At 50.5% G+C, this 259,387-nt stretch overlaps 83 protein-coding genes across 83 annotated transcripts; 43 read left to right on the forward strand and 40 right to left on the reverse strand.

The window, feature by feature from the left end:
• Positions 1 to 7,357: 7,357 nt before the first annotated feature.
• On the forward strand, positions 7,358 to 8,686 carry PG986_000240 (Cytoplasmic glyoxalase II; the record flags this gene model as incomplete). Its single annotated transcript, XM_066836462.1, has 9 exons — positions 7,358 to 7,382; positions 7,455 to 7,542; positions 7,613 to 7,684; positions 7,754 to 7,787; positions 7,855 to 8,083; positions 8,156 to 8,247; positions 8,313 to 8,447; positions 8,517 to 8,543; positions 8,600 to 8,686. The coding sequence occupies 9 exons, from the start codon at positions 7,358 to 7,360 to the stop codon at positions 8,684 to 8,686; spliced, it is 789 nt and encodes a 262-aa protein (XP_066705355.1).
• A 717-nt stretch (positions 8,687 to 9,403) lies between these two features.
• Positions 9,404 to 10,683, forward strand: PG986_000241 (uncharacterized protein; the record flags this gene model as incomplete). Its single annotated transcript, XM_066836463.1, has 2 exons — positions 9,404 to 9,634; positions 9,784 to 10,683. The coding sequence occupies 2 exons, from the start codon at positions 9,404 to 9,406 to the stop codon at positions 10,681 to 10,683; spliced, it is 1,131 nt and encodes a 376-aa protein (XP_066705356.1).
• Positions 10,684 to 11,875: 1,192 nt separating this feature from the next.
• PG986_000242 (cation diffusion facilitator family transporter) lies at positions 11,876 to 13,534 on the reverse strand (the record flags this gene model as incomplete). Its single annotated transcript, XM_066836464.1, has 1 exon — positions 11,876 to 13,534. The coding sequence occupies one exon, from the start codon at positions 13,532 to 13,534 to the stop codon at positions 11,876 to 11,878; it is 1,659 nt and encodes a 552-aa protein (XP_066705357.1).
• Positions 13,535 to 14,465: 931 nt separating this feature from the next.
• On the forward strand, positions 14,466 to 15,554 carry PG986_000243 (uncharacterized protein; the record flags this gene model as incomplete). Its single annotated transcript, XM_066836465.1, has 1 exon — positions 14,466 to 15,554. The coding sequence occupies one exon, from the start codon at positions 14,466 to 14,468 to the stop codon at positions 15,552 to 15,554; it is 1,089 nt and encodes a 362-aa protein (XP_066705358.1).
• An 880-nt stretch (positions 15,555 to 16,434) lies between these two features.
• Positions 16,435 to 17,437, reverse strand: PG986_000244 (uncharacterized protein; the record flags this gene model as incomplete). The annotated part of the gene is made up of 2 exons (XM_066836466.1): positions 16,435 to 16,862; positions 16,930 to 17,437. Coding segments are annotated over 2 exons (936 nt in total), but the record flags the coding sequence as incomplete, so codon positions are not given.
• Positions 17,438 to 18,047: 610 nt separating this feature from the next.
• On the forward strand, positions 18,048 to 21,020 carry PG986_000245 (uncharacterized protein; the record flags this gene model as incomplete). Its single annotated transcript, XM_066836467.1, has 5 exons — positions 18,048 to 18,061; positions 19,008 to 19,322; positions 19,388 to 19,501; positions 19,731 to 19,898; positions 20,834 to 21,020. The coding sequence occupies 5 exons, from the start codon at positions 18,048 to 18,050 to the stop codon at positions 21,018 to 21,020; spliced, it is 798 nt and encodes a 265-aa protein (XP_066705360.1).
• A 281-nt stretch (positions 21,021 to 21,301) lies between these two features.
• On the forward strand, positions 21,302 to 23,304 carry PG986_000246 (epoxide hydrolase; the record flags this gene model as incomplete). The annotated part of the gene is made up of 3 exons (XM_066836468.1): positions 21,302 to 21,442; positions 21,526 to 21,656; positions 21,717 to 23,304. The coding sequence occupies 3 exons, from the start codon at positions 21,302 to 21,304 to the stop codon at positions 23,302 to 23,304; spliced, it is 1,860 nt and encodes a 619-aa protein (XP_066705361.1).
• A 343-nt stretch (positions 23,305 to 23,647) lies between these two features.
• On the reverse strand, positions 23,648 to 24,667 carry PG986_000247 (HIT domain-containing protein; the record flags this gene model as incomplete). The annotated part of the gene is made up of 2 exons (XM_066836469.1): positions 23,648 to 24,480; positions 24,547 to 24,667. 2 exons carry the CDS (start codon positions 24,665 to 24,667, stop codon positions 23,648 to 23,650), a joined length of 954 nt encoding a protein of 317 aa, XP_066705362.1.
• A 516-nt stretch (positions 24,668 to 25,183) lies between these two features.
• Positions 25,184 to 29,552, forward strand: PG986_000248 (uncharacterized protein; the record flags this gene model as incomplete). The annotated part of the gene is made up of 5 exons (XM_066836470.1): positions 25,184 to 25,252; positions 25,332 to 25,514; positions 25,580 to 29,177; positions 29,244 to 29,331; positions 29,390 to 29,552. 5 exons carry the CDS (start codon positions 25,184 to 25,186, stop codon positions 29,550 to 29,552), a joined length of 4,101 nt encoding a protein of 1,366 aa, XP_066705363.1.
• Positions 29,553 to 30,050: 498 nt separating this feature from the next.
• On the forward strand, positions 30,051 to 30,711 carry PG986_000249 (uncharacterized protein; the record flags this gene model as incomplete). The annotated part of the gene is made up of 4 exons (XM_066836471.1): positions 30,051 to 30,083; positions 30,221 to 30,233; positions 30,334 to 30,464; positions 30,631 to 30,711. 4 exons carry the CDS (start codon positions 30,051 to 30,053, stop codon positions 30,709 to 30,711), a joined length of 258 nt encoding a protein of 85 aa, XP_066705364.1.
• A 621-nt stretch (positions 30,712 to 31,332) lies between these two features.
• On the reverse strand, positions 31,333 to 32,836 carry PG986_000250 (peptidase family M48; the record flags this gene model as incomplete). The annotated part of the gene is made up of 3 exons (XM_066836472.1): positions 31,333 to 31,758; positions 31,817 to 32,746; positions 32,822 to 32,836. 3 exons carry the CDS (start codon positions 32,834 to 32,836, stop codon positions 31,333 to 31,335), a joined length of 1,371 nt encoding a protein of 456 aa, XP_066705365.1.
• A 2,690-nt stretch (positions 32,837 to 35,526) lies between these two features.
• On the forward strand, positions 35,527 to 35,852 carry PG986_000251 (uncharacterized protein; the record flags this gene model as incomplete). Its single annotated transcript, XM_066836473.1, has 2 exons — positions 35,527 to 35,548; positions 35,662 to 35,852. 2 exons carry the CDS (start codon positions 35,527 to 35,529, stop codon positions 35,850 to 35,852), a joined length of 213 nt encoding a protein of 70 aa, XP_066705366.1.
• Positions 35,853 to 39,246: 3,394 nt separating this feature from the next.
• PG986_000252 (uncharacterized protein) lies at positions 39,247 to 40,606 on the forward strand (the record flags this gene model as incomplete). The annotated part of the gene is made up of 5 exons (XM_066836474.1): positions 39,247 to 39,337; positions 39,392 to 39,448; positions 39,504 to 39,890; positions 39,943 to 40,163; positions 40,256 to 40,606. 5 exons carry the CDS (start codon positions 39,247 to 39,249, stop codon positions 40,604 to 40,606), a joined length of 1,107 nt encoding a protein of 368 aa, XP_066705367.1.
• A 3,718-nt stretch (positions 40,607 to 44,324) lies between these two features.
• PG986_000253 (uncharacterized protein) lies at positions 44,325 to 46,482 on the reverse strand (the record flags this gene model as incomplete). Its single annotated transcript, XM_066836475.1, has 4 exons — positions 44,325 to 44,870; positions 44,965 to 45,930; positions 46,010 to 46,359; positions 46,422 to 46,482. The coding sequence occupies 4 exons, from the start codon at positions 46,480 to 46,482 to the stop codon at positions 44,325 to 44,327; spliced, it is 1,923 nt and encodes a 640-aa protein (XP_066705368.1).
• A 777-nt stretch (positions 46,483 to 47,259) lies between these two features.
• PG986_000254 (uncharacterized protein) lies at positions 47,260 to 47,828 on the reverse strand (the record flags this gene model as incomplete). Its single annotated transcript, XM_066836476.1, has 2 exons — positions 47,260 to 47,562; positions 47,820 to 47,828. The coding sequence occupies 2 exons, from the start codon at positions 47,826 to 47,828 to the stop codon at positions 47,260 to 47,262; spliced, it is 312 nt and encodes a 103-aa protein (XP_066705369.1).
• A 268-nt stretch (positions 47,829 to 48,096) lies between these two features.
• On the reverse strand, positions 48,097 to 49,823 carry PG986_000255 (prenyltransferase alpha subunit; the record flags this gene model as incomplete). Its single annotated transcript, XM_066836477.1, has 3 exons — positions 48,097 to 48,989; positions 49,060 to 49,707; positions 49,775 to 49,823. 3 exons carry the CDS (start codon positions 49,821 to 49,823, stop codon positions 48,097 to 48,099), a joined length of 1,590 nt encoding a protein of 529 aa, XP_066705370.1.
• A 541-nt stretch (positions 49,824 to 50,364) lies between these two features.
• Positions 50,365 to 51,846, reverse strand: PG986_000256 (mevalonate kinase; the record flags this gene model as incomplete). The annotated part of the gene is made up of 2 exons (XM_066836478.1): positions 50,365 to 51,648; positions 51,748 to 51,846. The coding sequence occupies 2 exons, from the start codon at positions 51,844 to 51,846 to the stop codon at positions 50,365 to 50,367; spliced, it is 1,383 nt and encodes a 460-aa protein (XP_066705371.1).
• Positions 51,847 to 54,029: 2,183 nt separating this feature from the next.
• PG986_000257 (methionine--tRNA ligase) lies at positions 54,030 to 55,633 on the forward strand (the record flags this gene model as incomplete). The annotated part of the gene is made up of 2 exons (XM_066836479.1): positions 54,030 to 55,283; positions 55,337 to 55,633. The coding sequence occupies 2 exons, from the start codon at positions 54,030 to 54,032 to the stop codon at positions 55,631 to 55,633; spliced, it is 1,551 nt and encodes a 516-aa protein (XP_066705372.1).
• A 294-nt stretch (positions 55,634 to 55,927) lies between these two features.
• On the forward strand, positions 55,928 to 56,909 carry PG986_000258 (uncharacterized protein; the record flags this gene model as incomplete). Its single annotated transcript, XM_066836480.1, has 3 exons — positions 55,928 to 55,949; positions 56,036 to 56,115; positions 56,196 to 56,909. The coding sequence occupies 3 exons, from the start codon at positions 55,928 to 55,930 to the stop codon at positions 56,907 to 56,909; spliced, it is 816 nt and encodes a 271-aa protein (XP_066705373.1).
• Positions 56,910 to 57,053: 144 nt separating this feature from the next.
• PG986_000259 (pyridoxal-phosphate dependent enzyme) lies at positions 57,054 to 58,261 on the reverse strand (the record flags this gene model as incomplete). Its single annotated transcript, XM_066836481.1, has 2 exons — positions 57,054 to 58,065; positions 58,170 to 58,261. The coding sequence occupies 2 exons, from the start codon at positions 58,259 to 58,261 to the stop codon at positions 57,054 to 57,056; spliced, it is 1,104 nt and encodes a 367-aa protein (XP_066705374.1).
• Positions 58,262 to 59,495: 1,234 nt separating this feature from the next.
• On the reverse strand, positions 59,496 to 60,125 carry PG986_000260 (uncharacterized protein; the record flags this gene model as incomplete). The annotated part of the gene is made up of 1 exon (XM_066836482.1): positions 59,496 to 60,125. One exon carries the CDS (start codon positions 60,123 to 60,125, stop codon positions 59,496 to 59,498), a length of 630 nt encoding a protein of 209 aa, XP_066705375.1.
• A 794-nt stretch (positions 60,126 to 60,919) lies between these two features.
• Positions 60,920 to 64,105, reverse strand: PG986_000261 (DNA repair protein RAD16; the record flags this gene model as incomplete). The annotated part of the gene is made up of 4 exons (XM_066836483.1): positions 60,920 to 61,148; positions 61,211 to 62,138; positions 62,190 to 62,400; positions 62,459 to 64,105. 4 exons carry the CDS (start codon positions 64,103 to 64,105, stop codon positions 60,920 to 60,922), a joined length of 3,015 nt encoding a protein of 1,004 aa, XP_066705376.1.
• A 1,442-nt stretch (positions 64,106 to 65,547) lies between these two features.
• PG986_000262 (uncharacterized protein) lies at positions 65,548 to 67,506 on the forward strand (the record flags this gene model as incomplete). The annotated part of the gene is made up of 3 exons (XM_066836484.1): positions 65,548 to 65,558; positions 65,659 to 65,686; positions 65,746 to 67,506. 3 exons carry the CDS (start codon positions 65,548 to 65,550, stop codon positions 67,504 to 67,506), a joined length of 1,800 nt encoding a protein of 599 aa, XP_066705377.1.
• Positions 67,507 to 67,984: 478 nt separating this feature from the next.
• PG986_000263 (uncharacterized protein) lies at positions 67,985 to 68,257 on the forward strand (the record flags this gene model as incomplete). Its single annotated transcript, XM_066836485.1, has 1 exon — positions 67,985 to 68,257. One exon carries the CDS (start codon positions 67,985 to 67,987, stop codon positions 68,255 to 68,257), a length of 273 nt encoding a protein of 90 aa, XP_066705378.1.
• Positions 68,258 to 69,633: 1,376 nt separating this feature from the next.
• On the reverse strand, positions 69,634 to 70,489 carry PG986_000264 (uncharacterized protein; the record flags this gene model as incomplete). Its single annotated transcript, XM_066836486.1, has 2 exons — positions 69,634 to 69,818; positions 69,961 to 70,489. 2 exons carry the CDS (start codon positions 70,487 to 70,489, stop codon positions 69,634 to 69,636), a joined length of 714 nt encoding a protein of 237 aa, XP_066705379.1.
• A 976-nt stretch (positions 70,490 to 71,465) lies between these two features.
• PG986_000265 (purine permease) lies at positions 71,466 to 73,559 on the reverse strand (the record flags this gene model as incomplete). Its single annotated transcript, XM_066836487.1, has 6 exons — positions 71,466 to 71,713; positions 71,844 to 71,965; positions 72,144 to 72,570; positions 72,627 to 72,695; positions 72,746 to 73,259; positions 73,320 to 73,559. The coding sequence occupies 6 exons, from the start codon at positions 73,557 to 73,559 to the stop codon at positions 71,466 to 71,468; spliced, it is 1,620 nt and encodes a 539-aa protein (XP_066705380.1).
• A 1,313-nt stretch (positions 73,560 to 74,872) lies between these two features.
• On the reverse strand, positions 74,873 to 76,341 carry PG986_000266 (uncharacterized protein; the record flags this gene model as incomplete). Its single annotated transcript, XM_066836488.1, has 3 exons — positions 74,873 to 75,712; positions 75,782 to 76,197; positions 76,302 to 76,341. The coding sequence occupies 3 exons, from the start codon at positions 76,339 to 76,341 to the stop codon at positions 74,873 to 74,875; spliced, it is 1,296 nt and encodes a 431-aa protein (XP_066705381.1).
• A 607-nt stretch (positions 76,342 to 76,948) lies between these two features.
• PG986_000267 (leucoanthocyanidin dioxygenase) lies at positions 76,949 to 77,971 on the forward strand (the record flags this gene model as incomplete). The annotated part of the gene is made up of 1 exon (XM_066836489.1): positions 76,949 to 77,971. One exon carries the CDS (start codon positions 76,949 to 76,951, stop codon positions 77,969 to 77,971), a length of 1,023 nt encoding a protein of 340 aa, XP_066705382.1.
• Positions 77,972 to 80,323: 2,352 nt separating this feature from the next.
• On the reverse strand, positions 80,324 to 82,801 carry PG986_000268 (uncharacterized protein; the record flags this gene model as incomplete). Its single annotated transcript, XM_066836490.1, has 1 exon — positions 80,324 to 82,801. The coding sequence occupies one exon, from the start codon at positions 82,799 to 82,801 to the stop codon at positions 80,324 to 80,326; it is 2,478 nt and encodes an 825-aa protein (XP_066705383.1).
• Positions 82,802 to 94,685: 11,884 nt separating this feature from the next.
• On the forward strand, positions 94,686 to 95,847 carry PG986_000269 (uncharacterized protein; the record flags this gene model as incomplete). The annotated part of the gene is made up of 3 exons (XM_066836491.1): positions 94,686 to 94,775; positions 94,833 to 95,472; positions 95,591 to 95,847. The coding sequence occupies 3 exons, from the start codon at positions 94,686 to 94,688 to the stop codon at positions 95,845 to 95,847; spliced, it is 987 nt and encodes a 328-aa protein (XP_066705384.1).
• A 349-nt stretch (positions 95,848 to 96,196) lies between these two features.
• Positions 96,197 to 96,769, reverse strand: PG986_000270 (uncharacterized protein; the record flags this gene model as incomplete). The annotated part of the gene is made up of 1 exon (XM_066836492.1): positions 96,197 to 96,769. The coding sequence occupies one exon, from the start codon at positions 96,767 to 96,769 to the stop codon at positions 96,197 to 96,199; it is 573 nt and encodes a 190-aa protein (XP_066705385.1).
• A 460-nt stretch (positions 96,770 to 97,229) lies between these two features.
• On the reverse strand, positions 97,230 to 97,817 carry PG986_000271 (uncharacterized protein; the record flags this gene model as incomplete). The annotated part of the gene is made up of 1 exon (XM_066836493.1): positions 97,230 to 97,817. One exon carries the CDS (start codon positions 97,815 to 97,817, stop codon positions 97,230 to 97,232), a length of 588 nt encoding a protein of 195 aa, XP_066705386.1.
• Positions 97,818 to 98,376: 559 nt separating this feature from the next.
• Positions 98,377 to 100,892, reverse strand: PG986_000272 (uncharacterized protein; the record flags this gene model as incomplete). Its single annotated transcript, XM_066836494.1, has 5 exons — positions 98,377 to 99,536; positions 99,615 to 100,121; positions 100,191 to 100,299; positions 100,357 to 100,563; positions 100,671 to 100,892. 5 exons carry the CDS (start codon positions 100,890 to 100,892, stop codon positions 98,377 to 98,379), a joined length of 2,205 nt encoding a protein of 734 aa, XP_066705387.1.
• Positions 100,893 to 103,705: 2,813 nt separating this feature from the next.
• PG986_000273 (uncharacterized protein) lies at positions 103,706 to 104,872 on the forward strand (the record flags this gene model as incomplete). The annotated part of the gene is made up of 4 exons (XM_066836495.1): positions 103,706 to 103,800; positions 103,858 to 104,171; positions 104,231 to 104,614; positions 104,682 to 104,872. 4 exons carry the CDS (start codon positions 103,706 to 103,708, stop codon positions 104,870 to 104,872), a joined length of 984 nt encoding a protein of 327 aa, XP_066705388.1.
• A 2,016-nt stretch (positions 104,873 to 106,888) lies between these two features.
• PG986_000274 (uncharacterized protein) lies at positions 106,889 to 108,746 on the reverse strand (the record flags this gene model as incomplete). The annotated part of the gene is made up of 3 exons (XM_066836496.1): positions 106,889 to 107,340; positions 107,399 to 108,569; positions 108,654 to 108,746. The coding sequence occupies 3 exons, from the start codon at positions 108,744 to 108,746 to the stop codon at positions 106,889 to 106,891; spliced, it is 1,716 nt and encodes a 571-aa protein (XP_066705389.1).
• Positions 108,747 to 109,581: 835 nt separating this feature from the next.
• Positions 109,582 to 112,320, forward strand: PG986_000275 (uncharacterized protein; the record flags this gene model as incomplete). The annotated part of the gene is made up of 1 exon (XM_066836497.1): positions 109,582 to 112,320. One exon carries the CDS (start codon positions 109,582 to 109,584, stop codon positions 112,318 to 112,320), a length of 2,739 nt encoding a protein of 912 aa, XP_066705390.1.
• Positions 112,321 to 112,866: 546 nt separating this feature from the next.
• PG986_000276 (uncharacterized protein) lies at positions 112,867 to 113,593 on the forward strand (the record flags this gene model as incomplete). The annotated part of the gene is made up of 3 exons (XM_066836498.1): positions 112,867 to 112,899; positions 113,035 to 113,444; positions 113,542 to 113,593. The coding sequence occupies 3 exons, from the start codon at positions 112,867 to 112,869 to the stop codon at positions 113,591 to 113,593; spliced, it is 495 nt and encodes a 164-aa protein (XP_066705391.1).
• Positions 113,594 to 113,930: 337 nt separating this feature from the next.
• PG986_000277 (uncharacterized protein) lies at positions 113,931 to 115,929 on the reverse strand (the record flags this gene model as incomplete). The annotated part of the gene is made up of 5 exons (XM_066836499.1): positions 113,931 to 114,151; positions 114,244 to 114,710; positions 114,805 to 115,305; positions 115,377 to 115,673; positions 115,712 to 115,929. The coding sequence occupies 5 exons, from the start codon at positions 115,927 to 115,929 to the stop codon at positions 113,931 to 113,933; spliced, it is 1,704 nt and encodes a 567-aa protein (XP_066705392.1).
• Positions 115,930 to 116,593: 664 nt separating this feature from the next.
• On the reverse strand, positions 116,594 to 117,242 carry PG986_000278 (uncharacterized protein; the record flags this gene model as incomplete). The annotated part of the gene is made up of 2 exons (XM_066836500.1): positions 116,594 to 116,750; positions 116,893 to 117,242. 2 exons carry the CDS (start codon positions 117,240 to 117,242, stop codon positions 116,594 to 116,596), a joined length of 507 nt encoding a protein of 168 aa, XP_066705393.1.
• A 1,251-nt stretch (positions 117,243 to 118,493) lies between these two features.
• PG986_000279 (uncharacterized protein) lies at positions 118,494 to 119,852 on the forward strand (the record flags this gene model as incomplete). The annotated part of the gene is made up of 2 exons (XM_066836501.1): positions 118,494 to 119,439; positions 119,539 to 119,852. The coding sequence occupies 2 exons, from the start codon at positions 118,494 to 118,496 to the stop codon at positions 119,850 to 119,852; spliced, it is 1,260 nt and encodes a 419-aa protein (XP_066705394.1).
• A 459-nt stretch (positions 119,853 to 120,311) lies between these two features.
• PG986_000280 (AdoMet-dependent rRNA methyltransferase spb1) lies at positions 120,312 to 123,027 on the reverse strand (the record flags this gene model as incomplete). The annotated part of the gene is made up of 4 exons (XM_066836502.1): positions 120,312 to 120,865; positions 120,918 to 122,727; positions 122,790 to 122,900; positions 122,971 to 123,027. The coding sequence occupies 4 exons, from the start codon at positions 123,025 to 123,027 to the stop codon at positions 120,312 to 120,314; spliced, it is 2,532 nt and encodes an 843-aa protein (XP_066705395.1).
• Positions 123,028 to 123,766: 739 nt separating this feature from the next.
• On the forward strand, positions 123,767 to 126,033 carry PG986_000281 (uncharacterized protein; the record flags this gene model as incomplete). Its single annotated transcript, XM_066836503.1, has 2 exons — positions 123,767 to 124,505; positions 124,571 to 126,033. The coding sequence occupies 2 exons, from the start codon at positions 123,767 to 123,769 to the stop codon at positions 126,031 to 126,033; spliced, it is 2,202 nt and encodes a 733-aa protein (XP_066705396.1).
• A 2,780-nt stretch (positions 126,034 to 128,813) lies between these two features.
• Positions 128,814 to 131,668, forward strand: PG986_000282 (uncharacterized protein; the record flags this gene model as incomplete). The annotated part of the gene is made up of 3 exons (XM_066836504.1): positions 128,814 to 129,182; positions 129,253 to 129,592; positions 129,687 to 131,668. 3 exons carry the CDS (start codon positions 128,814 to 128,816, stop codon positions 131,666 to 131,668), a joined length of 2,691 nt encoding a protein of 896 aa, XP_066705397.1.
• Positions 131,669 to 132,603: 935 nt separating this feature from the next.
• On the reverse strand, positions 132,604 to 133,725 carry PG986_000283 (heme oxygenase-like protein; the record flags this gene model as incomplete). Its single annotated transcript, XM_066836505.1, has 1 exon — positions 132,604 to 133,725. The coding sequence occupies one exon, from the start codon at positions 133,723 to 133,725 to the stop codon at positions 132,604 to 132,606; it is 1,122 nt and encodes a 373-aa protein (XP_066705398.1).
• Positions 133,726 to 136,467: 2,742 nt separating this feature from the next.
• Positions 136,468 to 138,007, reverse strand: PG986_000284 (vacuolar membrane protein; the record flags this gene model as incomplete). Its single annotated transcript, XM_066836506.1, has 3 exons — positions 136,468 to 136,794; positions 136,861 to 137,664; positions 137,753 to 138,007. The coding sequence occupies 3 exons, from the start codon at positions 138,005 to 138,007 to the stop codon at positions 136,468 to 136,470; spliced, it is 1,386 nt and encodes a 461-aa protein (XP_066705399.1).
• A 1,206-nt stretch (positions 138,008 to 139,213) lies between these two features.
• Positions 139,214 to 140,174, reverse strand: PG986_000285 (poly hydrolase; the record flags this gene model as incomplete). Its single annotated transcript, XM_066836507.1, has 2 exons — positions 139,214 to 139,548; positions 139,781 to 140,174. 2 exons carry the CDS (start codon positions 140,172 to 140,174, stop codon positions 139,214 to 139,216), a joined length of 729 nt encoding a protein of 242 aa, XP_066705400.1.
• A 533-nt stretch (positions 140,175 to 140,707) lies between these two features.
• On the reverse strand, positions 140,708 to 141,738 carry PG986_000286 (uncharacterized protein; the record flags this gene model as incomplete). The annotated part of the gene is made up of 7 exons (XM_066836508.1): positions 140,708 to 140,817; positions 140,873 to 140,975; positions 141,031 to 141,075; positions 141,131 to 141,310; positions 141,388 to 141,483; positions 141,591 to 141,644; positions 141,721 to 141,738. The coding sequence occupies 7 exons, from the start codon at positions 141,736 to 141,738 to the stop codon at positions 140,708 to 140,710; spliced, it is 606 nt and encodes a 201-aa protein (XP_066705401.1).
• Positions 141,739 to 143,317: 1,579 nt separating this feature from the next.
• On the forward strand, positions 143,318 to 143,901 carry PG986_000287 (uncharacterized protein; the record flags this gene model as incomplete). Its single annotated transcript, XM_066836509.1, has 2 exons — positions 143,318 to 143,702; positions 143,726 to 143,901. The coding sequence occupies 2 exons, from the start codon at positions 143,318 to 143,320 to the stop codon at positions 143,899 to 143,901; spliced, it is 561 nt and encodes a 186-aa protein (XP_066705402.1).
• Positions 143,902 to 144,693: 792 nt separating this feature from the next.
• PG986_000288 (uncharacterized protein) lies at positions 144,694 to 145,392 on the forward strand (the record flags this gene model as incomplete). The annotated part of the gene is made up of 1 exon (XM_066836510.1): positions 144,694 to 145,392. One exon carries the CDS (start codon positions 144,694 to 144,696, stop codon positions 145,390 to 145,392), a length of 699 nt encoding a protein of 232 aa, XP_066705403.1.
• An 11,250-nt stretch (positions 145,393 to 156,642) lies between these two features.
• On the forward strand, positions 156,643 to 158,199 carry PG986_000289 (uncharacterized protein; the record flags this gene model as incomplete). Its single annotated transcript, XM_066836511.1, has 2 exons — positions 156,643 to 156,786; positions 156,877 to 158,199. 2 exons carry the CDS (start codon positions 156,643 to 156,645, stop codon positions 158,197 to 158,199), a joined length of 1,467 nt encoding a protein of 488 aa, XP_066705404.1.
• Positions 158,200 to 158,604: 405 nt separating this feature from the next.
• Positions 158,605 to 160,339, reverse strand: PG986_000290 (guanosine-diphosphatase; the record flags this gene model as incomplete). The annotated part of the gene is made up of 3 exons (XM_066836512.1): positions 158,605 to 158,662; positions 158,731 to 159,908; positions 159,944 to 160,339. 3 exons carry the CDS (start codon positions 160,337 to 160,339, stop codon positions 158,605 to 158,607), a joined length of 1,632 nt encoding a protein of 543 aa, XP_066705405.1.
• A 1,390-nt stretch (positions 160,340 to 161,729) lies between these two features.
• PG986_000291 (uncharacterized protein) lies at positions 161,730 to 166,257 on the forward strand (the record flags this gene model as incomplete). The annotated part of the gene is made up of 5 exons (XM_066836513.1): positions 161,730 to 162,002; positions 162,059 to 163,528; positions 163,594 to 163,613; positions 164,097 to 164,533; positions 164,615 to 166,257. The coding sequence occupies 5 exons, from the start codon at positions 161,730 to 161,732 to the stop codon at positions 166,255 to 166,257; spliced, it is 3,843 nt and encodes a 1,280-aa protein (XP_066705406.1).
• Positions 166,258 to 166,655: 398 nt separating this feature from the next.
• Positions 166,656 to 168,288, reverse strand: PG986_000292 (phospholipase A2; the record flags this gene model as incomplete). Its single annotated transcript, XM_066836514.1, has 5 exons — positions 166,656 to 166,743; positions 166,813 to 166,872; positions 166,941 to 167,439; positions 167,778 to 167,932; positions 168,023 to 168,288. 5 exons carry the CDS (start codon positions 168,286 to 168,288, stop codon positions 166,656 to 166,658), a joined length of 1,068 nt encoding a protein of 355 aa, XP_066705407.1.
• A 5,529-nt stretch (positions 168,289 to 173,817) lies between these two features.
• Positions 173,818 to 177,349, forward strand: PG986_000293 (uncharacterized protein; the record flags this gene model as incomplete). Its single annotated transcript, XM_066836515.1, has 3 exons — positions 173,818 to 173,849; positions 173,940 to 176,332; positions 176,394 to 177,349. The coding sequence occupies 3 exons, from the start codon at positions 173,818 to 173,820 to the stop codon at positions 177,347 to 177,349; spliced, it is 3,381 nt and encodes a 1,126-aa protein (XP_066705408.1).
• Positions 177,350 to 178,314: 965 nt separating this feature from the next.
• Positions 178,315 to 178,635, reverse strand: PG986_000294 (uncharacterized protein; the record flags this gene model as incomplete). Its single annotated transcript, XM_066836516.1, has 1 exon — positions 178,315 to 178,635. The coding sequence occupies one exon, from the start codon at positions 178,633 to 178,635 to the stop codon at positions 178,315 to 178,317; it is 321 nt and encodes a 106-aa protein (XP_066705409.1).
• A 5,267-nt stretch (positions 178,636 to 183,902) lies between these two features.
• Positions 183,903 to 184,856, forward strand: PG986_000295 (uncharacterized protein; the record flags this gene model as incomplete). Its single annotated transcript, XM_066836517.1, has 1 exon — positions 183,903 to 184,856. One exon carries the CDS (start codon positions 183,903 to 183,905, stop codon positions 184,854 to 184,856), a length of 954 nt encoding a protein of 317 aa, XP_066705410.1.
• Positions 184,857 to 185,990: 1,134 nt separating this feature from the next.
• PG986_000296 (uncharacterized protein) lies at positions 185,991 to 186,569 on the forward strand (the record flags this gene model as incomplete). The annotated part of the gene is made up of 2 exons (XM_066836518.1): positions 185,991 to 186,045; positions 186,091 to 186,569. The coding sequence occupies 2 exons, from the start codon at positions 185,991 to 185,993 to the stop codon at positions 186,567 to 186,569; spliced, it is 534 nt and encodes a 177-aa protein (XP_066705411.1).
• Positions 186,570 to 186,665: 96 nt separating this feature from the next.
• PG986_000297 (uncharacterized protein) lies at positions 186,666 to 187,495 on the forward strand (the record flags this gene model as incomplete). Its single annotated transcript, XM_066836519.1, has 2 exons — positions 186,666 to 186,973; positions 187,348 to 187,495. The coding sequence occupies 2 exons, from the start codon at positions 186,666 to 186,668 to the stop codon at positions 187,493 to 187,495; spliced, it is 456 nt and encodes a 151-aa protein (XP_066705412.1).
• A 1,317-nt stretch (positions 187,496 to 188,812) lies between these two features.
• On the reverse strand, positions 188,813 to 189,579 carry PG986_000298 (uncharacterized protein; the record flags this gene model as incomplete). The annotated part of the gene is made up of 2 exons (XM_066836520.1): positions 188,813 to 189,221; positions 189,350 to 189,579. The coding sequence occupies 2 exons, from the start codon at positions 189,577 to 189,579 to the stop codon at positions 188,813 to 188,815; spliced, it is 639 nt and encodes a 212-aa protein (XP_066705413.1).
• Positions 189,580 to 191,908: 2,329 nt separating this feature from the next.
• On the reverse strand, positions 191,909 to 193,946 carry PG986_000299 (uncharacterized protein; the record flags this gene model as incomplete). The annotated part of the gene is made up of 3 exons (XM_066836521.1): positions 191,909 to 192,734; positions 193,028 to 193,625; positions 193,688 to 193,946. 3 exons carry the CDS (start codon positions 193,944 to 193,946, stop codon positions 191,909 to 191,911), a joined length of 1,683 nt encoding a protein of 560 aa, XP_066705414.1.
• A 7,880-nt stretch (positions 193,947 to 201,826) lies between these two features.
• PG986_000300 (uncharacterized protein) lies at positions 201,827 to 202,579 on the forward strand (the record flags this gene model as incomplete). The annotated part of the gene is made up of 1 exon (XM_066836522.1): positions 201,827 to 202,579. The coding sequence occupies one exon, from the start codon at positions 201,827 to 201,829 to the stop codon at positions 202,577 to 202,579; it is 753 nt and encodes a 250-aa protein (XP_066705415.1).
• A 1,411-nt stretch (positions 202,580 to 203,990) lies between these two features.
• On the forward strand, positions 203,991 to 207,356 carry PG986_000301 (mediator of RNA polymerase II transcription subunit 5; the record flags this gene model as incomplete). The annotated part of the gene is made up of 5 exons (XM_066836523.1): positions 203,991 to 204,980; positions 205,043 to 205,105; positions 205,158 to 205,670; positions 205,739 to 206,623; positions 206,724 to 207,356. The coding sequence occupies 5 exons, from the start codon at positions 203,991 to 203,993 to the stop codon at positions 207,354 to 207,356; spliced, it is 3,084 nt and encodes a 1,027-aa protein (XP_066705416.1).
• Positions 207,357 to 208,134: 778 nt separating this feature from the next.
• On the reverse strand, positions 208,135 to 209,177 carry PG986_000302 (aromatic ring-opening dioxygenase family protein; the record flags this gene model as incomplete). The annotated part of the gene is made up of 2 exons (XM_066836524.1): positions 208,135 to 208,935; positions 209,022 to 209,177. 2 exons carry the CDS (start codon positions 209,175 to 209,177, stop codon positions 208,135 to 208,137), a joined length of 957 nt encoding a protein of 318 aa, XP_066705417.1.
• A 1,176-nt stretch (positions 209,178 to 210,353) lies between these two features.
• On the reverse strand, positions 210,354 to 212,029 carry PG986_000303 (uncharacterized protein; the record flags this gene model as incomplete). Its single annotated transcript, XM_066836525.1, has 4 exons — positions 210,354 to 210,825; positions 210,883 to 210,978; positions 211,045 to 211,556; positions 211,619 to 212,029. 4 exons carry the CDS (start codon positions 212,027 to 212,029, stop codon positions 210,354 to 210,356), a joined length of 1,491 nt encoding a protein of 496 aa, XP_066705418.1.
• A 588-nt stretch (positions 212,030 to 212,617) lies between these two features.
• Positions 212,618 to 213,165, forward strand: PG986_000304 (uncharacterized protein; the record flags this gene model as incomplete). The annotated part of the gene is made up of 2 exons (XM_066836526.1): positions 212,618 to 212,992; positions 213,085 to 213,165. 2 exons carry the CDS (start codon positions 212,618 to 212,620, stop codon positions 213,163 to 213,165), a joined length of 456 nt encoding a protein of 151 aa, XP_066705419.1.
• A 671-nt stretch (positions 213,166 to 213,836) lies between these two features.
• PG986_000305 (X-Pro dipeptidyl-peptidase) lies at positions 213,837 to 215,752 on the forward strand (the record flags this gene model as incomplete). Its single annotated transcript, XM_066836527.1, has 2 exons — positions 213,837 to 215,572; positions 215,662 to 215,752. The coding sequence occupies 2 exons, from the start codon at positions 213,837 to 213,839 to the stop codon at positions 215,750 to 215,752; spliced, it is 1,827 nt and encodes a 608-aa protein (XP_066705420.1).
• A 502-nt stretch (positions 215,753 to 216,254) lies between these two features.
• Positions 216,255 to 217,559, forward strand: PG986_000306 (fumarylacetoacetate hydrolase; the record flags this gene model as incomplete). Its single annotated transcript, XM_066836528.1, has 3 exons — positions 216,255 to 216,419; positions 216,471 to 216,951; positions 217,021 to 217,559. The coding sequence occupies 3 exons, from the start codon at positions 216,255 to 216,257 to the stop codon at positions 217,557 to 217,559; spliced, it is 1,185 nt and encodes a 394-aa protein (XP_066705421.1).
• A 471-nt stretch (positions 217,560 to 218,030) lies between these two features.
• Positions 218,031 to 219,040, forward strand: PG986_000307 (signal sequence receptor alpha chain protein; the record flags this gene model as incomplete). The annotated part of the gene is made up of 4 exons (XM_066836529.1): positions 218,031 to 218,105; positions 218,245 to 218,493; positions 218,573 to 218,694; positions 218,767 to 219,040. The coding sequence occupies 4 exons, from the start codon at positions 218,031 to 218,033 to the stop codon at positions 219,038 to 219,040; spliced, it is 720 nt and encodes a 239-aa protein (XP_066705422.1).
• A 679-nt stretch (positions 219,041 to 219,719) lies between these two features.
• Positions 219,720 to 220,764, reverse strand: PG986_000308 (uncharacterized protein; the record flags this gene model as incomplete). The annotated part of the gene is made up of 2 exons (XM_066836530.1): positions 219,720 to 219,878; positions 219,937 to 220,764. The coding sequence occupies 2 exons, from the start codon at positions 220,762 to 220,764 to the stop codon at positions 219,720 to 219,722; spliced, it is 987 nt and encodes a 328-aa protein (XP_066705423.1).
• Positions 220,765 to 221,727: 963 nt separating this feature from the next.
• PG986_000309 (uncharacterized protein) lies at positions 221,728 to 223,483 on the reverse strand (the record flags this gene model as incomplete). Its single annotated transcript, XM_066836531.1, has 3 exons — positions 221,728 to 221,782; positions 222,003 to 222,303; positions 222,439 to 223,483. The coding sequence occupies 3 exons, from the start codon at positions 223,481 to 223,483 to the stop codon at positions 221,728 to 221,730; spliced, it is 1,401 nt and encodes a 466-aa protein (XP_066705424.1).
• A 986-nt stretch (positions 223,484 to 224,469) lies between these two features.
• Positions 224,470 to 224,658, forward strand: PG986_000310 (uncharacterized protein; the record flags this gene model as incomplete). The annotated part of the gene is made up of 1 exon (XM_066836532.1): positions 224,470 to 224,658. The coding sequence occupies one exon, from the start codon at positions 224,470 to 224,472 to the stop codon at positions 224,656 to 224,658; it is 189 nt and encodes a 62-aa protein (XP_066705425.1).
• A 244-nt stretch (positions 224,659 to 224,902) lies between these two features.
• On the reverse strand, positions 224,903 to 225,542 carry PG986_000311 (uncharacterized protein; the record flags this gene model as incomplete). Its single annotated transcript, XM_066836533.1, has 2 exons — positions 224,903 to 225,102; positions 225,185 to 225,542. 2 exons carry the CDS (start codon positions 225,540 to 225,542, stop codon positions 224,903 to 224,905), a joined length of 558 nt encoding a protein of 185 aa, XP_066705426.1.
• Positions 225,543 to 226,453: 911 nt separating this feature from the next.
• PG986_000312 (uncharacterized protein) lies at positions 226,454 to 227,575 on the forward strand (the record flags this gene model as incomplete). Its single annotated transcript, XM_066836534.1, has 1 exon — positions 226,454 to 227,575. The coding sequence occupies one exon, from the start codon at positions 226,454 to 226,456 to the stop codon at positions 227,573 to 227,575; it is 1,122 nt and encodes a 373-aa protein (XP_066705427.1).
• Positions 227,576 to 227,612: 37 nt separating this feature from the next.
• Positions 227,613 to 228,122, forward strand: PG986_000313 (uncharacterized protein; the record flags this gene model as incomplete). The annotated part of the gene is made up of 1 exon (XM_066836535.1): positions 227,613 to 228,122. The coding sequence occupies one exon, from the start codon at positions 227,613 to 227,615 to the stop codon at positions 228,120 to 228,122; it is 510 nt and encodes a 169-aa protein (XP_066705428.1).
• Positions 228,123 to 228,703: 581 nt separating this feature from the next.
• PG986_000314 (Elongation factor Tu) lies at positions 228,704 to 230,038 on the forward strand (the record flags this gene model as incomplete). Its single annotated transcript, XM_066836536.1, has 1 exon — positions 228,704 to 230,038. One exon carries the CDS (start codon positions 228,704 to 228,706, stop codon positions 230,036 to 230,038), a length of 1,335 nt encoding a protein of 444 aa, XP_066705429.1.
• A 2,102-nt stretch (positions 230,039 to 232,140) lies between these two features.
• On the forward strand, positions 232,141 to 233,171 carry PG986_000315 (zinc finger protein; the record flags this gene model as incomplete). The annotated part of the gene is made up of 3 exons (XM_066836537.1): positions 232,141 to 232,452; positions 232,529 to 232,901; positions 233,011 to 233,171. The coding sequence occupies 3 exons, from the start codon at positions 232,141 to 232,143 to the stop codon at positions 233,169 to 233,171; spliced, it is 846 nt and encodes a 281-aa protein (XP_066705430.1).
• Positions 233,172 to 233,876: 705 nt separating this feature from the next.
• PG986_000316 (40S ribosomal protein uS14) lies at positions 233,877 to 234,426 on the reverse strand. Its single transcript, XM_066836538.1, has 3 exons — positions 234,299 to 234,426; positions 234,072 to 234,171; positions 233,877 to 233,974 (listed from the first exon to the last, which is right to left on the reverse strand). The coding sequence occupies exons 1-3, from the start codon at positions 234,358 to 234,360 to the stop codon at positions 233,966 to 233,968; spliced, it is 171 nt and encodes a 56-aa protein (XP_066705431.1). The 5' UTR covers positions 234,361 to 234,426; the 3' UTR covers positions 233,877 to 233,965.
• Positions 234,427 to 235,045: 619 nt separating this feature from the next.
• Positions 235,046 to 236,223, forward strand: PG986_000317 (Protein disulfide-isomerase erp38; the record flags this gene model as incomplete). The annotated part of the gene is made up of 2 exons (XM_066836539.1): positions 235,046 to 235,556; positions 235,616 to 236,223. The coding sequence occupies 2 exons, from the start codon at positions 235,046 to 235,048 to the stop codon at positions 236,221 to 236,223; spliced, it is 1,119 nt and encodes a 372-aa protein (XP_066705432.1).
• A 254-nt stretch (positions 236,224 to 236,477) lies between these two features.
• PG986_000318 (uncharacterized protein) lies at positions 236,478 to 236,859 on the reverse strand (the record flags this gene model as incomplete). Its single annotated transcript, XM_066836540.1, has 3 exons — positions 236,478 to 236,566; positions 236,636 to 236,726; positions 236,791 to 236,859. 3 exons carry the CDS (start codon positions 236,857 to 236,859, stop codon positions 236,478 to 236,480), a joined length of 249 nt encoding a protein of 82 aa, XP_066705433.1.
• Positions 236,860 to 237,483: 624 nt separating this feature from the next.
• Positions 237,484 to 240,101, forward strand: PG986_000319 (transmembrane GTPase fzo1; the record flags this gene model as incomplete). Its single annotated transcript, XM_066836541.1, has 2 exons — positions 237,484 to 237,630; positions 237,711 to 240,101. 2 exons carry the CDS (start codon positions 237,484 to 237,486, stop codon positions 240,099 to 240,101), a joined length of 2,538 nt encoding a protein of 845 aa, XP_066705434.1.
• A 2,738-nt stretch (positions 240,102 to 242,839) lies between these two features.
• PG986_000320 (6-phosphogluconate dehydrogenase) lies at positions 242,840 to 244,500 on the reverse strand (the record flags this gene model as incomplete). Its single annotated transcript, XM_066836542.1, has 3 exons — positions 242,840 to 244,245; positions 244,325 to 244,412; positions 244,465 to 244,500. 3 exons carry the CDS (start codon positions 244,498 to 244,500, stop codon positions 242,840 to 242,842), a joined length of 1,530 nt encoding a protein of 509 aa, XP_066705435.1.
• A 2,800-nt stretch (positions 244,501 to 247,300) lies between these two features.
• On the forward strand, positions 247,301 to 248,428 carry PG986_000321 (uncharacterized protein; the record flags this gene model as incomplete). Its single annotated transcript, XM_066836543.1, has 1 exon — positions 247,301 to 248,428. One exon carries the CDS (start codon positions 247,301 to 247,303, stop codon positions 248,426 to 248,428), a length of 1,128 nt encoding a protein of 375 aa, XP_066705436.1.
• Positions 248,429 to 257,934: 9,506 nt separating this feature from the next.
• PG986_000322 (uncharacterized protein) lies at positions 257,935 to 259,137 on the reverse strand (the record flags this gene model as incomplete). Its single annotated transcript, XM_066836544.1, has 1 exon — positions 257,935 to 259,137. The coding sequence occupies one exon, from the start codon at positions 259,135 to 259,137 to the stop codon at positions 257,935 to 257,937; it is 1,203 nt and encodes a 400-aa protein (XP_066705437.1).
• Between the last annotated feature and the right edge of the window lie 250 nt (positions 259,138 to 259,387).

Below are 259,387 nucleotides of genomic sequence, written 5' to 3' on the forward strand. Positions count from 1 at the left end.
TATTATTTTATATATTAATTTTATTTATATTAATTACGTAATTAAGCTTTATTAAAGACGATACACGTGATTTAATTAATTATTTAATACAGTGCCTTATATATTATTACTTTACTCTTTATATTATATTAAAGCTAACCTTTTTTTCCCTTTTTTTTAACTTAATATATTTTAATTTTACTTAACTAGGTAATTTTATATATACTATTAATAGCGTTGTATAAGTTTACTTTATTTATCGATTTTTTATTATTAAACTCGAACCGATTTTAAGCGTTATAACTTAATAATATTTATAAACTTTAAGAAACCCTAATAATTAACGTATTAATTAACGCGTATTTTATCGACTTATTAATATCTTTTACACTTATTAAATTAATTAATTAATCCCCTCGTAACTTATTTACTTAGTTAAATAGCTTAAATATAATCGACTTAAATTAATTAACCTTTTAACTATTTATTTCCACTTATTTATATTTACTTTAAACGTTAATTTATAAAAAACATCGATTTCTTAACGTAGTTTACTATTACGCGACGTATATTACTTAGCGATACATTTAAATTTAATTTTAATATAATTAAACTTTAATGCGTAATACCTTTATAATTATAATGCTTAATTAATCTTAAAAAGATCGAATAGTTTTAATAATTTAAGCGACACGAAACGAATTAAATTAAATAAGTTAAAAAATAGTAATAAAAGCTTATAATATACCCGAATTAACTTTACGCTATCGAATTTACGGCTGAACTTTAGAACGCGAAATTTAATTAAAACGATATAAAATAAATCTAATTAAAAAGGAGGTACTTTATAAATATATAATTAATTTAAATATTCGAAGGATACCTCCCGATGTCGCTAGTATAGAAAATATAGTTAATTTTTTTACTACGTCGTATACTTTATAATTATAATACTTAGTTAATTTTAAAAAAATTAATAGTTTTAATAATTTAAATAATATAAAACGAACCGAATTAAATAAGGTAAAAAATAATAATAAAAGCTTAACGTAGTTTACCACTACGCGATGTATATTACTTAGCGACGTACCTTTTTTATTTCTCGACTTTTTTATATAAATTAATTTAATTATAACGTTTAAAATTAATTAAAACTATTCGCTATTTAATTCCTCGCTTAATTTTATATCTTTTTTATATATTCGCGCATTATAATTTATCTCGCCGTAAACATTATAACGCTTTTTACCGATCGCCCTTCGTTTTAATAAACCCCTATTTTTATTTTTATTAAGCGCTAAACGCTTCTTTTTTACCTTTTCGTCCTATAGTTATTAAAATTCCTTAATAATAAGGGCTTTTTTAAACTAAATTTACGATTTTTTAGCTCTCCGGCGCTTAAAAAATACTAAATTAGCCTCTTTTAGTGTATATATCTTATCGCGTATAAAGGTTATTTTATAGGTTATTTTAATTATACCCTTCGTTATTTAATCTACCGTATTTAAAATCGGTATTAGAAAGTTTCCTTAATGGATAGATACCCTCTTTTTAATATAAATAAAGTGCTTAGTTATTTATTAAAGGTTAAACGGCGTTTAAGGGTTATAAGTACTAGCCGTCCCTAGATAGAATAAGTTAAGTATAGGCGTCCGGAGACATATATTTAACTTATTAATTATTTCATTAAGATTATAAGGTATTAAATTAAATACGCTAAATTTAAATTTAATATTAACTTCCGTAAAAATAATAAAATGCATAACTTTAAAAGCGATAAAGAGTTTAAGCTTAGTAATATAATTTATAAAAGCTTTAATAAATAGCTCGATTTTTTTTAAATAAGTACGCTTTAAAGGCGAATAAAATACTATATTAAAAGGTTAGAGTAAATACGATAAATAGGGAGGTATATTAATAGTAATAATATTGTTATCTTAGTAATATACTTTAAATTCGGCCGAAATATAGCTCTTATAACTATCGAGAATTAAAAGGCGGTAGCGATCCTTCGTTTACGATTTAATATATTTATTAAAATACTTAATCTAATCTAAGCTTATCTCGTTATTAATCTAGCCATTAAAAATCGGTTTAATTACCTAATCACTTAATAAATCGGTTTCGCGGAATTAATTCGCGAGGTAATATTAACCTTAAACAATTAAAAATAACGGAATATATTAGCTTTACGAATTAATATATTTAATCGTTATTACCCATTCCTAATTATTAAGCTAAACCGATTTCGCCTTTTTACACCGCTCGGCGCGTATTATAACGAATATTAACCCGATTATGCCTATTATAAAGCCGGTTTTATCGAAATTCTAAATATTTTTATCGACGATTTTATATTTCGCCTTTATATTCGCGACTAGCGTAAATTAAATAGAAATAACTTTAAAATCCTTATAAAAAGCCCTTTAATAATCGTACCGATAATTTATTTTAATCTTTAAATCCGGGTTATAATCGATAAAACGTTTAACTTAATACTTACCGACGCGGTCACCGCCGTATAACGCGGTAAAGAAATTAGCTATATTTTTTATATTAATAAAATCGGGAGGCATCCCTCGGATATTTAGATTAATTATATATTTACAAAGTACCTCCTCTTTAATTAGATTTATTTTACGTCGTTTTAATTAGATTTTATATTTTAAAGTTCAGCCGTAAATTTAATAACGTAAAATTAATTCGGGTATATTATAAACTTTTACTACTACTCTTTAGCTTATTTAATTCGATCCGTTTCATATCGCTTAAATTATTAAAACTATCTAATCTTTTTAGGATTAATTAAGTATTATAATTATAGAGGTATTATACGTTAAAGTTTAATTAACGTGGTTTACCACTACGCGACGTATATCACTTAGCGACGCACTTTAATTTAATTCTAATACAATTAAACTTTAACGCGTAATACTTTTATAACTATAATACCTAATTAATTCCAAGAAGATCGGATAGTTTTAGTAATTTAAACGACACGAAACGGACCGAATTAAATAAGCTAAAGAGTAACAGTAAAAGTTTATAATATACCCGAATTAATTTTATGTTATCGAATTTATAGCTGAACTTTAAAACGCGAAATCCGACCGAAACGACGTAAAATAAATTTAACTAAAAAAAGGTACTTCGTAAATATATAATTAATTTAAATATCCGAAGAATGCCTCTTAATTTCGCTAGTATAAAAATATGGCTAATTTTTTTACCGCGTCGCGCGGCGGCGACCGCGTTAATAAGCACTAAGTTAAACGCTTTATTAACCGTAACCCGGATTTAAAAATTAAAATAAATCGTCGATACGATTATTAAAAAGCTTTTTACGAGGATTTTAAAATTATTTTTATTTAATTTACGCTAATCGCGAATATAAAAGCGAAATACGGGATCGTTAACGAAAATATCTGGAATTTCGACGAGACCGGCTTTATAATAAACATAATCGGGTTAATATTTATTATAATACGCGCCGAGCGGCGTAAAAAAACGAAATCGGTCCAGCCTAGTAATTAAGAATAGGCAACGGCGATTAAATATATTAATTCGTAAGGCTAATATATTCCGCCGTTTTTAATCGTTTAAGGCTAATATTACTTTATAAACTAATCTCGCGAAACCGATTTACTGGGCGATTAAGTAATTAAGCCGACTTTTAATAACTAAACTAATAACGAAACAGGCTTAAACTAAATTAAGCACTTTAATAAATATATCAAATCGTAAACGAAAAGTCGCTACCGCCTCTTAATTCTCGACGGCCACGAAAACTATATTTCGGCCGAATTCGAGGTATACTATTAAAATAACGATATTATTATTATTAATATACCTCCCTATTTATCGCACTTGTTTTAACCTTTCGATATAGCACTTTATTCGCCTTTAAAGCGTACTTATTCGAAAAAAATCGAGCTATTTATTAAGGCTTTTATAAATTATATTATTAAGCTCGAGTTCTTTATCGCTTTTAAAGCCGCGTATTTTACTATTTTTACGGAAGCTAACATTAAATTTAAATTCAGCGTATTTAATTTAATACCTTATAACCTTAACGAAGTAATTAATAAACTAAATATATATTTCTAAACGCCTACACTTAACCTATCCCGTTTAAAGACGGCTAATACCTACGACCCTTAAACGCCGTTTAACCCCTAATAAATAATTAAGCACTCTACTTATATTAAAAAAAGGGTATCTATTTATTAAAAAAGCTCTTCGACGCCGATTTTAAATACGGTAGACTAAATAGCGAAAAATATAATTAAAATAGCTTATAAAATAATCTTTATACGCGATAAAATATATATATTAAAAGAAACTAATTTAATACTTTTTAAGCGCCGGAGAGCTAAAAAGTCGCGAGTCTAGCTTAAAGAAGCCCTTATTATTAAGGAATCTTAGTAGCTACAAAACGAGAAAGCAAAAAAAAGCGTTTAACGCCCAATAAAAATAAAAATAGGGGTTCGTCGAAACGAAGGGCGACTAGTAAAAGGCGCTATAATATTTACGGCGAAACAGGTTACAATGCGCGAACATATAAAAAAAATATAAAATTAAGCGAGGAATCGAATAGCGAATAGTTTTAATTAATTTCAAGCGTTGTGGTTAAATTAATTTATATAAAAAGGTCGAGAAGTGAAAAAGGTGCGTCGCTAAGTAATATGCGTCGCGTAATGGTAAACCACGTTATATTAAAATTAAATTAAGGTGCGTCGCTAAATAATATACGTCGCGTAGTAATAAACTACGTTATAATATACTTAAATTAATTTTACACTATTAAATTTACGGCCGAACTTTAAAACGCGAAATTTAATTAAAACGACGTAAATTAAATTTAATTAAAAAAAGGTACTTCGTAAATATATAATTAATTTAAATATTTAAAGGATATTTCCCGATTTCATTAATATAAAAAATATAGCTAATTTCTTTACCGCGTTACGCGGCGGCGACCGCGTTAATAAATATTATTTAAGCGTTTTATTAATCGTAACCCGAACTTAAGAATTAAAATAAATTATCGGTATAATTATTAAAAAGCTTTTTTACGAAAATATTAAAGTTATTTTCGATTAATTTACATTAATTATATATATAAAAGCGAAATACGGAATCGTTAATAAAAATATTTAAAATTTTAATGAAACCGGTTTTATAATAAATATAATCGGGTTAATATTTATTATAATACGCGTTAAGCGGCGTAAAAAAACGAAACCAGTTTAGTTTAATAATTAAGAATAAATAACGGCGATTAAATATATTATTTTATAAAGTTAATATATTCTACCGTTTTTAATCGTTTAAAATTAATATTACTTTATAAATTAATCTCACGAATACGATTTATTAAATAATTAAATAATTAAATTAACTTTTAATAATTAAACCGATAATAAAATAAGCTTAAACTAAATTTAGTATTTCGATAAATATACGAAAAAAATAAATAAAAAATACGTATCGCTTTTTAATTTTAAACGGTTATAAAAACTATATTTCGACCGAGTTCGAAAAATATTATAAAAATAATAATATTATTACGTTTAATATACTTCCCTACTTTTCTTATTTACTTTAACTTTTAAATATAATATTTTATTCGCCGTTAAAACGTATATATTCGAAAAAAATCGAGCTGTTTATAAGAATTTCGATAAATTATATTATAAAGCTCGAATTCTTTGTCGCTTTTAAAGCTGCGTATTTCGTTATATTTATAGAAAATAATATTAAATCCGGATTTAATACTTTGATTTAATCCTTTATAATTTTAACAAAGTAATTAATAAATTAAATATATATTCTCGAACGCTTACACTTAATTTATCTCGTTTAGGAACGGTTAATACTTATAACCTTTAAACGCTATTTAACCTTTAATAAATAACTAAACACTTTATTTATATTAAAAAAGGGTATTTACCTATTAAAAAAAACTTTTCGACGCCGGGTTTAAATATAATAAACTAAATAGCGAAAAATATACTTAAAATAGCTTATATAATAACTCTTATACGCGATAAAATATATATTTTTAAAAAAGCTAACTTAATACTTTTTAAGCGCCGAAAAGCTAAAAAATCGCGAGTTTAATTTAAAAAAGCCTTTACTATTAAAGAATTTTAATAGCTATAAAATAAAAAAGTAAAAAAAAACGTTTAACGCTTAATAAAGGCGAAAATAAAGGTTTATTAAAAAAGCGCGCAACGAGCGGTAAACGCTATAAAATTTATAGTAAAATAAACTATAATACATAAATATATAAAAAAAATATATAAAATTAAATAAAAAATCGAATAACGAATAGTTTTAATTAATTTTAAACGTTATAATTAAATTAATTTATATAAAAGAGTCGAAAAGTAAAAAAAGTAACCGGCGAAATAATATAATCGACTTAATAGTAAACCACGTTATTATTATTATAATTAATAAAATTTAGATTTATTTTTAATAAAATATATACTAACGTAATCCACGGTCGAATTAAACACACGGTCGAATTGAACACTCGAAATCGTATAAAAAAACCGTCCGTGCGTAACCGTGCATTTTAATGAACCTTTATTTAAATTAAACCAGGTTTTAAAAATTAAACTTTTTATAAAGCATATAATAATATTATATTTTTAAACTTTTTATAATTATTTTATTTAAAAATAAATTTTAAATATTTAAATTTACAGGGGTTATTTTAGCGTATTTTAGTTTATAAGCTTGAATATATTAAAAAAAAGAATAAAAATCGTATATTATTATATATTTTATATCGAATATAAATTTTAAACCCCGGTTTAATTTAAATAAAAATTCATTGAAATGCACGGTTACGCACGGACGGTTTTTTTTATACGATTTCGAGTGTTTAATTCGACCGTGTGTTCAATTCGACCGTAGATTACGTTAAATAATATATAGTTTATATAAAGATATTAAGGCTAATTTTACACTTAAAATAAACCTAATCTTTTTATAAAAATTACTACCCCTTAAGGTTAATATATTTATACAGTAGCTAAAGCCGGCCGAAAATATAATAACATGAAAAACCAGTTCTGCCGATCAGAGCTCTAAGGGCCAATGAAACTCCCGACCGTTAACGAGAGAAACATCCGATTCTTTCGAAGAGAGATATTCACTTCTTTTTTTTACGTTCTTCCGGCTTCCTTTCTCTATGAATCGAATTCTTTCGGCCCGGCCGCTAGCTTCCAGTAAACTCAATACTCTTGCAGCCTCTGTGAGTTTCCTGAAGACTGGTGGTGTGCGATGATGTATTGCCGTCTGAACAATGGGACTAACGCTGGGGCGCAATTGGTCGCCCGCACTATAGCTTGCCTTCTCTCGCGCCATGCATATCCAGTCGATCCCCATGTGTAAGCCTGTTCCGGGCCTTGACGTCTGACTGCCTCGCGGATCGTGGCTCACAAATGATGGATCGAATGTAGGGGTGGGTAGTAGCAATAACTACGCCTACTTGGTAAAGGACGACAAGTCCAAGGATGCCGTCATCATCGACCCGGCGCACCCTGAAGAGTGAGAGCCCAGCTGCAACGCCCTATTGGTGTCGCTTGGCTGGTTTACTGACAGTATTGGTGCCTGGTAGAGTTGTCCCGGTGCTCAAGAAGGCCATCCAGGACGGCGAGATCAACTTGACGGCTATTGTCAACACCCACCAGTAAGTGCTTGCTGTTCTTACCTTGCTTCAAGGTGCTGGCTGGCGGTTGGTTTCTGACATGCTTCGCAGCCATTGGGATCATGCAGGAGGCAACAAACAGATGGTTAGTTCTTGTGCTTGTGCTACCTTGGTTCCTCATCTAGGGAAAGACAGAAGTTATTGACTTATAGCCCGTCTACCCTTCTTGTAGCTTTCTGAACTCGGCAAACTCCCCCATATACGGCGGCAAGGAGTGCGAGGGTGTGACATCCACCCCCGCCAACGGCGACGGCTTCAAGCTCGGTGACATCAAGGTCAAGGGCCTCTACACCCCCTGCCACACCCAGGACTCCATCTGCTGGTACATGGAGGATGGCGACCAGAAGGTCGTCTTCACTGGTGATACCTTGTTCCACGGCGGTAAGTTAAGCTTTCTTTTCGTCAGACGTATGTTTGGTTACTTGCTTGCTTGCTGACTCGCAATCCCAACAGGTTGTGGGAGGTTCTTCGAGGGCACGGCTACCGAGATGCACAAGGCTCTGAACAAGACGCTGGCGGCCCTGCCAGACGACACCAAGGTCTACGTAAGTCATCATGATAAGCTCAGCCGTGGAGACGAGAGAAGGTCGGCATCGCTGACAGCGTATAGCCCGGTCACGAGTACACCAAGGCCAACGTCAAGTTCGGCGTCTCTGTCTTGCAGAATGAAGCAATCAAGGCTCTCGAGTCCTTTGCGGAGAACAACAAGGAGACGCAGGGACAGTTTACCATTGGGGATGAGAAGGTATGTGTTCCTACCCAACTGAGCAAGCAAAATTGCATATGGCATTTACTGACCTGGCTGCCTAACTAGAAACATAATGTTTTCATGCGAGTTGACGTAAGTAGAAGATCCTACCGCAGGCACAAACAGTCCTGCTGACAGACTACCTCTAGGATCCCGAGATCCAGAAGGCCACCGGACAGACAGATCCCGTCGAAGTTATGGCCAAGCTCCGCGAGATGAAAAACAACTTCAAGTGAGTGTACATAGAAGTTGAAGCTCTGGGTGGTTGAATACCCGAGCAGTGGCGGCCGCTGATATCTCAAAAGCCCTCCAAGTGATAGTAAGCTCTAGCTTCCGAAGTTGTAACACACATGTATGGATGTATCGAGCCCGCCAACAATCAATATAAGAAAGAATATAATCAAGGGGTTCCATGTGCAACGTATTATGCATTATCTCGCTGTTGACAGATGATGGGATGAGGAGTGATAGTTCCAGATCGTAAGGGGCCACTCGGCAAAGCATGGGTTGGAGTCCTTCATATGGGTAATGGTAAATGATTACCACTGCTTCGCATTCCCATACAGCACTCGATATTCAATCTTCATCTAGTCATTTTTCACACAGAAGTGAGTAACGCGTAGCGGGTGCGTGGGCGGTCAGTGATTGCAATCATAAAGTAAAGACCAGGTAGGCTTGATGCGCACCCACCGAGTACAACAAGGTGAGCTTCAGGAAGGAACGACTTTGTGCAACAACTCCATTGAATGGTGTGTATAGTAACTACTATCAACACCTCTGATCCGTATTAAATTCGAGGAAGGATCCCCCATTTGCGGTCTGCTCCCACATCTCTACAACCACTTCACACCTTCCATTCGGAGCATTCTTCACCAACACCAGACACCCTACCAGATCGAGATACCACCCAACATACCCAACATCCAAGCAAATCAACACTACCCATCATCAAGATGATGAACGCTTACATTGTTGCCGGCCTGCTGGCATTCCTGCCTTCTCAGGCCTTGGCCCTGCCTGCCACCTTGACAAGCACTGCCTCCAAGTCAACAGCATCGTTCGAGCCTGTCAACTACCATGACGACCTCTGCGCCGAGGTGTCCTACACTGACCAGACCACTGCTGATTCGGCTCTGACCGCGGACTGTCAAGCACTCAAGACTTGGGCCAGCAACACCAAGGGCGTAAGTTACCTTTACTTTATTTTATTCTTTTAGGTCGTTCCCTACACGGTCCTCTGTGGGACAAGTAACTTCCAACTCCTTGGATACCTTTATTTTTTTATGTTCTTTTTTCGTCTTTTGCTAACAGTACGGAACGCCCCTCCTTCTAGTTCTTCATCCTCGACGGCCCTTCCAACGACTTCACCTGGACTCTCCAGACCCAAGGCAGCTGCTCCGTCATGGTCAAGTACGTCACCCCGCCCGACGCCTCCGCCGCGGTCTACATCGGCAACGTGGACCTCTACCAGATCCTGGACCATGCGCTCAACGGCACCGGCGCCACGGTAGGGTACACGGGCACTTGGAACTGCACCGACGAGATCTATCCGGCCACTCCCCAGTGGTGGATCAAGAAGGCCGACGCTTCTTCCGCCTCGGCTTCAGCTTCTGCTTCCTCCCCCAAGCTGGCTCGTCAGTGGCTCCGTTCCCACCCCCATACCGAAGACGGCGACCCTGACGTTTGCGACTCGATTATCGGTGGCGGACCAAGAAAGCACAATGCCGTGACAGGTACTTCTTCTTCCTACCCTGCTCGTGCTTCCGCCATCATCTCCTCCGTTCTCTCCGCCGCCAATAATCTGGTCCGCCCCCCTCCTCAGAAGCGCGACGCGCCCGAGGTCCCCTTCGCCCCCGGCAACCAGTCCTACACCGACTGCGGCACCTCGAGCTTCACGGACCTGACGACCAACGACTCGCCGCACTGGTACGACTGCGCGCCGATGTCCAAGTTCACGAAGAACATCGGCGAGTGGATCCTGTCGGAGGGCTCGGACCCGGGCGAGTGGTGGCGCCTGAGCATGCCCGGCGTCGCCATGGACAAGTGCGAGCTCGTCGTCCGCAACAGGGAGGGGCGCCCGCGCGTGGGAAACCACGACGTCAACACCATCTTGCGCTACATCCAGTGCGAGAAGGACCGCGCCAAGGGCCAGACGGCCGAGTACCGGGGCGGCTTCACCTGCGGTGCAGCGCAGACGAAGGTCGAGTGGTGGATGCGCAAGACGCAGCACTAAGCAGTATTGGATGGGTAGATAGGTGCTTGGCTTCTTCGGCTCACCATACGGGGGAGTAGTTGTCAGCCAGTCCGGGCGGCAACACCACATGCGGTTCTTTTATTCAGGAGTCACGTTACAGGATGAGTAACACATAGACGGCCATGATCTGCTTCGGATCTGGCTTGATAGACGGTTGACCACTTGTCAACGCAGACGCAATGAATTACATGCAAAAACACATCTGACGTACTTTCTGAAAATGGTGAACTTCACGCAAAGAGTGAGTGCAATGAGCATATTTGGTAAAATTGACAAAAAATAGGGTTTGGTCTATAGAGGATGTATCCCACAGGCCCTAAGCACCTGCCCAACTATCGGAGCGAGATGACTAGAGGGACCCGAGGGAGAGCTGGCCACGTTTGGACCAGCCCGAGCGTCTGATTTTGCTTCACTGTCCACACTTGACCGTTGTAGAGTTTGGATATTTTCGAAACGGTAAGCTCTAGCATAATTAGAAGCGGGTGTTTTTGTGTGTGCTGCATCATACAGTCCTTGTGGACGTCGATACGGCACGTAGATATAACAAGGAGAAGAAAAAAACGAGAAGGAAATATATCGGAATGGCCAGCCCGGCTGCCAGTTTCCAGTAAATAAATCTGTTACCTGTGGTGTTGCTCAAGAAACCAGGACTGTTCGACGAGGCGTCGACGGCAGTCAACAGAGCGTTTCCTAGAACTGTCTGCAGCAGAGCCAGCGGACCTATTGCCAAATTGAGGCCAAGGAAGACTCATAAGCGTCTGCTGAAGGAGATTCTTGGGAAAGTGTGTCGAATTGTGTGTTGGGAAGAATGAGAGTTCTGGATGAGACTGGACGTCTGTGAAAATTTGAAGTAGTCGGAAAAAGTGGATTCGACGTACAGTGTTCAACTTGCGCACTCATCGGAACACACTGTACGGTCCTTTTGTACATTTTCACGAGATATCAACTCCCTACAGTCGACAATGGCGATTTGTAGTATTCTTGGACAAGAAACGATATTGGACATGATCGTTTGAGTATTGGTTTTTATCGGGATGCTGCTATGCTGCCTATGATCTCAGCAAGCGCAATGTATGCTCGAGATATCAAGATGGCTTGACTATTTCAACTGTATTCATAACAAATCTATATAGTACATTCGAATATTTGCGTCCATACAGGCATCTTCGTCTTATAACGTTGGCTTGGCCTCCGTGCTCGTCTGCAAGCTGACCTCCCACCGGAGGCTGTTCCCCTTGCCGTACCCTTCGCCCAGTCGGTTCTGCACCAGTGTCGAAATTCGTGTCCGTAACCGACTCAGAGTGCCATCGTCTGCCCCTCTGGCAACACATAGCTTCAGGTTGGCCATGCACAGCCCATAGTGAACCTGCCAGAACTGTGCCTCCTCGACCCGCTCCACGTTGGGTTCCGCCGCGATCTCGCTGACGACATCCGCTACACCGATATCTCTGCTCTTGCCGGAAGAGGAAGAAACCGAGCGGCCGCCATACGACATAAGCAACATCAGCCCCTGAGCCACGGCCAGCCGGACTCCAAGACCAAACATCGCAACAGCCACAAGCCCACAAAGCGCACCGTCCAACAAGATAGACATCGGTATCGACAGCAGCGGCAGCATCAACAGGAGGAACGAGGTCGACAGAGTCAGAAAGTGGAAAGGGTTCGACAAGACGCTGGGCAGACTGGCCAGGTAGCTTACGCGCATTATCCTGCTGATCCTCCCGTGGTTCCTCAACCCGTAGGCGCTCACCAGAGTCGCAAGGATAGCTGCCAGGCTCGTCAAGTCGACACTACCCGGCTCAACGCGGGGTGATTCGCCGGCACCACCATGCGGGTCCGGATGATGCGACTCGTGGTCGCCGAGCCCCTCCAGAACATGCTTTAGGTTGTGGCTGACCAGATCGAAGCCGCCAAAGATGAGGAAGACGCTCATGGCGAAGCCGGCCAGGACCTCGACACGCTCGAGCCCGAACGGGTGCCGGATGCTGCTCCGCTTCCACACCTCGAAGTTGCCCAGCACCTCGACCACCACACAGACGGCCGCGCTGCCGACGTCGAAGAAGACCAAGTGCGACAGGGCCGTCATGGCCAACGAGCCATGCGCCGAGAGGAAGACCCCGATGGCCACAACCAGATGGCAGAGGCACCAGTATACACGGCCCCGCTGATCCTTGGATGTCGACTTCCACGCCTCCTTTAGGGTGGGGATGGGCAGATCGCGCGGGAGGGCCAGCGGTGGGCGAGGTGGAGGCTCCTGGAAGATCTGGTGCTGGGTGGAGATGGAGCTGTGCTTGTACCTGTGCCCACGTCGCTGCCCGACATTGGGCTTCACGGGCGAGGTGGATATGATCTGCGTCTGGAAGTTGAACGGGTTGCTGTTCGCCGCGCCACCAGCGGCGGCGGGCGCAAGGGGGATATCGACGGGCGGCGTGTTCTCCTTCAAGAAGGGCGGGTTGGCCGCCGCCGAGGACGGTCGCGGCGACATGGCGGAGGAGGGCGCAAAGGTCGGCGAGAGCAGCGTGCTGTTTTGGTGGAAAGTTGGGGCGACGGGTGATAAGCGGTTGGGGTCGTAGAAGGAGGGTTCCTCGTCGTAATCGTTTTCGTGATAGTTGCTTGCAGTTCCGTCGTCGTTATTCCTGTTAGGAACGCGTAGTAGCGGGGCGCTGGTATTGCTCTGGTGCTGGTGCTGGTGCTGGTGGTCGCCAAAGTCGTAGTCGTCGTCGGAAGCCGTACCGTGATGTTCGGGCGATGACGGCGGCGACGATGCCCTAATGGTGGGAGGAGGGAGGGTAGGGACTTGGATGGGTTTCGGACGGCTACCGGGAGCCATTGATAAAGGCGTGCGGCAGCGCGCTCATATCATGGATACCTTTAGCAAGGGCAGGACAGGACAGAGGGAACGGGGAGTGTCATGTCACAATTACAGTGGTCACTGATCATTCATTCCCCAGCTGAAGGTGGACAAGGGCCACCGCTGGTCGACTTCGGCTACGTAACGTTCCTGGCGCTTGCCCCGATGGGGGCGGTGGGTGTGCTGGAATCTTGGGTGTGCTAATCTCCAGCCGTAAGCCCAGTCAGTGGCTATGACCAATGGAAATGGTTGTTGTAGGTTAGCTGTCTCACGCTCATTCTTGGGGTATATTTGTAGTTCGTCAAATGGTGTATAGTAAGTATATCAAGATCAATTGAGTATTGGCAGATTCTTGTACAGTTATCGCCGGACGAATTGACGTGTTACCCCCATGGCAATCGCTTGGGGTCATGTGCCTTGAGTGCTGGCTTCAAGCTTCAAAGAAAAAAAACCACTGATTAGGGGGCCTTAACCTTAAAGCCTCCAGGTTGATGCCGCCATTGAGCAGGCGTCAATTAGCGCCCCTTGCAGCTGCTCCAGAGCCTCCCGAGGTCCCCACCAGCCGCTGTCGAAAAACCAATGAACATGACTTGTCTGTTGCAGGCGTCGTGTGGTCATTTCAGCAATCAAGATTCACGTCCGAACCGTAATAACAGCAGACGCATACGGGTGTTATGCAGCACGACATCTCCGGTACAGACAAGCCATCAGCATGTAACCGACTCTCGTTTATCTCCAATCCATGCTGAGGCCCGTTTCTTCTCCCTCCCAAGACGACACCGAGACAAATGCCCAAGTCCCTGTGCATGCGCAAATGACCGCTGTCCCGCCCAAGCTTCTCTCGTCTGATGGGCGCCACGACCCAACCTAAAGTCAAGGTTTCAACAGACGCTTTCGCGAAACCAACAGAATGGAGAACCAACCGCCAAGTACTAGTCCGACTCAGGCCGCCGCCGCTCAGATCATCACCAACCGTAAGAGGAGCGGCTCCTCTGGCGGCGGCATCCTGTCCAAGCTGCCCAACTTCCTGCGCTCCTCCGACAGCAGACCCAGCCTGAAAGAGCCGCGCCACATCGACATCGCCGATGACGCCCTGATACGCCCGCCCCGTGCCCTCGCGCCCATATCCCAGCAGTCGGTCCAGCAGCAGATCAAGACGCGCAGGCGTAAGGGTTCCCTGAGAAAGGTCGCCCTGCTCGGCCGCGGCGCACAGCGCGAACGGAGTCCTCTGAACATCAATACCAACAACAATACCGCCGCCGCCGCCCCCGGAGGACCGCCCGAAGTCATCGTGACTTCTGGTCCTATAGCAGACACCCTAGTGGCATCCCCCGTATCCCCGATGGATTCCGCTCTCGGCCTGGGTATTTCCGACATCACCCCTCGTCCCTCGATGGACGGGTATGCTCATAGGGCCGACGTGGCAGACCGTCCTCCCCCACCCAAACCTGACCCCGTTGCGCAACTACCTAGTCCCACCATCTCGTCGTACACCTCGACTACCGACGAAGAGGACATCCTCTCCCTAAAGACTCGGTCTGCTTCGCCCTTGCGTCCCACACTATCTTCCGTATCCTCCGGCTCCGAGTCATATTTCTCGAAAGCTCTTCGCGCCCCATCCGTGTCTCTCCAGCGCCGCCGGTCAATAAAACATGCCAAGTCGCCATTGTCCCTCCAGGGCTTGACCGCTTCGCCGCTCCCACCGTCCGATTCCGAGTACGACTACAGCGAGACGGAATGGTGGGGCTGGGTGATCCTGATCGTGACCTGGACCGTCTTCGTGATCGGTATGGGAAGCTGCCTCGGGGTCTGGAGCTGGGCATGGGATGTCGGCACGACACCGTATGCGCCGCCCGAGTTCGAAGACGACCCTACACTGCCCATTGTGGGCTACTATCCGGCCTTGATGATCTTGACTTGCATCATGGCTTGGGTCTGGGTCGTGACGGCGTGGGTGGGCATGAAGTACTTTAGACATGCGAAAATTACAGGGGATTGAAGTGCCCGAGGACTATCACAACTCATGCAGGCTCCCAGAAGCGCCCACGGACAATTTTCTCGGCTGCATTCTGGGCTGCCACAGCTGCTATCCGTATCAGTCGCATTCGCTTGCGTCGACTGGCTTGCGAGCGAAGTATGCCTGGCATATACTGCTAGGCGTTGCGCCCTCCCATTCGGGGTCCATCAACTTGGCCATGGCGGAACGTTCATACTCAATAGCTTGATGGCTGTCGCGCAATATCAAAACCACAAGCCTTCGTTGTTGGCTGGATGATATCTCGGTGGACAGATGGTGCAATCACGTCTTATGCATCTGTCTGCAGTCAGCAGCTCTGGACACGATTGCTGATGTTGGCATGTGATTTCACCCCGTAAGCAAGCCAAGCCATTCGAAATAGGGGCTGGACAGATGCTCTGCGAAACTACACATTACTTGGGTTATTTTGCGCCTACCTCGTGTCCCTGCAGGAATTTTCTACTGCTTCATGATAATCTGCTGGGACTTTGCCGAAGCATTAGTCAATGCCCCATCACCCAAGGTTTACGGAGGGGACAGTGAAAGGGGGAGGTGCCACCTATTGGGGCTTTGCGAGCAGTTGCATGCCATCTCTGTTGGAAATGTCACGATGTGAAGGATCGCGGTATGTCCCATGGAGACATTCGCGAAGTCATTTACCTCGAAGCCATTAGGCTGATGAGCACCAAGGAAAGGCAGTTGTACTAGAACTAGAAGAATAAGCAAGAAAGAGGTATCTTCAAATAATAGTAATAGTCAGCAGATGCAAACTGCCTGGCCCGCGCCTCATCCCGCTCTTAAGGCAACGTTGTTTATGTACATATAACGCATCTACAAGGTGAATATGAACGTATGCTCACAGCTGCTTCTTGGACGCTGCCGCCATGAACTTGGCCCGCAACGGGCCCATCCCCCACATCCACGCGATGATCCTGTCGTTGATCCAGTCCCAACCCAAGCGCGACCCGAGCCAGACGATGGTGGCCAAGGTGCCCTTCCAGACCGACGTCGGCGGGCTGGCCTTGAGCGTCTGCGCGACCACGGTGCGCGCGTACGTCTCGACGGAGCACCCCTGCGCCTCGCGGACCCGGCCGCCCTCGAGGTTACCCTCGATGTCGGCCGCGAGGGGCGCGTAGGGGCTGGACCGGGGCAGGCGGGCGGCGGCCGCGTTGTCGACGAAGTTGGTCGCGATGCCGCCCGTCACGATGTGCACGACGTCGATGCCCAGGGGGCGGAACTCGAGGCGCAGGGTGTTGTTGAGGGCGGCTAGGGCGCTTTTGGAGGCGTTGTCTACCATAAAAGTGAGCAACGTTTATATATTTATATATAAGTATATATACATGTTGGGAGAACTTACAGACGCCTTGCCACGGGACGGGCACAATACCCGCAACGCTCCCGATATTCACCACGCGCGGCCGCCGTCCGGCCGTGGCCGAGGCGGCGAGGAGCGGCGCAAAGGCCTGCGTCACAGCGAGCACGCCCCAGACGTTGACGTCGAAGAGCCGCCGGGCCTCGTCCAGGTCGGCGTCCAGGAGCGGGGCCTGGTAGCCACCGCCCGCGTTGTTAACCAGGACATCCAAGTGTCCTCCTGTGGCCGTAGTAGTCGTGCTAAGAAGGTCCGTGACGGCCTGCACCGCTGCCCGGATCGAGGCCTGGTCCGCCACGTCGAGCTGGAGGAGCGTCTCGATGCCCGACTTTTTCAGGCCGGCCATCTTGGCCGGGCTGCGCGCCGTCGCGATCACGCGGCATCCGCGGCGGTGGTACTCCTGCGCCAGGGCGAAGCCGATGCCGCCTTCGGAGCAGCCGGTCAGGAGGACCGTGGTCTTCCGCTGCTGGCCGGGGTTTTCGGGTGGGCCGTCCATGGTGATGGCGTGATGTGGCGTTTTCCTTTCCTCAGTTCGACCCTAGTTGGCGGCCTCCAGCCTCTGCAGCTACCATGGATTCTCTGGTATTGGCTCTGTATCGTGAGTATCTCCACGAGAGCACGCACACACTTGTCGAGTTCATGTGCCGTTCTTGAGAGTTGGCGGAGCCAGCCGCCAGCCCCGGGTCGTCTTTCCCTGCAAGAGGGGCAGAGGGGAAACTAATACGTAAAATTGGGCACTTCGGCATCTCCCCGCATTGCGCCAACCAAACCCCCTGCCTCCTGACTGGGGGGATAGATAGGAGTTGCGAGTTCGATGCATTCGCGGCATTTCGTGGTCGACTCACCATCTGATAAACGTGAGACGACGAAGTGGCTCTTCAAAAGTGGTCAAGAGTCGCATTGTGCTGTGGAGCCCTTGGGAGGTTGGGCGGAGATGATCACACCAGCAAGTAATGCACATTTGAGGCTCAATTTCGGTGAAGACCCTCGGTGAAGAGACGACGGTTACTATCCAGTTTATTAGCTTGATAGACAGGTCGTTTGATACATCAACCGTTTCGTGGTTCGCGGATATGCCGATGTCTACTTCTTACACACTCTCCGTCATGCAACTCACGATGTAAGTCAAGCGGTCAGCCGGATCGACCGAAATAACCATGTAACTTGCGATGTTGTGTCCATATGTCGTTCGCTTGACATGTTAATCGTCATGTAAAATAGGAGGTGCTAAGCCACCAACCACTTGGTTCTCTGAGCATAATCCCTTTGATGTAACACGGATCTAACGCAGTGTGACGTCGCCATGCGAACAGAAGAGCTCTTGAAGACTGATTGACCAATAAGGTCGACGACGCAAGTAATATGTGCGTATATGCCAAGCATGCAGGACCCATTCGAGACTTCACGAACTTCCAGAGAGGACCTGATACAACGTTCAGTGAAGTTGCACATCGACATGTTGTGGTCCGAGACGTAGCGCAAGGCATACGCTTCGCTGGGGTTCTATGAAGCCACCAGATCGCGCCGAAGTACTGCTCAGAACCACTGGCAGTATGCGCAGTAAAGCCACAGGGCCCCAGACCTTTATCCAGGCCTTTGATGACATAATATGGTAGACCAGTAAACCCCCTTGAAGAGCTATCACGAGTATCGCTATTGAGTGGACAGCACCAGTTGATGGCAGCCGCATTTCAGCTCGCGTCCCTGGGAGTCATCATTCTGCAGTGAGGATGAACACGCTCTTCTTAGGGCCCCAGGGGGTTCGGATAGTCTCGGGCCGGCTCATCAAGCGATGCGTGGAGTTTGAAGTGCCCGTCTCGATTCCAGCCACCGACGCCCAGTACTAAGCTTTGTGCATTGACAACGAGGTCGACGTGGCGGAGTGGACAGTAGATCTCGACTCCGGGTCTTTCCCCAGCGCCAGCGCAGCGATGCGTCCCCACGGAGGAGACCAGCGACAAGTCAGGCATTCGCCAGATCGTTCATTATGGGGTGACCATCGACAAGAGGTATATATAGTCTCGTCAGACCCCGAATAAAGCAAACGTGGATGGATGAGAAGACAGTGATGATGATGATGATGCTGCTGCTGATGTCGATATATATTGGGATGACGAGTACAAGCCCGCCGAGCATTCAAACATCGACGCCGCCCTGGGGGCTGGCTGTAGGACCCTCACTAACGACCAGCCGTCTGGAGGTTGGGATAGTCGTCCAAGCCCGAAGCCCTCCGACGCCCTCCAGGTGCCCGTGCAAGCTGAGGTGATCAAAGAGATCACGCGGCTGGCGTCGGCGGGGGATCTGCTGAAGATCGCAAGGGTCACGGGTGGCGACCGTTCGCGCGCGTTATCTCAGTACAGACCCGCCAAGATCGTCCACACGTCGGCCACAGCTACGGCTCCTTCGCGACCCCACCACCACTTACTTCATGACGCGCGCTACCCAGACGTGTAGAGAGCGACGCGCCGGCGCTGCTGACGGGGCTTCTCAACTCACCCAAGGCCGCCCGCGGTGTCGGCTACCTGGTCTCTGGGTCGCTTAACGCTGCCCAGGCCGGCCGGTGACACAGAGCCATTATGGATGGAATCCACCAGCTTGAACTGCTACGCGAGGTTCAGTCAGACCGCCGGTGTCTGCGAGCTGGTCGAGCTGGGGGTTGGTGGTCGCCAGTTATGGTACGTACAGTCCATCGTAGATCGGGAAAAAGAGTGCTGTCATTGAGTCATCGATCGAGGGGTCTTCACATGCCTCAGAACAGACCGAACTATTTTTTTCCTGCCACTCCACAGAATGTTTGTGGGCCAGCGCGATTTGACGTTCTGCGCTGGCGATATGCAACTGGAGCGTATGATCTGGGATCAGATCAAAGCGCCGTATGCGGGTAGCGTCAAGGCCAAAGTGGTCCTGCAGGCAGCGACGAGCCACCTCTTGATCCTATCAACCGTCGCAAGCGCGGGGTATGCAGAGATGTTCGCATATTTTCGAGTCTCATGGCCTCCGATCACGTCAAGATTGGGCACCGACGTGACGGTAGAGCTGACTGAATTTGGCATCTTGGATGGAAACCATACATGAAGCTTACTTGGGCGGAGAGGTTGGATAGGGAACAGGCGCCCGCCAGCTGCATCTGTCATCCCATGTTGCTTCAACTAAAAAACTTTCTAGCAGCCTCCAGCCGCACCTGTTTTCTATAGCGGAGCATGGGAGTTGAGCCGGCAAGCCGATCCGATCTGTCGGTGTCCGTCCGGCAAGGATGGCTTGTAAGAACCAGAAGCTTCTTCATGCGTTTTTGTTCTTTGCTGACACGAAATTTCGCAATCTCTTCTCTATTCTCGTCGGACGTGGGACAGGAAAGGAGTGGTTTGCCCAGTGATCATCTCCGCGAGGACAAGGATCCCTCGCCTGGGTCTTGCTGGGATCACTAGGATCCTGGATAGGCAGATGGGGCCTGTACGCACGCACCGCCACTTTGTACAACTCAGCTATGGAGACGGCGGGACGGCGGGACGAGCCTCGTCGAATGCAGCCGCTGCCCCTCGTCGAGTCAGAAACTGCCTGCGACTCGAGTCGCACCGAATAGTTGGGCTCTCTGGCTCTCTGGCTCTCTGGCCCTCTAGCCGTAGCAGTAACGGCCGCGGGACACACTTGATACCGATATTTGGCCAATACTTGAGTAACCGCCAACCACCAAGCGTGACGCGCTGCTGGGCTGATTTGTCGCGCAACACCTCACCTCGTGGGGCTCCCCGTCGAGCTAGCAATGCGTCCTGCCTAGTGACCACTTTACATGCGCTGGCTTCATGCCCAGACCGAGCATCGTATTCCCCGTTCTCCAGGTTCGCTTTCACCGCTTGTGCGGTCGAGCCGCTCACTGCGCGCACGAATATCGCAGAGCTAGCAGCGAAAAGAGCGTCTGCCTCTTTTCATTTGCTGGCCAGGCTCTGATCTGCGCAGACGAGGACCCCGTCGAGATAAGCAGACACCGCCACTTCTTGCCGCCACATCCTGCCGACCTCCCAGAATCCAGAGAAAGCTCCCTTTCGGGGTCCTTGGGTAGCAAGAGCTGCACAGGGGTCTAACCATTCGACAGGGGTCGCGCTTGATAAAATCCTGTTTCAAGCGTGGATCTAACGCCCTTCAGGCATGGCCGGCTCAGGGAGGTAACATCTAGGCATCCCACCCGCCACACTCTGGTCCCCGGCAAGCCACACTGCATCCTTATTACCCCGATATAATTAAATGGGTTTGCGCGCGACAGAAGGTCGGGGACTGTCTGCGGAACGTCTCGTGTGTGTTGTGTTGACCGATTTTTCGTCGTAGCTGTCTTTGTTTCTGTCTCTTCACATCCATCATCATCACCATGTACGGAACATTCACAGAAACGACGTCCATTGCGCGGATGATGGCGGGCGACGCCCAGCCAGACGACGCTGCTACTACTGCTGGCCAGAACGGTAGTGCTCACCCTCCCGATGAGGAAGTCAAGCCATACCAATTGCATGTAAGTAGAGCGCCAAGCAACCGCCGATCCCTCATGCTTTCGGTGAAGCTCGGTGGCTCACGCCCGCTGACTCTCGACACCAGGTATCGACGAAATACATCGATCTCACTCAGCAGAAGCTCGAAATCACCAGATTGCCTCACGAGCAGTCGAAACCAAACTCGGAGGATTGGTGGGAGCCCAAGCCTTTAGTCGAGCCATTGGTTGATTACTGGTGAGTCCTGACTCTGTCGCACGCGAAAACCACAATCGCAATGGACTAACGGCAGACCAGGCTTGAGCAGTACGAGTGGCGCACAGAAGAGGCAGCTCTCAACAAGCTACCACAATTTCGTTCCGGCTTCACGATACCGAATGCTGAAGCGCCAGTTCGAATTCACTTCATCCACGCTCGTTCTTCCCATACGGAGAACGCCCTTCCTCTTCTTCTGATACCCCCCTTCCCACTTACCAGTTTGTCATTTGCGCACATCCTGAAAGACTTCACGGAGCCTGAAGATGCCTTGACGAACCAGCCTTTCCATTTGGTTATCCCCTCGCTGCCAGGACTTGGTTTCAGCGATGCGCTGCCGAACAACACCGCGGCCATCTCCACGAGCGGAGAGATCCTCAACTCCCTTATGCACAGGCTAGATTACCCGCACTATCTCGTCACCAACGCTGGCTCAGCGTCCGGATCACCCGCACAAATTGACTGGAAGCTGGCAAGCTACCTGGCAACCAATCACTCCGACTCCTGCGTGGGCACGCACTTCATTTCTCCGCCTCTCGCAAAGCCGAGACTGCAGGAGACACCGATCGCATGGGCAAAATGGTCTCTTGCAAAGTTCTTCTCTGCCCCTATCATGGGCTACCACAAGGATGATTTCTCGGCTCTCAAGAGGAATCCGCCCGCGAAGGAATCGAAGATTTCATCCATAGCAGCACAATTTGGGATGAGCCACCAGCTGGGCGTGCTGCAGGAGCCGAACACGCTCGCTTATGCTTTGTGCGACTCGCCGACTGGGCTGTTGGTCTTCGTCCTCAAGTACCTGAAGCTCTTGGCTCCTACCAGAGAATTCACCCCGCAAGAAATTGTCAACTTCACGCAGTTAGCATGGCTGCCAGGTCCGGAGGCGGCGATGAGGTTCTGGGCCCATAGCGCACGCCACACCGAAAGCTCCGGAAACCCCAAGAAGACTGACAAGGTCTCGCGGCCCAGAGCGGCTATTACTGTGTTCCTGGGAGACGAGGCAGAAGCATCTGGCTTTGAGTCCGTGCAAGACGCCGAAGTGCAATTCCTCCTGCCGCAACCCGAGTTCAAGGAGAGCTACGTGTGTCCCGGTTGGGCCAAGACGCAATACAAGGTTGTCCACGCGCACAGAGCATCTGGCAAGCCCGGTCTGCTGGCCTGGGAGCGACCGGAGCTCATCGTGTCGGGCGTGAGGAGTCTGGCCAAGGAAATCCTGAAGCTCGACTCTAGGCTCAAGCCCAACCCCGGCCCGGCTACAGCACCGCTTGAGAGTGTCGTTGCTGGAGATGACGGTGGCGACGTTGTTCAGGCTGATGCCCCTTTGACCTCGAACCCTGTGCTTATGTCGCCCGAGATTGGCCCGCAGCCGCAGACACCAGCTACTGAGGCGCCCCCTCTCCTGACTGCTCTCAGCAGCGACTCTGCGCTGCTGGCACCCATTCCCGAGACCGAGGAGCGCCACCAGCAGGAGCGAGAGCAGGCCCAGCGGGAGACCAGCGAAGATACACGGGTGGCGTCCGACAACGAGACCGCCAAGTACCCCGACGAGCGGAAGCGACTGCTCAAGAACAAGAGCGAGGAGACTTTGGCTGAGCGACCTGGCCAGGGGCGGATGTATCCCGTGCATTGATAAAAGAGAAATGGACAACTACTAAACTACATCAAACGATTTCCGAGGTTATTTGCAATGAATGAGATACCACTTTGTTTTTGAGTATGAGTTACGGGGTTTGGGTTAAAATGGGGGGATACAGTACCGATGGAATTTTTATATATAGCAACTTTCAAGAGCACCTTTCCTTACTAGCATATCATCAGCATTTAGAATGAAGCGTATGAAATTAGTTTAGATGAATGTCACCTGCATATGAACTTCCAGTCTTCCAAGGATATCTAATTCATTGGTATTCGCGGGCAATATTCATGTGCTTAAGTACTTAGTAACGATGTTGTGGTTCTACTACTGCTCCTCCCTATTCTCTCTTCCATTCCTCGAACTCCTGAGCTAGGTGCTCCTTGAGCTGCTGGAACTTGTTCGTAAAGTTCTTGCCGCACCGCCAGCAGACGAGCGCCCGACTCGACCAGTCCGAGTGCTTGCGCGCCCGCGAGTCGGCCTCGTCCATCGGGAAGTCGGCCAGGTCCGCGAAGAACTCCGTGTTGAACGAGTTGTAGTGCTTCTTGTGCCGCATGCACTCCGACGACATGTCGCGCGACAGCACGTGGATGTGCAGGTGGTTCATCGACGGGTTCGAGTGCAGGCCGACTTTGACTTCCTTTTCCCAGTCCCGGCCAGGAGGGAGCTTGCCGTCGCCGCAGCCGTCGTCTTTCCACTCACCTTCCCCGGCGGTGCCGTCGAGGACTCGCTGCCGTAGGGCGCTGCTTTGGCTCTCGCTGCCGAATTTCCGCTCGAGCTCTTTGGCTACGAGGGTTTTGAGCTTGGCGGCTTCGGCCTGGGCTAAGGCGAGGAAGGCGGGATCGTTCCGGGCGGCGTCGAACATTTCGACGTCGGGCGGGATCTTGCGCGGGAGCAGGAGGCAGTGCACCGCTGACTTGGGGTACAGGTCGTGGATGGCCACGAAGTTGTCGTTGAAGTAGATGACCCGGCTCTTGGGGAAGTGCGCGGGGTCCGCGATGTACGCGCCCAGCCCGTCCCGGCCCCCGAAGGACCGCTTCTTCTTAGTGGTAGTCACAGCAGAGGAAGAAGAGGGGGCCGTCTGCCCGGACGAGGATGCACGCCGTTTGTGGCCTTTGGACGATGATTCGCCCATATCCTGCTGCTTTGGCTTTGGAGTCATGAGTTCTGCGACTTGGTTTGTTAGGCTATCTTCATACTATATATACTTGGCGATACTCATGATTTCAAATGACTTACATGCATTTCGTGGAGTTTTGGTGGTGGTGGTCTCAGCAGCACCGGAGGATGGTGCAATGACCGTGCCGGTGATCTCATCGCCGGTGATGCCTTCCTCACCCTCTGAGGCTGTGGTGGACATGCTGATGTATCTTGGCCGGAATGTAGCTTCCTGGTACGTGTTGAAGTTGAGTGATCAAAGATACGGAGAGGGGTTATCAAAGGAAATTGTTACGTACTTGGGTCAAATATCTTAAGAGAGGTCGTTCAATGTTGGCAGTTAGGCCAAAATGTGTATGAGCAAACCTAAGGTAATTCATATTTCATTGTTTGAGGCGTGAGACGACATGACGCAGGCTTTAGAAGCGAAAGACAAATTACTCGTGGCCTCTAACAACTGCACACACTGTATGTTGAGGACGTGTATTCCCCCAAAGGGCCTTGATTCCTGCCTGAAGGTGCCCTGTAGCTTTTCGTGGGTGGCCAGCCAGTAGTGTGAATAAGCTTATTGATACGGTGTCTTAGCGCTGGAAACCCCGGTTTTTACTTGACCTCACTGGAAACCTCTACACAATTGAAGATCGAGAATAACGACGCAACAACAACCGCGCATCGTTCTCTTAACTTTCAATCTACCTTCTCACCACTTGCATTCACAATGGTGAAAAAGGGAAAGGAAAAGGCTACCCCAGCGGGGGGCGACGGCGGCGAGCGCTTCGTCCAAAAAGTCAGCAAAGACCCCGGCTGCCCCCAAGGCCAAACCCCCAAGAGAAGATGATTTTATCGTGTTCACAAACTCGGACAAGGACCCCAAACCCAGACGCCCTAACCCGGCAAAACCGCCCCCTTCTGAAGCGGAACAGGCTGGCCCTCCGAAGCCTACCGTAAAGCAGCTCATCGGCGGTTCCAGCTGGACGGGGAAACTGCCTGTCAATCTCCTCTCGGAGCACTGTCAGAAGCAGAAATGGGATAAGCCGAGTTATGACAATGTGAGAACCTCCGAGCATATGCTGGCTTTCATGTACCTGGTAGTTAATATATTGATGTGTCTCAGATGAACAAAAGCGTGGATGGCTACTCTTGCTTCGTGACTCTACGTGCCAAGCACCCCAAAACTCAAGAGATGCAGGTCCTGCCGCCCTTCAAGCTGCCTCCCACTCACAAGCATCTGGTCACGCGGGAGACGGCGCTGGAGGCTCGCCACGCCGCCGCCACCTATGCCCTGTTTCGGGTGTGCAGCATGAAGAACATCCATACCACACTGCCTCCGGACCACCGGGATTTGTGGAAGGAGTTCGGCGCGCTCAAGAAGGAGGACGTGGCGGAGGGCAAGGGCTGGATGTACGATGCCGACCCCTTCGCCACCCAGAAGCAGCGCGAGGATGACAAGGTCGCCAAGGAGAAGAAGCGCAAGGAGCAGGAGGCGATCAAGGAGAAGGCCAGGAACATGCCTGGTGCGTCTGGGCTGGTCCTCAGAAGCAACGCGGCAGGCAGCTCGGGAGGCGCTGGTTCCAATCCCATGAAAGGCTGGACCACAGTGCCCAAAATTGAGATGGGTAGGAAGACCCGTTCGCGGCTGGAGGATCTACTGCGCCGAGAAATCATATGGAACCCCCACGGCGTCATGATGACTGCGGCGCAGAAGCAAAGTATCATCAAGGAGTTCACGACTTCGGGCTTCAGAGCCAGTCATATCGAGGAGGCAGTGGAAGAGTGCAAGGACCGGGAGGAAACCCTGGAATGGCTACTAATCCACGTACCAGAGGATGACCTACCCAAGTGGGCGCTCCCTGGAAACTACAGCGCTGGCGTGTCAGTAGCCGCAACATCCGACCTGAAGCGGGAAGCAGCGATAAAACGACTTTCCCAGTCTGGATACTCTATCGAGCTCTGCAGAAAAGTCTACAACGACAGCGGCAGTGACGAGGACGCAACCGCAGAGGCTTTGCAGGCCATCCTTCTGGCTAGCGGCGATGGCGCTGCAAACCCCTCTGGGCCCCCAGAAGAGCCACTCATTCTGGGTACACCCGAGGAATCCTGGGAGGAAGAGATGGAGAGTCTCGAATCCGTATTTGGCGAGCAATACAAGCGCATATCTGACAGTGTATGCCAAATCGCCATTGAGGGTGTCGAGAACGGGCCAAACAAAAACATTGCCACGGCCATTCAAGTCCGCAGGTCTTCTCGATATCCCACTGAGGTAATTGTCGCGATGGTGTCGGAGCTGCCGTCCTATATCAAGCTCAGCATCATTAAGAAGACCCTCTGCTATGTCAGAGAGTCTTTGGGTGGCGAGCCTATGAAGATCTACTTCGTGGTGGACTGGGTCCAGCAGAACATCAACGACATCATTCAGCGGCCTGGCAAGCTCAAGGAGATTTCAGGGGTGGCTTCGACCGCATCCGAGGTTCGGACTGTCATTTCGCGTCGCAAGACGGCCAGACACCCGAAGCCCCTGAAGTGGATAACCGATGCCAAGAGCAAAGAGTCGTGGCAGAAGAGGCAGGAGGAGCCAGATGTCAAGAAGATGATAGCACAACGGCAAAAACTGCCGGCTTGGCAGGTAAAGGACACTGTTGTCCAGACGGTGTTGGCCAACCAGGTGACCATCATTGCTGGTGAGACTGGCAGTGGTAAATCAACCCAGTCTGTTCAGTTCGTCTTGGATGACCTTTACAGCAAGGGCTATGGTAATGTGGCAAACATCATATGTACCCAGCCTCGCCGTATCTCTGCGCTGGGTCTTGCAGACCGTGTCAGCGAGGAGCGATGCTACAAGATTGGAGAAGAAGTTGGTTATTCGATCAGAGGAGAACACAAGTCCAGCGCTCAGACCAGGATCACCTTCGTCACCACTGGTGTTCTGCTCAGACGTCTGCAGACTTCCGGTGGACGGACTGAAGATGTCATCGCTTCGCTTGCTGATGTCACTCACGTCGTGATTGATGAGGTTCACGAGCGCAGTCTTGATACCGACTTCCTGCTGTCTATCATCCGGGACGTGCTGAAGCGCCGAAGAGACCTCAAGCTGATCCTCATGAGTGCAACACTGGATGCGGCGACGTTCAGAGATTACTTCACCTGTGAACACCTCTCAGTAGGTTTGGTCGAGATCAGTGGCAGAACGTACCCCGTGGACGACTACTATCTGGACGACATCATACGCATGACGGACTTCAAGCTGGCAAACGACCGGTACTACGACGATACCCCGGTTGATTCGGAGAAGTCTACCGATCCGGTCAACAAGATCATCCAGAAACTGGGCTCCCGTATCAACTACCCCTTGCTGGCGGAGACGACGAAGGCGATTGATGCGTCTTTATACGACAGCAACAAGAAGGGCGGTATATTGATCTTCCTTCCTGGTGTCGCTGAGATCAACAGGACAGTGAACGAGCTCAGAGCCATATCGTCCCTGCACGTGCTGCCGCTACACGCGTCGCTAGACACACGAGAGCAACGGCGAGTCTTCACCAGTCCTCCCCCTGGGAAACGCAAGGTCGTGGTCGCTACCAACGTGGCTGAGACGTCCATCACTATCGACGACATCGTAGCCGTCATTGACACAGGCAAAGTCAAGGAGACTAGCTATGACCCGCAGAACAATATGCGAAAGCTGGAAGAGACCTGGGCCTCACGGGCGGCTTGCAAGCAGCGCCGTGGTCGTGCAGGCCGTGTGCAAGCTGGAATATGCTACAAGATGTACACTGCGAAGCTGGAGCAGCAGATGGCGGAGCGACCTGAACCTGAAATTCGACGAGTAGCTCTCGAGCAGCTGTGTCTGTCTGTGCGAGCCATGGGTACGACTGATGTTGCCGGCTTCTTGGCAAGAACACCCACACCCCCCACGACGTCGGCAGTAGAGGGCGCCATCAAGCTGCTGCAGCGGATGGGTGCCCTTGATGGCGAGGAGCTTACGTCTCTGGGTCAGCAGCTGGCTATGATCCCTGCCGACTTGCGATGCGGCAAGCTGATGGTCTACGGATCTATCTTTGGTTGCCTGGATGAAGCTGTCACCATTGCGGCTATCCTGAGCACCAAGAGTCCCTTCCTTTCCCCACCGGACAAGCGAGACCTGGCGAAGGAGGCGCGCATGCGGTTCGCCAAGGGCGACGGCGATCTGCTGACGGACCTTCGAGGTTTCCAGCAGTGGAGCGCGATGATGGACGAGAGGCTGCCGCAGCGACAGGTGCGGAGCTACTGCGACGAGAACTTCATGTCTTACAACACGCTCTCGGACATTGCCGCAACCAGGACGCAGTTCTACTCGGCGCTGGTCGAGATGGGCATCGCATCCCCCTCGGTCTTTGACAGAAGTGGCGGCAACGGACGCGGTGGCGCGGGCTCAACAGCGGCGGCGGCCTCGGCGTCGTCCATGTCGCTGATCCGGGCCCTGACGGCGTCGGCGTTCGCGCCGCAGATCGCGCGCATCCAGTTCCCGGACAAGAAGTTCGCGGCGTCGATGGCGGGCGCGGTCGAGCTCGACCCAGAGGCCAAGACGATCCGGTACTTCACGCAGGAGAACGGGCGCGTGTTTATCCATCCCAGCAGCACGCTGTTCGACCACCAGGGGTTTGCGGGCAATGCGGCGTTTGTGTCGTACTTTACGATGATTTCGACGAGTAAGATATTTGTGCGCGACTTGACTCGTAAGTGGCCCCTTGTCGTGTAAGAAGCGATTCGAAGTATAAGAAAGCTAATATCTACTACTACAGCGTTCAATGCGTTTACCCTCCTCCTTTTCTCCGGGGCTATTGAGCTCGATACCATGGGCAGGGGATTGGTCGTGGATGGCTGGCTCAGGTATGTTATCACCACAAGTTCTCATGACGATGTTATATACTAACGGCCGTCCTACTAGACTACGCGGATGGGCGAGAATCGGTGTATTGGTCTCAAGACTCCGGGGTATGGTGGATAACATGATCGCGTTGAAGGTCAACAACCCGCAGACGGATGTGCATGAAAACGAGGTCATCAAGATAGTGACCAAACTCATAGAGCTAGATGGATTGGATGCGTAAGCAAGTTGCATATAGACGATCTGTTCTCAGGTAGTTATACATCTAGAGGCACCAAACCTTGTAACAAAACCAAGAGGGAATGAAAGCTATGCCAGCCAGCCTTAGCAACAGGCATGTTGCCGTACATGTGCCCTCTCTCGTGATTACTGTAGTTTTGATCAGAGGTTGGAATAAATCAAGAAGCTCGAAGTCGCATATCATAATCCATCAATAACGTGGTTGGATGTGGTCGGATTGAAAAGGCCAGCATTTCACTTCACCTGAACCGTCCACCGAAGATGGAGGGGCAGCCAGGCAGAGATGATGTATGTGTTGTGTGGCCGGACTGACGGGACTAGAGGCCGCGTCAGTTTCCAGTTGCCACCTCCCCGTTTCGCATCGCAACTTCTTCAACCATTATCAGCATATGCCGATTTATAACCTTGAATACTCACTCGCGATACTCCAACTTGAACGAATACACAATTTTGTCCGCTGTTGCGTGAAGGAAGCGAAAAGATGACGCCAATCGACAATGCGATGCGTTCCAAGGTAAGCAACGCTTGACTCTCGAACTGAACTCTAACCCCCTCCGCCGCGAGGAGAGTTCCAACTCGATCACAAACATCCTCAAGCCCTATTCAATTCCCCAAAGGCTGACTGATCACGACTAAAATCTTCCTCAATAGAACGCCTTCCTAGGTATGGTTTCCATTCAGCTATCCCGGGTCAAAGCCACATGCACGAGCCTGTCAACCGAAGAGCGAACTGACCGACTCGCTCCGCGCTTCGGAACCAACAGCTTTCGGTGCCCTCGTCGCCGCTGCCAGTGCTTATGTCATCTGGGGCACCGATGTGTTTCCAGCCGAGGCCGATCCCACGGGCGATCCTGAGGACTGGACGCGGGAGGAGCTGAGGAGGTGGTTGGCCAACGTGAGTACACAGCCCATCCTACCTCGTGACTGAGCGTGCGCGTTACCGGCGATGCGATTGGATCGCATCACGTCTGTCCTGTTTTCCTCGTCGTCGGAGAACGATGTATATGGACGTATTACTTGATGATGTCTGTGAGCTAATGAGCGCAATCTGACGAAAACAGCGAGATCTCCATCCGCAGTCGAGCGACACGAGGGAGCAGTTGCTGGGCAGAGTCAAGGCCAATATGCGACATATGCCCTAAGCAGCCCAATGGTCGCTCACGGGGATAGTCGGTGACGGGACGACGCGAGAATGACCTGGCCGAATACACTGGGAGCCATGCGCATTTGTCTGCGTACAGGTTATGTATATAGACTTTGTAGATAGCAAGTGACACCCGTCCACCGACACTGCATGGCACGTCTCCATTGGAGGGGGCAAGAACACAGACCAGCACATACACATCACGCAGTTGTTCGCAAAGCTATTGCAAAATGCCCCAGAACGTCGATGACGGGATATCTGGATAGAAAACGACGATTGCCTCATCTAGGCCCTCTTTTATACCCCTTTGGGTGGATACATATCTGGTATGCATTCATGAGATGCTCCTAAATTCCCAAATACGGAGACGATATCATCAAGGCCTACTGCCCTGTCCTCCGCTACTATTGCCGGTTGCTATTCCATGACCGTTCTAAGGTAGGAGGCATTCCGCCATCTATACGAGGCATCTGGGTACGACTCATGTCCCAGCTAACTCAATTCCCCATGACATGATGGGGAAACGCATAATGGTAAATCCTAATAATACACATGTTGGGGCTGGCGCTAGTATGAGGCCATCGCGCCGCTATTCTTCGCAAAACACTGCAGTGTCCAATCAAAGTTCTCTTCCGGAAGCCTTCTCGGCAACGGTCTCCTCCGACTTCTCCTCGGTGATCTTCCCGCTGGGAATCCAATCGAGAGCCTTGAGTCTCTCAGAAAGGATGGGATGCGAGAAGTGGTAGCTAGCGTACATCCAGTCGGCATCCATGGTGCTGAGGTTCTGAATCTGGAGCTTGATCAAAGAGGCGGCCAGCTCCTGCTGGTAACCGAGCTTGCGGGCGAACTCATCCGCCTGGAACTCGAAGCGTCTGCTGATGATGTTCATCAACAGCTTGATGACCGTGTCCATGGGCGCCAAAGCGTCAGAGAAGAGGATGAAACCGATGATGATAGGGTGTTCCTTAACAAAACCAAAGTCACGGTAGAGCGAGACGTTGTTGATGAAGACAGAGAAGAGGGTGAAGATGTAGAACACGTGAATCTAGAAAGTGTTAGTTTATCAGATTTGAAGTTCGGACTTTTAGTAGCCATGTGCGTACCTGAGAGATACCGAACAGACGAGTGGTGTGGCCAAGGCTCCAGTGACCGAGCTCGTGGGCCAGGACGGCGGTGACCTCCTCCGAATTGCTCTTCTCAATGAGGGTATCGTAGATGACAATGTGCTTCTTCCAGGGGAGACCAAAGAAATAGGCGTTGCTGTGGGCACTGCGCTTGCTGCCGTCGATGACGAACAGCTCCTGCAGGGGGAACTTGAGCTTCTTGGCCAGGGATTCGACGTCGGTCTTCAGTTTGCCATCCTCGAGGGGAGAGAGCTTGTTGAACAGAGGCAAAATGGTGATGGGGTACACGGTAATCATGAAGACCTGGAGACCAGCGACGAACAACCACAGGTAGAAGAAGAACTGGTTACCAGTCTTCTGCACGATGCTGAGGAAACCGGCGAGGACAGGCGGGGCGATAATGAAGGCCAGCATGTTCGACTTGAGGATATCCGTAATGAAGAGCTTGGGCGTCTGCTTGTTGAAGCCGAACTTCTCCTCGAGCACAAAGGTGTGGTAGATGGACGTGGGCAGAGACAGGGCTTGCTGGATCAGGATGAAGGACAGGACGAAGACGATAGAGTGCGAGATCTCGCCGGTAAACCGGGCCGGGGCGATGTTCAGGAGGAGCTTGCCAGTCCAAGACCAGAGCTTGGGGAGGACGTCGAAGTGGATGAATGCGATGTTCTGTAGCTGGCCGATGAGTCCACGAACGAAGCCGAACTTGGCCTTGGCCCTGCCGTAATCTTGTGATTTATCGAAGACATCAGTGGACACCTCGGCCTCCAGGACCTTGGGCACCTTGGTCTTCTTCAACACCTGGTACTGTCGCCATGATAGGAATTCTTCGAAGAGGTACTGGCCGACGGAGAAGCCGATGATGAGTTTCTTCCAGGGGAAGAAGGGACGGTCCAGCGTCTGCGAAAGGCGCTGTGTTCAGACAGAGGTTAGTTTTGGTTCTGGAGCTGGAGCGACGCTTTCAATTGATTGACAAGACGGTCTTACCTGGAGCAGATCCATCTCGAGTGTCGCGCTGGGTATCTTGGGTGCCAATGCCAGTCAAGAAATACCAGAGGCGCAAACAGATGGGTAAATAAAGCAAGATGTGTTGACGAAGTATGAAACGTCGAATCCGCGACGGAAAGTAAGCGGGTCTCCTTGGAGTGCAATGGCTCTAATAATAAGCTGCTGCAGCTACAAGAACACGTTGAACTCCAGTGTCATGCTGACTGTGCTGGTCATGGTGGGGTACCTGTGGCTTAGCCTGAGGCGCGAGCTACCCCTGTTCAAAGTTTCCCCACGAAGCTATTTAGGGACCAGAATGGGGGGCACTAAAATCAATGTGAATGGAAGACACAGTCACTACGTCAATCGAGTCAGGGCGACTAATACTGGATCTACTACTGCTGCTGCCATGGTCGAACGGGGGAAATGGTCTCGTGGGGACGGGCATTTCAATGCACACATGTCATTACTGACTTCGAGATGGCAAGTAAGCAATGCAACTAAAGGCATCCATCTCAGCATGATGAAGAGGCGTGTCCGCTTGACGCAACCCAGGATGGGACACAGTGGCATCAATCCATCCACATAGAGTGTAAGTCGTCAATTGAGTGCATGACGTTGGGCAACTCTTGAGTGCTACTGCTCAGTAGTGCTATCACAAACGTGGTTCAGCACTTGCGGCGGCGCGTCGCGTCGCGTGGGCTGGCAGGGATCATCACCCCTTTTTCATAACAACTGCTCTATCGTTCGGGCTTGTACAAGCATCGTTGCGTCTCACGAATGGACTTTGGACGCCCAGGCAACGGGTGGACGTGGTGGTAAAGTCGGATTATGCGTTGTGGCGGTCGTCGCACACACCACGGGACAGTCGCAGGCTGCTGTACCCAACGTTGGTGCTCGATCAACCCGTAGGCTTCTCAAACAAGCGATACACACTCTCCTGAACCTAGCGAGGGCTTGCTATCAACGAATGGGGATGGTGAGGCCGGTTCCGTATATTTTGAATGAACTGATTGCGAATGTAAAGTTCGTGAAGGGAGTTTCCCGCTTGACTATTACTGGCAGTATTACAGAACCCGAGTCGCCGAGAGCAACACACGTACACCACTGCCAGACCCACATGCATTCGACATATCCATGCCGGAGAGCGGTAGAGCCTACCTAACATACCGAAGTACCGAGTGGGAACGAGGCTCGAAGCACTTGGTAGAGTCTGTGATTATCTCGGAAATATTCCTGGGCCTCGATAACAGTCCACAGCATCCAACACACACTTTAACACTGGAGCACTCCGATACGGCAACGAGTAGGACTATTGGTGCTCTCGAGAAACCAGTAGTGTCATGATATGGCCAACATGGGTGAATAGTAAGGCAGACTATCCTGCTCAGAAGTGAAACGGCAGATTGGTGGCGCCCTCTCTCGCTTCGGTCGGCATGCTGGAGACGAGGGTTATGTGAGAGATCTGTATCATCCGGGCTTTGAATGACACCGCTTTCTGCCTCGCTGTGGGCTTCCTGGTAACCAATACATTGTGAAGGACAAGGAAGTACTCGGGCCTTCGCGGTGTAAACAAGACCCCCCCCGGTGAGGGACTTACAGAGTTGGGCGTGAATCGACGTTCGTTCAGAGTGATTCTGAGCCAATGATGGCAGGCGTTCGTCTGGGATCTGGGGATCGGTTCCTGGCCACCACCAATCAATAATGACTCATGATTGCCTGGCAGTGGCCCAAGAAACGAACAACGGCGAGCCAATGGTAGGTTGAACTGAACACATGCCTTGAATGTTCGCTGGTAGAGGTAGTATTCAAGGCACCGTGCGTTCGGAGGCATACCCGTGCCATCGCAGTCTGCTGGTTGGCAGTCGTCCTCGGATCATCACGGCAGGGGGCGTGGTAAGCGTTTGAAACCGAGTATACATCAACATAGCTCGGAGGTAGGATGCAACAGACTTCAGTATGGGGTTCGGTCTACAGTTGGTGTTGACGTGCTTGTAGCGAGGCAATATCCCATGCAACAAGGATCATGGATCATCCTACTGGTCAATGCAACTCTGATTGGATGAACATCAGCATGGTATCAAGAACTGGTAACCGGGCGAAGTTATGCTACCGGAATGTAGAAGTTGCATTCCGGGTAGTTCGCTGACGGCCAAGGGTCATAGAAGGCTAGGAGGCAAGGACTGCGCTGGCCATCTTGATCACGGCCCAAGAAAAAGCTACCGCGCCGACTAGGTATTCCCAGGGAGCCAAGAACAGCTCTGTGGCCATACACCATACTGTCATTTTGTGCACGAAAATCGCAAAGTGGCTGGGCGTATTCACTTGAAGGGATGAGAGGTAAGTAATCGCGATGTTGATTTGAAGTCCATGCTACTTGACCGGGAGGCGAGCACGTTTTTTTTTTCTTTTTTTTCAGCTTCGGCTTGGGGATCTGCGTCCAGGTATGTTAGTGTGCGGCGCGAGCCATGCTGGGATTATACTTAGGGCTTGTAAGTGCCGTGACAAGAACACTGCTTATCAAGGGTTGACCTGGCAGGCATACCGATCCTACCGTGGGAAGAGTATGGTTGAAGTGGCCTGGTATAGGACAATATTAAGAAAGAGATTCGACATCGACCAGGTACACAAGGTACACCGGGTACACAGGGTACGCCAGATACGCGCGATGCACAAAGCACAGGACAGAACATTGAAGTAAACCAATGCATGGTGAAATCGGAGAAGGTAAGTTGCTTCTGGAGTTGCCAGCAGTTAATGACAGGTAAGCGCCATATCCTGGCTGACAATCATTACCTCCCAGTGACCCTTTCTTAGGCCCATGCTTCTGCCCCTTCCAGGCTCGTTCGCGCTAGGAATTGGTCTCTCTGTCCAAGGTCGCAGAGCCTTTATGAGCCTCTTTGCCTTGATCCTGCCTTCGGCCTCCCCCTTTCTTACTCTGCGCATCCTTTCCCTGGCCGGTCGATTGGCCGGCTCTTCGACCCATTCGCGTGTGCTCGTGCTCGTGACCAGAGGTCAACTTCTGGCCTGACTGCCCCTCCGTGCTCTTAGAAGAACATAAGCCCATGGTTGGAGTTGATGGTGTGTATCGAATAACTTTATGGGATCTGATAGGTAGAGTATGTTGCCTTTGAAAAAATGCAAGACAAGAAACTTTTAGATGGTAAGAACTGGTGAAAGTATCCTTTTGGTCAGCAATTGATCCTCAGGGAGCCATTAATGGCTTTTCTGAGCGCTCTGGTAACATAGCAAGATGACCACTTACTGAAGGGCGAAGGCCTGCTTGGGATTCACACAGAAGACGGGTCATAGATGGCGTCTCAGGAGGAAACCCGAAGCATAAGATGCAGTGCGCCATCTGCCCCATTTTATACAAGTCCAGCAACATGTATGTAGACGCTCGAACCGACCTGAGGCCGCATCGTCATGACGGTACTGTCTTCAGATACTAGGTAAGTACCTAGTACAATTCCATAGCCTTGAATGATAATCCCATCATCTGTCGCGGCTTTCGTACCGTTGAATGTGATATGTGATGAAGAAGATAAAAAGATGCACCAGGAGCGACAGCACGCCCGGCTACCGTTGCTGACAGTCCGGGTGACCTCTGCTGATTCCCCGGACGATGCAACACCTATTTCGGTATCGTCTGGTGGTAAAAGGTGCTAACCAGCTGCAAGAGACAGAGACTGACTCAGAGCGACGAATGGCACCATGTCCTGTATAATTCCAAATCAATTTGTGCGGGCCTGAGAAGGAGAAAAGACCAAGGAGTATGGTCTCCTCGTCGTTTGCGGAATATTGCCATTGCGTTAGCACCTCTCGCTCCAGGGGTGTTGCCCCCTGGCACGGGTGAGGTGACATGGGTAAGCCCAAAATGCACGAAAGAGTTTTCTTTCCTGCCCATGATTGAAACCCCGAACACGAAGATTTGCACTGGTCAACGTGACACCAGGATTCTTCGGCTCCCATTTCCAGCCTCGAATTTTTCGAGTGTTGCTTGCATAGCGCGTGGGCTCATACTCGAGGCCCCTTGCAGTGATGCCGGTCAGTACGGCCGACAGCTTCGATGGCAATTCGAGCCGCCCAGCTCTCTTCGCTCTTTCCCTTCCATTTCGGCGTCAAACCGAAATCAAGTAGACCATTGCATTCAATACCTATTCTCATATCTCTTCCATTGTCTAGTCCGAACCGCTGACCATCAGAGTCGGAGCGATTGACAAGTGCTGAACCAATGATGACACAGGCATGCCAATGAGAGGCTGCCAGTTCAATTGGCTTATGCCTGCACTACGCCCCACGTGGCTGTGGGCGACCGAGGGTGGTTGTCCATGCCCCTGTCCGCCAGATGACTTGTCGGTTCCGGGAGCCAACGGATGTCAACGGGCAGGCACGCGTATGTCGTGTGTCGCGGCTGTTCTGACGGTTGACGTCGGAGCCGGCGACAGGAACCTAGTCATAGGCCGCTGACGAGTTGCCGCTGCTCCGGTTCGGGAAACGAAGATCTGGTTGGCGCTGCGGCATATACGGCGACTACCGTGGGGTAGTTCACTCGCTTGGCTGGCACCTCCTACCTCCTCATCCTTCAATGGCACATTCCTATTGTCGTCTAGTCATTCTTTCTTTCATTGGACAGGTGCAGTCCACGGTAGGTATCCGGAGATAGATCATCTCAATGAAGTAGGTCGTCGGATCTCCATGTCACAACGGAGATTTCTGTGGAGTGAGCGTAACGGGCCACAATCTAGGTGACAAGAATGGACAGTTTCTCAGGAACGAGGCCCTTTTCTCTTAGTAAAGAACGGTGTTCGATGGGGTGGTCGTTATTGCATTAAAGGTTGTGGGATGGCGATTGATCCGATCGAAGTTTGAAGTAGCAACGTCGGGTGGCTGTACGATGTTGCAGGAGGGGGGTTTAGTTGAAGGGAGGCCCTAAGCTCGTCAGTTCTAGGTACTGGGTTGCTTCCATATCCAATGAGCCGGGCTAAACAATACCCTGAAATGTTAGCTATATTGCTACTCTCCCCAGCAAAATAGTCGTGCCAACATACGATGTTTGATTGCTCATCATTCCATTCATTCCATTGACGATACATCGGAGTATCTTCCGAAAGTAAGAATCAGCACGAATCCTGTTTGACATAGTAGACTTACCCTTATCATTTTCTTGGAAGCTTGTGGACCTCACTCTGGAATCCGTATTACGTCCAAGTCAACCCTCTCTAGTTGGAGATGGTTCCCCTCGTCTTGGGGGTGCTGTCTCCTAATGTTTTTTCGTGTTTGGTTACCGCTTACTAAGTAAGACAAGAGGGACGCGCTCTTGCTTCACCAACCTGACCGTGGGACAAGGCCGTCGACTGCCTTACCAATCGGGTCTCCTGTAAATGACCCTCACATTGGATTATCTAACCGCATAACAAGTCTACTATAGACCGACAGGCAATAAAACCGAGCCCGACATGACCGATTCTGCAAGGATCGAGCTGGCGACGACCCTCATAACCGCCAACTGCCCGTTCAGGCTGTCAGCCCAGCAGCTGCAGAGCTCTGCAAGACTCTATCATTGGTAGGAACATGAATGAACTTGAATTGGGCACCGCTAAGGGTGAGAACGTAGCGGTAAGGCCTAATCTGGCCCCTGGGCCATACTGTCATGGTACAACAATGATTCGCTGCATCCTCTATATGCATGGCACTGTTGCCTTCCCACCCATAGACCGACCAGTTTGGAGATTAATGAATACTCTCCTGAGCAACCTGCTCCCTTTCCCTCTCTTTCTCACAACTACTCTCTGCGCCTTCGACTGGTATCGCCATTACCTGTACACATATCGACTCTCAACCTGCTATAAGACAACTGCATTTTATTTTATCTTTGGGTCCCCGCTTCAGAAGCTCGAGAGAGAATCGAGACGGGGATGGTGGAAGAAAGTTAGCTCAGCCTCGTCATTGCTACATTAGGCTCACATCTACGGGGTGTAGACCAAGATAGACAAGAAAGGCCTGCGTGCTGTCCCATACACACCATCTCGGATGAAGACAAACCTATTGGTGGTCCGACAATCGGCCCCCATTCATCGGGTGCGGGCCGACCCTGTTGCAATGGGGTTGGCGAATCAGACCTCCATTTTCCTATCAGGATTTCCACTGACCGCCACATGATGATCATCAAGTTGGTTCGCCGGCTGAAAATTGTCTCTTGACAGCCATTCGTCTTACACCCTTTCCCGGCACCGCCCCAGGAGTCTGGAGCGGGCATACGAACACCCCAGACAACGACACCTCGAAGAATACAGCCTGATGAATTTGGCTAGTTAACAGAACCAGAAAGATGTATATATCAATGGAAGGCATCTTAACCCCTATCGAGGCTCTAGGGACATGCTCGGTACACCAGTGTTGATTGACAGCACTTCGAGAACACCATGGCAAGCGAAAACCACCCGATCGGAAGCCTTTCTCCAAGCGCGAGCCGCAGAGACTTCTATAAACCACTATTGACTCCTAATCGGTTTCGTATGTGGACCCCCTGACCAGAGGCTTCCAGAAGCTGACATATCCGCGATGCAGAGCCTCAACCAAGAAACCTCGACAGGTTCCCTGAACTGTATACAGACAAAGATGCCTGTAAGTCTTACCTTATACTTCAGTCCTCAAAGAGCAATATCTGACCCATATAAAGTGACAAGCAGCCGGACAGGCTGGTCATGGATTGCAGCAAGGGCGAGACAGTTTCCCAATGAAGATTTCCATCGAGGGTACTACTACCCAGCCAATCGTTGCCTTCTGTATCACGAACAGCGTATCACCTGTCTCGAGCTCCGACTGTACGAAATAGAGAAAGATGAAGACGAAGAGACTCTGAACCAGTTATCCTTTGACCCTGAAGAGTTCCTGGTGCAGTTCTGTGGGCTACCCGACTCGCCCCTGTTATCCTCTGATAACGGCCAGCCAAGCCGAGTCGATACAAACAGGGCTGGAACGGCTAAGCAGGACGAGGCCACGCGCAATCGTATGAAAGTGAAGGAGAAGCTCATCCTGGCCTTAGACGAGCACTTGAGAAAGTATTGTTAGTAATGGATCTCAAGCCCCCTGTAGTCCTGACCAAAAGACTTATATAGGCCAAGTCGACCTCCTCAACTCCAGCCAGGCTGTCCAAACTAAACCCCGGGTCTCGCGAGAACAACACTACTCATTCTACAAGAGAATGAAAAGCAAGAATATTCTGACCGAATCAGCCTCGCAATACCTTTGCCATCGAGACGATTTCGTCACCCTGAACCCCAACGTAATCCACCAGCGCTTCGAAGGCCTCTTGTACACTTCCCGGCCTTATCTATGGGTAAGACAGATATATATTCACTCCTTACCTTTTTACCCCTTAAGATACCTCAGCCGGAATCATGCTGACACCTCGCGACGGGCGGGTCTCAGGAGATCGCTGGTTTCTTCCGCCGGGGCCTCTGCTCCTTCTGCCGATGCTTTGACCTCCCAGCCCCTTCCCACTCCGACAGGGATGAAGAGTACGCCGAGTACGACTACGATGCCGGCGTCCTGGAATGGCTGAGCAGGTTCCTCCTGGCGCCCACCGTTGCTGCCCTCTTGCTCGTGCCCGTCGCCATCTTGTTCTTCGCCAAGCTCAGCAAGGCCGCGGAGTTCGGCGTCGTCCTGACGTTCGTCGCCCTGTTCGTACTCACCATCTCGTGCTTTGAAAGGAGCACCGTCAAAATCATCCTTGGGGTTTGCGCATTCGAGGCTGTCTTGGCTGCGTTTCTTGCAAAGTAGGATCTGGTCGGTTTGGTGGGTGGTTTGTTGACTGGCATTCGATCTCCGGCGTGTTTTCCTATTCTACCCAGACGTGAAGGTTTTCGGATAGCCCGCCAATTAGAAGACCGTACGTGAGTGAATGAGAAAGGGTTCTGACCGGATCTATGTTATGTGAGTAGATATAGTGAAATCAGTCCGGTAAGCAAGGAGGCATGTCGTTGAATTGTCCCGCACCCGGTACGCAGGGGCGAATCATCTTTCACTCTTTATCAAGCTATTTCCTGAAAAGGAAAACCTGGACCTACGCCTACCTACCCAACAGGAGTTCGTGGCGAGCCTCCCCTGCCGACAGGTTCGCCTGCTGGATCGGGGCTCAAGATGGGGTGGCTTCGTGGCTGGACACGTTTTACTCTCTTTATGTACTGTATAAATCTTGGGCAACGCCTCTCCTCCTGGTCGCCTCGTGCGAAACCAGTGTCTATCTCATCTACATGCACTTACAGGGGGCGAACCCTGCTTTGATTACATACACAGCACAGGGACGCCAGGCTGTCCGTCGCCCACCGTACCGAGCCCACTCACCGCTCCTTCCAGCTCGATAAACTCGTGCTTCCCGGGCAAGCCAAGTCTGCATGCCTATTGAAGGGCTGCAGGGGTCTCTCAGGCAGTATCGAGACTACTGTCTGTATCCAGTCCCATGAACAGGGGCAGGGACCCATGCCGCGATGCCCAGGGTCCGTACGCGGCTCCCGGGTGCATATCGGGTGGCGAGTACGACGAACATGGGGCCTGTTCGCCATGAAACCACTAAATCTGCGGGCACCAGGGTCAGTATGTCCTACCCCATAGAGGCCGGGCGTCGGTGGTTGGAGTTCGCGGACAAGCGAAGGGAGATGATGGGGATTGAGAGCGACCCGCAAGTTCTATTACATTCGGAGCCTAAGCCAAGAGCGCATGGCCTTGTTGGCGGGGAATTGCCATACCTACCATTTCAAAGTATGCAGTAGTGGGTGGTTGATGCGGGAGTTCTGAACTGGGAGGCACAGGCGGTGCCCAAGAGTTGTACCTTCTCCCCCCTTTAGGCCTTGTACGTGCTGGCAATCGCTTGTCCCATTGGCGTTCAAGTGCCCATGCCTCCAAACACCACAGAACAGTGAAAACACAGAAAAGGAATATGCCACCCGTCTCCAAAGTAAAGATGCCACTGCCTGGGGCTTAAGACAGATGGACAGTAACCTGTGCACTTCGGGATCCCGAACCTACACCGTCACGTGTCTCCTGGCGCACTTAGATGGTGAAAGTGGCATACCATGAGCGTCAGAGCTCGAGGGACCAGTCCCGTATGATAGTGAAAATACAAGGACGACGACGTATCACGCTGAGCCAGTTATCTCAGCTTCAGCAGGAACATGTTAATGACTGGAAAATAGTAATAGTACATCCTGAGGAAATGATTCGAAAGATGCTTTGATTCCTTATTTTGCCCGATTGAGAAATACATAATACCACCCTCGTTAACCCTTACCACAATAAGCTTTTGCACCACGCGGTATCGCCTCCCATGCCCATCTATCATGTAATACTTATGAGGAAAACCGACTTGTAGCCCTTCGGTTCCACGGCCGGAAAGCATTCGTGCTTTGATTGCGTCATGGTAGTGCTGGTGGCGCCGCTGGCGGCTGGGCTGGTGGTGCTGGTGGCAGTATGGACGGCTTGGATGCTATGCTAGTCGTTGCTCCGTTATAGAAGGTGCCAGACCGAGCCCCAAGACGGGATTTTGACGACGGCGGATCCCACCCCGACTTGTTCGACCATGGGAACTTCATCGTGAGTTTGGTCAAGGGCGGCATGACCTTGGAGCAGGTGACTAAGCTGGCTTAGGGGAGGCAAAGACGCGTCGGCCTCTAGACTGGTTCAATATTCCCCCACGGCTGTCCGCTGAAACGAAAAGGAGGGATACGAAAGTAAAATCTACTTACAGTAACAGTATGGCAGATAGACCGAGCAGTACTCGAGATGGTTAAGGAGCGAATTCCATAGATGGATAGCGAGCGGAAAACAGGATGGCAAGTGGAGTGTCTTATATTTGAACATTCTGTAATACTCCTTCGAAACCGTCGTTTTGTGCGTTTGAATCTCTAGCCTGTAGAAGGATTGCTCAGTTGTCTCCAGTGTCCAGGGACCACCAATGGTGATCCAACATCTAAGTCACTACCCAAGAATTCATACCCCTCCACCTTGCCGTTTGTTTACCCCTAGGGCTGGTTATACCTGCAAGAGATATGCCAGATGTGAGAAACCAGTGGCTATGGATGGCCGAAACTATGTGCAATCGCGCTGCCATCGAGTGCGAGGAAGCACTAGCCGTCAGGCTGTGCTATGCTCGGTTATAACGCCCAGTGGGACTCGGACACCGGGCGTGGGAAACGACGGATACCTGAGATAGACCATCGCGCGGACGCTTTGTATTCCAAACTCCAAAACCCGCCCCCAGACCGAATTTTCTGGCCGAAGGAGATCTGGGTCGGGACAAAGTGAAGCTACTGACCTTGTTGCAGAATAACCGAGCAAGTAGCAGCAAAAGGGCACCGTTTCTAGGATTGGTTCCCGGTGAGGTCCAGAGCCCTGGCACAGCAACAGCACAAACGTAGATGAGGGCGTGGTCTCTCCAGCGTGACCAGCCAATAGCATCAACAAACCCTCAATCAGCCCGACGCGTCGTGCCGGCTTTGCTGAGATTCGTTCCCTCGACCGTGGCGACCCTCCGGGGTGCCAATGGTACCTGGGGGTGCACAATTACCAACCCTGTACAAACCAATCGATTCGACTGGCGAGCTTTCGGAATTGACAGTACCGGAGAGTCAACGATAGGTACCAGAGTCCCACCCCAACCATGTGAGTAGCCTTCTGGATGAGCCAGGCCGATTGCGTTGCAGGTCAATCCATGCCTTGGTGCCCCCAAGGAAGTCTAGTCAGTAGGCCAAGCCGCCCATTGCGCTGCCACCTCGGCAAAGAAAGCAGGTGGAATAATATCGGATCGGGAATATTTGCCTTGGATTGTTGCAGTAACAACAATACCCGTCCCAAGCTGCAGGGAGGGCATGGGTTGCCTGGTTCCTTTGGCTGAGAGGTACCCGACCACGAAACCAAGCGAGCCGGGCGGTGGGTTGGCGTGGAAACCACGGCCCAAAAACGAGATGGCCCAAATAGCAATACCAACAGGTGGTGTCTGTAGTGAGTTGACCCCCTACCACCTCGGACACTGCGGGCAGGTGAACCCGCCTAACCAGTACCGATCAAACAGCCCCATTGAGCCCAGGCGCCTGAGATTCCAGGTACCCAGGAATCCGGTGACCACAGGCTGGTCAATTGCTCACTGAACGTACTTGAGCCACTGTCCCAACAAGGCGACACCAGACTGAGAATAGCGGCTCTCGCTCCTTGACCTACCTGCGTTCAGAGCGGCCAGCTGTGGGTTATGTCCATCCCGCTGGACAAAGAAAAGGGGGGGGGTTACTCACGCTTTTGACTCAAAATCATCGTCACGTGTCCCGCTCGCTCGACACCTGTATAACCACGCACCCAACGGCGGCTATCACTCGGGCCAATTGGCGTTTGGATGCGCGCGGGCTATTACTACAACAAAGCCGTCCTCGTCAGCAGAAGCAGCATAGATCTAATCTTTCACAATTTCCTACTACGTTAACCCACACTATCCTATTAGCAATTCCCGACTTCAGACTTGGGATGCCCCTGAAAGACCCAGCTCCCGGATGAAGATATCCGCGGCCTTTTCGCCCACCGTGAGAGCTGTGCTCATCGTGTTGACAGCCACGTTCTCCGGAACGATGCTCAAGTCCGCCACCTTCAACCCCCGCACCCCATGCACGCCCAAGTCCGCATCCACGACGCCCATCGCCTCCTGGGGCGCCATCTTGCACGTCCCGAGGCCGTGCCAGCACGTCGACATGTTGTCTCGGAGCCATCTTTCGATGACCGCTTCGTCCGGGGCCTCGTACCGGATTTCCTCCTCCTTCTCGGCCGTTGTTGTAGCATCATTTCCCTCTTCATCGAACGAGGAGGGGAAGGCAGCGGCGGCAGAGCCGGCGCCGAAAGTGGGAACCCGGAGGACGAGCTCCCCCCGCTGGCTCTTCATGCGCCGCGCCACCTCGCGCTGCTTCTTGTAGGCCCACACGTGTGTCTTGAGGTCGAACTCGGCCTCGTCGCTCAGGTAGCCCGTCTTGAAGTCCAGGGCGTCGTCGGGCGAGGTTCCAGTAATGTGCTGTCACGTTGCGTGTGCCGACCCGTGTCAGTCAACCGACAATGTCAAACTTGGGGGGCATTGCTAGGGGGCTTTTTATTTATAGCATACTTACCACGTGGCCCCGGGAATAGGGGTACGACGAGAACACATCAATGGTAAAGTACTGAGAGCCCACCGAAGTTTGTGACCGACCACCTATGACCCTTGTCTCGCCAGAGTCGGCCGATGTCTCGACAGGAGACGTGGCCATGGACACCAGAGATCCCGCGTGGAAGAGCATCGAGACCAGCGGCTTGCTAGGGACGTTTCGGAAATCCCGGTCCCATACGGCCTCGAAGCCCGGTCCCAACGCCTTGACCTCGGAAGGGGTCGGCCGGAGCTTGGATGACGCGTCGATGCCGTTCCAGCCCAGCCGTTGGTCCCCGCTGGCTATCAGGGCCGGGATGTCTTCGCTGCCGTCGTCTACGCCGTCCGCGGTGCTGCCGGGCGGCAGGCTCGCTCTGTACGGGTACAGGCTGATGGTATGATCCTGGAAGTCGTGGCCGACGCCCGGCAAGGCGGCCGAGAGAGGCACACCGGCCCGCTCGAGGACGGCCGGGTCGCCGACGCCGGACCTTTCCAGAATCGGAGGCGAGCCCAAGGTCCCGCAGGAGACGACCACGAGCTTTTTCGCCGCTACGGACCGAGTGGCCTTGGACGTCTCGGCCGATGATTGGATCGCCGGATTGGGACGGAACTCGACCCCGGACGCTCGTCGGTCCCCGTCGAAGAGGACGCGGACGACTTGGGTCTCGACCAGGACATGGAGGTTAGGATGCTTGCCGTCTCGCAACAGCGGGTGCAGATAGGTGTGCGCCGTATCCTGGCGCCGGCCGTCGGGGGAGATGTACTTCTTGATGCGCGAGACCCCGGTGGAGTGGAAATCTTGGAGGTCCGGGGGCTCGTCGTAGCCCAGCTGCTTCATGGCCTGGATGAAGTCGTCCTCGGCCACTTCGGCGCGGTAAGTGCCACTTGAGACTTGGACGGGTCCATCGTAGCCATGGTCGTCGGGGTTGCCAAGGCCGTGATACGTTTCCCACTGCACCGAGGAGATTTGTTTTAATCTCTCTGATCGATCTATCGATACCGTAATGCAGTGTGGACATCCGAGTACATACCTTCTTGATAAACGGCATTATCTCGTCCGAAGTCCAGCCCGGCGTCCTCCACGAGTCAAAGTCGCACTTCTGGGCCCGCATGTACATCATGAGGTTGACGGACGAGCCGCCGCCCAGGGTGTTACCCACCGTCACGATGGACGCGCGGTCCGAGAGCTGGCTCTCGGGCCGGGCTACGTGGTGGTGGACGCGCCGCTGCTGGCCGTCCGGCGCGAAGTTCCCCCGCCACAGGAGCGGGTGGGTGACGGCGGAGACTTGGTAGTTGTCGCGGCCGCTCTCGATGACGAGGACGGAGAGCGATGGGTCGGCGGCGGACAGTCTGGAGGCGACGACGCAGGCGGACGTGCCGCCTGCAATTAGAAAAGCGGTTTGTTTAGTTGGCTAATGTTGGGATGGTGGTTATCGAGCTTACCTCCGGCAATGATCACGTCGACCTCCTTGAGGTTGCTTGGTAGCTCAGTGTAGATGCCCATTATGAACTTCAACTCTCATGGCAAGCTGTGGGTTTCTGAGTAACCCAGCGCCGAGGGGGTGATCGGTTTAAATCGACGCGGGAACCCCATGGGGCAGTGTAGTAGTCATCGCAGTACCAGCCGTAGCAACAGCCGCGGAGGAACTACAAGGCGGGGTGCTTCGCTATATCTTTCCGAGATGGTTCCATGCTACCCCAGCTATGCACGACGGACGCAAGGAGCGGGATGTTTTCGAAACCCGGGTGGGCGGACGAGAACCCCGCTGCCCATCTTGGCCATATATAGCGAGCTTTAATTGAGAGCCCATGTCTTGGCCGAATAAGGGGCGAAACAGAATCACACAATATGTCGGTCGGCCAATCAAGAAGGGTGCGAGATGTTGTGGGACGTAAGTTATATACAGTTTATATGGGCCAGTGAAGTTGGAAAGGAGAGAGAGACCCAGAGACATCTTCCAATGGCCCCTAGCCTTCTTATCACCGTCAAGCATGTAGCAGAGCACACTTGTTTACAAGCACATATTCGGCAAGCCACAAGGTATCGGCTGGGAGACATCGACCCGCCAGAGGCAAGATGTAGAATTAGAAAGAAACAACCCCAAACCACACCTGTCTAGTATATCATATCTTAAATCAGGCGTTAAATCTGTATCATAATACCCTGACTCAATTTCTCCATTTCAATCCTCGCGAGAAAAGGGGCGTAAGGCCATTGTCCAACTCTTCGCCCCTAAGCGTCATCGCCATCCAGACCATCAAGTGAGAATACAGCATGGCGTCAGCCTCGTTGAAGTTGATGAAATTGGCGCTTTGTCTTAATTCGATGTTGGGGACCCAAATTGGTCCAGTTTGCTGTGTTCTGCACACCATCCCGAGCTTCCCGCGTCATCATTGGTGACAGGATACCGCCCCTGAAGTCCCTCTGTTCGACCGCGACCGCGACAGGTTGAAATCCGTCGTCATTGCCTGCGTCTCGACCATCGTCTTCGTCGTCGTCATCACGTGTCTCGAGGCTAGCCATGGTCGGGCGCTGGTAAGGCTCTGCAACTTTGTCGCTGTGCTGGCCTCGTTCCTGGCGAACCTGTCTGGTTCAAGTCACTGATTTAAAAAAGGGCCAAGGGGGACGTCACAGCAAAGGAAATAGAAGACCAATGTATAACATCACTATCTCCTTGCCATGTAATTCTGATAGGGAATGCATACGCTACAAGGAAAGGGGTTGGCGTGAGTCTGAAACGCAAGATACGGATCTCTCTTTACTGTCTAGGACATTCACCCATTCACCAGCAGCAACGACATCAATTTCATCTCTCATATATATATTTTGCCAATGCGTACCCCATACATCTCGAGCTAAAGTAGGTGGTCGCCGACTGTCGGTGATGCTCTATGCATGCACCACCCATTTTCATCTACCAGATCCGTTGCGACTAGGTGCCTCCATATTTATAGCTATATTCTATCGTGCCGCCATGCTGCTAGTAAGTGGCCGGCGTCATCTGCAAAATATATGTCCGAGTGCAAAGTGGGCTAGATCTGCTCCCCATAGCAAAATTCATGGCAATATCAAGAGCTGATCACGACTTCGCTTGTCATGCAACCGAGACTGGAGTCCTTAGCTGCTGGCAGCCTTTAGAGACCTCCGCTTCCACTCCCAGTAGCCAAGGCGTATGCGGTCCCACTTCTCGCCCAATCGCTTCCAGCATAGGTCCGCTTTCTCCTTGTCGCCGGCCTCCTCGTAAATATCCGCGAGCTGCTCCAGCGCGTGAGAGCTGTGGACCTGCTCCGTCTCCTCGTTCCCAATGTTTTGCACGTACATCTCGACGAACGCCTGCACCGAGCCGAGCTCTCGGCCGCCCTTGACCAGCACGCCGCGCAGGTAGTTCCAGGGGCTCTGGTTCTGAGGCGCGAGCTTGATCTTGGCCTGGGCGTACTTGATCTCGCGGTCAACAATGCCGGCGGGGACCTTGGGGTCGGCCTCGGTGGCGTGGGAGTCCGGGGTGGCGTAGCGCGGGTTCGAGAAGACCAGAAAGAAGCGGTGTGACCAGGCCGAGTTGTTGCGCACGTCGTCGTCGATCATGCCCTCGATGCTGTCGAGCTCGCCGTGCTCCTCGTTCTCCCACATGCCGAGCTTGCGCGTCAGGTGCTGGCGGTAGCTCCAGACGTGGTAGTTCTTGGCGTCCTCGGCGAACATCGCCATGATGAAGGCGCGCTCGCTGCGCGCGAAGCGCTTCACCTCATCGGGCGAGCCGGCAATGGTCGGGTAGTAGTGCTCCAGGAGCAGCTGGCGGTGGTGCCAGATCTGGTAGTTCTTCAGGTAGTCCAGGGCGACGCCGTTCAGCCACTCGATCTCGTCCAGCAGCGGGATGTCGAGGTGCTGGATGTTGGCGAAGCGGTAGAGCCAGACGGTGTAGTGCGCCGGGTTCATGGAGATGATGTGTTCCGTCAGCTTGAGGCAGCGCGGGCTGTATTCATTCGCGGCCATGACCGCCCGCAGATAGGACATTGCTACGGAATCCTGTCAACAAGTTGTTTTCTCTACAGTACCGGTAGAAGGGTTTTGACCCGAAGCTCTTACATTCAGCATAGTCCTCTGGGTAGGCAATGGCTGCCAGGGCGCCTTCTGGCTCCATCTGGGGCACGGGTACGACATCGTCCCATTCCGGGTCCGTCGAGTACGGGCCCATCTTCTCGCCGTAAAGGTCTTTCTTGAGGGCCGCCATTTCCCTTCGGCGCTGCTTCTCGGCCTTGATGTCTTCTTCCGTCAACGTATATACTTCGCCCGTGCTGCTGTCCACGAGGCCCTTGCTGGCGTACAGCCGTTTGCTGGCGAAGGATCGCCCGAGAGCCTTGAGGCAGGTGAGCTGTCCCTGCTTCTCGATGCGCTGCTCGTACTGCTGGACCGTGTAGTCGCCAATGTTCCGGCCGAGCTTGTCCTTGCCCCACTGGTCCGGCTTGGGCTTGTCGATCTGGCCGCGTCGCAGCGGGCGGTTCGTCTCGTTGACCTGCTTCCACAGCTCCTTCTGGGCCTTCTTGCTCAGGAAGGCGAGCTCGTCGGGCGCGGTGCAGAACCAGTTGGCGTAGGCGGTCTTCTCGACGGTCGACAGCGCATGGAGGCCGCCGAGCTCTTCGCGTTCCTTGTCGTAGGGCGGCCGGGTCAGGTCGTAGGCGGCTTGGGCGCGCTCAAAAACGGTCTGGGTCTTCGCAACGTCGTTTTCTTGCTTTGCTTCTCGCGCATGTCAGCCAATTCTGCTCCTCCCTTGGACGATGAGCTGCCCCTAAATGAGACTCACCACTTGAGTCCTTGGCTTTGGCGCCGCCTTTGTTGTTTTTAGGTGGCATTTTGGCCAAGAAACGCAGCCTTGGAGATTATGCGAGTTGGAGCCCCTCCAACCGTGAATCCGTCGATTTCTATGGTGGGGTTATGATGTTGAGTGGCATGTGTGGGTGGGATGGTCATTTTTGGAACCACCCAGCGAGCGACATGGATACATACTTTTACATGACCCAGAACGCTTTCAATCACTGGCTCTGACTGCTCATTTACGCATTGATTAGGAATCATGACCGCTGGCTGGCTGAAATGAAGGTCTGAAGTGTCACACTTGAAATATATCCCGAGTCTGCCGAAAACTTCTTGTTGTACCGCACGCGTGGTATTTAAGTACTAATAATGATAGCTCTAGTCAACAATATGTACAGCAGCATGAAGAAATAAACCAGAATACCGATTCCAGATACTTGTAGTAACCAAGACAACACATCGAATCATAAACATCAAAACGATCGGCGCAGGCTCATCATGCCCAGGCTAAGACGGAAGCTGTGCAATCATTCTCTCATGTAATACTCGACCTTCCTGCCTCCCATTCGCGTTCACTCATTAACGGCTCTCGACACGCCAGAACTTCCAGCCTTCCCGCTCGGCACCACCACTATGAACACCCACCAGTTTCTCAACTCCGTCATTACCCTCCGCGCTCAAGAACTTGTCAAGGTTGATTTCCATGCCACCCTCCTCATCTTCGTCAAGGCCGTTCTTCAGAACAGCCGGCCAGAGAACACCGATGCCGTCGCCTCCCAGAGTCGTCGAGAACTTCTCATAGCCTTCCTCTTCGAGCCGTTCATACAGCCGTTGGATCTTCTCTTGCGGGACGCCAGGCCTCATCAACGTTATTGAGCAGCCACCGCCGCCGGCACCCGTCAGCTTCGTCCACCCAATACCCTCATGATCCACCAACTCTCTTATCCTTTCCAGACGAGGATGCGAGACGCCCAGCGAGTTCAAAAGGCCGTGGTTAATCGTCATCAGCTCACCAATGCGTCGGAGGCTCTCTTCGTCTTGGCTGTCGAACTCATCCCCTTCGATCACCTCGTTTGCGCTGTGTGTAACCTTGTCGATCGCATCCAAGATCGACCCCACCAAGTTCGGGTGGGTATCCTTGAGTTTCTGGACCTTGCCCACCTCGACGGCTGTCGATTTGGCCTGCTTGGTGTTCACTAGCAGGAGTGGCAGCTCTGGGAAGTCCCAGAGCGGCTTAACCAACGAGGGCTGCTGATAGTCGGGCCTCTGGAAGACGACACCCTTACCCTGCGTGGAGCATGTGTTGTCGACGCCTGACGGGTTTCCGTGTATGCACATCTCGAAGACGAATGCCCACCGGTTCACGCGTTCCACTTGTAATCGTGCTTCCTCTGGGGGTTGATCGGGGTGTGGCCCGGAGAGAGTGCGCAGCTGCAGTAGCAAAGCCCCCGAGATGCAAACCGCGATAGATGCACTGCTTCCAAGGCCCGCGCCGATTGGAATTGTTGACCGCAGAGTGTACATGCAGCCTGGGAACTTGGGCTGGCCCAGGGACAGGAAGAGGTATAAGAAGGCCAACGCCGCGTTTTGATGCACCTTTCTTTCCGACTCCGACTTCTCCGGCGAGATTTTGGCTAGGTGAGGTCGGAGAGCTGCCAGTAGATCGTCGTCAAGCGCTGTCACCAAGTCGTAGTAGTACTTCTTCTTGGACGGGTGCTGGAATGCATCCCATGGAAGCTCGTCGATATTCCATTCGTGGCTCAGATCGATGTCGGGAAAGCGCAGAATCAGTGTGCGCCTAGATTTGGATAGAGTCGTGACGAGGAGGTATGATCGCAAGGATATCGAGGCAGCCACGGCAGCCTAGGAAGCAGGAGTGTGTTAGCAGGGTCCCAGATCAACAAAATTGGGAGGTTGCGCGATGCAGACGCGCCTGGAGCTTTCAATGCAGCGTAGTCTTACCTTTCCGTGGACCACGGCATGTTCGCCAAAGACAATGACTTTGCCCGGGGCCGACACCATGAAGGCGGGCATCATGGGACTCGATTGTTTGCGGGCCATCTTTATCCTCACGGGGTCGTTGGTAGGGGGTTATACCGACGCCTACACCATTACCGGAGAAGTGCCCATTGAGCCGCAGCTTGTCTATGCTCTCGTGGAGGCCGATCGTGCCGTTGGACATTTCCGAAGTATCGCTCTCGGGCGTGGTTGGGACGCAAGTCATTCGTGTAGCGATAGCCAGAACCGAGGGGCAGGTGGTGTCACAATGCCTTTATGCCGTTCCCTTGGTTGAAGCAAACCTTAGTACGACAAGAGACCTCGGATGACAGACTTGATAGGGTACTGTTCTAGATCTTGTTCTAGCGAAGTCTAAAATAGGAGAAGGGCCTCGTGCAACACCGCTATCCTAGAAGGGGACACAGCAGGTCTACCTTGGCAGCCAAGGTGTAATGTATTAGATAGAAGAGGCAAGTGAATGCAAAGGGCGGTGTTGGATTGGCATCAACAGTAGTCGGGATCCTTTTCTCGCGAGTCAAGGGCCTAGTCGTGCCGTGGTTGAAGAGGTGGTAGGTGATGCGATGCGCCCAACAACAGCCAAGGACTGGAATCTGCCGAAGCTACCGGGAGTATTATTTATTGAGTGGTAGAGACTGACTGGACGGTGAATATAACTCGCTCTAGTGTAGTGAATGACACAAAGTGTAAATAGAAAGGTAGTATAGAAGCGAGAGAAGAAACGTAATCACGACACTTATTAGATGTTTGTTGTTCCCGTCTGTACAACAACGTAAGAAACATAGGTCAGCATGACTGGGTGGGTTGGACAGGAACCCGACTACAAAATGCGGTGCCAAGCCCCCTTTGCGACTGTTGACCACGCTGCCACGCTTCCAACCAGATCGGCCGTTTCTCCAATGGGCAATTCCCGTTAATTGCCAGTCGCCCAGTACAAAGCCGTACAGTGTAGCAGTAATGCCGAACCGTCGTCACGATTGGCCAATTGGAAAACCCGTGGAATGGGGGAACCCCACTTCATTGAATATAACACCACGGGCCCCTGCAGCCCATCGCGACGTAGTTGGCCGCCGCCTCTGGCAGTTTTGGAGGTTTGGGGTTCGGTCAGTCAGTATGTACCTGACAGCCTGAGGTGTGTACGCCCAAATACGCCCGTCTGTTGCCCGTCACGCAACAAATCCTCGAATGACCTCTGGCCAACTGCTGTAAGCTTAGTCGCGAGACCTTGGTGGGCTTTCCCGTCTTGATTGACAGAGCCCTCGACCCAATCAAAAGATGCCATGAGTCATGATTGATCTCACTCACTATACTACCTCTTTCCCAATCGGATCGATCCCAATGCCTTTAGTTTCGATTGACGTATCGTGAGCATTTGCTGATGGTTTTGTTGAATTAGCTTTGGGAGTTGGAGCCGAGGTTACAGCCAGCGTTGAAGCAATATGCGCCCCTGCAGCATATTCATTTAGTAAGACATCGCCATATCTATATCTAACTCACATATATATCAATCTTGTCTTGCATCTCCCAGATTCACTGCCAGGGGAAAGGGGGGTTTGTCTCGGGGGGTGATTGTACGTAGCAGCGAACCCCTCCCCTCTCTGTCTTTTGCTGCGGGTGGGCCGGTCCCCAATTACATAGGTCCCCGAAAAAAACGTTCTGGACGACAGACAGAAGCAGCAAATACAGCGGGCCCCACGGAAGGCTTGTCAGGATCAGAACCCACCAACTGCACAGTGCCTACAGTGCCTACAGTGCTTGGACCGCCTGCTTACCTGAGTTAATGACGCTAGGCGGCGTGTCGGGGAAAGTGCCATCGCCAGCTCCGAGATCGAAACAATTTCAAGCTTCAAGTGGATCATAGTAGAAGTTGGGGAAGCTACCTACATTTACCCAAGCTATCATCGCCACGATGCAGGGCTTTCTGACAGCTTCGGCTTTGAAGCTGTCCAGATCGTCGTTACATACAGCCACTCGGGCGGGCTGGCTGTGTTTCTCTTGCAGACGCAATGGCGCATTACGACCTACCACCTTGCCCAGCTACCGGCGGAGCTTCAGCAGCAGTCCGGCGCGAAGGAGTGATGCTGCGCCAAAGCCGTATTATGTGACAACACCCATTTTCTATGTCAATGCCGGTAAGCTGTGAAAACTGCTTCACACGCTATGGGATGTGGTAAGCTGACGTCGCCAATTATTTGGTATTAGCCCCTCACGTTGGCCACCTCTACTCCATGGTCCTTGCCGATGTCTTCAAGCGCTGGGAGGTGCTCAAGGGGCGGCAAGCCTACCTTTGCACAGGCACCGACGAGCATGGGATGAAAGTGCAGCGCGCTGCCGAGCTCCAGGAAGTGCCGCCCAAGATCTTTTGCGACAGCAATGCCGAAACCTTTATGGACCTGGCCCAGAAAGCCAACATGTCGAACGACTACTTTATTCGCACCACCGACCCAGACCACCGAGAGGCGGTCGAGTTCTTCTGGGGCCGCTTACGTGAGCGCGGTTACATCTACGAATCGAAACACGAGGGCTGGTACTGCGTGAGCGACGAGGCCTTCTATCCCGAGAACATGGTGGAAAAAAGAGTCAACTCTATGACGGGGAAGCCCTTCATTGCCTCCATCGAGACGGGAAATGAAGTTGAATGGACCGAAGAAAGGAACTATCATTTTCGGTTAACCGACCTGAGAGATAGGCTGCTTCAGTTCTACAAGGAGAACCCGCAATGGGTGGTGCCGGCTAGTCGCATGGCTGACGTTGTCAGTTGGGTGCGGAATAACCTCGAGGATCTCTCCGTATCGCGCCCGGTGAGTCGCCTGAACTGGGGCATCCCGGTTCCTGATGACCCAAGCCAGACTATCTACGTCTGGGTTGACGCGCTCATCAACTACCTCACTAAGGCGGGCTACCCTATGTGGACGCCTGGATCCGAGAATGCGCTCGGTTGGCCAGCGGATATCCACATTATTGGTAAGGATATTGTGCGATTCCACTGCGTATACTGGCCGGCGCTGCTGCTTGCTCTTGACCTGCCGCTCCCGAAGCGGGTTCTGAGCCATGGCCACTGGATGATGGATTCTAGAAAGATGTCCAAATCGATCGGCAACGTTGTCAACCCCTTTTTCGCCATTGATCGGTGGGGCGTCGATACCATGCGATACTTCATGATTTATAACGGTGGAATTTCCCAGGATTCTGATTACGATAACTCGTTTATTGTTGAGAGATACAAGCGAGGTCTGCAAGGTGGAGTAGGAGGGCTGCTGAACCGTGTTACTCGCTCCAAGGCTTGGAATGTGCGAAGCATAATTCAAAAAGCCCACGCGGGAGGCTACAAGGCGCTGGCTGGGGAATGCGAGCCCATGCAGACCGAAATAACAGAGCTCCGAGAGGCGACTGACGCTCTGAGCCGAAAGGCGTTGGATTTCTTCGAGGAGCAGCTGAACCCAGGTCGTGCATTAAAGGAGATCATGGAAGTGGTGTTCCAGGTAAGTGTCTAACTGATTCAGCGGGTGGACCATGAGAACTGACATCCCTCAAGGCAAACCGACTCCTGCAACATACTGAACCTTGGAACCTGGTAAAGCGAGGCGAAGTCGAAGCCGCCCACCAGATCATCTACCACGCTGCGGAGGCTCTGCGTGTTGCTGGCATCCTGCTGCAACCTTTCATGCCCGAGAAGTCGGCCGGCCTCCTCGACCGTCTTGGTGTCGACCAGGGACAAAGGTCATTCGACCATGCTCGATTTGACAGCGATTCTGCCTACGGTGTTTCTACCGTGCCCCTTGGGGAAGGCGCCCAGAGTAGTCTGTTCCCTCCAATCCCAGCTGAAGGCTGATCCAATTGATGCACGGATGGGGAATTCTGTACAAAACAAGTTGTACATATGTATAATCATGTAAACTCTCAAAAATCGGATATTGTTGATACCCAGAATAGGGAATGTACAAAGCGTTGTTGGGATAGCAGCTGGAGGGTGGAAATGTCCCAAAAGTGCGCTTTTCTCGTACGACTCCGCCCAATAGAAAATTTACACATTTGACATTTTATTTACATTAACAACGCAAACGGCCGATGAGTAAGGCCCCCATCAAACCTACTTATATCTACTGCGCCAGAATTAGTCAACATCATGAAATACAACGAGAGCATAGGTAATGCCAAATTCCACTAGCTGCCACCTGCTTAACGTCGATAAAAAAGAAAAACAGAGTGCTGATTGTCAGAAACCCCCAAACAGCGGTCTCCACCTCGCGAGTGCTGCTCGTCCCGTACGATGCGCACCACGTCCCGCAGTATCACACATGGATGGAAGATGAGGTACAGTGATTATTCGTTTTTTATTTTTTAATTTTTTTTGGTGTTGAAAACCATACTGACGCGGTGGGCTAAAACAAAAGGCTATCCGCGAAGCCACGGCCTCCGACCGCCTCACGCTCCAGGAGGAGTACGAGAACCAAGTCTCGTGGCGCACGTCGGCCGACAAGCTGACGTTCGTCCTGTGCCGGCCGCTGGAGCCGTCGTCGCCGCGCGTCAAGGCGACGGTCGCGGGCGATGCCGTCTGGGCGGGGCAGGACGATGTGCCGGAGCGGATGCTGGGCGACATCAACATGTTCCTGACGCCGTGGGACGATGACGATGACGGCGCCGAGGCCATTGTGGTGGCGGATGCGGATGCGGCGGGGGTGGAGTTCGTGCGGGCTGAGGTCGATGTCATGATTGCGGGCGCTGCGGACCGCGGCCGGGGACTCGGCAAGGCGGCTGTGGGCGCGCTGCTGGAGTTCGTGTCGCGGAACCGGGAGGGAATCTTGCGGGAGTACGCGACCACGACTCAGCAGCAGCAGCATAGCAGCAACAAACGTCCCGAGATCTGCGAGTTCGTGGTGCGCATCAAGGCGTCCAACGTGGGGAGCATCGCGCTCTTCAAGGGCTTCGGGTTCCGGCAGAGAGGGGAGGTGAACTACTTTGGCGAGATCGAGATGGTGCTGCTGCCGGCGATTGGGAAGCTCGGGGAGGGGACGCCGAGCATTGGGGAGATTGAGGTGGTGGAGGGGTATCGGGAGGCGAAGTATGATCGATCGCGACTCCCCAAAGACGCCAGCAAAGCTTCATAAGATGCACCTAGACCAGCGACTTAGACATGAAAGAGGGTTGGCTATGCTCGTATAGACGTTTATTATATACTTTCTACGTTGGAAACCGACAGACGCCGTGCAATGCTCCGTCTCCAGTCAAACGTCAGACACGCTATATGTTATCTAAACGCCATACTCCTCCTGATACTTCCTCAGCATCTCCAACGTAATATTGCTCCCACCACAAACGATAATAACAACATTCGTCGCGGCCCACTCCGCATCACTCAGCCCCTTCCCCAACGTCCGCCGCAGCTCCCCGTTATAAACAGTCGCGATAGTAGCCCCGCACGCCACCTCGACCAGCAACAGCGCGTCGTTCGCGAGCCGCGCCGAGCCCATGACGGCCTCGGCGTCGGTGACCGTGACGCTCGACAACGGCGTCGCATCCGCCTCAGCCGACTCGGACTGGCGGCGGTACCACTCCCACGACTTGGCCGACACGCGCACGGCGCCCAGGCTGGTCGCGATGCTCGTGATCTGGGGCAGCGCGACGTGCTCGCCCGCCTGCGCGCTCGCGTGCAGGCTATGGGCCCCGACCGTCTCGACCGCCACCACGCGCGGCCGTCGGCCCCGCGCCCACCTCTTCTTCGCCTGCCTCTCGACGCCCTCCATGATGCCGTTCAGCAGGCCGCCGCCGCCGCAGTTGCACACGATAGCGTCAGGCACCCCATCCCCATTCCCATTCCCGCTCCCGTTCCCCTTCAGCAGGGGCGGCAGCTGCGCCGCGAGCTCGTCGACCATGCTCGACGCGCCCTCCCAGACGTCCGGGTGGTCGAACGGCGGCACGTACACGCCCGCCTCATCCTGACTCAGTAGGTTCTTGCGCAGGTGCGCGTCGGCCGCGGCCCAGTGCTCGCCGGTCTGGACGACCTCGGCGCCGAGGCGGCGCAGCTTGTCCACCATGAGGGGCAACGTGGTGACGGGGACGACGATAGTGCAGGGCCGGGCCAGGGCGATGGCGGCCGTGGCGCAGGCGAGGCCCGCGTTGCCGCCCGAGGAGCAGTAGAAGTGCGCGGGTTTGCCCGTGGGGTGCTGGCGTTGGGATAGCATGGCTTTGTACATCATGTTGCCGATGCCGCGGGATTTGAAGGAGGCCGAGGGCTGCAGGTTCTCTAGTTTAAGGAAAATGTTGCTGTTTTCGATGTTAGCATTTCCCTTCTCGAGATCTGTGAATATATGTATGTAGGGAGGATAACGATATCAGGGTTCTGAACAGAAAGGGGGCGGGCGACCTACCAGCCTGCTGCCTGTGACATTGGGAGTGATGGGACGCATGGCGTCTCGATCCAGAGCTTCTGAGGCTCCGGCTCTGACGAGTAGGACCCCATTCTCCTTCAAGCGAAGAATCGACTTCGAGAGATGTGAGTTGAAGTCTAGGTTGTCGTTTGGCCTGGCAGATGCCACCAAGGTCAGTGTGGAAGCGGACAGCAAGCTATGGCATAGATCTGGCCGTTGGAAGATCTGGACCCAGACAATGAGGTGAATGCAATTGGCTTTTGCCAGTAAATATGAGACCTGTATGAGGAAGAGAAGCCGGGCACACGCAATGATCGTCTAGCTCAAGGACCTGCTCTTATATCACTTAACGGGAGCACGGCATTGGATCGCGGCCAGCTAGAGAGAGAAAACAGAGAGTAAAAGTGGACCGCCCAAGCTGGCAGCTAGTCGTGCCCGACTCCGGCTCGGTCTTCATCAATTCAGTTTCATCATTCCTGGACGGTGTGCAGAGGCACGAAGCCGCCTGAATCGCTAGACCGTGGCTGCTTACTAGGCACAGCAACGTTTCTCTGGCGAGGTAACTGGTCCCGAGTCTGTAGAGTGGATTGATTGATGCGTCCACCAGAAAGGAAAAAGGACGGACTTCCGGTTTTCGGGGGCTGGACCTTGACCCGCACGCAGGTCGGACGCAGGGCGTAAGCTGTGGGCATATGTCGTCAAGCCTGGCCGGTCTCAACCGCCGTCAGAAGTCTCCATGTTGTTTCCCCAGGATTTGTCTACACTTAAGCTTAGCACCCGCTGCTTTCCGCAAGAAGCCGTAGAGCAGCGAACCAAGCTCGCTCCTCGTAGGGAGCGTCCCCATCCGGGTTCCTGGGGATCAACCACCGGCATTCTCATTACCCTAGAATTACCCTATACTCGGGTCAGGCTATTGATCTCTAGTCGATCAGGTGAAGCGTTCCTCAAGTTTCTCTTACCCTTGAATTACCCTATGCCGTGCGACATGTGTGTATTGGTCAAGCGGGCATGGCCTCCGTCTGGAGTCCCCAGGCTGCGAGGCTCGTTCTCCTCCACGCTAACGATATGGCAAATCCGCAACTGCATCTCACTGTGAAAGGCATCAAGCTCAATATCCGAGTACTTTGTATATATGGGGGATGGGCTCTGTTGTGCTGGAGGAAAGCTAAGCTACGCCTTCCTTCGGGTTCTAGTCAACGCGCCTGGACACTATGGATATGCCTGAGCCTCGCTCCCTTCTCCTCGCCCGTTCCTCGGGTGGTCAGTTTCCATCCTCCTCCTCAGCGCCTACCGATCTCCCATCTCAAAACTCGCCCCTGCCCTGCCCTAGAAGGAACGGAAGTTCTGCGAGACGACCAGCCACTTCCGCATATTCCGCGACGCGCTGCGGCCCTGCGCCTCCCAATGCGGGACGAGCACAAACGCCTCATTAAAGTCCTTCTCCGCGACATCCTCGCCCTTGCCCAGCTTGACCGCGCCGCTCACCTGCACCGAGAAGCTCAGCCGCTCCGCGACGTCCCGCTCCCGCGTGCTGCTGACCGGCTGCTGCTGCTCGGCCGGCGTGAGCCCGATGACGTAGTTGGGGTTGAGCGGCTGCGCGTCGAACGAGTGGATCTCGTAGTGGACGGGCGCGCCCTGGGCCTCGAGCAGCTGCTCGTACTCGGCCACGTCGCCGCACACGCGCCCGTTGACGCTGATGTCGGGCCGCAGCCCGCCCACCGTCGTCAGCTTCGCCGACGACGAGACGTAGTACTGCGCCGGGCTCTTGCCGCGCTGCAGCGTCTCGTAGAAGCTGTCGACAAAGTTTTGCGCCGCTGCGGTCGCGCATTGCGCCGTTAGCCCCGTTTTGCTCTCCATTTCAAACGTGAATTTGTAGCCTTCATGCTGCTGCTGCTGCTGCTTACCTTCGCTGGCGACCTTGGCCTGAATTGTGGGGTTTCCCTGCTGTTGTGACATGGTGACTGTCTGATGGGAGGTCGAGTCGTAGGTGTGTGAAGTTAATGTATAAATCTGATCCAGAGGTTGACTTGTATGTACAAATCCGGTGTTGTACCCCACTATAATGAGAGAGCCCAATGGGTTGGAACCTTATATAGAACCCTGGAGTTGCGCTTGCTGTAATTGTCCAGGCAACAATACGATCGTGACGGGGTGTTGCTGAAACAATTGGTCTGGCCGGGAGACAAAGGCCTGTCCTGAACAAGTAGCTTTGTACGCAAAGAAGGTTTGCTTGGCTGGGAGATGGTTTCTTTGGGTGCGGACGGTGTTCTTCTTCTGCCAATTGGCTGTTGTTGGAACAGCTGAACCCCATTTTGGTAGGGCGACCGACGACTCCACGAAGAGAAAGAAGGAAATGGAATGTAGATAGTCAAGTAATCTTAATATCGCAATAATCATCATTGATACAAATGCGTCGCATAATTGATGATTGAGGCAATTATTCATGTTCATTAGTTCTAAAGCTACACTGCAAATGTACCGACCACAATCGGGGTATAGGCTCGATCGCTCGATCGCTTTCCGTATCTCATTGCAAGCCAGCCAGGTATCGCTTTCCACGTACTCCTTTCATTCATGCAGTAATAGCAACAACATAATTCATGCGAAGTAGCCCTCGTACACTTCTCAACTGTCTGATGTGACTAGAAAAACAACTCCAGTCTGCAAGATGGCAAGGCTGGAGTGACTCCAAGTTGGAGGCTCGTCAATCTGCAAATAGTACAAATGGAATGGGTATAAGAGCCTGGCATCTAACTTCCTCTGAAGAGGAACTGGAGATCTTCAGGAGTCAAGGACTCCATAGCTGCATCGTCCGAGTTGATTGTCGAGTTGATCATGTTTGTCTTCTTCTCCTGAAGAAGTACCATACGACTCTCGACAGAGTCCTCGATGCAGAGACGTGTAATAATACAAGGGCGAGTCTGGCCAATGCGATGGCATCGATCGGCCGATTGCCATTCGGCAGCAGGGTTCCACCAACTACACGTCAGTTAGCATTTTGTCTCAAGACGTAGTAGGGCAGGTACATAGATAGTACTTACGGATCAACGATAAACACTCGAGAGGCCTCGGTTAGATTAAGGGCCACACCACCTGCTTTCAAAGATACGAGGAAACACTCAACATCCACATTATTCATGAAATGAGTGATGGACGCTTGTCGCTGGGCGGGTGTCATGCTTCCGTCGAGCATAACAGTGGTGATGCCGGCGCGGCGAAGTCGCCACTCGATCAATTGCAACATGGTCGTGAATTGCGAGAAGATGATCGACTTATGAGTCCCGTTATCTTTCCGCATGCGATGGAGCTCGTGTACCAAAAGTTCGATCTTGGACGACGAAGTCCAGTTCTCCATCTTGATGCGATTGATGATCGAAGACTTCTTGACAAGTGCCTCGTCCTGCTCAATCTCTGGCTGCTCCAGATCGATGGAGAGAGGTATGTGGCACTTGGGACAAGCAGGTTGATCCTGATAGTTGACATAGCTTTTGGCACAGGAGCGGCAGAAGTCGTGTTTGCACCGGGACCGAATCGCTTCCTCGGCAGGTTCGTCACAGATGCAGCACTCCAGGACATTCTGTCCGCCCTCACTGGACTTCTTCAAGATCAGATCGGGATGGTCGGCAACTTGACGCATTTGCATGATCAAGCCGAAAATGTTGGCATAGTTGTTCAGGAGAACACCCTGTGCCACATAAGTGTCAAACTTGCGTTGACCGCTGGACATGATGCTGTTGGCGAAATCATTCTCTTCTTCACCGAAGAATTGACGGTCAACATAGATCTCCTTCACAGGAAGTTCCATTGAGTCGGTGTGGTCTTTCTTCAGACGTCGAAGCATGATTCTGTCCGTCATCAGGCGCAGCTTCTGGAAAGCCTCCTTGCCTTCGCCGCGATTACCGTACTTCTGGATGGGATTCAAGAGCTCTTGGTTGAACACAGACACATGCCTCATCGCATTATGATTGCCTGAGGTCTGTTAGTCAGGGCACAAATTGTTGTTGGGCATGTTTGACGTACAGTGCTTGCATTTACCGTCCTCATTCATGGACCATTCCAGTGTCGAGCAATTGCAACCCTTGCAGAGATACGAGGCAAATGGTTTGATGTTGAGGAACCGAATCAGGGAGAAGAACTCTCCAATTCGGTTCTGCAAAGGCGTTCCTGACAGACACCAACGATAATCAACTTTGAGAGCAAAGCAAGCCTTCGCAGTCATGGTGGTTCGTGTCTGCAAGCAGTGTTAGCTGATATCATCTTTGATACATTTCGGGCAATTTTTGACCAACCTTGATGCAGTGGGCCTCGTCCAGAATGACACGGTGAAACTGGATCGCATGAATGGCGCTCTTCTCTTTGTACAGACTATCTTTGCGCTTGAAGCCCTTCTCCTGCTTGCGATATATAGATTCCAAGCTGTTGTAGGACATGAGCAGGACATCGTACTTCTTAAGTTGGGCAGTTGTCATGTTCTTGGCCTTCGCGTTGGTGCCGTGGAACACCAGTGTTTTGAGCTTGCCGTCAGTGTATGAGTCGATCTCGGCTGTCCACTGCATCAGAGCGACCGGCGGGACCAAGACCAGGGTGGGCTTCTTTGCCGGGTAATCTGACATGATGAGTGAGACGGCCTGAATGGTTTTGCCCAGCCCCATTTCGTCGCCGAGGAGGCCCCCTTTCCACTCTAGACCTTCCATGGCCTTCATCCAAGCAAGGCCTTCAAGCTGGAAGGGCTTAAGTTGTCGCGAGATCGAAGTGGGTTGGTCAGCCTTGCCGGCTTTGAGCACAGGCATTTTCTCGAGGTCCTTCCACATCGTCTTCAGTTCCGGGTGATAGATTTCGAGCATTTTGCGGGCCCTTTCTTGTCTGTTGCGGTTAGCAAAAGGTCTGAACTGCCGACGGTGTTCAACGATGCTTTGCGCTGCAGGAGCCCCTTGATCGGCATCATCTGCAGAACTTAGGGCGCTGTCGTCCTCCTCGAAAGCATCAGAGTAATCCTCCTCATCACTAGTCGGGAGAGATACTGGACGTCGATTCCGTCGCGTGACGGTGGCCTTGACCTCGTCTTCACTATCGAGGGGGTCGACCACGGATGGCTCTTGGGTGATCTTCGTCTTCTTCCGCGCAGGTGCCGACTTCCACAATGGCTCCTCGTCATCCTCGTAGTCCACCTCGTCACCGTCCTCTTGGTCATCAGCTGAGTCCGCGACGACTGCAGACTGTCGATTACCGGGCGCTTTTCGTTTCGTACCCACAGGAGCCTTGCCCTTGCCCTTGCCCTTGCCCTTCACATCGGATGCCGGGGCAAGGTTCCTGATGACATCTTCCACGTATTCCTCATCGTCATCGTTCACTACGCCCAGAGTCGAGTTCCTAGCACTTCTTCGGGGGAGCGGTTTCGAGCTTGAAGTCTGTACCGTAATTTCATCGGCAGCTTTCATGTCTTCTTCACGCTGAAGACGTCGCGCCAGGGCCAAATCTGGAGAATTGTCATCGTCGGGAAAGCCATCGTCGTCTTCCGAATCGCCAATAACGTATGAAGTAGGCTTCCGAGCCCGCCGGGCTCTTGTAGAGATTGAACCAAAAGCCTTGGGCTTTTTGACCCCGTCGTCTTCATCTGATAGATCATCCACGCCGGCCGGGAGAGTTGGGAGTTCCACAACGAGGGAGCTACGTGTGGGTTTGGCAGCGGTCTGCTTTGTTGCAACGGACGGCGCTGGAGTCACAGCATTGCTTGTAGCCGGGGTGGAATACTCTCCGGCCTCTGAAATTGACTCTGCAGGACTGAGGGCCGAGGAGACAGATTCGGATTCGACTGCAGGAGCCTTTCCCTTGGGTGGCCTGCCGCGGCCTCGCTTAGGGGGCGTCGGTGCCACCGGGGTGCTATTAAGGCCATCCTGATCACCCAAGGCTAGGGAGCGTCTTGTGCGAGGTGGCATTATCGCAAGTGGTTACGTCAGAGGTATGGCAGAAACCGCAAGAGGTTGCTGAGAAGTGAAGGTGAGCCACAACAGGTTAAAACAAAAAATCAAGAGATTGTATTTTTCATGTAGGGAAGATGGGTGAGGAGTAGGTGAGAAAATGGTGATGGTGGTCTAGTAGGAACGAAGCCTGCGATTGACAAAGAACCCAAAGAGGAAAAAAAAGTACAGGGACCGCCAGAAGGTTGATTGGCCAATATAAACGATTGACCTTTTGTTGACCTGAGTTCCGGGCAGCCAATCAATCTGGTATTAGACAAAATTACCAGGCCGGCCTGACAAATGCGAGATGGGCAGGATGGGGATCAATTGAGTTGAGATGGGAAAAGCCGAAGGTGCCAACTCGATCCGCCTTAGGAGGTGGCGATAATGGATGGAAGAAGCAATGGAGGGGCAATGACCAAGCAGCGGGAGCTCGCGCTGTGTCGCGAGAGCAGGTGACTCTGAGAGCAGTTTTGGCCTGCAATCAATTAAAGAAGTCGCTGGTCCCCTGCAACTCCAGGCAGACACCGGCTCCACTCCTGCACACAGCGAGACGGGCTGGATGGGGTACAAGGATACTGAATCTCTTGAATCGCCTTTAGTTGATCTACTTCTTTGTCCCGGCCAATCAGGGCAGTGACACGCGCTTTGTAGCTGGCATGCAAGGTACCTGTACCTTCCCTCGCCCCGCTTTACTCTAGGCAGCATGTACCCCGCTGAAACCTCCCTGAGCTAGTGCCCGCCGTCGAGCCAGGCTGCCCACTTGAGCTGCTTGAATGATGCACTCACTCAACGCGTCAAGGACTCAAGGGGCCTTTCAGCAGTGGCAATTCCGCGACTAAGATTTTCATTGTTCGGCCGGCGCAGGGATCTATCTCATTAACACCGACAGAACCAAACGGCAAGCCCAGGCTGCCAATTGTTCAAGCTGTTCGGTTTCTGTCACTGGGGAGCTGTTTTTTAAAACCTCCCAGCCCGAATGCTTTGGGTGACCAACCGATAAACTTCCACAATCTGCTCTTGTCTCGTCTTGCCTTGTCTTGGCAGGGCCGTCACTTCAAATCGTTCTTTCTGACATTCTTTCAAGCGAGCCTGTCACAAAGTTGCCCGCCTAATCAGGCACCAAACTTATGCCAGTCATACAGACAACTCTCTCATACACGTCAAATCTTCACCTGCACTTCACCCACACTTCCATTTCTTAAGTGCAGGACGGCGACCTAACTGGGTTCCCAAAAGGCCCATTACACCGTTCTGATTTAGCCACATTCGTTTTCCTTCATACCCATCTCGCCTTTTCTATATTGGAAGAACTCCACGCTGGGCCCTCTCGCCCACCTTCACCATGTAAGTCGATGATGGAAGCCGACAAAACCACCAAACCACAAATCCCACATCACCTCTCATATACTGACATCATGGCAAAGGAGTAACCGTCAACAACGAGCTGGTCGCGCCATAAGAGGCCCGTAAGTAGACATCTCGTTGTTTACCAACGCCGGGGATTGACTGTTGACGCTTTATTGCAGCCACTCTGCATTGACGGACTTTTTGGCTGTGAGTACGATGGGATTCCCAGATCAGTCTTTAGGCTTATACTGACTATATGTTTGCAGTCCCAAAATATCTCGGCAAACAGGATTCGTGAAGATGCTGAGGCTCGCCGCAATGCGGCTAATGCGTCCAATGCCCAAACTGCCAGTACAGACGCAGGTGCCTCTAGCACAGCCGCCAATGGAGATGCTGATGAGCTAGCTGAGGCGGAAGAAGCGGCTCAAGTCGCTACTGCTGCCGACAAGGCAACAGAGAAGAAGCGCAAGGCGCAGGCCGCTGCAATTGAGAAGATCAAGAAAGGCAAAGCATTCAAGAAGCGCAAGCGCCAAGACGAGGACTCCGATTCAGATGGCATAGCCGAAGCCATCCTTGCCGAGAGAGCCGCGCCGCTGCCGGGTCAGATGGAGAACTGCGAGATTTGCGACAAGCGCTTCACTGTCACTCCTTACTCACGTGCCGGACCCAACGGTGGCCTCTTATGTAACAAGTGTGGAAAGGAGCTTGCCCAAGGGAACAAAGACGAGCAGAAGCAAAAGAAGAAAAAGGTCGCAGCTCGCGGTACTGCCAGACGACAGGTGGCAAGTAATCGACTGGATGGTGTCATCGGATGCAAGAGCTTGATGACAATGTGCATCCAAACCCTGGTGAACAACATTGACCTCGCCGACGATCTTGGAGATATGCCAGCCCAGATTGTCGACCGTGTCGCTCGCCAGGTTTCCAAACGCCGAATTCTGACACCAATGAGTCTCAACCTGTTTCTGCAGTCTGGCTACGAGGACGTCACAGTCTATGATGCAGCGAGGCTGGGGTCTGATGACTTGATTCGCATCTTTCAGATGGTCCCGAAGCTGAGGAATCTCAAGCTCAAAAACGCCATTCAATTCAAAGACGAAGTCATGGATTACCTCATCACCCGACAAACGCCTCTTGACAGCTTCTATCTTCACGGTGCCAATCTTGTATCGGAAGAGAGCTGGAAGAAGTTCTTCGTGGCTAAGGGAAAAGATCTGAAATCCCTTCGAGTGTACTTCACGGACAAACACGTTGGTGACGATTTCACTGCATCTCTAAAGGAGAGATGTCCAGCTCTCAAATGCCTCAAGATTGCCCACAATCAACAAGTCACAGATGCAGGGGTTGAGCATATAGCTAAGCTCGACGGTCTAGAGCATCTTGGCCTCCAGCTGATTACGCCTACCTCAACCGAGTCTTATGTTAAAGTGACCAACAGCATAGGCAAATCCCTACGGACACTTTCACTCACGGGCGAAAGTCTTTCGGACATGGATGACCGCGTGCTTGATGCAATTCACGAAAATTGTACATCGCTCCGCAAGCTCCGCATTACTCACAGTGAAGTCATGACGGACGCAGGCTTTGCCAGACTCTTCAAGGATTGGACCAACAAACCGCTCACATTCATCGACTTTGAAAAATGCCGACACATTGACTCTTCCAAACCTCGAGAGAACGCACACCTGAACGGTCTCTGCTCCGATGGCTTCCGTGCTCTGATGAGCCACTCAGGAAAGTCACTACGGCATCTGAACGTCCATGCCTGTCGACATATCAAGCGGGAGGCATTCGAGGATGTGTTTTCACTCGACAAGGAGTATCCTGAACTGGAGAACCTAGAGATCAGTTTCTGTGAGGAGGTGACAGACTTTATTGTGGGATGCATCTTCCGAACCTGCCCGAAGCTGAAGAACCTCAACGTATTTGGTTGCATGAAGTTGAAGGATGTACGAGTACCCAAGGGAAAGATCTTGGTGGGGATGCCCAACGCAATGGGCATGGAAATCGAGGGTACTGAGGACTAATCTCGTCAAACCGGTTGCACTAATATTTGGCACTGCGCGTATAGGGATGTGCCCTCTTCAACTTATGGTATGATGATGTAATATACCGGAGGGGTTTACAAGAGCGGCTTTGCTTTGGCATGCGTCTGTAGTTTGGTTTTAGTGGTTGCCGTAGGCCATCCGTTTTCCGGCGACGAAATTGTTTATAGCTTCATGAACTATAATACACTGAACGAATTCATATCCAGCATGCTTAGTGTTTCTCGTCTGCGCTGGGCGTAAATCGTGTTTCTCATCTGCATCCTGGAACAAAGGAGTTGAGGTGGCTACCTAAGGAGTAGCGCGTCATCCACCTCGCGTCCAGTATAATAAGAAATCACGGTCTACCCTGCTTCTGCGGAATACACGTAGCACCACGTTACTAATCATGGACCAGTAAGTCCATAACGATCTCGATACGCACCAATGATACCTATTTCTGAGTCCGCACACACTCAAGATGAAATCCATACTAGCCCTGATCATCCTCGCATCGATATCTGCCCCGAGTAGCGTGTCCGCACCCATGGACGACGCCAAGGCCTCCGAATCTCTAACCGTCACGCCCTCCGAGTCCACGGGCGTCATGCCCCCGGGCCCACCGACGTCCAACCCCCCATGCCCATCGAGGACGTCCCCGCGTCCGTCCCGGAGTCCGGCCTCTTCGAATGCTGCTTTACAGTTGTCACCGGCGAGAGCTTCGTCTCCTTCTACTGCCAGGTCCGCGGCTTAGAGAGAGGCCTACACGCAGCTCGATGGTTCCGTTGGCGTCTGCGGTTACTGTGGGTCAGCGACATTGCCGAGGTTCGTTGTGGCGGTTGGTATGCTTGGAGCGGTACTAGCTGTGGGAAAAGGCCCCCTTCAAGGACGGGGAAGAAGCTTGGATGCAAGTGCAAGGTTACGCTCGCTTTCATAGACCCGGGTCCTTCAGAGGTGAGAGGGGTGTCTCGCTTGTACCAGCAGCTATCCCCTTGATGGCGATAACGCTGCCCCCACCATATCGTGTCGTCCCGTATGGACTAGAGAATAACCAGTACCGTGGTATAATGTTTATCCAATTGGTAGCATGATATTTATTCCTATTAAATAATACGATTATATCATTAGGCTAATCGATTATTCATTATAATATCAAATTAAACATAATGCTACCTAGGTATTATACCAAGGGCAGCGTTGTCGCCTTTAAGGGATACGATTACGGAGTTAGGGGTGACGGCGATGGTGAGTATGGAACACCGTTCGCTAACATGCCATAAACCTATCAAATGAAAAGGGGAGATGCCGGCGTCTGCTAAATTGTATATGCATTGCACGATAGCCTCTACATAACTACTGCACACATTTCAGTATCAAGCTAGTCAGGTGCCCTTCAGCTGCATGTGAGCATCTATTGTAATAAATAGGGGTAATGGTCTGGTTCACCTCTGGCTAATGACCACATCAATGGACAACTATATTGCGATTGTGGCACTGGCCAAAAATGATTTTTTAGGGACATGAACGTTATTCTCATATATCTTAGAGCTGCAGGTTGTTGCAGCATCATGCCTGGTTATGGCGGTTGGGGATCCCTCCAAGCTTTCGCTGCGTTGCGCCACGTACGATTGCCAGCCTCACGCGAGATACCAATCAGTTTGGAGGCTCAATAATACAGGCAACCCAACTATACGTGCGGCTGCTATGCTATACAGCCTCAAAGCATGTATCGACCCAAATCAATGGGTGAGCATGACACACTTTTTTAAAGCTGCCAAACAAAGGTTCTGGCAATGACGGGCAGAAAATCAACACGATATTCCATTTCATCAGGAAAGTAAAATAACAAGTATTTGGAAGCAGTTGCAAGCGGCTGTGCTTGTAATCCCTTCCCTGTCCCGATAAGCAACAGCACGATAACCCAAACGCTTACTCCGTAACCGGCGCATCCAATATCCATCCGCTCCTCGGCCGTGTTGACCCACGGATGAAATCATCTTATCCCATAGACTTTCGAAAACTTTGTTCCTTTTACGCACCGCCTTGAACGCCACTTATCCTCCGAATGGCACTGGCAAGGAGACCACTCAGGTATGGTGGTTGTGGTCGCGGGGTGATGCTCTAATCGTCCTATTGAGGACGTTGGTCAGAACATGGCAACACGTCGAGGACGTAAGAAAGGGCAGGAGTGGGCTTTACCTCAGGAACATCGACGTCGCCAGCCACGTAACCCGGCGCATCGTCATCCTCTTCTTCATCGTCTAGAGCGATGCCAGCGTTCACATCAGCCTCGGCTCTAAGGTCCACATCACTGTCTGTTTCCATGGGTGATGGTTGGTGAGCGAGCACCATAGGAGGGATTTGGTGAACGCGTCCGCGCACCACAAGAGAAGAAAAAGTAAAGTCTCCTGTGGGCCACGAGAACGAACGCGTTCATCCTTTACGCGTGGGACTTACCAGCAGGGCCATCCTCCTCATCGTCGTCAGCAGTGGGGAGCTGCTCATCGTCCACATCATCGTCCTGCTCCTCCTCGCCGTTGGCCGAGACGTCATCAGCGACATCGCTGCTCTTGCGGCGGCTCGCGCGCGCCGTCCGGGCGTTGTTGGCGGTGGCGGTGGCGGCCTTCTTGGCGGAGGTGGTGGACTTCTTGGGCGTGGTGCCGGCCTTCTTGGGGGTAGCGGCGGCGTCGGCGTCCGACTTGCGAGGGCGGCCGCGGCCCTTGCCCGAGGGCTCCTTGGGAGGCGCGGGCGCCTTCTTCTTGGAGGGATCCATCGGGGGGCGACCGCGAGGGCGGCCGGAGGGGGCAGGCTTGACGACCTTGCTCACGCCGTTCTTTGGGGGCCTGCCGCGGCCGCGCTTGACGGGGGGCTCAGCGCCAGACTCGGCGGCGGTGATGGGCTCGGCCTTCTTGGGGGTGGTGCCGGCGGCGGTTGCGCGAGGTTCGCGTCCCGAAGGACGGCCGCGGGTAGGTCTAGCTGGCGCCATTGTGATGGGAGAAATTCGAAGTGATTGATTCTGACAATGTCATGAAAAAATCGTAGAATTCGGGTCGCAAGTCTTGATAGAGGGTGCGAGGTGATTGATAATGGGGAGAAAATAAATAAAATAAAATGGGAGAAAATTGGGAAAGCTGGGGGGGAGAGGGTGCGGTTTGCCAGCTCTGGTCGCAAATACTGATTGATGAGACGCGCTTCCGCCAGAGCTCGTACATGACATGGGGCGTTCGCGTCGGTACGAGGTACTTGGCCTATTTCACCATAAGGGGGCTAGCGCTACTGCACCCACTGGGCCACTACTTGTACATCAACCGGCATTGGACCTATTGGGCTATTGGGGCCTACTGGGCCTTCTGGGCCTTCTGGGCCAGCAAAGTAGGTATCTAATGTTCAATCTGCCCCTGGTGTCTGGCTCTTTAAGGGAAACAGGGGCAATAGCTCCTACCTGGCACAAACACAGGTTGCTCCAATTACCCTGCTACAGGCAAAAGAAATATGGAAGTTAGTTGCATATTCCGGTTATTGCTTCCAGGATTCTTGATTCCGCGGAATATTGCATCCTTTTTTTTTTTTTTTTTTTTTTGCAACCATTTAACCTGACTGGTATGCCGTGGGTTGCGCGGGCTTGTCTTACCTCGAGGAGGATTTTGTCCGACTACATTAAGCCAGCATAGCAGAAACGGCCGAGAGTTGATTTCACTTACCCGTCGTGTCGCTCTGTCCCCCATTCCCTTCCATCGTCAAGTATGGATGCACTAAGCCTGACGGCAACTGGCATCTATCTTCCAATTATGTACAGGGCCTCGGGATATTAAGATTTTGGGTTCTGCCTAAGCCGCCCGCTTGATCAAAGTGTAACAGTGCTAGCCGGACTTCCGTCCTATTTCGAGAGCGAACAGGAGGAGGGCGCAGCGGCAGGACCAAGTATTCCCAAGCACACGCGCAACTTTCTCCAGGCACGCACATCAGCTCTGCTTCTCCATCACCGCATGACCTGATTGATCCTTGATGAAGTCGTCCATCTCGCTCGCGTCTTGCGGGAGAACCAGATTGAGGAAGACCCCGATGACGGCAGCAATGATGAATGGCGTTTCGACGATCAGGTTGATCCCTTGCTCAAAACCGGCCAGAGCGACATTGTCACCATCGTAGGTCAGCATTTGCGAGAACCAGTCTGGCTGCACAATGTCGAGGAAGCCAATGCCGAGCGCTACTGTCAAGATGAATCGATTGCGTCTTGTGAATCGTACCAAACCCAGCACGCGCAATTCAGCAACATGTGCATTGCCGTGTCAGCGGTGTCAAGTAGGAATCCGACAGTAGCTGACCTCGAGGCGACTTACAGCTATCGTGGAATAGAGGAAAACTTGCATGCCTCCTAGGACCGATGGAGGCATCGAGCCAAACACCGCCCCGAATTTTCCAAAGATTCCCTATGGCACCACCGTCAGCTTGGCTACGGAGACTATGCAGAGTTGGTTTGATTTCACTCACCATGAGGATGAGGAAAGCTGCAGCACACCAGCCAGCCCTCCTCGAGGCACATCCCGTCAGAGATATTACTCCGTTATTCCCTGCTTGGCTTTTGGGCTCTGTTAGAACCTGTGCCGTTCGTATTTCAGAGCTGGTAATGCATATCGTACCTGATCATAGGTGGCCCAGTCCCCAAAGTGCTGATCAAGCTGCCGAGTCCGTCGCATAGGATACCCCCTTGGACTCGGGAGTTGAACTCGGTGCCCTCGATGTCGACATTGCTAATCTCGGCCGTGGCGAGGATATCCGGCATGCATGAAACTGCCTCGCAGACGAACATGATCAACAGAGGCAAGATCAACGCGCCGTCTACTGACAGTTTGAAGGTGTGGACCCAGAGGAATGTCGCGGCCGTTGCCGCCTGAATGTTTGACATGGACCAGTAGCCCGTCAGGCCCGAGACGAGACAGCCAACGAAGAGACCGATGATGACGGATGAGGACTTCATCAGGGGCGAACCGAATTGTTCGACCAAGACAATGGAGACGAAGACGGTGAATCCGAGCCCTATCAGCTTGGGATGGCCCCTTTCGTTTACTAAGCGTAAGTGTTTGGAACCCCCTTGTTGCGTGGTGCAGATGGGCATTACTTACCAATGCAAGGGCTTAGGGGCTGCCGTGTCAGGACACAATGCGTAGAAGCCCTTGCCACCATGACAGTTACTACTCCCACCCCAGTTCTGCATGCCGTTTCCGACGAGGTAAATACCAACCAGCAACAACAAGCTGCCGGTTACTACCTTTGGGAAGAGTCTGTTCAGGGTCTTTGGCGGTACGAAGCTCATCAATATCTGTACCCAGACTGTGCACAGCATGGATCCTAGTATGGCTCCCCAACGCATCCGGACACGGCAAAGGCGTACCATCAGCAGCAGTGGGACAGGTGCCATTCTTATACCTCATGCTGGTGTAGTTGAACGCGATAGGGAGGATATCAAACGTCGGCCCCACCACGGACAAGAGACCGGTGCCGATGAAGAAGGGCGTCTTGGTCAGGTGCACTCTAGTCACCTGCAGTGCCGTCGCGATTCCGGTCGTGATGAAGGCCGCCGACACCAGGTACTGCGTCGTCGCCGAGTCCAAGTAGAAAGCGCCGCCCGCGATGGCCAATGGAGGGGACACGATAGACCCGATCATGCACAGCGCATGTTGGAGCCCCAGGATGATGGTCAGCAAGATGGGCACCTCGTCATTGAGACCATAGAATGGCGTCTTGTGATCCTTATACTTCAGGTTCAGTGGCCATATGTTGGGGGTAACGAGATATAGGTAGCCCTATCATCACACGTCAGGAGGTCTAGATTGTGATTCGCACCCAGAGGCGAGTCGGAAGAGAATATCGTCACCCACATAATCTCCCAACCATCCCTCCTTGCTGGTGAAATACCATTTTAGGTAGGACATCTTGGAACTGTGGCCTTGGTCGATTACGCTGCGGCCGTAGATGGACTCGAGCCCGATTGGTTCTCGAGGTTCCGAGTCCTTGGTCGCTTTGGACTCGTCCAATGATGGGCTCGCGGCAGACATTGTATATGGACTGTGATTAGCTCGCCGCCGCACTCTTCATGTGCCCGAGCGAAGGAAAATGGAATTTCAAAAAGATGATATACCAAAACCTCGGGCCTATGCTCTCTGGGACTCATCGTCCCATGCTACATCACTATCGGGACCCGACAAAGTGGCGCCGATATGTCCACCCCAATTTCCTAAGCTGGGATGTATGCCGGCAGTCGTATCACGAAGCATGGTCGCCTCTGATTGGCTCACTGCAGTATCTCCCTATCAAACCGGAGCTGGCCGGTGTGGGGAAGGACTAACCTACAGGACAAACCGCCTGTAAGGAGACTGCAGGGACTTGCACGCAAAGAGCAATGCTAGGTAGCCAGCATCGGGAGCTACTTGCTATCTTGCTATGCGGAAGTAGGTGTTTACCACTTTCCGGGTTCTGGTTGGGCTGAGACCTGGCCGTGCCATTTAATGTCTGGTTTAGGACTTTTGCAGACGCCTTGAAGATCTTACAGAATCCCAAGCTACGCTTCTTGGGGTACTGTCCACACTCACTAGTTGTATGCTGGACCTTGGGGTTGATACCGGACAGTACATTATCAGCTGGAAATTACCTGGGCTACGAGTGGTCTGTCATACAAGGTGCCGGAATAACTGGAATTGTGATCCTTGGCATGAGTGGCATGCCATTTGTTAGTCACACGGTAGTAAACCCCGGTCTATATCCCCTTGATGGCGACAACGCTGCCCCCCACCATCTCGTGTCGTCCTGTATGGACTAGGCAATAACCAATGCGGTGGTACCATGTTTATACCACTAGGCATAATGCTTATCCCACTAAATGCAATACCTAATTAGATAAACAGACCTATCGATTGTTCGCAGAAAGTACCTATTATACCAAAGGCGGCGTTATCGCCATCAAGGGATATGTGATTGACCTCCATGAACGCTGCAGACCAGACATCAGAACGTGGGGGATACCACACCTTTGAACGTTTCTCCCCACCGACATTAGACCAAAGAATGTCCCCGAAATGTCTCGTTTCCCTTTTCCTCAGCATTGTCTCAGGGGTTTCGCTCTATTGGAAATGGCAGTAGCGACGAGTAAATGTCTAAACTCTTACCAGCGACGATTCACAAAAGCATGTATATGGGCGGGCATATATGGTCAGGAGGCAGCGTACATCCATAATGCCTATTCGTATTCCCATCTCGCCTTCCGACCAGCTCTCACGCCACTCCTCTCCTGGATGCCCGCCACTGCCTGTCTGGCTGACTGGATGATCGTGGTCTCGTCTGCGACGAGCAACCTGCCGCCTTCCACGAGAATTTAACCGTCCACCATGACGTGTGTGACGTCTCTACCAGTGCAGCTACCGACGACCAAGCTGACGGGATCCATGTCACCATGAGCAAACATCCCGGGATTCCAAGGCGCTGCCCAGCTGGCTCGCACGTCCAGAACTACCAAATCGGCCTTCTTCCCGACTTCGAGGCTGCCAATATCCGCCTCCAAGCCCAGTGCCTTCGCGCCGCGTATCGTTGCCATTTCCAGTGCCTCGTGAGCCCCTGTGGAGCCAGCATCCATTAGGCTTCCCTTGTGCAGAATAGACGCGAGGTGCATCTCCCTGAGCATATCGTACGAATTGTTGCACGGCGCCCCGTCCGTGCCCAGCGCCACATTCACACCCACTTCGAGTATCCGGGACACCTTCGCGATCCCCGAAGCAAGCTTGAGGTTGCTCGCTGGGTTATGTGCCACCGTCATCTGCGACTGTTTCAATATGGGCAAGTTGACGTCCAGATCCAGGTGGCACATATGCGCCAGAACCGTCTTCGGGCCCGCGAGCTCGGCTTCCTGGCAGAACTGCATCGGCGACTTGCCGTACACTTCGCGGAAGATGGGCAGGTCGCGCGGCGCCTCGGCACAGTGCATGGTGATGCCGATGTCGTGCTGCTTGCACGCCTTGCCCACTTCCGCGAAGGAGGATAGGGGTGCGCCGCGCGGGGTGCCGCAGGCGGCCCAGACGTGGATACGGTCGTTGCGGGTACCGTGGAACTCGGTGTGCGCTGCGAGCAGGGACGGTATGCTCATGTGGTCCAAGTCCTTGTCCCTCGCGTCCGCGATCTCGAGCGCCGGGTTCGTCTCTACGAACTTGACGAGTTTTCCCTTGATGCTGCCCGTCAGTCAAGTACTATGCTTGGCGATTCTTTTTTTGAATGTCTTAAAAATAGTTACGAGACATGCTCGGATGCCCATCTCGGAGACGGCTCGCGCGACGTCGGCGAAGCCGCTGCCGTGTGTTAGCATGGACTCGAGGAAGCACGTGGTGCCGCTCAGGAGCATCTCGGCTATCGTCAACCTAGCCGCGACATAACCATCCGCCGCGTCTCCTTCGCCACTGTATGCCGCCTCGAGTGGCCATATTCGATCACAGAGCCAGGAATGAAGAGGGAGATCCTCTGCCAGCCCGCGCAGGAGTGACTGCGCTAGGTGCGCATGGCTGTTAATAAGACCGGGTATGACTATACGGCCTGGTAGGGACAATATCCGAGTTCCTTCCGGGATCTGATCCGGAGGCTTGGATGAGACGTGCGTTATGCGGCCCTCTTGGGTTAAGATGAAGCCGTTCAGTATGATGCGCCGGCGTGCGTCTACTGTGATGATTGTGACGTCTCGCAATAGAGCGATTCCGAGAGTCTGACATGGTATGTATGAGTACTTCAATGGCCGTTGTTGATTTGCGTCCTTCACAAACCTGTGTTGAAGTGACCGGGCTGCATAGGGGAGAGATGCATGCTGACAGAGATATACAACCGGAACCATAGTTATCGTGTTATATTTTTTGGGGTATGATCGCGGCCATTTTGTCATGCGAATTACTAAGTCCATACGAACGTGTCAGTCGAGCTGCGTTGCTAGGTGCAGCTCCCTTTACCCCTACCTGCATGCTCAGTGCAGCTTCGGGGCATTTCTGCCGAGCGGCCCCCTCCGTCTGGGGGGAACGGCAACTCCACAGATAGGCCAGACTTTATCCACAACGGCCACCCCCGGATTGATAGCCGCTATCGTCAACTTCGCCTCCTGATACCGTTACTGCCACTCCATGATTCAGCAGGCCAAGATCGCAATCTTCACGATACACTAGGAAAGGACCGAGAATCTGTGCAACGCGAGGTGCTTGTGGAAAGGTGTCTATAGGCTACACAAACCAAACTTGAGGACGACAGGGGTCTGCCATTCCAGCAAGCTTACAGACTTACCAAAAACCATAGGCTGCTCTGCTCACAAAGCCGTGTCTCGACGAACTCTGGGGCTGTTGGGTTTGATTTAAGAGGTGATTATTACTTGAGTGTTCTTGGTTATACTCAATCTCAATCCCATCTGCGAATCACAAATTTCACCATGGACACGACAAAATACTCCCACCGGAGCATCCCGAAGATCTCGCTGAAGAACTTCGACAGCAGAATCGACGAGATAACCAAGGAGCTCGTCGCCGCCGCGGAGACGGACGGCTTCTTCGTCCTCGTCGACCACGGCATCTCGTCCGAGGAGATTGAGGCCCAGTTCGAGAACGCCGCGCGCTTCTTCGCCCTGCCCGACGAGGTCAAAGCCACCGTCCCCTTCTCGCGCCGCAACGTCGGCTGGGAGAAGGCGGCCCAGATCCGACCCAGCACGGGCGTGCCCGACCAGAAGGAGTCGTACCAGATGCAGTACGGCGCCGCCATGGACGGCATGTGGCTGCCCGAGACGGCCCTCAGTGGTTTCCGCGCGCAGAGCCTGCAGTTTATGCGAAAGGCGCAGGCCGTCTCGGAGCGGCTGATGGTCTGCTTCGCGCGCGGGCTCGGGTTCCCCGACCGCTACTTCGCCGACTACCACGACGTCGCCAAGCCCAATATCCAGACCGTGCTCCGACTGCTGCACTACTTCGCCCTCGACCCGGCGCAGCCTGTGCCGCGCGACTACTTCCGCGCGGGCGCCCACGCCGACTGGGACTTCTTGACGCTGCTGTTCCAGCGGCCCGGGCAGAGCGGGCTCGAGATCTGCCCCGGGCGCGAGGCCTTCACGGCGTTCGGGCTGGGCGACGTCTGGACCAAGGTCGAGCCCGCGGCGGGGGAGGTTGTGTGCAACATTGGCGATCTGCTGATGTCGTGGTCCGACGACCGCTTCAAGTCGACGTTCCACCGGGTCAAGACCCCGTCGGACCCAAACGTCCACTATTTCGGCCCGCGCTACTCGATGGCTTACTTCAACCAGCCCAACACGGACTGCCAGATCCAGGGGCCGCTGAAGAAGTACCCCCTGGTGACGGGGTCGCAGTTTACCGAGGCGGCGATGAAGCGGAACTACTCGGCTTTGGAGGCGAAGAAGGCGGAAGTCAAGTTGGAGGGAGTGAGGGAGGGCATGGTCGCTGTAACGTCTTAGGGCTCAGGGGTTGCTGGTGACAGTACGTCTGCCGAACTGTGGTTATTCCGGTAGATGTTTCCCCTGGGAATAGTATAGTATAACGTATATGGAGACGCTCAATCCCGTGGCTATTCCGAGAGAAGCAATTTCCCATCCCCAGAAGCGAACAATATGTTGGCGTTTGGGATGCGAGCCGCCCTCCGAGTCCTCGCTGACGAAAAACTCGCTGGGATCATATTGTGTAGAAGAAGGTTGGCCCGCCTCTGTATTAGTGCTCATGTCCGACACCGCGCTCGTGGCAGCCGGCTTATGTCTTTATTGGATTAATGGTACGCCTTAAGCTATATACTAAGATGCAACCCCTACTGGCTGCCCCCCTCTGATTGACCCCTCCTGATTTCAGATAATTCTAGAGCCCCTAAGCAATAACAACAGTATATAAAGGGGTTAAATCTCACTCGTCTCCTAATTAAAGTAAATTAATCTCTTCCTCTTTTTTTCCTCTTTTCACTATTACTAATATAACTAAAGAAGTATACATTGCGCAGGCGGTTTAGGCCGTACTAGCCGGCGGAAGTATTAACTGTGCGGCTAAAGACTATAACGTTAATAAGGGCACCTTTCGTAATCGACTTAGGAATTAACCTTTAAAAAAAAAGAAATATAAGGCCCTTTAATTTTTTACCCTTACCGAAGAAACTTTTTTAGTTAAATAAGCTTTTTTTTAAGCTAGTTTAAGTTACGTATTAACGCACCGGCTATTTCGTATATATACTTAGCGTATTCTCTTTATAAAAAAGGTCGATCACCTTATCGGTAAACGATAAGTACACTGTTTTTTAAAACGTTATCCGGCCTTTAAAACTATACGTATTAAAGCGATAAATTTTTAGCGCCTCGTATATATATTAAACGGGGCCGTGCGAGGGTTTTTTAATCGGCTTAATATTACTATTATTAATAGTATACCCCCTCGATTTAAATTTAACGCCGATAAAATAAAAACTACGATAATAATAAAAGAAAGTACTATAATAATAGGACCTGCCGCCTATTAAAGTTTAATACGAAATAACTCGGCTAATTACGAATAAATAACTATTTTAAAATACATTAATACTATTAATAATATTTTACCACTTTTAATTATATTTAAAAACTAATTAATTTAATAATAGTAGTTCCTTTAAAAAAGACGAGGTTAATTACGAATATAAGGACTAAGCCTTTAAAGCGTTATTAAAAAAATAGATTTTTAATCTTATAGCTTTAAAATAATTAAAAAAATCTTTATCCTTTTAACGAAGCTTAATAACTTTAATTAATAAAGGCTTTTAATTTTTAATAAATATAAAAATTATATTAACGATAACTTTATATTAATAGCGTTAAAAGTTAAAATATAACTCCTTTATTTATTATTATATAACTTTTATATATTTTAGCCTTTAAATATTAACTGTTTTAAGGTCTTAAAAAAAAGGTTCCGAAGGGAGTTTAACTTAATATATATTATTATTAATAATAGCTATATTAAAAAGGGGGACTTTTTTTAAGCCTAGGCTAAAGTACGTAAAGTAACTTTTACCCTTAAAATCATCGTTAATAAATAAGTAGCAATTAGTATTTACCCTTTTAATATTGAAAAACTAATAAATAATAAACTCCGGCGCTCTAATATAATACGAGCTATCGACGAGGCTATTACCGCTAAGGATACGCGCTAACCGGCCGAACCGAAGGCTAAAAAAATCGAGACGCCGAAAAACAGCCGGCAGGTTAAAGATTTAAGGGCTATAATAATTAATATAAAGATTACTACCGGTAATCTAATTAAAAGGTTATTATAAAAAAAGTTTAGCAAGAGTATTAATAATTTAACGGCTCAGATCGGCCGGTTAAAGTAGGAAAAGGCTGGTTTAGAGGTAAATTTAAAGAAAATAAAGGCTTAAAAAAGAAGGAAGGTCGATAAAGACCTTAATAAGGGCTTTATTTATATAGTAAATATTAGGGAGGTTTAAGAGGACGTTAAAAAAGAAAGCTAAGGAAAAGGCCGAAAAGGGGCGCCGGTAAAGTGGTAGAAATTAATATAAATCGAGCTAGTAGTAAAGGTAACTTTATTATAATGTGTACGAGCCGAAATAAACCTTAAAATACAGTGTGTATTACTTAATTAACTTATTTATTACTGTTATTATTAATTTTTATATTTATTTTAAAGGGGTTAGTAAAGGGGGGGTAGCTAATAAAGGTTATATCTTAATGTTTATATTAATAAGGACTTAGCTTTCGTTTTATTTATTCTTTTAATAGCGATAACGCTGCCTTTAATATAATTAGTATATTACGCACACGATTATATTTATTACCTTATAAATTAAACAATGGCTCCTTATTCACCTCCATATACTGTTTTTGGCACAAACTCGTGTACATCCCGCCAGCCCTGAGCAGTTCTTCGTGGCTCCCCCTTTCCACAATCTGACCATCTTTAATCACCAGGATGCAGTCGGCGTGGCGAATCGTCGAAAGCCTGTGGGCCACCACAAACGTCGTGCGCCCCTGCGTCAGGTTCTTGAGCGCCGACTGCACCAGCGCCTCGGTCTCGGCGTCGATCATGCTCGTCGCCTCGTCCAGCAGCACGATGGGCGCGTCGCGCAGAATCGCCCGCGCAATCGCCAGCCGCTGCAGCTCGCCCCCCGAGAGCTTGACCCCGCGCTCCCCCACCGTCGTCGCGTAGCTCTGGGGCATGCTCACGATCTTGTCGTGCAAGGCCGCGGCGCGGCAGGCGGCTTCGATCTCGGCGTCGGTCGCGTCCAGCCGCGCGTACAGCAGGTTCTCGCGGATGCTGTAGTTGAACAGCACCGGGTCCTGCGGCACGAAGGCAAAGGCGGACCGCAGGCTTTCCAAGGTGACGGTGCTTATGTCCTGGCCGTCTATGTAGATTCGACCGGCATTGACGTCGAAATAGCGGTAGAGGAGCTTGAGCGTGGTGGATTTGCCACCGCCTGTCTCGCCAACAAAGGCAATTGTCTGGCCAGGTTTGGCCGTAAATGACATGCCCTTGATCGTCGGCTTGCGTGGGTCATACGCAAAATCCACGTTGTTAAAGTTCACTTCGCCATGCTTGACAACAAGCTCGGTCGCGTCTTCGGCGTCAACAACGCTGGGCTTGTTCGTCATGAGCTCCAGGAGGCGTTCCGAGTTGATCAACATCTGGGTGATCTTGCGGACCGAGTACGTCACTTCGTACATTGGTATCTCTATCGTCAACCAATAGGCCGCGAACGTGACGAATTTCCTCACAGGTGCGTAGCCCTGAGCCACTCGGTAAGCGGCCAGTGTCGTGGCAGCAAGGTGGCCCGCGTTCATGGCAAATGACTGCGCGCCACCGCCGAAACTCCAGGCGAGGTAATACTTGATTGCGGCTTTGCGGTGGTCCGCAGCAGCCATGGAATACCGCTCAGACTCCAGTTTCGTCCTGTTAAACTGTGAGACTGCAGCCCAACAACTGATGGCCTCGTTCTGAATCCGGCTCTCGTTGACCATGGTGGTGTTGTAGTCCCGCAACAGTCGGGCCGTCCAAACACTGACCTTCGCCCCGATCCATGCGTACGTGAGACACGTACAGAAAACGATCAGGGCCATGTAGATATCGAACAGGAAATAGACGTAGACCAGTGCCACGAGTAGGTCCGTGAAAACTGGGAGGACGTTGAAGCAGAGGAAGTCGAGGAGCTCCTGAAGCTCAGAACCCAGTTCGACAACTCGGATCAGCTCGCCCGAGCTTTTCTGGTTATGATAGTCCATGGAAAGGTTCATGATGTGGCTGAAGGCCGCAGTCATAATGCGTTGTCTGGTGTAGTGCATGATCGGCACCTTGATAATCTCCTGTACCATCGGAAGACCCGCCTGAGAATTCAGGGCAGCGAACAACATCCATAGCCCGATAGACCTCCATGGCATCTGTCCATTGCCCGCCCCGACCGCTAGCTCTTCGCTGAGCGCGCCCAGTTGCATCGGTACTAGAACCTGCAAAGCCCGCTCAGCTGCTATGGTAAGTATTGCCACGACGAGAGACGCCTGAACCAGACGGTTACCACTGGACCATAAGATCGGAACGAAAGTCTTGTAGGTTTTGAGATAGTTGAACCAACTGCCGACTTTCTTCACACGGCGGAGCTGTTGCTTCCGTAGATCGCGTAGGTCCTCTACTTCGTCAGGGCTGGTTTCTTCGTCAAAGCCATATGCGTTTTCATCCGATTCGTCCGAGTCTTCGCCACTCGCAAGCAGGGAGTCAATTGTATCGTCGCTCTCCTCGAGCATAATACGCCGCCGACTATCCGACCACGCGAAGTAGGCCCCGGCTGTTGCCGCACAGAGAAGTAGTCCTATACGCAGGCTTTGTAAGATCAGGTGGATCTTTGCGAACACATCGCTAGCTGCTGCCGAGACCAGACAACATACAAGCAAGGCGATTTCGGACCCTAAGGCTATCGCCCAGCTTCCAGCGTATGTGTGCCAAAACGGTTTCGCATCGTCTGCCAGGTTAAGAGCCAAAGCCCCCAGCACAAGGAGCATGAGGACGAGGTAGGCAACGTAATCCTGTGGTAGGTATGTCGACGGATGGGCCATGGTCTCGTGAGCGGTCGCAATACCCTCGGCAACAAATGTCAGTATCACCCCTGTAGAGATGACAACAACTAAGCGCCACCTGCGCTTAGGTTGCTTATCGGCCCCCTGTTGGAGGAAGCATGATGCAACCGCCCTGGAAATGAGGAAGTAAAAGGCAGTGGCAATGGGCGTCAGGTAATGAAGTGCAGTTTGTGCTCTCCGTGTGTGTATCATCGTGGAGGTTGTAGTCGCTCTGCGACAGTCAATCCAGGGCTGGTTCTCTGTTAAGATAAGGGCGGCCTTTACTAAAGAATCACCACCTACCACCGCTCCTACTGAGACACCGCGCCTCCGAATACTTATATCATTAAAAATCTTCTCTTAAAATTTTGTAATGGCTCCCGTAGCCTCTAATAGACCGAGACACACCCTTTAAGGATTATAAGTAAGTGGATCAAGTGGGATGAGTAGCAATCCACCTTGTTGTCGTCTCCCGGGCCCGCGATATCCGACATGCCGATAGCGTTACCACCGTCTAAGCGCTCCCATTTGCATAAGTACTTGTGTTACGGTCGGCTCCCATCCGCGCTCCACAGCGGCGAACCCGAGCTCCATTCCGATGGCCTCCACCGCAGCATTATTTTTAATGGTATTACTAATCGTAAAGTGTACACCCTATATGTAGTTTTATAGGTTCGCATTACCTTAACGATTTCCGTTATAATAAATACTAATATATTAAAGAATATAGGATATAATAATTAAAGAGCTTTTTAATAATATATACTTTTTTAATTAAGTGAATAATTTAATTATTATAACGTAGTTTACTATTAAATTAATTATATTACTTCGTCGATTATTAATTTAATTAATATTCTTTATTAAATTTTAACACGTTTTATTTTTATAATTATAATATTTAATTCTTTACTAGTAAATAAACTCGAATTAATAATTTAAACGACGCGAAACTTTATAAAACCTATTAATTAAAAGGCTATTATAAAGGTTTTCGGCGTTTTATAATTAATAATTAGTAATCGATTAAATAATCGAATCTCACGACGCGAAATCCGATATTTATAACGAAAATTAACGTTAATTAAAAAAGAGATATTTCGAAATTATATAATTAACCTAAATACGTAATAAATACCTTTTAATATTATTAATATAAAAAATATAGTTAATTTTTTTACCGCGTCGTGTAATAATAAGCGCGTTAATAAGTATTACATTAATTATTTTATTAGTTATAACTTAGACTTTAAAACTCGAATAAACTATTAATACGATTATTAAAAGGCTTTTTATAAAAACTTAAATATTATTTCCGGTTAATCCACGTTAATCGCGAATATTAAAATTAAATACGGTATCGTAAATAAAAATATATGGAATTTCGACGAAACCGGTTTTATAATAAGTATAATCGGGTTAATATTCGTTATAATATATATTAATCGGCGTAAAAAAGCGAAATCGGTTTAATTAAATAATTAAGAATAAGCGACGGTAATTAAATATTGTGAAAGGTGCACGAATTTAAGTGGTAACGATAGGTAAAGGGTGGTGAAAAGATAAAGCTAACGCTTATCCTTTTATATTTCTAGGGGGCCTAGGTTTTTATATATATAAGGCGACAGAGTAGAGCCGGAACCGGTACGTAAGCGCCCCGTTCCTTTTATTTTTATTATAATTATTCCCTCTTTTAAATAAGTATCCTAATTATATAGGTAGCTTTACTTACGCGGTCCGCTTATTCCAACGGAAGCTTAGCTAATAAAGAGTTTTATGGTAGGTTATAAAGTAATAAGTTAAAAATAAAAGGTAGGTAAAAAGTAAGTAAGGGGCGCGGGTACCGAGGCGCTTATATTTAAAGTACCCTTTAAAATATAAATAAACCTATAAAGTTACCGAACTTATATTTAATATCCTCTTTATAACGCCGATTATAACTCTTTTTATAATTATTAATACCACGGTTTTTTTTATATCTTAATACTCTCGCGCTTATTACTTTATCGTAACCCCTTTAATATTTTTTTACCTATTATAATTACCGCTCGTTACCGAATTAATTTATTAAATAACTATAACGGCGTTCTTATTACTATCGCGGCCGACTAAGCTTATTACTTATACGTTTCGTTTTAAACGGTTAACTATAAATCCTTTAAGGGTAAATTACCGGAGTTTAATTACGTTTTTAATAACCCGCGCTCTTTATTATATAATTAAATATACTCGAAGCTCGGTTATATTAATAATAATAAAACTTACGAAGCTATAAATATACGTAATCTTTTCGGTATTAATAATATTTCGTTAACGTTTTATAATAAATTCCCAGCGCTTTTATAAATAATTTTATTATCATCGATATTATCTTCTCGGGCTTAACCGAGTACTTTTAAAAGGTAAATAATATTAATAAATACGTTTTCCCTTTAACCGTCCACTATAAAGCGGGTAATATTCTTTACCGTCTCATTATTACTTTTACCCGTATAATCGAAACTTATAAAGCCGAATTTAATATTAATAGCTTAAAAAAACTATTAAAGTAAATAAAAACTCTCGGCTATTTTCTTTATAATTACCGCGGGTACTTAACGAATCTATTTTAAATAAAAAAGTTTAATTAATTATCGCTAAGAATACCTCGCCCGTAAAGATATTTTATATAAATACTTTTAATTTAACGCTCTTAACGCCGTAAATTTAAGGATCCTCCTCCTATATTACGTAGTCTCGTTAACGTTTCTTTAAACTATTAATAAACTTATAATTATCGAAGCCTTCGTTTAGCCTTACTTACTACCCCGCGACCGTAACTTCACTACTTAATATATAACCCTTAACTTCGCTTAAAAGCATATCGCCGCCCTTTTCACCCGTATTAATAATAACGCTGTTAATAAATAAACCGATTATTTTAAAAATCGTTTAAAACCCGTAGGTTTAATTTTTTAAACGGAAGTTTCGTTTTTATTTCGGCCGCGTTTATATTTATTAAATATATAATTTAATTAGCATAGTACGGAACTTTATAGCCTATTAAAAAAGTATAAATATAATTACCGTTTAAGCGAGTAAATTAAATTTTACCGGGGCTCTTTTTCGGCTATATTTTTATAATTATTAATTAATAACTTATTAAAGTTTTTAAATCGTTTCGGTTTCTTATTATAATTTTTTTCTAGGCCTGCCTTTTTTTTATAGTTAATTAATTAACGTGTACCCTTTTTTATATTACGCGACCTTCGCCGGAGCGTTCTTTAAGTTTTCGGCCGGCTTTTATTAGTTATATTTAAACAGCTAACCTTTCTATTCTACTAAATAATATACTTAATTTTCCTATTTTATTTTATCTCGCACTTCTTTTACCTTTTATTTTTTATTAGCCTTTAGTTCCGGTATCGGGAACGCTTTATCGGCCCTCGCTGTTTATAACTCTAATAATTAAATAGGAAAGATATTATAAAGCCGGATATACTTCTCGGGTAGGGCTAATCGGTAAATAAAGGTTCCGATACACTCTAGAACCCTAAAAGGTCTAACAAATTTAAGGGTTAGTTTCTAGTTTTAAACCTTTAAGTTTTTAATAGATAGGCTTATTATTTAGCCTACACTTAAAATTAATAGTTTATAATAAAAGTTATAATATTTTACTTATCCTTTAATCGCCTTTCACTATCTTTTTTTATTCCCGCCTATAGCTCTTATAATTTTAATAACCGGTTTTTTATCGTAAAGGCCTCTTTCGAGAGGAAGTCGTCCTTAACGAATATTTAAAAATCCGGCTAATAATTATAAATTACCTCGAAAAGAGAGAGGCTTATCGATAAATTAACAATTAAATTAATTACGAAAAAGGCAGTATATAATAGGTTTAATTATAACTTTAGCTATTCCGCTATATAATAGTATAAGTAGGTTTTAATAATTTAGTTTATACGCTTTATTTATTTATTAATTTATAAGTGAAATATCATTAAATGCTTTAATTTTACTCTATTTTTATAGTTTAGTTTAGATTAAAAAGCGTTAATAAAGATAACTCCCCGGTTCGAGAGTAACCTTTTTAAGTTCCCGAATTAATACTCTATTTTCTCGTAGAAGAATTAAGCTAGTTTTATAGTATTAATAAAAATTACTACTAAAAAAATAGTTTAATATATTAATTTATTATTATAAAAATAACGTTAACGGCCTCTTTATAATAAAAAGACTCCGGTAGGCCGATAATAAAGTCTATATTATACTTTTCTTTAAAACGACTTAATTATAATAGTAATATAAGCTTACTATAAAGTCGGTAATATTTCGCTTTTAAGCCGAAGTATACTAAATAGCTTTTTATATATTTCGTTATATCGCTTCGTAGTTTAAACTAATAAAACTTCCTCTTTAAAAACTATATTATCCGGTCGCGCTTAAAATAGTTATTAAACGAATCGTTATAATAAACCTATAATAATTACGCTCGTAATACTATTTACTTTAATATATAAGCTTTTTTTAAAGTATATTAAACTTTTCTTTATAACCGATTAATCGCGGTTCGAATTAACCTCGATTACGGATTACGCTTTACTTTTTTAATGAGCTTCGTTCCGTTTTTAAGCTTATATAATAAAAATTTTTAAATTTATATTAATTTAATTTATTAAAAAGTCTTTTTTTTAAACGGATCCTTTTACTTTTTACCGGGATATCGCCTACGATAAAATTATATACTCCCCCGTATTTCGCGTTTTATATATCGCTTAAACTAATATTTATAGTTTATTTTTTAAAGGTATAATATTTATTATTAATTTCCGCTTTAACGTCGATAATAATATTAAGTTATTTTCTATATCGACGATATAATTAAACTATCTCGACGAGCTATTAACCGGGTTATTTTTTCCCGGCCGGTATATAATTATAAAATTAAAGGGAATTAAATATATATATTATCGTACTTAACGATTATTTAACTTTTTATTTCTTATAAAGCTTTATAAGTTTTTATAATTCGATAATATTTTAATAACGTATTTCGCCCTTTTTAAATAATATTTTTAATACTTGAAATATAAAATAATCGTTAACATTTCTTAATTTAAAATTCTATAATTTAATTTTAACCTCGAAAACTTTTTTTTTAAAAAAAGAGATCGGGTATTAAAATCCTCCGTTACTTTTTTAAAAAAAGTTCCGATTATTACGAACCGAGAAGCGTTTATTTTAAGCTTTATTAGCTTTTCGGGGTTAAAATAGGTTAATAATAGAATTAATTAAAAAGATTACTTTAAGTATTTAAAGGTTTACTTCGCAACGCTATTTAATAGGAATAAACTCTCGTTCCTTTTAAAGTTATACCCTTTTAAAAGCTTTATTAAAAGGGTAGCGATTCTTAAATACCCCTCTATAAATCGCCGGTAAAAATTATAAAAACTTAAAAAAGTTTATAGGTTATAAACGAAGTTTAATATAAATTACTTTTTAAATAATATTTATTTATAACGGATCTATCGATACTCCTTTTATAAAGATTTAATACTTTAAAAATTCGAGCGAGCTTTAAAAAAATTAGTATTTAGCGCGTTTAATATATAAGTCCGCTTATATTAACCTTTCAATAATTTATTATATATACTTCTTATAAGTTTCTTTATCAGTAAAATAAATTAAAATATTATTTAAATATACTATATAATATATATTAATTAATTCCCCGAAGTATTACGAAATATAATACTAAAACGTAATTAAAGCGTTAATAAAGCCTATAATTATCACTAAAAATTTATAATAGCCGTATCAAGTACGGAACGCGGTTTTCTACTTATCCTTTAATTTAATACGAATACGGTAATATATATCTTTTAAGTCGATTTTAAAAAAGATTTTTAATTACGAAATTTTATTTAATATTTCTAAAATAAAGGGTAAAATATAACGATTTTTAATCGTAACTTTATTAAAACCCTTATAGTTTATATATAACCGTAACGTCCTATCTTTTTTAGGGACGAAAAAAATAAGGGCCCCGGTTAAACTTTAAAACTCGCGAATCTTCCCTTTTTTTTTAGCTATTTATATAAAGCCTTTAACTTAAAGTATAATAATAAATAAATAAGCTTATAAAAGGGTTTCGTGCCCGGTTCGAAATCGATAATATAACTTATTAATCGGTTAAACGGGAGGATATCGTATTTCTTTATATTAAAAAAAATAGTAAATCCGTTAAGGTATTATAGGAAGGGCGTATCGAAAGGATTATTAATAACCTTTAACGTTTTTTTTTCTATATATTCTTTTTTAGGGATACTACGGCGTAATACTAGGTTCGGCCTCTATAAGCGCGATAGAATACCTAAAGTGTAAAGAGTTAAATCTACGCTATATTGATAGAGAACTATTAACGGTTTAATTTTATATCGAGTAATATTCGTAATACCTATATAGCCTTATAAAATAAAAAGACGGGAGCGCCGGTATATCGGGGGTCCCGGTTAATCGCGACGTAAAGCCGGTAAATCCTTTAAGTTATCCCTTAAAAATTAATAATATTAAACTCTATTTAATAAACGCTATACGTAGGGATATATAATTTATTAACCGACGTAATCGATATTACGCGAAATAGGGCTCGAGGTAACTTAGCCTTTTCGGTAAAAGTATAATTAATTATATTTATCCTTAAGTAAATATTTAAATCGATAAACGTATAAATCGGGGTAAAGCGCGATAATAAGGTAACGATCGTAATAGGGGTTCGTAAGGTTTTAAATACCTTTATAATTAAACTAATAGTTAAAAAGGGTACTTTTCTATTTAAAACCTATAACTATTTCCCGATATATATTATATTAGAGCTATATTTAAGGCTATATATTTATTAATATAATAGCCTTTTTTCTCGTATCGGTAATAAGTGATTTAATTTAAATTAAAATGATTTACGGTATTATTAAATAAAGGTTATATATTACCCGGGTAAAACAGTAAAGTAATAATATTTTACCGAGCTTTAAAAGGGTTTATTTTATATTATTTAAGGCTCCCCTTTTTAAATTTAATAACGTTTTCCTTATTTCGAGACCGTTTCTTTAAGGTTAACCTAATTCGGCTATAAAATCTTCCGTTTTTTATAAAAACGGGGAGGATTTCTTATCGTTATTTTATAAGTTCGATTATATTATTACGCTAATTCGGAAGGTTATTATAGTAATTTATAATATTTTAACGTAAAAATAAAAAGAGTTTCTTAAAAAAAGTAATATATATATTTTTCATTAAAGCGTTAATAAATTTAGCCTTTTAAAAATAATAAATATTTATAAAATTACTTTAAATTTTAACGTAAGAATTAATAGGCTTCTTTTAATTATAAATTAATTATAGCGTTTTCGTTAACGGGGCTTCGGATTATTAATTTCGTTTAAATTCGAAAAGTTTTTTAATTATTTCGTAATTATTTCGCCTCGTTTTTTATAGAGGATTCCGTTTTAAATCGAAATTATTATTTTACTTTTAACGTTATTTAGCTATAAACGTATAAGATACGCGCGCGCGAACGTCGATATAGTTTTAATACCGCTTTATAAATTATCCCTAATTCCTTAATTTAGCCCTTTTATTATATTCGTATAAAAATTAGGTTTAATTATTTATAATACGATTTAATAGGTTTATTAAAATTTATATTCGAATCGCTAATTAATAAAGCCCCTTTTACGTCGTTATTAAAATAATTTAAGTTTTAATCGCGTTTATTAAGTACCGAAGGGGTATCGCTACCGCTATTCGAAAATAATAAAAGCGAAAAGGGGTTTTTACTATCCCCCGTATAATTAAAAAGTAATCGCTAGTTATTAAATTTCTTAAAGCGTTATTTAAATAAAGTACGGCTCGTTATAAATTACTTTATCTCCCTTTATAAGCGTATTCGAAGGGATTCGAAAGGAAGCTTTTTAATCCCGTAATGCCTAAGGCCTTAACTACGGCGTCGTTTATAGGTTTAAGGGGATTTCTTTTTGTGATAAATTCAAGGCGTCCCCGAGGCCTTTCTTACCCGGGTTTAAATCGAAAAAGGCGCGCTTTATAAGGGCTTTACCTTTTTTTTCAAAATCGATATCGTTACTAAATAAGTTATTATAAAAACGTTAAAATTATATAAAAATACACGAATTTAAATAGTAATAATAAGTAAAGGGTAATAAAAAAATAAAGCTAACGCTTATCCTTTTATATTTCTAAGGGGCCTAAATCTCTATATATATAAGGCGGCGGAGTAGAGCCGGAACCGGTACGTAAGCGCCCCGTTCCTTCTACTCCTATTATAAATATATTAATTCGTAAAGTTAATATATTTCGCCGTTTTTAATCGTTTAAAACTAATATTACCTCGTAAATTAATTTCGCGAATATAATTTACTAAGCGGATAAGTAATTAAATTAATTTTTAACGGTTAAATTAATAACGAAACGGGTTTAAATTAAATTCGATATTTCGATAAGTATATAAAAAAGCGGATAAAGAGTATATATCGCTTTTTAATTTTAAACGATTATAAAAGTTATATTTCGACTAAATTCGAGGAACATTATAAAAATAATAATATTATTATACTTAATATATTTTTTTACTTTTTTTATTTATTTTAACCTTTAAATATAGTACTTTATTCGCCGTTAAAGCGTATATATTCGAAAAAAGTCGAGTTATTTATAAAAGCCTTAATAAATTATATTACGAAACTCGAGTTCTTTATTATTTTTAAAGCCGTGTATTTCGCGATATTTATAAAAAATAATATTAAATCAAGATTTAACGTTTTTAGTTTAGTTTTTTATAATTTTAATGAAATAATTAATATATTAAATATACGTTTCCGGACGCTTATACTTAACTTATTTTATCTGGGGAAGATTAATATCTACGACTTTTAAACGTTGTTTAACCTTTAATAAATAACTAAGTATTTTATTTATATTAAAAAAGGGTATTTATTTATTAAAAAAGCTTTTCGACGCCGATTTTAAATATAGTAAATTAAATAGCGTAAGGTATAATTAAAATAACCTATAAAATAACTTTTATACGCGATAGAATATATATATTAAAGGAGGCTAATTTAGTATTTTTTAAGCGCCGAAAAGTTAAAAAGTCGCGAGTTTAACTTAAAAAAGCTTTTATTATAATTACGTAGCTAAGCCTTATTAAAGCCGATGCACATAAATTAATTAATTGCTCGATGTAATGCTTTATATATTATTACCTTACCCTTCGCACTGTATTAAAGTTAACCTTCCTTCCTTTTTCCTTTTTTTCCTCTCTAGCTTAATATATTCTAATTTCACTTAACTAGTTAATTTCGTATATACTGCCGATAGCGCTATGTAACTATTATTAAAAATTTTTAATAATTATAAAACGAAAAGGTAAAAAGGAAACGTTTAATACTTAATAAAGGCGAAAATAAAGGTTTATTAAAAAAGCGCGCAACGAGCGGTAAACGTTATAAAATCTACGGCGAAATAAGTTATAATACGCGAATATATAAAAAAGATATAAAATTAAGCGAGGAATCGAATAACGAATGGATTTAATTAATTTTAAGCGTTATAATTAAGTTAATTTATATATAAAAGTCGAGAAATAAAAAAAGTAACCGGCGAAGTAATATAACTAACTTAATAATAAACCACGTTAAGTTTAATATATATTATTAATTAAAAAAATATATTTACTTTTAAAAAACTCTTAAAATCTTAAAAATATAAGTTAAATAATAAAAGGTTATAAATTTAATTTATATAACGTGGTTTACCACTACGCGACGTATATTATTTAGCGACGCACCTTAATTTAATTCTAATATAATTAAACTTTAACGCGTAATACCTCTATAACTATAATGCCTAATTAATCCTAAAAAGATCGGATAATTTTAATAATTTAAGCGATACGAAACGAACCGAATTAAATAAACTAAAAAGTAGCAATAAAAGCTTATAATATACCCGAATTAATTTTACGCTATTAAATTTACGGCCGAATTTTAAAACGCGAAATCCGACCGAAACAACGTAAAATAAATTTAATTAAAAAAAGAGGTACTTCGTAAACATATAATTAATTTAAATATCCGAGGGATGCTTCTTAATCTCGCTAGTATAAAAAATATAGCTAATTTCTTTACCGCGTTGCGCGGCGGCGACCGCGTCGGTAAATACTAAATTAAGTGCTTTATTAACCGTAACCTAAACTTAAAAACTAAAATAAATCGTCGGTATAATTATTAAAGGGCTTTTTACGAGGATTTTAAAATTATTTCTACCTAGTTTACGCTAATCGCGAATATAAAGGCGAAATACGGGATCGTCGACGAAAATATTTAGAATTTCGACGAGACCGGCTTTATAATAAGCATAATCGGATTAATACTCGTTATAATACGCGCCGAGCGGCGTAAAAAAACGAAGTCGGTTTAACCTAGTAATTAAGAATAAATAACGGCGATTAAATATATTAATTCGTAAAGCTAGTGTATTCCGCCGTTCTTAATCGTTTAAAACTAATATTACCTCGTAAACTGGTCCCGCGAAACCGATTTACCGGGCGACTAAGTAATTAAGCCGACTTTTAATAGTTAAATTAATAACGAAATAAGCTTAAATTAAATTAAGCACTTTAATAAACATATTAAATCGTAAACGAAGGATCGCTACCGCCTCTTAATTCTCGATAGCTATAAGAACTATATTTCGGCCGAATTCGAAATATACTACTAAGATAATAATATTATTACTATTAGTATGCCTCCTTATTTATCGTATTTACTCTAACCTCTCGATATAGCACTTTATTCGCCTTTAAAGCGTGCTTATTCGAAAAAAATCGAGCTATTTATTAAGGCTTTTATAAACTATATTACTAAACTCGAGTTTTTTATCGCTTTTAAAACCGCGCATTTTACTGTTTTTACGAAAATTAACATTAAATCTAGATTTAGCGTATTTAGTTTAATACCTTATAACCTTAACGAGGTAATTAATAAGCTAAATATACGTTTCTAGACGCTTATATTTAACCTATCCCGTTTAGGGACGGCTAATACCTACGACCCTTAAACGCCGTTTAACCTTTAATAAATAATTAAGTACTTTATTTATATTAAAAAGAGGGTGTTTACCTATTAAGGAAGCTTTTCGACGCCGATTTTAAATACGGTAAATTAAATAGCGAAAAATATAACCAAAATAGCCTATAAAATAACCTTTATACGCGATAAGATATATATATTAAAAGAGGCTAATTTAATACTTTTTAAGCGTTAAAAAACTAAAAAATCGCGAATCCAGTTTAAAAGAGCCCTTATTATTAAAAAATCTTAGCAGTTATAAAACGAAAAGGCAAAAAAAAGCGTTTAGCGCCCAATAAAAGTAAAAATAAGGGTTCGTTAAAATAAAAAGCGACCGGTAAAAAGCGCTATAATATTTACGGCGAGACAGGTCATAATGCGCGAATATATAAAAAAGATATAAAATTAAGCGAGGAATTAAATAACGAGTAGTTTTAATTAATTTTAAGCGTTGTAATTAAATTAATTTATATAAAAAGGTCGAGAAGTGGAAAAGGTGCGTCGCCAAGTAATATACGTCGCGTAGTGGTAAACCACGTTAAAAATAATTATATAAAGCGCTTAATAATATATATAGAATTAATTAATTAAATAAATTTAAAATATATTAAACTAAAAAGGAAAAAAAAAAAAAAGTAAACTTTAATATAATACGAAGGGTAAAATAATAATATATAAAGTATTATATTAATTAGTTAAACTACGTATATTAACTTTAATAAAGCTTAATTATATAATTAAAATTAATTTATAAATAAAAAAGTAAAAACTTTAATTCATTCTTTTTAAAAATAAATATTTAAATTTAAAAAAGTTATATCAATAAAATAAAATATAATAAATAAAAAGCTTTTTAATATTATATTCCCCTTTTTATTTCTTAGTAAGCGCCGAGGTATTATATAAAATCGTCTTTCACTAAAACCATTATACGACATTTAACATTATACTCCGCCGCTGTGTCACTCATCATGGCCAGTATCCCAGTTTTTAACTCAGTCGAGCTTTATCCCGATTTCCGCCCCAACGAGGAGAAGTGTGAGGTTGAATGGAGACGCGGAGTGACGAAGGACCTCAGCCTATTGAGAGACCCAGCCTTCAGTCCCCATGTTCCATAGTCCTGGGGCTTTACCATCTACCGGGCTGTGCCGGGCCAGGAGCACGACGTACGCTTCGCCGAGGGCGTGAGACGGCTTGGCGAGTGGATGCGATGGGTGATCCTTGTCCGTCGCTACACCGAACCAGATATGAATACCTGGCCGCGCTGCCCCGAACTCATGCCGCAGCCGCACGAGCACGACCGCTGGGACGACGTGGCCGCGCGCCTGTGGAACGAGGTTGTGGAACACTATCCCAACGCCGACCAGGTCGACAGCACCGAGCTTGGCGAGGAGGACTTCGCTCCGGTAGGCGAAGCTTTCCTGTCCTGGGTGGACCAGCTGGGCATCGACACCACCCGTCTCAATGCGCGCTACGATTTCTGCCTCATCATCGACGAGACAGTGTTGCAGATGCTGGAAGGCCTGCCGGCCGAGACGCCGCCCCTGGAGGCGCCCAAGCTTGGTCCCAGGCCACCGCCTCCAAGTTTAGGCCCGGAAGAAGACATCAGGCGTGAGAAAGCCGCGCATCGGGCCCGCCTGGCAGCCAAGAGAGCGGAAGCGATTGCACCGCCGGCCCCGCCCCCGTCGAAGTCGGATCAAGATCGAGCCAAAGATCTGTGTCGGGAGACGTGGGTCTGGATACTAGATCGCGAAACGAGTAAATGTAACCTTTTTATCAAATTTCTATGTAGTCGTGAACATGAATATGCGTCCGTCTTACGTTTTCCTGCTCCTACTTCCTCCTCTGGCCGACTGCGGAAACCACATAATCACAGTGGAAAAGTACCAAGAGGGGGAGGATATCGAGTTCCCGCCGTGGGCCAGGATACGCATACGCGACATGTACGCGGCATGGTTTGACCGGGCGAAGGGGGCGGTACCGGATGACTGGGAGCAGCATATTCAAGAAGACCGGCACCCGTGGGACACGATTCGGTGGTGGGTTTGTAGTGGTGCTCGGACTGCCAACGAAGTTCTACGAAGGTATCGTGCGCAAGCGGCTGCGGCCACGACGCCTGAGCACCGATCCTAGTATCCACCAGCCCCCTGGATATGTCCATCCATAAGGTGCTGTCATCCGGGGTCACGGAGCATCGGGCCACTCATGGCTATGTATAGACCATAACAAAGGTTAAAACCTTGTGCCATAAGACATATACAGGTGGCACTCACTGGGAGAGGGATAGTACAGCTGTTATCCCCTTGATGGCGACAGCTCTGCCCTACCATGTTATATCGTCTACTTATTGGGAGATATTTATTAGTACCGTGGCGTAACGGTTATCCGAGTATTAAATATAAGTATAAAACATGAATTAAAACACCCTCCAAGCACAATGTAACACATCGCGCTAGGACAAGTATATGCCCAAGTCTAGTCGCTAGACCATCGGTACGACTGGATCAAGCCCCAAATCACTGCCGGAGGCAATGAGATACAGCATGCATTGTCTTTCCACTGCCCTTCTCTCCGCCCGCACTCTGTCGTCCAGTCGAATCTGCTGCAGCGAAACAGGACGAATGACCGTCGCCGGAAGATTCAGATAGTGGACAGCGTCGGCGTGGGACTTCATGACGAAACGCTTATCGATAGCCTCGTGATACACTGCTAACTGGGCGTCTGGGTCACGATCGTAAGCGACCTCCTTCCACGGGTAAAAGGCGCCGTGCCGCAGTGTGCGTGGCCAGGTCCCCCGCCAGGTGATGGAGGGAGGGGAGGCCTGGTAGCGGAACGAGGCCGCGAGCCCCGCGCGGCCGTTCCAGATGTGCAGGGTCTCCAGCCGGGGCATCTTGCGGGCGGCGGCGGCGGCCCTCTCGAGGATCTTGGCGGTGGGGCGGATGGCGTCGACGCCAGGGACGAAGACCTGCGTCGTTAGGGTAAGCGTCTTTAGGCGAGGCCACGTCCAAGACGAGTTGCGATGGCAGGCTGCAAAGAAGGCACCGGCGTCGACCATGAAGGACGCCGAGAGGTGTTCGAGCTCCAAGCTGGCCTGGGCGACCAGTCGGCCCACGCGGCGCTCGGGATGCGAGAGGTGTCGCACTGGAATGCCTCACTTCGGGGATGGCCTGTGATGAGTGCGTCTGCATACGACTCGTTGAAATTTTCAAACAGAGTGATTCTTCGCACTTGGGGATTGGCAGAAGCAACTGATTTCAAGAGCGATTCGTAATCCTTCTCGGTAGCCCTCTGTTCATATCGATCCTACTCTCGCCAGGGCTCGTAGTGGATCTCCTGGAGTCGAGGGAAACGAGAGAACATCCTGCCTAGCGACCTCGGATTCCACCTGCGCCGGGTCTGCTGGCGCAGGAGAACGCCGGTTACAGCGGGGACGGACGGCAGCTCTCGCCACCACCGAACTTCCTCCGCGCTGCTCTCGAATGTCCGCCTGTCCAAAATCTTACCGAACACCGTGCTTATGATGGACTCTGGGGAGGGGACGAGGTCACGGTGTCGCTGACTTTTTTCTTTGAGCCCTCGTCGTCGCCGAATTCCAGCTTTTCCACCTTCTCTCGATCCATGGTGGTATCCGGCTCGAAGTTCAAGTGTCGAAACCAGTGTTCCGAGTCGCTTGGAGAGTGTACGCTGATGCCGAGAACCAAGTCACCAGCCGGTGCCCACTTACTGAGAACTCCGAAAAAGGTCCCAAGGGCAGTCTTGATGCGAAGATTATCGTCGCGGCTGGGCGAGTCCACCGGCATTTCGTCAAGTTCCTCCTCGGGTGCGCATGCGCAACATTCGTACTCTTCGAGTTCCCAGCAGAACCAAATGTACTTCACGTAGGGCTGCGTTCGAGGCGACACGCAGGAACTGAAGCTGTCGAGGCGTCCGGAATTTACTCTTATTCGGCTAAAGTTGTGCTGCTCGATAAGTCGCTGCCACTCTCGCGAGACGGTAGCATAGACGCCCAAAGGACCCCTGCCGCCGTCCTTCATCAGTCGGTCTAGGACCATCGACCGGACCTGTGGGGGAAAGCGACCCCAAGTTATGCCGAACTGCGACATATTGACAGCTACTGACTGAGTGAGGTATGTCCAAGATAACAAGTTGGGAGAGAAGCGTTCTTGGTAAAAAGTACGTGACCTGGTCCAGCCGGTTTCTCTGCAGCTCTGAATTAGAGTTTTTTTTTTTTTTTTTTTTTTACAGAGAAACCATGCTACCTTCTAATTTGAAATATCGTGGCACGGAAAAGCTTGACAGAACCCAAGGTTAGTTGTACCTTGGTAGAGAGAAATGTAGATATTTTAATTAGTATCACTGTGGCATCTTTGGCCACACCGCCCTTGGGTACGATCACGTAACATCAATTATGTGTCATGAAACCGGATCTTGCCAATAAAGCGAGGGCCAGGTTCTCGATTATATAGAAATCACCAGAAATTTAAGGTGTACCATTGACCCAACAGAGACATAGGTAGGTTATCAGTGCAGAAGGACATATCCCCTCAGCGAACCATCTACATCAGCCTTCTCTGCTCAATAACACAGAAGCTAGGCAAGAAGCGAGGAGAGAATAGAAAGAGACAGGAGCATAAACCGTCGTTACCACAAGGCGCATCCGAATTACTGAGTGTTGTGGTGAGCAGAACACGTTTCATGCCGCGCCGTCGCCGTCAGCTCAGGTAAACCCAGCACCGGTCTCCTAACCTTCTGATACTGCCCGAACTGCGCATTCATCTTGTGCTCCACGAAGCTGCGGCGGAACTGGCTCCAGCTGTGCATCATATGCGCCTCCTCCACCGAAAGACCCTCGAGAAGGCTATCGTCGCTATCCGCGTTTTGGGCATTGCAAAGCTGCCCGTCAGGTCCGACTATGGGTAGGACGCGCATCCAAGGTTTCTCCTGGCATTCACATGTCTCCCACTTCGGGTTGGAATCATCTTTCGAATTATCATCGCCGTCCCCGAAATCGGGCACGCGCGGGACTTTGCCCTCGTTCAGGTAGGCGCGGATGTGCCGGATGGTGCACATAGAGGTGCACGCGAGGGTGCAATGTCCCAAGCCATCCGTCTGCTCGACGACGCTCGCGCCCACGAACTTGCGTGTCATCTTCAGGGCCGCGTAAAGCGGGGTGACGGGGTCGTAGTGGTTCGTCAGAAATAGGAGGGGGAAGCTGGTGTTGATGGGCGCCGGCTTGCGCGCTGGGTGGTCGTCCCAATCCATCGGGGGATCTTTGGCCTCGATGGTCCAGTCATTGCAGCCCATCATCAGGCCCATCCAGACGTCGGCGAAGGACGAGATCGTGGACATGTCCTTGAACATCGACTCGAGCTCTGGCACGGTCTCGTTGAGCTTGTAGCGCTTGTCGCTGCACATTACGGCCTTTTGGGCGTCATCGGGCCAGACGGGTAGGGACAATTCCTCGCACAGGGGGCCTAGTATCAAGGGACTGATCCATCTTTCCAGCCCGTGACCTGTATAGACAGCTTGTAGCATCTGCGCGACCGCAGGGTAGGCTAGGTTAGGCGAGTACAGTGCCTGGAAGAGGACCATTCGGATATCACCAGTATTCAGTATCGCAGGCATGTTACCTCCTACATTGGTCACAATTTTGGGCTCCTGCAGGAGGTCTGCCAACAGGTCATGGTATCGGTTCTCGATGTCCTTCGGGGTGTCTCCTTTTTGGTAAAAAGCACACTTATCCTCGGCCTCGGCACAGAAGCTGAAGAACTTGCCAAAGATGGCATCCGAATCGACGATGGAATCCCTCCAGACAGGCTCCACTAATAAGCGTTTTGGTCAGTCGGGCAAGTCTAGACCTAGGCCAGACGAGAATGAGGGCGAGAGTTTCGGGTGCTTACCATAGTGGTCGGCGTCCACCACACCATCCAGTATAACTCGGCCAACCGAGTCCGGAAACATGGCGGCAAATGTTGCGCCGAGCAGGGTGCCGTAGCTGAAGCCCCAGTAGACCAGCTTCCCCTTGGTACTCTGCAGCGTCTGGTCGCCATTAGAGTTCATCTGATCCGACTCCGGATGGGGCTGGGCAGACTTGGCAGTCTCAGCTGCCGCATCTCTCCATGCATCCCAGGCGTGGACGATGGAGAGCATGTCCCTGGCCACGTTTGGCGTGCTGCTGTACTGGAAGATGCTGTCATCGCCGCTTTCGTCGGACACTTGCTGGCAGAGCTTGGCGAGAGCCCGGGCGCGAACGTCGAGCTTGGACAGAGCTACGTTGCTCGAGTTGACCAGGCCGACATCATGGCCCGACAGCTCCCACGTGAGCCTGTTCATAAGGGCCATGTTTTGCCCCGCAACCCCATTCCAATCGTCTGCAGCGAAGCAGTTGGCCTTTGGGGTAGTTGCGCCTGTCCGGGGTTGCACCAGTTAGCATGAATGTGATCAAACCCCAGGTAGATGTGTGGGAGCCCTCTTACCAATCCCTCGCGGGTCGAAACCGATTATATCACGATCCGTTCCAACGACACTTTGGATTTGTTGGCCGGAGCCGAGGGCAAACATTGCGCCACTGCCACCAGGCCCTCCCTATCGTGTGTTTAAGTTTACGCTCGCCAGCCTTCGGGGAGCATCCAGAAAGCTTACCGGATTTAAAAGCAAAGGCGACTCGCCAAACGACATGGGGTCATCGGTACGGTTATGGCCAGGGACCAGGACTATAGCGATATGGACTTTGGGGTGGTCGGCCGATTCGTTCAACGGGCGATGGTAGTCCATCGGCACCGTTAGACGGGCGCATCGCTGTCCGGCGTAAAAGCATGGATGCCATTCAAGCTTCTCGCTGGGCTTGATCTACATGCAGGTGCACTCCGCACTTAGCATCTATATATGCGATAGGAAATATGCAAATTGAAGGGCAAGAATCTGCGAGGTGTTGCGACAAAGCTTGTTGGGCTTACTTGGCTCCAGACAGTGTCCCTTGTATTCGAACTTGAGGTCTTAGTAGTAGTATGAGCTGGTGCTGCAGCAGAAGGCCACAGTTTGAAGTACCAGATTGCGCACAAAGCAGCAACTAGCAACTTCAGGGTCCAAGATGCAGAGTTTCGCGGCTGTCGTCTAGGCGCCGGTGGACCGACACCAGTGTCGACAGGCGCACACTTCTCCCCAGAGGTGCTTGCCATTGCTTCTAGATGCGGTTCCGTTCAGAGAAAGCGCAAAACACACGAAATGACAACCTGTTGCACACAATTGAATGGGATGTATTTGATCGATGGAAAATAGGTTGGATTGGATGATACTGTAAGGTCGTTCGTCACGTTATGTTTGCGCTGCTGCGCCTTCTGCCTAAAACCCCCTCCTTCCCACTAGTGCTGATCTGGTCTGATATGATGTTGGCAGGTTGGGCCAAAAAGATGACGACGGGCGGCTGCCAATCCAAGACTGTCTCCAATCCCAATTGATCTGACGCATACCTACTTACATAGGATTAATCCTCTTGTCTTCACGCCAATGTCAACGCCAGCCAGCGCCAGCTAGCTACCTCGAGGCATCCGGTGTGTCGCAGGATTAAACTGAAGAGGAAGAGAATAAGAAGCAGGATGTCTCCAGGTCATGTCATGTCTCTGCAACCAATTCTGCCCAATCATAAGAAGTACCTACATGTACATACACGTGGGTAGTCTTCGGCAGTGCCTGACTAACTCATAGCTCCCGGAGACCGCGGGCCTGCGACCATTCCTCGAGTGGGCAAAGCTAAGCAATTCGACGCCATCTTCCCACCTCCCTCGGAGATGGCGCACTAACTCGCTCTAGTCCCGACAGGACGTCACCGTCGCATCGCACCCAAAGCGTTTCCCCATACCAATCTGAAGCGTTGGGTTCGAAACATTTGCCCATCGCAATCACACGCACATCTGGGGAGTTTTTTTCCTCCCCTCTCCCTCACTGCCGGCTGGCCTTTTGCTAACACCATGCTACTCACTATTCAACGCTCCACCATCCACCTTCCTGGCTGTCGCCAAGAGGGAGACGGTCGCAAAACGAAATCACGGGTGCGGAGAGGCAGTACAAGATACGAACAGCCCTGACTATCAGATTTCCTTCGCGGCCTGCTAGCCGGCCGGCTCGTCGCGTTTCCACCTTGGCACACGGTCCTCTTGAAACGCTATGGTCGACTACTGGGCACTGATATCACGAATCAAACCACAGGAGAAAAGAAATCCAACGCGAGGTATGATGTCTGCCTCCCTTCTGCCGGGTCGCATTCTGTGTGGTTCGCGTGTGCTGGGGGAGGACAGTTGGCTTGGCTGCATATCCCTTCTAACCCTGAACCCAACGGCCGCGATTGATAAGCTTCTCAAGCTCATGACACCGAAGTCTAAAGATCTGATGTCCCATCGCCAAGTCGTCAACCCTTTCCCACCCGCGATCTCATTGCTGGGAAAACATAAATAGATGATCTTTTGAAATAAGCGCACGGAAAGAAGCGTTGCGCAAGCGATCGAACCGTGTCTGCTGCGCCCAGCTGAAGGTGATCTCCATTACCACACACCTGCGGAAACAATTCAGTGTCGTCCGAAGACTCTGTTCAGCCATACCAAGGAGATCACGGCTTCTTTGTCGTTCTACGGAAGCCGCACGCGAGCTGGGTGTCCTCTCCTCGCTGTCAGGGTCTTACCTGCCGGCATGGAGTCGTCCACCGGGCTTGGAGACGCACAAGTTGACGCAGAACGACCCTAATAAATGGAACCGACGTCTATTGATGCTGGCCTAGGCGGTTTTACGAGGCGCACTCCGTCCAGTGTTCCTCCCGAGGGACGTTGTTGTGACACTGGCCAATGGCAGAAATTGTTTCGTTAAACAACCCCATCTCCTCTGATACCCAAGCTAGGCCAATAACAGAGATTCTGATAAGTTTCTTCACCTAAAACATCAGCGTCACCCTGCGAGTCTTGGCTCGGCTATAGCACTGCGACCTATAGGCGACGTCCCCAGCAGCTTGGATGGGCACGCAAGTCGTTTTGCGGAGGCCAGATGGGTGGTCAGTAGTGGTGACGGTCTAGATTATGGAGCCCCTGCCGTTGCCCTTGCCTAGAAAGCTTCGCATCTTGGTTGTCGGCTCTGGGCGCGGGGGATGGGGCTAGCCAGATTCAGGCCATGGCTAGGATGCATTCCCACCCCTTGACCAAGTGTTCTCGGCCTTGGCAGGTTACAGTAGTGCGTGACCCACTTGGCCAATGGAACTTGTCTCACACACTTCGCTGCCGTCACTCTGCACTGCGTATACCACCGCTGGTAAGGGTATTCCGACCATCTGCGCTGCGATGGCGCCGCCCGCATTGACGCTTCGACTAGATTTGGACGGCTTGGCATCCTCAGCCAAGAGCCTCATGGTAACCTCAGCTGCACTAGGCCCGCCCTCATCTCGACTATCTTCGCGCAAATCTTGACTCTCTTCGAAGGCCTCGACGTTGACTCACTGTTTCACGGCTAAGCACCGTTTGACTTGCTTGGCCTGACCGATAAACAGGGGGCCGTCTAGGGTTGCTGGCTCCAGCTTCTCCATCCCCCTGGACGTCTAGCCTCCAGCTTCGACAGCACCGACAGCACCTTGGCCAGCCCGCTCGTAGATATTTTTATCTCGCGATAGAAACGCCTTGGCAGTCGGGATCATGTGCCTTCCGTGCTAAACACCGTCTACCTTGTTTGCAAGCTCCTGGCCTCATCAAGGGGGGAGTGGATGGAGATGCTCGCCACCCTCCGTGAGGCGGCTCGTTGGTATATAGGATGGCAGCCCGGCATCTCGACTTTTTACATTTTGTCTCCAACCAGCTGTGCTCAGGTCCAGAATTCAATAACTTACCTTTTCGTTTCTTCTTTCATCCGGTTCTACGCTGGTCGCCGCTGGTCGCTTGTTTATACTATTAGTCAATCTCTTAATCCACCTATCCAAACAAATCCTCAACCCTCTCCACCCCCAAAACCTACTGTCAAGATGGTCAGCTACCGCCTCGTTGCCGCCGCCGGCTTCTTTGCCTCGGCTTACGCCCTCCCCTTGAACATCAACCTTGGTGCCTACTCGCCTGCTTTGTATGTGGCCCTGCTGACCCCCCTTTTCGCCCCCAACTCGAGCTAATTCAACAACAGGGTGGTCGGTGATGGTGAAATAAGCTTCGGTGGTGGTCAAGATGTATCCAAGCTCTTCACGACTCTGGAGGGTGCCGCACAGCAGAACGCTGCTGGTGGCGGCGCCGCTGCCAAGACCGCTGGTGCTGCCCAGCCCGCTTCTCAGGCTGCTTCTCAGGCTGCTTCTTCCAAGGCGTCCTCTACCGAGGGTGAAAGCGCTGCTGCTGCTGCGTCTCCCGCGGCTGCCGCCAAGCCCAGCACGCCTGCTCCCGAGGTTGCTCCTACGACCCAGGACACCAGCATTTCTACGAGCGATGCCACTCTCCAGGACCAAGGTACGTCATGATAACAAACCGAGACTTCTTCTCACCTTGTACTAACCCTATTTCTTCAGCTTCATCCGTCTCGACCCTCCAGGGAATGGGTAAGGAGATCGCCCCTAGGGACTCCTCCCCCGTGAAGCGTGACCTTGCCGGATTCGACCGTGCCCTGAAGTACGCCGAGGCCGCCCTCGTCAAGGGTCCCATCGTCCAGCTCGGTACCGGCAAGGAGGGTGCTGGCGTTGGTATCATCGTCGACAACCGCCCTGCTGGCGGTGCCGCCGCCAAGGCCGAAGGTGTTACTGCCAAGGCCCAGGGCGCTGCTTCTGCTCAGAACGCTGCCGTTGCTGCCGATGCTTCTACCAAGCAGGCTATTGGTAAGCGAGACGAGGAGTCATCCCAGCCTCGCCGCCGCACAAAGGTCACCACCATGTACGTCCGTCGTGGCGTCCCTGCCGGTAAGTTCAAGCTCCAGTCATGAAAGCCTTCAAGCACAGCCTTGCTGACGAGCACCTTTTCTGACAGAGTTACAGACAACTAAGCCCAAGACCCGCGACACCAACTCGGTCCCCGTCTTTGCTGCCCCCGCGGCGAAGAGAGACGAGGACAAGCGCGAGACGACGACATCGACCAGCATTGATTCCATCAACCTGAACGTCGACGATCCTCAGGGCCTCACCATGACCTTCGTCGAGACATCCGAAGACGCCGAGTAAAGAAAGGAACTGGAAGGGAAAATCTCTTGGATAATACATGAATTCTACTACATTCGATTAATCACTTCAACGCCCCCTTCCGGTCCGTCCGCACACACGAGCCGAGCGCTTTCTGTACCACAAATGTCCGATGATACCATTTGAGAGGGGGAAAAAGGGAGCGAATTGGGATTCGAACAAAAAGGGAAACGGCCTCGATCGACGGAAGGGACTATGATATCACATCACACAGACACACATGGCCAAGGAGTTGCATTTTGTCAAGGGCGATGCTTTCTATTACGTATTACGGCATGTCCACCCTACAGGAAGAAGCAGTGGCAATTCCGGGGTGGTAGCGGTTTGTTAATTTGAGGCGTGCAACGTTCATGGCGATGATGGCCTTTTTTTGTTTACTTGATAGAGCGACTATTTTCTTACTACAATGGTACAAACAAGCTTCGGCACCAACACACTTTTTTATATACAATACAAAATTTTCTGGAAAACTTGCTTCATTTGCCTTTCTCTCTATTCGGTGCTCCAGACGTCTGAAAACAACAAATGTTCATCCTACGTCATATACAGGCAAACTTCTTTCTGACAGTAGTGACAGGTACCTTATCTGACTTGGTAATCCTGTACTCGTCGATTTAAGAAACCCACCACACAGAGAAGGAAAAGAAGGGTCAAGCCGTTTGCGCGAAAGATAGCCTCACTTGAGACTTACCTCAGACGAACGCCAAGGCTCGTATAGGCCCGGTAGGTTATGAAACTTCGGGTTGGGTTGCGCGCCGAAAATGCTGAAATGAGGCCCCTTACTCAGCTATTGACCTATGGGGCCAGGCAAGAGAAGAAACATCTGAACATTTTGCGAGCCCCAAGTTGACTGGGCCCTCTTTCTCTGTCTCACGTCCCGCCCCCTCTCCTGTCAGACTCAAGTAACTAAAAATGCCGTGTGATCTGTTTGGTAGACAGAGGAAGCCGAAGAAAACAGAAGCAAAAGGACAATGCCCGCTAAAACAAAAAAAAGTACGAGAGAAAGAGAACGGGGAAGAGAAAAACGCATCAGTCGCAGAATAGGCAGGGGTCAGGTTTGGTTTAATGCGCGCTTGTGATTGATCGACGGAAAGACATCGTGTAGTGTGAAACGTGCCCGACAGGCCAAAGACGATGGGGACGGGTTTCCTCTTCGGGCTATAATTAGCCATGGATGGCTGGCGGCACACATGCACATTTGCACTTGAAGCATTCCGGCCGAGTGACGAAAATTCGGTTCTTTCGGGTCGCTTTTCCTTCTCTTCTGTTTACTCTTTTCTCTTCATGCATTCGCCGGTTTCTTCCAGATGATATGTACCTTGATGACGAGTACGAATGTGCGCTGGATCCTGCTGTGTACACACAGAAGTGCATAATGTTGGCAGTCTCGCTCTACTTGGTAGGTGGCTATTGACATACGGAGAACTTGTCTCTATTACCGAATGGACTTGCACAGCCGTATAAAACAAGTTTCATGCCTGCCGAATCCAGCACTATTACTATATGAAGTCCCTCTGACACGGGAGGTTCGTCGCTTCTTGCTCAGCTAGCAATGCGACTGCCACGGACACCTACTCCTCGTGTCAGGTTGCCACGTGGAATCTCAATCGATGGTTTATATGGTATTGTTTGAGCTTCATTACCCAGTCATGTCAAGATAAGGTTCCCGCCGCGGTTCGCTTATGGTGCATTGGTGCTGCTAGTATCCGTCCGTAGCCAAATATCTCTCGTACGGCCTGACATCAAACACCTTCCCGCACCTTTCCTACTAAAGGCAATCCATGAGCGTCGGACGAGTAAACCCGTGTCAACATTATTCGATCCTGCTCATATGAGTAATTGGTAAAGATATGTAATAAATGGCTTGACATATCAAATGAGCAACATGAGTCTAGACCGTCCCCAAGAGGTATGATTATTCCCGCGCTACATTCTTTGACACTTCCAAGGTACGATCTGGTACCAACAAAACAGTTCCCCAATACGTTCCTGGTCAGATCATTTGTCCCATTTCTGGTAGCCATCGTTTTTCTGCTTTTGACGTGTATTCCAGCCCAGCTTTCCGCTGATGCTGTTCACCCAGTCCTCGCTCCGCCGGCCCTGGGGCATGCATGAGGCGAAGGGGAACCTGCTCGCGCTGATGGTCACATAGTCTCCCGGGAAGAGCTCGAGCCGCTCCCGCCCGTCGAAGCTGGCCCACGAGTTCGTCCGCGCATCGTAGGGGACTCCTATACGCAACACGATCGTGTCGGGCAGGATGACGGGCCGGAACGACAACGTATGCGCACAGATGGACGTCAATAGCATCACAGGGTTCTCCGGGTGGCACAGTGAGCCCCCAGCGGCCAGGTTGTACGCCGTAGACCCAGTTGGCGTCGAAATACATACTCCATCGGCTAAGATGGAGGTGAAATGCTCGTCGTCTGCAAACACTTCGGTATACGACATGGCTATAGTAGGTACGTTAGCCAATTCAGGGTTCGAACAAGCGCAGGTGCGTGGACTTACTCGGGTTAGGACCCCGGTCGACAACAATCTCGTTCAGGATCTCGTACGTGCCATCAGGTCGATGTGTATGGTCATCGTCTTTTTCTTCGCCAATGAGCTCTTCGACAAGATCCCTCTGCTGGTGCATCTCGGAGTCGTCTGTTGAGTCTTGCTCCGTGCCCTCGGGGGTGCGTCGTTTTTGACTTCTCATAATAGTCCCTTCGAATCGCAACCTAAGGCTGACCGTAACGCCTTCTTTCAGTGCCGTCGTGAGGGTGCTCTCATGCTCGGCGAAGTCGAACTTTGTGAGAAACCCTAGACTGCCCAGAGCGAAACTGATAAACGGGGGCACTATCCTTTGGAACAGCCAGCTGGCGTAGAGAACGGTCCCATCGCCTCCTAGCGTGATGCCAAGGTCGAACGTGTGCGGCCTCGTCCGGCACATGTTTTCGTTCCAGAACCGAACCCGCTTCTCTACCGCACTGATCGGCGCCTCTGCGTCCATCTCCCCAGCGCCAATATATTCCTGGCGAAGTTCCTCCAGCATGCCCTTGAGGTCAAATCTCTTGTTTTCCCTCAAGCTGTCCTGCAGCCAGACAGTATACTGGACGCCCCTTTCTTTGCTCAAGAGCCATTTGGCGATCTCCCGCGTCTTAGGCACCAGGTCGGCATCGAAGACCTTTGTCAATATGAAGATGGAGCGTGCTTCGAACTTGAGCCGGACGCTTCCCAGCCGTCTGCTCAGCTCTCGTACACCCCAAGCCATCTCCCCCAATTGCTTCTTCGTCAGCAGGCGGCTGCTATGTGTCTCGTGGTTCTCGGCGGAGAGGTCCAGCTCTTCATGGGGTGTGGTGACAGCCGTCTTCCAGGACTGCTCGTCGGCCTGGCCCGCGTCCGAAGTTTCGGCGCTGTCGGCCTCGATGAAGGCTTGTGTCTTAGCCCTGTGGTGGTGGTGCTTGTGGTGCCGATGTTCCTGCCCCTTTGGTTTGGCCACGCGATCCAACCCGACCTCGCTAGAAAGGTCGTCGGCACTGGAGTCCCTGGTGCGACGTTGGCCCGACCTTTCGTTCTCGATAAATTGGTGGACGAGGCATTGCGTCTTCTTCAGCGGCGGATTCAGGCGCGGTCGCGTGGAATCGCCAGGGACCATGGAGCTTTTCCTACGATACGGACTGGTCTCATCGAAGGACACCTAGAATCAAAAGAGGATTGTGTAAGGCGGCTACTTTCTTGTCGCGTTGCGCAGCCGGGTAAAAGTAGAAGGAAAGACACACACCTCGACCGCTCTCATGTCATCGTCACTGGAATGGGAGAGATTGTCACCTTCATGGGCCTCGGCCGGCACGGCCGGGTGATGCGAATTGGACATTGCTACTGGCGCATCTACTGTAATGATGCAATGTGTTGGCGGAGATGGTAGGCGACTGGTGGCTCAAGTTATCTGCGATTTTCCCTTGTCGCCGATCTCTTTCCCGGTTGGCGCTGAGTAAGGGACTTCTTGTACAAAACGATTCTTCGGAGCAGTCGGTGATTCGCCAATGACTGCTACAATTGCTGCGTCGGAAAGTGCGCCGCTGTTGGGAAACTTGGAAGTCACGAAGTCGAGGATAGACTTTAGCGGGGCATGAAACCAGAAAGTACCCCCTCCATCAGTGGCCCGATTTATCTTCACGTCATCTTGGCACGATCGCGTCTAGGTTAGGCAAGATTCTAGCCTCAGAAGTCACAACAGCCCGAGCGACTAGACAATGGGCCGAGCATTTCTCCTTTTCCTTTTCAATGCTGCCATGTCAGGTTGTGGTATATTTCATATACCAATATTATACCCGAACAACGCATGCATGGCCCTGATGTTGCCCGCTTACTATGCGGGATCGCCCACGACAGCAGGCAGCGAGTCGATCCTCGCTAGGCAGCACAGGCACCCCGCCTGCAAGTCCATGGGTCTCATGCCCATTGGGCCCAATTAGCTTGCTTGAAGAATGACGAGAAAGGAAGTCGGCCAGGCAGTAGCAGCTACTCATGGTAAACAGAATATGACCAATGTGAGTATATAAATTGAGATTGAAGTCACTAGAGCCAGAGATCTCTATACATTTCTCTGCCAGTCATTGTTGCTAGGTATAGTTAAGTCTTACTTCACTGATCTCCGCAGCTACCCTGGCTTCAAGATACATGAGTATACCAGTCCTACATCCCACAAGATGCCCCCACCCGCCTCAGTTCTATCCCGGACTCTGCAGTCCATCTCCATCACCAAGATCCGCGAGATAGAGAAGAAGCGTGCACGATACGAGGAAAGCAAGGAGGAGATCTTGGGCAAGGCCGACCAGTTCCCACATGACCCTCGGAAGCGCATCGCAGCACTATTGCAGGGCTTAAACGACGTCTACCCTGAGAGTCTCCAGGGCAATAAAGGCAACAAAGTCAAGAACATCAAACACTGGCTACAGCAAGCTCGTTACGATGCATCGGTGCCAGCCGAAATGTTCAAAGCATGGGAGGAGCTGCTCAGGTCCAAACTCGAGGTTCAGTCCCGCAAGCTCGGACTGGCCTATCTATACACTCGCTTGGTGACCGAATGGATGAACCCGAGTGTGCCAATGGGCCAGGAACCTCCCCTCGCGGATGATGAGTTGTTCGAGGTCGTCGATCGCCAACAGGAGCGGCTGCAAGAACTGTGTGACAAGTTCGAACGAGTCGTTTTCGAGCCCCTAGAGACCGATGAGGTAGAGATTGATATGTTCATGGCGGATCTGTTCAACGGCGAGGAGGCAACAGACAGCCTACAGGCCCTGCGAAAGCGGATGCAGCAGCGCGGAGACGCCATCATGAACGAGCGCAGCCCCTTTGATTCCGACTGTCTCAAGTGGTGCCTCCGAGGGCTCCTCGCCGAAGACCTTCTCAGCGACGAGAAGCAGGCCACCCTGCGAGACTTTCTTGATAACGAAGCAGCTCTCAAGGAGATCGGCGACGTCCTCAACATGCGCTATGCCGACTTCGACTCATGGGAATGGCAAGCCGGAGAGAATGGCATCCCGGTGCTTCCCCGCCAACAGCTAAACGGCAAATACCGGATCTGGATGGACGAGGACGTTCTACAGGCCATCTTCGTCGAGTTTGTGGGTATTCGCTGCTGCACCATGACGAGAGAGTGTCTCAAAGACTTTGTGGGGGACGCCCCCAACTGGAACTGGACATCGGGACCCGCGCCTAGCAAAACCGAACAACTACGACGAGAATATTACCTGAACGAACAGTTTTCTGCGTACAGAAGCACCGACCGAGTGCGCAAGGATCGCTATATGAGTCATTTTCTACTGTCGCAGCTGCCTCAGACGGTCCATACCCTTGGTTCTGGGTCATACGATAGCGTCCCAGACGACGATGCGACCGCGGGTGTCCCTTTCCACAACATCAAGCAGGAGCTTCTCCGTACACTTGCCACCGAGGCCCTTCTCAGTCAGACGCAGCATGGCGAAGCGGTAGTCTTGCAGTCAGACCTGCAGTGGTACGCTACTGGGCTTTCGCACTCTACCATTTTTGCCGTGATGCGCTTCTTCGGGTTCTCCGAGAAGCTTATCAGCTTCTACAAAAAGGTCTTGGAAGCTCCTCTTAATATCAGTCCCGCCACCGACGGAGCTGAACCCAAGGGTCCCCAAACTCGTCGACGCGGTGTGCCCATGGCCCATGCCACCGAGAAGTTCATCGGCGAACTCGTCCTGTTTGTCATGGATATCGTGGTCAATCAGGAATCAGGTTTGCTCCTGTACCGGCTCCATGACGACCTCTTCCTTGCCGGCACACCTTCTGATTGCGCTAAGGCATGGACGGCGATGCAAGGATTTGCCAAAGTTATGGGACTCGAGTTCAATACACACAAGACGGGATCCGTATATCTGATGAATGAGGAAGCTTCTCGGGACCCTGTGATCGAGTCCATTCTTCCGAAAGGTCCTGTCGAGATCGGTCACCTGCTACTTGACCCCAAAAGTGGCGAATGGGTCGTTGACCAGAAGCAAGTCAACGTCCATATCGCTCAGCTGGGGAAGCAGCTGGCTGCATGTGATAGCATTCTGAGTTGGGTGCAAACATGGAACAGCTGCATCGGGCGTTTCTTCAGCCACACATTTGGCGAGCCTGCCTTTTGCTTTGGAGCCAAGCATATAGACAGCGTCCTTGAAACATATCAGCGAATGCAAGCGTCCCTGTTCAGCCCGTCGAGCGGACACAATAGCAATGGCTCGGAAACAGCCGAACCTGGCAATGTTGTTCAGTACCTGAAAGCCAAGATGGAGGAACGATTCGGGATCACTGACATTCCGAACGCCTTCATATTCCTCCCCTCGCAGCTGGGTGGACTCGGTGTGCGCAACCCCATCGTATCCTTGCAGATGTACCGCGATGACTTGAGCGAGAAGTACGTGTCCCCCCAAGCCGTCATTAAAGAATGGCTCGCCGCCGAGAAGGAACAGTTCGCCGCCGCCCGCAAGGCCTTCAACGAAATCGAGACCGTCGACGACCGCCTGCGGCGGCTCCGCCACCTGCACAGCGACCGGGTCGACTACGCGCAAGCCAAAGACGCGACGCGGGCTGCCCTGAGCGACGAGGACCTCGCGACCTTCTTCTCGTATGAGGAGTTCAGCCGCCGACGCGGCGCGACGAGCCGGTTCATGTCGGACTGCTACCGGCAGCTCACGGCGACGCCCGAGATGGTCGAGCCGGGCCTCGACATGGACGTGTCGCTGGCCCTGAGCGAGCTCGGCTTGCTGCGCGACCGGCCCCAGGCGGCGGCGGCCGAGACCCGCTGGGCGCTCCAGATGTTCTCGGACGAGCTGCGCGGGTCGTACGGCGGGCTTAACTTGGTGGACGAGAAGTACCTCACGCTCGGGATCTTGGGCATGATGCGGAGTAAGGCGGTCAGGTGGAATATGGTACTATGAGCAACGAGGCATTGGCCCTCGCCCCCTTTGCACGCACTCGGGGTCTATTTGGGAGACTACCTATTTATCCTGGGATGGACCCCAAGATTTGCCCATGTCGTGGATATCTTGTGTCACATTGAGTTAGCAGCTAAATGGCCCAGCTTGGCTACGTGCGGGTTTCCGATAGTAAATGACGCTTACAAATAAACACAATTTCAAAGAACATCCGGCCGACAAGTACAAATAGATATAACCAGAGCAAACATATTAGAAAGAGCGCCAGCCCACGCGAGAGGGAGAGGGATCTCGCCAACCCCGAGATCCCGGCGTATCTCCGCAACTATAAAGGCGGGGAAGGCATATGCATGACGTTCAGCTGGATCCAAATGCCGCGCTGGGGAGACGGAAATATTGGGGAACATTGCACTCATCAGGTCACCGACTATAAGATAGGATATCAATCCTACCCTATCTCAACCTGTATGCATATTTGCTTTTGTATATTGAAGACAAAATAGTCGACCACACTACACACCAAATCATCAACCACCTAATTCATTTAAGATGTCGGACACTTCAAAGATCGCTACTCTCGATGTAAGTGCCGCCCGTCCCTGTCCCACCACCCCCCACTGGGATCCAGGATCCAAGAAGCAGGAAAGGGGAACGAACAATGATATCATGAAAAAACAAAAAGACGAATAATGAAACACAAGCTTACCGTTGCAACAGTCGACCATCGTCGACCGCCTCCCCGTCTACTCCAAGACCCTCTTCGAAGCCAAAGCGACGAAGCAGCTCTCCTTCGAGCGCATCGCGCAGGAGCTCGGCCGCGGCGAGGTCGCCGTCGCGGCGCTGTTCTACGGCCAGGCTCAGGCCTCGGCCGAGGACATCACGCGCCTCTCGTCGCTGCTGGGCGTCGAGCGCGCCGAGCTCGAGAAGTCGATGGGCGGTTTCCCGGACCGCGGCCGCGCGGGGCCCATGCCGCCCGTCGAGCCGCTGATTTACCGCCTGTACGAGATCGTGCAGAACTACGGGTACGCGTTCAAGGCCGTCATGAACGAGAAGTTTGGGGACGGCATCATGAGCGCGATTGCGTTTTCGAGCAAGGTCGAGAAGGAGGTTGATCAGGATGGTGTTGCGTAAGTTCAAAGAAACCCCCTCCCCCCTTCAATTACCCCGTCTTTTTTGTAAGTACCTATTTTGGGCCAAAACCGATTGCTGACAACGTATATCTAGTTGGGTGAACATCACTTTGAGGGGCAAGTGGCTGCCCTTCACTCGCTTTTAAGCTGGGCGAGGCATAGCTAAGCCAAATTTATCAACTATTAATAAAACTTTCCAAATCGAACACCACAAGAGCTGCCACCCTGTCGCGATTAACCTTGATGTCTTTTGTGATCTTCTGTTCATGCAAGTACAGGCCTCTGTGTTGCTACATGTACATCCTGGTCGTGTATAACATGACGTCGTAACCTCGTTATTTGTACTGGTATGTAGTCATCGATTTACAATGCCTTAATCTCGTGGTCCTGTAATTAAAAACAGCCAGTCATTCCTTTACCCAGGAGACTAGTAAAGGAAAGCCGGCCCTCCGACGTCGTTTCCAACTGCCTAACCGTGTCTTTTTACCAGAGCCTCTTCCAACGAACCTTCATCTCCCGATCAGGGCGTAAGACGCCGGAACCCATGACCGATTCGTCGGGCTTACCCGGGCGGTCGGACTTGCGTCCGTCCGGGAACGTCCACTCAAGAGACTCGATGTCGAATTTGGAGACCAGCAAAGCCACGGTGATCAGAATTTCCAGCCTGGCAAACTGACGGCCGGGGCACATAGCAGCTCCACCGCCTATAATAGGGATAACTTCGCATTAGCACCGACAAAAAGTCTCGAAGCAGTCCTGTCAATGGGAAAGGGGAGGTGGAAGGGTGCCTGCGTACCGTAAGGAAAGTAAGCCCCTGGTCGAGTAGACCCGTTAAACTTGGGCACGCGCTCCGTCCTCCCGCTCTTCTCGTCAACCACCTTGTTCTCGTACTCGAGGAACCGACCGATCCAGAACTCGGAGGCCGGGTGCCCGTCCCGCGCCCAGAGAGACTCGTCAAAGTGCGCGATCTGCGTCGACGCCTGGATCCACGCGCCCTTCTTCAGGTCGTACCCGTCCATCTGGGTGTCCTCCGAGACCTCGCGCATGATGTTGAAGGTGACGTGGTAGCGCAGCGTCTCGGTGTACAGGGCGTTCAGGAGCGGCAGGGCCCCGAGGGCCTGCGGGTCCAGCGTGCGCGCGCCCGTGGCCGGGTCCACGACGAGGGCGGTGGCGACTTCGGCCCGGATGGCGCGGTAGAGCTCCTTGTCCTCGATCAGGCGCAGGACTGACCACATGGCCGCGGGGACTGTGTTGGAGTTTTGTCTACAGGCATGTGCCCCGGGCAGGGGGCCGAGGTATCAGCATTGGGCGGGACGGTTGGCAGGGGTCAGGGGCTTAGGTGTTCTTCTCGACTTACGCCAATAATAAGGAGGCAAAGAAGCCAGACTGGCTCTTGAATGCGAAGTTCTCTTTCCACCAGTGAGATATCTCGCGCATGACGCGGGATCCGAAATGGGGATCCCAAGCTGCGTCGGCGTCGGGCCCGTCCCAGTCGAAGTTCTCCCACGCGGACTCAACCCACTTGGTCGTCATGGCCTTGAAGTTCTCGAGGGCCCGGTACGGCCGGGGGTTGAGCCACTTGGGCAGCCCGGCGAGGAACTCGACCAGGTACCGCTCGAAGGTCCAGTAGTGCTCGACGAAGCCCGGATTGAGCTCCAAGATCTGCGAGCCCATGAGCGCCGTGATGGCGCCGTGGGTCATGTCCTTCATGAAGACGTCCGTGAGGGAGAGGGTCGTCCACTCGCCGAGCGGGAACTTTTCCAGCCGCTCGGCGAAGACTTCGAAGTACTTGTTGGCGGACGCGCTTGAGTATTCCTTGTTGGAGAGGAAATTCTCGTAGATCTCGTGATTGGCGGCCCTATACCGAAAATCAGCAACTCCTGGATATGGAAGGAATCTGGGGAGGGCTTGAAATTGGCAATTATTCACCAGTATCGCTTATGGAATGGCATATCTTCGTATCCGGGCTTGGGCACTTTGTTACGGCCACTCCTGTCGTCGACCAACTTGGCCAAGTCCTCCGGGGGCATATCCCATACGACCTCAGCCGCCGTACGCACCATGCTGTCATCGTTGATCCCGTGACCAGACCTAAACAAGATCTGGATGTTGTTGGCGCCGGAGACCATGTACACAGTCTTCCAGCCAATGTGGAACTTGATGATACTAGCCTTCCGGAAAGCCTTTCTGTTGTACGGTTCGTTAGCTGCGTTGGACAAGAAGAAGCTGGTCAATGGGGGCGATAGAAGAGGACTATAGCTTACTCGAGCCGCCTGAAGAAGGTGGCCTTGTCCGCCAGGAACTGGTAGCCATTGCTGATGTACGGGATCGTCGCCCTCAGGCTCGGTGGCTCTTTTGGCGAGCGCCACGGCTGCAACGCCAAGAGCGTCAGAAGCGGGATCAAGACAAGGGAGTACCACGGGCTGAGACTCTGCAACAAGCCCTGCGCCTGGGTCGCTGCTGTTTCGTTGTAGGCGCTCATTCTGCCGGTCAACAGCAATTCAATTGACTATGTATTATCGAATGAACACTCCTGAAAACATGTTGCGCAGGTCGAAAGATTGTTTTTCTCCCCCATCCTCATCTCGGGGACTTTTCAGATTTTTGTCGAACGAGGTCCCCCGGCTGTGCCGCTGACGATTACCCCGCCATGTTCGACGTGCATTTTATTGCCTATGCAGGTTGGCCCAAAGAGGGCGTCAGCATGTGACAAATAACGGCAACCTTGCTGTTTTGGGTCGTGGTGCTGATGCAGGACCAGTGGTGGTACGCAATTCGCTATTTCTTTTTGGTCATCCCTTATCGGTCGATAGCGAAGCTCTTTGCCCTTTGACCGAGTACTTGAAGATATTTACCAACATCGATTATATAGTTTAACGTTCCTTTTTATTTCTGTTTCTGACGAGATATATAGGGAAATAATGGCAATCCGAAAGGAGTGGAACGTCTTGACCAAAGACCCTGAATCGGGTGCCCCCCCCCTTTCGATGGATTCATTGCCGTCGTGCTGCTCGTGTAACCACACCTTACGCAAGCTGCATCTCCTTGCCCTTCCTGGCTATTTGCGATGATCTATGCCCATATATGCATAGTCCCCTGGCACCAAGTCAGAATCCCACCTGTGCAGCTCCGGGATCGACCGACTTTCAAAGAACATGTGCTCTGGGCCCACTGCCAAAGCGATAAGTGGCCAGGAGCCTGCCGCAGTGCACGCACGAGTGCTCTGCGTTCTTGAAGTGCTTCATGGAGTACGGCACGAAAACGAAGATGCCGGTCGTGAAGAAGAAGAAGGTGGCTATCCAGCTATAAGCAACGTCGACTCCGGTCAGCTAGGGAACTTCATTCTAGCACTGGGGGAGACAAGATGCGAAACCCAGGGGAAGACGGAGCGAGGGCAGAGAAAAAGGGGTGTTGAAGGGGAAGTCTAAGATAAAGCGTTACTTACTGAGTACCTTTCCCAGACTGGTACTTGACAACCGTGGGCGCAATCTCGCGACATCCAGGGCACTGCACAAGAGCGGACCAGCGCTGGAGCAGTGGAACAGGAACGACGTTGGCCTTTGCTGGCTCGTGATATGAGTGCTGTGCTACCGGCTGCTGGCCGTGGTGGCAGCAGACTGTATGGTGGAAGCAGCCTGTTGCTGCCGGACTGCCGTGGTGGCAAGGGGCTGCCGCGGCGTTGGAGTTGGCACGGCTAGGGGTCATCACCGATGGCGCTTCAACAGGGGCCCGGGCCGGAAACTCAGACTGGTCGTCTCTGGCGTACAGATTCTGGGCTTCTTTGGTTGACATCATATTGAGGGTATTTTCTCTTGCTTCGGTCAGGGGGTGCGCTTTGAGAGTTGAGGAAGGTAGAGAAGACTCATCAAACTATGTACTAACAAACGAGTGGAGGGATGAAAAAGACTACCGACATATCATGCAAAGCAATGCATAATTGACAGCTCCAATGTTCACCATCCTCATTCAGAGAGGCAGAAGTCATCCTTAAATAGGGTTGCCAGTGGTATAAATAGAAGAAGCCGGCCCCATACCGTTGTTGATATTTCTAGTATGGACTCCACCAATGCCAACAGCCTTACGTGATATGTGGGCGTCTCGATGAAACACGAGATTCTAGGTATCTTCCCATGACCGGCAACTATCAACAAGCATACAAAGCCGTTGGGAGCAGTTCCTCTTGCGGGAATCTTGCTAACACAATTGTGGGGGTCCGATAGCCCGTCCCGTGGATACAGCGGCCAGGCAGCAGAATAAACAGTTGCTGCCAAATCCCAGGCCCCCAAAATATACCACGACCTGATTGGACAGCGAGGGCCAACTGTTCTGTTGTCTCATTGCTGGCATGCAGATGGCTACGTCAATCAGGAAGTAGGTAGGTTCTTTTCTTGTTTGCTGTGGCTGGGGAGGAACACGACCTCGTATCCCAAAGATAGATGGACGGGGCCCGCCTATTGCCGTAGTAATACCTACCATGATCGCGCCGATCCGTCAAAGACCCATCATCCCCGGGATTCGATAGAACGGAAGTGGTCATCACGGAATATTGATCGACGTGCCACTGCAGTTATGTGTGCCAGCACTCAGATTGCGAGGCGTGCCATTGTGCTGTTATTTTGCGTGAAGACAGTCGGTCAATTGGATACTGCTGCGAGCCCTCCGCCACGGACTCATGATAGAACCATGCCACGTGAGAAAAAGCCCAATACACCATTCAAAAACGTAACTCAATGTCCAGAATCAAAGTCCGGCTTGGGTTCCTCGAAATAAAAGGTAGGTACATAGTATTGCGTTGTTACGCTCGAGTGCATTGAAGTGTCTACCTCCTAAAGGCATCAATGCAATTCCATGCGCTTACCGCCTACTGACGAGGAAGTACCCAAGTACCGCATAGTGCAAGGAAGTGGGGGCGATAGCGGCAGAAAAAATACCTTATCGCGGGATGCAGTCCAAAATTTTGGGCGAAAGCTAGAACAGCAGCAAAACCAACAGACAGCCAATTCAGACCCTCAACCACCGACTAATTGCCCATCCACAACCGCAACCATGGTTACCAAAAGCCGCCTCAAGATGGCGCTTGCGCACGAGAAGGGTGTAGATTTCAAGAAGTTGCACCAGAAAAAGGTGGCCAAGCAGGCCTCAAAGAAGAAGCAAAGCAAGACTGGTGGGGCCGCAAAGGACGGCGAGGCAGAGGAGTGGGAAGACGAGGAGGAGGAGACCAAGGGCGGCGCCCCAATTGATGACGAAGACGACGAGGATGACTCTGAAGACGATGACGAAGAGGGGCACGACGTGGCCGCATACCTGGACGACAGCGCCAGCTCCGATTCTGAAGTCGAAATGGAAGAGAAGATCGCGCGCGTGCGGCAACCCAAACAGTCCGAGCTTAAACAAAAGGCGAACAACAAGAAGGCCGTCGCCGCTGTAGAGGAGGATGAAGATGATGACGACGAGGAAGACCCCGAGGAGGACATCGCTTTGGAAGACCTCGAGGATCTGTCGGACGCGGAGAAGGAGGACCTGGTACCGCACCAGCGCCTCACCATCAACAACACAACCGCCCTCGAGATGGCGCTGAAGCGCATCTCCTTAGCCACCGACAAGTCCGTGCCCTTCAAGTCGCACATGACCCTGTCGAGCGTGGAGCCTACCGCCGACAACATTCCCGACGTCATGGACGACCTGAAGCGGGAGTTGGCCTTCTACGGCCAGGCCCTCGAGACGGTCAAGCAGGCGCGCTCGCTGCTCAAGGCCGAGAACGTACCATTCTCGCGGCCCAAGGACTACTTCGCCGAGATGGTCAAGGACGACGGCCAGATGGAGAAGGTCAAGGCCCGCCTCATCGAGGAGGCCAGCGCCAAGAAGGCCTCGGCCGAGGCCCGCAAGCTGCGCGACCTCAAGAAGTTCGGCAAGCAGGTCCAGGTCAACAAGCTGCAGGAGCGCCAGAAAGCCAAGAAGGAGACACTTGACAAGATCAAGACCCTGAAGAGGAGTAAGTCAATAACCGCCACCTCCCCCTTTTCTACCCTACTTTTTACGCCGACAGTCTATGCATGTGTATCGTTACATGACTAACACAAAATCTCAATAGAACGCGCTGAGAACTCTGGTGACCTTGGTACGCACGAAGCCGACCTGTTCGACGTCGGCATCGAGGAGGAGCTCGGCAAGCCTGACAAGAAGCGCGGCGCCGACCGCAGCGGCGACCGACCCAACAACAAGCGCATGAAGAAGGACCAAAAGTACGGCTTCGGCGGCAAGAAGCGCCACTCCAAGTCGGGCGACGCCATGAGCTCCGGCGATTTGAGCGGGTTCAGCCAGAAGGCCATGAAGCAGGGCACCAAGGGCAAGCCCCCGAAAACGGCAAGGCTCGGAAAGAGCAGGCGGAATGCCGGTAAACGGTGATCGGGGCTATTGTACTAGGTAGAAGTTGCTGCTGCTGTTTTATTATATCTTGACGCTGGTGTGACTCTTCGGTTTGCTCTGAAGCCTTTGTCGAGCCCCCTAATGTTACCTTGCGTATGGTCCTTCAAGATAGGACTGTAGATGCCACCAAAATACAGTGAAAAGGAGTTTTAATGGGTGCAAAGAAGTTTTCAATCTCTATCTCATAACAAGTACATTGGCATTGATATTCAAACCACTCGTGCTGGATTCTAAGTGGACTCTGTGATGCGCCCTCATTAATAGCCTAATGAGTGTGAGAAACGGGGTTTAAAAAAATTGCAAATTTAAGGTATCCATGGCATCACGATTTCTAGATCAAGGCACAAATGACACATCTCGCCATGTGTTGCGTTTGTACAAGGGAAAGGTATATACAAGAGCTATCTAAGGTATATCGTATTATAGCACGCTCAAGATCTATTTCCGCTTCTTGGCAACTCGCTTCTGCGCCCGCATCTCCTTCTTCATCCTGGGATCGACAATCTTGTAGCGGCCCTTGACGCCCTGGGGACGGCCCTGGATACCGCGGTTGACGCCCTTGGCGACGACGACGCGCGTGTTCTGCTTGGGCTTCTTCTTGGCGGCCTTGCTCATGAGCTTGCTGATACTCTCGGCCTTCTCCTTCTCCGTCATGTTCTCGTCGTTGGCGAGCATGTCCGACTTCTTCTTGAGCTTCTCGAGGCGCTGCGCCGTCTTGTACTTCTTGCGCGCCTTGGCCTCGCGCACCTTCTTGATCGGGCGCGCGTTGTACGCACGCATCTTCTCCTTGAGCGCGTTGGCGGCCGCCTTGGTGATGGGCTTGTGCGGCTTGTCGTGCCGCACCTCGTCGTCCAGGAACCAGTCCGGCAGGCCGTCGCGGTCGCGGAAAGCATGTTTGTTGAAACCGTCGTCGACGACGTCATACGAAGTCTTTTGGCCAGTTGCCAGCTGATGGGCAAGAGTCATGGCCTCGGCTGTGATGATATCGATGTCTGCAGCTTGTTAGCAATATGCCAATTATATTGGGCAGGAACCATGACTTACCAGGTTGTCCATCCGAACGACGCTTGTCTTCATCCTCCCAGTCATCATCCTCTTTGTAGTCAGACTTGACGACCTCGAAACCATCCTTCTCCTTCTCTTGCTCCTTAGCCTTGTCTGCCTTCTTTTTGCTCTTCTTCCTCTCAGCTTGTTTCTTGATGATGGCGTTGAGCTCCGCATCCGAGTCATGCTCCTCCGCTGCCGCATCTACCACCTGAACATCCTCTTCTTCCTCGGCATCCTCGTCGCCGTCAAGGATACCATCAAAGATGTCGCGGTTGAAGAAGCTCTTCGCTCGTTTAGACAAGCCACCTGCTTCCTCGGGTGTGTTATCAAGGTCCGTTAGGAGTTTCTTTGCTGGCAACGAATCCTCGTCGTCTGAGTCGTCGTCACTGCTGCTATCTTGTTCGAGTTTGTCGTCGTCGTCTGATTGCTCCTCATCCGCAGAGACACCTTCCCACTCGCCATCGTCATGCTCCTTCCGCGCCTTCTTGGCCCGGAACTTCGCGTCGGCGGCAGACTTTCGGTCTTGGTACTGCTCGTACATGCCATCAAGTTCTCGTTCCAACCTGTCTTCATCATCCTCGTCCATGGAATCTTCCTCTTCCTCTCCAATTCCGCTGTCAAGGTCTTTCTTCGCCTCAGCCTCGCTCAGGATTGCCATTTTGCCCTTTGCAATCTTGTTGACGGCATTTGTCTTGTCCACGGCCTTGAGGCCGAACAGGGAGTCCCTGCCGATGGGCCCATCTTGCTCCAAGCCGATATCCATAGGTGCCATCATGTTCATCTGCATGCGGTAGATTTCCTTCTGCTTCTTCTCGTTCTCCTTGCGCTTTTCACGCCTCTTCTTGGTATTGTCTCTGTCCTTCATATTCTGCAGTTCCTCCTGCATCTTTAGTTCTTCGTCCATGGATTCAACCGCGGCTACTTCGCCTGCCTCTTCCGAGGCTGACGCGGTGGCTTCCGCTGCTGTCTTCCTGGTAGGGAACCCAAACAACTCGCGGACTTTCAGACGCCACCGGAGCAAGAGCTTGAACTCCTTCCTTCCAAGAACTCTCAGATCACCACAGCAGATTCGAATCTCCTCGGTAGTCTCCGGCATCTTGTCCAGAGCAGCCAATGCTACATCGCCGTTGGGCGGTTGGTCGAACGAGAGCTTGTTGTATCCTCCCAAGACAGCGATCGGGTCCAGGGTCTGAATGAACTCGCTGGCGCGCAGTTCCTTGAACTGAGTGTAATCACCCTCTTCATAACCCTCTCTCTTACGCTTCTTGACCTCGGGGTTGAACACCTTGGCTTCGTTGTTGGGAGCCGCGCTGGCCAATTCGGCGAAGACCGTCTTGGGATCGAGGAATCGGGGATCAATCTTCTTGGGAGCCTTGAAACCACGGCAGACCACGAAGATTTCGGCAGAGACATTTCGAGATGACGGGGGCTTGGTCGCTTCAACCTTGGCGAACAGCTGGTTGAAGACCCAAAGAAGAGAGTTGTAATCCTTTGATCTGAAAACCTTGGTCACAAACGTACCGCCCTCGTTCAGGAATTCCGTCGCCAACTTCATCGACTGGAGCGTGAGCTCGGCCTGGTTGAAGGAATCCTGGACCCAAGCTGTACCGACGTTGGGCGCACCATCGTGAAGCACCACATCCACCTTCAATGTCTTGAGGTATTGACGAATTGTGGCTCGGCATTTGTCGGTCGTAATATCTGACTGGAAAGTGATGACATTGGGGATAGGCTTAATCGGGGACAAATCGCAACCAATAATCATGCTACCCGTCGGCATGGTCTGGGCAGCTACTTGACACCATGACTGGATGGACGGTTAGCAAAAGGCGAAACAGGGTCAGAGAAGAACCTCGCGAGTTGACTTACACCTGGCGCAGCGCACAGATCCAAACAGACCCGACTCTTCTCGAGGAAGCCATATTTCTTGTTGAGCTGAATCAGCTTGAAAGCAGCTCTGGCTCGGAAGCCTTTTTCTTTCTGTACGATGGGCAATTAGCACTACTCCCGCGGGATGCAGCGGATACTGTTGTGCAGGTAAAGTACTAACGGCAAGTTTATACCACTTATCCAGACGACCTTTTCCGGTCTTCTTCTGGAACGGCATTTTGACGACGAGATCTCACCGTTGGGGGTGAGGCGCGCCGAATAAAATGCGTCGTCGAGTATACTCGAGTGAAGGTGGGCTGGATTGTCTTGTCAGAAAGCAGCCTCCAGCGCTGATACTGTCCCGTCCCACCCTAAGGTTCTTCTTCTCCAGCGACCATAATGTTATTTTTTTCGAGGCGATAAGATAAAGAAAGGTCCCAATCTTATCGGCTCCGGTGGGCTGGACGGCGACGGCTGAGTTCTAACTTCTGGCAGGGAAGCCAGGGTGGGCTGGCATTGGCCAATTGGCGGCCCATGGTCCAGAATGATTCAGTGGGTGCCACCTCCAAAGGCAAGGCCCAAGCGCCTGCTCAGCTTAGCACGACCCGCCTTTCTCCGTCTTTTCGTGTAAAGTGCAGGTGCTGCATTATTGCGGGACGTGATCTCAACGCGTCGCGCAGCTTTCGTGGTCTGGTGGTTAGCTGCCGCCCCCATTAAAGACCGTAGCCCGGAAACGCTTTCCACCCCACTGCGTTTCTTGTCATCTCATTTCCTTGTACCGGATCTTCCAAACTGTACAATCTTCCCTCGGTCCATTGTTTTGGTTGATATGCCAACCCTTGTTTTCTAGTCCCTTCCTCTGTCTACGCTTTGCAAGAGAGCGAACGAGCGGCGGCGGCATTTGGTACAAAGTCTGACAGCTCGAGGTCCCGTGGGTTGGAAGTATGACGAGCAAGACTCTCCATTCGGACAACACCATGCTATCAAGCTCTCCTCCCAACGAGAACGCAAGACTGCTTTCGTCGCCTCCCAGACGCAACAATGGCAAGGAGAGGAAGAACCCGTCCATTACTCCTAGAAAGTTTAGGCGCTTCTTTACCCCGAGGTCAACCTTGTCGTCTCATATAGCCCACATCAGCCCGGCTCGGAAGGCGTTGAGGGAGCTGGCTGGCCCTCAGGTCAACAACCGTTATCAAACACCGGCACCTTCGAGTCCTCTGCAACCCCGCGACGAGGGAGAGGAGGATCTGCTTCCAACCGAAAACTTCGCCTCCAACGTTCGAGCATCAAAACGTCGCAAATTCCACCATACCCCTGAGTCGTCGCCTTGCCGGCCCGAGCCTCTCGACCATGGCCCAATCAAACCTTCCCCTGTCGTCAAGCCAGCGCTTCTCAGTCCGATTGGATCCCTGCAGTCGAGTCAGGACATCCGGAACTCCCAGGAAAGCGATGATGATGACGATGAAGACGACTCGGTAGCGAAGCCCGTCAAGCGTCTTGCACCCTTGACTGCTCGTGGGCTGGGTGGTCAAATGCTACAGCGCGAACTCGGTGCCCTTCCTAGGGCTGGATATTCTAGACCATTTATGTCATGCCCTGCTACGGATTGGAGATTGGAGACTAGCGCATTCTACAGCCACCCCGAAGACGTTCACAGCTGCACAAGCCAGGATGGTGTAGGTCGCTGTATCCCCTTCTGTACAACAGCGTGTCACAGTACGTCCACCAAATCCGCAACGCCAATATGTATACACATTCAAGCAGACTAACATGGTTTGTAGCCAATAGCCTAGTGGCAGTAGGTGACGAAGAAGGCCAGATTCGTCTTCTGGACTCGTCCGGAGATCCTTCTTCAGAGGCTTTTAACAAGGTCCACCTTTCATTCCAGGCTCACAGCAACGCTATCATCGACTTGGACTTCTCCGCAGATGATTCTCTTATTGCCACCGCATCAGGTGACCAGACTGGTCGGGTCATCGACATGATGACCCAGTCAACCGTTGCCGTGCTTCTGAATCATACTGCCTCCCTAAAGCAAGTCCGGTTCCAACCGGGTCAATCTAACAATTCAGTCCTAGCGACGTCATCTCGTGATGGCAGTGTACAGATTTGGGATCTTCGGTGCCGAGGGCCAGTCCAAGATATACCCGCATTGGCCAGATATGACAATGGTTTGGCATACCGCCTGCGGCAGCCAAAGAATGGATGTGTAGTGAATAGCTTGTACCATGCTCATGCCCGGACACAACGGCAGGTCCAGCAGGCCGCTAACACCGGACCGGGCGATACGCCCTCCCGGGGAGAACTACCTGGCCGGATAGGTGACGTGTCTGTCACCGCTCTGCAGTTTCTCCCAGAAGGAAGGGAGCACCTACTCCTCACAGCCTGTGAAGCGGATGCATCGATCAAACTTTGGGATATCCGGTCCTCGTCACGGAAAGGTGCGACGGCATTATCAACTACAGCACCACCTACGTCACACTCACGATGGAGACCGTTTGGTGTTTCCTCGCTGTCATTGAACACAGACAGCACGCGGTTATATGCCCTAAGCAAAGACAACACTGTCTACGCCTACTCGACTGCGCACCTCATCTTGGGGCATGCGCCTGAGCTGTCTTCGCAAGTGCCGAGAAGACGTCATGGCGCAGCGCATAATGGGCTTGGCCCTATGTACGGGTTCCGCCATCCTTCGCTCCATGCGACGAGCTTCTACGTCAAAGCCGCCGTGCGTCCTGCCTTGCAGGGCCGTTCGGAGATGCTTGCGGTCGGCAGTAGTGATGCCTGCGCGGTTGTCTTCCCTACGGAGGAGCGGTACTTTGAACACGACCTAGCCGAGCTTACCTCGTCGCTCTCGCTTTCGGACTCAACCATTGCTGGCTCCTCGGATATGCCGAAGTCATTGCCGTCTTCTCAGCCCGACCCACTTCGTCGAGCTTTGTTTCAACGAAGCGGCAGCAGCACCAGCCTGGCGGCAAGGAGTGAAAAGGATGACATACCTATCGTCCGTAATGGTACGCCACTAGTGCGGGGCCATGACCGTGAAGTTGGCGCTCTGTCTTGGACGAACAAGGGCAAGCTTGTCACAGTAGGGGATGACTACCTGGTCCGATGCTGGAACGAAGGGCGGGAACAAGCGCGGGACCTCCGGGTCAATGGTGAGAGTGGCGGGCGGCGATGGGGTTGTGGATGGGCTCAGATCGAGGACTGGTCTGGCGACCAAAGTGATGACGATGAGGAGTGATGGACTGATTAGTGGGTTGACGTTGGGAAGAAACTTCGGGAAACCCCTTTGGAGCCCGTATGCTGATGGCTGTTGGTTGGATTAGTAGATGATACCCCCTTGAGCATCCGTATAAGGACTGCCTCCATTGAACTTTCATGTACAGCTTCTTTGTATCTGTTTAGCGACGGAGTTAGGCTAGATGATTTCGAGACTAGGTTGTATAGATGGGGGTCAAGTATGTTTTGCCTATACGATTCGACCGGTTGTTCAGCTCGGTATATTCCAAACTCTCTACCGGCTCGTTGCCGAAGTCGCCTGGCGCCGAAGTGTCTAACGCCCAGCTGGCGGCCAGACCAGGCGATTGCACGTGCCTTAGACACTCTTATGTGTTGTCGTTCTGCCAACGCGCCGTGGGTGATTTGGGACATTCTAGAATGACGATGCTGCAGCTCGTAAAGGTCTCACGTGGCGGTCGCCGCGCGATGGTCCGACAGACGGTTCCCTTTGCCGGTCTTGGCTGAGGTCAGTAGAAGTTCGCTGAGATCATCACGCGGCTCTCGTGATCAACACCAAGCGAGTATCGGAGGTATATACCTACTAGTAGTATATGCAAGATGCATAATAGCCCAATCGGGGACGATCTATCTAGCCTGCACGAGGATCTGCATTGATGGGACATCTTTTCCCATTTTCTTTATGTAATGTATAGTACGGGTATCTAGTGCATGCGCTGGCCTGCAGACCTGAAGCAGTCAGCGCAATAGACCCGGACGCCTGCACCGAATCGGCGGTCCCTTGCCGACACTATTGGAAATTTAGGGAGGAGTTTATTCTCAGCCCCGGGGGCCTGGCCTGGCCTACCTACGCTGTCTGCGCTGTCTACGATGTAGTCTAGCAGTGTCCGGCTGTCCATCCCGTTTGGCACCAAGACCATTCGACGAAAAATAAGTGCGACGGCTGAAAAGCGCATAGATAGCAGATCAATGCCGAAAAGAAGAAGGTGTGTGTCTTGGGTCAAGCTGGTCGAGCTGGTTGCGCCGCATGGCAGCTTCCGATGTAATTTACGAGACGCGCGAAAATGTTTTCCCAACAAGATGATGACCACTGCAGGCCATAAGCAGGTGGGTTCAGATAATCATTGCATATATGCACTTTCATGTAAATATATATTAATAAGCCACACCGTAACGTAGCATCATGTCGATGATTTACTGTTGCCCATGTTCGGATTGAGTACTTACTACGTTATAGACTTACTGTGTTGGTCATCCTTATACTTGTGTTTACAGACGAACGAGAGTTCTGACAGCATGTTTTTCTCTCTTTTTTTCCCGTCTGCACATGGGGGATAGGGCAGGAAGGATGTTGATGCCAGCAGGCCTGGGGGTCTTTTCGTCTAAGCTGCTTACCCCATCCGAACCGGCTGCCCCCATTAGGCAGCGATCTACAGGGCAGCGTGGGGAAGAATCGAAAGAATCACCCGCTAAAAAGAAGCTTCGCCCCTGGTGGGAACAGATCCTGGCCACTAGTGGCACCAATCGGCGTGCCAAAAATAATATCACGTCCAGTCCTGGCAATGATTGCCAGGCCCGTCCAAAAACAACACAGCTGGAACTGCATTTTACTGTACAAAGTCGTCTCGCCCTTGCATGCACCTTAATCTTAGCCCGCAGAGTGTGGCACATCCCGAGCGAGCGTGATGCCTAGACTTGCAAGTACCAAGCCGAATCGCTTCAATACACTAAGGAAATCGCCGCCCGGCTCCGACCTTTGTCACTTGGATCGTTGCAGTTCGCCAGCGCCGCCGCTTCTTCGCCCATCTCCTAGTCTGAATCTGCACAGCAGATTCGCTCGGAAGGCGCGTGCTGTTGTGTATCTGCCGTCAGCCCGTGTATGTATGCGAGACGGGCAGAAGGCGCAATAGATGCGTCCGCCGTATGCGTCTATGACTATACGGCAATCCCAGTCCGCCTCCTTAGCCTTGGTGTGTCTAGGAATCTGTTGTTTTTTTGAGACCACCCAGCCTGTCTGACAACTCCAAATTTACCCACCCGACTATTCCACGATGGCTCACGACCTGCTTACTCTGGATGGGCACAGGAACGTGCGGTGGGGTCGAAACATAGCCGTTTTGTCTTCTTTCTCTCGTTCTTTCCGTCTTCCTCTGGCCCCCTCGTTCCCGTCAGCCGCATGACTTATCCATCCTTTGTGGTAGGTCCCGATCGTCTGTGGGCGACTCTGGGCCGGTCGAATTTTCTCGCCTCTCTGCTGCATGCGGACAAGTCTTCACGATGTGCTGTTCTAGCCTGGCCCGAAGTGCGGGCATGGCGCAAAGTCGCTTCTGATAGTCTGGGAGCTCAAGTGGGCCGGCCGACTGTTTAGGGACTCGAGAAAGCATCGTCGGGTCTCGATTGCTGTGCACGAGTATACGCTTCCTGTTAGCGCAGGATAGAACGAGTGCCCGCTCTAGGTACTTGGCCTTTTCTTCGCGGGAACCCCCTGGTCGGTACTGCCCCGGCGGAGCTGGGGAGGCTCGGCTCCGTGTAGTAACCTACTCTCGTATGGGTGGTATGGTCTGCATAGCCAAAATGATGATCCACATGCACCTGCCTGGATCCATCCTACCCAGTCCTCTGCAATAAGCAAGATCACCATGGACTTCGTATAAGACGGAGTGTAGACCCGGGCGGTTGGTCGTCGTTCTTCTCGTTGTGCCATGGCTCAAGCGAGTATATAGATAGAATCATCTGTCCTCGTTTCCTTATAAGCGCTCATACACTTTGCCTTACCTCGCCCCCATGGCCTCCTTGGCATCCATGAAGATGCTTGGCGGAGCCTTCCTGGCTGCCAGCGCCATCCTCCAAGGTGTATCGGCAACGCCCACACCGCAGGCCGCCGACGTGGTAACACCCACAGCGATATCAGTGTCCGACACGGTAGAGGGAATCAACATTACTTCTCCCTATACAAACGACGATGTGAACGACCTCAACACAAGGGCCGCCAAATTCTGGCTCAGGGTCATGCCCCTCGGCGCGTCCATCACCCAGGGTATCCAATCCAGTGATGGCAATGGCTACCGGAAGCACATTCGGGATCAGCTTCGTTTTGCTGGATGGAATGTGAACATGGTCGGCTCCAAGCAGGATGGAACTATGAGCGACAGGGTATGTCTCATGGGATCAAGCTGTGTGTTGATATAAGCAGTCATACTAAAGATGAACGCCCCACAAACAGGATAATGAAGGCCATCCAGGTTGGGTCATCTCACAAGTTACCGGTGCTGCCAAGAGCAGTGCCGGCATGCGTCCCAATCTCGTTCTGATCAATGCCGGCACCAACGACTGCCTTCAGAACATCGATACTGGCAACGCCGGCAAGCGAATGCAAGATATGATTAACCTCTTGCTGGAACAAATCCCGGAGACTACAATTCTCTTGTCTACGATTCTGCCGTCGGCCACTCGCCAGTCTTGCGTTGATGATGTCAACAAGCAGCTCAAAGCTCTTAAGAATGAGAGCAAGAGAGTATATATCGCCGAGATGCAGCTAACGATTAACGACATCAGCTCCGATGGTAGGTAACTCCTGAAGCGAAATAGCCAAAACCCCCTACTGGCTACCCCTGACTATATGTGCTACATGAACATTTGCTGAAAGATTCTTTGCAGGAACCCACCCCACCGATGCAGGCTACAAGAAAATGGCCTCGGCTTGGTGGGCAGCTTTCCAGAGGGCCCAAGGCGTTATTAAGGCCCCGAGTAACAACATCGATGACGAGAAGGAGACGAAGGGCACCGCTGGCGGCGCGAAGTCGTGCGCCAAGTCCAACAGTGTCGCGGGCCGCGGCCCCGTGCAGACGCAACTCGAAGGTACGGGAGCCGACGACGGGAACTACCGACACCGCTCCACCCCAGGCATAACTTTTACAGTACCCAGCTCACAATCCATCCAATACCAGTTCGCACAGATTGTCAACCTCGGAAACGCCGATCGCGGCGCGGAGACGGACGAGCTCGTCAAGATTGAGAAGCAACGGGACGGATCCAACAAGTACTCGTACTACCTTAACACCGGGGGCAAGTACGACACGTCGACCAAGGACTTCAGCCTGCCGTTCAAGTGCGCCGGAAACGTCGTGCACCTGTGGGGAGATCTGAACAACGACGGCTTGGACGATCTGTGGTGTATTGGCGCACAGGGGCAGGCGTCGGTGGCTCTCAACCGTGGTGGCAACCCGCCCACTTTCGAGAGTATTGGTGAGGTAATGGCTTCCCCAGGGTCATACGGCCCTGGTGATGTGCTAGTGGCAGATATCGATGGAGATGGACGCGCAGACTACTGCATTCAGGAGAACAATGGTGACATTCGCTGCTGGCGAAATGGTGGGTCGAGTGACAAGCTCTCGTTTTGGCAAGGTTTCGCCCGAGCTGACGGTGGCGGCGACGTCGTTTTCCCCGGTAAGGGCAAGCCCAACAAGAACATGGTCCGCATGGGTGATCTGAGCGGCAACTTCCGATCCGACTGGATGTATATCGGCGACCAGGGCCAGATCGAGAGCTGGATCAACCAGCGTGGCTGGGGCACCGGCATCGTTCCCGACTGGGTCTCCGCTGGACAGACTCACGGAGGTATCGGACGCGGTTCCGAGATCCAGCTGGGCCGCGTCTACGGCTCCGGGCGACTGGACTACATCTGGATGAAGCCCACAGGCGACAAGATTGAAGTGACCGTCTTTCAGAACCTCGGCGAGGGCGGCACGCGCCGCAAGGGCGATGGCACTTTCTACTGCGACATGATGGGCAGCGGGTCCGACGACTACGTCTGGATCTGGTCGCCCGGCGACAAGGCGGAGCTCTACATCAACACGCACAGCCCGCCCAACTGGAAGGAGGACACCAAGACGCTGTTCAACATCGGCCGCAACCGGCGCTCCATCCACCTGGCCGACTGGGACGGCGACGGCAAGTGCGACGTCCTGTCGCAGCGCAAGTCGGACGGCGCGCTCGAGTGGTGGCGCAACGGCTACGACAAGGCCACCGGCCGCTTCGCCTTCGAGTACCAAGGCTTCGTGGCCGGGTCCGACAAGTGCAGCCAGGGCTGGGGCGTCAGCATCTTCGACCGCGGCCTGCGCCTCGCCGACATCGACGGCGACGGGCGCGCCGACTATTTATGCCTCGAGAAGGACGGCCGCACCACGGGCCTCCTCAACACCAAGACGGGCCTCGTCGACGTCGGCCAGATCAAGTTCAGCGAGGGCTGGGACCGCGCCAACATCCGCTTCGCCGACGTTGAGGGCTCCGGCCGCGCCGACATGGTCTGGGTCGACAAGTACACGGGCCAGGGCACCGTCATGAAGAACAAGGGCCGCATCCAGGCCGGCGCCAGCTCCTTCACCTGGGAGAACCGCGGGGTCCTCTACCCCAGCGTCGGCGAGCGCGGCGCCAACATGAACTTTGCCAACCTCGGCGGTAAAGGGCGCGCCGATTTCGTGCAGGTCCTGCCGGTCTCTAATAAGGCGTACACTTGGTTCAACGAGTGTCCGGCGAGTGGCGGCGGCGGCGATGATGGGCCCATTGTCGATCCGAAGCTTCCGGCTTATGCGGGTTCGAAACGGTCTACCAGTAGGGGTATGCGGGGGTCGTCAGAGTAATTGTTTCAGCTCAGCATCATCATCATCATTGTTTTCTTAGCAGCATTGGTTTGGCGTACTTGTTACATCTATGGAGGCAAGCGGTTCAAGCGTTGTATGGCGCTGGCGGTGTTCTGTTTATTGGTTTTATCATTTTGTGGTGTTGAAAAGGGAGTGTGGTTGGTTTTTGCAGCAGCACGAATCAGGCAGGATACCCGGACAATGCTTGTACATACAGCGTAAAAGCATAGACATACACTGTAGACGTATATATTATACTCTGCTATGATAAATAAGCAACTGCAACGTCTTCGGTGATCGTGATTACTGTAGTTTCTTTCAATTTCTTCTTTTTGCTTTTATTCCCCCTTTCTTTCCTCACTCGAGTCATGCAATACGGAATCAGCTCAGAATAGCGCTAATTCCCGAGCGCCACCGCAGAGTCTCAATAATACAAAGAATATCGGTACGGGAACTCGAACCTGGCCTACGGAAGATCATATTCTCGGGGCTTGCGTATATGAAGAGAAACAGCGGTTCAATGTCAAAAGACAGCAAGTCGCGCGCGATATTTCTTTAGTTTCTCCTCGTCTTCCAAGGACACGCAATGCTAGCAGATGACACCAAGTATCCAACATCATGAAGGACATGAGGAAGCCTGGCAGTCTATACCTTTGCAAAGTCATGGATGAAACTGGCACACTTGTTCTCTTCTTCTTCAAGACTTAGTGACACCTTATGGAGACGAACGAGCCATGGACATCATTGTCGTAGTCAATAAATTTATCTAGGTATCTATTGATGCAAGCAGTTATTCAAGGGTAGGGGGTATCGTAGGTTATATAGAAAATGCTAAAACTCCCAAACTCCATCCTTCTTGGCCATGGTTCCTATGACCCCAGCCAACACACTCAAAAGCGTTGTTGGTTCACCAACAGTCAAGACGCCCTTTTATTTCACTCGGAGCGAGTGCTGCCCGCCCAGTGAACATGCTCCCCAAGCGACTGATTCTTCATGCCGCGGGTAGGACTGGGAGTGTTTGACCGCTCATTCTCGCTACTGCCGCTGCCACTGCCCTCCGCAGTCCTGTTCGCATGAAATAGCTTGGCCCACTCCCGCCGCTCCTTGGTAACAACCACACTGTCGCGCGTCCGGAGCCCGAGCAATCTGCTCATGCGGCTCATTATGCCCTCATCGGCGTTGGCATCCTGGGAATTGGGCCCAGTGCCGCAGACACCGTCCAGCTCGCCTACGACCTCGATCATAAACTCGAAGATCTTCTTGGCCTCGTCGACAACGTCGGCCTTCTCGCCGTCGGTTAGAAGGCTTCCCGAAGACTGAGCGAAGCGCTCCTTGAACGATGATTTGATCTCGTCTCCGCCCTGGGCCGTGTCGAAAGTGAAGAAGCGCAGAGGCAGTTCCGGGTTGAGCGACAAGCAGTTGGCGTTCCAGAAGGAGGGATGCACTTGCGCCAGGGAAGCTCGAATAAAGCGCCCCCCGCTGAAAAGCGCCATGTAGAGGACCCAAGCATAAGCCAGAAGAACATGAGGCCTCGTCCGAACAGACTGGCGCAGGCGCATCAAGAATGCGGAAAGAACAGGTGATTCCTCAGCGACGCTCAGCTGCTCCGCGAGAAGCTCGGTGGACCATCCGGTCATGGAGACAATGTCTGCCTTGAGAGCCTCCGTTCGCTCCAAGTCGGGCGTATGAACATGGTGTAAAAGCGAGTGGATACGAGAGCAGAGTGTTGGTATGTGGGGTGCGTCGAGCACGTAGGGGCTGTGATGAACGACAGCTGAGGGCTTACATACTTCGCATGAGTGCTCGGCTGGGATAGTGCCGGTGGAAGATTGCTGAGGCGACTCCAAAAACTCCCGCCATAATGATTCGAAGCCATTGTATATAGGTGTAAGGTGCAATAGTCCGGAAACGTAGTTTGACGGGTCCTGGACGTGAGGGGGAATAGCCAGAGGCAAGCGGTAGATGACAAGCTTGTTCAGCTGCGTATGCACCGGTCTCGTCGCGATATTAATAGCTTCGGAGAGCGGCCGACATGTTTCTTCGATCCTGGATGGCATTGTTGGGGACGCAACCACGGAAGGTTGAAAATGGTACACGAAGCAATGCAGGTCCAAGAGTAACTGTATATAAGAGACAGAGAGAGCTGGATCAGACCATGGTAGGACCCGCCGGGTGAAGCTTGAATATAAATTGTAGAAGGGGGTCTGGAAGCAGGCAGATTCCAAAAGAATGTGTCGTGGTCCCAAGTCACGATGAGGTCGAGGTTTGGGTAGACAGTGTACTTCCGAGTCACACGAAGTCCGACCTGCTCATCTGCCAGGTGAGTGGGTGTACACGTGGGAAGTGACAACAGACGCCTTGTGCTTGGCTCTGCCAGTAAAAGACTGACTGCCCAGAAGCGAGCTGAAGGTGACCGGGAGAATGCAGTGGCAGTCGCCTTGGAACTGAAGGACCGTGGCTGAGGGAAGCTCGGGGGGGGAGAAGTCGCGGTTGCCCTGACTCCCTGACTGCTCGGGTGAGATAGGCCGAGAAGGGTCTATTCGTGGTTCGGTACCGCCAAGTCTGTTGGAAGATGAAACTAGACCAAGAGCAGGAGGTAGTGGGCAACGAGGCAGGTTTTGTGGTAAGGCGATAGGTATGACGGGGAGTAGTCCGGGGAGCCTAAGGATAGTTCGCGTGGTGCAGCGACGGGAATCGTAGCCTTACAGGTGAATCAGCGATCGGGGGGAGATGTTAGTCCAAGAAGAAACGTTCTGCCACGCATCGCGCCTCTTTCTTTTACACATAAGTAGAAGAAAAGAACATTAGCCAGACCGGCGACTCCTCCGATCAATCTCCAGGATGATTGCATGCACGCCACTCCCCCCCGACCGGCAGGCGCAACCGCCCAATGGTGAGAAGGATGCGAAGGGGCGAGTTCTGATTCAGGACCGGTCGGTACGAATAAGCGGACCACTGGGTAACGACCCTGAATCCCTACCCCAGGGCCTTGCCTGACCACACACCAGTTGACTTATTGGCATAGGGAGCGAGGTTAGGTACGAGTACGCACGCAGAAGGGAGCATGAGGAAACCTGCACATGTTACATCATGGCCATGGCTCTGGGTTTCCCAAGTAGGAAGGCCGTCCTGTTTAACGGTCATGCACGAGGCTGCACCTGCTAATCTTGGCAACTTTCTTTCTTGACGGTTGGGATGATGGAATCTTGTGTCCAACCCTATCATCTTGTGACGCCGAGCAGTGCGCCGCCAAGGGCTGACTTGGGCTGATGTAACTAACGGATCTGACCTGTTCATCGGATGGGGGACGAACTGATGGGATTTGCAGCCGGGGAGCTGATGGGCTATCGGAAAGCCCATACTAGCAAATTCGCCATTTTCCTTCGTCAGTGTGGCTCCACTCCAGATGTCATAAGTGGCGGCTACACGCCCCGACTTGCTGATTCTCAATGCTTAATTCAATATTCGCGCTTCGGAACTTGCTAAGAAACGTCACGTAACCCATAAATGATCAGCGTCACTACGTAGGAAACTACGTGTGTTTCTCAATACCGACCGGATTTCAATGATTTCTTCCAAGTTGTGACCAGCATACAACATACCACACACATATCGTGACTGTAACCCGAAACATGTTCAGCCCTCCCTCTCTCCCCTTCCCTCCCTCTGTCTCTCTCTCCCTCTCTCTCTCCATCCCGCCCCCAGCCCGCTGCTGCTGGGGGGTGTTCTCGCCCCTAGCGGTGCCCTTAGCCTCCGACGTTCTAGACCGTCTTGCCTTTAACCCTTTAGCAGCGACATCAGCGACACCGTTACTGCATCCAGGTTAGCCAAGGGGGCTGCCCGTCACAAATCGTTCAATCTGCCTCGGTAACAGCGATCTGCATGCCCGTTTTGCGATGGGTTCCTGACTCCTCAGAGAAGAGCCTCGCCAAACTGCACGGTGATTCGTGCAGGCAGAACCAAATCACCGTGACAGAGAAATAGGAGATGCATTAGGGAGTAAACGTTTTGAAAGTATGAGACGCAATCACCACTTAATAACCAACCAGAAGGAAAGTTGCACGTGCAGTCCTGGTTGCGGGCGATATTCAGGCATCAGAATCGTATCGTGGATATTTCCCGCCCAACCTCGGTAATCAAGAGTCGAAGTCTATATCCTCTTCTATGCTCCGTCCGGGACTCGGTAGTTCAAATGTCCCCCGTCTCACATCTTATACGAAAGAAGCGGGGAGAGCCATCTAGAACCATGCACGGGGAGAGGAGAGCCCCTGTCAGCAGCATCGTGTGTGTTCGGGGTTTTTTGTTATTATACTTTTAAGATCCAATAAATTGGTAATGGATGCATATAGACGCATCTCCCGGGCCATTCTAGCCCATGCGGACACAGTCCCGGCTCCAGTCATCCAATCGAGGTCACGGCCGATACGGAGAGACGATCGTATCCAGTCAATGTCAACTGCTGACCGCTGACGTGCATTAGGTAACCAATATGCCTACTTAGATAGGCGACACGCGACCCCACGATCATCATGAAATGCCGATGTCTTGCCAGGAATGAAAAAGTATTGTTAGGTAATCACATATTTCTCTTCCTGCATAGACTGTTAAACTTGGTTCCATGTATTCTAGCCTGTTCACACATGATATTTACAGATAGACCCCAGATGATCCTTAACGCCGATGTATCCCAATGCGACCCCGAAAAGTCCCTAGATGCCCTTTGTATGGATGGAATCAGATCGGGTTCTACCAGCCCCTTATAAAGAAAAGGAAATGCGCAATCGCCGTCGTCCCGAGCTTTAGACTTCCGCCGCTCGGATGCTGCCGTCTAGCTGCACGGGCTTGTCTTGCTTGTCTTGCTTGTCTTCGTCTATACTCTCGTGGTTGATGAACAGGAACGAGAGCAGCACGATGCCGGCGCCGACCCAATACAGAAAGCTCGAGAACTGCTGGTACTGGATCATCTCTCCGATCAGGGAGAGGGGAATGGTGAGCGACAGGCCCACCGTCACAAGTAGCGGCGACGTGAGCAGCATGGCGTAAGCCCACGACATATCGCTGAGGAAAGAGGATATCGAGTTCAGAATGATAATGATCAAAACCTTGCTGCTGGGTGGCAGTTCAAACTGTGGTGGCAGTGTGTCAGCAATTGTTCATTTCTCCCGCCTAAGCGTGGAAACAGAGGAACTCACCGTCTCAATCCCGGTCACATGCAATACGATAAAAAGTGGCCATAGGAAGACAATATTGAAAAGCCCCACCATGCCAAAGAAAAGCGGCATGCTGACGCGATTCTCGTTGCCCACGCGCAACTTCATGACCGTCACGTACAGGCCATACACCACGGCGCTGAAGAGGGCCATGGCATCGCCAATGGCGATCTGCCGCTGGCTCTTGTGCGGGAAGTTGCCGCGGTCCTCGTCATTATCCTGGCCCGATAGATCGACGGTGGAGATGAGCACGATGCCCGCGAGCGAGGCCAGCACGCCCACCAGCTTGCGCAGCGTGAAGCTCTCGACCTTCATAATGGCGCACAGCACGAGCGTCCAGACACTGCTCGTCGACGTTATAATCGTCACGCTCCCCACGCTCGTGTACTCGAGGCAGGCCGACGCGAAGTAGTTGGAGAAGAACCAGATCATGCAGAACTCCAGGCTCAGCCGCGCCGTCTCCCGGAACGTGAGCTTATCTTCCGGTTGCGCCGGCACGTTGGCGACGTCGTACGCCTCGATATCGGGTTCGTCGTCGTCCGCCAGGAGCCGCTCGCCAGCCGTCCCATCATATCCCTCGTCTGCCTGCGTCTTTCCACGAGGCCCATCGAGTGGCGCGAGTGACCTCTCGTCCCAGCATTGTTGTGCCACGGCCTTCGCATGGCCAAATCCGCCGTTTTGTATAATGTACTTGATCGTTATGGGTATCATAGAAATCGCAAATATCGATGTGTTAATGTAGACGACGAAAAACGGCTTGTCGTACGTATGGTCTGAGAAAATGTACTGCATTCGTTGCGACGCCTTGGTTAGCTTCTAGCCATTGCTGTGCGCGCAAGGCCCGGGAGCGATTGATCAATGGATGGCAACTCACACTAGCGAGAAAATTGGAAGCTGTCCAAAGGAAAACTGTCACCGTCAGGCACGCGAGGCCCAGCGTCCTCCTCGCGAACTTGGCGATCCCTGATTTCGGCTTCGTTCCCAATGGCGCGCCATTGTGCTTCGAGGTTATGGATTCCGGTGGCGTCTCCTCCATGAGCTCGAACGAATTCGAAGATCTTTGGCTTGGCGGGTCGTCCCATGCGAAGGCTGGGTCGTCGTCCGGCGACAACGACTTTACTGGAGACATTGTGTTTGCTGTTGCTTCTGCGACTTTCTGTCGGTGACACTTGTTGTAAATAGTCGCAAGCTCGGAGAATAAAAATAATTGGGCACACTGGGGAAAATAGGGGGAAATGAATCTATGTCACGGCGCTGCTGGAACGATCGCACGGGGTTCGTCTGATGGCCTTGGACGACAGCGGGTGCGGCGGCGGCAGCATCGGCTCAAATGGGTCGAAATATCTCTATCCCTAGCGGAAATAAGCAGAACCAGAGATGGCGCGTGGGCGGACGTAGATGGCGGAAGATGGGATGAACTGGCAAGTGGTTGCAACAATTCGACTCGGGTTGGTGAAGGTGTAAGTAATCAGCAAATGACGCCAGTCGTCTCTGGGATTAGAGTACTTATCACAGAAGGGTACAGATTGTTCGCTGTCCAGTCGATCAATCGGTAGCATCAGCATTCTTCCTGGCACCTGGGGGCCCTGGGAGGCGGCCTTTACAGGGGCCGTTCGGAGAGGTCCACTAAATCCGACACACTTAGACGCGCAACGCCTCATTGCTCGGCAACTATCCCATTCCCTCGGATGAAGACCGGTGTTGATGGCGAGATCTGGTCTTGTCTTGGACAGGGAGATAGTCGCCTTTAGGTGCTGCCGGTTACTCATGTAGCTGGTCACTTGCTTCAGCAGGTGGCTTGCGCGTGCCGATTCTGACAACTCTACACCTTGCGATGTGGTGTAGGAAGGTATTTCCTTCTCCAGCTGTAGCGAAGCTCCAGCAGAGCTTTGCACAAGTGAACGAGCGCATTTCGTGCTCATTGCACCAGCCGAGTCGAGGCTAATACCAGAAAGGGTCACTATCAGTTGGCCACGACGAAGGTTTTGGCGCATCCTGGATACTGGCCGACGGCAAAGCGGCAATACGGCAATGCGGCAAGTGTGACTCGTGGAGTCGTAGAACTGCGCAGTAGCTATGTGGGAATAAGGCTACCCGATGATTTAACTATCTAGCGTTGATTCGTTGTGCTGCTGCTCACATTCGAGCTGGCCCGGTCTCAGCATAGTCCTTCCAATGACAACTTGTCCGAATAGTCGACGAAACAATGGCATATAAGTCGTGTAAGCCCTAAGCTCGGACTGAAGATCAGTGATTGGATACAGGCAGTAGATGTTGGTTACTAGTGTTAAGTCGTTTGTCCCTGCTCCATCAAAGACCTCATGAATCTCAATACTCATCCACGCACCTTTCCCGCCTCATGGGCCGCGCCCGGCACCACATCCAGCCGCGCTTCGATGCCGGCCGCCGCCCACTGCGCCTGGAGGTGCTTCATAGTGTCTTGGCGATCCTGTTGCAAAGGCGGTAGCTCTGTGCCGCCGCCACTTTCGCCCCTAGCAATCCTCGAAGAGCTTACAACGTAATGAGACTGCGTCGTCTCTCGATACGTCGTCGCATCTGCCGGACCCGGTCCCAAAACGACTGGCCCCCGTGCATCTCCCGAGGTCCACACCCTCCTCCCCCACGACGAGTTGCACGGGCACTGGCGCCACCGCGGGTCCACCCCGCGGCCTTGAAAAGCGCCCGTCGTGTTCGCGATGCCGCTGGGCCAGTTACTATATCATCCGTCAGGCTCGTGACCCGAACTCGGTGCGCCGACGCCGACAGCCGGCAGGCGTTCCGGATACAGGCACAGAAGACAGTGGGCGAATTGAGCCCCCGCGCCGGAAAACCCCGTGAGATAGATAGACCCTTTCAGTATTGATAGCATCAGGCCGACGGCGCGCCATCTCGTTCAACATACTTAGTAAAGCCTGGTCATGCCGTAGGCCCGGCGACCAGAGCATCTTGTACGCGCTCAGACCGCAGTCGCCAGCAGCGGATCCGTCGTCCAGACTCGCGGGAAACAGTTGCGTGAGGAGGGCGCAGGGGACCGACTCGGCGAAGTCTGCTAGGTCGGTATACAGCGGGGAGATATCACGCCGGGTGCCGCGGATGTAGACCAGCAGGGATAACAGTTGCTTCTTCTCCCTTTTTGTCACATGGGGAAGGAAACTTAGATGGAGCCTCAGCAACCTTCTCCATTGTACCAGTCGTTGTACTATAGTAGTGATCCGGCGGGGGTATAGAGCGCGTACGATATGCGAGGGTCGGAGGCCAGGGCCTGCCACTTCTGCTGCGGACAGAGGCCTGTCCATCTCGAGGTACTTTGGAGTCTGCTATTCGTAAAAATTACCAACGACACTGATTCCCCCATGTGACAGATAAATATGTGGTAAACCAGTCTCTCAAGGTCATCGTATATTACCTGCCGGGCGTCGAAATTTGATACTCGGCACCTTCGTATTGTTCCCCAGTGTTCATGATAAAGATTCTAGACTTGGGCTTGATCTTCTCACTATGGCACGCAATAGCCTTGTACTTATGATCCGCATGGATTTGGCTGGATGTTGGCAGTACATACAGCGCTGTGTACAGCTACGACGCCTAGCTATAAGGAGCATTTATCTTTGGTCACGATGAGAAATTACTGCACATGAAGCTTGTGACGGATAAGGAAATGCAGTTCAAATGCAGATATATGCTACACCACAGCGGCGGATGAACCATGTCAGGAGTCATCTTGGGCGAAGCTGAGGTGCTATGGACGCCGCTAAAAACCAATTACGCCGTGCACAGCCCAACGAGGTCCCAGAAAGTATTTCAATCCCACCTCGACTATACAACCCCTTTAGCAGGAGCATCCATCCCGGTCATTCTCAATATGAATGTTGATGGGGTCCTGGAAGTCGCCGCTGAACTCCTCGGACTCCTCCTGTGCCAAAGCGTTGCGAGCGATAACTGGAGAATAATCAGCAAAAGGTGTTGGGAGGGACGGAGAAGGACAATAGCTTGCCTTCAAAAGCTTGCTCGACGTTGATAGCCTCTTTCGCGCTGGTCTCGAAGTAGGGAATGTCGCCTTTAGAGGCGCAGAAGGTTGCTGCTCTCTTACTGGAGATCTAATGAAGAGTTAGCCACGACATCGGAGTCAAGAAGTATGATATTGGAACTCACCACCCGCTTGCTCTCCTCGACATCAATCTTGTTGCCTAGCACGACCTGTTGTTCACATTAGCAGATGCCCCCTGCCTCAGAAAGTCGAAAGGAGTCTTACAAAGGGGAAGTTTTCCGGGTCACGAGGCGATGCCTGGATTAAGAATTCGTCCCTCCAGCTGTCTAAGGCCTCGAAACTCTTGGAGTTGTTGACGTCGAAAACGAGCACGCAGCAGTCGGCACCTCTGTAGAACGCAACACCCAAAGACTGGAATCGTTCCTGGCCGGCGGTATCCCAGAGCTGTTTTCCAAGTCAGTACATACGCTCTGTGTTTTGGGCGATGGCGTCTCCCATGGTCTCCGTTTGAGTCGTCTTACCTGCATAGTCACCTGGCGATCATCGACCAGAACCTCGCGAGTCAGGAAATCGGCACCGATGGTAGCCTTGTAGCTGGCGCTGAACTTCTTGTTGACCTAATGACGACAGTACAGTCAGTATGACTGTACAGGTATATCACCTCAATATGCAAGGGTCGGAACAGCGGATCTGGGGGGCGGCGGGTCGGGCAGAGGGGACGGACATATTGGTTCATCAAGCTGGTCTTGCCAACACCGCTATCGCCGAGGATGATAACCTGCATTTGGTCGGTTAGCTGTTGAGGTCCTGCGAAAAGCCACTAAGAACGGAGGTCGACATGCCTTCAGGAGGACCTTCTTCCTAGAAGCCATGGTGAAGATTGAGGTTGGCGGCGGCTAAGTCGCTCGTGCTTATGTTTCGGGCGGCCTAACGACCGGAGCGACGCGCTGCAGTTGACGAGATTCGGGTGTATGGAACGCAAGGAATATGCGCCCGTGGTTTGTCTGTTGAAAACCTCGCGGGGTTCGAAAGAGGTTGGTGGTGACGGGTTTGTTGTTGTTGATGGTTTGTAGGTTGGAGGATAGCAGCTATCAGATAAATTGGAGGTCGGTCGGGAGCTCTAAGCGCAGGCTGATACAACTTATTATGCAATCATCGGTAGCGGTGGCTTATCGCTTTCAGGCCTACTCCATCCTGCTAGCAACTCTATTCAGCAGCGGTCACCGCGTTGGGGTACAGGAGCAAGGAGCAGATGTATGTAATGCAGGCACGCCTATCACAGGACAATGAATGGCCCGAGCGCCCAGCTTCAAAGCGCAACATTATCCAGCTGGACCAGACACAGTGGATGGCTACATACTTATTAGCCACCTGCAGCTCGCTGTTTGTTCTCGAGTCAGAGAACGGGCACTGATGACTGCCACTATATTCCCCCCTCAACATCGTTGTAGCAATGCTATAAGCAGTTGATTACAACAAGACGGCTATACAGGTATCGAGATTGAATCCCATTTGTCTGACTGAGAGCACAATGGCTCGGGGTTTTGCGCACTTAAGTGAGCGTATTCCTGAGAACTCAAGGTAGGTACCGACCGAGGTAACTTGAAAGAGACTCGGCTCGAGACAATATGATGTACTCGTCCATGTGGCCTCTCTTGGGAAAAGCTTGAGAACGCACTGCTTTTTTTTCTCTCTCTAAAGGTTGCCAGGGGATGACACCAGTCCCTCGTCTCTACTGTAGCATGCCGTGTCACCTAATGTTGATCGGTATGCTGGAATCCGCCTGTTCATTAGCAAAGGGTATCCTACTGGCGAGATTACAGGTGACATCTGTTGAGTCCCGCACTGCGCAAGAACATATCCAACCACAACTACAACCACGGACTGCTAGGCCATACCAGCCACAAGACACAGTTCGCTGGAGTATTTCCAGACAAGAATGGCCACGAAATAATAATAATAATACGTAGAAGTCGGGCCAAGTCGACTTATGCATCTACTTTATGCTAGGTGGAAGGGCATCCAGGTACTTCAAGTGCATTCGGTTTCTGGGCCATCTCTCAAGGTCAAAATGTATACTCGTCATCATGGTCCTCAGAAACTTTTACCCATGGCGTTCGATATGCGGAGAGAATGATCCTAGATCTACACTCAACGGACCCCCAAATTCCTGGGCTTGTAGCGATCATGGATGCATCGAGCGAAGTGCAGGCGCGCCTATAGCTCAAGCTCCTTACATGTACCGCTCATGATGTCATACACCATCACCATACACAGCTACTTCCGCAGACATCACTTACACGACATTTCTCTGTCTGTTTCTCCAAAACCAACTTTAATCAGCTCCCCTTCATCTCAATTCTGAAAAAATCGACATACATTGGACGAAGAACCCAATCCGTATTTACACAACCAATCACTTACACACCGCATACACCCACGCACATCACAATGGTCGCAATTCGCATCTCCAATGCCCTCAGGGTAGCTCGCGCAGCAGCACCGAGCCCCGCTGCTACCACGCGGTCGGCGGCATACCGTCGCAGCATCGCGACCACTCCCCGAGTAATGGCCCAAGGCTACGGCGACGACAGCAAGGACCCGCAGGGCCAGCCGGGCGCCACCAAGGCGCAAGAGAACGCAGAGCACCCCGGTCCCTCGCCCCCGGACGTCGGCAAGGGCACCGGCGGCGGACCCACCAAGGCAAACACCAAGAGCCCCGCGGACGCAAGTGCATCGTCGGGTGGCTCGCGGTCCAAGGAGGCCAAGGAGACCGGCTCCAGCCCCACGGGCGGCAGCGTTGGCGGCGGCGGCGAGCAGTCGGCCAAGAAGGGAGGTGAGGCACTCAAGGGCCCCCAGGGAGAGGGCTCCCCCAGCCCAAGATCATGAACCAGAGCATCCCTGGAGCGAAGCCGGGGCTGAGCGAAGAACAAAAACAGGAGGTCGAGCGGCATAACGCGGACTTCGACCAGCGGCACGACCGCGCCGCCACCGCCGCCGACGACAAGGTGGACAAGAAGTTCTGGAACTCGTGAGTTATCCTTCATCCATCTTACCGTGGTGTTGTTTTCGTAGCAAGACACATGGTATTATACCCGGGAGAATAAGCGAACGATCGCGAGAATACCTTTGCTGACATATCGCTATCACCACAGTGGTAAAGAGGGACGAAAAGGTACGGAAAACGATTGGAATGCCTAGAGCCTATGAGCAGTCGAAAACCACAACCAAGTGAGCGTGATACTTCATCCGTTCACGTGTAGTGGTTGTCACAGGCTATCTGTATAGCCGCATCTCGCAGTCTACACAGTTACTTTTGCGTGGGAATAGCGAATCTTACACATGTAAGGGTGTTAAAAAGGAGCCACCATAAGAAAGCCAGAACCTTGTATCAATATCGATTCATTTCGCAAAAAGTTATCGCACTATGAATGGGAAACTGATGGAAATGGTGAGACGTTGCGACCCAATATCTGCTCGTTGTAGGCTTGCCGACTCCTCCAGCCGAGTCTGCCTTATATGAGCAACATAAATTTGCCTCAGTTGATAAAACTATCAGGTGGCATTTTGCCCATCCATACTTGCTCGACTGAATATTAGTCAAGAAGAGATGGTCTCCTCGATCGGTCTTCGGTATCTCATGGTAACAGTCTGTCTTTCTTTCCCCGCCCCTTACCCTTTCAAATTCGTCAGTTACAGTGTCATCGCCCGACTGTCAATTGATGGCCGAGTAAGTTTGGGCCACACTTAGTGTGCTGGGTGTGGTTGGGCTATTGTTCGTGTGTTTCGCCTGCTTTGGTCTTATTCGAGGTGGGCTTTCCAACAAGATGGCTTCTTCGTCCTCGAAATCTGCAAAGTCAAGCAACTTGATCTCTGATACGGCAAGTCAGCCTATTATGAATATCAAGAACTCAAAGAAACCGCCATCCAAGAAGGTGCCATTAGGGGAAGACGACTGGGGCCTCCAGCTCAGACCAATCAGACTGCTGGACGCGCAGACGAACGCTCAGGAATATGCCCGCATGCCGGTCAGACTAGGAGCGAATTGGAAGCGTGTGCGGAACGAAACCAAATTTTTGGACGACAAATCTATGAGTATGAGAGTCATCAATGCGGAGACGTCCAATCCTACAGCTACCGCTATCGTCACTTTCGAGGGACCGCCCCAATGCCCTTATAGAACTGGGCTCTTCCAGCTTCGTATTGTATATGGCCCCGACTATCCTCGGGTGCCGATGGAGATAATTTTTCTAACGAAGATATATCACCCCAATATCGACCATGCTGGAAAGATCTGCCTGGGTATGTTAGGCAAAGCTTGGTCGGCGATGTGGTCAACGAGAGAGGTCGTGCTCTGCATCATGGCTCTGCTCAGCGACCCTTATCCCGAAGATGCATTTGTCCCAGAGGTAGCGTCGCTATACCTACGCGATAGAGACCTATACGAAAAGAATGCTGCAACGTATACTGAGAAGTACGCAACGTTGGGTACTGCTCTGGAGAGGTTGTTGATGGCTAGTGAGTAGGATTCGATGCGGTTGGAACCTTGGATACCGAAGAGAGGTCTCATGTGTTAAAGGATACTTGTTTTACATACAATCTCCATGCGCCTAAGCATCGCCCTAAATTCATTATCATTATCGGTGACTGGACTTCTTCCTGCTCGCTAAGACGTTAAGAATTAGGGATTATATTGCATGTTTACACAAAGGGGTTAGGCTCCACTTTCTTTTCTTATTTTACTTTAAACTAAATCGGAGAGGAGTGAAAGATACGTTCTTATTGTTTTCGGAAACACGCTTAATTTCTAGCATTATCGAAAAAAGTTTAAGTAAATTAATAGCACACTATATAGTAGTATTTTAATATTAAACACGTAGAATTATATATTATTATAGCTTAACGTGGTTTACCACTACGCGACGCATATCACTTAACGACGCACTTTTTTTACTTCTCGACCTTTTTATATAAATTAATTTAATTATAACGCTTAAAATTAATTAAAATTACTCGTTATTCGATTTCTCGCTTAATTTTATATTTTTTTTATATATTCGCGCATTATAACTTATCTCGCTATAAATACTATAGCGCCTTTTACTAGTCGCCCTCCGCTTCGACGAACCCCTATTTTCACTTTTATCGGGCGTTAAACGTTTCTTTTTTACTTTTTCGTTTTATAGCTACTAAGAATTTTTTATAATAAAGACTTTTTAAGTTAAACTCGCGATTTTTTAGTTTTTCGGCGCTTAAAAATACTAAATTAGCCTCCTTTAATATATATATTTTATTGCGTATAAAGGTTATTTTATAAGCTATTTTAATTATATTTTTCGCTATTTAATTTATTATATTTAAAATCGGCGTTGAAAAGCTTTTTTAATAAATAGACACCCTCTTTTTAATATAAGTAAAGTGTTTAATTGTTTATTAGGGGTTAAACGGCGTTTAAAGGTCGTAAATATTAACCGTCCTTAGACGGAATAAATTAAATATAAGCGTCCGTCGATATATATTTAGCTTATTAATTATTTCGGTAAAATTATAAGGTATTAAATTAAATACGTTAAATCTAAATTTAATATTAATTTCCGTAAAAATAGTAAAATACGCGGCTTTAAAAGCGATAAAGAACTCGAGTTTAATAATATAGTTTATAGAAACCTTAATAAATAGCTCGATTTCTTTTAAATAAATACGTTTTAAAAGCGAATAAAATATTATATCGAAAGGTTAAAATAAATACGATAAATAAAGAGGTATATTAATAATAATAATATCGTTATCCTAATAATATACTTTAAATTCAACCGAAATATAGCTCTCGTAACCGTTGAAAATTAAAAAGCGATAACGACCCTTCGTTTACGATCTAATATATTTATTGAAATATTTAATCTAATCTAGGCTTATTTCGTTATAAATCTAGTTATTAAAAATTAATTTAATTACTTAATCGCTTAATAAATCGGTTTCGCGGGATTAATTTATAAGGTAATATTAACTTTAAACGATTAAAAACGGCGGAATATACTAGCCTTACGAATTAATATATATAATCGCTATTACTTATTCTTAATTATTAAATTAAACCGACTTTATTTTTTTACGCCGCTTAACGTATATTATAATAAATATTAACCCGATTATACTTAGTTATTATAAAACTAATTTTATCGAAATTTTAAATATTTTTATTAACGATTTTATGTTTCGCCTTTATATTCGTAATTAACGTAAATTAAATAAAAATAACTTTAAAATCCTTATAAAAAACCCTTTAATAATCGTATTAACGATTTATTTTAATCTTTAAGTCTAGGTTACGATTAATAAAGCGCTTAACTTAATACTTACCGACGCGGTCGCCGCCGCGCGACGCGGTAAAGAAATTAACTATATTTTTTATATTAACGAAATCGGGAGGTATCTTTTAAATATTTAAATTAATTATATATTTACGAAATACCTCTTTTTTTATTAAATTTATTTTATATTATTTCGATCGGATTTCGCGTTTTAAAGTTCGGCTCTAAATTCGATAGCGTAAAATTAACTCGGGTATATTATAAACTTTTATTATTACTTTTTAATTTATTTAATTTAATCCGTTTCGTATCGTTTAAATTATTAAAACTATCCGATTTTTTTAGGATTAATTAAACATTATAATTATAAAAGTATTATACGTTAAAGTTTAATTATATTAAAATTAAATTAAAGTACGTCGCTAAGTAATATATATCGCGTAATAGTAAACCACGTTATTTATTTTATTAATAATATAGTTTACTATTAAATCGGTTATATTATTTCGCCGGTTACTTTTTTTATTTTTTTATTTTTTTATATAAATTAATTTAATTATAACGTTTAAAATTAATTAAACCTATTCGCTATTTAATTTTTCGCTTAATTTTATATTTCTTTTATATATTCGCGTATTATAACTTATTTCGCTATAAATCTTATAACGCTTACCGCTCGTCGCGCGTTTTTTTAATAAACCTTTATTTTCGCTTTTATTAAACGTTAAACGCTTTTTTTTACCTTTTAGTTATATAACTATTAGAATTTTTTAATAATAGTCACGCAATTAGGTCTTTATAAGGCGGGGCTGTAAATAGGTCTTGAAATAAATGGAATTTGCGACGAAGAGGAAAGAAAAGAGAAAATCGAGCTAGGGCCGATGCGGCAGATCGGTTTTAATAATAGGGTGGTGGGGTTAGTGTAGGGTTTTTATATTAATTAGCGCATAAATTAACGCACTATATTATTACCCCCCCTCGTAAAAAAGCGGCGTCTCGACGGCTTTAAAAAGGATTTAAACGAAGGTGTTTTTTAGTTAAAGCAGGGATTTTTTATTATAATTTATTTAGTTTTTTACCTCGTTAATCGGCGGATTTTTTTCGATATTAATAACTCGTTGTTTAAGTAATTTTTATTAAAGCGGTCTTTCTCGGCCGCGAGTTTTTATTACGTTAATCGTATCGAGGGGCCGGCTTTATCGGGGTTTTAGCGATGGAAATCTTTTAATTTATTCGGAGTATTTTTAAAATTAAAGGCCGGGTATTAAGTGTCGTTATTTTCTTAATTAACTTAATCTGTTTTATATTATAATTTACGGTAATAAGTTTAAAATACTTTAATTTTAAGTATTTTATACTCCGGGCTTTTAAATTCGTTAGGGTTTATAATTTTATTAGCCGGGCGCCCTGGAGTTTATTCGAGTAGCGGGTTATCGGGGTTTTTAAAGAGTCGATTAATATAGTAAGTCTTGTTTTTTTATGAGTTAGGAATATTTAATTTATAAGTATAATTATCGCGGGATAGGATACGAAAAGACTATTAAATATAAAAGGAAGCTAACTTATTACCGGGTTAGTTCGTTTTTAAGCCGGCGATCTTTTTTAATATAAACCCGGTCGCCTACGTTAAAGTCCGGTTTTTTTCGGTATTTATTTACTTACTCCCTTATTTTTTATTAAGAGGTTAATATTGCTCGCCGCGCGGTTTTAATATATTCCTTAATAGTTTATACGTTTTATTAGGCTTAGGTTCGATTTAGTTTTTTATTAAGAGGAAGTCTTTTTAAATCTTAAGTTCTTTTTTTTTAATCGAAATAGTTTTAGGGCTTAAAACCCCGTTTTACCTTAAAGGGGGATATTTTTTAAGGGAGTTATACGGGATTATAGTTTAAGCGTAGTTTAAAGCGGGTAACGTATTAATTTAATTATTTTAATAATAAGTTAAGAATAGTCGTAGCCGTTAGTTTATATATTTATTTATAATTTTTATTTAGCCGATTACATTATGGTATACCGTGGAGGCGAACGTTTATTTAATGCTTAATATCTAGCAGATTTTTTTATAAAGGAAGCCGTGAATTAAGTGTTTTTATCGCTAATTACGGTTCGTAGTAGTCCGAATATTTAGAATAGCCCTTAGTAGTAAAGCTAGGCGGCTTTTTTCGCGTTTATATTTTTATTATAAGAGGAGGTTTAATTACGTTTCGTTAAGCGGTTAACGACCGTTATTATTATATTATAGCCCGTTTTTTTATCCGGGGGGTTTATAGCTTTAAAGTTTATTATTACGTTTTATTACGATTAGTTAAGCATTAAGAGTAGTTAGAGCTTTTTTAGTATTTTTATATATAAGATTTTAACTGGCTTATATATATAATTAAAGATAAATACGTTGTAATTATTTATTAGTCCTAGTTATTAATAACCTTAAGAAACTAGCTTTTTAGTCTTAACTATTCCTAGGTGGGTAGCCGTTATTCGGTAATAAATATCCTTAATAATCTTCGTTTAAAAGTTATTTTTTAATGAGACCGCTAGTTTTTTTTATAAAGTAATAGTTTATTAGTTAATATAAAGTCCTCGTAATTTATACGCGTTTTTTTACGTAAAACCTCGAGGTTTTTCGATTATCGATTAACGTTAAATAAGGTATTTAAGAGGGATATTTTTAATAAGTCGAGGGGCGGGATATTATCCCTTAATAGTATAATTTTAATATCGGCGGCCTTAAGGTTAAATCTTAATAGCGGGCTTAAGCGTTTAAAATAGTTTAATATTCTTTGCTTTTTTTTTAGCTTTAAGGGTCTTTAATATTTTTATTTTTCGAAATAACGCGTTCGCGACGGTATTATTTTTTTCGGGCCGGTAAGTAATAATGAAGTTATATTAGGTTAAGATTTCGGTTTAACGAGTTTATTAGGAGTTAAAATATTATTTAGTATCGAAATATTTAAGCGCGCAATGGTTAGTAATAATAATAAACGGTTTAAAGCGTTAAAGCTCGATTAACTCCGCGCGTTAATATTATAAACCTCGAATTATAATAAGTAATTTTTTATTATAAATAGGGTAATTAAGCTTTAGTTTTTAAAGGGATTCCGAGAAGTACCCGACTAGGTATTATTTTTTATCGTTTTACTTTTAGGAAAGGTCGTTAATAATAATATAATCGGATAAATTAATTTCGAGCTTTATTTTTTTTTATAGTCGAAATACGAAAGGACTAGTGCTTATAGCAAGGCGTTTTTTAGTTCGTTAAAAGTAATTTATTATTCGATTCCTTAGATTTATAGTTAGTTTAATTTTATTAATATCGTTAATAGTTTAACGATCCTATTATAATCCTTAACGAACTTACGATAGAAATTATAGAATCCGAAGAACGATTATACCGTTTTTACGTTTATCGATAAAGATTAATTTTTTACCGCGGAGATTTTATTAAGGTTTACGGCGACGCTATCGGTTTTAATAATAAAGCCGAGGTATTTAGTTTTTATTACGTTAAATTCGTATTTTTTAAGGTTAACTTAAAAGCCGGTTTTTAATAGTTTCTAAAGAACCTTTTTTATATACTTTTCATATTAAAGAGGATTTTTAAAATAAATAAAGATATCGTCGATATAAGTATAGTAAAAATTATCGAGGTATTCCTATAATAAGTCGTTAATAAACTTCTAGAAAGTGAATAATTTATTAGTTAACTGAAATAAGAGAACCTTATATTTATACGCTTTATAACGGGTTCGGAAAGTTATTAAGTTTTCGTTTTTCTCTTTTAAACGGACTTTATAAAAAGCTTGCCGGATATTAATTTTAATATAGATTTTTACTTTAATTATTTTATCGAGGGTTTTTTTAATTAATAGTAGCGGATATCGGTCTTTTCGCGTAATAACGTTTAATTTCCAGAAATCTATATAAAAACGAAATTCGTCGTCACTTTTAAGGGTTATAAATACCGGAGTTGCTTAAGGGGCGTTACTCGATATAATAAAGCTTTTTTAGAGGTTCTCCGAGATATATTTTCGGGCTACGGTAAGCTTTTTTTAGGGATATTTTATAGAGTGAGCTATAGCTTAGGTCGTTTAGTTTTATATTATCCGTTAGTTCGATTTTATAATTTATTAATCCGCGGTATTCAGTTAATTTATTAGATTATACTTTATTAAATATATAGTAAAAGTCTTTATATATTTTAAGTATTATTTCTTTTACTTTTCGGCATAGTTTATTTTCGTCCTTAAGTAAAGAGTTATTTTAAAAGGTCTCTTTTTTTTAGATAAACTTATCGATTTAGTGGAGGGTGACTTTATAGATTTAATATGAGTCGTTTTTTTTACACTTCGATAAAAGTTTAAGGCGTTTAAGATTACTATATCGGGCGTTTATTAGCGGTACCAGTTTATAGCGTTACGGGTGAGGCGATAAGGTCCGCGTTTATCCTTTTAATTATAATAGGGCGCACGTTCTAGCGTTCGTTTACGATTATTACCGAGTTATTTTAATTCTTATAGTTTATCGTTAAGATTACGTTATATTTTAGTTATTTTTTTATTTAGCCGGTAAATAGTACGCGAACGGATTTTCGAGATTTAGATTTCTTTTTTTATAGCGGGGGGATTAATAGTATTAGGTAATTACGTATTTTCTTTTTACGTAAGGCTAGCTTTTAATTAAGAGAGTTAGTCGTTTCGTTCCCGTTTATTTTTCTTAATTTAGGCTTTTAAAGCTTTATTTTTAGTATCCGTATTTTTTTAGTAGCTCGGATATTATAATAGTATACCTACCTTGTTTATCGGTATATCCGTGTTTTTAATAGGGTTTTAATTATTAAAATAGTTTAAGTGGCGAGTTCTTAGGCGGATAACAACGTCGTATTTTTTAAACTATTTCCGTCCGATAATAAGGTTATATCTTATATTAATTATTACGAAGGGAACTAGCCCGGTATTTCGGTAGTAAATTCGTAGGTTAACGAATATTACTACGTTAAAGAGTTAAGAAGGTTTACCGTTAAAACTTTTAATTTCGTGGGGTTAAAAAGCGGTTATTCGCTTCGTACTTAATTATTTAATTATTTTACCCGCGAAGTTTACGCTTATAAATAAATAACCGGATATTCTTATATTAATAAGCGTTACGGTAATAAATAATAATAATTTATTATTACTTATAATATATTTAAAGGTTAAAAAAGGTCTTTTAATTAATTTTTATAGAAAGTCGAATAGTATCGTTATTAAATTATTTTTAACGATAGTTAATATTTATCTTAAGAGGGAGTTTTTATTCCCTAGGATTAATTTTTTAATCTTTCCGGCTCGGTAAGGGTTTAATTAAGTTTACGGTTATTAAAGGGGAGGTTAAGCGACGCTTTTCCGTATTTTCGATAGATTTCGTTAATGTTAATAAGCTTACGTCTTTCGGTATTATATTGTTTTAGGGGGTAGTTAGTCTTTCGATAATTAATTTACTAATAGTTAAAGTATCGTTTTTTTTTATTAGCTTTTAAGTTTTTTTAACGGTAGTAAGAGGAGGGTAGGTTTTAATCGAGGAGATACTTGTTTACGAGGTGAGCTTAGTAAAAGTAAAGGTTTTAAAGGTATTAGTTTTATCGTTTTTATTATAGGAATTATTTTTGCTCATTTGCGAGGAGGAGGGCTTATCGGATTGCTTTTTTTTTATTCGCGTTTACGAAGTTTTAGATTATTTATTTATAGTGCTTAGCGTAGGCGTTAAAATTAATGGTTTCGTTAAAATATATCGTAACGGTGGTAGTTATAACGCGGGGTATAAATTTATTATGAAAGTTCTTTTTTAAGAAGTATAGGGGAGTTTTTTTTTCCGGTTAATTTAATAAAATCGGAAAGGAACTTTTAATAACTAACTAAGAAAGTTATCTTTAGTTAATTATACTCTTTTTTTACCTTTTCGCGAAAGGTATAATCGAAATATCGCTTTTAAAAGTGGTTAAAGAGCTCGTTAATAATAGTAACACGATTAAGGTAGTAATCCCGGAGGAAAGGTAGGAGTTTACGAGTAATATTATTTTTTACGTGGTTACGAATAGCGTTAAATATTTAATTATTAAAAGAGAAATAGTCGGTATTTTTAATTCATATATTCTTAATTTAATAGAATTAGATTTCGAAAGGAACTTTATTCTTATTTTTATTATTATAAAAATCGTCGATTTTAACTTTACGATTTTTTTTATAGCGAGTGCTTTTATTATTAATAGTTATAAAGGAAGTATTATTACGTTTATTTATAACTAGTCGAGTAACGGCGGTTTAAGCGTTATATAGTTATTTTAATTAGTTCGTCGACTCGATATTAGTTTTTATAAGGTTAATAATTAAATCGTTTATAGTTACTTTTATTTATTTCCAAGTAATAACGGCTTCGTTATAAGCTTTGGTTAATTTTTTTAAGGTAGTTTTTAGCGAGTCGAGTTTATCGTTTAATTCGTTGATTTTAAGTTATTTTTTTATTAGGTTTTTGTTTTTATAGATATTATAGTAGTCGAAAAGAGGGAGCGAAATTAAATGTTTAATTTAAATAGCGGTTAATTTTAATTAAAAGTTTATCTAGTAGGTTTTAATATAAAGGTCGAATATTTATACCGTACGGGTATAATTTAATAAAAATATAAAGCGTATTTCTTAAAATAATTCGTTCGGGTTATTATATATTTTTTTAAACTCGTTAAAGGTAATAAGTCCGCTTTTAAAAGGTTACTTAGTTTTTTTAATCTTAATTTACGGGGCGAAAAGGAAGGTAGCTTTATTACCGTCGCGGGTATATTAATTAAATAAAACGTTTAACCGAGCTTAAAAATCGTCGCCGTTTAGGTCGTTAATTATAGTGTTATATTATAAAGATTAGGCTTTTTTTATAATCGTTTAAAGTCGGCGAGGGCATAAAAACCTTATTCGTTTCTTACGTTATTAAGGTTATTTTAAGCGGTTTATATTTATTCGACCTCTAAGTTAATTAATAAACTATATCGGTCTAAGGATCGGCGAGAAAAGCGAGTTAACGTTTTATTAAATTCCTTAAGTCCGCTAATAAGCTTTATAAAAGCGTTTTAATTAAAACGTATATACTACTTAGCCTCCGCTTAAAAAGCGCGGTTATTCTCATTACGCGCTATAGCGCGTTTATATTAAAATAGGTCGTTAAATATTAAAAGGTTTAGCGTTAATTAATTAATACTTACTCTTTATTACACGGCGGCGAGAATAATATTAATTAATTCGAATAGTTAAATAAAATATCGTATTACTAAACAATAAAAAGGGCGGTCGTAAATAATTACGTAATTAGATTTTTATAAAGCGGGGCTATAAATAGGTCTTGAAATAAATAGAATTTACGACGAAGAGAAAAGGAAAAAGAAAATCGAGCTAGGGCCGATGCGGTAGATCGGTTTTAATAACAAGGTGATAGGGCTAGTGTGGGGTCTCCACACTAACCAGCGCACAGGCTAACGCACCATGTTATTATAATAAAGGCTTTTTTAAACTAAATTCGCGATTTTTTAACTTTTTAACGCTTAAAAAATATTAAATTAACCTCTTTTAATATATATATTTTATTACGTATAAAAGTTATTTTATAAGCTATTTTAATTATACTTTTCGCTATTTAATTTACCGCATTTAAAATCGACGTTAAAAAGCTTCTTTAATAAGTAAACACTTTTTAATATAAATAAAATACTTAATTATTTATTAAGGGTTAAATAACGTTTAAAAGTTATAAATATTAACCGTCTCTAAACGAAATAAATTAAGTATAAGCGTTCGAAAACGTATATTTAGTTTATTAATTACTTCGTCGAGATTATAAGAAATTAAATTAGAAACGTTAAATCCGAATTTAATATTATTTTCCGTAAATGTAGCGAAATACGCGGCTTTAAAAATAATAAAGAACTCGAGTTTCGTAATATAATTTACCGAGGCCTTTATAAATAATTCGATTTCTTTCGAATATATACGCTTTAACGGCGAATAAAATATTATATTTAAACGTTAAAGTAAATAAGAAAAGTAAAAGAATATATTAAACGTAATAATATTATTATTTTTATAATATTTTTTAAATTCGGTCGAAATATAACTTTTATAATTATTTAAAATTAAGAGGCGATACGTACCCTTTATTCGTTTTTTTATATATTTATTAAAATATTAAATTTAATCTAAGTTTATTTCGTTATTAATTTAACCGTTAAGAATTAATTTAATTATTTAATCGCTTAGTAAATTATATTCGCGAAATTAGTTTACGAGGTAATATTAGTTTTAAACGATTAAAAATAACGGAATATATTAACCTTACGAATTAATATATTTAATTACCGTCGTTTATTCTTAATTATTTAACTAGACCGATTTCGCTTTTTTACGCTAATCGACGCGTATTACGATAAATTTTAACTTAATTATATTTATTATAAAGCCGGTTTCATTAAAATTTTATATATTTTTATTTACGATATTATATTTAGTTTTAATATTCGCGATTAATACGAATTAACCGGAAATAATACTTGAATTTTTATAAAACACCTTTTAATAATTATATTAAAGGTTTATTTAAGTTTTAAAGTTTTAAAGTTTAAGTTATAGTTAATAAAATAGTTAACTTAATATTTATTAACGCGTTCGCCGTTACGCGACGCAGTAAAAGAATTAACTATATTTTTTATATTAATGATATTAAAAGGTATTTTTCGAGTATTTAAATTAATCATATAATTTCGAAGTACTTTTTTTAATTAACCTTAATTTTCGTTATAAATATCGGATTTCACGTCGTAAAATTCGGCCGTTTAATCGGTTATTAATCGTTAATTATAAAACGCTAAAAGCTTTTATAATAACCTTTTAATTAATAGGTTTTATAAGGTTTCGCGTCGTTTAAATTATTAATTTAAGTTTATTAATTAATAAAAAATTAAGCATTATAATTATAAAATAAAACGTATTAAAGTTTAATAAAAAGTATTAATTAAATTAATAACCAACGAAGTAATATAATTACCTTAATAATAAACCTTATTATATTAAATTAATCTTTTAATACCGAGTTAATTATATTATTAATTTTATTTAAAAACTTAAAAAAAGTTGAATTTAATATAGAAATAGTTATTTTAAAAGAAATATAAGTATTATTATATAGTAACTTTAAAATGGTAGTGCTCTTTTTTTTATCACCCACCTGTCAGGGTTAAAGTTTAGCGACGGGGCAGGACCCATAACACTGATCGGGCGGGCTTTAGCGGGACACTCCGTGGTGCGCGTAGGCTTCCAGGGGGCCAAAGTCCCCCCCAACGTCATCTCGAATGGAACCAGCTTCTAACCTAAAACCATCTTCCTTCCCGTCCCGCTGCCTCTCTGCTCCTCCAGCCCACACCAATGGCATTGAGAGGCCTCTGCCAGTATTACAATGGCGGATGAGGAACTGCTGCAGAAGATCCACGGTCTAGGCGACCTGGATCTGGCGGCACTACTCTGTCTCATGAGCCGTGAGCACTGCATCATCAGCACCGAGCCCGAGTCCCTGGATGATCTGGTCGAGGAACTGCAACTGGTATGTCAAGGCCCCCTATATCTTTCTTTTATATGCATTACGACGTATGAGTACATTAGCTGACAGAAGAACTTTATTGCTACCAACTAGGTCGTCGCTCAAACATTCAACCTCAAATCCGCCGTTGTTAACTGCACTGCGCAAACCACCCTCGACGACTTCGCCGCCTCTATCCTCCTCCCCCAATCCCCGACAGCATCGGCCAACTCGCGCTCATCCTCACCTGTTCTCACGCGTGGCAACCACCAGCAGGGAAACAACGACTCCTACTTCCATAACAACAACCGTTCCACGCGCGCAAACCACCACCACAACAATAGCAACGGCGGTGGCGGCGGCCTGCGAGCCCTCACCCCCTTACCGACTGCTTCCTACTCCCACAACCAACCCTACCAATCGGGAGGCTCGCACACCCAACCGCAGATCGCCAACGTGGTGCTGGCGCGGAACCTCAACCGCGCGCCCAAAGCCGTGCAGATCCAAGCCCTCGAGCTCTTACGGACGCGGCGCATCTTCACGCGCACGAGCGTGCAGGCCGCGCCCAAGCAGTTCCTGTTCATCGCCGTCCTGGGTGCCGACAGCGCGGGCCAGGCCCGGGTCACGGAGCACCTCAACGACTTCTTCTACATAGCGCACTGGCACGACCCAGAGGATGGCTTCGCCCGGCTGGACGACCGAGACGAGAACAACCCCAACCCTGATACCGGTAACACCAACAACGGCGATGCCGGTTCGATGAGGGACTACGAGGGCGACATCTACCACAGCAGCAGCGAAAGCCTAAGCGGCGAAAGCGTCGTCCGCCGCCGGAGCCTCCGGGGCAGCATGTCGTCAGCACAATACTTCGCCGCACCCAGCAGCAACCCCTACGAGGCCGCGCCCGCGCCAGCGCCAGCGGCACAACCGTCTTTGGCCCGAGCCGCGACGATCAAATCGGCTAAAAGCCGTGCACAGCCGCACCCGATCCGCACCGACCTACCGCCTTCGTACCCATCCCCCTTCCCCAACTTCACCGAAGGCGACATCGCCGCTCTCGCGACGGCGAGCCGCCAGGTCCACGTCGACATCGAGGTCCTGCGCTACCAGATGAACATCATCTCGCACCTGCGCATGCACCGGGCGGTCGCGGCCGGGTGCGGCAGCGGCAGCGGCATCACGCCCGTCGCGACCAAGTACTTTGACCAGCTGGTCAAGAGCCTCGCGGCGCTGCATGGGCTCAACTACGTCACGCCGGCACTCGTTGTGCTGGCGGCCAAGAAGATCTACCTGCACCGTATTCGTATTGTCCCGCCCGACAAGGAGCGCAGTATGCACTGGGGCAGCGACCTGGCTGCCGTCGAGCAGTTGCTCGAGGGGGTCGGGCCTGAGGACGTCGTGGAAGATGTCATAGGGTTGGTGGCCGCGGCGTTATAGTACGGGTGCAGATACGCAATACCATAGATCACTTGCCTCTACAAAATCAATAATACCCATTTCAAATTCACATTACAATGCCGAGGCAAATTGTATACTTCTTTCATCATGTTGGTAATGGTTGGGTCATGAATAATTTCGCTTTCTGTACATCATCGTTCCTTGGTTATAGACCTCTCTAAACCAGGAACCCACCCGGGGTTGCACCGTACTTTTATACAACAAGAAACCCAAGAACGCCCGGCCACACGACGTCTGAACTCTTCGAACGTGAGTGCTTTATGATTCTTTTTTGTTCGTTACAGTCCGTACCCGGCCCTCCCTGTCATTATCCTTCATTTCTAAGATATATAATATTGCTCGCATGCGGAATATCTACCTTAATATATCGTGCTCAAGACCCTCCTAGTGAATCTCGGACACCTTGCAGTTCCATCCGGAGTTCTTAGCTAGTAGAGGCAGACTGAAAAACGCGATTAGTTAGCAATGATTTGACTTGGTAGATTTTTTAGAGGGAAATTGTTGGCTTACCTAGCACCAAGGCACCAACCCAGCTCGTTGCCCTTGATCTTCTTGGCGATGCGGACCTCACGGTCAATGGGCATGTCGTAACCAGTGTGGAGGAGACCGATCATGAAGTTCAGGTCCAGGCAGTACTCGCCGCGGTCGCGGAGCTCCTCCATGGCACCGGGGATGCTGCCGAAGACCTCCCAGGCCTTCTCGCCGCCGCACACCGTATTGGCGAGGTCGTGGAGCTCGCGCAGGGTGAAAGAGTCGGGCATGCCGAGGGGCTTGAGGCGGTCGTAGAAGAAGGAGAAGACGAAGACATCCTCCTTGGCGAAGGTCTTAGCGAGCGAAGGCTGGTGGACACCGTTGAAGGAGCAGGGTGCAAGCGTGCAAGCGGCTTCCTTCTTCAGGATGCGCTCAGCCATGCTGCGGCATTGGGCCGGGGCCGGGGTCGCGGGGCCGGTCATGTTCACCTCGATCTTGCCCTTGCCCAGAGCACCGTGGTCGTTGCCCAGATCGACCTTGATCGTGTCAGACTGGCCAGCATTGATGCAGGGGTTCACGATGGGCTGGTTGAGCCAGGCGTTGCCGGTCTGGCCCTTGGCAAGGTCCTCGATCAAGTTGAGATGGATGGAGTTGCGAGCAGCCATCAGACCGTAGCCCAAGTGAGAGTGCTGGTACAGCTCAAAGTTACGGCCACCGAAAGCAAGCTTGTACTTGTGGTCACCCTCAGCCATCTTCTCGGGCATACCGCCGTTAGCCGCTCCCGTAAAGGTAGGCTCGAAGACAATCTGCGTAGAACCACCACCGAGATCGAAGATGGCAGCAGTGGGGCTCTGATCGGGGCCACCAATCTTGCCAAGCAGGTAGTTGGTTGTAATCCAAGCGTAGACACCCTCGTCAGAACCGTCCATGATAGCGACACCGTTCTCCTCACGAGAGACCACGGGGAAGGGGTAGTCCTTCTCGAGGTGGTTTCGGACAGACTCGAGGATCTTGTCGCTCGCTTCGGCGCCAATCATGCGCAGTCCAGCGGTCGCCTTGACGGCGACAGGGCTGCACGACTTCAGTTTGTCGGGGACGGTCTGCATGGCAACAGCCATCAAATCATCCAAGGTCTTCGCGGCGGCAATGGGGTCGTCCTTATACTTGCTCAAGCCACCAACGCTTTTCTCGGTCATCTTGAACTCCTCCTTCTCCAGCTCGGGGTAGAGCCGCAGTTGTTGAACTTGTACACGTGGATGCGCGATCCCGTGCTTCCGGCGTCGATCATGAGGACATATTGGATAATCGGCTTGTCCTTAGAGACGGACTTTGTGCATCGATCGGTGCCGTATGACGAGTCAGTAGGAGTCTGGCCCTTGGAGGTCGAAGGGGCGACTTCGCCGGTGTAGATGTCTGCGCCCCTCGGGGAGAAGTAGTAGAAGAGGAAGATGAGGAACACAACAATCGCGGTGGTCTTTAACCACCGCGCCTTTTGTGCTGAATTCATCCCGGCAGGCGGTAGTTTCTCCAGGATGCCGGTTTCACCGCGGTGCGGGTGCTGTCCGTAATTGGTATCGTAGCGGCCGGGTTTCTCGTGAGGGTCGCGAGCAACCTGCTTCGTCGGTAACGAGACTGATGTGCGTCGCATAAGAACAGATAGGCCGAAACTCTCGCCCCTTTGCCGAAAGGGACGTGGGGTTCGAGAGAGAGGGAGGGGGAGAGAACGAGCGTGAGGTTGAAGAGAAGAAAAGAGAACGAATGGCCAGCAGGAACTAACTGCGAGACCGACGCTGATTAAAACCTTAGATTGGGGAAAGTCAGACAAGAACGGGGAGGCGCAGGAGGAAGTAGGACACGCTTCCAATTCTAAATACGGCAAAGAATCGACGTCGGAGACGGTGCTAGTAGGGAGAGGAGACGACAAAAGGCGGGCGGGAGTGCATACAGTATGTTCAATGGCAATGGATGGAGTATGCAATCTCGAAGAATTTCCTCATCTGCCGCTTTCCTCCCAGGCAAATCCAGGGCAAGGCTAATCTGGCATGCTTGGCCATTCGCTGCATCTTCGTCCAGACACCTTCCAAGCAAGCTGAAAAGTGGGAATCTCTGCCCCCTTAGCACTTTGGTCTGGCCCCCGAGCCCCCTGGGACGCGCAACAGACGATCTGCCCCAATTAAAGGGATCCCTGGCCACCTGTTATTACTGCCCAAGCAAAAGGGGACGGACTTTGAGGGCATAGCTGAGTCGCTAAGTCGGCCGCCAAGCCACTGTCGGGTGCAAGTCATACATATTTGGTTTGCTAGCCTAACAAATGCGCCCGGCCTGGTTCACCACTGGATCTCTTGCTGGAAATAGACGGGGAGTGGGAGGCTGCACGCCGCTCCGCAAATAGAATGCCACATGCATACTCCGTACGGAGTAAGAGAAGTGGCTATTCACTCTATGTACATAGCATCCTCCAAAGCGCCCTGTAGCCCGTCCTCGATGTTTTCCTTTAGAATACACAGAAAACGAGACGTGTTTCATTGTTAGAATTATCAAAAGGTACAAAGACAGGCTTGGATGTAAGTACATTTTATTTCGAGGGGCGTAAGGCTGGTATTTTCCTCCTGGAATCCAGAACTCTTGGAAGCATCTTCACCTTGAGACGGCTGGACCCACAGTTAGCCTATCAAAGCTCTTCGGGAAGCTTCCAGCGATTCTAGAAATCGCTGACGTGACGTACAAGAAGCCGTTGCCTTCAATTCATGCCACCGTGGGACTTGGAGTTTCAAGTGTCTTAACCACATACATACAACACCACCTCGTCGAATTCGTCCCATTATGTTCTTTTCGAGATAATCCAAAAGATCCAGTCGCTTCGCTTAATCCTTTCCAGTCTTTAGCGATTTCTCTTTCGTCCCCCCTCCCCCGTATTTACATACTACACTTGGCCAAAATCGGAGGGTGTAAGTGTCGCATTGCCTCTCCTTCAAGCACGTGCAAGCAAGCAAAGCACCACGGGCGCATTTTCGATCTCACCACCACCCACTGCAATCATGGATGTGCATCTGCTGGTGTATGACCTGTCCAACGGGCTTGCCCGTCAAATGTCTATGGCGCTACTAGGCTTTCAACTTGATGCTGTCTATCATACGTCGATAGAATTAGATGGCACCGAGTGGGTTTACGATGGCGGCATCAACACCATTCGGCCCGGCACTTCGCATTTGGGGCAACCCTTGCAACGGATCCATCTCGGCAAGACTCAGCTGCCCATGGAAGTGATTATCGAGTACGTGGACTCGTTAAGGGATATCTTCACGGCACAGGTAGGCTCATTGGATGAGGCTATAACGGGGTTGGCAGTAGTTAACCGCTTCTCTAGGCATACGACTTATTCAAACACAACTGCAACAACTTTAGCAACGACTTTGCCACTTTCCTGGTAGGCAAGGGGATCCCGGAGCATATCAGCAATATGCCGCAAGCCGTGCTCGAATCCCCCTTCGGCAGGATGATGCTGCCGCAGCTTGAGCAGATGGTGAATGCCAAGAAGGCACAGCAAGGCGGCCTCCTAGGTATCCAAACTGATCCGCGAGCCGGTCCATCAGGAACAGCAGCATCGTCAGCGCCTCGCCCAGTAGTCGAGACGAATGGCGGGCACCATGTTGGACACGCAATGGGTACCGTAAGGGACGTTTCGACGATGCGACAGCTGGACTCGTTGCTCGAGGGCGCAAAGAAGACATGCGCCATCATCTTTTTCACCTCTGCAACCTGTCCGCCTTGCAAGACACTATATCCTCTGTACGACCAGTTAGCCGCAGAGCATGGCGATAAAGCAACCCTGATCAAGGTGGATACGTCACTGGCGTTCGACATTGGCCAACGGTACAACATCAGCGCGACCCCGACGTTTATCTCTTTTTTGAGGGGCGAGCAACAGGAGCGCTGGATGGGGGCCGACGCGAGCAGACTCAGGGGAACTCTGGGGCTCCTGGTACAGATGGCGGCACCATCACACCCACACCAGTTGTTGAACTTGCATCGTTTTGCCGATCCAGAGGTCCACCCCGTCCTATACGAGAAGGCGCCACCGCTGGACAAGCTGATGACAAAGATCGGCTCGGACGATCCTGCTGTCCTTGGTCTGAAGCTATTTATCGAAGCAAGAAAAGCCGAAGGTCCGGCCCAGGCAACGGTGTCTGACTTGCACGGATTTGCCAGCTATCTAGACAATGCTCTGAAGGAGTTGCCCATAGATGTTATGTTTGCCGTGGTGGATCTTTTCCGAAGCGCCCTCGTGGATCAGCGTGTCAGTGGGTTCTTTGCCGAAGAATCTGACTACAAGTCCATCATCAGCATCCTCGATTACGTCAACAACCAAGCAGCATGTCCCTATGCATTGCGCCTTGTGACTCTGCAGATGGCGTGCAATTTGTTCTCAAGCCCGTTGTTTGTGGACCAGGTATTGACACAGGCATCTCTACGAAATCCCATAACACAGCTGGTTTCGACAAGTTTCCTCGACGAAAAACACATCCCCGTGCGAGTTGCTGCCGCCTCATTGCTTTTCAACCTGGCCTCGACCAACAACATGAGAAGACGGCAGACACTAGAAGATGTACTTCCCGAGGCTGATCAGGTCGAGCTGGCAGCTTCCATGCTGGAGGCGATCTCGCAAGAGGAGGAGTCGGCCGAAGCGCTCCACGGGATGCTTCTGGCACTAGGGTACCTTGGATACTGCATGCCGTTGGAGGGAGAACTTATCGACCTTCTGAGAACAATGGACGCTCAAAGCACGGTGACCTCGAAGGCCAGCAAGTTCCCTCAGGAGAAGGATTTAATCAATGAGGTTGGCTCCGAATTATTGGGCAGGGGGCTGAAGAGGAAATAGATGGCATACACAGTGAGCTTTAGATAGCAGATGAGCTGGGCATGTAAGAGCTGCTTGGCTTCTACAACGGCGTTTGCGATATTTTCTAGAATAAGACTAGACAAAGACATTTGAGGTACAGCTTTCGTTTCCTGCTGATGCGATGCTCGTAGAGGTTGGGTGAGCTGATGGCTGCGACTTTTCCCGTCCCGTGGCAAGCGGGTGGGCAAATCAAGATCCAGATCAACAAACAACCCTTGTGTCCTCTTGTCTCACCCGAACCTCTTAATCTATCCGGCGCGCGCCCTGAAAACAACCCATAACCAGGCCGACGCCCAGGAAGGAATCAGCACGACAACCAACTAATTGCCTGAAGATCGATCAATTCAATCTACAATGCTAGATCTCGCCAACTTTCCTGATATGCAGCATCGATTCCAAGACTCCAACGACTTATACTCCCGCATAGACAAAAAAAGAGGCACTGGACTGGCAAGTGCCTGTGCTTGCTTGGAGTGAAGTGACCCTGGTGCAGATCATTGGGCAGGCACATGCCACGTCAAGGCAGGAGCGCGGGCTACAGCTGCCCTGGCAACCAAAAATCAACAGAGCGGGTCTCCCCAGCCAACCCACTTTCTTTGGGCGGCGGTGGGCACGAGGCACGTCGAATGTACGGCGCATTCCTCAACTTGCGATTTCGCGACACCATTGACGACATATGCGCATCGCTATCCGAGCTGCTACGGGAATCTGGAATGCTGCACGCCGTTGTCTCTCCATCAACCCAGAAAAACACAGACAACAACAGCATTATCAGCAGTATGGCTCCCCACCACCGGGGCTCGATGCTTTCCGTCGCGCAGTCGTCCGCTTCGACTCCTTCGCTGCGCTCGCGCGATGGAACACTACCGCCGCATATGAAGATGGTGGACGGCGGTGGCAATGTGAAGGTGGTGGTCAGGGTGAGAGCCTTTCTGCCTAGAGGTAAGTTATCATCTTAGATCCCACACTATCAGCAATACCCGCGGCGCTCAAGAAGACGAAGCTGATAGAGACTACTTGTAGAAATTGAGAAGGAGAAGGATTGTTTGATCAGCATGGATCCCATCACGCAAATGACCACGCTCCACGTGCCTTGCGACGATGACCCTGGGAACAGCCATGCGAAGAGCCGGAAGATCATCGAGGAGAAGTCGTTCACGTTTGATAACTCATTCTGGAGCCACAATCGCAAAGATAGGCACTATGCGGAACAGGAGGACGTCTACAACTGCTTGGGTGAGGAGTTTCTGGACCACAACTTCGAGGGCTACCATACCTGCATCTTTGCATATGGTCAGACTGGGTCCGGAAAATCGTACACCATGATGGGAACCCCTGACGAGCCCGGACTGATCCCCAGGACATGCGAAGATCTTTTCCAACGAATTGAGGCTGCGCAACAGGAAACGCCCAATATCTCCTACCACGTCCGCGCTTCTTACTTCGAAGTCTACAATGAGCATGTCCGCGATCTCCTGGTCCCCGTTCGCCCCAATCAGCCACCTTATTACCTGAAGATCCGCGAGTCGCCAACCGAAGGTCCTTACGTAAAGGACTTGACGGATGTGCCTGTTAGGAACATCGGGGAGATTTTACGGTACATGAAGATGGGTGATGCATCCCGGACGACGGCCAGCACCAAGATGAACGACACCAGTAGTCGTAGTCATGCGGTATTCACTATCATGCTCAAGCAAATCCACCACGACATGGAGACGGATGAGACGACGGAGCGCAGTTCGAGAATACGCCTGGTTGATTTAGCAGGAAGCGAGCGCGCCAAGTCGACCGAAGCGACGGGTGCGCGCCTGAGAGAAGGCAGCAACATCAACAAGTCCCTCACCACGCTGGGTCGCGTTATTGCAGCCTTGGCAGACCCAAAGCAAGGCCGACCTGGCGGCAAGCGGAGCAAAGACATTGTGCCGTACAGAGACTCGATTTTGACATGGTTGCTCAAGGATTCCCTCGGCGGCAACAGCAAGACGGCCATGATCGCCTGTATTGCCCCGTCGGACTACGATGAAACATTATCAACTCTTAGATATGCCGATCAAGCCAAGCGCATCCGCACTCGTGCCATCGTCAACCAGGATCACATCTCTACTGCCGAACGTGATGCCCAGATTGCTGCCATGGCCGAGGAGATTCGGGTGTTGCAGCTTAGCGTCGCGGATACACGGCGCCGCGAAAAGGACCACAAGGACAGCGAGGAACGCCTGGAGGAGTACCAGAACCGCGTCGTTGCGATGCAGCGTCTCATGGAAGAACGCAGTATGGTCTCCGAGGGCAAGATTCGCAGTCTGCAGACCGAGAACGAGGCATTGCGACTTCACCTTAAGCTTGCGCTCGAGAGCTTGAAGAACCCGATTCCCGAAGTGGTGGTCGGTGAAAAGCAGGCTGAGGGAGGCGAAGCGGACAAGGAAAATGCGACCCCTCACGATGAGGAAGAAGCAGACGACAAGAAAGATGATGATTCGCTTATTGACGAAGCCTACTACGACGAATCAGATGACGGCTATTCGTCCGAGGCCCAAGAGGACAAGGCAAACGACATGCAAGACTACATGCAAGAGCTTCTCCAGGACCTGTCACTGTTCAGGCGCAAAATTGGTGACGACAAGGGCCGGTTTTTGGACGATAGTTCCCGGATTCCACTCGGAGTATGAACCAATATTTGAGGATGGTCAATTAAGGCAAGGGCATAATGATAGGAAGTATTGAGGGCCCAATGGGAGCAGGCAAGGCAACATTTGTATTGTGGGTAGCGTGTATGGTGTTCTGGAGTATCAGTCAGTAAGCCAGTAAGCCAGTAAGTCAGTCACTCAGTCAGGGGGAAGGGCACGTTTGCGGTGGAATTGTTAGTTTTCATGTTGGACACCCTCGAACGTCGCATTGGAGGGGAATCTTAAGTATGAGCTTTAGGATAGATGATGCTTATGAACGCTCACTCTTCTTCTGTCGCGCCCCCTTTATTTCCTCACCCACTTCTACTATTTTTGTGCTTTTTTCCCGAGTATAGTGTCCCGCTGTTCCCCAGCTGTGCATTTTCATACGGAGGATGCATTTACTTGCTCGATTCTTCGGGCATTGAGTTTATGTTACGAACGAAGGAGACCAAGGGGTACAGAGGCCCGCTAAACTCCATATCGTACCTACGACGAGAGTATCTGTTAGAGACGGAACCAGATAGCCCCCACGATAACCAGGAAGGTGGGTCTTACCAGTAGTTCACAGCAATGCAAACCCCTTCTTCGTTGGCCGATTGTGACACCTTGTGGTACCTGAGGGAAAGGGGTGTGCGTAAGTAAACTATGTAAGCAATGTGGGAATACCGAATGGATGGACCTACCACATAGCTGGCAGATAGAACATGTCTCCCGGCTCCAGCGTGACACGCATCGGGGTCGCTAGGTGCGAGTACTTGGTCGCGTTGACCTGGTCGTTGTCGGGGTCCCAGGTCGCGAAGGGAACATCATCGGCATCCTCTTCCATGACCAGCTCGAGATCTGCGTTGTTAGCGTCGCTGCCATTGCCCGTTTTGTCGTCTCCTCCGGCTCCTCCTCCTCGGCCTGGGTCTTGGCGTCGTCGGGCGTAGTGTGCGGGCCGGAGCGGCCGCTCGTGGACGCAGGGCTGGCACAGCGGGGGCAGGAGGACGAAGTGCTTGCGCCCCGCGACCTGGACGTAGACGTTCTCGTAGTTGTCCCGGTGGAGCGCCGTCACGGACCGCGCGTTGCCGATCCACAGGTTGATGGCGTCGGGGTCCTGCTGCAGGGCGATGCGGGCGAAGGGCACGGAGCGCTGGACCTGGCTGAAGAGGGCGCGGTACTCGTGCCGCAGGTTGTCGTTTTCTGGTTGGGTTGTGGGGGTCCATGATTAGGTTACTTCGGTTAGGGCAGTGGTAGCGAGCTTAGTGGAGAGAGGAGGAGGAGAGGGACGGGCATGGAGGTATGTAAGATGCATATCTATGTCTGTTTCTGGCCCGACCTAGAAGCAGAGAGAAACGAAAGGGTGCATTGATGCATATTTTCTGTAGACAGCTTGGCCTTTTCCGGGCTTGGGCTGCTTGACTAGGAAGAAGGATAATAAGGGGCTCAGGGGTGTGTGTATTCACCACCCCCAAGAGCATGGTTTTAGCGGTGAGGGTCGAGGGAGGAGTGTACTGGCAGGAGAAAATTCATGTACATACGGGTTTGAGCATATCTAATTTCTGACCCTTGGAATTTGGGGTCTGTCTCTTGCTTCGTCAGGTATTCAATGAAGTCCGGGAAAGACTGTTCTTCTTCATGTGGCTTTGCGAAAACAGTGTCGCCCCTTTCATCGAGCGTCGGGGCATCTGCGTTTCTGTCATTGGGGAAGAAAAGCACGAATCAGAGATGTGTTCTTCTACATTCACTAATAAGTAGGTACAGATAAGAGACAAGCAAGACCAACCCGAGCGGCGTCACGGCCACATTGACACTGTGATCTCGCAGGAACTGAGTCAGATACTGGACGTCCCACGTCTTGGTCGCCTGCCAGTCGGAGGCGCCTCCGCGAACCACAAAGGGGGTGTTGCGGGCGACGTAGCGCATGAACTCCAAGGGGCTAGGCTCCTCGGCCAACTCCTCCACCAGGGACGAGTTCAGCTCGTGGTACGTGGTGATGAGTTCCGCGATGGGGTCAGATGCCTGCGCCGCCGCCGCTGCCGCCCCCATCATCGTGCCGTGTCGTGTGTTGGCGTCGTCGTAGTGTCGCTGTCTGCCCGGTGTCTGGACACCCCTCTTTCCGGAAGGGACTAGCTAGCTGACTAGGATGTTGACGAGGGAGGGGGAAGGGTATACTTCCGATGCTATCAGCCTGCAGGTGCGTCTACAACTCTCTACCTACAATTCCGCTATCTCTCCCTCTCGGCAGTGGATCCGGATCGTTCAGAGCACAGCGACGGGGATTGGTGGAAGGAAGATTTGTTCGGGTGGTACCGAGGAAAAGGCAAATAATTTCTTGGTTCTCTCAGACCTTGCTGCTGTAAACAGCATTTGTAGCCGGTGGTGTGGTCAAGGTTGCCGGCGAACCGGAAAGAAGAGGGGACGGTTTCTCTGCCCTGTGTATGGAAAAGCACTGGGCGTCTGCGATGGGATGTCAAGCGTCTCCCGGGCCCTTGCCAAAAGGGCCTGCCAGTGCTTGTTGTCGTATGATGGTGACGCAGCTTGGATGCAGACCTTTTTGGAGTCGTCTTAGGGATCGGGAGTGGTGCTGTGTGGTGTGTGGTGGTGTGGTGTTGCGGCGAAAACTGGTAATCGAAGCTTTCGGGTCCCACCCTCCGGAACCTGGGCTGATAGGCCCAAGCGATTAGGATTCTGTCGGCAGCTCTGCATGGTACTTTATCGGGCAGCATACATGTAGGTATGTACTGCATCTAGTCTAGATTAATGAATGTTTATAAAACATTCTGAGAACTGTCTTGCATGTGACGCGATTGACGGAGACTGCAGACTGGTGGTCAACATACACTCAACGGCTGTCGCGCCGCACACCATCTCCTTATCTCCTATTTGCTTCTTGGCACGCCTCGAAACGCAGATATAGTACATAGTATTAGTCGACGATCCGTGGCCGTACATGGCAATACATACATACATACACATGTAGTAGCATACCATTAGGCCAACACAACCGAAACGCTGTTCTTTTTGAATCCGCCATTCCCCACGGGGAGTGCATTACAGTACCACGTAGGATTGGACGGTTTGGCTCGGTTTCTTAATGTTTTCCTTTGGCCCGTACACACGTGTTCTTGTAGGTTAAGCTGTTGGTTAATAAGCTGCCTTTCATGGCTCCCACTTTGACAGGAATTAGCACCACGCCTCCTCACCTTGGCTATGTGTTGTAAGTTGGCTAGCGACTATTCGCACCCACTCGACGGCACAAGTCATCGTCCCCTCCAGTCCAGAACTTGCTTCGCTTGCTTCTTGCAGTTTGCAGAGATTAGGACCCGTTGCTAAATAATTCGTGCATGTACGTAGATGCCCATGGACCCATTGTGTGACCATGTAGTTCATGTAGGATGGCACATCATGAACACGGACGTCATGCTTCCTCCCCATCATGGCTTGCCAGGTCAGTCGCACTGCTGTAGCTCAGGCTCAATCGGACAGTGTCAGGAACACACAAACCCTAAGGTGGTCAAGGTTCTGGGCTATCTGAAAAAATTCGTTCCAGGCCGATCATGGATGTTGCTGAGATGGGTGCTTACGTTCGAATTACATACGCCATCCATGACCATCCGTCTGGGGTTGAGGGGTTTTTCCGGAACGACACGCCTTGCACGGCGATGCATCTCGTAAAAAGGGGTCATAAAAAAACATCGACAGTTTTCCGTATTTCGGCCGAGATCCATGCAAAGCGGCCCCTTAATAGTCACAGTGTTATACTAACGCTCGAGTTTGGCCAGCTTGCCTTTTCTTCTTTTCCACCCCATCGTCGATGATGCCCATCCTAAACCTCAACGGGCTTGCTCTTCGTAGCGGTTTGGGCGGGCTTTGTTTTCGGCAGGCGGGGCGGGCGGGCCCCACGGAAACATCGAACAGTTCGCCGAAACTGCCTGGAGCTGGGTACTTGCAAGTAACAGCAAGCTGGAGCCCTGAGCTGGCTTAGCTGGCTGGGCGCATCCGTTAGTGCAACCAGTGCAACCAGTGCAACCCCCACCACTATCGCCTATCCTGCCTAGCCTATGTGTAAATTGGCCCGAAGATCGTCCTTCAGCGGACTGGCGGAATTGCTACCCAGTAGTACCCAGTCGCCCCCCCTCCTTGCGGCTCAGCTCTCAGATCCATTGGAGATGTCGAGATGCTGGGTGTGATCGAGTCGATGAATCAAGCCAGCAGGCCATCAATCAATCAACCAACCACCAGAAAAAGATGACGGGCGCGGATAGAGATAGACGTAGAGAAGGGCAAGTGAGCAGTGAGAGCAATTACCTCATTCTTACTCGCTATATCCGTGCTACATGAAGCTGGATAGCTCTCGCCCCCGATGCCAGTACATAATGTACCTATCAGGTAATGTAGCTATGACGCTGTTGTTTCTACAACGACACCCAACCCATCGTGGATTCGTGGATTCGGTCACTTTTATAACAGCGGTTTAGATGTAACTGGGGAGTTAAAAGGCGGTTTTATTAAATAATATATAGCGGGAAGTTTAACTAGTTAAATGTAGCGATATTTTATCGGCGTGACTATACTGTTTAAAGGGTTTAATTATGCCGCTTAAGATTAATTAAAAATAATAATGGCTTAATTAATATTAATTATATATATATTAATTAATAAGGTTTACTTTAATATTAAAATTAACGTTTATATTAATATTAATGTTTAAAATATAATTTTTAATAATATTAATCGTATATTTTTTATGATAATTAAAATAGCTTATATTATATATATTTAAATTAACGTGGTTTACTATTAAATCGGTTATATTTAATCGGTTATATTATTTCGCCGGTTACTTTTTTTTACTTCTCGATTTTTATATATAAATTAGTTTAATTATAACGCTTAAAATTAATTAAAACTATTCGCTATTTAATTCCTCGCTTAATTTTATATTTTATATATATATATATATATATATTATAGTTTATTTCGCCGTAGATTTTATAGCGTTTATCGCCCGTCGCGCGCCTTTTCGGTAAACCTTTATTTTCGTTTTTATTAAGCGTTAAATATTTCTTTTTTACCTTTTTATTTTATAATTATTAAGATTTTATAATAATAAAAGCTTTTTTAAGTTAAATTCGTGATTTTTTAGCTTTTTACCGCTTAGAAAGTATAAAATTAGCCTCTTTTAATATATATATTTTATCGCGTATAAAGATTATTTTATAAGTTATTTTAATTATACTTTTCGCTATGTAATTTACCGTATTTAAAATCGGCGTTAAAAAGCTTTTTTAATGGATAAATACCCTTTTTAATATAAATAAAGTGCTTAGTTATTTATTAAAGGTTAAATAATATTTAAATGTTATAAGTATTAACCGCCCCCGAACGAAATAAATTAAGTATAAACGTTTAAAGACGTATATTTAATTTATTAATTACTTTATTAAAATTATAAAGGATTAAATTAAAAGCGTTAACTCCGGATTTAATATTATTTTTTATAAATATAACGAAATACGCGATTTTAAAAGCAATAAAAAACTCGAATTTTATAATATAATTTATTAAAGCTTTTATAAATAACTTGATTTCCTTCGAATATATATATTTTAACGGCGAATAAAATATTATATTTAAAAGTTAAAATAAGTAAAATAAGTAAAAAGGTATATTAAACGTAATAATATTATTATTTTTATAGTATTTTTTAAACTCGGTCGAAATATAACTTTTATAACTATTTAAAATTAAAAAGAGATATATCCCTTTTATTCGTTTTTTCGTATATTTATTAAAGTATTAAATTTAGTTTAAGCTCGTCTTATTATTAATTTAATCGTTAAGAGTTAATTTAATTATTTAATCGTTTAATAAATCGTATTTACGAGATTAGTTTACGAGGTAATATTAACCTTAAATAATTAAAAACGGCGGAATATATTAGCTTTATAAATTAATATATTTAATTACCGTCGTTTATTCTCGATTATTTAATTAAACCGATTTCGCTTTTTTACGCTAATCGGCGCGTATTATAACGAATATTAACCCGATTATATTTATTATAAAGCCGGTTTCGTCGGAATTTTATATATTTTCGTTTATAATATTATATTTAGCTTTAATATTCGCGATTAACGCGAACTAACCGGAAATAATACTTAAATTTTTATAAAAAGCTTTTTAATAATCGTATTAACGGTTTATTCGAGTTTTAAAGTCCGGGTTATAGTTAATAAAGCGGTTAATTTAATATTTATTAACGCGCTCGCTATTACGTAACGCGGTAAAAGATTAGCTATATTTTTTATATTAATAATATTTAAAAATATTTTTCGAATATTTAAGTTAATAATATAATTTCGAAGTAGGTTTTTTTAATTAACGTTAATTTTTATTATAAATATTAAATTTCGCGTTATAAGATTCGGCCGTTTAATCGGTCGTTAATCGTTAATTATAAAACGCCGAAAGCTTTTATAGTAACCTTTTAATTAATAGGTTTTATAAGGTTTCACGTTACTTAAATTATTAATTTAAGCTTATTTATTAATAAAAAATTAAGTATTATAATTATAGAAATAAATTGTGTTAAAGTTTAATAAAGAGTATTAATTAAACTAATAACCGGTAAAATAATATAACTAACTTAGTGATAAACCACGTTATTAAAAAAGAGATATAATTAACGTTTTTAAAAATTATATTTTTAATATTACGTTAAAATAAGTGCGTAATTTAAAAGCTTAATATATAAAGCTTAATTAAAACTAATATAATTAATATAATTAGAAATTAAAAAAATTAAAAAGTTAATATATAATTAATAAATAAAAAGTGTAAAAAAGATAAAAAAAATATATAACATTAATATATTTATATAAAGCCTTATTTTTACATTAAAAAGTACTTAAAGGTATAAAAGATTAAATATTTTTAAGTTCTTTCTATATCGCGTTAATCTTAGGCGGCATAGTTAAAGGGGTTAAGCGGCACAGTTACGCCGCATCCTATTAGATCCCAGCACATGGCGCATAACCTTACTTACACTGGCCTGGCAGCCTGTGTTTAGTAGGAAGCCATTCGGCCTAAAGTACATCCAAGTACATGTCATGCCCGCCTATGCGCTTAGTGTACCAGTTGCGCCTGGAGCCCAGGCACTAACTGCCTGCATGAGCCTACCTATCTGATAAATGGACACCAGGCACTTTTCTTCCCCCCCCTCGGCTCCCGAGTCTGCGAGTCTAGCTTGCCACATCCAACCGAACTATCGACTTCATGTACGCCTTCGTCTGCACCTTTTGAGTCTACCGCTGGCGCCGTGGCTCCTGTCATACCAATTACCCCGTTGACGATCCCAGAAAGCTGGCAACCGTCCTCTGTCAACCTCAGTTACGCTGTAGCTGATGCTCTCCTTGCGCCAGATCCCAGCTTCAGTATCATGACCGCCCCCACGTACCATAATAGCGAATGGCCAGTTTTGCGCAATTCCATATGCGCTGTTCACCGAGATAGACAGCCGCTTGTCCAATCACCGACCCAAGTTGACGTGGAAAACACCATCACCTGCGTCGGAGGATGATTTGGTACCTACTTTATCCCTTCAGAGGGTGCGTATTGTTGACACCCTGACCCCCACGGCCGCAAGCGAACACTACAGCTAACATTCTGCTGCTGCTGCTGCTGCTCCCTTGAAAAAGAACGACTGAAGCTCCTATACTAGCTCCCAGTCATCCCCTGCGGAGCGTCTTCACTCGATACGGCCGATATGCCTCCCGCCACGTGGTCACGACGCTGCTCATATCGGTGGCCGTTGCTTCGATTCTAGTATATCCATTTCCCTTTTTGTACACCAACGATTTCACCAATGGCGCCTCCAACCTGCCGCATCATGTCTGGACGGATGCGCAACCCCTCGAGGCCAAGGGTCCGATTGAACCCGATGTTATAATGCGATATATATGGGTGCACGGCAATTACTTTGAGGCTCTTGACCGCGACCTCCTTCTCGGCGCCCTCGAGTTGCAGGACGAGCTTCTAGGCCCGACCACGGACTTCAACCCGCTACAGGCAAGCCCCCTGGAGGCCCCGGACGCGTCCACCGCTATGCACCTGAGCAAGGAGCAGCGTGACGCCTTCCATATCATTAACGGCGTCACGGATGAGTCCTGGTTCTTCCATTCCCCTCTGCAGTATTGGTCTTGCGATCCGCAGAAGATAGACAACGACTTGGATATTCTGGGGACAGTGAACGCGAAGAAGACGCAACCAACGTCCGTCAATGTTACTCTCCGCCATTCCATCGTTTTTAGCGGCAAGCGTTTCGAAGACCGCCACTTGGTTGCCGCCGACGCGCTCGTTATCACTCTGATCCACCGTCGCAATTCCCCAATCGGGCGTATCTGGCAGACCAAGGCCCAGGAACTTGCCGCCAAAATGTCGGACCGGTACGACGTCTATCCCCGGGACGGTACCAGCATGCCGAGCCAGCTCTATGAGTTTCAATTCCGGCCTTTGTCGATACAGGATATACTGGCCCTCGGCATAGCTTACATGTTGACCCTTGCGTACTTTGTGGTCAGTTTGTCCAAGCTGAGGGCTGTTAAGTCCAAGATGGGCTTGATTGTCACGGTCATCGCACAGCTTGCCGTTTCCATCATGTCGAGTTTCACCGTCTGCGCGATCCTCAAGATCGACTTGTCGAGGATTCCGAGTTTTGCATACCCTGTTGTTATTTTCTCCATGAGCCTCGAAAACGTCTTCAGGCTCATCAATGCCGTCATCCTTACTCCGTCTGAGGATAGCACGAGTAATCGGATCGGTCATGCCTTTGGCGAGACCATGCATGTTGCTCTCGCGAGTGTGGCTCAGAACCTCCTGATCCTATGGGGTCTATCTCGGCTGGTCTCTCCCGGAGTTGCTGCATTTTGCACATTTGCTGCTATCGCGATCGTGTTTGACTTCTTCTACTTGTCAACATTCTTCCTCTCTGTTCTTAGCGTTGATGTGCGTCGTACCGAACTTAGCGATGCGTTGACTAAAGCCTCAATTCGGAACAATCGATCCCAGGCCGAGATTCAAGCGCGCCAATCCTGGACAGATGCTATGCTTCAAGGCAAAATCGCCATGTCGACGCGCGTAGCCGGCACCGTGGTTATGATCGGATTCGTGCTGATAGCACAATGGCACTTTTTCGAGAACAGAAGTATTGTGACTTCGCTGGGCCGGTTCGTGGGCATTGGCAGGAAGCACGGGTTTCCTGAGTTCCCACGCTCTCAGCTCTCCATTGACGTTCATCAAGCCAGAAGCCCAACATCTTGGCTCCGCCTTCAGGATCACGAGACCGCGAGGGAAGTCATCCACGTTATTAAGCCTGACGCGCATAGCTACCTTGCAGAAGTTTTCGATCCGCTTGTATTCGTCGCGAAGGGGGCAGATCGCAAGCCTAACGTCCACGAGCGCCCATTCCTGCCTGCTGTTTATGATTTCGTCCGTCACCAGTCGGCCCCTTTTGTTATCTCAATCCTCATTATCGCAGCTGCAGTGCGATTGCTCATGAACTATCTGCTTTGGGACGAGTTGGCAGAATCTCATAATAGCTCGGACAACGCGGATGAGCCTCCGCTGATAATCGATACGCTTAGCGGTGGACACTCTCTAGATGTCGCCATGCTGGCTGCTTCTGCCGACGGCATCATTGTTTCTGTGGGACTGGACAGGGTCATTCGAGTTTGGGATATGAAAGCCGACGGTGCTAGCTACACACTTTCAGGCAATGACATTCTCGACACCACCTTTCCCAAGGCCATGTGTATCAACGATTCTCACTGGTTGGCTTTGTTGACGACAGACAATGTTCTATTATGGGATCTTCATGAGCAATGTTGGGGCCCTTCCATTCCGGTCAAATCCTGTCGATATAAACCTGAGGCATTCTTCTTCACAGCTGACGATACCCACGGGCTGCCTCGCCTGCTCCTGGTTCGCCGTGACGGTACGATGATCGAGATCCGTCCCGACAGGGAGGAGGCTGGCAGTTATGTCATTTCTGGGGAAAGCGTTATTGTGTCGGTCGATGCTCTCGTGGACAAACGTTCGTCCCCTTTTCCTCTTCTATCTTTTGCCATACAAAAAATGTACTGACCTTCTTATAGCAAAAAGCACTACCAAGCTGATAAGTTCCTCTCGAGAAGGGGAAGTTTTCTGCTTGACGCAGGATCCGTGCGGATGGTCTGCCAACGCCTTGAATATAGCGCGGCCGTTGGAGAAGGAATTCATGTCTATCGTTACGTTACCCGAGCTTGGATACTTGCTCGTCGTGCGTAGCCAGTCCGTCGATTTGGTCGACGCTGCGGATTATGTTACACTGCACTGCTTCAGAACCGACCCCATCCAGCCTCGGTCGCTCAAATGCTTCCACTCCAAGCGGCGTCAGATGCAGTGCGGCTCCGTGGGCCTGAAGTTCTTAACGTTTGCATATTTGAACGCCTTCACAAGAGACCTTGTTGTCCAAAGCTACACACCTCAGCATGATGGCGAATCCATCTGTTTCCGTACCCCTGGTCAACCGGTCAGCAAGACATGCTGCCAATGGCCTCGAACTCGCGAGACCCGACGCGTCGTTACGGATCCTGGGGCTTGGGAAGCTCTACCGACAGGGATGATCGTGGGTGCCCGGAAGAGGACCGTGGCCAAGCCAGTCACCAACGGGTATCCACCGACTCAAGGACACACCACTCTTCGCCGGCGTCGCAACAGCCATAATCATAGCCGGCCGACTACACCCAAGAATAATAATGACGACGACTGGGAAGTCTGGATGCTGTCACAAATTGGCAGAGGAGAAACATGGGAAACGATGCCGCTGGTATCAGATCAGTCAGGGTCCCAGCACCTTTTCGTATCCAACCTGGGACCTATGACGCGGATCGGGCGAGGAAGTGTGGCATTGGGCCTCAGCAACGTGATCAAGGTTATCAGAGTGGGACATGAGCGGTTTGAAACGAGCGACGAGAATTCGCCACTGAATGACCCCTTACGAACAGTGACCAACCGGCGGCGCAACAGGGGCACTACACTGAAGAACCGACCACCCAATACGAATCTATAGATTCGTCATGATGAGAGCACGAAAACCCGGTGGGAGGTGAATAGGGGGGATGGCGGTATAGACAACATATTTAGGGGGTTTCGGTCCCGGTGGGAAACTTTGCTTCCTTGGGCAACAAAACGGCGCATGTACACAAAAAGGAAAGAATCATTATATAAATGGGGGTTGGCGAGCGGGTCTGGAGTTGCATGATATCCCTTATGGTTTACATACCATTGCCATGTTCGGCGCCTGAGCTTGGTTTGATATGCGATGATCATGAACTTGGGGTGGCTTTGGAGGTTATCTGGTTACATTTGATGCAAAGCTGGTATGGCATTTATCGTGGATGTTGTTGCTGTTGTTGATAGCTTTCGGCAACAGATAAGCATGAAGAAAAAAAAGCAACCATGAAGAGAGAGGGGTGGAAAAGCATCAATATGAATTCTTTCATGGTGCACTGGTGCATGCTTGCCCTGGGGCTATAACTTCTTCCTCTGTAGGTATAGATACAAGTACGCGGTGACCCGCTGGCCCTTTACAGGTATACACATTGCGTCTTCCCTTCGATTTGCGAACCGATAACGAAGAACAAAACCCAAGATGATAGCGCCGGCGCTGAGAAGAAAGTGAAGAAGGGGAGGAATGTCGTTGGTTGCCCAGGTCCTGTATGCCTCCCCGGTGTATATCCCTTTTGCGCACAAAAAGAGAGAAAGAAAGACGAGAGCAAGAAAACAAGATGCTCGTTCAAAGATGAAAACAAGAAAAAAATAAAAATCAGACACGCTCAGGCCTATATGCATATAGAACCAGTAAACCGCTTATCATCTGTCATCATACGTGTAGGCAGGGTTCTGCTCTGGACATCAGGGCCCAATCCCTAGGTGGGTAGAGAGACACATGGTTCTCCTCCTGCTTCCTGCTTGCTTCGTTTCTTTTTTCTGTCGTCATCGCCCTCCCTATCCCCCCTCTTACGACGAGCACCGTTACTTCGGCCGGCCGCTCGTCTTGCCCGCCACGGCCGGAGCCGCCGCGCCCGTCGGGCCTCCCACCACGACGGCGCCTCCCGCCGCCCCTCCCTTTGAGGATTTGTTGTTGTGGTTGGTGGTGGAGGACCGGGGCAGGATGGAGCCGTACTGGTCCGGGAACCACATCTGGCACTCGTCGCAGGCCTCGTCGAGGCCGATGGTGTGCCAGATCTGCCGCTGCTCGCACGGCTTCTGGGTGAAGTTGGCCGCGGTGCAGTAGCGCGCGAAAGTGAAGGTGGTGTGCTGGCAGGCGAAGGCGTGGGCGTAGTATTTACACATTTTTGTCCTTCTTTTGGTGAGAGGGAAACTGAGTGTGTATCAGTGGAGGGGATGCTTAGATATATATATATCTGCTGGGAGAGCGTGTATGGTAGGTATGGTATGTATGTATAAGTGTAAAGTGTGAGTGTGAGTTTAGGATTTTGAGTTGTAGGTCTGCAGCAGCTGTACGTGAGCACAGTTGTATGTGTATGTGTATGCGAGTGTGTAAGTGAGCCGATGATGGACGTATGTATGTTTCTCTCTGAGACAAGCAGTAACGGGAGAGAATGCCGCCTGGAGGGGTAAAAACACGACAAAGGAGGATCCTGTCCGGAGGGTGAAGCTGTAATGGTATACACGCAAGAAAGTCAAAATGCCGGGAGGGTATAGTTGAGTAGGTATGGTATCTCGCCGCGAGGGAGAGTGCGGAGGAAAATGTCCCTTTTGTACACACGATGACCTTTCAATGCTGCTGTAATGAAGGGGTTCAGACATACACACACACGCACTCTTTTTTTTCTCTTATCTCTGCTCTCCTGGAAAGTTTGTCGTACTTACGGCCCAAGTTATTACATGTCACAAAAGGGGGCGATCCGTGTGCAAAGCAACCACTACCACCACCACCGGCGTCATGAAGCTATCATGGCTGAGTTTATATATAGAAACCATGCGCGCGGGTGTGTATGTGTGCAGTGCGAGTGCAGCCTTGGGTTTGTGTCTGGCAAACATACCTAGATGGGCTGGCGGACATTGCTAGGTATCATTTTGCCTTCATCCCTTTGGGCTGGGAGACCCGGCAAAGACTCGAAGGGGTGAATTCCGACCTATCATATTGGTTGGGGAGTATGACGGGATATGTAGCGAGCCTACCTAGCCCAGACCTAGTAGGCCAAGGTGTCGTTCGAAGGCCCATTTGCCCCTTGCAATACATTGGCGACAAGGTCGAGCCTTACCAGAAGATTGAAGGAATTAATACGGATGCAGGGAAAGGGTAATGCGGCGGTGTCATTGTTAAAGCCGACAGAGACAGTTGTCAAGGCTGTTGGCAAAAGAACGAGGAATTGGGCAGTTGTCTGGCTATAATGTGAGTAGGTACTCGGCCGCCAATGCACCGCTGTCATCCAACCTTTGCCTTGCACACTGCGCCCAAGTTCTAGAAAGAGCGGCTGACAACAGGCAACACGTTGTCCTGGTGTATCGTCGGAGTCGGAGGGGAAAACGTGGTAGGATGAAGACAGACATTGCTCCGTCCGGAAGGCTGCTTGCTTCGCTGATTTGCAGCTGCTGTTACATTACACGCGGGCTGGGCTTTTTAAAACCGCCGTGGCTGATTTTGATGGGAAAAAGAGTACCTTTCTAGCCGAATTTCCTCACCGCCAGTCTCCATTCCTCCTCTGGGATCTTCCGCATGGCACTCAAAGGTGTTACTGCCTCCGCGCAGGTCGGGAAGCGAGAGCGAGAGGGTGGTGATCGTAGTTCCAGAGAGGTAAGAGAAAGAGAGGGAGGGGGTAAAGAGGCAACGCGGGACGAGAACGGAAGAGGCTGCCGGCGTGCCTGGTGCCCTGGCCGACATTGAAAACGAGCAGAGACCTGTTGGCCGCATATATCAAGACCGCATCGCGTCGACTAGTCCCCGCGGCCGCAGGGCGACAAGGCAGTGGTGACTTAACATGCGCGAATGAGGATGGGGCCTCTGCCGTAAAGTGTATGCCGGTGAGGTCATTGGGGCCATGTTTGTTCATGCGCTGGCACCATTTAGACAACCTGGTTGATTATACCGGCGATTCTGTTGAAGGCGAGGTGAGGCGCGTCGAGTCGAGTCTGGAAGTAGGTAGTCAGACTTGGCCTCGCTATATTAGCTCCCGCAGTGGAATGATGAGTGTAGTGCAGGCTGCAGCAGAGGAAGACGACAGAAGAAGAAAAATACGGGGTGGCTGGGAGAAGAGGCTGGCGTGGAGTAAGGTAAGGTTAGACGATACGACGCGACACCAACTTTCCATGCCGGGTAGCTGCAAGTTGACATGCGCCTCAGGGCTTGAGATAGATGAGTTGCGGGCGACACCCATCAAACATGAACCCCACCGCATGGAAATCCGTTGTGTAACGGTGCTGCTGTTGTCTTGCCTTCTCGGCGAATACACCACGAGGTGAGAGGTGTCGGTCAATCACCGTCAGTCAGTCAGCTCGATTAAACTTATTAGGTATTAACCACCGAAGTCAATGCTTGCAGGCCCCGGAAGGACGGGTAGCCGAATTACGCAAGCTCCAGTCCGCTGTGCTACTTGGCGAGTCGGGTCGAGTAGAGGTAGGTTACCTACCTGCCTGCCTGCCTTACATTCTAAGTCTAAAGGCATTGAGGCCGGGCGAGGCCCTCTGCAGCTGATAGAACGACGACCGCAACGGAAGACCAACGACAAGCATACCCAACGGGCTCATCGTACTTGAATAGAGCCGCTAACTTTGTTCAAGAAAACATGACCCGGAAAATGTCTTAAACAGAGTCGACCCCGAACCGAACTCCTGTTGTCTCGGGCCAAGAATAACCTTAGGAGTAAAAAAAAAAACGTCTGTTCTCTCTGATCGCGTGGGATGGGGATGGGTTGATGGAGGGCTGGGAGAGGAATACCGAAAGCCTGGTACTACTACAAGTATGTAGGTATCTTCTAAAGTTAGGTGACGCTCTCGGAGATTTAGTTCAAGTATGAGGTAATTGGTCGACCAAGACCGCAGCCCGACAAACCAGCCTCATAAGCGCATCAAATGAATTTGATTGAGTCGTTGTCCATGTTGGATGGCTTCCAGCTCGTATACGAAGATACTAGCTACGTGGCCGAGAAGGCTACACGATGTCAGATCATACTCAGACCAGCACTTTTTGCTCATTGCTTGCTGGAAGAATGCATCGACCTCGTTTCCCTTTCCGCACTCGGGTGCTTTTGCGCTTGCCTGCTGAATGATGCATCAAGGTCAAGGCCAAGGTCAAGGTCAAGGTCAAGGTCAAGGTCAAGGGTTCGGGGTCGTAATGGGCGGCTCCCTGGCTAGCCTCTGCCTGCCCGCGCAGCTCCTCGAGTCCTCGACCCTCCGCTCCACTTTACTCCATCTTCCTCACCTGTTCCTCGTGGATCTTGTCTTCTCTCGTCCTCCATCTTGATCGATCCAGTTACGGGAACTTGGAGGAGTGGTGCGAGCGAACTGACCAAGTCGGCCAGTCAGTCAAATCAGCTGCCTTGCATCCTATCGGGGCATCTGCATCATAGCCAACGGCCTCCATTCGTTTTTCTTGCTGTGCGCCGCAACCCTGATCGACACGGTTGCAGTAGCCTGGAACCGTCGATACTTGTTTGAACCTAGGTTACAAGGTCACTCACTACCTCTTTGCGCTCACTCATCAAGGTCTCTGCCAATGGTCACTCGTTGCTCGATTGCAATTTTCTGATTTGCACATATTCCACCAATACTACGCGCGCGTTACCTGCCCATTTCCGCGTCACGATCTTTCCCCCAGAGACCCATTGGGAAGACCTACCTGCCGCATCCGCTCACCATACTGCTCACTCTCGCCCTCATCGTCACGCGTCTCGTCTGTCTCGGCTCCCGTCTCGGCTCCCTCCTGCAGCGCCGTCTTCCTGCACCAAGGTGCTCTTCAGGAAGGGGGCGGTCCACTGCGCGTTCATGCAAAACGGTGCACCTGCAGCTCTCCTTTAATAACATGCGTCCTAGTTGGTCCAGCATCGTACATACATGCAACATAGAACAAGCGCCCCCGACTGGTTTGACGCCTTTCCCTCCAGGCCCACTCGCGACTGTACTTACATATCATACCATACATTGATGCTACTTGCATACTACATACGCTGGCTACATCTGCATGCATATCCTACTAGCTTTTCGTCTCAGACTTTCCCCATCTTCTATACTCTTGTTCCCTCCCATCCGAGCCTCGTGCCTCTAGGTTAAGCTGAGCCGAGCTGAAACTAGACGACAAGATCGCCAAAGTTCGTCGAAGTCGCTGTCACGGACCAAGTGTCAGTCGAGGAAGAGAAAAAAAAGTAGGCCATCTTTCGTTCCCGTCCGCTTGTCACTCGAACCTCGGACCCTCGAAAAAAACGGCCGCTCCACATAGTGCCTCCAAAAAGCCTGGAAACGCCCACGCTTCCGGGTTGACCTCACACCGCCACTGGCCTCCCGATAGCTCATCATCGAGTTACCCAGGCTATCTCCGCGTAGGGGCGATCATACATATGCCGCCTGCCTGTTAACAAAACCACCCCCCAGTCCTCACGATAGCTCGTCACAGCGCCCTATTACTCGACGTCGAGATGCTTCCAGGGTAGACGACGCGACACATCACCATCCGCCGCCCTCTCCTCACCCAGCAGCAGCAGCAGCAGCCTTCTCTAGAACGCCCTCTCGCTCGCCATTTTCCGGTTGCTGATCTGACACGCTCGTTACCATTGGAATCTAGTCGACCCTTTTGGCCGCCTATCGGGCCCCGGTCCTGTTTTTATCTCGCATTCGTTGTATCATATTGGTCAGTGTTGCTCCAATGACTTGCGGGTAGAAGCCCCGTTACCCACTGAGCTGAACGTTACCAAGCTTGCAATTGGGCTAACCATTGTATCTGCAGTCGTCTGTAATCCCAATCTATTGTTAAATCTAATCGCATCTTCCCATTGGGTTTGGATTTGGGCTTCGTACAAGGGAGCCAGAAGTTCCCCGGTCAGCTCAATATCGGCGCTCGCAAGTGAAAGCTCTCTTCGCAGATCCCCCAGTAACAACCAACAGCTTCTTCCCCTGTGAGCTTTTGGGGCGGCTACTACTCTCTGGGAGTCCTTTGGATATCAACTAGAGAGTGTCTTCTAGATACTACATCTCGAAACTTCCCGGCCGGATCCCGTTCAGGTTTTTCGATCATTCGTGTTTGCATCCGGTGTCTAGCGACCTCTTCAAGGGCCCGGCATCTTTTGGATCTACTTTCGAGGCGTGCGAGAGCGGCATTGCAGGGCGCGTCTGGGTCACTTGAAGCTTACAGTATCCACGAGCTTTGAAAGCGTAGTCAGATCAGGTAAGCGACACACCTATTTCTTCACGATTGGAGATTTCGCGTCAAGCAGTCCTGCGAGAAAGCCGGCCATGACTCTATCCAGCCATACACTTGGTCGCTCAATCTTGTCGTTGCGCCTCCCGGGGCTGCTTGCGCGTCGCAGTGTCAAAGTCATCGGCGTCCCAGGAAATGCTAATATTCTCGAAGAAAGGCGTCAACCCACTGCCTCTGGTCGGTCTCGATGGCTTCCTCGGAGGTCGACCAGAAATTCCTCGGCAAACTTGCAAGGGCTGTCGAACCTAACAATGCTTTGCTGGCGTCCATGTTGTTCAAGATATTGGGTCTGTCGATCAATCTTGCTCAACAGCTTGTCAAAGCTCGAAAGCAGCGACGCTTAGAAACCACGAAGCCGACACAATCGCTCGAGCTCTACTTCCACATAATATGGCTGTCCCGGGAGGGCTTAGTCATGCTAGAACAGTACGTTCTACCCATGGTGGGAGACTACGTGGAGCTCAAAGTGCTTGCGTATAAACTGCGAGCCTCCTTCTATCACATCTTCGTCCTGTTTCATAACCATCCATCGGTCTCGGCCATGACTCCTGAGGCTCTGGCTGCTGCTGCTGCGATGGCTGGAATGGGTCCTTCGCGACTGGACAAGGGAAAGGGGATTGCGCGCGACGACATATCTGAGACGGCCCGTTCCTCGCCACAGCCGACACATCCTATGGAGGGTGGACCCGTCCATCCACCGCCTGGATTTGGGCATCCGATACCAGATGCAGTGGCCACGTTCTTGCTACCATCCGTGGATTATCTCCCAACCGCCCACCAATATTTCAGGGAGGCGGTTGCGCTGGCAGACAGCTTGCTGTGGGGATCGCATTCTTTACGACTGTCGGTCAGGACGGAATACGCAGCATTCCTCTATGAATGCGTGCATGATGCAGAGGGCAGCAGGCAATTTGCAAAGGACACGATCGCCGAAGTGTACCAAGCCAGCGAAGGCATGGACGACGACATGTTCAACGACGCCTGTGAGCTCGTCACGGTTCTTGGCAAGATGATGAAGCGGGGCCTGGGTTCGAGCAACCCCTCGAGGAGCCGGGGCCAGAGCCCAGCAACGGTGGCGACGTCTCAAAACGATAGTGTGGCGACAGCAATACCAGCGGCCGGAATGGAGAATCCGATCTGAAGCCAGCGAGACGTACAGCAGGATTATAGGGAGTTTTTGGTTCCTGCAGCTGTTGCGGTTTTGGCATACTAGCGCCAAGGTACTCGGGTCTACCAAAAACGAGCAGCGCACCCAGTCCGGTTTGATCCAGTCACCAAGCTAAGCAGAGCCGCATCCATTAATTCGAGCGCATGAGTCGCGCGCGACACCCTGGTATCAGAGCGCCCAACTGGAAGTTCCGAGAGGGGAGGGATATCTGTGGCTGGCTGCTTGACGAGCTCAGTACAAACCACGTCAGTCGGCGAACAGCTTTAGGTTCTTTGGCTGCCCCAGGACGGCCGCTTACGTCTGATTTGCGCTGGATCAGAAGGCAGTTGATTATTGGGCACATGAACGAATGGCGCCGGAGGCGGAATAGCAGTTTTGGGCTCACGGTTTGGAAATCTGGGAAATGTTTATGCCGAAGGGGGGCCTATTCTCTACTACCCGGAGATGCATTTGCATACTGAAGGGCGCCAATGCGGGGCAAGCTTCAGGCGGCAGCGGTTTACTGTTTGATGATACCCCAGTGGTCCCTAGGAGCATTTTAGGTGCGTAGGAATACTTCTTTGATAACGATTCAGCTAGCATTTATTCAACGGCTGGGAAAGCCGCCGTATAACAAGTCTACTCCGTTGATGCTGGGTTTGCCGAAGAGGGAGTCAAGCTCCACTATCCGATGCCTCCTGTGAGCCACAATGTATAACATCATGATTCACGAACAAGAAGCAAAAATGAGCAGATTTGACCGTTCGAGATAATACGGGACCAAGACACTGCTGATTTCTTTCAGACTTATATTACTACTTATTACTGCTGGCCCACAGCCTATGAGAGTTGCTCCATCCTACCGATTACTGACACGAATTGTCGAAACTCTTGGTGGATATTGGGAGCAGCGGACAGTTGTCGTGTTGTTTGGGATGGTACTCATCGTTGCCACAGATTTGGGCCAACTGACAATGAGAATGTAGCTTCTTGCTTCTTCATAAGCCTTCCTGGAGGCTTCTTAAACGCCATGATACTCGTACAGTGCAAATCGATCAGGTCTCCAGAGCCCAGTTGCTCCGGGCAAACCAAATCGTTGTGTCTTTTCGGTACATCGTTGCCAGCTTGATGGTATCGAGCCCAACTGCAGATGAGACATTACGGAACTTCCAGGGCCAAAGGGGTTCGTGACAACCAGAGATGACCTAGCTTGCTCGAGCATATCCAGCCTTACGTAGGCCGAAACCAATCAAGCGTGAACACGATAACGAAAAGAAATCACTCAACCGTTCCGGCCTACTCCTCTTCATCCCCATCAGAAGAAGAATCCGTCTCGACGAACTCGTCCTCATAATCCTCGTCGCTGTTGTCCTCGTCCTCATCGTCGTCGTCGCTACTGCCGATGGGCACGCCGTCGCTCTCCATCTTGTACTGGATGTACTCGGGCGGGACGTAGCGGCCGGTGGCGTTGCAGAACTGGGCCGAGAACTCGGCCCACTTGACGCCCTCGTACTTGGACTCCATGATGGCGAGGATGCGGCAGTCGCGGCGGCTCCAGAAGCGGTCCGCGGCGAAGCGGCGGGTGGGCGGGTACAGCTGGCCGAAGATGTCGAACCAGGCGTGGTCGGTCCAGTCTTTGTGGCGGCGGGCTTCGGGGTCTTCTTCTTCTTCGGACTCGGAGCTGCTGGGGGATGCCGACGCGGATGAGGAGGAGGATGAAGCGTCGTCGGGGGCGTTGGCCGGGGCGAACTGGTTGTTGCCGTTTCCGTTGGCAGGGGCGGTCGCGCAATGGCTTCCGCAGCAATGGTGGTGGCAACAATTGTTGTTGGTAGCAGGAGCAGCATTGCCATTACCATTACCGTTGGCGTTGGCGGCCCGGTTCTTCTTGTTCTTCTGCGGCGGCATCTGCTGCTTGTGCTGCATGTCGCCGGGGAAGCGGCCCGTGTCGAAGCAGTCGCGCAGATCCTCCATCTCCTGGCGCTCCTTGATGCTCAGCGAGGGCAGCGGCATGGCGGCGAAGTTGGGGAAGGTGGTCTGGGCATAGGGCGATGCCTGCCAGCGCAGGGTGGCGATGTACATCATGTACTGGGCTTCGACCTGGTTATAGGGGGGTTAGAAAGTTTCGGTTTGAGTTTTCATTATCTGTTATTGTTGTTGTCGTTGCGATTTGTTTTTGTTTTGGTTTCTCATCAATGGCACCACTGGTGAGAGAGCCTTTCAGGGAGATGAAACCCATCTTTGATGTGGGAGGGGTATCGATAGAAGAATGAAGCGAGATCAAGCACACGGAGCGTGCGGCTCAGGTGAGGGAATCGTGAAGGATACGGAATAAAAGATATCCAGGAGGACAGAAAAACCAAGGAAACAATCAGAATTACTTACAGGATGCATAGAACTGAGGCCAGGCAAGAATTGGGTGCCACGCATGAGAGGAATGGGAGGCTCGAAGGGGCCGACCCGGGGCTCAGGGATCGTGTTGTACCAGGCCTGCATGGGGTTCGCCATGTTCTGCGGCGGCATCTGCGGCGGCATCGGGTTCGAAGAAGGGTACTGGGGAGGAGCAGGCATCATCTGAGGCTGAGGCTGGTAATGCTGAGGAGGACCGGGATGATAAGGTCCAGGCATGCCCATGAGCGGCGGCGGCGGCATCTGCTGCTGCTGGTAGTACGGAGACTGGTACTGCTGTTGCGGCGGCGTGCTGAGGGGGGGGGAGTGGGATGGTAGCCCGCCGTCTGCTGGGGAGGCGTCTGGGGGTTGAAGCCAAACGGGTACTTCTTCATTTTCATGATGAGAGCTTGTTGGTATGGTTGCTGAGAACTGTTTGTGCTACCGCTGCCGTCACCACGGCTGGTGTTGTTGCTGTTGCTGTGAATCTGGGGCTGCGAGATGGTGTAGCTCGAGTGGCTGTTCTTGTTGTTCTGGTCCTGGTAGGATGGTGAGGAGTAAGAAGGCGAGACCCAAGTGCTCCAATTCGTGTTGGGCGTGTTTGGGAGGATTGGTTGAGGTGTGCCCGCCGGTGGGGTCTGGAATTTGACCACTTGACGATGTCGTCGGGACGACGACGACGACGACGACGACGAGTTGGCGGGTGCGGCTTGGTTCGCGGCTGGGTCGCCCTCGGCGACGTCATGGCCGCAGTCTCCAGCGGCAGAGGTGAGGGGCGTGGCAAAGAAGGACGGGTCTTTGAGGATGCCCCGTCTAGTCACACCCGGGTTTCCATGCTGTCCGTTCGGCACATGTCTTGGGGCCTCATATGAGGACCCCATCGTGTCATGAGCTCTTATTTGCAGCAATAAAGCGGTATCGTGTGAGAGAATCACAGGCGGAAAGGGGGATTGGAGCAAAGGTGGGCTCGGCGAGTTTCTCAGACAAGAAGCAAAATCAGACAAGGCGGCTGAGTTATTTTTCTCCCTCGAGGAGAATCAAGCAGGGAATTGGTTCAGCAACAAGTGATGATGGTACAAGTTGGAGCGATGTGCGATCAGTGTGTGCGCACAGGCTTTACTGGCTACCTACCTACCTAGGCACGCTCCCATTGTATCTCCTACCTCGTCACCGCCCACGTGGGAGTGTGGCAAGAATCCCGGGTCATTGTTGTGCCCGAGGGCCATCCCTCAGGCCTTCCTTCTTGTCATCCTCGCTGTCAGCACTCCAGCAAGAAACATGGCGGCGGTGCGAAGCGTGCGTTGTTACACACATTACCCTCGTTCGATTCGTGAATTATATCAATGGGGTCAAGCTCGAGGCCTCGTTCACCGTTACGAGTTGAAACTCAGGGGTTTCCTGGGCAGAAGATTTGAGTTGCCCGGAGTCATTGAAACATCTTATTGTGTAGCCCTGCTTCCATAGTGCTCTTGAGACGGACCAGCTGTTTTATGTTTCAAAGCTCGGGGAGATCTTGTAAATGTGTCCCGGGTGCCTTAGATTCTATGTATAACTCATCATTCTGATCATGAGCCCTGCAGCGCCTTGCCCAGCAGCATCTTAGCCCGGTCGCTATGCTGCATCGCCAACGCCAGTTCCTGCCCCTTGGGGCTCATCTTGACCCAGGTCTTGCGCAGGATGCCGACGATCTTGTCCTCGTCGATCTCGTCCTTCTGTTCAAAGTCGTCGAACTGGTCGTCCAGGAACACCAGGCACGCGACGTCCTCGAGCACCTGCGTCTCCTCATCGCCCTTGAGGTTCTCCTTGCGGATCAGCGCGGCCACCCGCTCAATCTCCGCCGCCGGCAGCGGCGGCTGCACCGCGGGCGACCGGAGCAGCTCGGCCACCTGCGCGGCGGCTTGCGACTTCTGCTTGGCTCGCCAGGACAGGTAGCCCGGGCGGGTCATGGGGTACGAGTCCCTCGGGATTTGCCACCTATACACACACGCGCGTGCGCACGCACGTAGTCCATCAGCATTGCCGTCATAAGGGGTTGCTCGTCGCTTCTCATTGAACTCGGCAAGCAGCAGTCCAAGCATGAGTTATGGGGCATAAGTTCTCACCTTTGGAAGTGTTGGGCGCGGCACGCCAGCTGCAGCGTCGGAGAGGCGTCTGGGCAGCGCGCACCCAGCCAGCGTATCATCTTACGGGCGTAGTGCAGCTCGTAAGGGATGCCGTCTTCTTGAGTGCCCGCGGCAGATGGGGAGGTCCGCTTCGGGTCCTCCGCATGCGCCTCGTCCATGAGTCGCAGGCCGGTGGCGTAGTTGTCCGAGAGCGCTGGTAAGCAGGCCATCTTGAAGCTTGCTGTGTATGTATATATCTACCTAGGACAATCTCGTTTGGGCAAGTGGCTGTTGAAGATATTAACTATTAAGACGGGCAGAAGACCAACAAGATGTGGCGATGGATCGACTCAGAACCGTACTACGAAGTAAAAGTGGTGCTACTTAGTGAGAACATGGGCGGGGTTCCCCAAAACTCGAGTAAGATAGAAGATATTTGCAGCATACCTCTTGGGGACATACTGAAGAGGAGTTCGCACTTTACTTTCTTTTCTTTAACATCGTCCCCAAGAGCCCCGTTATATAGGTGGGTATAATCTCTAATATTTTAAAATTACACTTAAATATTAACGTAGTTTACTATTACGCGACGTATATTATTTAGCGACGCACTTTAATTTAATCCTAATATAATTAAACTTTAATACGTAATACTTTTATAATTATAATGCTTAATTAATCCTAAAAAGATTAAATAGTTTTAATAATTTAAACGATATAAAACGAACCGAATTAAATAAATTAAAGAGTAATAATAAAAGTTTATAATATACCCGAATTAATTTTATATTATTAAATTTACGGCCGAACTTTAAAACGCGAAATCCGACCGAAACGACGTAAAATAAATTTAATTAAAAAGGAGGTATTTCGTAAATATATAATTAATTTAAATATTTAAGGGATGCCTCTTAATCTCGTTAATATAGAAAATATAGCTAATTTTTTTTACCGCGTCACGCGGCGGCGATCGTGTCGGTAAATATTAAGTTAAGCGCTTTATTAACCGTAACTTAAACTTAAAAATTAAAATAAATCGTCGATACGATTATTAAAAGGCTCTTTACGAAAATTCCAAAGTTATTTCTACTTAATTTACATTAGTCGCGAATATAAAAGCGAAATACGGGATTATTAATAAAGATATTTAAAATTTCGATAAAACCGGCTTTATAATAAGTATAATTAGGTTAATATTTATTATAATACGCACCGAGCGGCGTAGAAAAGCGAAATCGATCTAGCTTAGTAATTAGGAATAAATAACGGCGATTAAATATATTAATTCGTAAGGCTAATATATTCCGCCGTTTTTAATTATTTAAGGTTAATATTACCTCGCGAATTAATCTCGTAAAACCGATTTACTAGGCGATTAAGTAATTAAGCTAATTTTTAATAATTAGATTAATAACGAAATAAGCTTAAACTAGATTAAGCATTTTAATAAATATATTAAATTATAAATAAAGGGTCGCTACCGCTTCTTAATTCTCGACGGCTATAAAAACTATATTTCGGCCGAATTCGAGGTATATTACTAAGATAACGATATTATTACTATTAATATACCTCCTTATTTATTATATTTACTTTAACTTTTCGATATAATATTTTATTCGCTTTTTAAAGCGTATTTATTTTAAAAAAATCAAGCTATTTATTAAAGCTTTTATAAATTATATTATTAAGCTCGAGTTCTTTATCGCCTTTAAAGCCGCGTATTTTACTATTTTTATAAAAGTTAACATTAAATTTGAATCTAACGTATTTAGTTTAATACTTTATAACCCTAACGAAATAACTAATAAACTAAATATACGTCTTTAAACGCCTATACTTAACCTATCCCGTTTAAAGATAGCTAATACCTACGACCTTTAAACACCGTTTAACCCTTAATAAATAATTAAGTATTCTATTTATATTAAAAGGGTATTTACTTATTAAAAAAGCTTTTCGACACCGATTTTAAATATAATAGATTAAATAACGAAAAATATAATTAAAATAGCTTATAAAATAACCTTTATACGTAATAAAATATATATATTAAAAGAGGTTAATTTAATACTTTTTAAGCGCCGGAAAGCTAAAAAATCGCGAGTTTAGCTTTAAAAAAGCCTTTACTATTAAAAATTTTTAATAACTATAGAACGAAAAAATAAAAGGGAAGCGTTCAGCGCCTAATAAAAATAAAAATAGGGGTTCGTCGAAGCGGAGGGTAACCGGTAAAGGCGCTATAATATTTACGGCGAGATAAGTTATAATACGTAAATATATAAAAAAATATAAAATTAAGCGAGGAATCGAATAACGAATAGTTTTAATTAATTTTAAGCGTTATAATTAAATTAATTTATATAAAAGGGTCGAAAAATAAAAAAGGTGCGTCGCCAAGTGATACGCGTCGCGTAGTAGTAAACCACGTTACATAATTTTGGCATTACATCTAGACAATAATAAATTTAGCAACATAAGAAAATCATATATGGCCCCCGTCCTCCTACTCTTTTGCGGCCCTCTTCTTCTACTTCATTTCAACTTCGGGAAACCACGTTACTGCATCTTGTTGAGATGGCCGACCGGTCGCTTGAGCGGCACTTCTCTCGGCCGTCCGTATACCGGGTTATACAGCACGTACTGCTGGGCGCGTGGCGACCGTGGTGAGGGCAGCGCGCGCGAGTTGTGCTTGCTCATCGACCCCGCCGTCGCCCCCGCCGTGGACACGATGCGGCCTGCTCCAGCACCACCAGCACCACCGCCGCCGCCCGCGGGCCCCGAAGAGAGAACGGTAGCGAGGCCTATGTTCTCGTTGGGAGGAGGATGACGAAGCCCAGCCGACGGGCTGATGAAGGGCGGACTGATGAAGGGCGGCGTGAAGCGGGAGTCGAAGTCGGTGTGCGCGCTCGGCGGCTCGTCGCCGATGCCATCGCTGTCTCTAAATCCTCCTGCTGTTGCTCCTGCTGTTGCTCCTGCTGTTGCTCCTGCTCCCTCGTGACGACGCGGCGACGTCTGGACCGACATGCTGTTCGGTCGGGCAAGGGTGCTGGTGCTGCCCGATTCCAATCGAGTGATGGGCGACCTCCCGAAAGTCGAGGCTGGCGTCGCCGGCGCCGGACCCAACCCTCGGACATTGCGGTTGACGGGCACGCTGATTGTGGGCGACGGGCGCGTGCCGGTGCCGAAGTCGAAGCCTTCTGGCCGGATGTTGCGGACGGCCGGCGGAGGCCCCAGTTTGGGTAAGGGAGGCAAGGGGAAGCGTGACGAATTGACGATTTTTTCGGTCCGACGACCTTCTCGGCCGAGTCTGTTCCGGCAAGCTTGGTTGCCGCTGAAATCCGCGTTGCTGTTGCAGCGGCTGTTGGTTTTGCGGCGGCTGGTTCTGCGGGTGTTGGGATTGCCTCCAGAACGGCAGCATGGAAGAGCGTCGGCGGAACGACCGCACAAATGACTGTCTCCTGGCCGATAGACCCGATGGCGGTCGGCCGGATTGTCGACGAGACATCCGCGCCTCCCGGTACGCCGCGATGTAGTCGAATGAGTTGGGAAAGGCGGCTGGCATGTATGGTCTCTTGATCTTCTCAATGGGCCTGCGGACTTGGGGGTCCTGGTCTTTCTTCTTCCTCCTCGCGTAGAAGATGGAAGAGAGCAGGCCCGCGAGGATGATGACGAGACCCCCCCACGCCTCCAATGACGCCGGCGAGGATCGTGGACGTGTTATTGTTGCTGTTTTCGTTGGTGGGCGCAGGCGCCGGCGAAGACGTGCTGCCGGCCCCTGCTGCGTTGGATGTGGTCGTCGTAGGCGAGCCAGCTGAGGCAGGATTAGCACTGGACGATGACCGGGAGTTCGTGGATGAGGAAGAAGTGATCGTGATCGGTGGTGCGTTACCTCCTCCCAACGGAAGCGAGTTCTGCCCCGTCGTCGTGGTCGACGTCGGGCCAGCGGCGCTCGTGATGCCCGTGCTCGGCGCGCCGGGGGCGGTGTAGGCCACCGTCAAGAGCTCCTTCTTGGACCCGCACGCGAACGCCCGGAAGCCGGAGTAGGGCGAGTCCGTCGCATACGAGTACGTGACGCAGCTGGGGGCCGTCGATGCCTGGCAGAGCAGCGTGTACGGCAGCGTCGATGTCGATATGGACGCGGCGTCTGTGGAGTCGATGCAGGCCGTGGCAATGTTGCAGGCTTGGATGTTGCTGGAGCTGCAGCAGCCCATCGCTTTGTTGCTGTCGTTGATGATGCATTGCGAGTTGCCGAGACATACTATGGCTGCCGAGGCTATAGGTATTCGTCAGCGACGTGGCATGCGAACAGTGAGCACACTGGATTTTCGGACTTACGAGACGTGGTTCCTGTAAAATACCCACAGGTGCTTGTGCCTGCTGCTCTTTTCAGCAACTCGTGCCTGAGTATAGCCTCAGCGGGACCAGCGGTCGGCTTGGGTGTCCACCCCAGCGAATTTGAAGCATGGTTGCTGCTGCTGGCCGTCGCTTTCGCTGGCTCCCATGTCTGCCCATTGCTGCTACTTCCCCTGAACCACTTGGCGTCGGCGACGGATATAGTTGCTGCTGCTGCACCAAGGAGAGCCGCCCGCTTCATGATGGACTGCGCTGTAGGATAACACCTAACATGGTCGAAGAAAAGAGCGACAAGAGCCAGAAAGTCCTCCTCCGATTGCGAGGAACGGGGAACGAAGCATCCTTAGGTACTCGGGTGCTTTCTGGCAGGAATAGTTTCATTACGCAAACAGTTGTTTGTTACGGCCCTCAGTCCCACGATCCCACGATCCAGCTCAAGTAAGTTCGACTAGATCAATTCCGCCCAGCTACGACCTTCTCCTTAATCTGCGGCCCAAGCACTACCAGAATAGGCACAAGGGCAAGGTTCCGCGCGGTCGATTCCGCTAAAGCACTTGCTGGAGATTTACTGTGCTCTAGCGGCAGCTCCGGCATGCCTCTTTGCACTGATATCTCAGAGCTTGCAATGATCATGGCCGGAAAGCGTCACTCCCAGGACAAGCTACTACTACAACAACAACAACATAACGCTGAACGGCATGCTATTACCATTTGACTCGTCCCGAATCCAGTCTCCCGCATATTGACAAATGCCATCAACAAACAATGTGCTGCCGTACCTGGAACTACGATATACAATCTCCAGGCCGGGCAATGTCACAACGCCGAGCAAGACGGATTAAACTGCCTTCACCATGGATCGCGATGAGGACATATGAGTGGAAATCCCCTTCGCATAGACAGAGAAAGAGAGCACATAACGGCCGAACTACACAGGACACGCCATCATCTCAAACTTGGATTCACTCCTTCGACTGTTTTTTTTGCCATTCCTCCTTTTTTCTTCTTCTCCCCCATGGTTTTCCAGAAACCAAGAGACTCTCCACAACAGCCACTTTCCACGGCGTCTTAGCCGCTGGAAGGAGGCGCTCGTACTTGGCTGATGAAGGCTCTCTAGGGCATTGCGAGAGTTCGACCCGAGCGGTCTGACTAAGAACCAAGAGGCCTACTTGCGGCTTCGACTCGAAACAGCCGGTGGCAAAAAAACTGACAACAACTTGCAACGGGTTTTGATTGCTCTTTCAATCCGGGCGTCCGTTCTTTCTAGGTGCTGATACAGTCGGTGCGGAAGGGGACCCGCATGGTGCTGCTGCGGACGCCTCCCCGTAAATTGGGTGCCGTGATGAGAGTGAGGCCAAGCAAAGTACCATGGGCCTTCTCTCACACACTCCTCTCTCTGTGTGTGTGCCCACATGGAGTATGTGATGCGGCAAGTTGCAGGATTCCTCGCCATCCCAGATGAGGCGCAGGAATGGACGAAGAAAGAAGGAGCTTTGGTCTGGTTTCGTAAACCGCAGCTGTCACTTCCTTCGCCCTGCATGAATGTGAAAACGGTCCATCGTTCGTTTTGGCCACCTGCCGCCCCTTCAGGAGTCACACACACACACACACACACACACACACACACGACATCCTCCACACTGGTCTAGACCGACAGGATGGGGCGTATGCATCTCCCCCATCAAGATCATGGCCACTCCTACCCTAACCAGGCCAAGCCGCGCCATATCGCTGCTTATAACCCATCCATTTGTGTTATATGCGCGCGTGTGTTCGTATATGCCTGTGTTATGCAATGATCTGATGTCGATCTACTGCGTAGTGATGCAAGTCAGTCAGTATGTATGTGCGTACATGCATACATGCATATGACAGGGTAGGTAAACAGGTGAAATATGTGACGTGATAGAAAGGTTAGCAAGCTCTCGTGAAGTGACATTGCATATTCGTCTACTTAATCAAGTCACGACGAAAAAGCGCTTGCCTGCATTCGACCTTTCATGCAGTTCCCGACCCTCTGGATCGCCCACCGGATGCAACCCAACTAAAGACGTGTCCCTCATGTGCCGCTCATGCCACGCCATTCGTCAAGCACGGAAGCAAAAGTGCGACAGCCTGCGTTTGACATCGCGAGAAGAATGGCAAAGAAGAAAATGAATTTGATAAAGAGTCTGATATGTATAGCGGAAGAAGCCGTCTTATTCCTTTGGCCCGCGGAAAACATGCCATTTTCTTACGACTGCCAGAGAGCTTAACGCGTACAAGCGGTTTGTTCTTCTTTATCGAGAGGTCGACTGGTATACATGGGAAGAGGCCTCAAGCTTCCCCAACAGTCGCAATGGCGATTGATATGTAGAATCAACGAATATGGAGCCGGCATGGGTCAAGTGGCGCGTCGCATAGTGACTGCGTGTAAATCACGGAGGCCGACTTCGCTCGGGACCTTCGATATTGTTCTTTCACGACCTCGACTCGAACATGATATCTTGCAAGGGCACACATTCGCTTCACTGTTCTGGGCTGACGCGCGTCTACTTTAGCTGTTCCGTTGCAGCGGCCTTCTGAGCGGCCCTAGGACTCTCGTCCACGAGAGTTACCAAAGCTATGGCTCGCATACCTGTAGAGTGGCATGGGGATCAACGGTCGTACCCAATGCTCGCAAGAGTATACAATCGGATTTAGTCGCTGTTTTTAACCGTTCCCTATAACCAGCAGGGGGCTCGTTCCTAAACCATCATCCTACCCCCGGCACTGGTGTGTGTGTGGAAGGTCTGAGCGAATAGAATCCCGTCAAGCGTCGGAGAGGATCAACAAGTGAGGCTGAGGCGTGATCCTGCTGAGCGCCTCGATTGACAAGATCCCAGCTCTCCTGCTCAGATCGGCCAGGGACGTTGCATTGCGGACTTGCGATGCGGCTCTCGCCCCTGTCAAGCTGCAAGTCCAAGCAAGAAACAAGACCAAAAAAAAAAGTGTCTGGTACGCTTATATGCTGCTCGCCCATTACGACCAGGCACGCACGGCGGGAGCCCGGCAGGTGGGTGACAATAAAGAATTCACCGCGAATGGGCGTGTGTCGAAGTACTCGCGGTTACCCCACGCATTTCAAAGCAACGAAGAGCAGTACGAAATACGAAAAAATAACGGAAATATTCTTCTTTAAAAGGAGAGTATCATTCTATTTTTTCTTCTTGATTTTTACCTTCCGATAGTGTAGCGTTGCTGTACGTTGAAACTAATGGTCGGTTTTGCAGTGAATTCTTTTTTGTCACCCACCTGCCAGGAGGCGATTTTACCTCACGCTGTTTGAGAATGTGCTATAGCATCACACAGGGGTCTGGTGATATTGCACGAACGGTTTACATGCCGGGAGAGCAACCAGCATCATGCACCACTGTTGATCCTTGTTATATTCGGATTACCAATGAGCGCTCGTGGGTAGCTGACAAGCTCTGTCATCGTTAGATTGTCTCAGATACCTGTTTTCGGGGGCTAAGCCACATTGAGGTGGCGTGTCAACATACCACGCTCTTGGGTGACACGGATGAGACTTTCATTGCGCCGTTGGAGAGTGTGTTGCACATTCATCAGTTTCCCGCCTCATGGTCAATATGATTCTTACCTCAAACTATGAACCCTGGTAGCTTTTGCTGCGCGCCGTTTCCCTGCGTGTGAAATCGGCGCGCAGAAAAATAAAGCCGTAGATACAAGTAGTCGGCAACAGGACATATTTGCCACTTTGGCATTTGGGCATGCGTCGCAACCAAACCACGGTCACGAATATGCCCGCGAGGCTGGGTACAGGCTCCGCCGACCGAGGCTGCCGCATATAGGTTTTCGCATTTGCAAAAGGCCAACGGCCTAGGGTCTCCCCCTCCGCGTGATACAAAAATGAGACAGATAGGGCCGTCTATGCAGGAGTGTTACCGCGGGGCACCATAAAAGCTATCCCCAAGATCTGGTTCGGGGCCTGGCGGTCAATCAGGTGCTTGCCGAACAGACCGAGTAAGTGGGCTTTCCCCAGCACAGCCCACGAGGCTGCTTGCCTAGAATTCCACTCCTCACCCACTAAGGGGTTTCCGCAAGGGGCTGCCGATATGCATATGTAGGAAGATGATATAGGCGCAAATGCCTCAAACAGAAGCCCATTGTAACGGTTCAGCGGTCTGGCCTCCGAAAGACCATCACGTACAGCCTCCACATGGACTGACAGGGCCCGCAACCGTCCGCAACACGTGCGTATTTTCCGAAAGCGCATGGGCGCTCTTACAGCACACTGCATGTTTTGGATGATGTTGCCATGCTACTTCATCACCAGAATGCAGAAAATGCCTTGGAACATTTGTAACCGAGTCCCCAGGAGGTGCAGCATGTTGAGCAACGTCGCTAATCGGCAGCGTTATCATCGGTGTGCCGTGCGTGCCCGCGGGGATCCCCTTCGTTGCTAACCCACGGACGATTGGCCCAGGTTTGGGCCTCGTTGCGCAAAGATGCGTAGCGATGTCCGGCTTGCGCACGTTCAGGCCATACGAGTGGAGGATTCCCATAACTCATGAGCCTCGTTTTGAATTCCCAGGTCGCACCACCGCGGGCAGCAACGACTCCCTTTTTGAGGCCGGTACAGCACGCATGATCACAGCCTGTACTACCAGGCAGCTGGCGTACAATTCGCGCGTGGCTGCCTTTTTTCAGGGTCCTTGGTGATCCCTGTGGGTGCGGATCTGGTGCGGCCCCTAGGCCCCCTCTGAACAGTGCAGAAAATGGCGGGCATAGCACCGGTAGCGAATGAAAAGCCGCTATAAGTGATATCTTCTCTGTGAGTGGTGCAAATGTTCCCGAGATGGAAATCTCAAGCTACCGCTTCAATAGTTCGATAGGAGGTAGGTAGATTATGAGAAAACCGGAACGAGGACAGTCGAGTCACCCACGGAAGATCGACAAAAGGAAGCATGGGGGAATTCGGTGCGGGCCTGTCACGGCCGCACATCGTCGTTGCCTTACCCCGACTCAGCTGTGCCGAGGTCGATATTGTCTATGTGCTTGACGAATGCGCGACCCCCCTCGCACCCGTGGATATATCGGGTTGTCCAAATGTCGATTCCAGAGCAAGACATTCTGTCCCCTACATTAGTCCACCCAAGCAACGGCGCCGCCGCGAGCCTACCTCATTGGATACCTGAGCAGGCGAGATGCCCAAGTAGCACATATAGGGCCAATGTTACAGTATTGTACCCCGAATTGGTCAAAAGGATTTGACCTAGACTAGCCAACGACACAGACGTGCCGAGAGTGTTGTATGCCATATGGGGGTGGTGTTGGATTGAATCCAATAGAATGGATGGGAACGATGGTCGAGGATGCTCCGACGAGACCTCAATGTTTTCGAACTGTACGTGTCCTCAGTAAGTACATAGGTAGCAGGTAGGTAGGCAAGTATAGCAGAGTTGATTGGTACTGGAGGTGCAGGTCATTTCGAGTTACAGCGCTGCAAGAAAAGGAAAGAGCCGCATTGCCAACTAACCTGTTTGATATCGTCATGGAGCAATTTGCTGCTGTCTGACAACATAAAATCAAATGTTTTGCTGCACCACCGGTGATGACATAAGAATCGGCTGACGGGTTTCAATTAATTGCAATCCTGGAATGGAATACGATGGGAATCGGTCAAGGCCAGATCCCGGGAAAGAGCAGGCGCGTGCCTGCTGCATCCAAATAGGCCTGGAAACCGGGCCCTGTCATTTTGGGAGGGACCCTGTAATCCTGCCCTGTGCGATCTGCGGGCCAGTCGACACCCATCACCAAGTTCCAGACCAATTGAAATGGGCTGGCGCTGGGGGTACTTGGGGCGTGGTACTCGACACTGTCACAGCGCCGCACCGAGACCATTCCGGAATCCGTCTTCTCCTTCTCTCTGACTACGAATGGCAATTGATATGCGTATTTAGCGTATGCATCTACGGTAGTGAGGTTGCGTTGCGTGCCATGGGCAGCCAAGCTCCAAGCACTGTAACGACATGCAGTCATCGGACATACTGACACACATACTGACTGATAGAGCCGTGGGAAGAAAGAAGGAAAGAAACAAGAACATCATCAGCAGAGCAGGACCCTTGGAAAGAAAAGAAGAAAGAAGCAACAGGAGAAGTCGTGACGTGACAGCTTGGATGGGCCGAAAACCGCTGTCTCCTCCGACCTGCATTCGACATGGACCCTGGTCGAGACACGACCACAATTGGCCTTTTGGATCCTTCAAATCTGTTCCTTTCTGATAGGTATCCCTCCCTCTTTTCCCAGATAGTCGATGCTTGCAGGCATTTTCGCCATTTCTTTACGATTATGACCATATGCTCGTTAGGGTAATCTCCTCGCCTTGATTTCTTTGCGTCCTTGCATCTCCGGTTTTCACCTGCACGTCGAAATGACTCTCTCTCTCTCTCTCCCCGGCCCTGTGCTCTTTGGCTCACTCGCTCACTCAGTTCGGGTACACCTGGCAACTGGAGGTAAGTTTGATGTTCCTCCACCCTGCCCTGCCGATGTAGCATCAGAGCATGTGTCCCGTCCACAACCCGGTTGCACCCCGTTTGCAAGGCGAACGAACTGATTTGCGCCAGCCGTCATGATCCCTGTGCCGGATTTGACTGGCTCATGTAGAGATGCAGCAATCTATGACATGCTACCGGCCACTTCCCGATGACCCGCAGCCATGTCAACCAAGCATGTTTGCCCGGCCGGCGTGCTTTCAGAAGAAGAAATACAGGCCTGCATCAACACAAAACACACTGACTTACTGGCAACTTATGGGTCCAGACTGGTTTGGTATCCCTGGTAAGGAGTAAGGAAGTAGCCATGTTGTCACTCCCACCTATTTTACCAAAGTCCACAGTATTACATACATACATGCATACCTACGGCGCTGCGACCAGGGGCAAGCCGTTTGTCATGTAATGAGCTCCGAAGCGGTGGCTTTTCTAGCTTCAGATCATTTTCTCTCTCTGTCTGCCTCTCACTCACCGTCCGTTCTACTAGGTACTCCGTCGGCCAATGGGTAGGTGTACCTGCACACTGATACATACATACCTACTTACCTACATGTAGGTAGATATCACTGGGAGTTACGGGACGCCTTCATCTGCTTGCTCGCTCGGCACACAAGCGTGATCGGCTGCTCCACCACCATATAACCTACATACTAATGCTACTGCCGCCCGTCTTAGTAGCTTAGTTACGCGGCGCGGCTCCCCCAGTGGCGCCAGATCTAATACTACCTACATGTATACATGCCACCCTGTACCTGGGCCCGAATAGAGTAACCCAGATGCTCATCTGGAATTCAGCTACTCGACCAGCGACGGGCTCTTGTCTCCAACCATCATCGTGGCCTTGTTTTTTCTTTCTCTATTCTTTCTTTCTTTCTTCCCCTCCCCCCAATGATTATTTGTTTCCGCTCGAAACTAATTTCCATCCATGTATACTGGCTTGCCACTCTCCGCTGAGATTCTGCGCCACCTCTGTTTTCGTCGTACCCCGAAATAGTCGGCTGTCGCTGTTGGCGTTGTGTTGTACCCAGTATATATTTGAGAGAGAATCTCCCAGCGTCGGGCACAGCCAGTGCTGCCGTCAGCTATTAAATAGGACTCGGCCGCCTCTCTCCACTTACTTACTCGACACCGAGAACTCCACTGAGCGTACCTGAGTCAGGCCAGCGTGCTCGACACTGATTTGGTGTACCAAATATCAAGTTCATGCGGCTAACACCTTCGCGATACATATATACTTGGCTCCTCACGCAGCTCGCTACCGTCTAACACTACTGCTCCCACCAAACTTAGTTCCTGGCCTACAGCTGCCTTTCCAGCCACTCATCGTCCGGGTAGCCACTTTACCCATCCAGACGAGCAGGCAGGCCATCCCTAATCCGTGCTATTAGACACCATCGGGGCGCGGGTTGTCCTTTGAAGTCCACCGCGGTTGCCCCCAAATTCTACCCTTACATGCCCATATATCCCATATTCGACGCTCGATGATAACCTTTGCCCGACTTCCTGGAAATCAGCTATCTTACACACTGACTAGCAAGTCATGGCCTTTCATCCACATGGAGGCGGTGGGCCTTCCTCGTTTCCCATGTTCCATTACCCCCATGCCCAGCCCTCGCCGCAGCCGTCCGGATCGGGTGCTAATGCTGGAGCACGGGGTGGCGGCGGCGGCCCGGAGATGCCTCCGTCCAGTTTCTTCCCCATGGAAGAGAACCACAACCAGTTCGACATACTCGAGTGGTACCCGCACTTCCAGTCGTGCGTCCGCTACTTCCTGGATCACGCGCAGCACTCCCCGCCCGTCCAGGCCGTGGCCGCCTTCATCAACATCCAGCTCCCCTTCCAAAAGACGCAAAATCCCGTGGTCACCTCGAGGATGAGCGGTGGCTCACCCTCGGCGATGCCATCCCCGACCTCGCGCGCGTCAGGCAAGCTGCCTATGCCGATGGCTAGCCCCAACCAGCCACCCGCCGTCGTGACGCTCAACCCCTACATCCGGAGGCTAGTGGTGACGGGGTTCGACTTCCCCGCGGTGCTGCACGGGTTCTTCGGGGACAGCTGGGCGCTGGGCATCGGCCCCATGCACGAGGTGGAGCGGCGCAACTACCTGTTCGCGGCCAAGAGCGCAAGCTGGCTCGACGTCAAGTCGCACTACGACATGGGCGAGGAGCAGACCATCCCGTTCCTGCGGCCGCTGCAGAACGTGACGGAGAAGGAGATTGTCAGCGCCGAGTCCAACTGGAGCGAGTGGCTCGCGATGCAGGACTGGATGGTCGGGCCGAGGTCACCAGAGGTTGAGCGAAACTCTCCTGTCCAACATATCAAAATGGAAGATGCCTGACCAGCTCTACAGTAATGCTTCGTCTGTTCGTCTACGGTCCGACTGCATTCTGATAGAGGAAGAGGGAGAACCTGTCCAGCAGGAGGTCGAGACGCCCGATCAAACGACGATCATAACGACGGTCATTAGGCCAATCTCGCTGTCAACAACTTCGCGCAATTTTTTCTTCTTCTAAGCAAGCGATTATCTATATTGTACCATCAACTTTGGGGCGGCTTTAGTGCATTTGGTTTGGGGTCTTTTATTAGACAGCCTCCAGTCCGAGGTTTGGATGGCGTGCGAGAGGGAGCATCAAATTGGACATGGGCTGGCTGAGTCTTGCCGGCCATTATCTTCAAACATGGGGGCTCTGCTGATAGAGGAGGAAGGGGTGCCGTTCCATTGGATCTGCAGCGAAGTGCACACTCGGAGGCGGCATGCCGCATCTGGCGCACATGTACGCATGACATCCCGCCAGTGGCTCCCCTGGGATGATGAAGCTGGGATAGCCAGAGAGACTATGGCCCAATGTAGCGAGCTACGCATGACAGGAACAACAGCACTGCATGCAGCTGGTCAGCTGGGAAATGAAGAAAAAAGAAAATTCCATCTTGCTAGTCTACTACTACGTGTTCAGCTCTCGGGGCTGGAGATCTATCTGCATGCAGTTGATGTACATGTCAGAACCGCGCTTGACCGGCACTTTATTATTATTAGCTTGTCCCTATCGATCATCCCCTGCCCACCCTCCAAGACCTACAGCAGCGTTTACATGCGACATGTCAGTCAGTAGGTAGATACGGACCCGATCCCGAGTATGCGAAGCTTGGGGTCTCGCTTCCATGCTACAAGCATGATGTCGAGATGCGCAGGACACTAGATACATTCTTGATAAATGATACTACTATTATTTCTTACATGAAGTCGATTTTGAGACGGAAGGCGCTTGTATATTCTCCTTGCTGGTGGGAAGCTGGGATCAGTAATCAAGAGGTTGATCTTGACTGGTTTGGACCTCACTGACAGTCTAGGCCGTGCGGCCGGCGCCTAACCTAGAATCTGATCTGAGGAGCCGATTGACTAAACGGAACTCGAGATTCAAGAGCTGGGATTGGTCAGTGGACCTGATCAAAACATCAACCTAGCTTTCGGCCCATTATCAGCTCCCATCCAGCCTTGCAAGGGCCATTACGTTCGCAATCCCGAGCAGAACTATCACGATTAATTAGTCTTCTCTTGACGTTTGGTCTCCGAAGCTGCCAGCGACAGCGGTCGCGAAACGATTGGGGAATTTGCACTTGCGCAGTGCGACGACACAAACGCTATCAAATGGATACTATATCCCGGCGGCCATAAGCTATCGCAGCACCCCGTTTCTTTAGCTCTCGACGAAGGATAACGACAAAACACCAAGGATCCCCGATCGACAGACATGGAGATGGATCTCGGGCTGCAATTTGGCCAGGGCCCTCTGAAAGCGTCGCCGACGGGGGAGCAGCAGCAGCAGCAGCAAGGCCGCAACCATGCCAACCAGGCGACGGACGTGTGGGCAAGGTTCCTGGACCAGTGTTTGATCCAGCGCATCGACGAAGACGTCTTCGCGTCCAAGGTCTCGGTCCTATCCGCCCGAAGCCCGATCCCCCCCTCCGCCGCCGCCGACATCCTCCTGCGGCCCCAGCCCGCGAACCGCGACTGCCTCGACCCGCGCGTCCCGCGATACATGCACGTCCTGATCGAGCGGAAGCTGATCGACACGCCCTCGATCCTCAACGCCCTGTACAAATACTCGACCTCCCACAACCAGGCCGAGGCGACGGGCCAGAACCTGGCCGCGCTCGGCGAACATGCGCCGGCCGGCATGCGCTGGAAGAGCTCGTACGGCCAGGAGGAGACCATCTTCTACCGCCTGACCAAGGCCAACGGGCTGGGCACCTGTGTCCGGTCGGCGCGCGAGAGCCTCGAGGTCTGCAAGGCCATCGCCAAGTGGATGGTCCTCTTCACCTCGGCCGCGGCCGCCTTCTCGCAGGAGATGATGGGCCACCTGCACCTGGCCGAGTCGCGCGACGACATGGAGACGTCGCGCGCCGCGTTCGTCATGCTGCTGCTGGGCGTGTGCGAGAACCAGATCGTGCTCAAGGCGCTCAGCCGCCCCTTTGCCCAGGACGCGCGCAAGGCTCTGTCCGAGAGCCTGGCCAGCTTCGTGCCGTCCATCATGCAGAACGCGTCCCAGATCGCGGCCCGCCTCGAGTTCTTCCGCGCCGAGACCCTCGCCAGCTTCGAGCCGGCCGACAAGAAGAAGGAGGCGGCCAATGCGGAACTCGACGACATTCTCGACTCCACGATGGCACTGGACAACTTTGTTATCCCCGAAGTTCCGATAAGCAATTCTCGGGCCGGGCTTTATATCTACCTGAACGCATGCGTAAGGCGAACTCCTCGCAACCATGTACCTTATATCTGACTTTTGCTAACATATCCTATCAGATGGTTGGACGACCGCTTATAGACGATGCAGCCTTCTACAGCTACTTACACAACCGTTATAACGTATGGCAAGATCTCTTTGTTTAGATACGCAATTTAACTAAACACAATACAGGGTGATATTCAAACTACAACGATAGACCTCATATTGGCCTCCTTCGATGTTCTCGCCAATGCAGTATTCCGCAATGAGGGCCAGAAAACTACGCACTTGATGAGATCTTACCTTACCAACAAGTTACCCATATTGCTTGCGACGCTGGCAACGTCGATGTTTCCGCCCGTAACATCACAATATTGTATTACGGAGGCGCTTTCCCACGTCGACACCAACGCCTTCCCGACTCTTTCGGCCATGTTTGAGGTGACCAACAACAACAACGCCTTCACGGATAGTGTCCGGCAAGATTTCTGTTTTGCTTGTTGCTTGCATGGTCTCATTCCCGAATCGGCCATTGAAGGCCTGTTGGGTGAAATCACTTATCAGACTTTACCGGCCGGCGGCCGCTATAACAAGGAGACGCTGGTGCAACAATGCATGACTGACCCGGAGAGAGTACAGAGTCTTGTGGGTGAGTTGGATAACATGGATGGCAACGTTGGTGCTGTTTGCCAAGCCCTGACTGAGGTAAGTTTTTGGCTACATTCACCTGATCCAAGCGAGACTACGGACTAGTACTAATAGCGCCCTTCAAGGTTATTGTACGATTATGTCACAGCAAGGAGACTATGTCGTTGAAGCAATTGTGTGGCCAATTGGCTAAGAAGCCGTTGGCATTAGATGTCATCCTGCTGTTTGAGAAGCCCGTCGTGTTCTTACATCCATTATGCGAACTGCTCGACAACTGGCGGTATGATGACGACCAGGGCGAATATCAGCCTGTGTACGAGGAGTTCGGATCCATCTTGCTGCTCGTTCTGGCCTTTTCCTCGAGATACAACCTTTCAGTCGCGGATCTCGGCGTTCGGTCGCCCGACTCCTTCATCGCCAAGCTCTTGATCGGTGGAAACATCAGCAAACCGCTCGAGGACCTTTCCGAGCAACAGCAGGGCCACCTGCGAGGTTGGATCCAGGGGCTTTTTGATAACGAGAGCGGCGGCCTGGGCGACGAGCTGATGTCGTCGTGTCCTCCCCAGGATTTCTACCTGTTGGTTTCGACTCTGTTCTACCAGACAGTTCTGGCGCTCAGCACTGATCGCTTGAGCGAAGAGAGCCTCAAGAGCGGCGTCGAGTTTCTGGTCGACACCTTCCTCCTCCCGTCCCTCGTGCTGGCCATTACGTACATGTCCAACCAGCTCAGGACAACTAGGAGCGCTGAGCAGAAGGCGGTCATACAAATTTTGAATCTTATCTTACTTACAAAGCAAGGCTCCAACGAAGCGCAGAGCCTCTTATCCGCCGTCCTGAACTTGGTGGCAAAGCCGCTAGACCATTCACTCCGATCGTACCAGCGCCAGAATCCCACCAGCCAAGAAGTCGAGCCCCTACTCAAGGCTATTAAGGACAACGTGAAGGTGTCGAGGCGGACCGGCGGCGCCGACCACAAAGAGATCGAGCAGTGGACCAGCAGCACCCAGAATGTTTCTCTTGTCGCTTCACTACGACAAGTGCTGCAAGGGTTTGTGCAATGGGGCATGAACCCTGGCATGAACATCATGCCGACTTCCTACACACCGCCAGATGCTTGTTGCCCTCAAGATCTTGGGCCCCAAGAGATTTCTTCAGGTGATTCTGGAGGAAGTCAAGCAGCAGACCGATGCCGGTAGTGCTAGTATTGTGTACGATGTGGCGACGGCTCTAGTGTGTGCGCCGGATGTGACGAATATTCCTCCACCGCCAGCCCCTGCCATGCTCGGCGACCCCACTCATCAAATGCCACCTCCTATGCAGACCCGAGTCTCGCTGCGGCAGGCTCTGCGGTGGGAGGCTGAGGATTTCAAGAAGTTCCAGAAGTCCGACCCGGTCATGGCCGAGATCGTCGTCCGGCTGTATAGGAGAGTCGAGACGCAGATGGTGATGCCGGAGCCGCCGCAGATGTTGCAGAACGACCTTTCCCTAGGAATCGACGAGAGTGCGGCGGCGTCCCTGGGCGATGCCCTTGCTGCCGCCGGTAACGATGGGCTGGTCACGGACGATGCGAGCACGAATCACATGGACCTGGATCTGGGCGGCCCGGGAGACATGAATTTGGATATGACGTCTACGGGCAGCGGTGGGCTTGGTGTCAGTGACGATGACATCTTTGGGAACCTGGGCAGCCTTGGAAATGGCACCGACCTTTTGGATGGGTGGGACAGCATGGACTTGTCATAATAAATACTGGATGAATGGGTGGATGGCAGACACAATATTGTTATTAATTTGCCAAGTTGGATAAGTAGGAAGGAAGCAGGGAAGAAAAAAGAAGAATAAAAAAAATGAAAATGCAAAAAGCTCAGAGTAGGGTATTCGAACTGCATTCCTCTGGGTTGACCTGACGAAAGCCATCGCTGCTCCTCAGTGGGTGTGCAAGTGAATTTCCTACCTTACGAAAACCGAAGGTTCGGTTTTTACAACCAGACCGGGCGGCGAACTCCCTGGTCGGTCTGGTGGAAAAAGCAGATATTTAAATATTTAAGGGTAGGTAGGTACATAAGGCACCTGAATTTGCAATGATGTCTGGTTCCTATTGTGGTGGTGGTGCCTGGATTGTGGTTGATGCCTTGTGCGTGCCCCCTGGGCTCGAGCTCACAGCTAAGCTCACCTTGCCTACCACAACTTCAGGCCAATCCCCTTCGGCAGCGGCGTATCTAGTAACTTTTCTACCAACGCGTTATCACACTTGGATGAAATCGCCACATAGATACTTGAATAAACAGCCGAACACACGCTACAAGTGGAATGCCTAGGTAGGTAGATTATGTGGCTGTTATTTGCACCTGTGGACGACAACTGGCCAATGTTCCTCTTACTCCTCCGGATTTATCCATTGCTGCTGGATTCCCAGTACTGGCGATGAAACCCGTAAACGGACATGTGTCTTGTTTGCTTTGAAGTCTTGATTGTATACTAACAACTTGCTGTATAGAGACCGCTCGAACAACCGCTTCTTTTATTTCACATCGGCCCACGCCCCCAAAGTGAACTGCGAGTTGCACATGTTGGTCAACTCCCAATCCTCAGCCCCCATCTCGCCCTGCATCTTCTCGTCGCCCCTTCCGCCGCAAAGACCGGCCACGAACATGGTAGCCATGAAGTGGTCGTCCGTGCCGTGGGCGTCGCGGTACTTGGGATGCTTCATCAAGCTCGTGATTTTGCGCCGCAGCTGCGGGCCGCCGGCCCCCTGCTTCTTGCTGCTGCGGATCACGCGCCCGCACACGGCCTCGTCGGCGGGCACGCTCTCCTCGTGGCCCGGGCAGAAGGCCGAGACGACCTCCTGCCGGAAGTCGAGCGCCCAGGGCTCGGGCGGCGTGGGCTGGGCGAAGTTGTCGCGGTACCGCAGCATGGGGCCCCAGACGTTGCGGTACAGGTTGTGGACGGCGCCACCGGAGCCGACGAAGAGGGTCTTGTGGCGGTTCCACGCCCGCAGCGGGCGGAGGGCGGCGCCGACGCTCATGTGGAAGTGCGGGTCGTAGGCCTGGTTCATGCTGAGGATGGTGGTGGGTGGGCAGCCGCCGGGGAACATGCGGATGAGCACGAGGTAGGTGTCGTGGATCCAGTCGAAGGCGGCGTCGGGCGCGCTCGGGATGCCGGCGGCCGCGAGGGTCTGCTGCAGCGTGGGGACGTAGGATAGGTCCGGGTTCAGGGCGTAGGCCTGGTACTTGCTTGGGTGCACGTAGGCGACGGGGGACTTGCCCGGGTTCGGGTGCGCGGAGATGAGGATGCCGGGGAGGGAGGTGGCCCAGTGCGCGCCCTGTTGTTCTTGTTAGTGCTTGTAAGACTGGATAGGTAGATGGATGGGCTTGTTGAGGAATGGTAGAAGTAGAGGCATGAACCTACCATCATGACCACATGCTCGACGCCGTGGGCCAGCGCCTCGTCGCCGCACTTCTTCCAGTAATCCGCCGAGGCCGACTCCTCGCCCAGCATCATGGTCGAGCCGTGGGAGAAGAGATGGACCGGAGCCATGGGCTCTTCTCTCTTGCCAACCGCCATGGTATGTGTTCTGACTTTTTCTTTCCCTTTCGCTCTTGACCTCACTCCCTTGATTACAGGTGAGATATCTACCTCAACGGCTGAGACGGCACTGCTGTTTGCTTTAAGATGGGTTGGTATACAGCAGGACCTCAGTGTTGTCGTGAGTGAGTATGAGCCGGCTATGAAGACCGAGGTGGGAAGATCGTTGCTGTAGATAGAGCCAGTATGTCGGATCTTCGGTATTGGCTGGATAACTCTTACAAGAGACGCTGCGTTTCACTGCCGAATACTGCACCCGAATTCCCAAAGGTGGAAGTTACTGCACGGCTGCGACTATAGAACACCACCGGCTTGCTCTGTCTGCTTATCTTGATTCGCACTTGTGCACCTTACAGGATCAGATGCAAGAAAGCCAAGCGCATGCAATGCATTGCAATCCTCTCCCGGCTGGCGTGTGGGGGCGCATGGGGTAATGTAAATGGGCATGTAAGGGTCGCGCTCTCCTAAAGCTCAACGGCCAACGGTTTTCATTCCGACCGGGATTCCCCAACCCAGCTTTTGGGAGCGTTTCTCCCTCCACTTCCCCTCCCGTAGCGGGCGGCTCGGCCGGGACCGCCACCCCCGAGGCAAGCAGTTGGCTGCACGAACGACCACTCTGTCATGATGTGTCTGTAATGTCATCATGCCATGTATCGTAAGAGCGAGGTTGAAATGAGATCTGCCCTCGTTAATCTTGTCGAGGCCTATTGGTTGCGAGACGGGTAATACTATGACCACACTGCAGGTAAAGTTTGATTGCACAAGTATCACCCTCCACCTTGCCGAGAACGCCCAGAACATACCTAACAGGAAACGAAGTGGCCAATCTAAGAGAGTTTCGACAAAAAGTCAGGCAAGGCGCCAAAACACACGAGGCACAAATCTAAACCCTTCATCACCATCTTCGGCTCCTTCGGGCTCCGATTTGTCAGTTATAGAAAGGTGACGGGCGTGTAGTGATACCGCGCAGTTGGGTGACACCGTATTGACGTTGTGATAATGTACCAATCAATGGTCATGCACGAATACAATATACCTTCACGGCTTCTATTATAGATACTTTTTAGATATCAGACAACCAAGATTGTTTTGATTAGGCTACAAAAGATGTAGATACATGTACAAGTCCCAACCTTTTGCACGGTCAATACCTATCTATTGCTGCCTCCAGCGTAAAGCAAACTCTATAGCCTTCCTCGACGTGATCCAAGTCGTGTACCCCACGATAGGTAGGATGCCAAACAAAGTTATGCTGGCCATGGTCAAGAAACCGGCTTCGAAGAAACCTAGCTGCTCGTACTTGGGCTGCCCCGTGGGCTTGAGCGGCTTGACGGCCAGGGCCCGGATGGTCGAGGGGGTTATCTTATTCTTCGAGTCCCCTGCCAGCAAGCCCGCAGCCTTGGTAAAAGCCTCCGGCAGCGGCTCGACGTACTGTGGTCGCGCCACAGAGAACATCCCCTTGCTGTACCGGTACAAGTAATCTGCATCGTGGGCGGTGGGCGCGGCTGGGCCCACGAGCAGCTGCACGGGGATCTGGTTTAGACAGGAGACGTGGCAGGGCAGGTGGTGGGCGAGGTATTTGGCAGAGGCCGGGTCGGCGAAGAAGTAGCCCGCGAGAAGGGGGTTCCTGCAGTTGTCGTTAGAGTTATTTATTACATAGTGAAAGAGTGGCTTGGGATCTTACTCAAATTGCTGGGTGAATATAGCATCTACCAGCCCAGAACATGTAGCGAGGGGCAGATACCGACCGCTGATTTTCATGCCCATCAGGGGTGTCGACCTGTAATGACAGTGTTAGACTGGGACCAATCGGAACACCTACACAACTCAAGCCAGGCGCACTCACCTATCGAGTATATCGATGAGGTTGAAGTCATTGGGGCCGAAGCTCGAGACATGCTTCCTGTCCTCGGCATCCTTGACCGCTTTGCGGGTCTCCTCGCTCTGGTTGCCGCTGACCTTCCTCGCCGAGGACTCCTTCGCAAAGGCAAGCGTCGCGTACTTGGAGCAGGCCTCGAAGAAGTCCTGCTTCACGAACTCGTTGACCAGCACCAGGTCCGGCGCGTAGGGAGAGGTGCCGCCGAAGCTAAACCTCGCGTTCGTGATCGCCTTGGCGGCGGCTTGGATGTCGGCCGTCCTGTCCACGATGGCGACGGTGCGCGTGGTCGTAGAGGAGAGCAGCTGGGTTGTGAGACTGGCGTTCGCGCTTGATGAGGCGCTCGTCTGGTCTACCAGGAGCGCCGTCTCGAGTATCGAGGAGTCGGTTATGGTCTTGGTGAGACAGAACGTGTTGATATCCAATGCGGCCGGGAGTAGTTTGCGGAGGACGGAGTCCACCTGGAGTAGCGTGTCCTGGAGCTAGCGGTAGACATCTGTATAAGCAGCTGAAAGCTCATGCTTGCAACATGTTTCCCACTTACCTCGACTATCACACAGTTGCCCGCCGAGATGGCTACAGCCAGCGGCGTGACAATGGAGTAGAACCGCGTATGGCTCGTCGGCCGGATGACGACCAATCCCGCACCCAGCCTCCGCGTCGCATTATCCTTGCCGTGCGTGACGGCGTACTCCATCTCGTGCTCCTCGGCGAAGTTGAGCGAGTCGTAGAAGTGCCGGACCGCGTCCATGGCCAGGTAGTATTCCGTCTCGACCTCGGCGGCGGACGACTGCGCGTCCTTGGCCAGAGCACTACAAATGCTGCCGGCCTCTTCGCGCAGGCTCGCATGGAGGCTCTGGAGCTGATTTTGGCGGTACCGGATGTTCTCGGCGCGGCCGTCGGTCACGGCGTCTTGGAGGCGCTCGATGGCGTGGGTATCTGGAGACGACGACATTGTGCGGGTTTGACGGTGAGAATCTAACGCCCCCCTTATTGGTTAAAAAAAGAAAAAAAGAAAAAAAAGGAGTGTGAGATCTATATTTCCGCAAGCACAAATTCGAGGGAGTCTCATCTATGGCTAGAATTATTCCGTTGAGCGACGATGTGTCTCCAATTGCGAAAAGCTGCGACACGGGTCTTGCATTCACATGCCCTCTCCGGGAGACTCCGTCCGATCGTCCGCCCACCTTACCCCCCCAAAACCAGGGGGAAATGCGACCGGCAAGTGGGGGAGGGTCCCTTTCTCTACGCCTTGTCCCTGCACCCCAGATCCTTCGTCCTCCCAATGGCACATTGACAGCAAACAGACCCTCGAGCCGGGAAGATGCGTCTCGTGTCTCCAATTCGGAAATACGAGACTTCCCACGTTACTTAGGTACAGACTGACTTTATTGCACCTTCTCATGCGACGCTGAAGTCTTGACCTCTTCTCACGGGGCTCCATTTGTCAACCACAACTCATCGATCTCATTGCCGCGAAAGCTATCAGCTCCCAAACAGACAGACCCGTCGAGCAAGCCGAACGGCGACAGAATCCGCCAAGATGTCGGTCACTACCACGGACAACCCCATAACCAGCACCCTGAGCGACACACTGCAAGACTACGAGATCCGCCTCACGGGCGCCCAAGATCTACCTGCCGCGCAAAGACAACAAGCCGAGGAAAGCGCACCACTACTACCACCGTCACAACAGCAGCAGCAACAGAATGGAGGGTTTCCCGACTGGGTCCCGCTGACCGACCACGCCGCCCCCGAGGGTGTCGAGAACCCGCCAGACTGGGACACGGAGCACCGCGGCGTCCCGCCATACCGGCCCATCAACTACAACCTGGACCGCGAGGTGCGGCCCTGGGGCTCCAACGCCATCGAGACGGGCTTCGTGCTGCACATGTTCCACGGGGTCTGGCTTACTGCTGTGAGTATTAGTCGCGACTCACCCACCCAACCCCGATTTCACACATTTTCATATGTGCGAGCATGATTGACTGACTGAATTGCTTCATGCAGTTGACGCGCTGGGCTTGGACGAAAACAGGTGGGCGGTTCAACAATACGTATTTCGGGTGGAAGGTGGGCGGCGAGTTTTAGCCAATCGCCAATGGGCATACCATAGAGTTGAGACCATTGCTTCTTCTTCTTTATTGTTCTACATATGCTAGGTTATTATACATACCCAATGCACAACTTCACGAGAAGTCCCTGTTTAGTCGAGTTTCTCCCTCTAAATTTGGCAAGTCCTAAGTGCCTCTAGCAATTGTTCGTGCAGCTCAGAAAGGCATGTGTGTTGTTCATGAAACAACCCACGTCAGCCATGTAAGGTATCCTTGGCACTCAGTATATCCCAGAGCAGTCAGTATTGCATTGTCGACATCGGAAACGTTCGGGGGCAGAGAGGCTCGCATTTTCCGTGCAAGTCAAATTGGTAAGATAAGAAACCTCATATCCTTCCTGATGCAGGCCAAATACCCCCGCGCGCAAAGATGCCGAAGCGTGGACCGGCATGGCTGCTGTGCGCTGTGCCTGCCGGCCGGACTTCCCCTCCTCCACTTACCGGTGCAAGTGGCGTCCAAAGCGTGAGTAAGTGCGCCGCCGCTGTAGACGGACTGCCGAGGGGTAGACACATAGGATGAAGTTCATCTAACCGTCAATTGGAACCAGAAGATAATTGCCATCTCAGCGCCAAGACCAACGACGTGCGGCAAGCAAGCTAGTACTGCCCGAAGAAAGAGAGAAGGGCAACTATCACCCAATAATTCACCATGGAGGTCCAAACCCCTCCCCTTAGGGACCTGCAGACCACGACCGACGACCACGAGAACAAGCTCCGTTTCATCAAGAACGTGTCCATCCCGCTCAATGCCTCCAAGCTGCCGGTCCGCGCCAACGTCTACCTCCCCCTAGCCGACGATGCGAGCGCCAAGTTCCCCGTGCTGTGCACGTACGGGCCCTACGGCAAAGACATCCCCTACGCCACCTTCTTCACCGGCTCCTTCAACGAGGTGAACCCGGAGCACCGCTCCCCCTACTCGGCCTGGGAGACGCCCGACCCCGTCTTCTGGACGTCGCGGGGCTACGCCGTCGTGCGCGCCGACGAGCGCGGCCTCGGCCAGAGCCCCGGCTTCCTCGACACCATGAGCAAGGGCACCTCCGAGTGCTTCTTCGACGTCGTCGAGTGGGCCGCCGACCAGCCCTGGTCCACGGGCAAGGTCGGCCTGCTCGGCATCTCGTACTACGCCGGCACGCAGTGGCGCGTCGCGGCGCGGCGGCCCAAGGGGCTGGCGGCCATTATCCCCTGGGAGGGCATGTCGGATTACTACCGCGACCGCTGCCAGCACGGCGGGATCCTGTCGGACAAGTTCATCGGGGTCTGGTGGAGCCGGCAGGTGCTCGTGAACCAGTACGGCAAGGCCGGGCGGTCGCAGCTGAAATTCCCACCCGACGGACCGGGCGCGCGGGGGCAGGAGGACACCATCGAGGGCGACCTGCCGGAGGAGGTGCTCGTCGCCAACCGCCAGGACCAGACGGTCGATAACGCCAAGCACAAGTACCGCGACGAGGAGTATTACGCCAGCAAAGAGTTCAAGCCCGAGGACATCGAGGTCCCGCTGCTGAGCGTGGCGAACTGGGGCGGCATCCTGCTGCACCTGCGCGGCAACGTCGAGGGCTACAACCATGCCGGCAGCAAATTCAAGTACCTCCGCTTCATCACGGGCCGCCACGACCTGCCCTTCTACTACAAAGAAGAAGCCGAGCTGCAGCAGAGCTTCCTCGACGCCTTCCTCAAGGGCGAGGACCGCGTCGGCTGGAGCGTACCCGGGAAAGTCCCGCCCGTCACCGTGACGCTGCGCAAGGGCAACGTCGGCTTCAACGACGCCGAGAAGGAGAAGGCGTATCCCAAGCGGCAGGAGGAGGCGTGGCCCATCCCCCGCACGCAGTACGCCAACTTCTACCTCACGGCTGACCAGGGGCTGGTCGCTAGCAAGCCCAGCAAGGTAGAATCGAAGAAGGTCTCTTACAAGACCCTGGGCGCGCTGGATAATCAGCAGGCGGTCCAGTTCACCACCCCGCCCTTCGAGCAGGAGACCGAGATTACCGGGCATGTCACGGCGCACCTCAACGTATCACTAACGCCCGAAGAAACGTCCGGCGAAAAGGACATCGACCTGTTCGTGACCCTGCGCCACCTCGACGCCGACTCCAAGGAGATCTTCTACACCGGCACCGCAGGCGACCCCGTGCCCCTGTGCAAGGGCTGGCTGCGCGTCAGCATGCGCAAAGTGCACGACGAGCACCCCAAGCACCGCCCCTACCTGCCCTACCGTGAGTACTTCTCGACCGACGTGCAGCCCGTCAAGCCGGACGAGGTGTATGGCGTCGATGTCGAGATCTGGCCCACCAACGTCGTCGTCGACAAGGGCAACCGGCTCGTCTTCGAGGTCGCAAGCGGCGATACGCAAGGGTCGGGCATTTTCCAGCATAATTCGCCTACGGATAGGTAAGTCCTTTTTCCCTCTTTCGATTGTTTCTATACGTCTTTGCGTTGTCGTATGTACTAACTAGCTGCTTCCCCTTTTGCTAAAATAGGCCCAACTCGAAATTCGCTGGTCAGAATCATATTCACTTTGGCGATGGTTTGGAGAACTACGTGACACTGCCTGTAATCCCGCAGAAATAGTAGGAGTTATCTTGGATAATCCCGTGTAGCCATATCATAAGTTGATCAAGATAGTAAACAATGTTTCTCGAATCCTCAAGATAATTTAAGTCAATGCCAAATATGAAGGCATCCCGCTCTGAGATTCGAAAGTGGCATTGTAGTCGGGCCCAATATGGGAAAATAGTTTAGACATGTGGGTGACGGTCTTCACGTTTGGCTGCCACGTTTCGAATGCATCTTCACGAGACACGCCCGACGTCGCTTTTTCCGGCCTTGAAACTTCGGTGTAAACGTCAGAAGCAGTCTGGCATGATGATGCATCCCGTCTACCCTGTAACGCCCGGTAGCATATCCCTCCGGGGGGCGGGGTTCATATCGGACTCAGAAACATTGCCGAATCGGCTCGGTTCCTTGTCATCATCGTTTTGTTGGCGGCATCACTCAAGAAGGTGATCTTTAGCTGCTTTTTCTTGAGTATCACACAGTACTACTCAGACAGCTCCAAGCGCAGACCGACGTCATGGCATACACGGAGCACTTCTCGATCGCAAACCTTCCTTTTGGAATCGCGAGCTGCAGTGCGTATCCCGAGAAGGCCGTAGTTACTCGACTCCACGACTTTGTCGTATTCCTGGCAGACCTGTCGCTAGAATGTTCATATGCTGTGAAGTCAACACTTACCAAGGTATTTGAACCCCCTAAACATGAGAGTCGGGTCTTTACTGATTTGACATAGCCAACTCTGAATGGCCTGGCAGCCGTCAGCAAGGCAGAGCTACATCAACTTCGAAGTAGCTTGAAGAAGGCCTTAGAGGATGATGCAGTGGTGACCAAGTCCGGCCACAAAGTGGACGACGTCTCGCTCCATCTGCCCATCTCCGTGGCAGGTTTCTTCGACTTTTCGTGCTCCAAGGATCATGTGCAGAATATGGAAGAGGCCATCTTCGGCAAGAAAGGAATGCCTCCCTCATTCTTGCACTACCCCGTCGGATACACCGGTACCTCTTCGTCAATAGTGGTCTCCGGCACACAGGTGCGAAGGCCACTCGGCGTTACCGCCGCAGATGGCTCGGTCAGTTTCGGGCCCACCAAGGCCATGGACTATGAGCTCGAGCTTGCTGCCATTGTAGGAAAGCCAACCAAGCTAGGAGACAGTGTCGCCCTGGAAGATGCGGATGACCACATCTTCGGGTTGGTTCTGCTTAATGACTGGAGTGGTAAGACTTGGACCGTTTCCTTAAGTAGACAACCATGATTCTTTTGTTGCTGACCTTGATGCGAAACAGCTCGAGATATTCAGGGTTTCGAGATGAAGCCTTTGGGGCCGATGAACGGAAAGAGCTTCTGCACGTCCATCTCCCCATGGGCAGTGACATTAGACGCCCTCGAACCGTTTGCGACAGCGGCACCGGCCAAGGACCTGCCGGTGAGCACCTTCTTGAGCGAGACCAAGCCAAAGCCAAGCTACGACATCAAGCTTGAAGCGGAGCTACTCAGGGATGAGAACCCTACGACGATATGCAAATCGAACGTGTCCTGGATGTACTGGACGTTCCGGGACCTGATCGCCCAGCACACAATCAACGGCTGCAATCTCAACACGGGCGACGTGCTGGCGACCGGTACTGTGTCCGGCGTCGGGGACGATGAGCATGGCTGTCTGGCTGAGATGACTAAGGGCGGCAAGGTGCAGGTAGAGCTGGCGGACGGGTCGCAAACAACTTATCTGCAGGATGGGGATGGTGTGAGGATTACAGCATACTGCGGTAACGGAGTAGGTTTCGGGGACTGCACGGGCTTCATTACGCCGGCACGGTCAGTGTAGATAGCAGCCATTGCCACATGTCAGGTAAAGAATCAGAATTGATGCTGTAGGTTTAAAGCAATGAGGTGCTTAATATCACGAATCTCAAAGTATAGAATAGAATACAAGTATATGTCTATGCGATAAAGCTATCTCGGCGGTTGGAGGTAGTCTTCAGCTTGTGAGCTGAGAAATGATGTAAGTGCAAATGATGCTGTAGTGACGGGGATTAGGATAAAGATGGGGTCGGACTTACAGGCGGGCTCTGCTATTGGCTTAGCGACCAACAGCTCCCAGTTACCCCAGCCTAGAGCTTGTAACTGCCACGTTCACACAATCAATTTCCTAGGCCCAGGATAGAGAGAGAGAGAGATAGCTCCAACAGCTAAAGAGTGACGAACAAGAATCCTCTCCGCACTCTTCAATCCCAATTGCCTCTTTTTCCCTCCTTCATCCCCCTTTCGCCCTTCACCACCGGTCACCTCGTCCATCATGGTTGCTCTCCAGTACTCGCTCCTCGCCGCATTGGCTCTTCGCGTCGTTTCGGTTTTCGCCCAAGGCGAATCTGTAAGTCTTCATCCTACTTTAGCACCGCCCGCCCAAGCGCCCAAGCTGCAAAGCTTGGTCGCATTGAGGTCGCGTGATGCCATTGTACCTATCTATACCCGAGACGCAAACGGCCAGCTGACATTTGACTCTCCTATAGCCTCTCGATGCCGGCGCCGGTAGCCCTCCCGCTGCCGAGCTCAAGGCCGATGTCGTCGCCACCTTCCCCGAGGCCGACATCTTTGGCGTCAAGCTCGTCAACGGCCGCCCGACCAAGGCCGTCGTGGACATCACCAACAACGAGCCCGAGCCCATCCAGGTCGCCTTCTTCGGCGGCGCCCTGTACACCCTGCAGGAGCTCCCCGAGGGCTCGCACCCCTCGGCCGGCATCCTGCGCAACCTGAGCTCCGTCCGCTACGAGGCCACCATCCCCGCCGGCGAGAAGCAGTCCCTCCCTTACTCCTTCGCCCTCGACATGAACCCCCCAGGACGTCCGTCTCAACCTCATGGCCGTCATCATGAACGACGCGAACCAGATCTTCCAGGTCCCCGTCGCCGACCAGACCGTCAGCATTGTCGAGGCCCCTACCAGCATCCTCGACCCTCAGATGTAAGATACCACCAGTCCTTATCCTACTACGTTGGTAGCAACAGGGCACATATACTAACCTGGATATTGCAGCATCTTCCTCTACATGTTCCTTACCGCCGCCTTCGCCGGTACCTGCTACTTCGTCTACAACACCTGGTTCGCCGCTTTCTTCCCCCAGACCAAGAAGCCCCGTGCCCCCAAGGCGGTTGCTGTCGTCGAGAAGGAGCCGCTCTCTGGTGGTGAGGGTTCTGCTAGCGGCACGGACAAGACCTACGACGAGAGCTGGATCCCCCTGGACCACATCAACCGCCCCACTGCCCGCCGCGTCAAGAGCGGTGCTAGCAAGAAGAAGTTGGCCGAGTAGAGCCGGCAATCATCTTCTCGAGCACACAAGCGGAAATAGCCGATTGGAAAGGGGCGTCGCCAACTAGACTTCTGTTGAGCGAGGGAAGGAGCCCCATGTTGGCAGGTTGGTTCCCTTGTCGAGTCGCCTCACCTCTATCATTAGAGAGGGTCGGCGGCAGGGTTGGGATAAACAAAAGCATGTATAAAAGGCCAGTCGCCTCATCATCAGGCGGCCGTAGCTGTATTTGTATAGCAAGAGTATTCTGGATGACTGGTATTATTACCTAAGAAGAGCCATGACTCCAAAAACCCAGACCCCACAGGAGAATGATGCCATGACTCGCCATGCGCTATGTACGACCGCCGGTGAAAGTCCTCAAAAATGCAAATACTGATGTGACTGAACGTAAATCGGCAATATCGGGAATAAGTAAGCAAAGTCCAACGTATTGGACATTTTCCCTTCCAAGTTCCTATTTCTACGAACACCCGTTACGCCATGGAATGCCAAGTGAGCACCTCGCCCGGTCCATCTGACTTGAGTGCGGCTTGGCCCAAGTGAGACAATCTAGTTTAAACTAAAAACAGAATGCTTGTTGCCAAGTATGAACAAGTAAATTTCTCAATAATTGTTGGTCCGCCCAAAGTCGTGCGGTGAAAATGGGTGCTGTTGATACGGCGTCTGCTGCACCGGAGGATTAGGAGGTGGATGAGGCGCTGGCTGACTTTGCTGGTGCGATTGCTCTTGCGCGGGGAGTTCGACGGGCGCCGACGGCGGCTGGTAGGTGTGAGATTCGCCCCCAAGCTCCGCCAGCAGCGGCTGGCCCTGCGAGTGGTGGTGCGGCGGCGGCGCCAGGCTATTCCGGTTGCTGGCGTCGCTCGCGTTCCAGTAGCCCGTCGACCCCCGGGGCTCACGGGCGACTTGTGCCAGCTGCCCGTCATCTGGCTGCTCGAGCCGCCCGTGTGCTGCATGGGGATCGAGCCGGCCACCGAACCGTCCCCGCCGCCGTAGGTGCTGCCGCCCATGTACGGGGACGGGGCGTGGGGGTTGCCGGGGGGTTGGTGGTATTCGCGGCCCCCGCCCATGACGGCCATGCCCGGGTCGCCGTTTCCGCCTTGTTGCTGCTTCCATAGCTGGCGGCGTCGGTAGCGCCTCCAGAGCAGGGCGCCTGCGAGGATCAGCACGCTGGCACCGACGCCGATGCCGACGCCGACGCCTACTTTCGCGGTCGAGGACCAGCTTCCTTTATCGGCGGTCGAACTTTCCGTCGGACTCGAGGTCGGGTCCGGATCTGATGAAGTCGTCGGGGTCGATCCGTCACTTTTCGTTTTCGATGACTTCGCCGTTGTGGCCGTCGCTGCCGCGGCCTTGGCTATGAAGGCGTCCTTGGAGACGGTCAGGGTCACGCCCGTGCCCGCGCAGTTAGACTGCAGCGTCGCGTATACGGCGTCCAGATCGCTGGGGCTGTCCTTGGCAACGCATGACGCCGTGTTGTAGATGAAGTTGCCCTTGTTGGTGCAAAGGCACTCGTTGAGGTCCTTGCCGGTGTTGCCGCTGCACTTGCTGCTATCGGCGGCCCGCGACAGGCAGTCCTGGGCTCCGGACGGGTACGACGAGAAGTCGTTGGCCAAGGCGGCGGCAGGGGCGGCGAAGTGGCCGATGAGCCATGTGAGGACGGTGAGTGTTTGGATGGCTGAGGGACAACCCGAGGAGATGGATCTGGTGGATGAGAGGGCCCTCATGGTTGGTGAGTTAAGTGTACGTATTATAGTCCCTTCCCTTCTTCTGATGAATATTCAGTCATACGAGAGGGACGTTACCACGCCTATGATGAACTGTCACCCAGAGTATCGAAGCGAGTGCGCGGGCGATTGAGCGAGCGAATGTGGAGGTAAGTATTAACGACGGCAAAGTCTCCAGCGGGGCAGAAGAGAGGAAACAGGCAGCAGACGAGAATAACAACAGCTCGAAACTCTCCGCCCGCCTGTGATTCATCATGCACCGAGAAACAGAGATAGCCAGTCTCCCCGGGGGGGCTGGGTCTCCCAATTTAGCCCTGCCCTTGGGTGCTTTGGGTGCTGCTGGACTACGCAACCCGCCGCCAGAATCCCAGTCCCCACGGACATTGCTTCATCCGTTGGCTTGAACTAAACCTCCCATGGCTCAAGTCCCCTGGCGCAGGCCGCGCTTCATTGGGGGGACCTGCTCCTTACAGACTTTACGCGAAACCCTCCTGGCTGGGGGGTTGTGGTTGGCTGGCTCGAGTGCTGGTTACTGGGCCTGATGAGCTTTTGGGCGGCCCTTAGCCAAACGAGCCGTCGTCCGGGATGGAGGACACTAGTGCTAAATAGAGCGACACCAAGATCGGCTGCCCCCCTTTGTTTCTTTTCGGTAAAGAAAGAAACAAGCAACTGCACAACGATGGATGGGCTGGCAGGGGTCGGTTTTCATCTGATGAAATTGCGGATATGGTAATACAACATGGAAAGTAATCTGCACATTGAATAGAAAGAAGCCGGCTACTGTGCTTTCCCTCTTTCCTTTCTCAGCCAAATCAGCCAGACCAAGTGTCAACGGTGCCAACAGTAAGCATCTAGTGCGCACTGCATGCCCAAGGCAGGCTAGGCAACTGCGACAAAGGCGGAGCCCATGATTTGATGATGATAGATTTACATTAAGTATACATACACCACCCCTCCCTCCCCCTAGCCACACCCTCCATTCCATCCTGCCCTGTCCTCGTCCACTTCTTTTACAGCCCTACTAGATCATACAGTCTAAAAATAGAATCCTTACCAAGATCCCGCTCCCATGTCCCGCACGTGAAGCTTCCTCGCTCGGTCACTCACTCACTCATCCACCCACTGTTGTTTACAGGACCCTCCCGCCAAATCGAAACGTGTCCGGTCTGGCGTCGGAAACGCTATACTGCCGGATACTCACGGAGGAGGAGCTATCATCCCCCAACGACAGCACGTACAGCAATCCATCGGGCGCGAGGGCGACGGCGGCCAAGGGCGCACCCGCGGGCTTGTTCTCGGTCACGGCGCCCATGCTCTCGTCGTCGTCGAAGGACGTCGCTAAGTTCCGGTGCGGTGGGATTTTGGACCGGTTTGCGTCCCATCGGCCCGTCGCCGGCAGGTAGCTCGCCGTCACGTTGCCGCCGTCCTCAGTATGCCGTAGGGTGAGGACCAGGCCTTGGGCGTTGACGGCTACGGGCGCTGCAGCGAGACCCGGAGAACGCTGCGCGTTGGGGACTTTGTCGAAGATGCCGACGGTGCCTGCGGTTTCCATCGAAGGTAATGCAATGGTCAGCCATCAGCTATGAGTGTATGCGTCGTCATGGAACCACGTCGTCGTGAAGTAAGGGGTAGAGAGCAGGACAGGGCAGGGTAGTGCAGGGTCAATTCTCTTACCTGGAATCCAGCCAAACTTCTCCTTTTCATTGAAAATGAACTCATCGATCCGCCCATCGCGGTGGTAATATAGGCGCGCCTCGCTCCGGCGCGTGGGGTCCATCTTGCCGGTGCTCTCATCCTTGCGCAGGGACGGATACATGGCCAGCCTTGTCGCCGCGTTCGCGCTGACGATTCGGGACCTGTTGGACCAGTTCCTCCCGTCCGCCCAGTAGAGCGAGCCCTCGGTGATTTGGAAGACGACCATGTTCTGGTTCAGGCAGCCCACGGGGCAGTAGTGCGCCAATGCCGTCAGATCAGTATTGGGCGCCGCAGAAAGCGCCACGGTTTCCCAAAGGTCGCCCGGGGTCCAGGTGCTCGTGGCGGTATCGTCCGAGGAGGTGGTACGTATGTCGCGAATATTGTTCCCGGTATCAAGGTAGTACAGATAAATCGCAGCATGGCCTCCTGCTGGGGCGGGAGCGACGACGGCTGCCAGCGGTGTGCCCTTCTTCGGGTTCAGCTTCACGGCGTCTCCGCCCGTGGCTGGCGGCGAGAGCCGGGACTCGATGTCGAGGTCCGTCCATGACTCTGAGCTGGCGTCCTTCTGGCTGAGCCAGAGCTTCCCGTTCCTCTGGTAGAAGACAGTCTTGCGCTGCTGGTTCGAGGAGTCGGTCCAGTTGACGGCGCTGAGCTGGGACGGTCCATTCTCGGACGGGAGTTTGGGGTCCCGGCGCACGACGGCAGCGGCGATGCCACCTACAACGGCGCCCAGTACTAATAAGATTATTGCTACGATGAGCGCCCAGAAGACTATAGGCGACAGGCCACATCTAGTTCGTTTTTGTCTTGACGGGGCTTTTGAATCATCTTCTGGGACGGCTTCTAAACTGCTTTGGCCATTGCTCCCGCTGCTATCGAGCCCGAGAGCTTGATTACCGTCATGCGAGATATTCGGGATCTTTTCGTTTGGCGCTGGGACAACCGTCTTATCTTGAGAGTCTGGATATGAGACCTCGAGCGTGCTGTACGGAGTTTGGTCACTGCGTATTGTCTCGCCCGGCATAGTTGGTAGAAATGTTTTTGTAAATCATTGACTACGGCCTGGCGAGGTGGTATCGGGGTTTACGTGTGGCATGAACATATATGGGGGACTGGAAGGAGTGATGGTTCGTTGTGTGGCAAGAACATGGAATATGTCCTTGGAAGAGTGTGACACGACACTTCGTAAATGCAGTGCTCCCCTTCTTAAGCGTAGTAACGCATCAATCGGTACGACTCCATGGAGGTGAGGTGCGACGTTGACTATCAGGACACGCGGCCCCCGTTCCCATGTTGATGACATACACAGCCAAATACCCACAAGGCCTTCGGCCACTCTCAGCCTTATGGCTGGCATGCTGACTGGCGACGGTGGGGTTGGAGATGTGGTATTTCGAGGAGTCAGCGCTCAGACGCGTGGTTGCCAAGGCGGCTTTGCAGATCCGTAGGGCTAACGACCAACCTTGACATAGGCATTTTGGGCTCGTGATTGGTCGGGCCCCTTAGACTCATCGTACGAGCACAACCTGCCCCAGGAACTATTGCGAAAGAGATACTCTCTTCATGGGGTAGCCCCCACGGCATTCGAAGCTCGCTTCACGGCCAATCTTCTCTTTTTCTAGATGCTAACGTTATGTGAGCATGCCCCATCAAGGCGCATGGAAAAGTGGGAAGAAATGCCAGGTCCTTATCCGCAAGAGGACTCTGCTGGTAGTTTAGAGGCAGCAATAGCACATGTTCACATCGCTCTGCACGGAAGTCTGAAAGATGTACAGAGGTGGCTTTCTGTCTTGCCGAGATGTTCATTTGACCAGTATCTAGTAGCTTGGGTTTGATCAGAGTAGATATGTTATGTACTTGCCGTCTATACTCGCATCTGGCAGATAGTATTGGATGTTGGACTCGTACATTAAATAGACATACGTACGTATGCAGCCCTTATTCTTACTCCAACTTCCTAGTACGAACTTTATGTCGGTGTACAGGTACAGTTGCCAGTATTGACCCCCCATGCCCCCTGAACCTCCGGGTCCGGGGCCGCTATTCAAAGACTCGCCGACGAAGACCACCAGCACAGCCGCAAAAGTCGCTGTTGACGCGAAGATCTGGTCCCTCTTCGCGTTGGTCAGCACGCCGACGCATACCGCGAACAGGATCGTCCACGCGCCCACCATCCCTAGCAGCGCGTACGGGTTCTGAACGAAGTATAGCGACACGATGGAGCCGAACAGAACCACGGCTGAGAGCACCGCGCTCAGCACTGTGGTGGCCTTGTCTACTGCCCTCTGATATAACCGCCGAGGTGCCGTGTCTCTGATGTTTCTGTTTCTAGTATTAAAAGAAAGAATCGAGAAGAAAGGGGACCCGGATTCCACAGTCCAAGAGTGATACTTACTTCAAACAGCCATCCGCAATGATTCAGTACGAATTTCGATAACCGATCCTAGTTCGCCAGCACCTTCAATGCGACGAGATCATCGACGTCGTCGAAGCGTTGCGCACTGCGCCCCCATAGTTGAGGCCGCAGTTGCATCTGCCCTAGGCTGTCTTGACCGCCCATGAACCTACTCCTCATACCCCTTACGGTGGTAGGCGCCGGCTTCGCCCAATTCAGGAGGAGCTGGTGTCTAGCCAGCGCTTCGTCTGCAGAGTATGTTAATTTGTGTGATGGCAAAAAAAAGGGTTACATCGCTATTGGGTAGGTACGTGGTCAGAACGAACATACGGTACTTCTCCAGCTTCTCCCTGATCAACAGAGAAAGCTGCATCCTCTGATGGACTCGGGAGTGAAGAGGGTCGCCATTTTGGTCCTTTTCTCCCGCTAGCTTCTCGAAGGTTGCCCATTTGCTGTAACTCTCGCCAATATCATAGTCGTGTTTGGCCCGGTCTTCTTCGTCGTACTGGTCTTGCAATAGCTCTAGCTCCGCAATCTCTGCTTCCATGAGCAGGAGGTTGCGCGATGATAGCCGGTCAAACCGCCGGTATATGGTGCCCGTCCGGTCCGGGTCTTTCGTGATGGTGTCAGCAAACCTCGGGAAGCCATTGATTGGCTCGGGCTTCTGATATGAGATATTTCCATTCATCTTGTAATTTTACAGAGTTCTTGAGGAAGACGACGTGCACTCTTAACCATACAGTTGGTCCCGTGCTGGAGGCCGTTATTCAGGCTCCGTTGCAGCTACAGCCCCTCGTGATCTAGACAGGGCCCCCGACGAAGCATGGTAAGTTATATCAGCCCGCATAAGCTTAAAGAGGACGACGACGCCCGGAACAAGCTCAGCCACACGAATATGTATGCCTTGGCGCTCTGTAACCAATGAACATCGGGACATAGCCTGCCACGTCACCACCGGCTATGCAGAAGTGCACAACAATTACATTGGCCAACCCGTACATGTATTCGGAGGCCTGTAGTCGGAGCATACCGTCGTGCCCTGCTGGCTGTAGCCACTATCTCTGCTTTCTAGTGCCAACATACTTGACATTGGGTAGGGTTCATCTGCGAGATACTCTCTGACGCCGCGCTGCGCCGGCATTTCCCTACCTTCTCTCTGCATCATCCTTTTCCTCCATGGGGTATAAACTTTTTGTATCGGACAACCGACACCCCCTTACAGGCTCCTGTTTTAATCCAACGTCCGACGAACACTAGTATTGCACGGGAAAACAACAAGCTCTGAGCAGAGACGGATATTGAACTGTTCGTATCTCCCATCACCATCGATCATGGCGACAAGGCTGGAGTCCCACCGCAGCCGCGATGAGAGAAGAGACCGGAAAAGCCGTGTTTGATCAAAGCCTTCAGCTTAAAATATTTAAAATCGACATCGCACAAATATCAAAAATACGTTCGTGGATCGTATGCACACAGCGGACACAGCGCCAGATTCACAAGTCTTTGGAAGCTTTATCTGTTCAAGAAGTGGATTACAAACCCGACTTGCCCCCTAGTAAAAGGCCATACGAGGAATCAGACGAGGAAGCAGATGACGATATGGAATACGTCAGTGGAATGCCGGGAGATATAGGCTATATTCAGCATGAGGTACCTGAGCGCACAACTGTCGCTGATAGGTATCGCTCCCCTGATGAGCGTCTCCCGGTCATACAGGATGCAGTGCCCGCTTCAAAGGCTCCCGTGGCTAGATCAAAGTACACAAACAAGGACGGCAACAAGACCATCACTCTGCCATACCACCCTTCTCTGACAACGGCGTCGGCTTCGGAAGACGGTGCTCCTATAGATACGAGTGTTTCTCCAGCTCTCGACACCAACTCTAGTGTGAACGGCTTTGAAGATGACTTCACCCGACTTGCCGATAACGACAACGGCGATAGCGATAGTGGTGAAGATGACTTTCGTCACCCCAACCGTATCACAGGCAGGAAGCCTGATAGGGAGCAGTGGAAGCAGATCTGGAATGTGCTTTTCCCCGGTGAACCGGTGCCGCGTGAGCCTTCTTACTCCGCCACACTAGAGCGAACCAGGTGGCACCGAGCCCAAGTACCACCCGTCAACGTCAAGAATGTACGGAGAGCCCTGGCCATTTCCATCAATAACCATGAAGAAAAAGCCTGCCCTGACTCTGGATCCTCCGAAAACATCATGCGTGAAGATTGGGCATGCGACCACAAGCTCAAGATCCGGCGGACTCCACGCGACCGGAGAAGAGTCTTTGAACTTGGTAATGGGAGGTCGGTCAGGGCTGTGGGGAGGGTATACGTAAATGTTGAGATTACGCGAGCCGCCCCGTCGTCGCTGCGACCGAGGAAGAGGAAGGTGTGGTTTTACGTTTTCGAGCAATGTCCTGTGCCTATCATCTTGGGCATGCCTTTTCTCGAGAGCGAAGCCATATTCACGAGGAATGAGCATCTCTTAGAGGCATGCCCCAAGGCCTACAGTGACATCGACTCACTTCTCTGGATTGGATCGCCGCGCAACCAAATTCGATGCTCGCTCAATGGCCGGCAAGCAGTGGCGACGGCCGACACGGGATCAGACATCAACCTCATGTCGCTCCAGTACGCCAAGAAGAATGGGCACTGGATTGACGACAGACCGGAGGTGAGGCGTCGTCTGCAGTTTGGCCGAGACAATGGGGCAAGTATACGTTAACAGCTTCAGCCTTGACTGGAGGAGTCCGCCAACCACGATGGAACTCGAGGAGGACGATGGCATACTTGACGAAAAGTCACAGGGCGGTGCCATGGACGACACCAATAAGGTCTATGTGTGGCAGCAGGTCATCTTTCACGTGCTGCCCGACTTACCCTGCGACATCATTCTGGGGCGCCCGTTGCTCGAGGCCACTGACGCCTTCAGTCAGCAGGAGATGCATCTCTCTTCATCTGACCATAAATGCCGGCGCAGGAAATACACATCTTGTCTCAATATCGTCATTGACCTGGGATGGATAAGACGACGCAGGAATTCTTCCAAGGGGAAAACGAGAGCACAGCCTCTCTCGGGCACCGGCGCCCAGGTTACACCAAGTAAATGGTTCCATGATGATGAAAGGCACGCCCACTGGTATCGGCTGTCCCAGATGGAAGACGAGATTCAATCCTTGACGGGCATAGCCAAGCAGAAGAAAGTGGACGCATTGAGAAGGCTAAAGGAGCGATGGGAGATGCAGCATAGGGGTTGTTGTTTTTGCGTGTAGTACGTACAGCAGGTGTCTTTCTAATATATACCCATGAAATGGTCTAAACTAGCACATACGACCATATCCTGCTGAATACTAGGGATCCCGTCCGCTCTCCCATATATAAGCAGCAGAGAGCCGAATTAGTACTAGGGTCGGTGACGACCTGGGAATCCTCGGTGTTGTATGTTTTTGTTTTTTGCCTTGCAGACATTTTGTCATCTTTTTGGGTGGGCGTCGTAGTAGCACTCGTTTGCTTTTGGATCACGATGTTAGTGAGTGGCCAGCGCCCGCACAGCTTGTGCTTTTGCTGTGGTGGGGCAAACAGCTCGATCTGGAGCCAATCCAATTGAGGGCTATCTGAGCGTTCAATGATTGGCCCTCGCCCGGGATTGCGCTACGAAAATATTTCTTAGCTACGGGCGAGCTTCACGGCAATCTCGAGGAGCGGCGTAGGAAAGCAGCTATTCTGTCTCCTTTCCATTTCCCCATTCCCAACGACCTTTGACCCCATTCACCACCGACTCCCCTCCGTCTTTTCCAGCCGTCCATCTCAATCCTCTTGGTCTCGGGTGCCATTGGTCCTGCCGTCTTTCAATATGTCGGCCGCTTTCCGAACCCTCGCGCCCTTCCTGCGCGCATCCCGTCTTTCTCTCAGAACCGGCAGCACTGCCAACCCTCTGCAGTCCATAAAGTCCCAGAATGTCTCGGCCGCCCTCAACATCTACCGCTCCTACGCCGTCTACGAGCGAACCAAGCCTCACGTGAACATTGGTACCATTGGCCACGTCGATCATGGAAAGACCACCCTCTCCGCCGCCATCACCAAGCGACAGGCCGAGAAGGGCATGGCCAGCTTCCTCGAGTATGGCTCCATTGACAAGGCTCCCGAGGAGCGAAAGCGTGGTATCACCATCTCTACTGCCCACATCGAGTACTCCACCGACAACCGCCACTACTCCCACGTCGACTGCCCTGGTCACGCCGATTACATCAAGAACATGATTACTGGTGCCGCCAACATGGACGGTGCCATCATTGTCGTTGCCGCCTCCGATGGACAGATGCCCCAGACCCGAGAGCACTTGCTGCTCGCCCGCCAGGTCGGTGTCCAGAAGATCGTCGTCTTCGTCAACAAGGTCGATGCCATTGACGACCCCGAGATGTTGGAGCTCGTCGAGATGGAGATGCGTGAGCTGCTGAGCCACTACGGCTTCGAGGGTGACGAGACCCCCGTCATCATGGGTTCCGCCCTGATGGCCATGGAGGGCAAGCGCCCCGAGATTGGTGTGGAAAAGATCGATCAGCTTCTCGAGGCCGTCGACTCGTGGATCCCCACGCCCGAGCGTGACATGGACAAGCCTTTCTTGATGTCTGTCGAGGATGTCTTCTCCATTGCTGGTCGTGGAACCGTCGCCTCGGGCCGTGTCGAGCGTGGTCTCCTGAAGAAGGACTCCGAAGTCGAGCTTGTCGGCAAGGGTGGTGAGATCATCAAGACCAAGGTTACCGATATCGAGACCTTCAAGAAGTCCTGCGACGAGTCCCGCGCTGGTGACAACTCCGGTCTTCTCCTCCGTGGTATCCGCCGCGAGGATGTCCGCCGTGGTATGGTCATTGTCAAGCCTGGCACCGTCAAGGCCCACACCAAGTTCATGATCTCCCTCTACGTTCTGACCAAGGACGAGGGTGGCCGCCACACTGGTTTCCACGAGAACTACCGCCCCCAGATGTTCCTGCGTACCGCCGATGAGTCCTGCGCTCTCTTCCTCCCCGACGACTGCGAGGACAAGAGCCGCATGATCATGCCCGGTGACAACGTCGAGATGGTTGCCCACCTGCACAACCCCATTGCCATTGAGGCTGGTCAGCGTGTCAACGTCCGTGAGGGTGGCCGCACCGTCGCCACTGGTATCATTACCCGCATTATCCAGTAAACCACAAAAGATCTACTGGTGTCACGAATTTACCTATACCTAATCTGTACGAGGGATGAAGCGAGCGAACTCGAGTGGGCTTGCTATGACGGCGGGCATGGGGGGGGCAAGGAGTTTATTGAGATGACGTGTATATGGACATGACATGTATAGATGTACAACGCCCACCGCTGATTTTGAGATGAAACTCTCGTGTACATTTTTGGCTTCAAGAAGCTTAGACATCATGTCATCTCCCCTCTGTTCTTGTCTACGACGTTTCTCTTGTACTTGTTAGTCTGCAACGAGGAAAGGCTGACAAGGAACCATACAACAAAAATGAAACAAATCCCAATAAATCCAAACCACAAAATGTGTCTCTCGTGTCCTGGAAGGTGCAACAATGTTGGCTGACATCGGCAGGCCTAGCCGTAGTCTATTCATTCCATCATGCTTTTGTGAACGTTGATAGGTGGTACTTTGTGCACAGCCAGTCTCGGCAACGGCCTTCGGCGAGGGATAGGGTCCGCCAATCTCGCGTGTGTTACACCCAGCAACGTTACGCCTTTACCGAATGTTTGAATCATCATGGCCACTATACCAAGACGCGGTGACAGTCGAATGTCCGCAAGTGTTCTCTTTTGTATACGTAGGCCGTCAGTTATTCGACATGTCCTCACTTGCCCCTTTTCCCCTTTGGATCATTCGGGGGGCAGTATGGGCTGCGATGTCTTTTTCTTCACTATTACTAACCTGATGCCCCTAACTCATATTCCTCTTTCTTCTCCGTCGTTAGTCGAGGGCTTTCCTGTTCAGTAGAAGAGGAAGTGGAGCGACGACGAATTCCTTAGAGCCTCGACATCTTGCACAGCAACTGTGCTCTCTCGGTCCATGGCACCCCTACAGACAAGAAATCGAATTGAGGATGCCGATAGGGCGGGTTTGACACCTCCGGTAGACTCCGAGAGCCTCGTACCTAGGCGCGAGTTGATCGATTATGGGAAGCTGTCGGGATTCACGTCAATATGTGAGGAGTAAGTGTTGGAACTTCCTGTATGAAAGATATTATGTCTCTTCCTCGAAGGATTTCTCCCTTTCCTTTCGGGTATAGTGGACTATCATCTCCCAAGAAATAGGAGAAGAAATTGCCATCAGCTGACAGCCTAGCAACCAGATATAAGGCATTAGGTGAGGACTTTTGCGCCTGGTCAGACCGTCCCAATCAGCTGCAAGTCGGAGGGTCGCCCATTGCTATCGACGCCGAGTTCCTCGAGCCGTTGTGTCCGGAGTGGCGGCCAGTACACATCCTGCTCGTGCTGGCGGTCGTGCTCTGCTTCCTTCTGGGGGTTGTGCAGTCCTCTTCTTTGCCGTTGAAGAAACATCTATTGAAAGGATGTCTAGGCTGTTGCCGGAGAAGAAAGCCCCGGGTTGCTACGTTTTTGGTTAACAAGGCGAAAGGGGGCTTTCAGGGGTTGACAGCAAAATTGGAAGGGATGACACCAGGCACAGGGCAGTTCACAGGGTCTTGAGATGATGAAGGCTGGGCTCAGGTGGTTCTTACGTATATGCCTTTGAGAGAGAGAGATGGGTTATGACTGGATGTGTTTTTGGCGGCATGCTCATCCATGTACATCAGCTTGATCTTGTTGGTTATTTATCGATCAACGCCAGGAAGTCATCGCTGAAAGCAGTTTCAACGAAAGGTTCCCAAGAACGGCAATGAACCAAGTATCTCTAATCACTGCTTACACTCGACCATCTTGTTCGACCCTGTTGGTGTATTACTACCTAATGTACTTACCTACGAATTACAGGTGCGAATAGAGTTGGGGCAAACATAGGTTTAGGGGAAGGAATCATGCATTTTGTTATACTTGAGGAGATGAGGAAATAACAAAACTGCGTCAAGCCAACAACAAACCCGACAAGTACTTACTCGGGTAACAACTGAACTTTGTACTGAATATTTGGCTCTACCCAAGCCCCTAGTAACTTGGGCTTGTATTCGAATTGCTCGCGGGCGGGCTCGGGACCTCGAAGTTAGAACACCATCCTAAACATCGTCGTCTTCTGCTTCTTATTGTCCTCCCACAACAACCGGAAATATTTGATCGCTTGCCAACATGGGCTTCCGCGCCGAATACAAGTGCGGTACATGCCCGGAGTCCTTCAATAACTATTGGGACCGGGACAACCATGTCGACTCAACCGAGCATGAGCGGCCCGACTTCGAGTGCGATACATGCTCCCGCACCTTCGAGTCCGAGGTGGCGCGAGTCAACCGCATGATCGATTTTGACCACTGCAGGTTCGACCGCGATTGGTGTGGGATGACCTGGCCGACTAGGAAAATGGTGATCGAGCACCAACACGGGGACCACTACTGGTGTGCGGAGTGCAACATCGAGTTCATGAACCACAACAAGTTGATGCAGGTCAGTCACCAGCGATCCTCTCCCCAACTGATACCCAAGATGACGATCTGACATGAAACAAAATCCACCAATATAGCATCTGAACTCCCCGAGACACCAGGGCCAGAACGTCAAGTGTCCATTCTGCAAGAGCCCCTGGGCCACGGCCGGGGATATTACCCACCACCTCGAGACCGGGTCCTGCCTGGTGGCTGACAGGGTGAACCGCGACACGATGTACAAACACATGCGGCGCAAGGACACGGACGGTATCATCACCAAGAAACTGATCGAATACGATGGGTCAAACGAGTCCGAGGCCAACGAGCAGTCGTGTAAGCCTCCTGGCTACACATACGAGGCCACCGGGGGGTCGTATAACCCCCATCAACACAGATACAAGTGTCCTCTCTGTCACCGGCTCTTCTACTCGCTAGACTTGCTGAATAATCACCTACACTCTTCAACTCGTAAGTGCATGTCCGCCTTCTTGCTGCTGTATATGGTTAGCCGGGGAACAAATAGCTGCAGTATAGGCGTGAATAGATATTTGATTAATTCCATGGACGTCGGCTACAGATCATCAAGCCCTATATCATTGTCCAAATCTCGGCGGTTGCGGGGAGGAGTTCATGTCGCTCGTGGACTTCATCGACCATCTCGAGAGCGGACCTTGTAGCTTCGCCCGCATCGGGAACGTGCAACGTATAATCCTGAGCATTACGGATGGAAAAGGCTGATCACGTCCTAAGGCTTATATGTATGTCTTCGTCAAGGGGATAGTGTATTATATCTTCATGGCATATGTACATAAAGAGGCGTGGTAGCTGCTCCCGTTTACTCAAATATAGTTAGGGGTCGATACTGCGGAACTGAGCCGGGGTTTGGAAGAATGAAATGGGGCTTAGACGCTTCGGAAATAGTAGAAGAGCGGGAGATACGTGCTGTCAATCGGCTCCTACCCAGCATTGGGACGGCATTATAAGGGGGCAGCCACACAATCCCAAGCAAGCACTTTTAAACACATGGGTGGTAACTCGGAAGTCGAATGGAGAGTTCAGTCACCACATAGATCGGTCCATGGCCAGTATCACAACTGTGACGAGAGTCGAGAATTTTTGGGGTTAACATCCTTGTCAATCTCTCAGGGAGGAACGATAACGAAGCCTGAGCAAGATGCCTCCTGCCTCGGCCGACACTTAGTCTTTCACATGTGCCATTCCCACCAAGCGCGACTCGAGACTCGAGAGAAAATCGTATGATGGCAGGTTGTCATCAAAAATCCATATGCATTGTCGTGGTGTACTAGCTTTGACTCTAACGCAGCCTGGCTATTCCTTTCCACGAAGCCCAACCCCTCTATTGTGTGAGGTGAATGCAGCAGGGGAAACCGTAGAGCCCTTTTTATTCCCCTTGCGAGATCAAAAAACCGACCAACTCCATATCCGCGAACGTTGTTCGTATCGTAGATGACTAGATGCAAGAGATATGATGGAATGGGACGAGTAAAGACATGTTGGTCTTCGTTGGTTGTTTAACGGTGCTGTCCAGGATGTTAGATTCCGACATGTTCTTCCCTCGTACGCCACCAGGGGACAATGCGCGGTGGTGTCTCGCGGCTCGAGTGGGTTAATTCGTACCTTGACGAAGCCAATGTCGGCAGCCTTCTCACGGAAGCACTGACGGCAGATGTTGAGGCCGTACTTGCGGATCAGACCAGCCTTGTGGGTGCAGACACGGCTATAGTGAAGAAGGATATGTTAGTATAGTGTTCCCTTCGTGACCATGACTCCATTCCCTCATCGTCCAGTCCGTTCTCGAATTTTTGACATAAATCACCCTCCTCCTCGACTAGCAGGAAACGTACCAGGCACGGGCGCCCTTGCCGTAGGTGCGGGGACGAGAGTTCCAGACGGTTTCGTGAGACATGATGGCGGTTTGTTGATGATGCAGCTGGTCACGTAGACTGAGCTTGCTCTGGGCGGATTGGTACGGTTGCGGGTTGGCGAGGTGTCTGGCGTTGGGCGGCGGTCGTCGATTGTAGATCGGAGTGGAAAGTCGAAATGTTCGCGCAAATGGCCTTTTTTTGCAAAATTGGGTTGTGGGAAGCCACCAAGCCAAGTGTCTGGGTCAGTGCTTCTGCGGGAAGGGGGCTGATTGCAGGTGGTGGGGCTTGCCCAGCTTGTGGCTAGAGTCGAGATGGCAGATACGTTCCTCTGGCGGTGCAATATTCCAATCCGACGGACCTTATCTTATCAGTGGCATTCATGATCCATCCCCAACCCCCCGGTCTCGTTTGGTTGAATGGACTTGCTTGATTGCGAGCATTCAATTGGAGCAACGCCACCCTGAGAGCGTTACTACGGGCCGGTCGTCATCCATTGAGAGCTTTGGAGCTTGGGCCCGGCAAGTTGACAGCTTGCCTCCGGAGGGTCTGCCATCATTCCAGGTCATTTCTCAGCATTTGTAACAGAGCCGGCTCTTTTCTATATATCTCCTGACAGAACCCCGCGCCTTGTGAGACGTGGTTTTTTTTTCATCTTGATCGCGATCTTCTAGACCGAATTCTTTTTACACAGCAATTCATAGGCTTTTTTGTGACTCTTCCATCAAAATGGTCCTCCTCAAGAGCCTTGTGCTCTCTGGCCTCGCTGCCGCCGTGGCAGCCAAGTCCGCTGTCCTTGACCTCATTCCCGACAACTTCGACAAGGTCGTGCTGAAGTCGGGCAAGCCCACACTGGTCGAGTTCTTCGCCCCGTGGTGCGGCCACTGCAAGAACCTCGCTCCCGTCTACGAAGAGCTGGCTGGTGTCTTTGCCGCCTCCAAGGGTGTTCAGATCGCCAAGGTCGACGCCGATGCCGAGAAGTCCCTTGGCAAGCGATTTGGTGTCCAGGGTTTCCCAACTCTCAAGTTCTTTGATGGAAAGAGCGACAAGCCCGAGGACTACAATGGCGGACGTGATCTGGACAGCTTGACCAAGTTCATCACCGACAAGACCGGCGTCAAGGCCAAGAGAAAGCTGGAGATGCCCAGCCAGGTCCACATGTTGACGGATGCCACTTTCAAGGAGACCGTTGGCAGCGACAAGAACGTCCTTGTTGCCTTCACTGCCCCCTGGTGCGGTCGTACGTGCAACCCTATTTCCTGCTTCCCTTGCTGGCCTGTATGCTAACTGTGTTGATAGACTGCAAGAGCTTGGCTCCTACCTGGGAGACACTTGCTGAGGACTTCATCCTCGAGACCAACGTTGTCGTTGCTAAGGTTGATGCCGAGGCTGAGAACAGCAAGGCTACCGCTTCCGAGTATGGTGTTACCTCGTACCCGACTATCAAGTACTTCCCCGCCGGCTCCAAGGATGGCGAGGCCTACAACGGTGGCCGAACCGAGGCCGATCTCGTCGCTTTCCTCAACGAGAAGACCGGCACCCACCGTGTCGTTGGCGGCGGCCTTGATGCCACTGCTGGTACCATTGGTCTCATGAACGAAATCGCCATGAAGTTCGCCGCTGGCGGTGCTGCGCTGGCCGACGCGACCGAGGAGGCCAAGAAGGCCGCCGCTGGCCTCTCCAAGGATGCTCAGTACAAGTACGCCGAGTACTACGTCCGCGTCTTTGACAAGCTGTCCAAGAGCGACACCTATGTCGCCAAGGAGCTTGCCCGCCTGGATGGTATCCTCAAGAAGGGAGGTCTCGCCCCCGCTAAGGCGGATGAGCTCCAGAGCAAGACCAACGTCCTGCGCCAGTTCCTCAAGGATGTGGCCGAGAAGGTCACTGGTGAGAAGGACGAGTTGTAAACAAGGGTTGAAATATTTCTGAAGTGACCAGACCCTTCTGACGATACGATGATGACGAGAAATGCATTAGGCATGATGCCTATTCTTGACACATAGCCAACACAATAAAATCATATACAGATTTATCGCATTCTAACCGCACACAAAGCAACCGTCCGTGATCTAAACTCCCCAACGCCCCAATGGTCGCCCGCCTCCCTGTAGTGTATGCCGTTAATCCAGGTCCGTCCGTTGTATTGGGTGTAGTGTGTGGTTCACGGTTTTGATGACGAGGCCGAATCGCTGGCTTGGTTGGCTTTTAAAGCGGATTCGAGGTTATCTAATCGTCGCGACATTTCGTCCACTATAATGACACGCATCAGAATCCATAATTGCAGCGTTCGTGTGGTTGGACAGGTGGGGGAGCGCCTACTCTTTGCGAATATCTCGCTGGAGACACCGGCGAACTTGTTGGAGAGGGAATTGAGCAGCTCCTCGACTACTACAGTCAATTCGTCGGAAGGCTGTACAGTCGCTTTCGTAAGTATATGACTCCTAAATTGCGTAGTTGTGCAAGTCGTGACGTACGGTTCCCTCTTTGTTGGGGCTGCTTGCGGCGCTGGTGTTGTTGGTCTCTGGCTTCTTGTTGGACGACATCTTTGCGCAATCGCACGGCGGGCGATCTTGGACGGAGTAAACGAGTGTAGAGGTTTGTCCTTCGTCTTCAATTGTACAGTGTTTGCTTGCTTCGTAGGCGGTCGCGTGTCGTTGTCGTGGGTGGTGTGCTGAGGTGCCGGGGCTACATTGATAGGAGGAGTGTACGATTGATTGAACAACCAAGACGCGAACGGATGCTGTATCCCGTAATGCGCCTGCTGCTTGCTCTTAAAACCCCTGTTGCGCTCAGTGTTAGCCGCTGTCGAGACCCCTGAAGATTGGGGTGGGTCGAGGGCTGTTCCTAGGTAGCTCGGACAAGTGCACCGACGAGCCGCTGACTTCACTGACTGGGCTGCAGCTAATACCTAGGCATCATTAATAAACTTCAGCGTACACCACGCGACCCAACCACTCTATACTTATCGTTGAGGGTGCGTCCCTACATAACTAAATCTCAAGAGGTATTGGATTATTGTCTACCAGGACGGGCCGCTGCTGCTACGACTACACACACCGATCCTATCTGACTCGGGGGTACCGTACCACCTATTACTTCTTTGTTTCGAGGAGCTACGATGCCCACTATCCGGTGATCCTCCTACTTCCCCCTCCCTCCGTGTGGCCATGCCTCCTCCGCAAGACAATGCCCGCGTTGTCTTCCTCATCATCCTCCTCTTCTGGGTCGCCACGAGCCCCGACAACGGCCCCGGCTTCGTCGCCGCCCCCTCCCTGACCCGCGCCCGTCTCGCGCGCCAGCGCCATGCGCACGGCGTCCTGAACTCGACGGACTGGGGCGCCTTTGCCCCCACCTTCACCTCGACGACCCGCCGCCGCCGCCGCCCGATCCCGAGAACGAAAACAGCAACATCACGATCCCCGCCGGGTACCTCAACCTGACGGGGTTCCGCAAGGAGGACGGGCTGGCGTGGGACGACCTGGGCCGGTTCAAGGGCCGCTGCGAGGACTGGAGCCGCAACGCCGTCGGCGACCCGGAGTCCCAGTCGCCCGTGTGGCAGAATGTCTCGGGCGTGGTCAAGGGGCACTGGGTCCGGCGGAACGCCTCGGTGTACCGGGAGCATGGGAGCTACAACCTGACGGCCATGACGCCGGGCATCGACTGGGTGGGCCGGCAGGCCGACTGGCTCCGCAACGCTACGGGAAGCGAGGGGACGATGATGCTGCGGATCGAAGACGAGGAGGATGCGGGCACCGAGCCTGAAAAGCCGCGTCATACAGGACTGCTGCCAGACGAGGTGGTTGCGCGCGAGGTCTCGGCCACGGTCACGATAGACGATGATGAAGGCACGGGCGCTAGCTTCGACATGCGACTGCATGGTGTGCACTGGCCCCGGCAAGGAGCACTGCTCCTAACGACTACAAGCGAGAAATTTGCGGGTATATTTGGCTTACCGCACCTGACGACCCGGGAGGAATTCTACGAATCTAGCAAGTCTCTGCTGAACAGGACTTTGGACGAAGTGCTGCAAAGGAAAGAAAAGCGCACGTTCGCCGACCCCACGAACCCCTGGGCTGCTAGCATCGACTCACCAGGGGAAGGCTGGACCCCAGCACCGCACTGTGAATATGTAGTATACATACAAATTCACCCGCCAGACAAGGATATACTACTGGTCGAACCCACGCTTGCCGATCCGGAGAATGTGGCAAAGGCGATCGCGGATCTGGAATATGAGCTTCGTTTCCCCCGGGGAGCTCCCCAGCAGCGTCACCCCAAGCTTCAGATGTCCGCCGTCGTCTATTCTCCCGACTGCGCCTTCTTTATCGAGACAAGGGGCCCTCCGGAGTTCACGCCGGCAGAGGGGCTGCACCTTATCGGATGGAAGCAGGAGTTCTGGCTACATAGCGTGAGCACGTGGCTATTGGGCTTCGCTTTGGTAATCTTTTGCCAGGTACAGCTGCTCAAGATGCAGATCAAAGAAACATCGACACCATCCACCTTGGGTCGTGTTAGTTTCTACACCGCCAGCATAATGCTGTTGGCGGACGGCATCACCTTTCTTGGGTCCTCAGCTTGGAGTTTATCGGCATCGACCACCATGCTGCCATCATTGGTCGTCACGGTTGCTTCATTCCTAGCTATGATAGTGTCTGTCGCTTTCCTTGTTGAGATATTCAAAGTTCAAGAACCCGAATGGAGGAGACAGGAAAGAGAGAGACAGCGCACATCTACCGCGAATACACCGAGACCCCCTGAAACGCCTGTGAACACATCTACAACTACACCACCAAATGCGAATACAGAGGCTATCTCGAATACTATTTTATCCACTGCCGCTCGGCGCGCAAACCCTAGGCCGCCATCACCACCTATTATCATCCCATCCGATCAGGACATTGATGCCGAGATAGAGGAGGTCACGAATGGCACGACGGCAGCCGGGTTACCTACTCCTGCAACAGCTGCTAACCCAACTCCCGCACCGCCAGCAGGTCCGACAGTGAGCACCATTTTTGGCCGGTTCATCCTGATTGGTATCAGCATTCTATTCCTGTCACTTGCTGCGATCACCTGGCGGCCGCATATCCGCACAACCTACTTCAACCTCCTCGCCTTCACCTACCTGTCTCTCTGGGTGCCCCAGATCTACCGCAACATCTACCGCAACTGCCGCCGCGCCTTCTCGTGGCGCTTCGTCGTGGGCCAGAGCGTGCTGCGGCTGCTGCCCATCTCCTACTTCTACACGGCCCAGGACAACTTCGCGTTCGCGGAGCCCGACTGGACCGCCTTCACCGTCCTTGCCGGCTGGCTCTGGATCCAGATCTGGGTCCTCGTGGCGCAGAATGTGCTGGGCCCCCGCTTCGGGCTGCCCAAGAATTGGATGCCCGAGGCCTGGGAGTATCACCCCATCCTTCGCGAGGACAACGTCGAGAGTGGCGGGTTGCCCATTGGGCTTGTTTCGGTGTCGGCGCCCGGGAGTCCCTCGCTGGAGCGGAGGAAGAGCAATGGCGGAGATGGAAGCAGCGGCAGCGGCGCTGGTGGAAAGCATACGACGAAGATACATGTCATTGACTGCGCCATCTGTCGCGAGGTCCTCGAGGTACCCGTCGTCAAGGCGGGCGAGGCGGATCCTGCCGCTGTTGGAGGCGTGGCGGGCGTCTTCGCCAGGAGGGTCTACATGGTGACGCCGTGCCGGCACATCTTCCACTCGGAATGTCTCGAGGGCTGGATGCGCTTCCGGCTGCAGTGTCCCATCTGTCGCGAGGAACTGCCGCCGTTGTAGATAAGATAGAGGGATGTCAAAATTCGGGGATACATGGATGGCCCTCGTTTATATAAATAACGTTATGACTTTACTTAGCTAGCGAAAATGGAATTTGAAATGAATCGTACACAATACGTGTTGGGCCTTGAAAAGGAAATTGCATGTTGGCTTGGTGATCTCGGCGGTACGCTCCTTGTAGAAACCACAAGACAGGACTTCTTGCCGTTTGAGTTTGGGCAAGTGCGCACCATGGCATTTCGTCTGATTTTCAGCACGCTGTAGATATCACGTTGATCATGGGCGCAGGAATTGTTGCCTTGTCTAGGCCATAAAAGTAGCATACAAATATCTAGCAGATTTTTTCGTGAAATGACTTGATACGCGATGGGCTATGTAAAGGCTCCAGGCCTTGCAACAGCAAACCAAAATTTTACTGGGCAGCACGCACTCGCAAAATTCTACTTGCGATGGATACACTAGCAGATATCCATCGATTGTCAGATTTTCGAGGTTTCCAGACTCGGATGACATCGGCGGCAACAGGATCAGTATGGCAGCGAGCAGGCAGGCACGACGTCGTGCATGACAATCACAAGTGAATCGAGGCATCACGGAGACCAGCATGGACTTCTTCTTCGCGGCCGAGGGCGAACCACGGCGAGCAATGAAAAAAAGAGAAAAAGAAAACGCCTGTCAGACGTCCACCACCACCCACCCCGGCCGCGCGCCCGAAGGCAGACCGCAGCAAATCGGGGTTGAGATCATCAAATACTCTCTATACAGCCGCTTCGTGAGAAGACGACCGCCATCCTTGCGGACAGTGCGAAAGTGGGAGCAGCCGTAAATGGCCACCTTTTGAGAAAAAGGCTTCACTCTTGAGTGGCAGGGATTGGTCTCATCAACCAGGGTCGGATCTGTAGCTGTTTTGGAGAAAACAGAGATTGGGACAAAAACTATAGAAATGATTCTTTAGAGTATTGTCGACATGAAGAGAAAAAGAGAAAAGAAAATCGAAAGGAAGGGAGAGAGGGAAGCCTTTTATAGAGTGAGAGATGGCCTGTGTGGGGCCCAGAGGTGCTGGGGATCAGCCAATCCCATCCATTCAATTCTTTGGTGGGGACGTTGGCCCTCAAGGTGCCCAAACTTCAAAGCTGCGCTGAGCAAAATTGAATTTTTACTGCAGGTAGCCGCTATCAAGTAAAAACTCAGGCAGGAACCAGTAACCAACCAGGGTTAGGCACTTGCTTGAACACGGCACTTGCCTTACTTACACCTCCCCTTTACGTGGCGCTTCACGTTGTGCCTGGAATATCTCAAGATTGATTTGGTAGTTGTGGCTGATCTGACTGATTCTATGTAACTTACTTGCCACTTGGTGTGTGAACCTACAGCGCTTTTTTTTTTTTTTTTTTTTTTTTTTTTTTTTTTTTTTGGCCTCCAAAGCTGCAAACGACCTCAACCAGCCAAACCTGACATCGGTGTCTCTCTGCCTTCCTCGTCCTCCTGGATGCTCACTAACACAGGAAGCATGTTGTCAAATCAGCTCCAAGCCACCATTCAATAGTGCTCACCTCAGGTGCAGAATCTTCTCGCCTGCTCCATAACTGTGGCAGGCTCAACCCAGCAGCCATGTGTTGGGTTCTGGTGCAATAACGTAATGGAACCTATTCTACGTCGGCACTTCCGTCTTGGCTGACAAGTGGTCCATCCAGAAGATCCGTCGGAGGGCTTCTTGAATATCATGAGGCCGTCTGTACATTGGTGGGCAAGACTTTTATCGACTTGGCCTCGAATCTATTCTTGAACAACACAGCAATGGCAAACGTAATATCGCTGGACACAGCTGTGAAGTGACATGGCATCGTTCCGCAGCGGCAGCATCGTCAGCCTTCTTTGTTATCTGGAGACAACAACGATTTCGTATTACCTGAAACTCGCATATGGCACATCGTCAATGTAGTATCATGGAAACTGACGGGGCCCTCAACCTCTCCAGTTTCATCCTCTTCAGGTGAGCTGGCGGGTTGGCCCCTCATCGGCTCGGCTGTAGCAACTTCACCGCATATGCTTCCTTTCGGCATATCGACCCATCTGAAGGCACCGAGAGTCCGCGTCCGCATCCGCATCCGCATCCGCTCCTCCCAAAGGTCCATAGGTAGGTGCGCTCAGCAAAAGTGGCCGCAAGTAGCCACCGGGAATCAGACCCAGCCGAAGGCATTGCGGGGAAGCCGGAGATGGTTGCGGGCCGATGTACGGGTGCAGTGCAGCCGCCACAGGTTCGAGTGCCATCCATGTTAGAGTCAATGGTGGGTTTTTAAGGTGAGAGGTTTTGTGTGCTGCGTTCGATCAACGTGGCAGCGAGACCAGTCGCCGTGAATTAATCCGTGCCATGGATGCTTATCCAACAAAATCAACAACACTTCTAGCCTCCACCCGCCGATATCACCACCAACTGTCTCGAGTAGACTCTATTCCAGTGTTTACCCACATCAACAGATACTGAATTTGCAAGAATATCTTCGTGCTGAATGGCTGGTAAAGAAATGAGCACGGTATCATAGGCTATCTCAACTGAGGAGTGATGTCTTTCCATGTTTAGTCCACGGCAACCAATGGATTAATATAGTAGACAGATCATGTATCATTATTTCAGTAGCCCATGTACTAGGTATAAGTTACGCCATACACCATGATGGATATAAAAAGACGAAAAACGTGCCCAAAATATTATACTGATTCCGTATCCCGTTGCTCTTTTATTTCCTGTCCGACGACCCCTGCGCCGGCTTCCACTCGTGGTGGTGCTGACCCTTGGTCGGGCCGCCCACGGGGTCGTCCTGGCGGTCGTACATGTGCTGGCCGAAGTAGTCGAGCTGGGCCTCCATGAACTGCGTGGGCAGCGCGGTCGAGGTCTCGTACTTGTAGTACTCGAGGCACTGGCTCATGCTGGGCGCGAAGCCGTCGGCCTCGAGCGTCTTGAGCACGACGCTCTTGAGCGCCGGGTAGTGCTGCGTCAGCTCGCGCGCGACCTCGGGGTTGCCGATGACGTCGTCGACGTCGTGGTCGGGGCGCGCGTACGCCCGGTCCAGCACGATGTCGGTGATGTGCTCGGCCCGGATGATGCAGCCGCCGCGCCAGAGCTGCAGGATGTTGCGGTAGTCGAGGCCCCAGCCCTGCTTCCTGTCCTTGGCCCGGATCAGGTCCAGCCCCTGCGCGAAGCACGTCAGGAAGCAGAAGTACGTCGCCATGTGCAGCTGCTCGAGGAACTGCGGCTTCGACTCGACCGACAGCTTCTTCGGCTCGACGCCGCCGCCCGCCGACTTCTTGTTCTTCTGCCGCCGGCCCAGGTCCGCGGACGCGCAGCGGAAGAGGTGGGCCGCCAGGATGGAGGATGCGGGCACGTGCAGCGAGACGGCCTGCTCGCACGTCCAGGTGCCTGTGCCTTCCTCCTCGTCCACGTCCTGGACGACCTTGTCGCGCACCGAGTCGAGCACGTACTTGCCGTCCTGGCCCTTGGCGTTCTGGACGTCGACGCCGATGGCGACGAGGAAGCAGCCCGAAAGCGGGCCCTCCTTGTTCCAGGCCTTGAAGACGTCGCGGATCTCGTCGTTGCTCATGCCCAGGCCACGTGACATCATTAGCCACGCCTCGGCCAGCACCGACATCATGCCCTGCTCGATGCCGTTGTGGACCATCTTGACGTAGTGGCCGCTGCCGCCGGGGCCGACGGGCGCGACGCACGGGCGTCCCTGCCGGTCCTTGGCCGCCACCTTCTTGAAGAAGGGCATCATCTGCTTGAGGGCCTCGGGCTTGCCGCCGGGGGACATGGAGGGCCCCGCGCGGGCGGCCTGGTAGCCGCCCGAGACGCCGCAGCCGATGTAGTGGATGCCCTGGGGCTGGAGGTCCTTCTGTCGCCGCTCCGTGTTGGTCCAGTGCTCGTTGCCGCAGTCGACGATGATGTCGCCCTTGTTGAGGTAGGGCTTCAGCCCCTCGACGCACTTGTCCGCGGGGCCGCCGTGCGGCGTGCTGAAGACGAAGACCTTGGGCTCGCCCTTGGTTTCTATCGCCTTGCAGACGGCCTCGTAGCTCTCTTCCGGCACCACCATCCTGTCCATTTTGATGTCCTTGGATTGCTTTGCCAACGCCTTCATGTTCTCCTCGCCTGGGTGTATATGGTTAGCACCGACGGAGTTCCCCCTGTCTTGGTTACACGATGGCGCGGTTGCTAGGAAGGGACTTACTCGGGTCAAAGAAATGCACCTCGGCGCCATGTTCGGCGTACAATAGCGACATCATCGCGCCCATGCTCCCTACTCCAAACATCCCCAGCTGTTGTACTGGTAAGCATTGTTCATACAAGGCCGATGAGATCAGTGCCTACCTTCTTCACGTCCAACCCTGAGGCGTTACCTGCCATGATGATATTTTTAGTGCGGTGTCTTGGTGTAGAATTATTCGATCAAGACCTGTAAAGGAGGACGAGTTCTTGAGTGTGAGTGGGCGGCGTAGAATTGTGTATCAGTTAAAAACGTCCATAAAAATAACCAATATCTATGGAAAACGATCAAGAAATAGCAAAGAGTCGGGCTTTATATTGATATCGAAATCATCATACCTACTTATTTGCCGGTTTCTTAGGTTTGCTGTTACGTAGGGTTGATGGCAGTGGGCGGGAGTGACGGAGCAGTCCAGACTCTTGACGTCAGGAGGGTCCTCTACTGGCAGTGCACAGTTCAGATTGCCCACCCTTTTCTTATTAATCACGATGGGGGGCGTTTCCCTCCAAGAAGACTCGCTTCGGTAATGTTGAGTCGACAGGATTTACACGGAAACGGCATTGGCAAGATGGGCCCAATGCCCTACCACACAATTCGGTCCTTTCGAGTCTCGGAACAAGAAGCCGGCATTCGACATGTTACGATGCTGGAGCGGGCCCGCTTGTGTAGCGGCTGACGTTGACCATGCCACCAGCGTTAGTCCGATTCTCCCAGAAGGCCATTCCTGCAGGTAACATACTACTAAGGCAGGTCAAGAACAGCTCATACTGAGGGTCTGTTGGGAAAAATTGTAGGACATGTGACCACCTGGCGGAAGACCATAGGAGAGGTGTATACGGTGCCCAACACCTGGTGAGAGGAGGCTCTGCCATGTCATAGGCATGAGGATGGCGGCCCGAGGAAAAGAGAAGGATGATGTGTGCAGTTAGGAGGCATTTGGGCGATTTACTGGAAAGCCCCTAACACCCCACGATGTTACTTGCACTGATGGATGGGCGTTGAAACGTGCACGGCGGCATGTGGGACGAGGAAGAGAGCCGACTTGCCGGTTTAAAAGGCCAAGACGGGCGCCGGAACGGCAACCGGGGGGGCAGTCACGGAAGCGGCCATGGGCCAGTCTGTCTGCCTCTTGGCCTTCCGGACGATGCGTGTTCAATTGCGGTCTTGTCATGTTGCCTCGTCGGTCTGCATATATTGACCGAATCGGTTCGTCCCTGTCTGTGGTGCATGTATGTAAATGCCCATTCCTCATGTTTAAGGTCCGTGGTCAGCTGGTTGAATGACACACACATGATGCGATTGAAGCTCCCAAGTGTCTGGTGCCCACCATGCTTGAACCCCCCAAATGCATCTGTCAATACATGTTAGATGCATGCTCAATTTCGCCCTAAAAAACGTCGCACGCGCCTTGCCCGGAACGGCCCTACATCACGACATCAAGCGGGATGAGACGACCGTTTGGCCTAGCTGGGGGCATCCATTCGTGTGGAAGGCGGGCATCATTCGCTTCCCTTGGCGCCTCCCGTCGAAGAGCCGCTTGGGGTACACAAGCCTCACCGGCAGTCTACCTTCTGGGTAGGCACACCTGAGCGCCTTCTTTCCCGCTTCAGCGCAAAGGACCAGTCATGATGCCATCGTGATTGCAGCTGCTAGCTCGTTTCTGGACGCGATCGCGGCCTGGCCCGCGATGGTGGCGTCGCCTCTCCAGCAAACCACGCCACGGCCTGGCAGTTGGTCTTCCGAAAATTGCTTCGGATGGGCTTGGGCAAAAGGGAAGGGCCTTTTTGATTGGGCGGTACTTTATTTTCTTCTTTTCTTCCTTTGATGGACACCCATCTGGCTCCATAGATACGATCTCCGGCTTGAATCCTAGTGGCCACAGCGCATTTACCTACCTAGGCATACAGGACGGGACTGGAAGCCAAGAGATAGCTGCTCGAATCTATGAATAGATGGACGGCAGCTGCGGCGGGTGATACGACTTTGCGTAAATATGACCCGTTTCCAAGATTAATGTCGATCTTCGTTCTGCCCAGCCGCTATACTGGGACATCTTTGATGATAACAACACACACGCACCTCCGATTGGATTTTAGATTCAAATCCACCCATGGCGAAGAAGCTGAGGACTCAGCCGCGAAATGCTCTCAAGCAGAATGGACTCAGTTTGAAAGAAGCGTCATGGATACCGATGCTTCTGGTGTGTCCTACGAGTGAGACTTCAGCACCATTTCACCAGAGCTTCCAGCACGCTGCTCACCAGGTAAGCAGGTACAGCTGAGGAATGATGTGTATGCCGAACTTGTCGCCCCTGAATAGGTCCACACACCTCATCAGCAACACTGTCACGCCCTCATAACACAATAGTGTGATGATCATGGTGGCGGATTTAAAGTTCCTTGAGCGGGGTCTGCACGTCCGGCCGTCTACGTACCGTCCCGACCCAAGCCTGCCATCCCAGGACTTCCGCTATGTCGGCCTGTCGCGCCAATGCTAATCTGCAAAAGTATCCAATGGCCTGGTTCGATCTATGCGGCCTGGCGGCCCTGTCGATCAACAATTCCCGTCATGCTCCATGGCGTTAGCCTCGAACTGTGCCATCTCGGCCATCTCGCTCATGGAAGCCTGCAGTTCGATTCTACGTCGGTGATACTGCCGGCTCAAAGCTATGCGCCACATAGCCTTGGCTCATGGACACATGAGACCATCTGGCGGCTCGATCAATCTTCGAGTGTCGGTTCGCCGGCTTGGCCTTTCAAAGATGTTGTGGCTCGATACGCGTCGTGCCGTGCAGGCTCTGCCCACTGCGATTTGTCTCAAATATATAAGATATGTCCCTGCCGATCAAAACGGTACAGATTTCCCTGGACACAGCCATTCTAGCCATTGAAAACGTCTCTTTTCCCCTGCTCATACTCTTTCTAGTGCAGTTTGCCGACAATGGGTGTAAACGACTTCCTCCGCGCATGTGCGCTGGCTGCCTTGGGCACCGTCGCCCTCTCTAAGCCTGTCTACACCCACAGGAGAGCAGCTTTCTTTGAAGCGCAGAAGCTGGCTGACCCTACCTATGGGCCCGTTCCGGGCCAGGACCCGATATTCAACACCTACTGGGGCAAGGCGCCGACATGGCCCGGAAACCTGACAGATCCCGTCCTACCTACGAAGAAGGGGCCTCCCGGGGTCGACGACCAAGTCTGGCAGAATCTGTTAGCGGCCGAGTGGATCATCTTCAACTTCTACCAACAGGCCGTCGAAATGTTCAACGAGTCATCGTTCATCGCGGCCGGAATGCCCAACACCACCTACCAGCGCGTCAAGGAGATTCGGAATAACGAAGCTGGTCATCTCCGCATGTTCCAGACCCAAATCTCCGAGACTTCTGTTAAGCCGGGAGCTTGCAAATACCACTTCCCTTACTACGATCCCGCCTCCTTTCTCGCGCTCGGCACAGTCTTGGAGATTTCCAGCATGGCTTTCCTCACCGGCCTTGTGCAGCAAGTCAAGCTCGATAAAGCGAAGGGTGCCATGCTTACCATCGCCGAGACGGAAACACGCCACGAGGTTTGGGCATTGATGGACATTTGGAAGATGAACCCCCTGGGCGGCCCATCGGACACGGTATTCCCCTACGCCAACGAGGTTCTCGGCAGCACCAGCAACCTCGTGGTAGCGGGCAGCTGCCCTAAGGAGAACCCTGAGTACCCCTATCCGAACCAACATCTGCCAGCGCTCGGCGCCAGCAAGAACACGACGTCATTCGTGCCCGGCGCGACCATCGACCTCGCCTTCACCGACCCCCAAAACCAGCCCAAGTTTGTGCCCGGCAAGCAGTATTACGCCGTCTTCTTCCATGGCCTCAAAAACATAACCGTTCCTATCGACACGTGCGACTGGCCCAAGAAGAGCATCAACGCTACTATCCCCGCCAAATTCGAGCAGAAAGGTGTTATTGCCACGGTCATCGCCGACACGCCCGGCGCCCCTACCAAGGATACCATTGTGGCCGGACCGGGCATCATCCTGGAGCAACCCGAGCCTCTCGGTGTGAAGCTGGCTCAATTGAGCTAGACTGGTTTTGATTTCATCACTGGCTTCTATTGGACATTTTGCTGAGTTGTACAGTCCATATATACTCTAGGGTTCACACTCCTTAACGATTTAGTACATTATATAATCTATTTCAGTCTACTATGCATGCGTCTTTTGAAAGGGGATGCTTTTCTGCGATCTATGTTTATTTGATGCTTGGCTATTGGGATACTCTTGGGAGTCAGTTCTCTCCTGTCCTCCACGCTCGTGACAAAGGTGTAGTTCAACCTGTACTTGCTCGAGCCTGCAAATGTCCTAGAGCCTAAGGATCTCGTCCTAGATACACGATTTTTCAGATTAGAAACCATCCAAGATCGTGGCTGAACTGTCCATTCACGATGCTCCACTACCTGGGGTTTCTTCGCCACTTTGCCGAAGGAGCGAAGAAGTGAGACCTCGCGCGGGAAGGCTCTAGCCGAATCCAAGGCTAGCCAAGAACTATTTCTGGGCGAAAAGAAAAGGAAAGAAAAGAAAAAGAAAGGGGTCAAGCTATGCGCCACGCGCCACGCGCCCCGTGGTCGTATGTTAGAACCTTTGTGTTGTTCTTCCGGACCGTTCTACCGGGGCCGGTCCGGTAGACTATCGATGCGAAGGTAGGTTTGTTTGTTTTTGATTTTTTTATTATCTCTATATCTTGCGTGTTTCGGTTGCTTCTCTTCGTTTGAAAAGGCAATGCGATTCCTCATGCCGCTGCACTCTGTTGGGGGCCTCGATCTTTTCTCGGTAGATCATGCCAAGGGGCTCTAATGGTCGGTTTACAAGGGGTCATGCAGCGGTGATAATAAAGCACTATGTTTTTCTCTCGAGTGGAGACTGCTTATTTCGGGATGGGATACATAGACAGATACACGTATGTATGTGTACTTCGTTTGGCAGCCATAGAAGATTATTCGAATAGGGGTATAAGTATGTATGGCGTCGAGGCAGCAACCGACTTGGGTCTAGGTATGACATTGTCCAGCCCTTTCTCACTCTCTCCCTCTTTTATCTTTTTCTTCGCCACTCTCTTTGGAGGCGAGGTAGGACCTGCCTTGAAACATTCTCGCATGATTTCTGTAGCAAGCGGATGGTTCTTGTCACTAGGCAGGCCATGTCTTGTGTAACGTCCGCACCACAAGTCCGTCCGAAGCCCTTTACAGGCTCAAGACCAGCCATTTCACTCTTAGTGTATTGTACGAATCGCGAGAAATCTTGTTTTTCGGATCGACCGGGATTCCAAGTCCAGAGCCTATTTCTCCCAGTCGGCGAATGCGCCGGCTTCGACAATAATAACCAGTAGCCTGCGTGACCGATGCCGGGATCGTCGATCGACGCGTCACTTCATCCCGAAAAGGAGGTACCTTGTACACATCCATACACATGGGCCCATCGCTTCGGCTGACTCTCCGTTGGAACTCTATGATTGAGTATCAAGTCCTTTACACACACCCTCTCTCTCTCGCGCGCGCGCGCGCCAAGGAGTCTTTCCATCACTGGCGATGGGCGATGGAGTGAATTTCCCGTCGAGACAGACAAGGAGCGAAAGCGATGGGGTTTACAAGACCATGCCAGTGCCACAGACCCATATTCGATGGCAAACTACAGCCAGGCAATTACCGCTCTTGAGAGTAGGAGGTAGTCGTGATATGGCATCCATCTATATACGGTGAAGGCAATGCACTAGCTGGATTTGATCATCGGCGCCTATGTTACTGAGCCCCGTAAGATCACTCCTCCTTCCAAGTGGTGTTTCTTGATGTCCCGGTGCCCTCCTCTTTAGCTGTCCGCCGGGAGCCATGTGAGTTGGTTAGATAGAGGGTTCCTAGTGAGGCCATATCGCCCATTGGAGTGACACTTGTCCTGATTGCCCTCCTCACCTGGAAAGGGCCAGTGGATAGGGGGTGATGCTGGTACTCACTAAGCTGGCCGCGATGACGGAGGAGGGTGGAGAAACCAGCTACCAACTCGTAATGGAAGACTCGACACGGTGGTAGGCGTTAATGATGGGTGAGCGATAGGTCGTACGGATGGGCTTCTAAGGGTACGTACGCAGAGTTCTGACTACCTAACAGCCGAGTGATCGAAAAGCGAGGTAAAGGGGAATCCCCCTTTATGTCCGCCTACAGCCAAGTACCTTATCTGGCTGTTCATTTTGCGCACCTAAGGTAGCAAGTGAGTTAGTAGGCCACAACACCTGATGTCAGAGGGTTTTGTTCAATGAGAGAATAGGGTAGGATAAGCCATTCAGGCATGGCCCATGTGATTGAGTGGCAGGTAAGAGAACGGGCACCCGTATCCCATACCATATAGCCAGGTCTTTGGGTATGGACAGCTTGCTGGCCAACTGAGGTCCTCACCATGTGTATCTCTTTGCGTCCAGGCTAAGGAGACGTCAAGCTTGAGTTGTTACGCTCCATGCATGTCTGTCGTTTCCCTCGATACCTACCTATGAATGGTTTGGTGTTTGCCCATTTTCTATTCTTGTTGATTTTGATACCCTCTATCCTTGACGGCTTTCACTGATGGGGAAATATATATACTTGCGGATGCAATTGCCCTCGTTAGATACTGAAACAATCAACAAGGGATGCTTTCGGTGTTCGAATGCCATTCACATATAGCCCACTCACCCCTTCCGGACCCCCATCCGTGCCTTTGGACGGAGACATTGAAGAGTGACAAGATCGTGGTTGTTGTGAGAGATGATGCTACTCGTAATGCATCCTTTGAAAACCAGGTGTACGGGCTTAGATCCGGAGTCTGGAGTAAGGGGGTAGAAGGCGGGGGGATCACGTATTAGAGGTTACGGGCAACTCGCCTGCTAGATATTCACAGTCTTCACCACAGGTAATGCATACTTATAAGCATGGAGCAGGAGCTCACCGGTCACTAGTAGCTACACGAGAGGAATTGGCAGTCTCTATCTCAACCGTCACCTAGCTGGTCAAACGGTGCTTAGCTGAATCTCTCTTCTTCCGAAGCAGTCTCTCGCCTGGCTCCCTGGGTGGACAAACCCCTCTTGGAATGACATCTGGAACGATGATAGTGTCCCCCGACTCACAGCACATACAATGAACTCGCAGGCATAGGTTAAACATACACCTACACGCTCATCGCTACCTCAAAAGAATGCGAACTCACAGGGATAAGGCAAACTGTAAGAAAAGGTTTCATTAAACTTGTTACATAACAACTAATGCGGCTGCCTGATGTTCTTTCGTCCTGTTTCCCCTGCTTCCACCTGGAAGGAAGAAAAGCAAGGCGAGCGAGCAACAAGAAGTCGTATCACTCTTAATTAAACTTCGGCCCCGACGCACTCTCGGAGCAGGCTAACAATCGCCCACGTCGAAAATATACAAAAGGCCGCCACTGTCCCCGAGCGTAGTGGACTCGACCCAGCTACGGCCGAGATAGCTGCTAACCAGCCAAGTGAATGGCATTTCCCTGATTGCCCATCTTCGAAAAGACATCGAATAATCCCATCTCCCCCTGTCCCCCTTCTCAAGGCAGTCCCGTCCACAAGTGAGGCTCCGTACGGGGGCCTACTCTCCAAGCGAGGCCCGTCACGTCTGCAGCAGCAGCGGAGCCGGTCTCTCCCTCGAACTCTTGTCGGATATATATTGCAGCACGCACGTGGGCGCGCCCGTCTCATTTCTGCTCGCTAGGAACCAAACCCGTTCCGCAACGTCGGCCGGGGCCATCTAGTGGTCTTCCAACCTCCTCTGCTGCTAGAGCCCGTTGCGATCCAAGGCAGTCCCTCCCAACAGTTGAGGCTCCGTGTGGGCAGTTTATTATGCAGTATCAGGTAGTGTAGTACATAGCCCGCTCCCGGATCCGAAGTCTGCTTGATATATATTGCTTGCGAGGGGGCACGGTGAAGAAACTTTTTCCAATAAAGGACCCCTTCTCATCTTATAATGTACGCTAGCAGCCAACCCCCTTCCCGCTTCTCGTGCGTGTGGCGGACACGAGGCTAGAAGCTTCCCTAGTTTGTTCTATACCCTCCCGCTAGTTGCTCACCGCTCGGTCCGGTCGTTCGGCGACCCCTTTCATCACGGCGCTATCTGGTCGGGTATTCCATAGGCACGGCACGGTACGGGCACCAGCCACGGGGCTAAATAAGATATCCAGCAACCATCTAGAAGAAACCCGGCTCAGAGCACCATGTGGGGAGGAGGAGAGACCTCTGCTAGCAAGGAGCAAGGACAGACTCGAGATCGTAGCGCGACCCCGGCCCTGTGGAATGGGGGTTCCTTGCTAAGCCCGAAGGAATAAGCTACTGATTAGATTGGCATCTGTAGTTAGGCCCTTACTGTGATTACTACAATAGCCACCGATATCTTTCCCACTTATAGTATTCCCCCTTGGGACTATCCCAACGAACAGAGCAGTATGAGGGCCCCTAGGTAATTGTAGCGCCTTGTGGATTTGAGCAAGAGCTCTTCGAATCCTGCTGCTAACTATATTAGCACGAGTCAAGATCCAAGGCGGATCTACAACTCGGAGGATCCTCCGCCCACTATATTGCCAGCACGGGTAACTGATTGCAATGTCGGGCTTTACCACCAGCCCTTGAAGAACGGGGCCACACGAGCTGGAGATACGAGAGTAAGCTGCAGCTGCAGCCAGCCAGGCACAAGAAGATGTGCCCAGCTAATATCCGACAGCTTTCCCAAAGGAGCAAGCGGGAGAGAGAGAAAAGGGCGCAACATCGACCTGAGCCAATCAAGCAATCCGGGGTTAAAAGGCCGGGATGCTGATTAGAGTCGAGAGTGACCCCCGTACCGCGTACGTGTAGGGGAGCTTCACCGCAACCCCCAAGAGCCCCCAAATTGCAAGCAACGCAACTTGGCAGCAGTGAGATCCTTGTTCGGGGTTCGCTAACGATCTCCTTAGCGCCAGCGCCGTTCGCATTACTGTATTTTCCTCTGTTTTTTTTCTTTCCCGACTTTTCACAGCGGTAGTGGCGCTGCAAGAAACGATAATGGGTCACAGACGGCCCCCAGTGATGGGGCGATAGGTGTGACACAGTAATGCGCGCCTTGTCCTTGTGCGTCTTGGGGGTCCCCCGGGCAGAGTTTGACAGGAAGATGATACGATTGCGGGAAGAGTCGGTGTTGGCTAGGGACCCTTGGTGGATGCCACCAAGAAACGTGCAGTAGCAGGACATACAAGTCTCTCTGGTTGTGTTCAGCTGTCGATATTGTCATCGGCGGCTCGCGCTGCACGCTACATGGATGGCTTGCATACGCACCACAAGACGGGCGTAGGGACAGTCAAGTACTGCAACAATGGCACACTGTGCTGTGACCTGACCTGACCTGGCAACGATAACGCGGGCCCCATAGCGTCCCGTCACTCTGGGAAAAAGGCCAGACGGTGGGTTGCGGTTTCAATTAAAAACGAGACCTTCTTTGGCCATATCTCGATTCGATATCCCAGCCTGGCTTGCGATTGCAATCAATGCAAGCGAAGTAGGTTACAGTACATAAGGTAGCAGTTAATTATGCATTGCAGCGTCAATCAATCAAAACGATCTTCAGGAACAGGAAACGCTTTGCATTGACGGGCACGCGTCTGACCGAACCCAACGGAAAGGTTTCGTTTGGCCGAGGACGTGTCAGAGTGAGAGGCTGAGAGCTACTGTACATAACCCAAATGCAGGTTATGTAGCACGTGCTGCTGCAGTTTGGCAGTTGCAGCGTGTATGAGGCATGAATCAGTTGCGAGTTTGACATCCGAAAGCTAGAAGGCTTCTAGGGAGAAATGCCTGGTCAGTAGCAACCTAGCAACAGAGCTGGTCCTTGTCCTGAAGCACCTACCTACCTTACCCTCCCCTTGGTAACGACCCTACATATTGAGCTAACATAGCTGAAGCTGGTCCACGGCGTGGCGGCCACTATCGCAATAGTGTCGTATTGCCGGGAGACGCCAGGGAGCCTGTGGCGGCGGGTTTCAGGATGAGGTACCATCAACTTGATGAACGATTGAGGGGCCAAACCTCCTGCCCGGGGGCCGTGTCGTGTTTCGACACCTTTTGGTCTGAACATTGTTTCGAAAGCAAATCGGCCACAGATCTTTGCTCCGACCGTATATGATCGGCCGCTATATGGCATGGTAGAGGCTTCATCGATGATTTCGGCTCGTCGTTCGTCGCTGCTAGGCGCTCACTTAAGCTTAAGGCCTTTTGTGCTGTATTATGCCACATGCGGTGTTACAATCGGCCTTGGTCGCTGTTTGACTAACTCACAACCGACGTAATGATTGATACTTGGCCGGAGACAAGGACGGATGGGATGATGATGATGATGATGATGATGATAATAATGATGCAAGGCCGTTACAACTTTCTCATCAGCCGAACGAGTGAAGCTGTCTTGTTGCCGATTGATGAGGGTACGACGTCAGCCTTTCTGGCATCTGCAGTTGGCAGTATCCTCCTTCCCCTTCCTGTCGGGCTATGTCAGTCGTGAATAGATTGTTGTACGCATGCCCGTCTGTTTGTCGTTCATGCGTCGACCCAACATCTTCATGCAAGCCCCGGGCATAAGAGCCCAAGCTGGCCAAGATCGCGAGGGAACGTGGGGGCCTTTGAGCGAGCGAGTGAGCGCAACCACAGGATGCCCTTTGCGCCCAGGTCCCACAACCTTAATAGAGGTCTGGTATTGTAACAAATGCACTGACTCGACGTGAACTAGGCAAGCAGAGTAACAAGCACAAGTCACGACGAGTAACAAGCGCGACGACATTCAACGGGAATGGCATCGGGCGGCGATGGCGACAGAAGGTATGTAGATAGATACAAGCCCCCAGCTCCGATGCATACTGTGAGGCCCGTGGCTGCATCGACATTCTGCATCAGGAAAACTGCCGCCGAGGGGCCAACGAAGGGCCTCTCTGCAGATCGGCCTGACCATACCCTATGGTCTGGGCCCAACGAGATTCTGTACGCCGCACAATCTATAGTGAGGCCGCCGCAGTCTCGTCTCCAGGCTCTATCCGCCTGTCGCCATCTTCACCCGCAACCATCGGGCATCAGGTCCTGGAAGGGCTGGCTACCGTAGCGGAGGTAAGAGAAAGAAGGGAAGCAGAAAGAACCACAATGTCGTTGCCACGCCGGCGCACACCTCCCTCCTCCTTCCCCTTGTTCCCCTTGTTGCCCTCCTCCTCCCCATCCCCTCTGCCCCCACCCATCAACGGTGATGAGAAGCTTGGTCGTTGGAATCTCCTCCGGCGGGTGGATACTACGATACACTACGCATGCATTTCAGGGGGGAGAACGGCAGAACAAACCACCACGGCCAAAAGAAGCAACGCATCGCAACGGTTTCCCGACAATTGGTGGACATTTGGGGGGCTTGCGCCCACACGCGCCACCACCACCTGCACAACATCCGCATGGAGAGAGAGGGTGAAAGAAAAAGTAAAATGTGTGCGGAGGTCTTTTAATATCAAGCCGTTCTATAGGTCCTTTTGCCATTCGTCTCGCCGTCGCCAAGACAGATACGGGGGAAGCGAGTCATCCAATGAAAATGAGAACGCGGTTCTAGTTGCCGGTCGTTCAAGGGGTGTGTGTGTGCGCGTGTGTCCCTGTCTTCGATACTGCCACGTTGCTTTTCCTGGATCCGCTGCTCTGCCTTGCTCGCTACGAGACGACTGGCCGGCAGTGAAAGAACGGCTTGGTGATGGAGGGGCCATCTCTCCGAGGGTTTTTTGCATGTGGGAGAGTGGGTTTGGCGAACTCAAGGGTAGGTAGGTACTAGAAGTACATGTGGCTATTTACAGACAGACATTCGAGTCAGTGTCAGTCAGTCAGTCAATCAGGCTCGCAACTATTTCTGCTACTATCCAAGCATATAATATGGCGATAAATATAGCTACTTCAGGTATAAGCAGAACCTGTTTGTTTGAGAGATATAGACTTCAATGTAATAGAGTTGTCGCTCCTCAGTGGGCTCGCTCATAGTTAGGTAAGCATGCCTTCGTACACCTCCATCCGCAGTGGATATACCTGTAGTAATACTACTGTCGGACTATTTTTACTACGGTCAAGAGGCTGGAAGCGCTAGCTAACAAGAACTTGAACTACACGAAAAAGCAAGATTCCCATGGCGGTGACGAGAGATCCTGTTCCTTGTCCCATCCATGCGCACTGCAGCATAACACGCCCGCGTTACCGCTGCCGCATGTATGCACGTTAACGCATCATCGCACCGCGCAAAAGCACACATACTTACACACACAGGCCAACTGTTGGTTGTGGACAGGCAGGCTAAGTTGACTTGCTACAACGGCTGATTGAGGAGATGATGCCGATCATATATGTATCGTTACGAAAAATGAAGAATAAATAATGGATTCGCGGCCATGGCATGTGACGCATGACGCGCCCTCGTTTTGGGGTTTTGTGATGCGACTTCCGCCAATACCTGATGAATGATGGATGATGTCGAGTTTTGTCCGTCCATTCTCAAACTCGTTCCCGCGAGCCGCCCGTCTGGTTCACAGCGCGGGCAGGCGGGCGGCCATTGGGGTAGACAGGCCTGCCTTGGCCTTTGGGGGGGGGACACACGTTCGTTGCGTGGCGTCTGGGCGCGCGAAACTCCCCCGGAGAAAGGATAAGGTAAAGGGAAGATCACTGAAACGCGGGCGTTCGTGCAGCCGAAACGCGTGAGCGACCAAGAAGAACGTGCTTCATCCGGCAACAGATGAGAAACGCAACAAACTTGGGCAAGATTTGCCCAATTACCGTGATCGCCTTGATCGTCAGGTTCAGGGAAATTTTGGGAGGGAGCAACAGGCGCGCAAAACGCGGCTTCTTCGTCAATGTCGTTGCTCGTTGCCCTTGTTGTTCCCCTCTAAATCCAGGGCAAAGATCAACACATCTTAATTTAACCAATGAAGTAGTAGGTCATCTGGTGCCTGCGATCTTCGAACCGTACTAAATTGGGGTGGTTAGGTTTACCCATCACAATTGCTCAGACCCACAGATTAAACAACAGCAAGATCTGGCGAATCAAGAAACTCCTTGCAAGGAACTGTACAGAGTCACTCATGTTGGATTGAAATGCATAGTGGGGACCTTGAAATGGAAGATGTGGAGGAGTCTTCTTCTGCTCATTCTTTGTGAGACCATCACTGACTCTACTAGTAACATGATGCTACTCGCTGCTTGTTCCAGCGCTTTTTGGTATCCCCCCTCTGATCTGATGTCATATGCCTTCGTTTCCCCCTTGACCCATCCATAGTACACACGCAGTTGTCCCAGAAAATCATTAGGTATCATCAAGTTGCCTCCCATAAGTAAACAGTAAAATCAAACACAAAGCACAACAGACGGCGGACAGATCCCCAGATCATGTCCGATGATGTGGTGTGATATCGCTAAAACGCCATGCCGTTGGGAGCCCCCAGTAACGCCCGCTCCGATGCCACCGTGAGAAAAAGGTCTCGCAAATCCACACTCGGTGATAGAAAAAGAAATGGGGGGTTTTTTTAGTTGCTTTTCATATCCGTAGACTCTTTCGCTTGTTCAGGTGTAATGAGCCCAGCAAGCCTTTCTTGGCCACAACGGGGCTCAACGGTGACATGGGCTGCGAATTGCCCGAAGGTGCGATTTTCTTCCATGCGGCGGAATACCGGCGGGGCGAAGTGGTCTGGGGCGAAACAGTGGCTTCCATCGACGTATTCGACCTGGGAGGCACGCGCTCCGGTGATACGTTGGTGTCCAGGTTGAGTGTCGACGAAGGTCGTAGCGAAAAGAAACTCTCCTTCGAGCTGGTTGCCTTGCTGTTCGTCTCATGAAGCATGGGTCGGCTGCGCCTGCGGTGTAAGCCCAGGGACTGCTGCACCCGATTGAACACGGCGGTGGGCGTCATCGGTGTTCGCGGGGCGTTGGTCTCTGAAGCGTCCTTGCCCCCGAGAGAGTAGTCTTTGCCGGCAAATGGGTCGATGCTGAGAAAAGAAGGCGCCCGGCGGCTTGCCGAGTCTGTAGAGTACAAGCTGCTTCGCCGGGTGAAGGTCGTCGAGTCGGACCTGCTTCGTGGGGCCGAGTTTATTGAGTAGAAGCTGCTGTTCCTGGAAGTGAAGGCGGTAGGGCGTCGAGCGGCGTCGTCAAAGCGGTCGGCGACCGGGCTTGTTTGTGGCCTGCTGCTCGTATCTGATGCCGAAGACCCCGCCCTCTTGGGACCTGTCAAGTTCACTATGCACGGCTTTCCAGAGAAGATGACCGACACCACGCGCGCCGTGTCTTCGCGGCTTGTCCGCCCAATAGGAGATGCTTGTGATGCTTCGCTTGAGGAGTCATAGTCGTAGTCTGAAAAGTCACCAGCAGACGAAGATGCGTCCTCCTCGGAAGAAAGATATACGTCGTGGGGGGTGCTAATCAAAGTCTGGGTAGGGTCGGCCGTGTTGATCTTCAGGTCGCTAAGAAGAAGCCTGGAGGCTCGCCGGGAGCTCTTTCGCGGGAGTTGTGGTGTGTTTACGTGCATATCCGTCTTCTGGGCCATCTTGACGGCTGCTTGTTCGATCAGAGAAGTCTCGTCCATCTCGACGTAGTCGTCCAGTATGGGCTCGTCGTAGGGCGATGACTTGGTGGAATAGGTATCGCGGGCTCCTTCTGTGGAGGAGGAATTCTCAATGCTGTTGAGAGAGGCGTCACAGGGCATATCTTTCCCTCGGATTGTATGAGGTCTCTCAGCCAGAGACATGGCGGAGGGTCGCTGTGGTGTAAGTAGTTGTTGTGTTGGAAGGTGCTTGTGGGTCTTTGTTCAGATTGAGGAATGCTCTCCCTGTGAGACCTGATTCAATGTTTGTGAGTGTTTGCAAAATGGGCAATTTCCATATAGAATTGGGTTTGGGGGGGAGGGAGGCCTGATGGTGCTCAAGAAAGTCCTTCCGTTAGGATGCAAAGAGGAATCGAGGGTAGGTGGAGGGCGATACATGTATATCTATGAATGA

Source organism: Apiospora aurea, assembly GCF_038362705.1.
Source record: "Apiospora aurea strain CBS 24483 chromosome Unknown utg000001l_segment0_segment0, whole genome shotgun sequence".
NCBI lineage: Eukaryota > Fungi > Ascomycota > Sordariomycetes > Amphisphaeriales > Apiosporaceae > Apiospora > Apiospora aurea.

What these genes read in the sequence shown, in the direction of transcription:
- PG986_000316 (XM_066836538.1), bottom strand. Translation starts at nt 234,360, where the DNA reads ATGTCTCACGAAACCGTCTGGAACTCTCGTCCCCGCACCTACGGCAAG. An exon ending in GGCAAGGGCGCCCGTGCCTG is followed by an intron (nt 234,172 to 234,298) that starts GTACGTTTCCTG and finishes TCTTCACTATAG; the next exon opens with CCGTGTCTGCACCCACAAGG.